A 284,938-nucleotide genomic window follows, 5' to 3' on the forward strand; every position below is an offset into this window, starting at 1 on the left:
ACAAGAACCACGCACCGGGTGCCACTGAAGCTTTCAAAGGTAGGCTAGCCTTGGCTTCCGGCTGTTCGGTGTTTCTTATCTCCTGCCCTTGCCCTTGGGAAGGAATAAGAGGTCAAGACAACTTCTCCAGGAAGTGGCCTTGGACCTGAGTCCCCTGGGCTCAGGAGCTGCTTCCTGGAAAGAAAGTCCTAGTAGCCATCTCTAGCCTACTGAGTCTGTCAGAGCTCAGAGAGCACCAGCCCTGCCTCTCCTTCCTCCACGTTCCCCGGGAGTGACAGGAGGGGAGCTGAGGCAAGAGAGGACCAGCGGCTTCACAGTCACACAGCGATTGAGGGTCAGAAGCAGGCCTCCTGACTCACCCGTGTGCATGTTCCCGTCTTGAGATCTTGGTAACAGTTTCCCTGTGCTGAGGGGCAGAGTAGCCTCAGGTCAGTGGCCCGTTAGCCTCATCATCACCAGCAGCAGCCACTAGCCCCGCACTACACACACACTCACACATAACACACTCTCCCACGAGGTGGTGACCACAGCCAGGAAGAGGGCCTGTGGCGGAGCGGGTGACAGAAGGGTCTCTTGAGACCTGGTGTACTACTTCCCGGGCCCACCCCGATTACTCCATTCCAGGCTGCTTCGGGTTGGGCCTGCTTGGTTTGGGGTAGTCTGCAGGCATCATCCCCGTCAGCCAGCCCCAGGGGGAGAAGGTGAGTAGGATTAGGTAGGCGAGGTAGCCATGGTTAAGGTTGGGCCAGCCCAGACTTCTGCCTGCTGCCCGCATGACAGACACGGAGGCTGGAGCCAGCCCTGGGGCCTTGTCGGAACGAGGGGAGGGGGTTCTCCTTATCCCCCGGGGTTGCGGGTTGCAGACGCAACTCTGACCCACTCCTTTGAGAGAGTGAGTTGCTTGAGAAGGAGCAAGAGACTAAGGACGACCTGGAGCTGGGTCCCTTGAGGCACAGGTTTCCTACCTGGGGAGACCTCATGGGGAGGCCTTGGGGCCCAGCCAAGGAACAGCAGCTGGGACCTAGACCCCAGACAGGAGAGGGCTTGGCAGGCCATACTACCAGCAGTGGAGAAGTTTTGACTAGAACCTCGTGATCTGGCCCTTGCCAGATTGCTGTAGGAGTTGCTGTAGGAGTAAGATAAGGCCCATAAAGGGCCCCGGGACATAGAAGACGCTGGGCCATCATCATCTTGAGGTGGAGAGCGGGGGCCTGAGTGTTGGTGTTAATTCTCCACCCGGCGCAGACAGCCTCGATCCACTTCGAGGTACTCCTGTCTGCCCCCCTCCTCTCATGTGCCCAGCAGCCCAACTTCTGCCGACCCGGAGGATTCCCACTTCCTAAAATACCAGTTGAGTACCTAAAGGAAGGGAGCTCTTGGCTGCAGTGGGAACCTTCCCTGCATGCCCCGTGTCTTCAGGCCTGACTTACACCTCCTTTCTAGCCATTGGCACAGCATATGCGGTACTTAGTAACCCAGAGAAAAGGAAGCAGTATGACCAGTTCGGTGACGACAAGAGCCAGGCAGCCCGGCACGGCCATGGGCATGGGGACTTCCACCGTGGCTTTGAGGCCGACATCTCCCCCGAGGACCTCTTCAACATGTTCTTTGGCGGTGGCTTCCCGTCTAGTGAGTACCCCGGCCTCCCCGCAGCCAGGCCTCCCTGGGGGTGATGGTGGGAGACTGGATGCTGGCTGCTCCCTTCCCTAGCAGCCCCGCCCCCTGACTCAGTCCCTCTAACCTCCAGGTAATGTCCACGTCTACAGCAACGGCCGCATGCGCTATACCTACCAGCAAAGGCAGGACCGCAGGGAGAACCAGGGTGACGTGAGTGAGAAAGGCACCGGGGAGAGCAGGGGAGGGCGCCAGGCCCCACCTCGGGTGCAGGGCCTGAAGGGGAAGTGACATTCCCAGCTGTCCGTTCTGGGAGGGCAGTGCCCCCACCATTCTCAGCCAAGGAGCCATCTTGGGCACCCCCCTTGCCATTCTGCTGAGCAACACCAGAGGGAGCCACACTCCACAGTGCTGCCCAGAAGGAGTGGGGGTTTGGTGGCCCCTGTTAGGGAATGTCATGCAGAAACTTCTCCACCTACAGACAGGTTTGAGTGTGAAAGGCCTTTGCGCAGTCCATTTGTTCATAAGGCCAGAGTGACATTTTCCAAGCAGCGGGAAGTGAAACATGACGAGAGAGGTGTGAGGAATGACAAAGGTTGTTGACTCTTGCTTTTTCTAGCACTTGTAAAAGATGGACACAAAAACTATAACCAGACAGTGCTTCAAAAGCATTTTGAATGCCACAGGTTAAAGAACAGCTAGCTGACCAACATTAAGATACTGTGGACAATTCCAGAGCATTTAAAATTATGGCAGACGGTGAGGGGCCCCTCTGTTCGGTCAGTGTGGCCTTATGTTTTTAGTTATTCGTGTTTTAAAACTGTGTGTGTGTGTATTGAACATACAGAAGAATTTTTAAAATCACAAATTAAAATTAAAATTTTAAATTAGAAATTTTAAAATTACAGTAAACAAATTTGTTTTTATCTACAATTTTTTAACTGGCAGTTTTTGAACTGGTATACAGTGAAGGCCTCCCTCCGGCCCTGCCTACCAGTCTCCTGGAGGCGACCACTCTTGCTTGTGTTTTTGGTAATCTCTGATGAGCAAGCACATGTAGGTACCCTCTTCCTCTACAGAACACCAGTTGCCATTTTGTTTTCATCTGGGGGAGCTGGCAGGTGGAAGAGCTTCCATCTTTCAGGAGCGTGTGGGGGGGCGGTGAGAGAGTAGTGTCACGGCCTGTTTGCGTGGCAGCTGCCTCCTGCCGCCAGGGCTCCTTTGTGCCTGGAAAGCCAGTGGTGGTTGTGGCTGATGCCGCATTCCCATGCACGACGTCCAGCTTGAGTGACCGCTGACTCTTCCCTCCAGGGCGGGCTGGGGGTGTTTGTTCAACTGATGCCTATCCTCATCCTGATCCTCGTGTCAGCTCTCAGCCAGCTCATGGTCTCCAGCCCCCCGTACAGCCTGAGCCCAAGGCCGTGAGTACTTGCAGCCAGGGACAGGGCTGGGATGGTGGGCGGACAGGGACCTGGGATTCTCAGCCGCCATCAGGGGCCTGCCTTCCCATCCTGCGGGTCCTTAATCACAATGCAGAAATCTGGCTTATGGTCAAGAAGACACACTTTATCTGTTGAGCTTAGCTTCTTGATCTTTTAGGATCATGGTCCCTTAAGAAAATGTCATGAAAATTGCAGATCTTCTCCCTCAAACAGTGCACGTGCACACAGTATTGCGCATGATTTCACAGGCTTCATGCTCCCCTCCATCTGCTGAGATAAGAACCTCTGCTCTTAAGTTTTGGTTGGGGGTCTTGGGGCCATGGAAAGAATAGGGGCTCTAGAATCAAACAGAGCAAAGGAGGCTTTGAATCCCAGCTACTCTACTAACTAAGCAGCTGTGTGATGCTGGACGACGGTCTGAGCTTTGTTTTCCTCATCTGTGCAATGAGAATAACATCTGCTTGAGAAAATTAAATGAGTAATATACATAAGATGCTGGGCTCGGGGTGCCTGCTGCAGGCTCATTGAGTGGAGTGTGCAGCTCTTGATCTCAGGCTCTGGAGTTTGAGCCTCACGTTGGGTGTAGAGATAACTTTAAAATAAATAGGCAGGGGCGCCTGGGTGGCTCAGTGGGTTAAAGCCTCTGCCTTCAGCTCAGGTCATGATCCCAGGGTCATGGGATCAAGCCCCGAATTGGGCTCTCTGCTTGGCAGGGAGACTGCTCCCTCCTCTCTCTGTGCTTGCCTCTCTGCCTACTTGTGATCTCTGTCTGTCAAATAAATGAAGAAAATCTTTAAAAAAAATAAATAGGCAAAACGTTTGTTAAAAAATGCCACACTTGCCAGAAATGTTCAACAGTGTTTGTTGAATGAATATACGGTGAACTAGGGCAAGTTATTTGGCCTTTTAAGGTATCAGCTCCCCTCATTTATTTCCAGCAACTGGCCCCGTGTCGGATACATACATAGTTACAGAGTGGGTGCTCAGCTTCTACTGGTGGAAGCCCTCTGCTCCTAGAGGGGCCTTGCCCCATCTGGGAGCCTGGAGGCCTTCCTCTTGGCCAGCAGAGGGCAGAGTCGGGCCACTGGACCCACACAGGTGGCCCAGGCTCTCTGTGGCCTGTTGCCAGCCAGCCCTTTGCTCTGTGGCTGGAGAGGCAACAGAGGGCAGGTGTAGGGGCTGGGCTGCCCCCAACACTGTCTTCTGTCTGTGGCGTGTCAAGGCTCTTCCCACAGCCTGCAGAGCCTGTGGGTAGAGCTGGAAGGTGGGACGAGAGCTGGAAGGCCACAGCTCCTTGGAGTCCTTCTGTCATGTTGTTCCTAAGCCTCTTAACTCCAGACTGGGATTCCCGGGTAGGCAGGCAGGCCCTGAGCAACAATCGCCTTAGGGGAGGAATGCGGAAATGGAGGCACGGGGAGCCCGACTCATACCCCTAATCAGAGGCCGAGGCCTGCCTCCCCTCCTGCACCAACCAGGGCCTCTCATAAAGGGGCTTCTCCCCACAGGCCCCGGTCTGTCGTGTGGTAAACAGCTTGAGGAAGGGCTGGCCAGAGTCTGGACCACTTGCATGGTGGGGGGACACCCTGCCGTTCCTTCAGACCCTCATTTTGGGTGTTACGCGAGTCCTGCTCTGGTCAGGAAGGAAGCAGGTCCTCCCATGGCCTGTGCTGTATGTCCTTTTGGGGGGCCATGTCATCCTTTAGAACTGTCCTGGGCCGGGGGGCCTGTGCCCACTCTGTGCCTGATGTATTTCTGGCCAGGTCGGTGGGCCACGTCCACAGGCGAGTCACTGACCACCTGAATGTCGTCTACTACGTGGCAGACACCTTCTCTAAGGAGTACACAGGCTCCAGCCTCAAAACAGTTGAACGGAATGTGGAAGACGATTATATCGCCAACCTCCGAAACAACTGCTGGAAGGAGAAGCAGCAGAGTGAGTGTGTGGGGGTCGCGGGGACAGAGCTTGAGAGCAGGGAAGAGAGGCCTGCCCACCAGGGATTTGTGGACCCAGCACCTGGAACGGCCTTGTACCAGCCCCTCCCAGTCAGGAGCGGGACCCCACCCCTGTTTCATGGGGCCAGGAGCTGGGGGCCACCTGGAGATTTCCTCCAGGTTCCTGTAAGTCACAGCCATCAGCCTCCGTTTGGCTGCCAGAGGTAAGGATATCAAGACAGACCAGAGCACGTGTCCTGGCTGCTGAATGATGGGGCTTCCAGCTCTGTCTGTGGGACCCAAGGGTGGTCAGACCAGAGTAACAGCTTCTTTCCCTCTCACAAGTTGGGACCAAAGTCCAGGGTCATTCCTAAAGGGAGGCCAGCTCTGCCCCAGCTCCGGGGCCTGTAACAGCCTTTCTCCTGCCCCTGCAGGCTGGGCAGGTGCTCTGGTAGCCTTTGGGAGGGCCCAGGTGCATCCTAACTCTGCCCTCTTGCTTTGCAGAGGAAGGCTTGCTGTACCGGGCCCGCTACTTTGGTGACACAGATATGTACCACAAAGCACAGAGGATGAGCACGCCGAGCTGTAACCGACTGTCAGAGGTGCAGGCCTCCCTGCATGGATAGTCCTGGGCCAGCCGCGCCACCGAGGTCCAAGTATGAGCCAGGGCTTCCTCTGCCCTGCAACTCCTGGCAGCTCTGGCCCTGGTCATGAGGCAGAGGCGGGTGGGAGGGAGGGAGGGGGATGGCCTGTTGATGACAACTCCTCATCCCCAGCCTGACCTCCCGCCTGCAGTGTTGGGGTAGCTCTAGTGTGTGCTCAGAAAGCAAGGTCTGTTTCAGGCCTCTAGTGCTACTGGGAATGTGGGGAGCCCAAGAGCCAGGCAGAAGGGGGAGCTCAGGGCCATTGCTGAGGGCCATGAGTGCTTCCCTGGTCTCATCCAGCCCCCCAAGTCACCATGGCCCTTTCCCAAGTACAGCAGACTATTGTCTGTGCTCTGCTATTTAGACCTCCAAGTATCACTGGTCCCAAGATAGGCCCCCCCAACGCCCCCACCTCCCAACACACACACACATACACTCACCACCTGACATCAGGAAGAAACACGTGAGCATGGGTGAGCCAAGATCCCATCCTCTTCCTCTGCCCTTCCTGGCAGGAGGAGATGGAACAGGGTAGATGGGCAGCCCCACAGTGGGTCAGGGAGGGATCCAGCAGGCTGGGAGCAGGAGAGACCACTTGCCCTCTGGTGGAATCACAGGCAGTCTTTCAAGTGCTAGTACAGCCTGCCGCCTGGAAGCCACAGGCATTCGGCCTGCGGAGGCATCTCACCCATGGTCTAAGGAAGAGAACAGAGGGTGGAAGGAAGAGTTGAGGGTGGAACGCAGAGCCTTTAGTACAGAAGGGGGGTGGGGGGGGTATGCCATGTCACTGGTAGCAGGCTCCCGCCTCCTGCACCCCTGCATGTGGTAGTGAGCTCTGTTCCCAGCAGTTGCCGGCAGGGACAGACAGGCCCAAGCCCAAAGGAGTGTAGGCAGAGCCAAGAAAGGTTCTTCTCTGTGTTGGTACCTGCCTATCCGTCCTCTGCCTGTGTCCCCCTCGGCAGGGGTCCAGCTCCAGACGCTGCGCTTTGAGGCCATCTGCTAGCGCCTCCGGGAGAGTGACAGTGCAGGAGGGAGACAGGTTGGGGCTGAGGTGGGCAGGCCAGCAGCCAGGAGGTTGGCTTGTTTGTGGAGGCTCCAGGCCACGTGATCGCCGAGCTAACTGCTACCACTCTCCTCCGCAGACCATGAAATCCCTGGAGAATTTTTGGTGACATGCACTGAGCCAAGGTGATGGACTGTATATTTAAGGAAAGACATAAAAAGAAAAAAAAATTAAAATGGAATTGGAGGCCGAACGCCACACAGCTGCCCTCTCTCTCACCCAGTAAATGCTGAAAGCTCTTAGGACAGGAAAACCTGCCACGGGGCTGCTTCCCTTCCTCCCAGGGCTGGCAGAGGCTCAGGCTCCACTTCGGCTCTCTCCTAGGATACGGAAACCATGGCAACGAAAGTAGAATGTAAAACTTGGAGCAAAGGGCTGGGGGAGGGGGCGCCCAACTGCCTTCCTCCCCCTCCTGGGAGCCACCACCAGTCACCTCTCCGTGGAAGCCAGTCAGAGGCATTGGCCAAGGATAGGAGGAGGAGGAGCGAGAACTCTCCATAGAATGTAATTTTCAGAGCATGTATATGTACATATATATATATCTATTTATATGTAAATAGCATATATAAAGATATATATATATACATATATATATATACAGTCTACTTTTTAAACTATGCAGGGATTTGGTTATTTAGCTGATTTCCTCCCTGTTTTAGAAAACGAGGCCTGTGTGGGGAAGGTCACTTGGTCCCTCAAAGGCTAGACATTGGCCAGAGCTGACAGCCTGAAGGAAAATCCCCTCAACCCCAGGCTGCTGTTGATGGCAGCGGTAATCATGATAGTGTAAGTCTAGAGAACTCAGAGGGTGCCAGGGTCATGATGAAGCTGGAGGGGAGCAGGCTTTTAGGGGAGAAAGTGCCCCTAGGGCCAGGTACCCTATCAGGATCCAGTCGTGGTGGAGGCCCCCGGCCGCCTGTGGGTGTGAGACCACCTACCACAAGCTTTGGTCAGCTCAGGTGGGCTCTTGGGCCTGGAGCCCAGGAGCCTTCTGCCCCCTTGCCACAGAGAGCAGGATTAGAGAGGGGGACCAAGTTCTGCCTGGCCACCCGCCCCCCCACCTTGGTCCCAAAGTGGGTTTTGCCTTATAGATGCCACAGGGCACAGCTCCGCATTGTTGCCACTGGTTTTTCCCAAGTCAGGCACCAAGGACTCCAGACGGTTCTTCCTCCAAGAGTCAGCCAGGCGGTGCCCAAGACCCTGGGGCAGCAGCCGCCTCCTGAAGAAAGTCTGTGCCTGTGGGCACCTCTGTCTCCGCCATCCACGGACATGCTGCCATCCGGCCTTCTGTTGCACTTTGGACAAAGGCTGCACCCGAACCTGAAGGGTTTCCTTCTACTCACCTTGAAGTGAGGATTTTTCTCACAACAGCAGTTGCTGCCAGGGGAAGGGAGGGAGGTTTTATTTATTCCCACAGTTTATACTGAGCCTTTTGGAATTACCGTTGTTCCCAAATTTTCCTCTGGCAGTGGGTGTGTCCTGGAGCCCGCCATCGTCCAAAGCCTTACTTCCCTAAGCTGCCAGCCAGGAGGCCATAACCACCCTCGCAAGAGTTTCTCTTGGCTTTTTTTGTTTTCTTAAGTAACCCCCAACGAATAAGATTCTTGCTGGGAAAGGAAGCTTGGTGAAGAAGTGTCAGATTGGACTTTTGAACGAGATCCCACCCTGTGATGCAACAGCCACCCCAGCCCGAGAGACGCTAAGAACTGGACATGGGCAGGAGCGCCCCACCCTTGGTGGCCCCGGTGCTCTGCCGCCACCTCCCCTACCATCTGGTCTCGGTAGCCGTCCCCAGGTGGGCTGACCCATGTGCAATAAGAACATAGATCCTAAAGGATCCCCTGAGAAGCTGTATTTCTTGAATTAGAATTCTAAAATTGTACATCTATAAATATATGTTTATTACGTGATTGGCCTTGGTGGGTCTGCATTGAGCAGGGGGGCTGAGGTGGGACACAGCCCAGGCCGGACCACCAGCAGTCCTGGGTGACCAGCCCATGTCGTCCTCACCCCTTGCCCCAGCTGACAGCCGCTTCGGTCAAGGTGTTCTTCCAAGGCTGACTCCAGGCCAAGGGGAAGGGGCTCAGGCCAGGATCCTGGGGTCCCTGGTAACCTCTGCTTCCCCCGGTTCCTGCTCCCTCTCCATCCTTCCTGTGAGCAAAACATTGAGAATCTTCCCTCCTCCCCTGCTGGGAGCTAGAGCCCACTCTGGATCCAGAGCAGGGGGAAAGTTCGAGTTTCTTTCCATCTCCGCCTGCACAGTCTTCCAGACACACTTCCCACAGCCCGCCCTCCTCCTCCAGAAGGTCGGAGAAGTTAAAAATGTGGCTGCCCGAGGAGAGCTGTCTGTGAATGGAGCCACCGATCTGCCTGGGCCTCCCAGAGACAGGACCCCACAGCCCTGACTGGCGGCCCGAGGCCCCTCCCGCTGCCTCTCCAGCCAAAGGCGGCCAGGCTGCCTGGTGGTGCCACTGCAGCCAGGGAGCTCATTGGCTGTCCCTGCCCAGGGTCACCGCCGCTGGCTCTGCCTGGTCTGCGAGCTGCCACTTGTTAGCGGCAGTTGGCAGAGGCGTCGCCAGCCACCCCCTTTCACTCCTCCCATCCCCCTACCCTCAGCAGGCCAGAGGGGGCGGGCCAGACTCTAGCCGACTGTTGCCTGCAAAAAAAGCCTCTGACAAGTGTCCCCACCCACTGTCAGGTGGCAAAAAAACAAGCCACTAGTTCATCCAAGCTCCCGGGACCTGCCCGCTTATCTCCTCTTCCCAGGCTGCCCCCAGCTCTCCAGAAGGGACCTGCTCACTAGGGCAAGGAACATGCGCCCTGGCCCACTGGAATCTCCTTGCCCCGAGTTCCCTGGGCAAAGTCACCCGGCTGTCCAGGGCAGACACCCAGACCGCGGTGCCAGGACTCAGGTAAATAGACTGTTGACATAGTGTCACTTCTGGAGCAACTCAGAATCCTTACCAGATGTCACACCCAGAACAGGAAACTGAAGCCTGGGGAAAGGCAAGGTGATGCCCAAGGGTCCCCATGAAATTTGCATGTCCTTGGGGTCTATGTAGCAAAGCAATCATCCTGCAAACATTTGCTGAACTTGGATTCATTATGCTCAAGAAGATTAACCCCACTTGTGTCAAGGTAAATGGTGGGAGGCCTGTCCAGAAGGGTGGAAAAGGGAAAACGGAACTTAATCTGAGGGGCTCGGGCTGGGGACAAGTTTCCCAGAGGGGCAGGGGCACCCTCTCCCACAATTACAGATGTGCCCACCCCACCGTGACAGCAGCTTCCCTGAGTTGACATCATCCCCAGGAGACCACATAATAGACCAGTTGTTGGTTTTCAGTGTGGACCCCGCAGCTGCATCCATGTCCTAGCTGGGTGGCCCTGGGCAGGTCATTTAACCTCCCTCTGTCTCCGTTTCCTCATCTTCAAAATGAGAGTCATAAAACCACTTACCTCACGGGGTTACGGTGGGGAGTAAAAGCATTCTCACATGTACAGCCCCTAAATGCCTTCTGGGACACGAGAAGCTCTAAGTGCTGTTACATGTCCTGAGTGGCCAAAGATTAATACGGCGGCTCAAGCCCCATTCCAGGCCTTGAACCCACAAAAGTGGCAACCCGGGCAGGGGTTTGACAACCCAGAGGGCGGGGGACAGTGATGGAAACAGCTGGGAGTGCGGCAGGTGTGAGCAGCTCGACCAGGGGAGTCTGGGTAAAGGAACTGGCGCTTGTGACAGAGCGGGGAGTCCCACAGGGGCTGGGGGCGGAGTGGGTGCTCCAAGTACCCTTCCCTGACATGCAGTCATGAGCAAAGTCCTGGAGCTGGGGAGGCACGGAGGCAACCACATTCGAGGGTGCTGGGCCCTGCCCTCGGGGAGGTTGGCGGGCACACCTGAACCCTCTAAGGCTAGCCATGAGGGAGGCAGGTGGCGGGAACAAAGCTGGAGGCCTAGGTCGTGTGCGCACGGTCACCCCGTTACCCAGCCTCTTGTGGAGGGCTGTTTCCCCAGCAACAAGGCCAGGGCCTCCTGTCGCTTGTATCACCCCACAGCTGTTTGACTGGGAAATAAAGGTCCAGGGCCCAGACACAACAAAGAGTATGAGAAAGGCAGCCTACTCTCTAGGACCCCCATGACCAAGCAGCCCCCGCCCCCAGAGTCCAAGAGTTGGGGCTTTGCTTGGGAGGAGAGTGGGGTCCCGACTGCCACACGGTGTCCTTCCTTACCCCAGCTTCCCCTGCCATGGTTTGGTTCTGGGAGGGCAGGGATGCCCTCTGGCTGGGCTTGCCCTTGGGGACAGGCAGGGTGTACAGTTCCCCAGGGGAGCTGGTGCTGGGAGGGGCAAGGGGTCAGGCTCAGGGCCTTCAGGGAGTCTGGTCAGCAACCCCACTCCTTTAACTGGACTCCTGCCATTTTTCTGACAGACACAGTGAGGGAGCCCAGGAGACGGATGTCTGAGCAGCACAGGAGGGTGCCAGTGGGCTCTTCTTACAGATGGGAACACGGAGGCCCGATGGAGGGGGGGAGGCTGTTTTCGGGTTCCTGGTTCATGCCCATGGCCCTCCCGCTCTGACCCGGCCGCCCACTGGAGCCTCCTCCAAGCACCCTTCCCTGACATGCTGCCCCAGTTCCCGCTGCCAGCGGCCTTCCCATTGCTCCCCCACCCCACTCCTCTGGGAGGCCTGCCACGTTCCCACAGCCTTGGCCCAGCCCCGCCCTCTCACCCCATCGGCCCAGAGGTGTTTGTGCAGTTCTTGGAGGAAGGCTCTGCACCCTGGAGAGGCAAGGGCCTGTCTGGGGCCTGTCTGGCTGCTTCAGTGCTGCCGGCCTGGGCACCATGGGGCCTCCACGAACACAGCTGAAGGAAGAAAGGGGCCCCCCCCTCGGCATCCACACACCTTTCTGATGACCACTCGTGACTCTCCTTCCACTGCTTTCTCCACGCCAACACTGCCCATGGTCACCCTGTAGGGTGCTTGGCAGCCATAAACCCACATACAGAACTAGGGACACTTCTCCAAGACCCGAGAGGACTCAAGCAAGGTGTGCCACCTGCGTGCCGCTGGCCGGCGCTGGAAGATGACCAGTCTTGTGGGATAAGCACTGAGTAGGGCCTTTCTTTTTTTCCTTAAGATTCATTTATCCATTTTAGAGAGAGAGAACACAAGCAGGAGAGGCAGATAGAGTGGGAGAGAGAATCTCAAGCAGACTCCGCACTAACTATGGAGCCCAAGGCGGGGCTTGATCCCATGACCCTGAGATCATGACCTGAGTCCAAACCAAGAGTTAGGTGCTTAACCAACTGGGCCACCAGGGTGTTCCCCGAGGAGGGCCTTCTATCCACTTCCTGGGGGAAGCAGAGGCCGGCTGAAAGCGCCCCACGTGTGTTCTCCCTCAGTGAGGACGGGCACACCAGGGGCTGGTGGGAGAGTCACAAACAGGGCTCATCACTGCGGGGTGGGCACTACGGGCTGTAGGGACACTCTCTCCAGCACTCAGGCCTGCACCTGTGGCACCAGCCATTCCTGGGCTCACAGCCACTTCCGGCCCTCGGCTGCCCCCGTACTGCCCCCGTACTGCCCTGGCCACCACTGGTAGGCTGAACACCAGCCCTTGGCCACGTGGGCAGAAACTGTGTCAGTGGCGTTCAGGCTGTGAGCACCAGGCTCAAAGTGGCACACAGGCAAGAGTTCGGGCTGCTTCTGTCCACATAGCTACAGGCCTCGGTCTCCCTCCCTCAGCACTGAAGCTGCTGGACACAAAGTCTAGAGATCAGGTTTCAAGCCTCAGCTGTAAAGGACACTTGTATCCTGTTTCACTTGTATCACTTAAAATTATTTGTTATAATTTTGAAATCATACATAAGGAAGTGCTTTTTGCTTGTATCATTTTAAAATATGTGGTCTAATTATTCTCCTCCTCCCACAGAACTCACCAGTTTCATCCTTAATGTCAGCCTCCGTTTACTGTGGAGTCAGGGCTACTGGCCTCACCGGGGTGGGACTTGGACAAACAGGCCAACCCAGGGGCTAGGGTACCCCCCCCCAACCCAGCTTCACCCCAGGACCCTAGGACTTGAGCCCAGCTCATGGGCAGCCTAGGGTGCTCGTGGCAGGAATGGCTCCGAGCCATGGGATGGAGTGGCCTGACCCACATCTGTTCATATTATTAGCTCCAGAGCCGACTGGCCGAGGCTGTCACACGATTCGAGGAAATATTGCCTGGGCTCGTGTTTCCAGCCCAGTTGGTTGGAGGGACACATGGGATGGGGGGCAGAGGGGCCTCCGGCTGCCCTTCCTCACCCCCCGACTGTTGTCAGGAGAGCCAGAGAAGACCGCATGTCCTTCCAGGGTGCTGCTGATCTCAAGGCAGGCACCACCCCCTCCCCCAGAGGGCCCCTGTGTGACCCCGCGTCGGCTGCCTGGCGCCTGGCATTGTCCTGTACCTGTTTATGCAGTCTCAGCTTGTGAGACCTGGCCTCTCCCTCCCGCTGCCCTCCCTGCCCCTCTCTGAAGCAGGGAAGACAGTGGGTGGGAGGTTGGTTCTCTGGAAAGAATGTCTGCCCTAGACCCCCCAGGGTGAGGAAGAGTGCCCTCTTTCCGGGCTCTCCTCCTTTTTCTGTTGTTGGTACCTGCGGGTGCCGGCATCCCAGGGGTAAGCTAGGGAAATCCTGGGGAGAGGACCAGGGCTCCAGGCTAGGCGCCCAGCTCTGCGCCTCCAAGCAAAGGGATCTTGTGCCGCTCTCATAAGATCCCTAAGGCCATTCCCTCTACTGTCAAATGGGAATCTCAGGTTTGTCCTGCAGGCTGGAGGGCAGCGGCACAGGACAGGGGGTATGTGGAGCCCAGAACTGCACCCCAGAAGCTTATCTGTGGCATATGTTTTGTTCCTGTAAGTTCCTTAAGAAGGGACAAGGGGCCTCTGGCCCCACTGAACTCGGTAACAAGGGCTGAGACAGACCTCAGGGTCAACAGGAACCAGGAGTCAGAGAATACGAGGATTTCTACATTGGATAGAAGGTGCCAGAAAGGACTAGGCTTGTGGTCTAATTACTGGGCTGCCCGGGGAGGGAAACAAGACATCCTTGCCCTTGAGCCACAAATAAAAGAGTGTTACAGAGATAGCAGCCACCCTGAAGAGGGGTTCTCAAACAGTGTCCTCTCAAGCCCTTGGGCCACTAGGGGTGCGGGGGGAGTGGAGCACAGTGTTCCAGCCCCGCCTATGCTTCACATCACCCACAGTTCTCTCTTTCTCTGAGTGCAGTTAGAGCTTTGATTGGACAAGAGGTTTCACTACTAAAGCAAATATTTAAAAACCAGAGAACTAATCTAACCCCACCATTTCACCAAAGAGGAAACTGAGGCCCAGAAAAGAGAAGTGGCTTGTTCAAGTTCACTCAGCTCAGTTGTGACAGACCTGCTGCCTGGGCCACTCACCCCTGGTTCGGGGACAAGAAGCCTTCATCCTGAGGATGAAGAGGACAACCGCCAAGTGTGTGTGTTGTGGCGGGGGTGGGGGGGGGTGCCCCCATCAAGGTCTGGGCCTCAGCCTCAGTTCCCCTGATGTGAGCCCAGACAGAAGTGAGGCCTCCAGGGCCAGGAGCCATGTTCTCCCAAGGCAGGCAGCCCAGAGGCTGATCTGGGATGATAGGAGGGCAAAGTCATCCTCTGCCCACCTCCCTGAGCAACAGAGAGCTTTTCGAGTTGTCAGGCCTGACTAGGCCTCTCCAGCCAACAATGAGCGCAGCCCCTGCTCTCCAGTCCACTGCCCAGCCCCAGAATCACCTCAGATTCCTCACTGCAGGTATTGGAGGCAGGCAGGCAGGTACCCCTCTCCCTCTTTTACAGGTGGGAACACTGAGGCACCGGTGGTAAGTGGGCCTGGCACAGTGTCTCCCTGACGCAAACCGTGTGCTCTCATCATCATCGCCTGCTCCTCTGTCCATGCTGGGGAGCTGCCCTCCTCCCCGCAGAGCAGCTCTGACTACCCCCGTGCCTGGCCCTGTGCTGACTGGCCCACACTTCCCCTCACTGGCTTTAGCAAGGACAACCAAAGTGCCTCTCTGGTCTCTCAGGCGGCCCAGAGCTCTTGGCCTAGCCCCTCTCCTGTGGAGGTAAACAGAACCATCCCCCAGCTGCAGAAAGGGCACAGACCCAGGAACTTGGTTCTCCCACCCCGACTAGGTGGAACTAGAACAGCAAATCCCAGGAGGCTCCTCACACCTGTCCCTTCCCTAAGATACAGCCTAGGACTCAGCACCACGGTGACAAGGCAGATCAGAATTCTCCTAGTTAGCACTGAAAGTCCCAGGTTCCAAGAAATTCCTCCTGGGCAAGCCAGGACAACTGGTCCCCCAACTCAGCGTACACAAAGGCAAGGTCATTACCCCTTTCTCTTCCCCTCGCTCAACAGAGTCTTTCTTCTTTCTGGAACTCTAGTCTCTGCTAAGGCTAAGGGAGAGGACCACAGTCAGTCCCTTCAACCTGTCTGGCCACCTCAGACTGAGCTGGGGACTACCATAGGCCCACAGTAGGGTCAGAGGCCTAGAGTCTGCCCTAGGCCCTGTCAACGACCTGCTGGAGGCCCAGTCCTGCCCGAGACCCTGTGAGATACATAGCAGAGAGAGCCTGAGAAAGGCCTAGTGGGATCCTGTGCCTCAATCCCAAGCCAACTCTATCCTCAAGCTGGGGGCACACCACTCCGGGTGACCCCAGGTAGGGCAACCCTAGGGCTGGAGCCAGGCAGAGTCTGCCTGGGACTCACTGAGGCTGCCTCTACCTGTCTGACTTCGAGGTGAGTCATTTCCTCCCTCAGCTGGTTATGAGGCTGGGAGGGACAGGGAGGGGACTGCATCTAAAAATAGCAGGGCCTCCGCCAGTGGAGATACCCAAAGAGCTTCTCCTGGGGCAAGGGAGGAGCCAGCTTCTCCTCTGAGCTGACAGCAACTGTGGCCCCTGCCAGGTGCCTGCCTTTGGCCCAGCCGCAGGATGGCCCGAGACCCCTGGCCTCCCCCTTCCCAGGCTCAGCAGAGAGAGCTGAGGTGTGGAGGAGGCATCCTGAAGACTGAGACCCAGAAGCTGAGCTGGTGGGGTGGGAGCTTAAAAGAAGACAGAGCCTGGGGAGGGGTGGGAGGATGCGTGGTGTGTGATTCGGAAGGCTTGGCCCTCACCGGGACTGGCAGAGGGAGCGGGGACGGATCAGCAGCCTGGATTCACCTCCCACATCATCACAGAACCACCTCGGCTCCCCGCCCTACCCACACACCGAGACACACACAGGGACACGCAGACATGGCTCCACACTCAGGCGGCCTGTGAATCATTTCCTTCTAGTAGCGCTCATCTCCCCCGTCACCAGCACGGACTGAGGACCTACTGTGTAGTGGAGTCACACCCTGGAAGGTCAGGAAATGGGGCTCATGACTTGCCCTGGGGACGTCTTAAGAGGCCCCCAAGGAGAAATACAAATCAAAACCACAGTGAGATACCACCTCACACCAGTCAGAATGGCTAAAATTAACCAGTCAGGAAACAACAGATGCTGGCAAGGATGCAGAGAAAGGGGAACCCTCCTACACAGTTGGTGGGAATGCAAGCTGGTGCAGCCACTCTGGAAAACAGTATGGAGGTTCCTCAAAAAGTTGAAAACAGAGCTACCTTATGACCCAGCAATCACACTACTGGGTATTTACCCTAAAGATACAAATGTAGTGATCTGAAGGGACCCATGCACCCCAATGTTTATAACAGCAATGTCCACAATAGCCAAACTATGGAAAGAACCTAGATGTCCATCAACAGGTGAATGGATAAAGAAGATGTGATACACACATACATGCGCGCACGCACACATACAATGGAATACTACATACCCATCAAAAGAAACAAAACCTTGCCATTTGCAATGACCTGGATGGAACTAGAAGGTATTATGATGAGTGAAATAAGTCAATCAGAGAAAGACAATTATCATATGATCTCTCTGATATGAGGAATTTGAGAGGCAGGGTGGGGGGCTTGCGGGGAAGGGAAGGAAAAAATGAAACAAGATGGGATTGGGAGGGAGACAAACCATAGGAGACTCTTAATCTCACGAAACAAACAGGATTGCTGGGGGGAGGAGGGTAAGGAGAGAGTGGTTGGATTATGGACATCGGGAAGGGTATGTGCTATGGTGAGTGCTGTGAAGTGTGTAAGCCTGATGATTCACAGACCTGTACCCCTGGGGCAAATAATACATTATATGTTTAAAAAAATAATTTAAAAAAAAAGAAAAAAGAGACCCCCAAGGAAAGGGCAGGCCAACAGCAAGGGCGGAAACACAAGACGCAGGGAAGACCCTGTGTGCTGGGACAATCTGCCGTTATGGCGGCTTTGGGTTAAGTCCCGGCACTGCCACTTTCTGGCCGTGAGAGCAAATACTCTCCTTGCCCAGCCTATGAGAGCTAGAGCTAGAGGGTGAGGGCGGGTGGGGGTGAGGAGCCGCACGGTGTAACAGTGATGGCCACGATTGTGAACGTATTTACCTTGTTCCCTCCTATCCTCACAGCAGCCTAATAAAGTAGGCATTACTGTCTCCATTTTACATGTGGAAAAATGGAGGCCCAAAGACACTAAGTAACTTGCTTAACATCATACAGCTAGCCAATGGGATTTGGACCCAAATCTGAGGCAAACTCACGTGCATTATGGGGTGCAGCTGGGGGCCTGTTAAGTCTGGAGTTGGTTCAGGGTATACTGATCTCTGACTCTTCTGGAAGGGTCCTTGGACACCAGCCTGGGTGACTAGCAGGTGCCACACCCCTAACTGGGGGCCGGCCACCTTCCTTCTGTCTCACCTCCCTCACACTGAGTCCCCACCAGCTCTCAGGGTCCGTGCCAGAAACACAGAATGTGCTACGCCCTCTCCTGGGGCCACCAGTGAGGGAAACGGCAGCTCCCACTTGACAGAAAAGGCAGGCAGATAGAAGGGATCATGAACGGGCCAGGGGCCACAGAGCTGGAGAAAGCAGATCCTGGACCAAGCCCAGCCTCACACACACACCCTCCACGTTCCCCACAGCCCAGCTATCTGGCGGGGGGCGGGGGGGGGGGCGGGAACTCTGTGCTCTCCCTGCTTGATCACACTTTCCCTGAAGCATCTTATCGGATTACCCGCAAAACCCAAACCTTACATCAGCCAGATGGGCCCCGGCCCTGGGAAGAGCCTCTTTTGGCTTCTCGGGGCTTCCCCCACCGTTATCTGACTCATCATCTGCTGGTCCCAAGAGACAGGAGAGAGGCAGCCTCTTATCCCTACAGTACAGATGGAGACACCCAGGCAGGAAGTGACCTCTGCCAATGAGTCAGGGGCCAGAGCCAGCAGAAGCTGAGGCTGGGAGGTCGCAGGTGGGGCTTCACAGCCTGGGTAATGCTCCTGGCGTGCCACAGGCTCAGTGAAAAGGGGCCACCATATACAAGGCACAAATAGCAAGAGATGCGTGTTGAATGAATGGATGAAGTTTGCAGGCCCTGGTTGGAGGGTGGAGGGATGAGCAGGGATATTGCAGAAAGGATGAATATGGTAAAGAGGGAGGGGGGAAAAAAAACCATCCTGGAAGCCGAGTCCTTGCCCCAGTCAAGGACTCCACCAGCCTAGTTGGGGCTTGTTCCTACAGTTCTCCCATCTGTGAGCACCGTCATGGTTATCCTTTACTGGGTGAGTCCTAACAACCACGGGGATTTAACACCTTATAGCCATCATCTTATCTAATTCCTCCTTCAACCCAATGAGGCTGGTATGTACTATCATCATTCCCATTTGGCAGACAACTTATCTGGGGCTCAGAGAGGTTAAGCAAGTTCCCTAAGGACACACAGCTCAGCTCTTGTCCCAACAGGTATGGGACAACAAAGGCAAGAGCTGACTTAGAATAGCTCCCCACATCCAAAGGGGAAAGGGGCCCCTGTGTCTGCGGCTCCCACGTGGGACTGCCCAGGTGTGCCTGCTGCTTGGCGTCAGGAACTCGTGTGTCTGTCAGGTCAGTGCAAGCGTGGAGGGACAAGCTCAGAACAGAATGCCCATGTCTCCGGGACAATGAGCCTGGGCGGCAGGGAGACTCAAGGCAAGCCTGCCTGGGCACATGGAGCCTCCGGCGCGGTGCCCTCACGGGAAACCTAGCCCAGCGAAGGGGATGAACTGCTGCGTGCGGCCCCGCCGGCGCCCTTCTCCCCCAGCTGGCCCAGCGCCTGCGGATGGGCCGCGCAGCACGTTGCCGGCGATTGCCCCATCCGGCCGCGGCGCGGACGGTCCCGCACGTTGCTCACACAGCACACCCGGCCGCCCCCGCCCCCTCCCGTGTAGCCCCCCCGCGCCGCCGCCCTCCCCCGCCACCCCCCCCCGCCGCCCCCGCCGCCCCCGCCGCCGCCTACCCCGCCCCGCCCCTGCCCCCGCCCCCGCCCCTGCGGCGGAGGAGGGGGAGACCCGGCCAGACGGAGTCCCCAGCGGCGCATTCAGCCCGGCAGCCGGTAGCCGACGCAGCCTTGTCCCAGACACCTTTGATAGCTGCCCTTTGCTCCGTCTGCTCTGAGGGGACAAACGAGGGAAATTGAGTAACCCAGCTCGGCAAGGCAGGAAACTTCCTGGCCGCTTTGTTACTCACGATTTCACATCAACGTTTTTGGGGGGAGGCGAAGGAGGGGGGAGGACCCCAGGGAGGATTTCTGGGGTTAAAGAGACTGGGCACAAATGCCGCCCTCTGGGGCTGTGAGCACGTTCCAGGCAGTGGTGGTCTCTGCCTCCCAGGCCAGACACGTGCCAGACTGCTCCTCAGATTAAAATTCATCTCCTCACCGCCCTCCTTGCTTTGAGTGGCTGTCTGGTGAAAGGGGAGGGAGCTTTTAGGGCGGGAACTGAGGCCTGACCTTTGGGGTCAAGGTTCTGCCATTAGCGTGGGTTTGCTGTTTCACTTGGGCAAATCCCTTGACCTCTCTGGGCTGCATTTCTTCCTGGGGCATCAGTAATAAGGTAACTTGCCGGTCCCTAAGGCTCAGGACAGGCTTTGAATTTCTAGCAAGCAGGAGAAAGAAACTTCCAGTTGAAGCAGAGACTTCCTCTGGAACACTCCTTCTCCTCCTATTCCTGGCTGGAGGCACAGTATTCTGAGTCTACTCTGAGTGGCAGCAGTGAGTGGCTGCTCCTTGCTGTCACATCAAGTCCAAATTTCATGACTTGGCACTTGAGGCTTTCTGACATTGAGTCTAAGGTTCCAAATACACCCCCACACTGTACCCTTAGGGGGAATCTCAGACTCCCCACACACACACCACACACCACTCATGTTCATACTTCTATGCCCTTGCTCATGCTGTTCCCTCCCCCCAGAATGCTCTTCCCTGCACTCCTCAATGTTTGGCTCCTTCTGAAACAGATCTCCACTATAAATGTTACCACCTTAGAGAGTTCTTTCCGGAGTACACGTCTAGAGCGGGGGCCACGTTATTCCCTCTCAGAGTTTCCTCTTCCTTCCCTCCTCAGCTCTTACTGTCCCTAGAAGCTTGGCCCTCCACTGAACGGAAAGGTCTATGAGGGAGAGATCAGCTCCATTTATTCATCTCCATATACCCAGCACTTACCCAGGAGCCTGGCACACAGTAAGAGCTTAAAAAATGTTTGTAGAAAGGAAGAAAGGATGGATGGTTGACTGGCAAAGACCCCAAGAATAGGCAAAATGCCCACCAGGAGGAGGCCGGCGTTGTAAGATGATGTACAGGTGGGCGGGATGCTAGGCAGCCCGTTAAGCAGGTACAGACCTCTACAGAAGAGTGTTCCTGACACTGTGAGAAATAAACTCCCTTTCTTTCTTTTTTTTGGGGGGGGTGGGGAGGTGGGGCAGGTGTTGGGGAGGGGCAGAGGCAGAGAATCTGAAGCAGGCTCCACGCCCAGCACGAAGCTTGACGCCAGGCTCGATCTCACGACCTTAGCAGAAATCAAGAGTCGGATACCTGAGGTGCTTGGGGGACCAGTCAGTTGAGCATCTGACCCTTGGTTTCAGCTCAGGTGGTGATCTCAGGGTCATGATCTCAGGGTTGTGAGATCATGATCGAGCCCCAAGTCAGGCTCTGCACTCAGCGGGGAGTTTGCTAGAGAGTCTCTCCCTTCTCCCTCCACCCCTCTCACTCATGCTCTCTCTCTCTCTCTTTAACATAAATAAATAAATCTTAGAACAACAACAACAACAACAGCTGGGCACCTGGGTGGCTCAGTCATTAAGCATCTGCCTTCGGCTCATGTCATGATCCCAGAGTCCTGGGATCGAGCCCCTCACTGGGTCCCTGATCAGCAGGAAGCCTGTTTCCCCCTCTTCCACTCTCCCTGCTTATGTTCCCTCTCTCACTGTCTCTATCAAATAAATAAATAAATTCTTCAAAAATTAAAAAAGAGTTGGACACTTAACCAGCTAAGCCACCCAGGCACCCCGACGAATGTCCCTTTCTTTTTTTTTTTTTTTTTTGGACGAATGTCCCTTTCTAATGAGCAAAAAAAGGGTGGTAGTGTGCAGGGGGAGTATGTATATGAAGGCATAGAAGTCCCTGTAAACAGAAGAAAAGTCAAGATGGGATACACCAGACTAACTACCCCTGAGGAGTAGGATACGGACATCGTCATGGTTTAATATGCACCTAAAACCTTGCTTAGACCTCATCATCTCCTCTGGAAGTCTTCTCCGCTCCTGCCCTCATGTTAGAGGAGCCCCCCAGAGGCCATGAGTATGGGGGCAGCCGGACAGACCACAGCAGCTCCTCTGGGTGCGTGGGTTTGTCCACTCTGTGTGGAGGAAAGCAGTGCTGGTGAGGACAGTGACGACAAGACGGCAGCAGGACGGACGCCGAGAGGCCTACCTCCACCTGCCAGGCAACATCACGGCAGGTGGCCCCTGGCAATCAGGCAGAGCCAAAATGTGACAGGAAGCCTGGCCTTAGTGCGAGCTCACTTCCCGATTCAGGACACTGGGTCCCAGCTGTGGGAGGCACACAGGGCAGCGTCTCACTGCCCTCAGGATGCCCGGAGTTGAGAAGGGTCAGACACGACTTGGCATGAACCAGAGGCCTCCTGCCTGCCTGCCCACTTGCCTGCCGTCTGTGCCCCAGTGGCTCCCGGGAGACCCGAGGCAACACAATTCAGACCAACTGGGCCAGGGGAGAGGAAGGAAGAGCGGCAAAGGGCTCAGGGTCAGATGTCTGAGCCTCTGTTCCCACGGGTGCCTCTCATTATGCTTGTCAGGAAGTACAAAAGAGTACGGCCCTCCGCCTTCATTTTCAGTTCCCATCTCAAGCGGCCTCTCTTCCCCTGCCTGCCTCAAAACTGGTTCACCATCTGGAAAGTCATGGACTCCATCTGGAGTCACTCAGTTCCCCGTTGTTTCCGGTCCAACACCTTCTAGCCGTGGGTCCCTGGACAACTGGCTTTGTCCCTCTATGTCTCAGTTTCCCTAGTAAACTCGTTAACGCATGGCAAGTGTCTATTTATTTATTTATTTGTTTATTCAGAGATTTTATTTATTTATTTGAGAGAAAAAGGGAGAGCACAGAGAGGGAGGGAGAAGCAGGTTTCCCACTGAGCAGGGAGCCCAATGTGGGGACTCGATCCCAGGACCCCGAGATCATGACCTGAGCCAAAGACAGACACTGAACTGACTGAGCCACCCAGGTGCCCCATAAAGAAACCTCAGTCGCACATCAAGTGTTTAGAAGGAGCCCAATATGAGTAAGAGTATCTGTTATCTGTATGAATTAGCTGTTATCCATGTGGCTAAGATGGTAGCAGTACCTACTTCCTTGAGCTATCGTGAGGATTAAATTAGATAATGCATATCAAGTGTTTACTGGGTTAAGTGTTTACTTGTCTCAGTAAAGACAATAAGACGAGAGTATAGATCTCGGTCCCGAGATGCCAGGGGATTAGCATGGTGGCTGCTGGGGGCTTCCTGGGAATAGAACGCTGGGCGCTTGGTGGCCCACGCTGCCATGCTGGTTCAACCCTGTTACCGAGCTGGCTGTTGCTGAGCTCTCTGGTTAGTCAACTGCCTGCTCCTTTAAACCCATTTAAACCAGCTCCATCTGGCCTGGCTTTCCCAACATACCATCCTGGCAGCTGTCACAGGCCCAGAGTACTGGGCGAAGTGTCAGGCCTGCTGCAAAATACATTGGAACTTTATCTGACCCCTGGCTCCCGTCCCAACCAGAAATACATTGGCTGGAACTTGCAGCCAAGCTTGAGCAAGCCTGGAGGCCGGAGGCTGGAGGAGGAAGGCAGCCGGGAATCACAGACCAGATAGTCCAACCCCCACCCCAACCCCATCGTCTTTGTTGGCACCCTTTTTATTCGCATTGTTCTATTAGCGCCATTCCTGACGATGAAACAGTTTTTGAAAGCTAAGGCTGAAACCTGAGCTCTGGATTTACAGAGAAAGGAGACCTCTCTCTTCCCTCAGTGTTGATTTGCAGCAGTCTTTTTGGGGGCCAGGACAATCCTCTGGGACCATATGGAATTCCCCAGAAAGGGCCCCGCAGAAAGGCAGCAGGGACAACCATACCAGATTGGAACGTGGCCAGATTCGGAGGCGGGCAGCTCACTCCAGGGTCTCCACCCCAGGTCTCCACCCCAGGCAAGGGTGAGCTTGCTGCCTAAGGCTGCACCCACAAGGAGGTCCCAGGCCACACAGGTCTTTGTTCAGGTACTCCTCGAAAGGCCATTGTCTTCGAATAAAAGGAATTCCCGGAACGCCCCACCCCAAGTACATTTGAGCATTCAAGGGGCGCCTGCGTGGCTCAGTGGGTTAAAGCCTCTGCCTTTGGCTCAGGTCATGATCCCAGGGTGCTGTGATCGAGCCCGCATCAGGCTCTCTGCTCAGCAGGGGGCCTGCTTCCTCCTCTCTCTCCGCCTGCCTCTCTGCCTGCTTTTGATCTCTCTCTCTGTCAAATAAATAAAATCTTAAAAAAAGAGAGAGAGAGAGAGCTAGTTTGCCAGTGAAAGGGAAAAAAATTGTTCAATGTGTTGCCCAGATAAAGTTTTAGACGTTCAGTTACAAATTCGAGAGCTCCAAAATCTCTCATTACACAGGTAATATTGTCCAGATCCTAACTAAGCCTCACAGATGTGGAATTCATTAGATTCAGAGTTTTTGGAAAATCAGCCTGATCAATCTGAATGTGGACTGAATATGTGATCGCATTATGGAACTGTTGCTAGTTTTGTCAGTGAGAGAATCAAAACGTGATCATTTAGTCGAAAACACAATGAGGTACCACCTCACCCCTGTCAGAATGGCTAAAATCAAAAACACAAGAAGCAACAAGTTTGGTGAGGATGTGGAGAAAAAGGAACCCTCACGCACCATGGGTGGGAATGCCAACTGGTACAGCCACTGTGGAAAACAATATGGAGATTCCTCAAGAAATTAAAAAAAGAACAACCATATATATGATCCAGTAATTCCACTATTGGATATTTACCCAAGGAATGGGAGAAGACTAATCCAAAAAGTTATATGCACCCTTATGTTTATTTATTGAACAATTATTTACAATAGCCAAGATATGGAAGCAGCCTCAGTGTCCATCCATAGATAAATGGATAAAGAAGATGTGGTATGGGGTGCCTGCGGGACTTAGTCGGTTAAGGGTCTGACTCTTGATTTTGGCTCAGGTCATGATCTTGGGTCCTGGGATCAAGCCCTACGTCCTGCTCGGTGCTCAGTGGAGAGTCTGCTTGAGAATCTTCTCTCTCTCTTTCCCTCTGGCCTTCTCCCTACTGGCATTCTCTCTCTCTCTCTCTCTCTCTCTCAAATAAATAAATCTTATTTTAAAAAAAGATTTTATTTTTTTTTAGAGAGCGAGAAAGCAGGAGCAGAGAAAGTGGCAGAGGGAGAGGGAGAAGCAGACTTCCCGCTGAGCAGGGAGCCCAAGGCGGGGCTCGATCCCAGGACCCTGGGATCATGACCTGAGCTGAAGGCAGACGCTTAACCGACTGAGCCACCCAGGTGCCTTCAAATAAATAAATCTTAAAGTTTAAAAAAAAAAAAAAAAAGAGTGGTAGCTCTGTACAATGGAATATTACTCAACCATGAAAAAGAATGAAATCTTGCCATTTTCAACAACATGGATAGATCTAGAGGGTATGATGCTAAGTGAAACAATTCAGTCAAAGAAAGACAATGATACCATATGGTTTTACTCATATGTGGAATTTTTGTTTTCACATGTGGAATTTAAGAAACAAAAGAAACAAAAAAACCCAGACTCTCAAGTATAGAGAACAAACTGAAGGTTCCCAGAGGGGAGGTAGGTGGGCAGTATGGGTGAAACAGGTGAGGGGGATTTAGAATACATTTATCATGAAGAGCACTGAAAAATGGACGGAATTATTGAATCACTATACTGTACACCTGAAAATAATATAGCATGTTATATGTTAATGTTAATTATACTGGCATTTCTTACATGAAATAAAATTACTTTTTTTTTTTAAAGATTTTATTTATTTATTTGACAGAGATCGCAAGTAGGCAGAGAGGCAGGCAGAGAGAGAGGAGGAAGCAGGCTCCCCGCTGAGCAGAGAGCCCGATGTGGGGCTCAATCCCAGAACCCTGGGATCATGACCTGAGCCGGAGGCAGAGGCTTTAACCCACTGAGCCACCCAGGTGCCCCGAAATAAAATTACTTTTAAAAAATGTGATCATTTAGGAGAAGAGCCTATCCCTAAGAAATTCCTATTGAAATATTTGGGGGTGAACCATCATGATGCCAGCAACTCCTTTTCAAATGGTTCACCAAAAAGATGGTACAGATAAAGCAAATATGTCAAAAAGTTAGCAATATTGAATCTAGCCAGAGGGTATTTCTATGTTTATCGTGTCATTCTTGCAATTTTTAGGAAAACTTTATGGGGAAACACAAATAAAATAAGGTTATTAACATCCAAAACAAGACAATACAGAATTCATCTTGCACTAAAGGAATTTCACCTCTTCTGAGAATAGAAATAGTAGAAACAAGATGGCGTCCAAGACACCAACCAAAGAGAACAAACGATATTTATTTATTTGTCAAAGAGAGAGAGAGCACACAAGCAGGGGGAACAGCAGGCAGGGGGAGAAGCAGGACTTGATCCCGATCCCAGGACCTTGAGATCATGATCTGAGCTTAAGGCAGATGCTTAACCATCTAAGCCATCCAGATATCCCAAGAACCAATTATTTTTAAAGAGTTTTTAAAGAGTTTAGTGAGTACTTGTTTGAAAACAGTACTGATCATTAAAGATCCTTTTAGGGGAAAAAAAAAAAAAAAGATCCTTTTAGGGGCACCTGGGTGGCTCAGTGGGTTAAGCCTCTGCCTTCGGCTCAGGTTGTGATCTCAGGGTCCTGGGGATCATCCAAGCCCTGCATCGGGCTCTCTGCTCGGCGGGGAGCCTGCTTCCCCTTCTCTCTCTGCCTGCCTCTCTGCCTACTTATTATCTCTCTCTCTGTGTCAAATAAATAAATAAATAAATCATTATAAAGATCCTTTTAGTTCAGGGCGAGGAGAGGACTTGTCTTGAAAACTGGGAGATTCCAGCCCTTTTAGCTGCTTGACACCAAATTTAATACCAGTTAAGAAACACATTTTGAAGACCTACTATGAGCAAAGCCCTGAAACAAGTACTTAGCAATTATTGTGTTACAGGACCCTGCTAAGGGCTTTACAAGGATTACCTCTTTTATTAAGCACAATAACTTTATCACGGAGGTATCATTAGTTCCATTTTATATATAGGGAAATTGAGCCTTAAAGGGATTACGTGCCCAAATTTGGCAGCCCTGGGATTTGGATGCAGGTCTTAACCACTGTGCATACTTTTTATATTCCCCAGTGTCCTGGGAGAAAATAAAAGGCAAAAAAAGGTCATTGATGAGGGGTGCCTGGGTGGCTCAGTGGGTTAAAGCCTCTGCCTTCGGCTCAGGTCGTGATCTCAGGATCCTGGGATTGAGCACCTTATCGGGCTCTCTGCTCAGTGGGGAGCCTGCTTCCCCCCACCTCTCTGCCTGCCTCTCTGCCTACTTGTGATCTCTGTCTGTCAAATAAATAAATAAAATCTTAAAAAAAAAAAAAGGTGATGGATAAGATTAAAGCATAGCATGTGTTTGTGCCAAATCAGCCAGCTGCCCTAGAGCCCCCAGTGCACATGGGGTCACCCCTCCAGCCCGGATCTCCCATATGTCCCCATGTTCAGGAGAGGAACTCTGAAGAGTCCAAGAATTCTAAATTCAAACTTGACTTTCCAGGTCATTCTGACAGTGCATTCATGGAGGTAGAAAATACATTTGACTTGACAGCTTATTAGCTTGACTTATAAATGTTGAATATTTAGACACATGGTGTATAGGTTTCCATTTGCTCTCTTGCCCTGTACCCCATTTGCCGTAGTTTTCCCATGGCCCCCCAGTGGTGGTCAGGGTGAGGAAGTCCCTCCGAGTGACCAAGAGAAGCCACAGCTCTGAGCAGGGACCAGGCCAGACACTGCCCTCTAGCAATTTCACCTAATTTCATCAAGGGTCAGGAAGTGAGTTGCTACAGTGTGGGGAGAAGCCCAGATCGCCTACGTGGCCCCATGCGATGCTCGCCCCACCGCAGAACCCTCATCTCTGTAATGTGCTCACACTGGCTCAACACAGATCCTCCTCGGTCCACAAATCACATCCATTTTTCTCCCTTCTGCGTACACCTCCGTTTTCCGGAATAGAAAAGGCTGGAGGGGCTGTACTGACCAAGGAGAAGGAGAGACAGGATTGAGGGGACAAGACTGAAAGGGTCCCAGTGAAAGTGACAGGGTGGAGGGGAGCACAGGGCAGGGAGCATGGAGGTCCCTTAGGCTCCAAGGGGAAGTAGGGAGCGGGAGATGGGCAAGCCGGGGGGCTCAGCCCACAGAGCGGTGGGTGCTAGGAAGAGCAGCTGTGCCTGAGGGAGGCCCTGGTGGGGAGGGTCAGTGGAGGCTCAGGTGAGGCCCCCAGCTGAGGCAGAGATGGGCCAGCACAGCCTCTGGGGCAGAGGGCACCCCCACAGAACCCAACTGGGACTATTGACTCCGGCTTGAGGATTGACCGAGATGCAGAATGGTGGAAAATGACTTAAAATATCCAAGTTTGGTTGCTGCCCCATTCAGATCCCGTTCTTCCACGAGGCCCTGCGGCTGTGATCAGGACTAATGGCAGCTTCTCCCTCTCCCCCCTCCCCCCCATCCCATCCCAAAAGGCCTGTGGGCGTGGCCAGGCCATCCTGACACGCATGTCACCAGCAAGGGCATGAGAAGTGGACAGGTGGCGTGCCTCACTCAAGGTCACAGCCAGGAAGGCGTGAACATGAGGTGAAGCCGACAGCCAGGCGTGGGAAAGGAAAACCGATGGCCGGATTCCAGAAAGGATGCAACGTTGTCATCACCACCGCCAGAGCTCCCACTGATGTTGCCCTTTCTGGACGCCGGCTCCCTCGCCTGACCCCACGCCTCTGGAAAGAGCCCTATACGGTAATTATCCCCATTCTGCAGCTGAGGCTTCCAGTGCACAGAGAGGCCAAGTCAATGGCCCAAAGCCACACAATAGCAAGTGAAGAGATGAATGACCCAGGTCAGGGCACAGAGTGTGTGAGGACCTGTGCACGCGCGTGAGCCTCCACTGTGAGCCCACACGAGAACCTCCCCCTCCCCAGGGAACACGTGTATCGTGTGAGATGGGTTCTCCATCTTTCCAGCAACAGGGAACAGCTGTGTTGGCAGGAGGGGTGAGAATGGGTGAGTGAGCACAGCTTTGACAGCGGCAAACAGTGCGTGGGTGTGTGTTGACAGCAGGGTGTGGGATGGCAGTGCCATCACCATGTGTGTTTCTGCTGGCAGCGGAATGTTCTGGTCTGTGTTGATAAACAATTGTTTGGGCATCGCGAGGCTGGAGCCGGGACAGGAGTGGAGCGCTGGGGGCAGGTGGAGGCGGGAGGGAGGGGCGAGCCTAGGGGGCTGGTGGCCCAAGCCTGCAGCTCCCAGTACGAAGGGCAGCCGGCTGGCAGCTGCTGTTTTCCCAGCTGACCTCACTGGGTGCGAATGTCTGGGTGTGGATCGCTCTGCAAACCACCTGATGCCCATAAACACGAAAACAGGAGCAGGGACACACTGTGAGGAAGACGGTGTTCTTCCTGAGCTGCTCGGCGCACGGAGGGAGGTTTAATCAACAGCTGAAGCCAGTGCAAGCACGTCGTGACTCCCGTGACGGAGTGGATTCCTCAAAAGTCGGCTTCTTGGAAGAGGCGGCACCCCCGAAACCATCCCAGCTCATGACTGTAATCGGAGCCCCTGAATCTTGCCCTTGCCTCCTGGCAGACACAGTGCAAGCCTGCAAGGGCATCTCAACCTAGAAGTCCCCACATGAGCGACTTCCTGGGGCGCGAGCCCCATCCCGTCTCTTCCCCACAGGCCCTCCCCTCAGAAGGTCCCTTTACTCGCTCCCTCTCCACTAGCTGAGCTCTATGCTACCCCCAAGACCCGGTGTATTATTCCTCACCTCCTCCTGGAAGCCTTCCAAGCCGGTTCCAAGCTTAGAACTGTTGCCTCCCAAACCCCAACTGTTTTTGTTGCCAGGGCCACTCCCACCGGCCTCCCCACGTGGATGTTGCCTGAACAGGTTCTCTATTCAGGGCACTGAACTGGAATTGAGAAGACTCAGTAGTAACTACCCTCGTGATCTTACGGCTTAGTTGGGGTGCACAGAGGGCAAATACACAAATGGGGCTGCAACAGAGACTGAGTGAGGGCACATAAGAAATGTGGTGGGAAGGGCGCCTGGGTGGTTCAGTGGGTTCAAGCCTCTGCTTTCGGCTCAGGTCATGATCCCAGGGTCCTGGAATCGAGCCCTGCATAGGGCTCTCTGCTTGGCGGGAAGCCTGCTTCCCCCTCTTTCTCTGCCTGCCTCTCTGCCTACTTGTGATCTCTGTCTGTCAAATAAATAAATAAATAATCTTTAAAAAAAAAAAAAGAAAAAGAAAAAAGAAACGTGGTGAGAGGGGCGCCTGGGTGGCTCAGTTGGCTAAGCGTCTGCCTTTGGCTCAGGTCATGATCCCGGGATCCTGGGATCAAGCTCCGAATCAGGTTCCTTCCTCAGTAGGGAACCTGCTTCTCCCCTTCTCCTGCTCATGCCCTCTCTCTCTTTCTCTCTCACGTGCTCTTTCTATCTCTCAAATAAATAAATTAAATCTTAGGGGAAAAAAAGGAATGTGGTGGGAGATAGACAAGGAGAGGCATCACTCCTATTTGCAGACGAGGGGACAGTTAGCCCACGGGAGCAAGGGTGTGAGCCTGCCCAGTTAGTTTCCGCTCCTCAAGTTCAGGGATCTTTTGAAGCCAGCACACGGTATCTGCTAAATCAAAGTTTGTGGTTTCTCTGTTGAAAGTCTCCCAGGCACCTTCTGAAATCCTTGTTTGGGACCCGGAGGCTCCCCTGCCCTCCTGCCGTGTGCCCTCTGCCCTCCATGGGGTTGGCGGCAGGAAGCCTTGGTGCGGGTGGGGGAGCTTGGTGCTGCTGCTCCCTGCTCTGCTGGCGGCTGCCTTCCTGCCCACCGCCTGCCATTAGCGGGGGGGTGGCAACCGACTGTCCACCTTGCTGGTGGGGCCAGAGTTCACAGCTCCTGCTCACCCCAAAGGCCAGGGCCAGGGGAAAACACCTTGGACCTATGCATAAGCACAGACACATCCCCCAGGGAGGGCTGGCCTCTCCCCTTCCTTGGCTCAGACTAATCTCTTGCAGAAGTTCAGCAACACCACGGCCCTTGCTTCTCCTCATGAGGCCCTGCCAGGAGACAGACCCGCTCTCCTCCAGATGCTCAAATAGAGTTCTTCCCAGCTGTCACATTTTAACAGGACCAACCTGAACACCCCACACAGTGGCTGGCTGCCTCTGTGTTTCCATGTGAGTGATGTCCAAACGACCCTCACCCCAAAACACCTTTCCCCCGCCCCCTGAGGGGTGTGGAGTTGCACTATTAGCCCTATCCTCAGGGGGCCTTATAAAAATCTGATTCATGGGGCACCTGGGTGACTCAATGGGTTAAGCCTCTGCCTTCAGCTCAAGTCATGATCTCAGGGTCCTGGGATCGAGTCCTGCATCGGGCTCTCTGTTCATCGGGAAGCCTGTATCCCCCACCCCCCGCCTGCCCCTCTGCCTACTTGTGATCTCTCTCTGTCAAATAAATAAATACAATCTTTTTAAAAAATCTGATTCATGGTTAAATCACACTATATGGTACACCTGAAACTAACATAACGCTCTATGTTAACTACACTGGAATGAAAATGGGAGATTCATGCACACTTAAAAATGGTGAAAACGATCAATTTGATGTTATGTGTATTTTACCATGAAAACAAAAATTTTGAAAGGACATGCATTGTTTTATGTCAAGATGTCAACAGCATTATCTTTCTAGGTGACAGAAATTTGGGTAACTTCATTTTCATTTGTATACTTTTCTGTATTATTTGATTTTTCTTGAGCAATTGGGCATATATCACAAGTGGACAATTCTATTAAGCAGTTGGGCATGTATTGGCAAGATAACGTCCTTTCTGCTTTGAGAAATAAACACTTTGACTTTCAAAAGAATATATAATTTGCTCCTAGAGAAGCAACACCTGGAGTCAGTATATGGCTAACTTCCTAAATCAGGGAATGGTGAGAAGAATCCCCCAGGGAGGTTCCCCGGCCCGGGTCGGGGAGCAGCCCCAGTGATTCTGAGGGCAGCCTGGTCTTCTAATCCCAGCCTTGGAGACCCCCTGGGTGGAGCCCCCCCCCCAGCCCAGTCTGGGAAGGAAAAGAGGGCTCCACCCCCCTGGCCTGCTGTTGCTGACCCCACCCTCCCAGGAGTGGGACCAAGACGTGGGTTTTCCCGGTTCTCTTCCATGGGGACCTCTGTGCCCCTTTCCTTGTTTAACAGATCTTTTGGGGAAATGGCAGGAGGGCCACTTTGATGGCAGGGTGCGCCCAAGCTGAGGCTGGACGAGGCCTGGAGAGGTCATTCAGTCCAGTCCCCCGTCTCCAGGCAGCACTGGAATTTTCCCAGCTGGGCAAGCCTTTATCTTGTTTGGAGGACTTCGGAAGCTGGGCACTCCACACCCTTCCTTGGTCAGCCATTCTCACGTCTAAACATTTCTAGCCAGGAAGTCCTTCCTCATGTCTAATCCGAACTTTCTTCACTAAGAGTTTCCATCCTGTGGCTCTTGTGGTTGGAGACAGGGAAATGGCCCTTGCTTCCCTGCCATCATCCTAGGTCAGAAGCCGCTAGAGCCTTGAATCAGGACCAAAGTCCTAAGTCACGGTGAACGCCAGACAAGTCGCTACCAGTCTTTGAACTTCAGTTTCCTCATCTGTCAAATGAGGCTGATGACATCCATGGTGCAGGAATTGAGAGGGTCAAATGAGATAGGAGTGTGTGGACAAGGCATAAAACTCACCAGCAACATGAGGCTGTAATTATCATTAATAAATAACAACCACCCATCCTTGCTGAACCACCTGAACCCAGGCGCCCTGAGAGCAACTATTTTAAATTAAAATTTCATGTGTGGGGCATCTGGGTGGCTTAGTTGTTAGGCATCTGTCTTTGGCTCAGGTCATGATCCCAGGGACCTGGGATCACACCCCACATCGGGCTGCCTGCTCAGCGGGAAACCTGCTTCTCCCTCTCCCACTCCCCCTGCTTGTGTTCCCTCTCTCACTGTGTCTCTGTCAAATAAATAAATAAAATCTTTTTTAAAAAATTAAAAGAAAAAATTTCACATGTGTTAGAAAATAAAACTACCACATCAAATCCAGGATTTTATAAGCATTATTGCTTAGAACAGGGGCATGTTAAGACAACAACAGCAACAAAACTTACCACTGTTTAACAGAAAAAATGTTGAGTAAATTAAACTCCAGGTAGCATGAGGCTAGGGCTGAAATTGTGAAGGTTCCTTCTAGGCATGGCAGTGGAGCGGAGCTGGCCAAGGGGAACCAAGCAGGTTGCTTCTACAGAGTGGGCAAGAGAGGCTCAGCCGGGGAAGGATGAGAAGTGAAGTCCCAGAGGATGGGGGTGGGTGGGGAGACAACTGTTGAGTGTCCTGCCCCCAGATGCAGCCCTCTCTGGGTTCTGGAACAGTCTCCCCCCAAAGCTGGGCTGTTACCAGCTTCAGCAAGCCTGGTGGGAAGGCAGGACTGGCATTTCATGCCCATCTTGTGGTCCCCAGGACTCAGAGATCCCCTTTCATCCAGGTCTCCCCTGCCAAGGGGAATCAGACAACCCGAACCCCATCTTGAATCCCTCCAGCAACATCGCCCCCACTTTGGTTTGTAAGCTTGTGCTGCGGGACTCACAACTTTCCAGACAAGTCCCCCTCCTCCATTTTCAATGCGGGTCGGGCAACAAGGCCTGGCAGGAAAGGTCATCTGAGACCCTCTGTGCGCCAGGCCCCTTGCTGGGCACCAGGACATAGAAAGCTCTTCAGGAGCTCACAGCAGCACCAGGGAAACCCCCCCTTCTCATGCCCATCCCAGCTATGAGAGAGCTGTGTCTGCCACTCAGGCAGTGGGGGAATTGGTCCCCTCTGCCTGAGGGTCCTTGGCCTCCCGGGACCAAGCATCTTATTGGAAAAGGATGTTACCCCTTTGTGCTCCAAGTCCCTCATTTACCAGCAACATGAGGTTTTATGGCCACACCCAGCAATGAGCATTGGTTTTTGGTTGTTTTTTTTAAGATTTTATTTATTTACGGGGCACCTGGGTGGCTCAGTGGTTTAAGCCTCTGCCTTCGGCTCAGGTCGTGATCTCGGGGTCCTGGGATCGAGCCCCACATCGGGCTCTCTGCTCAGCAGGGAGCCTGCTTCCCCCCCTCTCTCTGTCTGCCTCTCTGCCTAGTTCTGATTTCTCTCTGTCAAATAAATTAAAAAAAAAAAAAAAGATTTTATTTATTTACTTGTCAGAGAGTGAGAGAGAGTACACAAGCAGGGGGAGCAGCAGGCAGGGTGAGAAGCAGGCTCCCTCCTGAGCAAGAAGCCAATGCCACGATCAGATCCGAAGGCAGACTCTTACCTGACTGAGCCATCCAGGCATCCCCGGCAGTGAGCATTGCTTGAGCTGGAGTTTCTCAAACCCTGGTGTCTGTACACCAGTTCTCTGGAGTCTGAGATGCCTATGTTTTCATTTTGGAATAATCTAAGAAAAAAAAAAAGTCAGCATAAACAGATTCTATATCATCTGGATGCTTGGCTTACAGCCAATTATGTGATCACAAAATTCTAGCGTCTCCATTTGCACTAATGTTTATGGAAAGCAGTCAACTTGAGTTTTGTTTTTTATTTTTAATTTAAGGAGACACTACATGTGGAAAAATATGCAAACCTTAAGTAAAGAGCTGGATGAATTTTCACAAAGAGAACACATCTGTGAAACCAACAGGAAACTAAGATTATTACCATCTCCCCCAAGACCCTCTTCAAGAACTCCTACACCTCTCAGTGATAACCATTATCCTTCATAGCATAGATCGGTTTTGCCCATTTTTGAACTTGATACAACTGGGCCATATAGAGTGACTCTTTGGTCCCGGGCTTCTTTCTCCCAACATAATGCCCCTGAGGGTCATCCATGCTGCTGGCATGTTGCTTCTCAAAGTAGGATCCTCACAAGTCGTTCTTAGGGTTCCATTAATGTATCAGCTATAGAAAAGCAAATGTGGGTGCCTGATGGTTCAGAAAGGGGTCGAAAGCACCCCACTGCAGGGCACACAGTCTTGCCCTGGGCCTTCACTCCACAGCCTAGACGCGGCCATAGTCCCACTCTGGACTCCCAGACTGTAGCTTCCCCAGCACACCCTGCTCAGCCTTTAGGTCTTTGCAAATGCTCCTCCCTCTGCCTGGGATGCCCTCCCCTTGTTTGTCTTCCTAGCAAAGGCTTCTGTGTTTTGTGTCACCTGAAAGACTATCTGCCCTGTGAGGTCTCCACTGGTTCCCCTAGGCAGACTCAGGCACCCCTGTCCTTGTGCTTTATCCACATTTATCCAGCATTTATCATATCACTGCGGGTCTCTCTCCCCACTGGACTGTGGGCTTTGAGACCAGCCGTGTGGAGTGACACTGGACTCCCTCCCAGAGTGACCGATCTGGAGTCCTGATGCACTGCACCCCTACCACCCAGAGCCATCAGAGGCAGGAGCAAGGTTCTCTGTCCTGGCTCACCTACCTCATTAAACATGGGGTTCCGTTGGCTCCCACATCCCTGGGTCATTAGCAAGGGTGGACAACATCAGATCTATGGCATGGGAGTCCTTGGCCAACCCACCACACCAGGGAATTAAAGGTCTGGAGAGCCCTGCTTGGGCCAATGCCAAGCCCTAGGGCCCAAGGGTGAGATACTTTACCAGACAGGCATCAGTTTCCTCATCTGTGAAATGGGAACAATGAACCTGGTCACCTTCCTCTTTCCTGGGAAGAGTATGGAGTTAATGAATGCCCAAGACCGGATGTGACTATACCCAAGACCCAGTGCAAGCTGCCTAGAGGCAAGGGAATGGCCTAGCTGATCCTAGGTTCTCTCCTCCTGCCGGGGACTGAAGGACAGTGCAGGACCAACAATTCCGCTGCAGCTGCTCATCTTGGTCCCCCACCCTTCCTTGGGTGGGTCTTGGCTTGGAAGCCCTAATCTGCTTGCTAAGCACCTGCCCCACTTACTCCAACCTAAATTTGTCCAGCCCTGTGGCTTGCCCCTGCAGGGCTGTGTCCAGTCCACTGCAGTACATTGGGTTTCTTCGTCCCTTCTCACAGAACCCTATTCATACCGTCCCTCCACTAGGCAGCTTTCTCTTGTTATCCTTGGGCACGGTGGGCTCATCTAAACTCTGGGCATTTGTGAAGGGTTCGTGTCCTAGCTGTCCCCCAACTTCCGACCCCCACTCTATCCTGAAGGAGAACTGGGACCACAGAATGTGGTTCTTGGAAAAGCGGGCTCCACCCAGTGGGAAGATGGAAGCAGCGCCCTGTTGCCATGGCAACCAAAAAAAAGCCACCCCACCCCCCCCGTGAGCTTCTTCATTGGCCACTGAGCTCGAGGTCCCGCCTCCGCCACCAGAAGAGACCAACTGGAGGCCGGCTGAGTGGACCCTGTCGGGAGATTAGCGGGGGTGACACGTCTCTCTTTCTATTCTGCCCGCGGGGAAACCCACCGGCACTTGATCCCACTTCTCGCGGCCATCGTGGCGTCGATGGAGCTGTGTCCGAGAGTCGTGGGCGGAGGATAGAGGGAGGTGGGGAGCCGAGGATGTTTCCTCGGGCGGTTCTGGGTAGACGCAGAGCTGGGTTGTTGGACTGGGGAGGAAGCAGTTTTTCTTCCCTGCAATTCAGGTCGCCAGAGAGGGCGGGGGGCGACTCATTGGGACTGCAGCCGAGAGGTCCCTGAGGGCCGCCAGGAGGAGGCGCAGGCGCTGCGCGGCGGGGAGGGGGGAGGGTGCGGTGGAAAATACTATGGAAGGGGGTGGGGAGGATCGCATTATCTAAAGTAGGCTGGGGCTCCTGCAAGTGGCAGGAGTCTGGGCTTGCACACTGAATCCTGGTTCGAATCCCCCCCTACCCTCTTCCGCAGTGTGAGCTTGCACTCACGTGACTTCCTCTCTGGTTCGAGGAGCTGTCGAATCGCCTTTTACTTGCGGCTGATCCCTGTGCCGAACACCCTAGGAGTTTTCTCTCCCAAACGCCTTCAAAAAGACCCTGAAATAGGTGGGGCTGTCTTTATCTGCATTTTACAGATAAGGAAACTGGCTATCTGGGAAAAGCCTCGGGTGAGCTCAGTTGGTTGGTGGTTGCCAGGGGGCAAGTAGGAGGTGCGTTCCCACCCCCACCCCCAGGCATCCTGGCCTGTCCGGAAGGAAGGGTCGTGCCAAGCTAGGAGACTTGCGTGGTTTCCTTTAGCAAAACTGCGTCAAACTCTGTCTGGGGGTAAACCGCCACTAACTGGTGACAGCGCCTTGATTACAACAGATCAGAAAGGGGAAACCGAGCCTTCTCCGCCCTCTCCGGAAAGTTCCCTTTCCAGGAGACAACAGATTAAAGAGGATAGAGACTGCCTTCAGGAGAAGGAGGGAGAGAGTGTAACTACTTTTGCTCTCTCAAAACCGCCTAAAATTACCTCTGGAAGCCTCCACTTAGCAGTAACAGGCCTATTCAACTTAGCCTGACTGGGGTTAAGACCCTGCAAAGAGCGACCTTACTGGGCAACACTAATGTGCTCCAACTGGAGGGGTGAGCCAGCAGAATGGGCACTGGATGTAGCATGAAGCTGGACGCAGTCTCTGAGCCAGACATTCCTCATCTGTAAAATGGGCTTGATTGGAGTGTGAGGATTAGGAAAAATTACCATGACACCCACTAGAACCTTTCCTGGTGTTACCTGTGCTCTGGATGGTGAGGGAGCCCTCCCTCCAGAGTGTCTCCCCCAACACACACACACACACACCCACACCCCACCCCCGCCGCGGCTACACACACACACCGCAACAGGAAAACACCACAGTTTCCAAAGACTGCACACTCAGAGAGAGGCTTCTGTGCAGATGCCCTTGCGGTTCACTTCCAGGGGCGAGAGTCAGAATCAGTAACACTTACGGGGCACCTAAAAATTGATGGTTTTTTGAGTGCCTAACAATAGTCAGGCTCTATAAGAAGCGTTGAACCCTGGTGAGCCCTTTTAATCATCTCAGAACCACCCTTCTTCTCTCCTGAAAAATACTGCGGAGAGTTACCCATAAGTTAAGAAAGTTCACCATGGCGGGGCCTGGGTGGCTCAGTCAGTAAAGTGTCTGACTTTGGCTTAGGTAGTGATCCTGGGGTCCTGGGATCAAGCCCCATGACCAGCTCCCTGCTCAGCAGGGAATCCGTTTCTTCCTCTGCCCCCTCACCCTGCTCCTTCTCTCTCTCGCGCTCTCTCTCAAATAAATAAATAAAATTTTAAAAAGATTTTATTTATTTATTTGACAGAGAGAGACACAGCAAGAGAGGGAACACAAGCAGGGGGAGTGGGAGAGGGAGAAGCAGGCCTCCCACTGAGCAGGGAACCCTATGTGGGGATCCTGTCAACTTGAGTCTAAGGCAGACACTTAACGACTGAACCACCCAGGCGCCCCAATAAATAAAATCTTTAAAAAAAAAAAAAAAAAGCTCACCAAGTGAATTTCAGACTCTTTCTGATGCAAATGACAGAAAACCTGACTCAAACTGGTTTATGCTAAAAAGGGAATTTGCTGGCTCAGGCAACTGAAAAAATCCAGGCATGACTAGATCTGGAGATTCGAAAATGTCTGTCGTAAAGACTGAATCTCTCCCCTCTGCCTCTGCCATCTTGGCGCCATGTTTGGGCCTCATAAGTGGAGGTTCTTATCATCCCGAGTCCTAGCTCTGTATGAAAGACCGTCTTGGTAATTGTAGCACAGTTCTCAGGATTTACTCTAATTATACATGCAGATGCTGGTTGGGGGGTCATGTGACCACACTTAGAGAAGGCACAGCTGGGGAAGAGTCAGCGTGGATTGGAGGCCTGGTCTGGCCTGTAGCAAGGGGTTGAAAGGGAAGGAGGAAGGAATATTTCTCCCAAGGAGGAACAGAAAAGATGGGCATTGGACGCTAGCAGCTAACTCGACCCGTGTCTTCCACACTGAGGTCTTCAGGTGAGAAGGTTGAGAAGAGTTGGGGCGGGGCTTGTGTCTTGGGAGTCGGACTCCAGAACCCACCTAGTAGAGAAAACATTCACACAGAAGGTAAGGCCCTTGCCTTGGGAGAGAGCCCAGCCCTTCTGCATTGGTCCCAAGTCAGTCCTCCCTACCTCCCACCCTGGCTGTTCTTCCTGCAGGGTCCTAGGCGCCTCTCTGGTAGCTGGGCCTGGGCTGCTGCCTGCCATTCTGCGGAAGGCCTTACATTAGCTGCAGTTATGCACCGTCCTGGGGTCTAGTTGCTTCCTGTTTCTCCAAGCAGAGGGGAGATTCTTTGGGGACTAGAATGGTGTTCTCCCTTCTCCTGGATGTGGTCCCTCTCTGGGATCAGCAGAATGTGTGCAGTAGGCAGCAGCGGTGATTTGGAGAGGCCCTAAGAAAGCTCTTTTCTACCCGCTGTGTACCTCCTTTGCTGTACAAAAATTCCATGATTAGATGGGATTTCACTCCTTTAATTCCCCTTTAGATTCAGATTCCCCTGAGAGAGGCAGTGTAGTAGGTCCAACCGCTCATTCACACTGGGGAGAAGCAGCTCACAGAATCTTTCCTGAGGGCAAACTTTGTCATCCTGGCCACCATGGATTGAGGGCCTCCTATGTGCTTTCCACTGATTGAAGAGCATCTCATGGATTATCTCATTTAATCCTCACAACTCTGTGAAGTAGATACTGTTAGTGACCCCATTTTACAGATGAGGAAACGGAGGCCCAGAGAGGTTACCGATAATGCCCAAGGTCTGCAGGCAGTGGAACAGGGATTTGAACACGGGAAGTCTGGTTCCAAAACTACCCTCTTCATTCCTCCACCGAAATAATCCCTAACACTTTTCAGTGTTCTTCTCCCTGGACCCTACACGGCACCCAGTGAGAGGAGCCTGGGGTCAGCTCCCTGGTGTCCTAGGAACAGAGGGAGTGGGGGGGGAGGGCATGGAAGCTGGGAGCTGCCAGAACAAACCTGCTCCTTCTTCCCTTCCTCCTCTTCTCCCTCCCTCTGTCCTTTTCCTTCTCTTTCTTCCCTCCTTCCTCTGGCTCATTCATGCAGCCACCCGCACACCTACTAGGGGTGAGGGCTATGGGTAAGCAGTGACCCAAACAAGTGTCAATAGTGCTCTCACAGGGTCGACAGTCTAAAAAACAAACCAACAGGGGTGCCCGGCTGGCTCCGTTGGTGGAGCACATTACTCTCCATCTCAGGGTCATGAGTTCGAGCCCCACATTGGCTGTAGAAATTACAATCAATCAATAAAATAATAAAATAAAATAAAATAAAGTCTTGCTATTTGTTGAGGGTTTATGGTGAACAGGGCCCTGAGCTAGTTGCTGAAAACCTGCATCATTCCCAGAGTCCACTTTCTCAGGTAGGAGACTGATACTTAGAAAGACCTACAGGCATTATCTCTTTTTATGACTCCAGACTGACTCCAGAGTCCCAGCATCTCACCACTGGACTGGACTGCCCCCCTCTTGGGGTGTAGTGAGGATCCAGTGGATACTTAGAGTGAGGAGTGCACACACACACACACACACACACACACCCCTGGCTCTGTGACTCCAACAGCCAGCCCCAGAGGAAGCCGTTCCTGCTGTCTCCAGCACCTTCCTTCCCACCAGGAGCCAGGCCCCACCCCAAACAAGAGCTGAGTGGGTAAAGGCCGTCTCCCAAGGAAAGGATAGGCTGGTACACCAAGACCTCTGAATGGAAAACCCCAGGGAAAATGAATGAGAGTGATCTAACCAGGGGTTCTAGAAGGAGACCTCACCTGGTCTCCCGGGGCGTGACTTCCTTGTGCATTGCAAGGTTTCCTCTCCCTTAAGTTGATCTGCTCACAGCCTGTGTCTAAAGTGTTACCCACTAGCAACTTCCTGGCTCCAGCTGGATGGGGAAGCTCCGTGCTTTCTGACTGGGTCCTTCCAGGTTCTTCATAGGGATTGGAGTTCCCATTTTACAAATATGGAAACGAGGCTCCGAGAGGCTGACCCACAGCCACCTAATGAGGGTTAGAAATGCAGTGAAAACCCATGCTCCCAGATTTTGAATCTGTTGCCCCAACAAGTGTCTACTAAGCACTCAACTGAATGCCAGGGTCTGAGCTATGTCCAGGAGATACAGCAGTGGGCGAGGGAGGCTTGTCCTACCTCTAAGAGAGTCAATTTCAGTAGGGCTGACAGACCAGAGGAAATATTGGAAATGTTGGCAGGACGGTGACAAGAGCTAAAAGACTTTTGGCAGGGCAAAGGACAGAGGTCCCCTTGGGGCTGTCTCAGCTCCCACATTTGGGAGCATCCAGTAGAGAAAAGGTTTGGGGGACTGGGGAGCTGAAGTGGGAAAGGCTGGGGTCTGGGATCAGTCGTCTTGGCTCAACTGGGGTGTTAACTGGGAGAAGGAGTTGGAGCTGCCCAACCCCCCACCCCCCAGGCAAAATACCCAGACACCTCTCGGGCCATGCGCTGCCTGCCTGGAGTTTCCAGCCCAACAGTTTCCTTGTCTGGGGTGCTTTCCAGCCACACCTGCTTTCCTGGAGTCCAGTTCCGTCTATCCCTCCTGTCAGGCATGTACTTGGTGCCTAGTGTCACTCTGAGTAATTCCAGAAACCCAGGTGCCCTCACCCACTCCTGATTCAGTTTGACTCACCCTCCCCAGTTCTGGAAGGTGGCTCTTAGCTGTTTTACCTCATGCTTGGGCACCTGGGGCCTGTGAGAGCAGCAGCAGCAGGTCCTCTTCCCCACTCCTTTTTTTTTTAAAGATTTTATTTATTTATTCATGAGAGGCAGAGAGAGAGTCAAGGGCAGAGGGAGAAGCAGGCTCCCTGCTGAGCAGGGAGCCAGATGCAGGACACCATCCCACGACCCAGGGATCATGACCCAAGCCAAAGGCAGACGCTTAACCATTTGAGCCACCCAGGGAACGGCCTCTTCCCCACTCCTGAAGGTTAAACTGGTTGGTGTCTCGCAGGGGAAGTGGAGAAGCCCTGAGGCGGGAATCCTCATCCACCCAGGATTAACTTCCTCCCTCTACAGTCCACTTCAGACATTTCCTTTCCAGCAATCACCAAAGTTCTTCCTGTTCTTAACAGGAAAAGAACATTATCTAGGAAGAATAGCTAATATTGATTGATTGTTTACTAGATGCTAGACACTCTGTAGACATCATTAGAGCCAATGTTAGAGCCAACATTCCATTCTTGGTGTTTATTTTCCAGATGAGAAAACTGAAGCTCAGAGACAGGACTTGTCTTGTCTCAGGTCACACAGCAAGGACTTGGTCAAAGTGGCACTGGAACCCAGGTATACTAGACTTCTGAGTTGTTTCACCAGGGACATACACACCCCTGACCCTCACTGCAGCTGCGCACAGCTGGGAAAGGGAAGATAGGACTCATTCCACCTGCCAAGCCTGAGCCTGCTCAGATCCAACCTCATGCACCCCCAGGATCCATTTTTGATGGTGCTAGGGGGATGGAAACTCTGAGAGGAGCCACCATTTGCTCAACCCAGGGACCTGAGGTCCATTACTTCCTAGATGGGGAGAAGCCCACACCTACAGAACTCCCATAAGAGGTGCCCCCTCTTACGAGTGGGTCAGGTCTGTGCTGCTCCGTGAGGATCATGGCCAGTTATCCCTCCTCATATGGAGGGCTTGGTAGGTGCCAGGCTCTGGGGCTCGCAAGCCCTCAGCTCTTCTGGAACCCCAGGGGTCTAGGAGAGAGGCTGCTCCTGGAAGAAGCAGGATAAATGCAGATGCCGTAAGTGCAGGAGCAAATGCAACGCCGAGCTGCGGTAGGGGAACTCCAGCTGCTTCTGCAGGAGTGGCCGGGGAAGGCTTCCCTGGGGAGTGGGGGACCTCAGAACTAAACCTGAGGACCGAGGAGCCCATCAGGTGCCACTGAGGAGAGGGCGTCCCCGGTGGGGGGAGCGGCTACAGCGCCAGCGCCCGCAGCGGCTGTCCGCTCCCGGATTGCGCCATCTGCTTCACCAAATTTTCCATTTCTTGCATCCAGCTCCCTCCTGGCTCCGGCACCGTCCCCGTGTTCACCGCCACCCTCTTAAGGCTGGCCCACATCACTGTCCTTCTCGTCTCGTGGGTGCTCTCCCGTCTGCCTGTGGGAACCTCCTCCCTCCTTTGCCGCTCCAGCTCGGGTTCCCGGTGCTGGGAGGTTTCCCGGGGTGGTTCCTGTGTCTGCACCCCGCCCCACCCCCCACCGTGATTCTTCTAAACCGACCACCTCATTCTACGCCATCCTGGTTCCCACCCACTCTCTGGGGCAGTCCTGACCACCCGCCCCCCCAACAAACTTGCCCCTTTCTTAGGGCAGGAACCAGAACCAGCTCCTACCCACCTCTTAGCACTGGGCTGAGCCTTTCAGTAAGACCTGTGGATTGCCAGAGCCCCTCACTGGGGAAAAAGAGAGGCCAGTCTGCCCAGGCACAGTGGAAAATCCCTGGCAGGGGGAAGGGCTATGGAAATTTCTTCTTAACATTCTCTTTCCAGACTTGGACTTGCCCCAGAAAGCAGTCAAGTATTTGCCCATTGACCTGCAAGGCGGCTCTGCACTTCCTCTCGCCTCCACCCCCACCCTGGGCTTGAACCCTGGGAGCAGTGATGGGCCTGAGGGAAGCTGCAGTGGGGAGCTGAGCTCAGCCTCAGAGAGTGGCAGGTGATGTCCTCCACTCCCACCTCCTTAGTTCAAAGATCAAGAAGCAAGGGTCAGTGGCAAAATGATACAAGGCTATGGATGTCTTCATTCCCATTTCAAGCTCTGCTGGTGCACTATGTTCCTGTTTCCTTATCTGTAAAATGGGCATAATAGTCATAATCACTACTTGATAGGATTGGTGATATGTCAAGTGAGTTCAAGATGTAGAGCGTGCTATGAATATACGCTGTGCATCCCCTCTAACCCTGAGCCTGCTCCTCCTCGGATGTAGCCCCAGCGGCGGAGGGCGTCCTTCTCATTGTGCCAGTGCTTGACCTCCCGGGCTTTGAATGAGGCCTTGAAGTTATCACCAGAGGCAAGCAGGTTCCAGGGAGGCCTGGCCCCATATTATTGCTAGACTGTGTCCACAGCATGTCTTGCCTGTATTTGTCCTGCTGCTTTTTAAATGTAGGTAGATGCAGTTTTTGGTGAATAAGGTACACATTCGCTTAACAGTGTTAGTGAAGTCACAAATTTGTCATATATGTGATAGCAAAAGTCCACTAGAATTTTTGGAGTTTCATAATGGGTCGGGGGCCACTGGATAGGTGCCCCAACCTCCGCCCTTCTCCCCTGAGGGGCCTGTGTTCCTCTCCTGTCCCCTGAGAATGTGCCAACCCAAGTCAGCTCTCCTACTTTGGCCCTGGTCCCCAGACAATCCCCAGAGGGGCTCTGACAGGAATCTGAGTGTGTGGCAGAAAAGCCCATGCTAGAGAAGGAAGAAGGCCACCCTCACATCTTCAGAAAGTGTTATCCATCTCTCCTCCCACTTGTTAGAACATACAGAATACTGCAGATTCCTAGCCCTCCTCTGGCCCTTTGCCACTTACCACCTAAGAGGCCTGACTGCAGTGGGACTTGACTGTTGTGGTCACTGGGGTTTGGACTGGGATGTGGAGAGGCATACAAGTGCTGGGAGTTGGTGGGAATGTAACACAGTACAGCCAAGGCTGAAAACAATATGGCCATTCCTCAACAATTAAAAAATAGAGTTACCATCTGGTTTGGCAATCCACTTCTAGGTATATACCCCAAAGAAGTGAAAGCAGGGTCTCCAAGAGATATATGCACACCCATGTTCCTAGCAGCATGATTCACAGTAGCAAAAAGATGGAAGCCACCCCAGGGCCCATCAGCAGATGAAAGGATAAGCAAGTGTAGTATGTACATATAATGTAATAGTATTCAGCCTTAAAAAGGAAGAAAATCTGGGCTATAGGAAGTTTGCTACAACATGAGTGAACCTTGAAGACACTGTGTTAAGTGAAGGAAGCCAGGCCCAATTAGACAAATACTGTGATTCCACTTAATGACATACCAAGAGAAGTCAAATTCATCAAGACACGAGGTAGAATTCGGGGGGGGGGGTCTCCCAGGGGCTAGGAGGGGGACACATGGTATTTTTTTTTTTTTTAAGATTTTATTTATTTATTTGGTAGTGAGAGAGATCACAAGTAGGCAGAGAGGCAGAGAGGGGGAAGCAGGCTCCCTGCTCAGCAGGCTCAATCCCAGGACCCTGAGACCATGACCTGAGCTGAAGGCAGAGACTTAACCCACTGAGCCACCCAGGCACCCCAGTATTGTTATTTAGTGGGTATAAAATTTCAGTTATGAAAGTTAAAGACTTCTGGAGAGCAGTTGCCTGACAACGTGAATATATTTTTAACACTATCAGACTGTACATTTAAAAATGGTTCAAATGCAGGATGCCTGGCTGGCTCAGTCAGTAGAGCATGCAACTCTTGATCTTGGGATCATGAGTTTGAGCCCCACGTTGGGGGGTGGGTAGATTGTACTTAAATTTTTAAAAAAAATGGTTCAAGGGATGCCTGGGTGGCTCAGTTGGTTAAGCGGCTGCCTTCGGCTCAGGTCATGATTCCAGCGTCCTGGGATCGAGTCCCACATCGGGCTCCTTGCTTGGCAGGGAGCCTGCTTCTCCCTCTGCCTCTGCCTGCCACTCTGTCTGCTTGTGCTAGCTCTCGCTCCTCTCTCTCTCTCTGACAAATAAATAAATAAAATCTTTAAAAAAAAAAATGGTTCAAATGCCAAGTTTTATGTTATATGTATTTTACCCCAATTTAAAAAAAGAAGTGTTGGGGATTGGCCCTAGTGGGCCTCTCAGGAGATGGCAGATTTGAAAAGTCATGGTCCTTTCCATCTTTCTTCTCTTCCACACATGTTCATAGAGCACTTTAATGAGTCAGGCACTGTTTTAGGCACACAAAAAACTGTGGGTTAATATTCTACTGGCAGAGACAGACAATAAATAAAATTTGAACCAAAATGCTCATGGCTCCTCTACACTTTCCTTTTCTTAATGAAAAATGTACCATATTTACACTAAGTGGAATCAAATTATGGAGCCATAACTTATGTTTTAAAACTTCTAGAGCTCATCTTATATACTTTTTTGTGTGTGTTAGAAAATTTTTAAAGTGGGGGTGTAATTGACAAGCAGGAAACTATACACCCTTTTTTAGGTGTTCAATTGTATGTATTTTGAAAAATGTGTATTAAAAAGACAACTCAGCTGAATAATTTATATACGCTAAATTGCACCTGTTAAAAGTGTATAGTGCAATGGTTTTTCATACATTCACAGAGTAATGCAACCACAATCAATTTTATAATAATATTTTCATCACCCCCCAAAAGAAACTACCTATGAGCACTCACCCCTACTAATCAACCACGAATCTACTTTTACCTCAACGATTTGCCTATTCCTGACATTTTGGATAAACGGAATTGTGTGATATGTGGTTGGTTGTGACTTCTCTCACTTGGCATCATGTTTCTGAGGCTCATCCAAGTTGTAGCAAATATCAGTCCTTCCATTTCTTTGTACTAATGAACAATATTCCATTACATGGAGAGACCACATTTTGTTTATCCAGTCATCTGTGGATGGACATTTGTATTGTTTCCACTTTGATTTTATGAATAATGTTGTCATGAACATTCACATGTAAGTTTTTGTGTGGACATGTCTTCATCTCTCTGGAGTGTATGCCCAGAAGTGGGATCGCTGGGTCATACGGTAGCTGCATAGTTCACACTATGAGGAGCTGCCAAGCTGTTTTCCAAAGTGGCTGCACCATTTTACAAACCCTGCGGCAATGGGCAAGGGGTCCTTTTTCTCCACATCCTTGCCACTCCCTGTGATTTTCCATCTCTTTGATGATAGCCATGCTGGCGGTATGAAATCGCAGCTCACTGGAGTGCTGATTTACATTTCCCGAATGACCAAGAATGTTCAACATCTTTCCGTAAATAGCTTATAGGTCATTTGGACATGTTCTTTGGAGAAATGTCATTCAGGTTCTTTGCTTGGTTTTTAACTGAGTCACAAGAGTGCTTTATTGGGGCGCCTGGGTGGCTCAGCTGGGTGAGTGGCAGACTCTTGATTTTGGGTCAGGTCATGATTTCAGAGTTGTGAGATCGAGGCCTGCATGGGGCTCCATGCTGGGCGTGGAGCCTGCTTAAGATTCTCCCTCTCTCTCTTCCTCTGCCCTTCCCCCTCTTAAAGAAAGAGTTCCTTATATATTCTAGATGCAAATCACTTATCATATATATGATTTGCAAAGTATTTTCTCCCAGTGTTGTCTTTTTTCATTAAGATTTTATTTATTTATTGGATAGAGAGAGCAAGGACAGGGAGAGAATAAGCAGGGGGAGCAGCAGAGGGAGAAGCAGACTCCCCACTGAGCAGGGAGCCCAATTCAGGATTCAATCCCAGGACTCCAGGGATTATGACCTGAGCCAAAGGCAAACACTTAACTGACTGAACCACCCAGGCGCACCCCCCCCCCCCAGTGTTGTCTATTTTTACTTTCTTGATTGTGTCCTTTGAAGCACAAATGTTTTGAATGTTTGGAAAGTCCAACTTGCTGACCTTCTTTTCTATCGCTTGCAGTTTGGTGCCCTAAGAAATCATTGCCTAATCCAAGATCATGAAGATTTTCTCCTACATTTTCTTCTCAAAGCCTTATAGTTTAGTTCTTCCATTTAGGTCTGTGATCCACTTTGAGTTAATTCTTGTGTATATACACTTTTTTAAAAAATGCAGGCATTAAGGTATAATTTACATTCAATAAAATTCACCAATTTTAAGTATACAGTTTAATTAGTTTCATCTTATATACTTTAATGATTCTATATTGCTGGATATTTTTTCCTGGGAAGTGAGGGGGTAGGCAAAATTGAGTGTGTGCCTATTTTCTCTTCTCTTTATGCCCCACAGTAGTTTTCTCTGTAAATGTGTGTGTGATTATGGGAGAGTGTGTGTGTGTGTGTGTGTGTGTGTGTGTGTGACAGAGAGAGATGTCTGCTTCTTGGGGGTTCCTGCTTACTGTGGCTTTCTATCGCAGCCCCACAGAGTCACCTAGTTATATACAGGTGGAATGAATGAATGCAGCCATCAAACAATGACCCCTCAGTGTCTGCCTTCAGAGCCATCAGGACCACCTGGCGGCAGGTGTTTCTGTGCACTGCCCATGCGTGAGATCAAGATGGAGACTCCTTGCATGGACGTGTCTGAGTTTAATAGACGGCTTTCTAATTTGTGATTCGTTCATAAAGAGCTCCCCTTTCAGGATAATTACAGATTCCTGTAACCATCTACTAATTGGGCCTGGTTTCTGTGCCTTCTGTTTCATCAGCCTTCCGCTGGGCTGTCCCAGTGGTGCTTGGCCCCCTCCAGCAGCCAAAGCAGATGTGGCTGACCCAGACCCCCTCCAGCAGGGAGCCAGCGACAGCTCAGAGGAATGAGTGGAAGGCCCTGCAGGTAGGAGGCCACACTTTCCATCTTAGCCCTAATACAGGGTGTGGGGTATGTGCCTGGCTTGGAAGAAGACAGCTTAGAAGTGCAGCTGTCTAAGCACATTACCCCCAAATGATGGTTTTGTTTGTTTGAAGATTAATTTTTTTTTTCTTTTTTTGAGAGAGAGAGGGGGGCACGCCTGGGTGGCTCAGTGGGTTAAGCAACTGCCTTCGGCTCAGGTCATGATCCCAGGGTCCTGGGATCGAGTCCCAAGTCAGGCTCCCTGCTCAACAGGGAGTCTGTTTCTCCCTCTCCCTCTGCTGCTCCCCCTGCTTATGCTCTCCTGCTATCTCTCTGCCAAATAAATAAATAAATAAATCTTAAAAAAGAGATAAAGGGCGCGAGTACCTATGAGGAGGGGGGAGGGGCAGAGGGAGGTAGAGAGAGAATCTTAAGCAGGCTCCACGGCCAGTGTGGAGCCTGGTGTGGGGCTCAATCTCATGACCCTGAGATCATCACCTAAACGGAAATCAGGAGTCAGACACTTAACCGACTGAGCCACCCAGGTGCCCCAAGATTATATTTTTAGGTAATCTCTACACCCAATGTGGGGCTTGAATTCACAACCTGGAGATGAAGAGTCACATGCACTACTGAGCCAGCCAGATACCCCCCACGATGATGTTTTTTATAGTACGTTGTATGTTGACATGACTCTTATTAAGATGGTGACTTTTTTTTTAAAGAATTTATTTATTTATTTGACAGAGAGAGATCACAAGTAGACAGAGAGGCAGGCAGAGAGAGAGAGAAGGAAGCAGGCTCCCTGCTGAGCAGACAGCCCGATGCGGGACTCGATCCCAGGACCCTGAGATCATGACCTGAGCCGAAGGCAGCAGCTTAACCCACTGAGCCACCCAGGCGCCCAAGATTGCGACTTTTGAAAAGATGTTAGAGGGTCACCTGGGTGGCTCAGTTGGTTGGGCGACTGCCTTCAGCTCGGGTCATGATCCTGGAGTCCCGGATCGAGTCCCACATCAGGCTCTCTGCTTACCAGGGAGTCTGCTTCTCCCCCTGATCTCTTTCCTCCCATGCTCTCGCTCTCTCTCTCTCAAATAAATGAATAAAATCTTAAAAAAAGAAAAGAAAAAATGTTAGAAGAAAGCAGGACCAGTGAGGAAGGAGGTCAGAGCTTCTCCCTCCTGCAGGGTGTCTACTCTGCGGCCAGCTCTGCCACAGGTCAGGCCCCCATCTCTTGCCCAACCCCTGGCTTCCTCTAACAATGGTGGCCTCAGTTACGACTTTATATCCATGTTTCTTCACTGTTATCCCCATTTTACAGATGAGGTAACTCAGAGTGACTTGCTCAAGGTCATTGGCTAACCAAGGTCTGAGTCAGGATTCAAACCCAGATTTCACCACATCATGGTGGCCTTAACCACTGCTAAGGACACAACTTCCCTCCCAGGACCTTAGCCTTTAATATTGCTCTCAACTGTGTGGCAGGGATAATAAAACAATGAAATGGTTCTGCTCTGCCCTCCTCTCTCCTCAGCCTGAGAGTCTGAGGCTGGTGGGGGCATCTTGTGTGGTTTGAGCCAAGGGAGAGGGGGATGATCAAGCAATCAGACAGCCAGGGGAACGTGGGGGTATTCCCCAGAACTGGGGGATATGGAACAAGTACATACACTGAGATCAGAATACTGCTAAGTTTTCAACACTGTGATTATGAAGGAGGAGGCGGGTGGCGGGGAGTCATAAAAGGGCTGGATCTCACTCTGGGTCTTAAAAGAAGGGGAGGGCTTGGGGCGCCTGGGTGGCTCAGTGAGTTAAGCCTCTGTCTTCGGCTCAGGTCATGATCCCAGGATCCTGGGATCAAGCCCCACATCAGGCTCTCTGCTCAGAAGGGAGCCTGCTTCCCCCTTTCTCTCTGCCTGCCTCTCTGCCTACTTGTGATCTCTCTCTGTCAAATAAATAAATAAAATCTTAAAAAAATTAAAAAAAAAAAAGAAGGGGAGGGCTTGCTGACAGGACAGAGGGATGACATCCCCAGTGAAGGGCACTGGAAAGAGCAAAATCTGGGATAAGGGGGCAGTCCATATTGACCTGTGCCTAAAGAAGGGGAAGTTGTAGGGGGTGTGGTGGGCCGTGAGCGTGGGTAGGGTAAGTAGGGCCCAGCACCCAAGGTCTTGAAAGGCAGACAGTGGAATCTGACAATAGGGACCTAGTGTAGGTTCTAGAGTAGTATTCTGATGAGTTGGGAAATAGAAATAAAAGAGGCAGTCAGTACAAATTTTGTAAGCCAAACAGAACAATTTTGGGAAGCATTTTCCAAAGTTGGATTTTATTTGTAAGTCTAAAAGCTTTATTAGCTTTCACTCTTGGCAACAAAGGAGCCTTTCCTGTCTTCTCTTCAAGAGCCCAAAACCTGAGACGAAGCTCCCTGCTGCATCTTAAGAGGCCTGCCAGCTCCCACCCGGGGGCCCTTCGGTCCAGCTGAGGGGCATTTCCAAGCTTTGTGATGAGGAAAGCCAGTCTGGTTTCAGGAGGTGGTGACTCAGCGGTGCTTTCTTGGGAGCTCAGGCTTTCCTCTGGCCTTAGTCTGACCATCTAAGAAAAGGAGCTGAGTGTGCTCAGCGACTCCTGGTCTTAGAGAGGAGTTCCTGCTTATCATTGTATCCAGTTCTTGCCTCTAAATACCAACAAGACTGTCTTGGAGCTAGACACTGTTGTTTTCCCTGTTTTTCTTTTGGGGCAGGGACATACAGCTGTGAACATTGGAGCTGATCGTAATTTTCAGGGTAGTACACCCAGACACTACCCAGAGGCCAAGCGCCCTTTACTCCCAGCTCCCACCCTGAGGGGCTGAAAGTGGACAAGGTCAGGCACGGCCAGAAGATGGTCATTGAAGGGCTGGGACCTGTGTTTACTAGTCCGTGGAACATTACTAACCCACGTCCCACCCAGTCCTCAAAGGGTGGCTATTAGGAGGATGTGCTAAGAAAATGAGGGTGAGTGCTCCTCTAAAACTACGCTGGGCACCTTCTCATTTGCTATCGGCATTTTCAGATCTAGCTCTAACCCAAGTGCATTCATTTTGGGGAACAAGTCACTCGGTTCTACCAAAGAGATGTGAGTCTTCTAAACCATCCAAGTTTAGGACCCTGTGTCAGAATCACTGATGAAAATGCCAGGAGGGCCCCACGAGGCACCTGGCCAGAATCTCCACCAGAGCCCAGGGATCTGTGTTTTTAACCTGGGCCCCACATGCTCAAGTGGGAGAACTACTGTTTTAACATTGGGCAAACAAGGCCGGCCTGGGACCAGGAAGAGAAACAAGGGAGATAACAGCTCTCCAAAGGCCAGAGTGGGAGGTCTGTTCTCCCCACCCTCCACTGGCCCAGGGAAGAAGTGGAAGGGCCTTGACCTTCATCTGGCTCAATCCCAACTTCACTGATAAGGAAACTGGGGCCCAGAGAGCACAATGAGTTCAAGTTACCCAAAGAATTCATGCAGACAGGCCTGTAGTCCCCGTGCTTGGAATCCCTCAGCTCTACTCCTTCCCTGCTTCCCGGGTGTGTGTGTGTGTGTGTGTGTGTGTGTGTGTGTGTGTGTGTGTTTCATTCTGCACCTGCCAAGGCCACACCTCCCAGTAGCACGTCAGGCCTCTCAGAGGCCTATGTTCCTGGTCTAGTAAGAGGCTGGGATCAACTGTTTCTTGGTACCACAGCTCCCTAGCCTTTTAGAGAGATCAGCTTTTAATTTTCATGACCGTGTTAACAATGGAACCATGACTTTTTCACATAAAGAAAAATGTCTCTTAGAGTCCTTGTAGTTCCTCTAAGTGCCTTGGGCTCAGGGAGCCCTGTATCTAACTCAGGGCAACCAGGTGAGCTCTCCCTCCCCAGACTCTGGCTCAGTGGGAGGTCTGACTCACTCCTGGCCTTCCAGGGCTTTCCAGCGCCTTCCCCTGGTAGCATCAGCCTGCTCAGAGCCAAGGCAGCCAGGGTTCTTGGCACAGGCCGCACACAATCCACATACCTTCATTACCAGGTTGGCAGGCAGCCCCGGAAAAGGACAGAGAAACACACAGGTGGACCTGAGTGTGCTTAAACTTGCCTCTTCCTGGCTCCCCTCCTCCTCCTTTTATTTCACAGCAACAAGGAGACTCAACCATTTTAACAAACATTTTTTTTATTAGAAAAGTAAAAAATATTGCATAGGTCTTAATACTTGAACATCAAGTGTATTCATGAACAGCGAGTATCTTCATGTAAACAGTTCTAGATGGAAGACCCAGATGGCACTCCTGGGGGGGGAGGGGTTCCAGCCCCCAACCCCAATCCCACCCTATCCCCTCACAGCTCCACTACTCAGTACATAGCAGGGGATGGGCAAATGCAGCTCCCAGGTGTAGTTTTTCTTCAGGTGTCCAAGATCCCCAAGTGATCCCCACACCAACCCTTCCTCCTTACATTCATGCGTCTGTAAGATAGCTGCCTAGGACAGGTCAGTAGTGAAGCTCCGATCGGAAAACAAAAAAACAAAAACAAAACCCAACAACCAACCAAAAAGCTACAAAAACAAAGAACACATTTGGCCCCTTCAGACGGTGAGATACACAAACCACCTTGACTCCCCGCCTCCCACCAGGGCCGCTACCAGGAGCACACTCCCCTCCCCCCAACCCTGCAGAGGCCAGTGCAGTCCAGCCGCTCTCCTGGCTCTGCCACACCACTGTTGTCTTAACTGTCAGTAACAATAAAAATGGTGAAGTACATGCTACATACACATCCAGCCAGGGGCCTAGTTGGCCCCTGAGCCTTTGTTTCATGCTACAGTACTGAGGGGCCGGGAGCCATCTGCTCCCCTCAGCCAGCCTCCATGGAAACGCAATGTTCCCCACCACCTCAACCTTCCTCCCCCTCAGGTGGCTGTTGTCAGTTTTCCAAGGACAGGCTTCAGTCCCTCAGCTCCTGCCTGCCAGGGTCCATCTCAAAAAGTTCAGCTGTCCCTCTGTCATGGGGGCAGGGTCGCTCCCCCCCCCCCCCAAGGCCCAAGTTCAACACTCCTCAATGAGCAGCTGCTCCGAGCTGTACAGCTTTTTCTTGATGACTCGGAAGCCCGTGCTCAGCGTCAGGGACTGGCTGAAGCCCGGCACGAAGGGAGAGTTGGCGGAGCTGAACAGCCCCTGGATCTTAGGCCAGAGGCGTGAGTCCAGGCGCAGCACGAGGGTCAGCTGGAAGGTAGGCACCAGGCTGGGGTCGAGGGCCAGCTGCCCGATGCTGTGGCAGCTTTTGCCTTGCTCGACGCAGACGTCCAGCAGCGCCCCCCGCAGGCCGCACGGCTCGCTGTAGGCCAGGCGCAGCAGTTCCTTGCCCACCTGGCTCACCAGCTGGCCTGGCATCAGCAGGCGTGCGGGGCGCCGCGAGCCCAGCCGCGCCTGGGACAGGCTCTCCTGCAGCAGCTGCATCAGGCTGGCACACAAGTGCTCATCCTCAGGGTCGCTGAGCAGCTCGAAGTCGGGCAGGGACACCCCATCCAGGTATGTCGAGTCTGGTAGGGAGAAAACACAGGAGAGAGATGTAAAAGCAGCTCCGAAAGGGGGAGGTGCTGTTTCGTTAAGAAACCAACACACTTCTTCCCACTCCGTGCCTCAGTATCTGCCCCACACGCGTACCCTATACTCCAATCCCCGTTTCTCCATCCCACCGCCCCTTCCGCAATCGGGGTTCCGATGGCGACGTTGACTCCTTCCCGAGCGGCGCCTTCTCACCTCCCCGGCCCCTCGAGTCGAACCCGGTCTCTGCCCACGGCTTACCTTCCTCCGGCCCAAAGCCACTGTTGCTGCTGTCCAGGGACTCGCAGTCCGAGCTCTCCAGGCTCGCGCAGCGGCCAAGACCCTCTTCTCGGGCCGCCGACCCCCAGGCTGAGCGCGGCGGCTGATCCGAGGTGGGAGTTCTGGACAAGGACGACGATGAAGAGGACGACGACGATGAGAAGCGATCCCAAAGGCTAGGCATGATAAAGACGGACGCCAGGACGTTTGCAGAAGAGCTCTGGATGCGGGACCGCAAAAAACGCTGTAAGACACGAGGGACACGGACCCGGCGTCAGTCTGGGGGCTGGACCAGACTGAGCGCTGGGGACCCGCAGGACTGAGGCCTTCCCACGCAGGGATCAGCACACAGAGAAGGGACACTTACCAGTTAGCTCCGCCGGCGAGAATTGCTAGGACAAGTGCGTACCGCCGCTTGAATGGATGAGCGAACTGGCACCAACCCCCGAGCGCTGCCCAGACCTGTCCCTTCCACCCACCCGCACCTCCCCCTTGGCCTGCCGCGGTCCCTAGCACCAGCGCGGAGAGGCCTATAAGGACTAGTGCGGAGAGGCCACACCCCCTCTGCGCCGCGGCCCAATCCAGATCCGGGAGTGTGGCTGCCCTCAGCCAATGGGCTCGGGGCGCACGTTCGCAACGTTCTCTCCTGCCTGGTGACAGTGGTCTGGCCCCGCCCCTGTTGAGTCCCAGAACGCTCCCAGCCGAAGCCCGAGCTGCGGCCACGCCCCCTTTCTGGAAGGGATCCGCGGCGGCTGCAGCTGCCAAGGTCCCCGAGGGCGCTCGCGGCAGGGGAGGATCAAGGAAAGACTTGTTTATTATAGGGTCCTGTTGCTGGGGGAGGGGGTAGCCGTGACCGCGCGAGGGAAAAGCCGGGGGAACTTGAGGGGGCGGTGGGCCGGGAAAACGGTTGCCCCCAGCGTCTGGGAGCCTGCGACTGACTACAGGCACAAGTAGGCGTTCGGGTGGCTGCCTGTGGGACGGCGGCGCGGGCAGCAAACGTTAACCCGGCAGGCCCTAGCGCACGTACCCCACGCTGACCCGGCCTTGCAGAGGGTCGACATATGGGGGTGGGGTCCAGACTGGGCAGCTTCGGGCCCCGAGCTCTTGTCTTCCTTGCAGCCCCGCCCGCCTGCTAACTCTACAGCCCCAGGGGTGGGTTAATGGGGAGGTCGATGCCCCTCAGGATCCCCGTCCCCAAATCATGTCCGCTCCCACCCCCAACTGCTTCCAAGGAGAGGGTGGCAAGAAAGGTGTTGTTGGGCTCGCGTTCCTAGCGCCTGGACTTGGGGCTGAGAACGGGGACCCATATCAGGACACACGGACCCTTAGCGAGTCCCACAAAACCGACCGCGGTGCGTTTCTGTCTTCCCCGGCCGCTGTGCCCGAGAGTCCCCGGGCGTCTGCCGGGTCCTAGCGCCCCTCCCTTCAATGCGCTTTGTGTAAAAGACCCGGAGAGTTGCATCAGGACCAAGGACCAAGATCTCGGGAAAAGTCCAGGAGTGCAATGGCCATCCCCTGTTTCGTCATTCAGGCGGGGCTACAGGAAATCTGGCCTGACGGCGGTGGTCCGACACAACTAATGATTGCTGAGGGTGGGAGGAGGTTCGGATGGACTCGACCTTTACGTCTTTAAAGGCTTATCAATGTGGGACACCGGGATCCCGAAGGAAGAGGAAATCAAATTTACATCAGGCGCTCGTACTCCAAGAGCTAAACCAGATCTGACCGGCAGGCCTCGCCTGGGGGGCGGGCTTGCGCGTGACAGATGACACTTGCCGGAGGTCGGCCCCTGCCATCCTCACTCCAACCTAATTGAAAAAAAAAAAAGAAAGAAAGAAAGAAAGAGAAAAGAAAAAAAAAAAAAAAAAGGCTGACCAGTGGGCCTTTAGGGCAAACCAACACCTGAGCTGGAAAGGACCAGAATTCAAGCCCTGCACCCCATCCCCATTTTCCAGATGGAAGAACCGCGTCTGAAGACAAATTTATGGATAAAAAATAAATTAGGGGAATCAGATTATTAGATAGTGTTAAGACTGCTGCACAATAGAATAATAGTCTCTCAGCCTCTGGGTCGCTGAAGGCCTGAACACTGGTCCTTTCTTCCTGTCTTCAGAACTCTGATCACTCCGCTGGGAGCCTCAAAGACCCCAGGGTCAAGGTGGTTAGGGGAAGTGCTTGGAGGGCTGGTGGTAGACGACATTCTTTTGAAACTACCCTTTACTGAGGTGGGGCAATCCCCCTATGGATGTTCTTTTTGTATCCCAGACAGAAGTTCAGAGAATGAATGGGTCAGAGGACCACTTGCCCTTCCCACCAGGCAGACTGGGCTGGGGACACTTGAGACAGAAGGAGATAGGTTTTGTATGATTTCTTTCTCTCTCTGGCAGAAATTTAAAAAGGAAATATTTCAGAAAAATATGTGGAACACTAAGAAAAATAGAATTTTTTTTAAAGTGGATATTCATAAGCAAAAGAATCCGGAGCCAGTTTGGAAAGGTCGGTTCATTAGGAATCATTCATATTCAATAAACACCATCATGAAGTAGTGTTCTAAACACCTTTTTTTATTCACTGTCTCATTCTGTTAATAAAACAGTTTTTCCTAAATGGGAAGGGCTGTGTTAATGGGCACTGTGTAATTTTGTTCCTTTTCAAGAGAAATGCATTCATGTTGTCTCATTGTGTTTTTAAAAAGTGATGAAAAAAGGACCAGCAGTCTTAACCCTGGAGGTTTTTCCCTGAGTAGGAGGGAGTGGGCTACAGGTTAAGGATAGACAATCACCTGCTAGGAGGCCCGACTGGCTGGGGAGGCTCCAAATGGCTTTCTGCACTTAAACTTTTCACCCCGAGAAGGAGAGGGCAAAGCCCCATACCATTGTCTGCCAGGAGAACCTTTGGACCGAGACAAGGGATTTCTTAACTGTTAGCCCCTCTGTGGAATCAGGGTGAAGGGCAGCGGTTCATTGTGTGAGATTAAGGATGGGATCCCTTCCACCTGGCTGGGGCTGGAAATACTTCATTACCACCTCCCACTCTCCTCCCACACTAAAGCAGATGGGGGAGGTAGGAAACTCCTGGGGAGCAGGCAGCTCTGTCTCCTTGCCTCCGCCTCTGAGCCAGGCCTCTTTAGAAACCTAAAAGATAGGGGCGCCTGGGTGGCTCAGTGGGTTAAGCCTCTGCCTTCTGCTCAGGTCATGATCCCAGGGTGCTGGGATGGAGCCCCACATCAGGCTCTCTGCTCAGCAGGGAGCCTGCTTCTCCCTCTCTATCTGCCTGCCTCTCTGCCTACTTCTGCCTACTTGTGATTTCTCTCTCTGTCAAATAAATAAATAAATAATCTTGAAAAGAAAAGAAAAGAAAAGAAAAGAAACCTAAAAGATACTATAAACCCTGCTTCCGGTGTTCTTCTCTTTCCCTACTCTTCTCCTTGGGCCTAAGCTGCCTACCGGGCAGACGTGCCTGATCATGCCCCCGCCCACAGCCTAGGAGACCCAGCTCTGGCACCTCTGCCTCCAAGAAGCCTTCCCAGCACATCCACTCCAACCCTCCCAACCCTCAGGCCCCCCGCCTCATGTCATCCTTATACTCTGTGCAGATCTCTGTGAATAACTGTTTCCACTTCAATATTCCCATTGGACTGCAAGTTTCTTAACTTCCAGTGGATAGCACATAGTAAAGGCTCAGCGAATATTCCTTGGATGAAGAGGTGAATGAACAAATGGATGGCTGGATAGAGCAAGAAGGTGAATTTTCCCACAATTACAGACCTACATCTGGATTCCCAGGAACCTAGGTGGGCCTCAGGCAGGGGTGGGGTTGGGGGGGTGGGGTGGGGGTGGTGGGCTTTGGAAGATCTGGATGCTATCTTCCTATCCACCTTCTGACAAGGGCTGCCCAGAGCCTTAGATGTATCTGAAACTTCCCCTCTTCCTCAGCGCAGGTCTGGGAGTGGGACTTCTAAGGCAATTTAGTTCTCCAATTGGAATATAGTGTGTGAGCCCAGGAAGCTGGGGAAAGAGGTCGACGTTGTATAAAAGGCTGATGTGAGGAAGCTTTTAAAGCACTTAATACCTGACCCTCAAGTGCTTCAAAACACTTGAAAAAAACACTTTTTTGAGGGATGCCTGGGTGGCTCAGTGGGTTGGGCCGCTGCCTTCGGCTCTAGGCCATGATCCTGGGGTTCTAGGATCGAGTCCCGCATCGGGCTCCTTGCTCGGCGGGGAGCCTGCTTTCTCCTCTCTCTGTGCCTGCCTCTCTGCCTGCTTGTGTGTACTCTCTCTCTGACAAATAAAAATAAAATTTAAAAAAAAAACACTTTTTTGAGATAAAATTCACATATAAAGGTAACGTTAAGGTGAACAATTCAGTAGCATTAAATAGAGTCCCAATGTTGTGCCACCCCAACACCTTGACTTCCAAAACACCTTTATCATCCCAAAGGAGACCTCAGACCCAAGCATGTGGTCACTATCCTCAAAATACTTTTGAGGCGAGGAGCAGGGCTGCTCCTTTGCACAACTCCAGAGGGCACCATTCTCATTCAAGTCTATGCGTTTCCATGGGTCTTCTGGGAATTTTGCTCTAGGGAGTACTGGTCCCGTAGACACAATGCGCCGCATGGAATTGGCATCAAGAGTGGCTGAATTCTGAGCAGGAGTGGCCTAGGGTCACGTCCTGGCTGACTCAGGCCTCTGGAGCTAGTAACCAGGCCCCATGTCCCAGTCTCTGTGGCCAGGGCCCTCACCGCGCAGACACTGCCTCTTCCTGGGCTCTGTTCTATTCCCGTGGGACCCGCCCCACTCTGCCACTGAAAGTCAATGAGCACTCACTCCTGGCCTCCTGCCTCTCCCTGGCGGGTTTTGTCCACCACACTGGTTCCCAGGGCCTCAGTCTGGCAAATTGCCCCAGTCGAGTTTGGGAAGTTAAACCAGATCTTGGGGTGGGAACCCTAGAATTCAAGACGGGAACCCCCAACGGCCAGCCAGCTTGCCTGCTAGTCTCTGCTTGGGCGCCTTCGCAGGTCTTTTGGAAACGTCTCACGGAGCATAGTGGAGGTGGCAGGCGGAGCCTGTTGGTCAGGGCAGTGGGGAGAGGGTGGAGTGGTGTGGTAGGAGGTGGGGACAGTGAAGCCAGCAAAAGTGTTCCCAGGACTTCTGTGGCTTTTTTACTTGAAAAACAACAAACAACTTTGTCAAAATAGCAAGATCGTTAAGTGCACCTGGTTTACTAGGAGGGCTGTGCAAAGCTGTTGGCAGCCCCAGGCTGCAGATACGATTTTGACTGTGCTCTAGGATGAAGACCCTAAAAACTCTGCAGGGAGTCTTTTTGCAAATGGAAATACTAACAATACATTGTATTGTGTAGGCTATCAAAGAAAACGTTTTTGAAAGGTATTATCTCTACTTATACCCTGAGGAATGAATATAGTACCATTCTACAGAGGAAGAAATTGAGGCCCAGAGTGAGAGTCCAGCCATTTCAACCAACGGCTTTCAAGCCCGAATGACAATTAGAATCATCTGAGGGAGCTTGTAACCATAGATTCCCATCTCCACAACCCCCGTTTTGATTTGGTAGGTCTGCATTGGGGCCCTTTTGTACAACTGTCTAAGTGATCCTTTTTTTTTTTAAAGATTTTATTTTTTAAGCAATTTCTACACCCAACGTGGGGCTCAAACCCACAACTGTGAGATCAAGAGCCACGTGCTCTACTGACTGAGCCAGCCAGGTGCCCACTCCTGCTCCGTTTTAGAGAGATCTGCTGACCTCTCAGAAACAAAGGTAGGTCCTCTAGGGAATGCTGGGTTAGCTCCCCAGCCTATCAAAGGGCTGTGGGGTGGGGGTGGGTTAAGGGCAGGTCAGGTGGCACGCAGCAGCAGAGACTAGGCCCATACCTGATTGAGGTGAGCCCACAGCCAGCCACTTCTGGGAATCCTACATTTCACAAGTCATTTCCTCAGGGAACAGGGCAAAGGCAGGGGGAACCCCACACCCCTGAGATCCTGACCTGAGCCAAAATCAATAGTCAGAAGCTTAATCAACTGAGCCACCCAGGGGCCCCTATTTATTTAGTTTTTAGGTAACCTCTACCTCCAATGTGGGACTCAAACTCATGACCCCCAAGCTCGAGAGTCATATGTACTACCAAGTGAGCCAGCTAGGCACTCCTAGTAGCAAACTTTTCAATCACTAGTTAAATGACTTAATTCCTCCCTTCCCCACCTCAAAACAAGCAAACAAACAAACAAAAAAAACCCCAAAAACTTTTAATAAAAAAAAAAAGACACACTGTGATTATCCTGTGACTTCATGTAGTGTTGGGATTTTCATACCCCAGCTTTGAAAACCCAGAACTAGAGAATCTCAAAGGCCTCTTCAACCTCCACAAGGATTATAACGAAGGAAAAATCCTGTAAGTTCCATGGAGCTGCTTTTCTGAAAATCCCAGGCCTGGCCTGTAGGGGGATGGACCCTGCCCAGGAAGGTAGAAACAGCCGTTCCAGGTCCAGCCCTTTCCGTGTTCTTGCCTTTTGAGGGTTTTCAATTGCCATCTATCAAAAGGGAGGGAGAGGTCAGAGTGGATTTGTTCATCCATCTTGGGCTGGGGTGGAGGTGACAAGGATAGACAGGAGCTGCCACACAGAGGGGACAGCCTGAATCCAGGCTCACAACCTGCCCGGGCAGCAAAATGAGCTCACTTATTTTGCCTTTCCAGAGAGAAGAGACGGGGAGGGATGTCAGGCCTCTGGGCATTCCAAGGGGCTGGGGTGACTGGGCCTGGATTAGAGTGCTCAGTAGAGACGGGGAGTTGGCCCTCTCACTGTCAGAGTTCTTCTTTTGGTGGAATGTACCTTAAAATCCTTGAATGTTGGGGGACCTGGGTGGCTCAGTTGGTTAAGTGTCTGCCTTCTGCTCAGGTCATGATCCTGGGGTCCTGGGATCAAGCCCCACATGGGGCACCCTGCTCAGCGGGGAGTCTACTTCTCCCTCTCCCTCTGCCCCTCCCTCCACTCCTGCACTCTCTCTCTCTCAAATAAATGAATAAAATCTTTAAAAAAAAGTCCTTCAATGTTAGGGCCAGCAGGCCCCAGAAGAGCACCTCTTCTAGCCTTCCCACCTGCCCACTTTTCTGGACAAGGAACTGAACTGGAGAGTGAGGAGACTTATGTGGTGCCCACCATCTCCCACTTAGTCTTCGGGAACTTTCTTTTCTCAGGCTTGCTCCACTTTGTCACCCCTCTGCCAAGCCTGTAATCTCACTCAGAAGTGTTATAATCTCCTATGGCCTTAGTAGCCAAAGGCTTGGGAAATTCAGGTCCATGCAGAAGGCAGCTTCCCAGGGTCTACTAAGGCCTTTTTCTGGAATTCCTGGGCTGACAGAAATGTTACCTGGCAACTTTGCCACCTGCTCACAAAGATCTGTGACCTTCCTGGAGCTCTTTATGATATGAAAAACACTTCCATGTTCTTTAGTATTTCCATAACACTCTCAATAAAAATAACTAATGTTTGCAGACTGTAGGCAAGACAGGGCTCACCAGTGTCATTTTACAGATGAGAAAACTGAGGTTCAGATAGGTGCCGTGACTTGCCTAAGGTCCTACAGTCATTGGTAGGCTGGAACCATGACTCTGGATCTAGTCTCAATTCCACGATTCCATCCTCCCGACAGGCTTAGTTGTGAGGCAGAGGGGACGGCTGGCAATGTGGGACAGTACGTGTTGGGGAGTGATGGCATGGAACACGCAGAATTGAACTCACGGAGTTGCTGTGGAGTTGTTAACCAAAAAACTTTCTCTCCTGGGTTGGTCCTTGTTTGATCTGATCAGGTTCTTCCTCCCGCTGCAGAATTCAGCAGGGCCCAGCAGTGCTGATTTAGTAGCAAAGCAGACTGCCACCCAAGGGGTGTCCCTTTAGCTAGATACCCTCAAACCCAGACATGACAGTAATTGTCACCGCAGCCCCCACTTCAGGTATCCTTCCACAGAGCTCCAGTCTCCCCTAGAAAGGCCAATCTGGGAAGTGGTGCGCCCAAAGTGGGGTCTCTCCCTTCCCAGTGTCCCTTTTGTCACTCACAAAGGACAGACTGTAGCACAGGAATCCAGCAGCTAGTGCTGCATCTTTTTGTACTTAAAAAACAAACGCAGGGAAACACACAAAAAATTCTAGACTTTTAGGCTCTGCTCTGGGAAGAGGTGTACACAAAAGCTGAACCCACTTGCCAGAGATCTACAGTGGCGGTCTGCAGTGAGGCCACCCGCGATGGGGGATGGGAAGCCCGCCCCACCCCGCTGTCCCCTCCTCCCACCCCCCACCTCCCGCAGAGGTGCGCCCTCAGGGGAGCCCGGCCGCGGAGGTGACAGATGCAGAGCAGCTGAATGGGGGGTTGTGGGGGGGGAAGCGGGGGACGTGACTTGGAGAACGTGCATCTGGGGGACCCGTGGCGGATCAGCGTGGGACTCGGGAGAAGGGCGGGGGTGGCCCCGGCCCCGCCCCCTGGAGGAACGAGACTCCTCCCACCGCCCGGGAGAAAAGCTGCCCAGCCGCAGATGCTGAGCTCAGCGCTCCGCTCGGGTCGCCTGGCTGCTGGGTGGGGGCAGGGCGGAGGGGCCGTCGCCTTTCTGTTGAGGGCAAAAGAGGGGGAAGCAGAGGAGGAGGGGAGGGAGGGAAAGGCTGAGGAGGCCCTCACAACCCTGAGGCTGTGACTCTCCTCCGACCGGGTCCGCCAACAAAGCGTTCTCTGTTGGGGAAGGGGAGGGAGGCCTCTTGGGTGCACGCACAACCTTAGGGGGGCGGGCGGGGGAGTGTCTGTGAGTCATCACCCCAAACCCTGACTTAGCCCCAAGAACCGCGTCAGAGAGGCCAAGTCCTTGTGCCCTCTGACCCCAGGATTTGTTTGGTGGAGGGAGTGCAGGGTTGAGGCCAGAACCGCCGGCCACCTGCAGCTTGCCAGGGCAGGGACTTTCATTTAGGGCACCCTTGAAAAGAGCAGGGAATGAACAGCCCGGGAGGAGAAGGAAGAAAACCCTTTGTACCCACCCAGCATAAATGGTTACCCAGACCAAATGGGTGGGTGACTATTTTTGAGGTGACCTACATACCTATTTGCCTCTTTATCTTTTTATTATCACACATGGTTATTAGGGGAGCTTTTCTTTAGCACTTGGTGCAGCTGCTGCATTTGCTGAGGGCTGCTCAATGAGGCATGTGGCCTCCCTCTCCCAGGAAGTTTTAAGGACATCAGCAGGCCTGTAGAAGCTTCACCAAGCTCTTTCCCCAGAAAACAGGATCCTAATCCTGTAACACCAGCTTCAGAGCTGATCAGCCCTGGAGGCAAGAAATGATCTCCAGACTTGACAGCGATGTCACTGGGTTTGCTGAGGTTGCCCTAAAGCCCCCACCCCCACCCCCGCCCCCAGCTTCTGGGCCTCCATTCCTGCCAAAGCTGATCTTGTGGTCCCGTAGGCCCACACTATGGCAGGTGAGGTTTTCCTTCACAGGTAGAGCAAAGGAGGCACAGAGCTGAGTAGTGACAGAACTGGTCTGGGATTTATTGCTGCAATTCTGGAGAAAACTCTTAAGTAGAAACAAGGACAGCCTGCCACTTTCGCTTGATTTTACCTTTGCTCAGTCTCACTAAGGCCTCCCTCTCGAATCTTTTAATACCTCCCCACTGCCTTGAGAGCAAGTCTGGTTCCTTACCTAGACCTAGCAAGCCTCTAGGGCAGCCCCTTGCTATCTCTAGATTCATCTTCCTCCCACAGCCCAGGAGGGGAAAAAAATCACATCTGGTTCTAATTACCTCTGAAACGCTCTTAAATTTTCCATAAAGTACAGTATGCACGGCTTTGTGTATACAACTTTGCACAGTAATATGTATGTAGATGTGCAAAATATATACAGCCATGTACAGTAGATTATAAAGGAGGACATCAAAGTATAAGCATATAATTTACAGTATTTTTAATCACACTAAAGAGAAGCAGACACATAGACCTGGAAGTGAGACTGGCTGAGGTAACAGCAGATTTCTGTCTTCTCCTATCTGGTGCCTCTTGAGTATGAAATCTTTGGCCTGGGAGGAGAATGGGGGACACTTGCTCTCCTTAAATTCTTCTTTGCTGGGGTTTTTCCTTCAATGCTACTATCATTGACTTTGCCCAGATACCCTGTGCTCTGTGAGAAGTCTTTCCTCTGTGGTGTCAAGTGTCTTCACACTGATTACTCTTCCCAGATGCCTTTTTAATGCCTTCTAGCTCTGACTACGAGCTGGTCTCAAGTTCAGGGCCGTTGAGGAGCCTACTTTGAACACCTGTGGGAAGCTCCATGTTCCCCTGTTGGGGTGTGGGGGGGGGTGGTCCAGGCCAAAGCTGCCTGGGGTGGGGGTGAGTTGCTTACTTCTCACTTGACATTGTATGTTGAAATGATCCCATCCTTGGTCTGATACCACATCCCATTGTAAACTCCTTTACTTTTTTTTTTTTTTTAAAGATTTTATTTATTTATTTGAGAGAGAGAGTGAGAGGGGGCATGAGAGGGGACAAGTTCAGAGGGAGAAGCAGACTCCCCATGGAGCTTGGAACCCCATGTGGAATTTGATCCTGGGACTCCAGGATCATGACCTGAGCTGAAAGCAGTCGCCCAACCAACTGAGCCCCCCAAGGCACCCCATCCTTCATGTATTTTAAATCTTTAAACACCCATCAACACAGATGCCGTCATCACACACACACACACACACACACACACACACACACACGGTATATGCTCAGAAAGTATTTGGCCCAGAACTGAAAGGAACTAGAGCCCACATGGACTCAGGGTCAATGTGGAATCTGTGAGAAGTCTCCCCTGCCCCCTGGCAGGCAGTGGGGAACTTGCTTCCTGTGAACTCTGATACCATTTATTATAGTCACAGAAAGTTAAAACTGAAAGGGGGATTTCCCTTCTTGTCAGATGAGAAGACTAAAGGGGAAGTATCCAAAGCAGCCCAGAGTGGGAGCCAGATCCCACGGTCTGCTGGCTCGCGCTCGTCCTCTCTCCCTTCACCTTGTCTCCTCTAAGGAGAGGCCTTCCCTGGTGGCCCCAGTCCTTCTTCTCCTCTGTGGTTTCCTTTCAAGGCACTCGTTCTGTATGGAATTATATGTGTATCCATGTGGGCGTCCAGTGCCTATATTTCCAAAGAAACTCCAAGCTCCGGGAGGCCGAGGGCTTTATCTGTTTCATCCTGGAGCCCTAGTCCCCTGCATAAAGCCAGGCCCACCAAGTTCCCAACAACTATATATGAGTAGAAAAAAATAGGCATCCATGTGGCCTGAGAACCTCCTCATACTTCCTAGGGCAGCACTGAGATGGGATCAGAAACTGGAGAGTTGACAGGCCTAGGATGCCCCTTGCCAGGAGCTCTGGGGGCAAACACCCTGTCTTGGGGAGCTTAAGGTCTAGGAAGGGGAGCTGAGGCTCCTAATGAATGACGTCACTCGAGTTGGGAGTGACCATCAGACTGGGTGCTGGAGTCAAGCCAAGGTGCAGAGGGCAGACTGGAGGCCTGAGCCCCAGGGCAGGGAACCAGTCAGAGAGCCATTGCAAAACCTGAAAACCACCCAAGTGTCCACAGCAGGAGAATGGTTAAATCAACTGGAGTACGGCCACGCCACGGAATATTATGTGGGTGTGCAAAAGAGTGAGGTAGATTTTAGAAAGAGGTCCAAGATATATTGTTCAGTAAGGAGAACATGAGGCAGAACAATTTGTGCACTAACTTCTCATTCTGAAGCGAAAACAAGACACTCCCCTGCAGACACACGTTCAACTGTGTGGAGAAAACATCTAGAAGGATACTGGGAAAACTGTTCACAGATGTTATCTCTGAGGGATGATGGGGAGGGCAAGGTTTTACTTTTTCACTTTACACCTTCTGCACTGTTGGATTTTGACCATGAGCTCATAGTACTTTCACAAGAGTGTTTTGTTTTTGTGTCTCGCTGTTGCAGGACTGGGGTGGGGGGTTGTTGGGGGTGAATGGTGGTGAGACGTCCTGCAGAGTGAGGGGCTGCTGACAGGACTTAGGGAGGCGGAGGCAGGGGCTGAGAAGGTTGTGTGGCTCCAAATGGGGAAAAAGTGAGGATGACTGTGGAGACGGGGCCCCAGGTGGAGACGGGATGTGAGTAGCACACTGCAGGGCACCAGGGTCTCATTTGAGGGGACTGACTCCCCCCCCCCCCAGTGCTGGTGGTTGGGCTGGGGATAAGGAGCCCAAGGCCTGGAAACCTTGACTTTTGGGAACAAGGGCAAGAAAAGGGAGAAGGTCGACCTTTAGGACCCTACGGATTCCTTGGCCGTTTCACCATCCTTAGGGTACAAACCGTTCTGGCTGCCGCATGGAAACAAACAGAGCGAGGAGGGGCCCAGCCCTAGCCGGCTGGCGGAGGTCTGCCTTCCACCGACTGCTGTGTGTTGTGCCGCCTGGGTCCCCGCCCTCCCCCTGCTTGCTCTTGCGGGCTGACGTCCAGGCCGCGGGTGAAAGGCCAGGACTTCTGGCCCCTTCCGGAGACAAAGCCCCTTCCCAGGACCAGGAGCAAAGGAAGCCAGAACAATGCTGCTCATGGAGATTGGGGGAGAGGGAGCTAAGTAGGGGCAGGAGAAGTTTCTTGGCTCAGATAAGCCAGTAAAAGCCTGGAGAAGGTCAAAGATGAGGAATGTTCTGTGATTTCTAAGACAGCAGCTCATTTATCTCATAAACACTTGCTCTAAGCCTGAGTCCAGTAATACTGGCCCCATGCAAACTGGGTAAGAGCCCTCCTGGGAGGGCCTGCGTTGGAAGGCTTGTTTCTAGGTCTCCTCCACAAAAGTCCATCTGAAAAGAAGGAGGGAGATGTTCGCCATGTGCCATGAGGACTGTCACACATTTACTTTGCCCCACAACCTTCTGAAGGAGGTATTCTTAGACAAACCAGGAACCGGGCTAGGGAGCATGGTGCTGTGCCCCTGACCACATGGGTAGGAAGTGTTAAAACTGGGATTTGAACCTGGGTGTGCCTGTGTCCCACTTATAATTTGGTTGCTTGGAGCTTAGAACGCATTTTCCCATCAAAATAATGCTGTAAGTGGTGGTTTGGTTGCCATAATGGCCTCGCTCACCCAGGGTATAGCCGGAATTAATTCTATGTTTCTGTGTGGTTGTGGATGAATCAGGCTTCTGCGGGCTAGCCTGGAAACCCACTGGAGAGGGAAAATGCATCTGAGGGTGTGCCCGGCTGGGAACCCTTGCCCTTACTCTAGTGCCTGACTCAGGGCAGGCAGGGAATAGGGTGGCCCAGAGAGCACTTGCCCCTTTCCAGAGCCCTGCCAGTAATCCCTGGTGAGTTCTATAGCTGCTCACAGGAGTGGGGCAGAGCCTTTGTGGGGTTTGGGGTTTAGAAGACAGGGAGTGCTACGGAAGAATGCGCATTCTATTTTCAGTCTCTGCACATCTGAGTCCTTTCTCTTTCTTCCTCACACTGCCTCTCCCCTCCGTGTGGTCATCTTGCAGCTTCCTCTAGGATGATGGGGCCCTAGAAGCAAGATCTAGGGTTCATTTTCCCCATTCGGTCTGGTGCCTGCCTGTGCAGCGGGCAGGTGCCTGCACAGGGTCAGGAGTGATGGAGATCAAAGCTGCTGCTGGTGAGAGAAGCGAGAGCCCACCAGAGCTCTGAGAGTGACTTTAAGGAGATCATCTGCTCATTCATTCGTTCAATTGTTCGCTTGTTCTTTCAGCAGACAATCACCGTGGGTGTGCTGGGTACTGGGCTCCTTCCCTTCACAGTACTTCTGTGGCCCAAAGCATCCTGGGCGGGGCTGCCTGTGGGTCTCAGACCCAGAATCTTAGCATTCGAAGGAATTCGTTTCTACAGATGGAGACTGCTGTCCTTCCTTACTTCAGGAAGATCTGAGTGTCAGGCTAAACACTGGGAAGACCCAAAGCCTGAAAATGGAGGTCCAGGGAGAGAGGTGGGAAGTGAATTGCCCAGGATCCCAGTCGGGGGCTCCTGTGCCTGGACCAGGACCTGCTGCTTGAGGTCCCACCCATGGCCTTCCCCCCTCAAGACAGTCCCAGCCATCTTGGAGGAATTACTCTGGTTTCCCTAGTCGTGGAGTCTGAAGCCTGGGGGGAGGCCATGGAGAAGTAGTGCGATTCCTTCCTCTTGGACAAGAACAATGCCTGGGCTCTCTCCTGAGGAGTTCAGAAGTCTGGAGGACTTTCCTCAGTTCTTTCCTGAACCACCTGCTCTTGAAACTCCAGATCTTTGCAGGCACTATCGCCTCTGTGTGAAAACCCTCTTTCCCAATCTCTTCGTCGGGCTAACTACTACTTCCCTTTGGGTCTCAGCTGAAAGATCCCTTCCTTGAGGATTTTTCTGGGCTCCCACCCAAGGTAGGGGTAGGTTAGTAGAAGAATTTTAATCCGGAACCCCTTTTAAAAACTGCCAGAGGGCCCCCAACTCTCCCTCTCTGCTGGCCTGTTGGTACTTGGCTACTTGGCCGGGGGCCCAGCGTGTGCCTCTGAGTTGGAAAAGGCACACAGACACAGACCGATCTGAGGTCTGGGGCCTCGTGCTGTGCTGCCCGGAGGCTCATGGCAGCAGGTTCTGGGAGCTCGTGCACAGCTCAGAGAAGATCACTGGTGCTCCCCAGGCTCCAGGCAGTGCAGAAGTCGGGCTGTGGCTTCTGGGGATAGCTGTGCACCTCATGCATGAGCTTTTAGCTGTTTTGGAGAGTTTATCAAGGAAGCACCTTATTCCTAAATTCATCTGGAGAGAAACATTGAAGGCAGAGGCTCACATTCATTTAGAAGTTTAAAGGATGTCTCCAAATCAGATATCCCTAAAGTGTCAGGAGACCTGGATCCAAAAACCTTGAACGCTGACCACAGCTGTTCCTACCAGTTTCCTGGAGCCTCAGGTCTGTCATCTGAATGTCCCTCACGCTTTGTCATGAGGGACAGGAGAGGCTAATTGGAAATGCTTTGGGAATGCAGGCTGAATGGGAAATGCAGTGCTCACAGTGGAGGACACAGGGGCCCTCCGGGGCCCCCCCACGCAGGTGCTGGGGAGCTCACGAACGCCAAGCGTGTCTGCGGGGCAGCACTAGGACCCAGGGGCTGAGTGTGGAGCCGGCTCAGCCGGGTGAACTGACAGCCAGAACACAATGTTCTCAGTGTACCCGCAGGAAACCCTGAAGAGGAGAGCTGCACATGGCCCTCTGCTGGGTGTGTTCTGGTCCCAGCCTTTGATTCTTTTTCCTAACCTCAGCCCCCACTTTCACATCCTGCAACCGGCTGAGCGGCCACCCCACCCTGCTGGGCTGGTCCCAGGCCCCAGGAGAGCAAGCAATGCAGGAAGCCCAAGGCCTTGCTGGCCTTCACCATTTTCAAATAAGACCGTTTGCTTCTAACCTTGGTTTCCTGAATCGACCCTCTGTGATGGAAACTTTTCACAGTGCGGAAGACAGACACAGGGGACAAAGCTGAGTTTCTAGCCCAGGCCGGGCTCTTGGCCCAGATGCAGGGAAACAGCTGATGCCTCTGAACCACCTCCTCCCTTCCTCCCCAAAGGCCGGACCCCACCTGGGACGGGACGAGGGCCACCGGGGCTGCTGCCTACATCAGGAGGAGCTGGGAGCTGCCCAGGGGAGCACGGCCAAGTTTGGAGCATAACGGGTCTGTGATGTGGTTCCCCGTTTTTATTTCCACGAATGCTAGAATATGCTGTCCCGCCGGGCTGTTCCTATTGAATGAAAATTGTTTAAAAAAGCAAACCTCTGCAAAACCAGCAGCCCTCTGTTACACGGAAGGACAAGGTGAACTTTTCACTTCCTTCCCCGCAGCCTATCGGTTCATCTGTGGTTTGGTGTCGCCCACACTGCTGTGCTATATTCAATCTCAATGTTTGCCTCCTTGTTTTGGAAGCCACAAGAGCAAGCCTCCTAAACCCATGCACCTCCCGTAGGTTGCATGAGACTTTCACAAAAGTCTCAGTGAGTTCTCACAACAGATTGCAAAATGGAAGCCTACCAGCCTCCTGGCAGGTATGGAGGCCAGATGCCAGCCTCTAGGCAGAGGCGGCCCAGAGAGAGAGCGCGTGAGAAGCCAGTACCACCCAGCATATTCTGGCTAACGAGGCTGTGGGGGCTGCAAGAAGGGAGCAGAGTTCTGGGTGACATGCTCCGCGTCCGCCTCCTTAACAAGGGGCCTGGCCATTAAAAATAAACCCCAGTGCTTGTCCTGAGCTCCGTTCATAGGACTTCCTCCACCCTGGCATTTCAGTCTTTTTCCAAGTATTGGTTCATAAGAGAGTTTTAGGGGGTCCCTCCCCCCAGGCCTATGAAGAGACCTGTCTAGGCTCAAGGACTGTGTTCTTGAAGAAGGGGCTTCCAAAAGCAAAGCAGGTAATTCTGCTTCTCCTAGGGGTGGCTGCTCAAGGCTCAGACCACCCCAAACACCTGGGTTCCAGTCTTCGTTTATTCTTTTTCTCCCCTTCCCATTTAAGATTTTTAAAGTTTTTTAAGTGATCTCAGCACCCAATGTGGGGCTCAAACTCGCAAACCCAAGGTCAGGAGTCACACGCTCCACCTACTGAGCCAGCCAGGTGCCCCTGGTCGTACCTGTTACAGTTTGTTGTGTGACCCTGTGCACATTGCTTTCCCATTCGAGGCTTCATTAGCCTCATTTACAAAAGGAGAGGGTCTGGTTAGAAGTCATTGGTACAGGTGGAATTATGTCCCTCCCCCAAATTCATGTTTTAAGCTCCAACCCCAGTACCTTAGAATGTGATCTTATCTGGAGGAGATCTTGACAGAGGTAATCGAGTTAAAATGTGGTCAGTAGGGTGGGCCCTAAACCAAAATGACTGGTATTCTTATAAAAAGGGGAAATTTGGACACAGACCAGCATAGAGGGAAGATGAGTAAAGATGCAGGGAGAAGACAGTCATCTGCAAGCCAAGGAGAGAGGCCTGGAACAGATCCCTTCCCTCATGGCCTCCAGAAGGAACAAAGCATGCTGACATCTCGATCTTGGACTTCTAGCTTCCAGGACGGGATATGATTCAGTTTCTGTTGTTTAAACCTTTCAGTCTATGCTACTCTGTTCTGGCAGCTCCATTGGGCTGTGGTAGCCCGAATGATTACAGCTGCTAAGGCCCATCCATCAGCTCTTGGGCTATGGTATTCTTTCCTGCCACCCCTTGGTGGATTCCTCTGCTCCACATGGCCTTTCTCTTAGCCTCTCCCCGTGAGTACAAGATGTCACGTGTGAGAGTGCTTAGCACAATGTGTACACCCAAGAAAGCTCACTGCACACCAGCCATGATGACCACTGTCAGGGTTCCCAGTGCGCGCACACCACCTGCTCCTACGCTGAGGTCCTCCTCCTTCTAAGCCTGGGGCCTCACAGTCATGCACGCTTTCAGTATGGAAGCCTTTCCCACCCGCCTCAGCAGCTTTTAAATCTAAGAGTATTAAACTGGCAACTTCCAGACCCTCTTTTTTTTTTTTTTTTAAGATTTTATTTATTTGAGAGAGAGTGGGAGAGATAGCAAGAGAGAGCATGAGCGGGGTGGGGGCAGGAAGAGGGAGAAAAGCAGGCTCCCCGCTGAGCAGGGACCCTGACGTGGGGCTCCATCCCAGGACACCGGGTATCATGACCTGAGCTGAAGGCAGCCGCTTAACTGTCTGAGCCACCCATGCGCCCTTCTTGCTTCTTTTCTAGCTCTAAGAATGAATATTGTCGGTACTGAGAGATGGCCTGGGAATGAAGTCCTGCTTTCTTCCTGGCTCCTGAGTCCATTGGTCTCTGGAGGCCTTAGCGCTTGGCATTCTAGCTGCAAACGCAGGCTGGCTGGGAGAGTCTGATTTCCCTTCTCATTATCAGGAGTGCTTTCAAAAAGCATTGTAAGCTTGAATGTTGACATAGGATCATGGAATGAGCCTTGAGTCTTCTGTGAGCAGACACTGGTCCAGGATAGCAAAGTCTTAGGCTGTCTTTCAGGGAGTATGTGTTGAGAGCCACGTTGTCCTGACTTCATAGAATATTCCAGATTCACTATATTTTGGAGACTCTGCAGAAGGTTAAGTGGGTAGAATCAGACTTCAACAGCCCCCAAACATAACCTTTGGGTTTGCTAAACGAATGAAATGCCTGTGCTTGTGTGCTTTATCTTCATATATATGCCTGGAGATTTCTGAGAATAAGGAGTGGGGCGGGGGTGGGGATGGGAAGAGGGCGTGCGAGCTTACTTCAGGCTTTCTGGGTCAAGGAAAGGAGGAGAAACCATTTGGAGGGGAACATCTCTACACAATGTCCATATACTTTAAATTTGATCACTTCAGGCTGCTGCTTATTCTGGCTTTTGGCTCAGAGCCCAGAAGGGAGGCTCCTTGAATAATTCTCACTGAGCTTAGGACATCTGCCTTTCCCTACAAGTTAAATAAATACAAATCTGAAAATGCTCAGTTTCTAGTCAGAGCAAAAATACCGTTCCCCACCTAGTGGCCTGCAAAGATCACATCAGATGCATTATACCAGCTCATCAAATCCTTCCAGGCCAGGGGAGCCTGCTTTCTAAGTCATTTATTGTGAAAGCCAGGATTCTTGGTCTCTTTCTTCTTCTTCTTCTTCTTTTTTTATTAACATATAATGTATTATTTGGCCCAGGGGTACAGGTCTGTGAATCATTAGGCTTACACACTTCATAGCACTCACCATAGCACATACCCTCCCCAGTGTCCATAACCCCACCATCCCATTCCTACCTCCCCTCCCCACAGCAACCCTGTTTGTTTCGTGAGATTAAGAGCCTCTTATGGTTTGTCTCCCTCCTGATCCCATCTTGTTTCATTTTTTCCCTCCCTACCCCCCACAAACCCCCTCCCTGCCTCTCAAATTCCTCATATCAGAAAGATCATATGATAATTGTCTCTCTCTGACTGACTTATTTCGCTCAGCATAATACCCTCTAGTTTCATCCATCTTAGTTTTTGCCATTGCAAATGGCAAGATTTTGTTTCTTTTGATGGCTGCATAGTATCTGCTGGCCTCTTTCTTAAGTGCATGCTGGCTGTGTTAGAGAAATGCTCTTTTTTTTTTTTTTTTTTTTTTTTTTTTTTTTTTAAAGATTTTATTTATTTGACAGAGAGCAATCAGAGCTAGGCAGACAGAGAGAAGGGGAAGCAGGCTCCTGCTGAGCAGAAAGCCCGATGCGGGGCTCGATCCCAGGACCCTGAGATCATGACCCGAGCTGAAGGCAGAGGCTTAAACCCCTGAGCCACCCAGGCGCCCCTGAGAAATGCTCTTTTGATGGACAACGGAGCACAGTGAACGAGGCTCCCAACAATCTGGTCCTTGCTTCCTTCTCTTGAGAGATCTCACCACTCCCCTGTTTACAGCCTTTGCTCCAGCCACACCAAATGACTAGGAGCTCCACCAGTGCGGTGGGTGACTTCACGCTGCCCTGCCTTTGCACAGGCTGTTCCCTGTCCTTGGAATGCTTTAATTTGGCGTCTTCCCCACTTTGCTCAGCTAACTCTAGCTCACCAGAAGGCTCACCTTCTCTAGGAAAATTTCCTTGTCATTCCCTCTCCAAGCCCTCTTGGCTTCCACAGTACCCCAAACAGACCAGAGTCACGGAGTTATGGCATTGTATGTATTCCGTAAGTCTATTTACTTGTCTGCTTTTCCCATTGGTCCAAGTGGTTCCCAAACCTGACTGCGGAAGGGTTACATGAAACCCCTGACCTTAGACCTTTTAGACCCCAGGAATGAGGCCAGGGAGCTTATATTTTTATTAGGCTTGATTATGGGGCCCAGCCAAGTTTGGGACTGTTGCCCTATCCTTGTATTTCTTTTTTCCTATATATATTACCAAAGACACAGTAGGCCCTAAGTAAATGTTTGACCCTTCTAGTTTCTCTCTGGTGACCTCTTTTTGTTTTTACTTCCTTTCCTTGCTAGCCCTAGACTGACAATTTGCTTACCCTCTTGTCCTTACTATGCAAAACTATAGCCACTAATTCTTCATTTTTTCCATATCTACTGCCAGGCTGCTACAGGGCTACTGGTATACTTCCCCAAAGATTGGTGCCATTGCAAATTCAGGGACTCTAACTGTCACTGGCCCCTGAGTGTGCTTGGCAATCCTCTGACCCTGGTCAGCTCTCTCCTGTTCTTTACAGGGACTGTTCCCAACCCCACTGTTGCCACTTCTTCCTGCCCCTTACCACAGGCAGTAGACCGACTTGTCTCCTCCTTCACAGAGAAAATAGAAGCCATCTGATGGGAACTCCCTCAGCTTCCTGCCACCTCACCTACACATTTACCCACATCAGCACTATCCTTTTCGCCTGCCCTCCCTCCAAGAGTAATCACTCCCACTGGGCTCTGGATCCCATCCCCTCCCACTTCCCCAGGGACCTTATACCCTCAATTATCCCCTCTTTCTCTTTGACCTCTCCCATTGGAAAAGAAAAAAACAAATGTCTTGACTGTGCGTCTTCCTTTAACTGTCACCCTCTCTGTCCTTCATTTTTATCTCCCCTTCCTCTTGAACTTCTTCTTTTTCTCAGTGTTTATTTATTTGAAGGGGGGAGCGAAAGAGGGAGAGAATCTCCAGCAGACTCCCCATGGAGTGCGGAGCCCCACACGGGGCTCAACATGGGGCTAGACATGAGGCTCAATCTCATGACCCTGAGATCACTACCTGAGCCAAAAGCAAGAGTCGGAGTCTTAACCAACTGAACCACCCAGGTACCCCCTGTTGAACTTCTTAAAAGTGTTGCCTAGATGTGCTCCCATGTTTTCCCCTTCTGTTCACTTTCCCACTCACAGCTGTCTGGTTCAGCCTCCATTGTACCACACTGCTCTTGAGAGAAAGTCACCAAAGATCTCCTTGGTAAAATCCATCTATCACTTCATTGCTTGGACACACCAATACTGCTATTTGCAGTCTCCTCAGAATGTCCTCTCTCCTCAGTTTCCATGATGCCACACTCTTCACTTTCTCTTTCTATGGTGACTTCCTGCCTGTTACTTTCCTCGGTTTCTAGTCCTCTGTCTGTCCCTTATGTGTAGGTGTTCCTCAGGGATCTCTCTTTGGTCTGATTCTCTTCTTGCTCCATGGGCTCTCTCCCTGGGCAATTCCATCCACCTCCCCTCCCCGACCTTTGATATTCATAAATATCAAATATCCTAGAGATATTCATAAATATCTCTAGGCTGGTGAGTCTCAAATCTAACTTCAGCCCAGCTTACTCTCCCACACTGTTAATCCATAGTCAACTGCCTATTGGACATCTTGAATCTGTTCTTCTTTCTATACCCTTATCTCAGTAAATAGTATCCCTGGGTCCCTCATCCACTGATATAAGAAACCTGTGTGTCCTCCCTGAGTTCTCCAAGTTTGACCAGTCACCAAGCCCTGTATAGGATACTTCTTGAGTAACTCTCAAACCAAATCTATCCTTCCATCTCCCATCCCCAATAGGTTGCAGTCATCTCATCTGGATTTCTACAACAGCTTCCTAAAGGATCTGATCTTACCGCCACTGATTTGCCACCATTTCCTCCAACTCCAACTCCAACTGGTTTTGAAGTGAAACCAGATCTTGTCATTCAAACCCTTTAAAGATTTCCCAGTGTCTTCTGCTTGAAGTTCAAACTCCTTAGCAAAATCCTTCCGGTCTGATACGCTATGAACCAACCATAACAGACCCTACAGCTTCTTAAAAGCATGATGCCTTTTCTGCTCCTTGGGCCTTTGCATATTTTATTCCCTCCACCCAGAACATACTTCCTTCCCACCCCACTGACTTGTTCTTCAGGTCTCAGTCTAAAAACATCATCCTGGGAAATCTCTGACCCCTTGCTCAGCTGGATTAGCTCTCTCTGATTTTACAGTATTTCATGCTTTCCCCCATCAGACAAGTTTTACACTTGAAATCAGTCTTTTGTCTCTCTTAATGTATTTATAACTTCAAGGTTAGTAACTGTGTCTTGTTTGACAGCATATCCTCAGCATCTAGCAGATGCTAGACCTATAGTAAGTTCTCAATAAATGTGTGTTGAATAATAAAAGACATTGGAAAGGAACATCCCCTTTGCTACTCCTGGTAATAAATTGTGTTGTTTTATTATTTGTCCTAAAGAGCTTATATTATAAAAATGAAACAAGCTGATTCTGAAAAATAAGCCCTCTATTAAGTATCTGGAGAGGTGGAGGCTAGCTCATGATGCCACTACCACCGGGCCCATGTGCAGGACAGGAGCCCATGAGGACAGGGAGGTACTAGCCTCCTTTACCTTGGCTCCTCACAGGGATGGGATCATGGGAGACATGGCTGCTTTGGTATACAGTTTCCATTTTCCCATAGCTTCCACCTGTCAGTGTAGCATTACTGAGAGCTGCCGGCTGCAATCTGGGCTCTGTCCACTACCTTATCTCAATAACCTTAAGCATTACTCCATTATGGATGTTACACTCTCAACAGCTACCATAGTTTCTACATCAGGGCAAACACACAGCAAACTCATCATTCATTCATTCAATACCTATAACGCACCTACTACATGCCAGGTAGTATTCTAGGTACTGAGTATATAGCAGTGAATGAGCCAGACAAGATCTCAACATCCTAGCTGTAAACCGGGGGGGGGGGGGTGGTGGTGGTGAACTAGATGGTCTTCAAGGTCTCTTTCAGCTCTACAATTTTGAGACTCCCTCTCCGACCAGATGCAAACAAACAAGGAAGGCTAGTGGTAAAGCATCATGTTCCAGCCTCCTTCCCCCATTCTTCACCCATGGTGCCATCTCCATCCCTAAGTCAGCTCTGGGAAACAGGAAAAGACCTGGTACTATTGGTACTCTGCCTGCAACCCAAGATTTGACTTTCCCAAGTATGTTATTTAAGACTCTCTGCTGTGGCAAGGATTGTTGTGGTTGGAACTTCTGGCAATTATAAGGAGACCTGGCAAGATATTTTAGGCAGAGTTAGGTGCTTTGGCAAAAGGACAGGGAGAGGCAGCATGGCCCCCTCCATCGAGCGTGGTATCTCTTACGTTTGTCTGAAAGGGTACCACATCCTTGGCAGTTTCCTCCTCTTCCTTCTGGATGACAGACCTCTCCTGGTCCTGTCTCCTTTCTTCTATTTCCAACTTGGCCTTAAGGTCCAAAGTTTCTACCACCTTAGTACCTGGTGTTGTAGCTGGAAGCAAGGGACTAAAGGACTTCCAACCATGTGGGGGAAGGGAAGCCATAGTCTGCAAATAAACAAACAGAGTGGAGAAGTCTTTCAGCGAGGAACTTGATTTAGAGTTCCACACCACAGTCGTTCATATCAGGTATGGGATGGCCCTAGTAGATAAGACATTTAAGCAGATCAGTATAAAGTCAGAACTTTAATGCTGATCCTGGGTAATTAAATGCAAAGTTAAAAAGTAAAATTTTTGTTCAACGATGTAAGAGTAAAACCAGGTTTATTTAAGTTTCCGATTTCTATCTCATGAGATAGGATACTTGTATGGAATTATCTATCAGACTGACTTGAATCACTTTATTAACAGCAAATTCTGTCTTCAGATTTGCTCGTATCTTATGAACTAGAACCCATAGAGACAGAGATTCAAAAGGCTAGCTCTCTTGTTTATTAACTATAATCTTAGTTAATAATCTTGGTACCTCACCTTCTCAGTGCCTCTTTCCTCAACGGTAAAATAATACTTGCCTCATTTATCTCACAGGGTTGATGTGAGAATCAACACACAACATATGGAAAAACGCTTTGGGATCAGCAAAACATTTAATTGAGGAGACACCCTTACCGTCAGCTTTCTTAGGATGGCTGGCTGTGCCGTCCTGGTCATTAGCTGCCATCTGCCCTCCTTGCTCACGGAGGTGTCTCTTGAGCATCCAACTACCTTTGTGCCATACTGAAGCATAAAAAGTTATGTAGACATGAACATATAGCTAATTGTCTCAGCTCCTAAAGGAAGAGGTTGTTTCTTCATTTTGCTTGAGACCCCTTACCACCAAGCATTGGGAAGAAGAAGGGAGACTAGTGACAACGCTTATTTCCTCCTGGTAGTTAATTCGTTTTGTCATTAAAAAAAAAAAAAAGTCTTAGGATTTTTCTGTGTTCAAGGCACCGGGTCAGGGTCAGCGGGAAGCAGCTAAAATAATCTCAGCTTTGGAAGCTAACAGACTTTGAGTTCAAATCCAGGCTTGGCCATTTACTTAGCTGTGCAGACTTGGCAAATAATGTTCACTCTGAGCTTTAAGTTCCTCTTCTGTATTGGGGGCATTACGTATCTTGCAGCGATGCTGAAAATATTATAATGAATGCCTGTGAGGGCCACACAGTGAGTGCGGGGGCGAGGACAGATACACAGCAAGGAGGATTCAAGCTCAAAGCATGCTAGCAAGAGTTGTGTGGATGCTAAGAAGGAGGAGCAGCAGGAAAGGTGCGGGGCGGGTGGGGGGGGGTGGTGGCATCTTCAAAAGATCGTGAGGGTTGTGTTCTGGCAGCACTCAAGGAGCCGCTGAAGGATCACTGTGAAAGGGGCTTCAGAAAGCATTTCTGTTCAACTGTAGGATCTCTTCAATTCCTAAAGTCATAAAAAAGAAATGGCCAACTAAAGAGAAAAAAATTCTCTAAGTCCCAATACCAAACACTAAGATGAGGTAAGGAAGTGTCTGGGCTTCAGTTATGCAAATGAAACAAATGAGTGCAAGTGAGCTCGCTTCTCAACTGTCACTGGAAATGTCACCTCCAGGCTTACTGTAGTCCGGGTCTGTCTTATTTCCCTTTGGTAATCATCGAGATGGTGGGTGCTAAAAAGTACATTAGGAAACTCAATGGCTTCTAAATTGAAATCTGACTGGGGTGAGTATTATTATTGTGGAAATGGGTGAGTTTGCAGGCTGGTCATCTTGTGCTCTGACAGTGCTTTAGAGATAAGAGAGGTGGGCTGAATTATCAATCAAGTGAAATCTATTCCAAGTTCCAAGATTTCTTTCTGCCTGGGCTATGGGACCATGAATAGGTCTTCAACATCCCTGTGCTCAGATTCTGTGAGTCAGATTACTGACTCAATGGTCATCACCTCCTTATCAGGTAGTATGTGTTCAACATTTTGAACTCTCGAGATTAGGGCCAACTGCCATTGGGACTGTATGTATTCTTAATTAAGCAACTCTAAGCAGGTCAGGTACAGGTTATCACGGAGGAGAAAGGCAAATGTTATCAAGGCAAAATTAGCATAGAATCTAAAATAAATGATTTTCCTAAGTATCCTGGGAGAACAAAGGCCATCCCTTAGCTTTCCAGGTTTTTCTGTATCATGGTGTGAAAACCTACTAAATTCATATAGTTCTGTAAAGACAACTATCCCTGAGATAAAGGAAATCTATCATTTGCTCAGGAGAAATGTTTTTAGATTCCCTTCTTATAAAAAGTAATTTGACTTCTTCCCCCTATCCCAAATCCCTGAGACTTTCAAAGGATAAAGAAACCAATTTGGAGCTCTTTCAAAGGATTTATTTGCTACAGAATTGCTTGAGCCCACCCACAAGATGAACTCAGGATTTCTGTGTTTAAAAGGATTTTGCTCACGGATTTATTTTTACAAGTGCTTCAACATTCAAAAAGTAATTCTTTTCGCCAGTATTTGGCATGTCTAGAAGAGGTTAGAAAAAGTTAGAATCTATAGAATTAGATGTCTAAAAATAGAAAAAAACCCGAACATTTTAAAATTCCTCATTTGGACAGGTCCTGAGTTGAAATCACATTCATCTGCATGAAGAACTGTTTTAGGTCAGAAACACTGTGTTTTGTAACTCCTGATCCTGATCTTAGATTTGACTGGTGAGGATTCCAGGCACTGCATGAATGACCGGAGAGACGTCTCTCCTGTCATTCAGTGGGCCAATTCCAGTATGTGTCCTACCTGGCTTGTAAAGTTTTATAAATATTTCTTAAACCTAAACCTCCGGTTCTCTGATGCCGATTGTCTTAATCTGATTCTCAACACTTTTTTAAACAAATAAACAAAAAATTTCCCTGCAAGACCACACATTTAAGTATTTGTTGCTTGTGGATAGATACAGAGAAACCAAGTATGGATGTGAATTAACAATTCAGCAATGGAGCTGTGAATCTCTGGATGGCTGCATATGCTGCAAGAAAAGTCCCTCGCTGGCCCTGCACTTGCTGTGCACCAGAGCTGATCATCCCGGCAAGGTCAACCTGAAGAAGGTGTGAACCCCAGCAGCTGCTCGATGGGTTTAAACCGCCACTCATCTGCCTCCAGCTCTTCTACCAAACCAGCTAATTTTTCCATCCGAGCAACTTGCTGATCTGTAAAGAGTCAAGGAGGCAATATATAATACAACATATTTCCCATGAGACAGTCACCAACCACCAACGTGATCATTGGTTTAAAATAATTTCTACAAGGGGGTGCCTGGCTGGCTCAGTTGGTTGAGCGTCCCAACTCTTGGTTTTGGCTGAGGTCATGATCTCAGGGTCATGAGATTGAGCCCCATATTGGGCTCTGTGCTCAGCACAGAGTCTGCCCGAGATTTTTTCCCTCTCCCTCTGCCTGTCCCCTGGCTTGTGCTCTCTCTCTAAAATCAATAAATAAAATCTTAAAAAAAAAAAAAAGATAAACATCTAAAAAAAGTAACTTCTAGGTGTGCTTGGGTGGCTCAGTGGGTTAAACCTCTGCCTTCAGCTCAGGTCATGATCCCAGGGTCCTGGGATCGAGCCCTGCATTGGGCTCTCTGCTCAGCAGGGAGCCTGCTTCCCCCTCTCTCTACCTGCCTCTTTGCCTACTTGTGATCTCTCTCTGTCAAATAAATAAATAAAATCTTTAAAAAAAAAAAAAAAGTAACTTCTAGGAGGATTTTTTTCCCCCTCAGTATTCAAGTGTTAGAGTCTTATTCTGTTAGTCAGAAGATTAAATCTTAAAAAAAAAAAAAAAAAAAAAGTATGTATCCTCCATGCTATGGCATGCTATGGTGATTTGTGTACTAAAGTCCTAGAGTTCCAGGCAATTGTAGCTTCCCCTCCCACATTATGCCTTCACCGGAGAAATGGTCTGGTAGGAGAAAATAGTGCTACCAGGATCTCAGAGGCAGACAGACCATAAGGTATTACATATATACCTGAGGAATGAAGATGATGGTAACCAGTAGGGGACAACAACAAAAGGTTTCAGAAAGGGGAGGAAAAAGCAACACAAGAGGAGCAGGAAGCATTGCCTCCTCTAGAAAACTAAACCTTCTGACTTCAGCTTTGAGCCTCAAGGTGGACATTTTGTCTGGCTTAAGATCATAGAATGTTTTTGTCTACAGGTAATTTAGAAAGTTCACTTAAATAGCCTTGTTGAGTTCCAGGAGTTTTTGTCACAAAGCACACTGATCTTTCTGAATCCTCCTCTCCCCCCACCACCCCAACTTATTCTCACAGTTAGTATACAAACACTCACGTGCTTACCATGTTTCACCTGTTTAAGTGTAGATGCCACTTGATAACTGAAAACGGATTCACAGAGGAATCTCTCAGAGCCATCTACAAACAGAAGAGGAAAAGTTTTAATGTGCTTGAAGGATTTTATGGCTTCTGATAAACCAGGTGAGCGTGCCTATTCTTTTCCCTGCTCTCACATTCAGGGTCCAGTTTTCAGTGTTTACAAAGAGGGCTTCTGTTTCATTGAGAATGAACAGTGCTCTGCTATAAAAGCTACTTCTTCTATACCTAGAATATTACAACAGTCCCTCTACTTGTTTCAGAGTTTAAAAATAATGTTTAAAAAAACAAAAATAAGAAACCTCAGTGTGATGTCCTGGTCAACAGTTCTCCCCTCCTAACCTGACAGTTTCTTAATGTTCTCTTATTCTGCATGTCAGGCAAACACTGACATCAGACACATTTGGCCACGTGGCTCCTGTGCTATCAAAATACAAAGGCACGTCAAAACTCTGAATCACTTTCATTCTGAAAAGTAAAGCTGAGGGGCAAAAAGCTGTTGTTGATTTTTAATACATCAAATTACATCACTACGACCATCACAAAGCACTGCTGGGAAATTTTATTCTGTAAACGCAAATTGTAACCTTGATTTTCCAACTGAACCAAAACACTGCAATTTGCATGGCGATAAGAGTATGGTGCAATTTCAGAACGTAGCATTGTACTGGTTCCAAGAACTGGCAACAAGAAGGTAGCTAATTCAGTCACAACAGCACTGGGAAGATGATTGTGAAACATCAGCTAGTTCATGTTCTTGTCAGACAAGGGCTGATATGGCAAAATATACCCGATAAGATACAGAGCTCATATAGGAAAATGTGGCTTTTAGAAATGTAGCAGAAACCATTTAGGGACAGTGTCTTATTGCAAAAATCCTATAACAAATGGAGGAAGAGGACACAGCTGTCTTTTTTTAGGTGGTAGTTCATGCCAGTACTACTAGGTGTCAAGCACTCACCCATCAATCATGGGTTGGCATGTCAGCCAGCTATTAAGTGACAAGGAGATAGGAGTAACACATTCTGGCTTCCTGCTGTGTTTCACACAAGGTTGACCTTATTTCAGAAGTCCTGGTTGTAGAAGTAAAGGAAACCTCATTTGAAATGGAGTCAGGAAGCCAGAAGGGGGAGCTCTTATGTCCTAACACTCCTGGTCAATCGAAGACTTCTAACAGGTAGAGGCAAATTTTGCTTTCCCAGCAGGAAGAAGTCTTAATATTTTGCTACCCCAGCAGCATGAAGAAAGGGTTTTCTCCTTGCCAGGCAACAACCCAGCCAATGAGAAACTGTCACTACTCAGCCAATGAAAAGCTACTACACTTCACAAATGCCTACTTTGTGCCAATGGCCTTTTTGTTTATAATATATAGTCTCCTAGTCCCCAATATATAGTCCTCTCCCAATCCTTCGTTCTCTGGACATGACTATGGTTTTGTCATTGCTTGCCTGGCCCCAGCTGCAATTCCTTGCTACTGCTGAATAAACCCATTTTTGCTGGTAAAATAACATAGGTTATTTTTATGATTAACATGGTGAGGGGTGCCTGGCTGGATTAGTTGGTAGAGCATGTGACTCTTGATCTTGGGGTCTTGAGTTCAAATCAATGTTGGGCCTAGAGATTACTTAAAAAAAAAAGGGCGGGGCACCTGGGTGGCTCAGTCGGTTGGGTGTATTCTCTTCAGCTGGGGTCATGGTCTTGGGGTCCTGGGATCAAGCCCCAGGTGAAGCCCCAAATTGGGTTCCCTGATCTCCCTGATCTGGCAGGAATCCTGCTTCTCCCTCTCCTTCTGCCCCCCTCCACTGGTTGTGTGCTCTTGCTTGCTCTCTCTCAAATAAATAAAATCTTAAAGAAAAAAAGAATGGCAGTTTGCCTGAGCAGCCTAGTTGGTTAAATGTCTGACTCTTGATCTCAGATCAGGTCTTGATCTGAGGGTTTTCAGTTCATGCCCCTGTCTCTCTCTCCCTAACAAAAAAATAAACAATATCTTTAAAAAAAAGATTAACTTGGTAAACAATAAAAGCATAGATGTTGTATCCAAATGGCTTGAATATACAACCAGGAGAGCTTCTGTCCAATATATGTTTTTTTAATTTTACTTATTTATTTGACAGAGAGAGATCACAAGTAGGCAGAGAGGCAGGCAGAGAGAGAGGAGGAAGCAGGCTCCCCGCTGAGCGAAGAGGCCCGATGCGGGGCTCAATCCCAGGACCCTGAGATCATGACCTGAGCTGAAGGCAGAGGCTTTAACCCACTGAGCCACCCAGGTGCCCCTGTCCAATATATTTTTTTAAACAACTTATTTTTTTTATTTGAGAGAGCGAGAGCAAGAACACAAGCAGGGGGAGTGGCAGGCAGAGGGAGAATCAGGCTCCCTGCTGAGCAAGGAGCCCAACATGGGACTCGATCCCAGGACCCTGAACCCAAGCCAAAGGCAGACATTTAACCAACTAAGCCACCCAGGCATTCTGTTTCTGTCTAATATTATATTCAAAATTAATTTAAAAAAGAAATGAAAACGTACTTATTTTCATATATATTATGTATTAATGTATGCACACTATGCTATGTATTATTTCAAAATATTATTTCACAAATTGTTATACACCTCAGGAAGAGTGTTACATTCTTTAAATTCAACCTCTTTTCTATATATTGTACTATATGGTATATGATCCTATCCCCTCTTCATTCCCCCATTCTTCTGGCTGAATGGAAGCCATTTGTAAGCAGATCATCTAAACTGAGCAAAAAATTTTGATTTTCAATTAATTCAATTTTATACTGACTGTCCAGTTTACTACGTAAATATGCCAGTGTTCATTACCCTATTCATACCCTTGCTTCAAGAGTCAAATTATAACTCAAGTTTTATTTTATTTTTTTAATTTTTTTTTTAAGATCTTATTTATTTATTTGACACACGGAGATCACAAGTAGGCAGAGAAGCAGGCAGAGAGAGAGGAGGAAGCAGGCTCCCCACTGAGCAGAGAGCCCAATATGGGGCTCGATCCCAGGACTCAATCCCAGGACTTGATCCCAGGACTCTGGGATCATGACCTGAGCCGAAGGCAGAGGCCCTAACCCACTGAGCCACCCAGGCACCGCTCAAGTTTTATTTTAGAAAGAGCAAAGCATAGAGAATTAGAGCCCACTTCTCGGGTAGTTTGATCCTGAACTTTGGGATCTCATGCAAGGCAGTGGGGATTATGGGCTATAAGGATCAGGCCAGTATGTATTTGGAAGCTCTTGGAAGTGCTACCTCCCACTTACATTTAATCACAGGTGCTATATTAGGATAAAATGCTTAAGTTATAAGATTTGCATATTTCCCTTGGCAATGAACTTCAAAGCAAAAAGATGTAAGCTAATCTTTCAAAAGGTACCTGCGTATCACTTTACCACTATATGCCTATGGAACACACTTTCACTGATTTGCAGCTCTGTACTAACCACAAAGTCACATTCTATTAGATGTGATATCTGCACCAATCTAAAGCCTGGAATTTCTCTAGAGAGGAGTCAGCGGGGGCAATCTATCTTCTATTCAGAAATTGTAATCAAACCCTTTGTAACACACCAAGCAGCAATGCATCGCTTTCCTCTTAAGGGACAAGCAAAGGTTATTAAGTAGTGAAAAGTTCAGTAAGTTGCCCAAACCTAACATCATGCCAACTCCAATAAATAGGATGCTATCAAGTTCATTTAAAAGAATATTACCTCAAAAAAAAAAAAACCTCACAGCAGGAAATTAGACAATACCAGATAATTTATATTTTAGTAGCCTAGGATATCACTAAAGTTCAGCTACTTCTGGGCTGGAAGGCAGTCTCTAATTTGCTCACCAAACTGGGTGAGGACAATCTTAGCCACGGGCTAAAAACTGCTGTACAGAGCTTTGGTTTAAGATGGAGTTATATCCTGATAAACCCATCCTAAGCTAAAAATACCAAGTTGAAAATGCATTTAATATACCTAACCTACCAAACATCATAGCTTAGCCTAGCCTACCTTCAACATGCTTGGAACACTTACATTAGCCTACAGTCGGGAAAAATCATCTAACACAAAGCCTATTTTATAATAAAGTGTCGAATATCTCAGGGCACCTGGGTGGCTCAGTGGCTTAAAGCCTCTGCCTTCTGCTCAGGTCATGATCCCAGGGTCCTGGGATCTAGCCCCGCATCGGGCTCTCTGCTTTGCAGGGAGCCTGCTTCCTCCTCTCTCTCTCTCTCTCTCTGCCTGCCTCTCTGCCTAGTTGTGATCTCTATCAAATAAATAAATAAAATCTTTAAAAAAAATAATAAAGTGTTGAATATCTCATGTAAATTATTGAATACTGTACTGAAAGTGAAAACCAGGAATGGTTGTATGGGTACTGAATGGTTGTAAGTGTATCTGTTGTTTACCCTGGTGATCATGTGGCGGAGAACTGTGGCTCCCTGTCCCTGCCCAGCATCCCAAAAGAGTACTGTACCAAAAGTCGCTAGCTCAGGAAAAGATCAAAATTCAAAACTCAGAGTATGCTCTCTACTAAATGCATATAGCTTGTACATTATGGTAAGGTCAAAAAAATCCCAAGTAGAACCACTGGTAACCTGGGGGCTGTGTACACATTGCTTAAGTGAGGGTGTCTGTTAGAGACTGGATGCACGATAAAGTTAAGTCATAAATAATAAAGTTAAGTACATTATCTGGGTTTCTTATCCTTAGACCTAGGAGGACGCAAGATCAAGTTGAACCTGTTAAGATTAAAAACAGTATCTAACCTTGGATCCTGATTGCTTTTCTTCCTTACTCTGAAAAGGCAACTTTTCTTACTTTGTTTTCATAGCTGGTTAAACTACTGTAAGAAAAATGGTCAGGTACATGTGCATCAGATTAACTGTATAAGAGCATCACCTATAAACATGATAGAAGATGCTTCCAAATCTAACAACCTTATTAAATTTCATTTAGGAGGACTCTTTTTCAATTTAACATTCTTGATTTGACCAGGATAGTTCAGGGGTTACCATCTCCAATTTTTCACAGTCTGTCCTTAAGTAGCTTTAAAATATAGCTAAAACTTTAAACCTAAGTAAGGGAATGAAAACTGTGCATTTTGAATTTAAACCTTATATAAATTCATCCTACAACAGAAAGCCAACACATTCTGTCATGAAACACACTGGGATGGAATAAAAATGGATAGAACTTGTTATAACATCAACATTCAGACTAACCTCAGTAGCCTTTCTTCTTTAATGTTTCTAAGTAATCTGGTGTATATGGATACAGAATGCTTATAGCTTTGAAACTAAGGAGGTACCCCCTGTATTAAATTTCTCCTGTAGCTAGAATTTAAATGACTTCAATCTTAGAGTTCACTGTTAAACACTGATTCCTCTTCTGCCGCTATCAGACTCATTAAGCAATTTAAGTGCCTCCAACTTTTGATTTTTGTGGGCAACTTCCTTAACACCAGGTCTCTGCTGAATAAACTGAAGTTGTATTTTTAGTGCCACATACGGTAAAGGCCCCAATTGTTCACTATGTCCAGAGTCAGTGATACAAACTCAAGTATTCAGTTAACACAACTGAAGAAAATGAAAAGGCAAAGACAGAAGTATGTACATCTCATTTTTATCACTGACTACACTACCTGATTGTCTATTTCAGCAATTGTGATTTGAACCAATTCTAGAGAGGCCTGTGGTCCCAGTCTTCCCACGTTTCTCTGTCACGAATGATTCTTCTGTTTGTCCTGGCTTAATCCAAAACTCTTTCCATCTGATAAAAATAAATAAAGTTCACCCCAAAAAGCTGACTCCTAACTATAGTTTGTACCTTTCTCAGAGATTTCTAGATTAATTTTTAAATGTATTTACCAAAATTTGCAATTTAAAGCAAAAAAGATCAATATACACCTAAGCACAAAAGTGCTAGAATCAGGTAGACTTTGAATCCTTAATAGGTTCTTTGCTGACTTTTTTCAAAGCATGACAGTTTAATCCTTATGGACCAATCCTTCATGAGCATTCCCTGAATGTTAGTCAAAACATTCTGTGCTGCACCCTAGACCAATTCGGCATCTCTCAGATGGGCCAGCAATGTGCATTTTTAAATAAGCTCTTTAGGTGATTTTTATGCTCCCTATTAAGAGTTTACTGGTCTAGCTCCTAAAGTGACATGTATCCAATGAATTTTGGGTATCAATGCAGTGTCATGCTTACAGCTTGTACTCTGATCTTGGCCAGCCAGTTTGCAAATGGGTGCTGAGTAAGATGGTGGATGATCTGATGCAAATCCAGCTCCAGTGCTAGGAAAACCACACAGCACTGTCCTGTAGTGAGCCAGGGGAGCCATCTTCTCATACAAGAGTGGTGTAATAGTTTTTATTTCCACTTAGAACCTATTTGATGAGGTTGATCTATCAGTAGATTAATTACATTAGAAAAAAATACATCAAACCTACTCATCATAGGGAGGCAGACTGGTGCCAGGATAAAGCAAACTGGAACAGGAGGTCAAGAGAATTCCTGGTTCTAGTGCTGACTTTGTCTTTAATGTAGTCAAAGCACTTTAACTTTTCTGGGTCTCAGTAAGTCTAGATGACTTCCTTGATTTCCAAAGCCTTTTTCAGCTCCAAAATTATGAGTCTGGAGAAAGATTTGTTTCAAATAATATTCTGAAATGGGGACAAGAGATGAAATGTGGAGCTGAAATCAGGGCAAACTCGTCTCTAATCCACTTAATAGCTTCTTTACAATTAATATTCACTGCAGGTCAGAATCCAATTATTCAGCAAAAAGCAGCATGAGCATCACCTTCTAACATCTCTCCAGCTCCTTTGGGGTAGGTGAAAAGGGCTTTCCGTGGTGGGGCAAGATCTGAGACACTGAAACCAGATCCAGTGACAGAACTTCCACTGACCCCACCAGCTGAGGAGGATGATGAAGAGGCAGCCATTTCCTCTCTAGCAGAATTCTCACTTCACTACAGAGAAAGAAAAACAGCAATTGACAAGTTTATGGAAGTGAGAGTGACAACATTTCATTCTAGCTGCCATAAAAATCAGCATACAGTTTAGTAAATAATTAGGTCCCCCCTTTTCTACCCTCTCTGTTCCCACAATCTTTTACTGATGCCTCAGACAAAAATGTTTCTCAGGATTATAAGTGAAATATGTTTATTCTGTTTTTCTACTTAAAACACTACTTCCCATCATTAGCAAACTGTTTGTATCACTTGGGATAAACTGTGGGTGATTTATGGGTTATGAGGGGTGATAATGGCAGTGCCAAGGTAACAGTGGACTGAGGAAATAAATTATGATAAAACAACATGCCTCACAGGACAGTTTGTATTGGCTATATCCTGACAAAGCCATACCAAAAAATTCACTTATAAAATTTTCCAAATAAAATTCCAGAATAACACTGTGTTCTGTTCCCAAGGAAAGGGAATTGGTTAGGAAATACATATTTGTCCTTTCATGAAAAATGTTTTTTCCATCCAAATGTAATACCCAAATTGATCACTTGGTGGCATTCCCAAACTGGAAGAAAACGGCTCATGAAATGATCTTCGAATTCAAGGTTTATTAAGAATACAGCAGCTGAGTTTAACCCTATGTCATATCAAAAAATCAAAAAACCCAAACGCAAATGAGAAGATCTGTACTGAATACATGATTCCTTACAGAAGTTCATAACAAAAATATTATATTATACACTTACATAAGATTCTAAGACGTTTGTTTTCTAAAAAGAATGGTCTAGCATTGTGCTAACAGAACTTTCTGCCATGATGGAAATGTTCTAACATTCTATTTCTGTGCTGTCCAATATGGTAACCATTAACCTCATGTGGCTATTAGTGTGACTGAAGAACTGTGTTTTAATAAAAAAAAAATTTTTTTTTTAAGTAATCTCTACACCGATATGGGGCTTGAACTCACAACTACGAGATCAACAGTCGCATGCTCTACCAACTGAACCAGTCAGGTGCCCTTGAAGAACTGTATTTTAAATTTTATTTAATATTAACTGAACCTGAAATACCCACATATGGCTAGTGGTTACTGTACTGGATAATATAACATTAGTATTTAGACTAAAGAAATGACTTTATACTGAACAGCATGCTTTGAGATGGCTACTAGTTAATTTTATGTTATGTGAATTTTAGCTCAATTAAAAAAAGAAAGAGGGCTGCCTGGGTGGCTCAGTCATCGGGTATCTGCCTTTGGCTCAGGTTATAATCCCTGGGTCCTGGGATAGAGCCTTGCCTCCGGCTCCTTGCTTGGGCGGGAAGCCTGCTTCTCCCTCTCCCACTCCCCCTGCTTGTGTTCCCTCTCTTGCTGTCTCTCTCTCTCTGTCAATTAAATAAATAAATAAAATCTTTAAAAAAAAAAAAGAAAAAGAAAAAATGACTTTAAAAGGATTTAAAAAATGAATTTCCCTCTTTATTGGCCACCAAGAATTTTAGCTGATTTTTTCTTCTTTTACTAGTTGCAAAATAAAGACATTTGTTACAAAAGTTGGAACTTATGAAAAAATAGAAAAAATGAGGGAATGCTATGCAGATATAAATCCTATATACACATAATCCAGTTTCCTAGCAAGAAAAATCCTATACTGCACGTTTCTGAAATGCTGGCTGTTCTGTTTCTTTAGTTTTGTGATGAGGATTTAAGGCTGTCAGGGAAGCAGAGTTTAATTTCTGATTTCATTATATGTCCATAAGTAATATGATTAAAACTGAAGTGAGATATGGGAACAGTAAGGCAACTGTTTTAAGTAGAATGTCAGCCTATTTAAAAATACAAACTGATTAAGGCCATTGTCGATCTTGCTATTAGATCACTTTTACTGTTTTCTCTGAGTTCTTTAACTTTCAATTAATATTCATATGCATAGAGACAACTTTTCAAGTTGGATTTATATCCAATCCTTTGGACAACACTAGCTTAAAATATACCTTGACAGGTTCTTAAATGCTTTTTTAAACAGAACTTAAGCAGTAATGGACCTGGTCTAAATTTCTAAGTGTAAAATTAAAAAAAAAAAAACACAAATAAATTTCTAAGTGGATTCTTGCTGGGATTCAAAGTATACAGGTGATTTAGCCAGGCACTGAGGTACTCAGTCTTATTTCCCATCAGTTCAGAGCAGAACCTACTATGAATTGTTTATATATCTCACCTAAGACTTAAAACTCTAATCTTTTTCCTACACCTTGATAAATGCTCTATTCAGTTGCAAATGCAAGGGATACATTATATTTTGAAATCAGTTGCTCAGCAGAGCTCCCTAGGGACTGCCAGAGTGAGGACAGCTTCAAAGACTGGACACAGTATGACTTCTAAACTGGATATAAATCAAAGGAATTCCCTTTTATCCCATTTTCTTTCAAACTCAGAACTACTAACATTCAATACACAAAACAGCCAGGGCTGAAAACTGGAGTGGGTAATTAGCACAAAGCTACGGTTACATAAATAAGCAGTTTACTGCTGAGGTAGAATAATACACTTCAGTAATTTCTAGTGTTAAAGATTTAAGTTGAATTTTGCATGCTATCAGTAGATGGGAAAGGGAGGTAAAGTGAAACTAACAATAAACCCTGCTTTGCAACTTCTTTATGATCATGAGAACCAAACATAATGCTTGGCCTATTCTAAGTAGTTGCTGATTTAAATAAATGTTTGCTAAATGAATTAAACATTTCACAGGAACCACAAAATTCCTTAAAGGTAATCAAATCAAATTCTCTCATTTTATAGATGACCAAACAGAACTGAGCTACAGAAACATTAGCATACATGCTGTGACATTCTTCAAGCAATGGCTTTGTGGGCGTGTATCATTTGCCATGTGAGAGAGGTAAAACAGCACAGAGGTTAGAGTTCAGACTCTGAAGCTTCTTGGTCTGGGTTCATATTGTGGTTTGGCTATTTAGCTTGCTGTATGACTCTGGACACATCACTTAACCTTCCCGTTCCTCAGTTGCCTCATCTCCAAAATGGGGATAATAGTATTTCCCTCATAATGGTGTCACAAAAGTTAATATAACTACAGCATTGAAAATAGTTACAGGCATAGTAAACAATGATATCAGCAATCCAAAATTAGTAATGGTTATTTACTCCTGAATCTTTTTTTTCCCCCTCTACAGATTCCAGTTTTTCATCCACAGTATGTCCCAACACACTGATGGGAAAAATTTCAGTTCTCTCCATTTGACAGAATGGGCATGCTCCTAGAGGGGAAAAGATCTGTTCAGGAAGAGGGGAAATGCCCTCGATTAATGCACTTCACACTTTCGTTTTAAGGTTCCTGCGTTTAGGAAGGATTCTTTGATCTAGGAAAGGGGGAACAGGTTGTCTTTCTACCCTGGAGGCCTGGCACAGAAGCTGAATGAGAACGTTCCATGAGCGAATACCCAAATGAAAGAACTAGTGGCTCAGCAAAGGTTATATGCATGGGACAGAGAAGCGGGGTGTCCTGAGGGCTGGTCCACTATTGTTTTTTTTTCCTTCCACATTCTGCAGATCTACAGTATTAACACAAATCTCTCACACACCAGGTTGCGGGGCTCAGTAAAATTCTGCTTTATGAATACATAGTCACGATGAAGTAGTCTGGGGTTGGGGTCTCTAAGGTAAACGGAGTCTATGGGCAGGTGGGATCCCCACAGGAGACCAGTGCTACTTTGGGGGTCCACAGCATGGCTGTTTCCACAGTGACAGGTTGATCAAACATTTACTTCGCCTAAGACAAGGATGACCTCATATTCATAAACATTGCTTTTTATCGGATATATGCCTATTTTCTTTCTTTTTTTTTTTTTAAGATTTTATTTACTTATTTGACTGAGAGAGAGATCACAAGTACGCAGAGAGGCGGACTGACAGAGACACGGGGTAAGCAGAACCAGGCTCCCCGCCGAGCAGAGAGCCCGATGCGGCCGATTGCAGGACCCCGAGATCATGACCCAGGACGAAGGCTGAGACTTAACCTACTAAGCCACCTAGGCGCCCCTATGCCTATTTTCTTAAAAAGAATATTCACTTTAGAAGTCTCCTTATGCGGGCGCCTGGGTGGCTCGGTGGGTTCCCTCTGTCTTCCGCTCAGGCCATGATCCCAGGGTCTTGGGATCGAGCCCGCATCAGGCTCGTTGCTCAGCGGGGAGCTTGCTTCCCCCTCTCTCTGCCTGCCTCTCTAGCTACTTGTGATCTCTGTCAAATAAACAAAATCTTTAAAAAAAAAAAAAAGAGTCTCCATATGAAAAAGACGCTGAAGGAAGTACTCTGGTGCAATGGCAAATTATTATAAGCAATCGTTAAATTCCATCATCAACAAATCATTGCAGTTGGGCGGCTGGACTACCATCCAAACGAAAGCGACAGCTAAAACCAGGTGAGGGGGCTAGAAAGGGGCTGGAAAGGGGAGGGGCAAAATGCCAGCGGTTTCCAAACTAACTCCAAAGCACGCTTCCTCCCCCGTCCCCCCTGTTGGTCTCCAGGGGGCGACGCCACTGGCACTGCCTCACTGCGCAGGCGCCAGCCCTCCGCCCGCATGCGCACCCGGTCCGGCGCGGCCTGAGGAAATTTCCTTACACTCCCTCTGCAGCAGGCTCCAGTTTCTCCTCCTATCTTCTCCATTTTACTAGTCCCTGCAGGTAGGATCCCAGGGATCTACTCCCTTCCACTAAGCTCCCGGGGGTCCCTGAGTCCTCGGCCACTTACCTCAGCGGATTTGGCACTTTCCCCTACAGCCCCGCCCCCAGGGCCAGCCAGAGCGGCCGCGTTTACAACGACGAGGACGGCGGCGTGCGCGCGCCCGAGCGAAGGGAGCCCGTGCCGGCGGCGGCGTGAGGGCGCCCGCGCGCTGGTGGGCGTGGCCAGGGCGGAGAGGGTCGGAGGACGCGCTCTGAGAGAGGATTTCCGGGTCCTGCACCCACCTGGTCTTACCGCAGTTTTCCTGCGGCCCCGGAGTTCCTCTTTCGTAGCTGGACTTGGTGTCCTCGGTTTTTTGCTTGCTTTTATGATTCAGGGCTTCACCTTCCCCCTCGACATTGCAGGCCTTCCGCTCTCCTCCCTCTCTCTCTTCAGACTACCACGAAGCAGGGTTAAACTGGTTATTCCCTCTTCCTTCATACAGTCTCGTAGCCCAGGGCCGTGTGGGAAAGGCAGGTGAAGTTTGCGGTCTCTCTTACTCCAGAGCTCATGGTCTGAGGGCCCGACCTAAACATTGAAGTCTCCCTTTGTGAAAGCCCTTTTTTATTTTGTGAGGTCCTGGGGGAATAGGCCACGACGGTGTAGTGTCATTACACTGTTGCTAATTATGCACAGCATCGTTCAAGTCTGTTTACCTTCGATGTTGTTATTTCTCACAACGCACAATCTCCTCTTGGTTCTGCATTAAAGGGACTCAAACTTGCTAAGGGTTGGATTGGGCCTTAGTGTATTTAGTAATGATTGGTCAGGTTTTGGGGGGGAGCTCTTAATTTTGGACTTCCGAGACCATGTAACCTATGTAGTACGAACATTGGTTGAACTTAACCACAGTAGTCCATAAGGAACTCCTGTTTCCTTAATTCTTGATTCATTAAGTGGTGACTAGAAGCTTCTCACTGAATGTTGCACATTTTTGAGTAGTGGTCTATAGAAATGGATTCCTCATCTCAGCAATGTGTTTTGAAGAACCACGTTGGTTAAGTCACATTTCAACTGGATCTAGTTTTGAGGTATATATTTCTAGCACCTCTGAAGGTACTTAGGGGTTATCCTCCAGCCCCAGGATGAGTGTGCTAAACATTCCTAATGCTCTAAATTATCATTGCTGGATAAAAGGAGTGAGCCCTTTAGCAAATGGTTAGATAAACACAGAAGGTTGTATCTTACTTCTTTGAGGTTAAAATAATAAAGAGACATCTATTCTCTCCAGTCATGGACAGACTGTATAGAGAGGGCTGACTGTCTTTTAATCACCTTTTCTTAGAGTGCTGAAACAGTTTACAAATTACTGTCCAGGAGTGCCCAGCTGGCTCAGTTGGTGGAGGGGGCAACTCTTGATCTGGAGATTGTGAGTTTGAGTCTGGTGTTGGTTGTAGAGATTACTTAAAAAGAAAACCTTTGAAAACAAAAATTACTGTCTAGAGTGAGCCAGGAATGGAATGTTGTTGTGGAAAATAAAGCAATTGATTTGAAACAGCTTGCAGATAGGGGAAATCTAGTGGAAACAGTGCTGCTTTTAGGGTGTGCAGTGAACTGATGTCCCAAATACATAATGATCCATAAAATAGAGATAGAGTTTTTATTTCTGATTAAAAAAGGTAAGGTGATCATTTATTTTTCAGGATTTCGTTAGGGTATTGTTTGGTGAAAGTATCATGGAAGTTCTGCGCCCACAGCTTGTAAGAATTGGCGGACGGATTTATAGAAAAAATCCCATCCAAGAACAGACCTATCAACATGAGGAAGAAGATGAAGACTTCTATCAAGGTAATCCTAGTTGCTCTTTGCGCAGATTAGTACAATGTTCTCTCCCATTGTGGAAGCAGTGCTTTGTTTTGTTTCAAAGTGTTTCTATGTGAGCACTGATATTTGAGATGTTTGGCCTCTGCCTAGCTCCATTGTGTTGATGTCTAAGGGGACTGGTGATTTTCAATTTGATGAGGCATTCTCATTTGCACTTCCTAAATCATGTTTCATCTTTGTGCAGGGGCTTAAATGTAATGAGGGGTAATTTTAGTAAACTATTAGTGTTAACCATGAATATTCTCTGACAAAATTAAGTTCTTTTATCTGTAAAGTTGTGAAATAATATATGTAAATTACTGAAATAAGTGAAATATGTATTTTGTCCAGTGCCTCAAAATGTTAACTGTTAATACTGTTATGCTGTTATTTGTCTCTTCTTTGAACTCATACAGGCAGTTCCAAATATACAACTAACATAGCTTTATTATTACAGAGGGATAATTTTAAGAAGTGAGCTAAATAGTGGAGATGGATGATGATTATTTTCAAGCCAATTAACTTGGGCTTGGGTGTAATGCGTAAATAGGGCCTTTCAGGTTCTCTGCTTCCTTTTCCTTTTGGTTTATACGTTCTTCCTTCAGGCCCTAAGCTTTGGGGGTTTGTCTTCCTTCTGGTTTTCCCCATGGTTTCCCTTTGGCCTTGGGAACTTGATCTTCTTTACTTGACCCTCTTGTCTCTTTATCTGGTGAGATGGAGTAAGTTCTCCTGCTACCATTCCTGTCTCATTCACTGAAGTAATTTTGTGTCTTAATACTAAAAACTGCTTATTTGCACACTATAAGAGGATACATTTGTTATATGTGAATTATAGCTCTATAAAAAAATAGAAAAAGATCTTTATTGTGTCTTAGCTTTTTGGGAGAAAACAGTTAAATAGTGGTATGTATGTACTATTTTTCCAAAGTTCTAAGACTGGAAGATTTAAAATAGTCATGTGTTTTTTTTTTCTTTTTCTTCTGAGAGCAAATGAGAGGACTGTCAGAGCAGTGTTGTGCAGTATAAAGTGTTGGGCTGTTCTTGGTGTGTGTGTATTTTTTTAAACCTTGAGCGTGGTTGGCCAGTGGGGAGAAGACTGTTGTCCACAGAGCAGCAACTGTGAGCGAGATGTTCTGGTTTCTCTGCAGGCTTCATGGAGTGTGCAGAGGAGCCCTGTGATGCTTATGAAGTGGTGCAGACCCAGCAAGGTTTCCGGTGTACCGTGAAGGCCCCCAGCTTGCTCTACAAGTGAGTGAGTGTCTCTGCCACCCCCCCGCCCACCAGCTTCACGGGACACACTTCCAGGAAACTCAGCAGGAACTGACTCTTTTCTGGTGCTTAATTACTAATGATCAAACAATTTAGTGTTTTATGTCCTCGAATTTCTAAGGACTGATTATGGATCAATATCATCATTCCAAATGTATTACTAGGTCCTGTTGATTTTGCCTCTTAAATATTTTTTGAATCTACCACTCATTCATTCTTTATTGAAAGACCAGAACCCTGCTTCATCTTTGTAGGTTACTTCAAATAGCCTCCTTACTAGGCTGTCCACATTGATTATTATTCTCCTCCCAAACAGTTCTTCACATTGAGGGTGCAGTTATCTTTCTAGAAGGCAAATGTGGTCACTACCTTTGCTTAAATCTGTCAAAATCCCTCCATTGAAGATGGAATTGTTCCATTGGAGTGATGGAATCTTAAATGTGACTTAGCCAGCCCTGCATTTTTCAGTCACAACTCATATCACTCTTTTTCGGGTTTTGCCCTTAAGCCTCGCTAGTTTTCAGTTTGTGATATGTGCTTTGTTCCTTCCTCCCATAGAGCTTTGTTATATGCTGTTCCCTTTGCCTTATAATCTCTCTTCCTTACCTGGTTTTATTCTTCTTCCTTAGGGAACCTTGCTCACCACCATCATCCCTACCAACCACACTGACTACTATATGTTTTCATAACACCCTCTACCTTTCCTTTGTACAGTTTTTCAGCCATGTGGTTTGCAGTTATGTGCTTACTATTGGATGTCTCTCCACAAGATGGGAGACTTCTAGAGGGCTATAATGTGTCTGTTCCATTAACCTCCAATGTTTGTCAAAGACTGGTATGCTTTCTCCAAGGTTATCGTTATGAATTTGCTCGGAAACTTTTTGATCACTTTAGTTGGGGGTTGCTTGCTTGTGTAATTGCCCACATTCTGCCTTATGGTTTAGCTTATCGTCTGCCTCTAGCTCAGGTCTTGACCTCCACGCCCTGGGGTCAAGCCCCAAGTCTTTCTCTCCTTCTCCCTGTGATCATGCTCTCTCTCTATCTCTCTGTCTCAAATGAATGCATAAAATCTTTTTTTAAAATATTTTATTCTTTTAAAATATATTTTATTTATTTACTTATTTGACAGAGATCACAAGTAGGCAGAGAGGCAGTCAGAGAGAGAGGGGGAAGCAGACTCCCTGCTAGGCAGAGGCTTAACCCACTTAACCCAGGTGCCCCAATAAATAAATAAATCTTTAAAAAAACAGACAAACATAGCTTATGTGGCTAACTGGCTTCTTTTGGGTTTACATCTCTGGAGACAGACTGGTCTAGGAAGTGTGTAAATTGTTTTTCTGTGTTGTATCAGGTGACTTAGGTCTGTTCAAGCTCCTTTGTTAAAGGAGATCTACAAATATGGAGTCATATACCTTTAAGCTCCACGAAGCAAATGATTTTATTTTCACCAATCTTGAAAATATTCTGCAACACCTATTGCGGATGAAATTCTTCTTTGGGAATGTGGCCAAATGGGAAACAAGATGCTAACTCTGACAGCTCATTTTCCTTTAAGGTTCCAGTGACATTTTCTTCTAAGAAACAAGATTTTAGAAAGCCATGGTTCAGTTTCTTGATGAAATTGGTGTAACCGTTTTCCTCACTGTGTATATTTGCCACCACTGAGGTGTGTAAAAATTCCTTAGATGTCTGATTCCAACTTGACAATCTTCTGAATTCTATATGTTCTAAGTAGTCATTGTATTCTGGATGACTTGCTTGTTAGATTAGTATTGATTCTGCTTAATTATAATTAATACACTGAATTTACTAGGACAGTTTCTTTCTTTTTAATCATTTCTATAAGTTCATTTGGATCTAGGAAGAAATTACTTGACCAAACTAATTTATAATCAAATCCTAGTTGTTGTAACTCTTATCCATGGACTAGATGTAACTCATTAGTTCTCGACGTCAGGTGCACATTAGAAGTCCCTGGGGAACTTTTAAAATTCCCTATACTTGGGTGCACCCTAGGCCAATTAAATCAGAATCTCTGGGAGCTGGACTCAGGCATCATCACCATCATTATTTTTTTAAAGATTTTATTTATTTATTTGACAGAGAGAGAGAGAGAGAGATCACAAGTAGGCAGAGAGGCAGGCAGAAGGAAGCAGGCTCCCTGCCAAGCAGAGAGCAAGATGTGGGGCTTGATCCCAGGACCCTGAGATCATGACCTGAGCCGAAGGCAGAGGCTTAACACACTGAGCCACCCAGGAGCCGAGGCATCATTATTTTTTGAAGCCCCCCAGGTGATTCCAGTGTAGCTAAGATTGAGAACTACTTGATCAGGTAGGAATTTCTACTTAAATGTTTAATAAAAGAGTCACCTTTTCATGTGTATCTCCTATTACTGTAGTGAATATTTTAGACTCTGGCTATACTCTTAATTGGAAGGATGTCATTATGGGATTAATGAGAATAGTATGGAGTGTACTGAGCTACGTGCCAGACACCGGGAAGCCCTTTTATACATGATCACGTTTAATCCTTACAACAACATTATACTTAGGTGTTATTTACTCCATTTTTGTAAGTGAAGAAATAGGCTTAGAGTGGTTAGATGACTTGCCCAAGACTTGCGTCTAAACTTCTGTAACCTCAGCCACTTCCTTTTTAAGATGCCTAGACTATTAATAACACCTTCAGCCAGCTACTTATGTGTATGTGTGTATTTTTAAAGATCTTATTTTTAAGCAATCTCTACACACCAGCTTGGGGCTTGAGTTCACAACCCCCAGATCAAGAGTTGTAGGCTCTGTGGACTGAGGCAGCCGGGTGCCCCAAGCCCACTGGTTTTTGTAAGAGGCTTCTCTACTAACCACATGCTAACCAACAGTAGCCTGGGTGAAAGTACCCCTTATTGATAAGGCCTGGAAAGACAAGAGCCTGACAAAGTGGGTGCTATAGAATCTCTAGTCCAAACCCAACACAGAAAAACTACAGGGAAATTGTTGTGTTTCAGTCCTCTTCTAAACATCCTATTTTTGTTTTTGTTTTTTCAAACTGGCTTACTACAATAGATCTTAATGGAAAGAATTGGACTGGTTATTCCAGTAAAACAAATGCACAGTTTTAGACCTAGTCACCCATGTAGTTGGGCACTGTAATTGAAATCATAGAAGCCGAAATACTGTTGATAGTGGGGGAGTTTTATTCTCTTTATAGTCCTGTCTTTGAGTCTTCAGTGCTTTATGGACTCAAACTTTTCTCCTGGGATCCAGTAGTCTCATTTACTGTAGCACATCTTATTACTGTGGGTTCCAGAAGATAACCTTGGATTGTCAGAATTATTTATTCTAGGAGGGCCAGGCAATTAAGTAAATGAGTCACTAGATGGTTGAAGTAGAGTAGATGAAAGAGAGTAGGGAATGATGGGGATTGTGATGAGGTCATGTTCAATTTTAAGGGACAAGAGCTTACTCCAGCCAGTTATTGCCATGAGTTGTCAGATCTTCTGATTTTTCTAAAGAACCTGGAAATCTACATTTTTGGGTGAAATTTCCCAATGTTTTGGTGAAATCTCCTGAACAAAATGTGTACGTGCTGAATGCAGCTTGAGGGTTACCTGTTTACTCTTGTTGCTTTCAAAGCTATTCTGAATAGTCTGTCCTAAATGGTGGACCTTTCTCTTTGCTAAGCTCTTTACCCTTAGTTTATTAATCAGGAATAATTCTTTTAGGATGAACTCCTACTATAGTTAATTTGCTCCCCAAAGGACAATGTTTTCCCCAAACTGTAGACCCACTGGTTGCTCGAAGTGCCTTTTGAGACGATGCCAGCTTTCTTCTCAATGAACAGCAGACCCAGATTTTGACTCTAATATTGAAGACCAAGCAGGTGTTGGGCATGGCCTGGTTATTTCTGTTTATTCATTAAATTGACTGTGGAGCATCATTTTGCCAATGAGTGCAATGCGGCACATTCTATAAAGCTATATGACTTGTAATTTCTTCTACAAATATTGAGCCTTTACTGAAGCACTTTTCTTTAAGGGAGTGGCCACATATGATTTAAACATGAAATTTAAATAATTTCATTTTAACCACTTTAATCATTTCATTTTAACCATGAAATGATTTAAACATGGAATTCTTTTTTTTTTTTTTTTAAAGATTTTATTTATTTATTTGACAGAGATCACAAGTAGACAGAGAGGCAGGCAGAGAGAGGGGGCGGGGAAGCAGGCTCCCTGCCGAGCAGAGAGCCCGATGCTGGACTCAATCCCAGGACCCTGAGATCATGACCTGAGCGGAAGGCAGCGGCTTAACCCACTGAGCCACCCAGGTGCCCTAAACATGGAATTCTTTATTCTGGTACATTTGACTTAATATTCTTCAGTTAATTTTTCTTTATATTATTTATAGGCATATAGTCGGAAAAAGAGGGGACACTAGGAAGAAACTAGAAGTGGAAACCAAAACTTCTATTAGCATTCCTAAGCCTGGACAAGAAGGAGAAATTGGTGAGACTCGGTATATATGTTATATTTAGTTATATTTGCAATCACTTTTGCATGAGTATGGAATAGTGTGACCCAATGGAGGTATTTAGTGATTGTATTTTCTTTCTTTCTTTCTTTCTTTCTTTCTTTCAAGCATTCCTGGGTAGGATTGAATAGTGACTATATTCTTTTTGGGGTTCTGTAGCAATTGGCCTTTTTATATCAGCATCAATCTCCTAAATGAAAAAAGATGTAGTTATACAACCTTATCTTGAAATTGAGTATTTGGGCCTTCACTGTATACTTTACTGTGTACTGATGTTATAAAGCTTCCAGATTTTGTTGTGTATTAGGAGAATAATTTTATGCTTTACTAGCTTGAAATGGAGTTTGTGCATTGTTTCAAGTTAGAATTAGAGAAAACCAGCAAGGTCAACAAATTTGCGATAAAATTCAGCCCTTTCCAGAAGGGTTCTCTTGTTTTTACCTGCTTTGTAGACTGGGAAGGATATTATAAAAGTAATGATTAAAATAACAACCCGATGAGTGCTGTGAAATGTGTTAGCCTGGTGATTCACAGACCTGTCCCCCTGGGGCAAATAATACGTTATATGTTAAAATAAATAAATAAAATACTAAAAAACAAACAAACAAATCAACCTGAATCAAGTAACTGCTCAAGTGAGGAAAAATGTTTCGATATAAATCAAGTCAGAAAGTGTGTGTACCAAGCACCACTGTGGACCAAGGGCACAGGCTTGTGTTGTAAAAGGGCTTTGAGTGAAGGGCACTGTAGGGACAAAATTTGAGGAAACTCATTCTAAAATGATAGGACTTTTTCAAAGTCAAGTAAGTACAGCAGCCTCCAATAATACATTTATTATAAATACCCATAGGTTTTATTAAGTTTTAGGGTAAGAAAAATTACAAGTGTTCTCATTTTGTGCTGTGTAAGAATCATAACAGATAACGATGCAGTTGAGTGTAGACCAGTGCTGTCCAAAAGGACTTTCTGTGATGATGGGAATGTTCTCTGCCTCCACTGTCCAGTACAGATGTCACTAGCACGTGTGATTGTAAGTACTGGAAATATGGCTAGTATGACTGGGGAATTGAACTTTTAATTCCGTTTCTTTCTAATTCATTTAACTTTTCATTTAACTGGTTGCATGTGGACTCTTGTGTTGGACAGCAATTGCTAGAGTTTTCCCCAGCCCTTTGGTGATATCAGCAGACACTAACCTAAGAACTTCAATGACATTTTTGAAGGACTTCCATTAAAATATTTAGCTCTTTAGAATTACAGATAGAAAAACCCAGGTCTTTCCTTAAGTTTTAAAGTTCAAGCTACCATGGCGCCTGGGTGGCTCAGATGGTTAAGTGTCTGCCTTTGGCTCAGGTCATGATCTCAGGGTACTGCAATCATGCTCCATACCAGGCTCCCTGATCAGCAGGGAGTCTGCTTCTCCCTCTCCCTCTGCCTCTCCCTGCTGCTTGTGTGTTTTTCTCTCAAACGAATAAATAAAATCTTAAAAAAAAAAAAGTTCAAGCTACAAGTATTGAAGTAATTTTATAATTGCAGTAAAGCTTATTTCATCATCTAGTTTTTTTTTCTGATTGTAAATTAATACATGCTTTCAAAAAAACCCCAAAGTTTTTACAGAAATTATATGTAAGATATAAAGGGGAGTCTTATAATACGAGCCTCAGACATAATCACTATTAATAGTTAAATAGTCTTCCTTTTTTCTATCCATAGAGTAACTATAATAATTTTTATTGCAGTAAAAATTATAACATGCTATAAATGTGGAGATTTTAGCCATTTTAAGATGCCAGAGTCATTCCAAAACCTTCCCAAAAAAGGGTAGGCAGGTTGTAAAGATTCCATTTTGACTTAGAAAGTACAAATATTTCAGTGTGAAACCCAGTGTGTCTAATCATTGAAAGTAAGAATTTAGTGGAACTAATTTAATTGAAAAACAAGAGGATAAATGGGCCTATTGGTCTTTCAGGGAGGTAAAATATAGAAAAATCAAATTTATTCTTTAGAGTGAATTGAGTTGTAATGTGAGACTAAGACAGGTTGTGGCATTTGTTGCCATTTATTCATTTTCTTTTGCCTCTTCCAAATTAAAGCTAATAAGGAAGGAAATGATGTAGTAGGTTTTAATTTGTCCTCTCAACAAGGATCTGGTTATCTAGTCTGTTTTGAAGTCTAACAAAATGATACTGTTATTGTAGTTAGAGAATTGGTTTTTAGAAGTTTAATGTTAATGCCTTTAATTCTCTTTTTCCTATCTACCCCTTGTTATAGTCCCTAGACCCTTGCCTCTCAAGTTCTGGTCTTCTCAGACATTAGTGTTTGTAGAATATTTCTTTTTTCTTTCTTTCTTTTTTTTTTTTTAAAGATTTTATTTATTTATTTGACAGACAGAGATCACAAGTAGGCAGAGAAGCAGGCAGAGAGAGGGGATAGCAGCTCCCCGCTGAGCAGGGAGCTTGATGCGGGGCTCGATCCCAGGACCCTGGGATCACGACCCGAGCCGGAGGCAGAGGCTTTAACCCACTGAGCTACCCAGGCGCCCCTTGTAGAATATTTCTAACCTCATTTTATTTGCTCTTTAGTCATTAACTGATCAACATTGAATCTTTTCTGGAAATCAGACTGAGCACCTTTCAGTGAGTGCCCTTTTCAGTTTACTGTGTTACAGAGACGAAACCACCCTCTTAATGAAAAAGAATAGATTTAGCATTTTGTACCAGACTTTTACAGAAATAAAACATAAACATAAGTTTTAAGCTTCCTTCCCTTCTGCTCCTTTTCCTTTTAGTTTCTGAGCAAATTTTTGGTCTTTGGCAGAGACAATTTTTTTTTAAAGATTTTATTTATTTATTTGACAGATAGAGATCACAAGTAGGCAGAGAGAGAGGAGGAAGCAGGCTCCCCACTGAGCAGAGAGCCTGATGTGGGGCTCGATCCCAGGACCCTGGGATCATGACCCAAGCTGAAGGCAGAGGCTTCAACCCACTGAGCCACCCAGGCGCCCCGGCAGAGATAATTTTTACTTTCCTTTAATTTTGTCCCAGTTTGCCTTTGAACCCTCCTTTATCAGTATTTCTTTAGCACAGTATTTGAGTACCTGTTATGGATACTTCCCTTCACTGAACATTGAGTCTTGGATTCTCCAAGTATTCTGTCGGATAATATAAATGATGCCATTAGAAAACACCATATGTCATAGATCTGTACCTCTGGGGCCAATAATACATTATATGTTAATAAAAAATTAAAAATTATAAAAATAATAATAATAATGAAAAAAACACCATATGTCTACTTACATTTTTTGACTATTACTCCTATAGATTTTTGACTTAGGCAAATGGTTCTCAGGCTTCTGTTCATTCATTCGTTCATTCAGAATCTACTTCTTTTCCTAGGAGTGTCTATCTTGTTTCCTTGTAGCAAAATAGGTATGATATTTTCATTCTTTTTTAAAAATTTTTTTATTTTTTTTACAAACATATAATGTATTATTAGCCCCAGGGGTACAGGTCTGTGAATCGTCAGGTTTACACACTTCACAGCACTCACCATAGCACATACCCTCTCCAATGTCCATGATATTTTCATTCTTATTGAGGGATAAAAGGGTCGTTCTTATAGAAAATTTCACATGCTTTAATGGAGAGTATTAGAATAAGTAAATGGAATTATTTCTTTAACTTCTGTATTTGCATGGAAGGACAAACTTTGTGGTCTTTAAAGTACAGAACCCATTTTGCTACTATTAGAGTTAACATTTCAATATTTTATATCATATTTATATGTCTGCCTTTAACAGTTTTAATAAATAGTCTATTGAAATGCCAATTTTGTTCATTGCTCATATCTTTTGCACCTTTCCTTAATTGTTTTTTTTTTAAAGCTTTTTTTTTCTTTTTTTTTTTAAGGATTTTATTTATTTGATAGAGAGATCACAAATAGAGCGGCAGGCAGAGAGAGAGGAGGAAGCCAGCTCCCTACTGAGCAGAGAGCCCGATGTGGGGCTCGATCCCAGGACCCTGAGATCATGACCTGAGCCGAAGGCAGAGGCTTTAACCCACTGAGCCACCCAGGCGCCCCTCCTTAATTGTTCTTTTGAACCAAGCCCAAGAGATTTAATCTCTGCTTACACTGAGATTGTATAGTCCCCAAATGCTTTTGTTTCTTTGCAGACAGTGGGCTATGCTTCTTGCTGCCCCCCTTTTCGTTTATGCATAAAAACATAGCCCAGATTAGAGAAGGCCAAATTAATACCCAAATAGGGACATTTGGTATCCATCCATATAATGTATAGATAAGGATTTTACTTTAATTTTCTGTTTTCATATATATAGGAGAGGATTATATATATTATAATAGATATCCTTGGTTTCTCACTGTAGTGAATCTCTAATAATTGCTGCCATAGTATTTTTTTTTTTTTTTTTTAAAAGGATTTTATTTATTTATTTGACAGAGATCACAAGTAGGCAGAGAGGCAGGCAGAGAGAGAGGAGGAAGCAGGCTCCCTGCTTAGCAGAGAGCCCGATGCGGGGCTCGATCCCAGGACGCCGGGATCATGACCCGAGCCGAAGGCAGAGGCTTAACCCACTGAGCCACACAGGCGCCCCTGCCATAGTATTTTTTTAAATTGAGGTAAAATTGACTTGACAAAGTTCCATTTTCTGCTCTTAAATTTTTATCGTTACTTGAATTTCTTCTTCTTCCTTTTTTTTTTTTTTTTTAAAGATTTTATTTATTTATTTGACAGCGAGAGACATAGCGAGAGACGGAACACAAGCAGGGGAGAGGGAGAACAGGCTTCCCGCCGAGCAGGGAGCATGAAGTGGGGCTCAATCCCAGGACTCTGGGATCGTGACCTGAGCTGAAGGCAGATGCTTAACGACTGAGCCACCCAGGCACCCCTGATGTACTGTTCACACTTTTTTGGTGTGTGGTCAGAATATACACAACATAAAGTTTACTATTTTGACAATTTTTACTTTATGCGAACTCTATATCTAACAGTGGGGCTCAAACTCATGACCTCTAGGTCAAGAGTCACATGCTGTACGAACTGAGCCAGCCTAGGATCTCGCATTTGGACCATTTTAAAATGTTGAATTGAGTGGCATTTGGTACATTTACAGTGTTGTGTAACCATCACCACTATCTGGTTTCAGAACATTTTTATCCTCCAAAAAGGGAGGATACCTCATACTCATTGAACCGTCACTCCCTACTCCCTACCTCCAGTCCTTGGCTACCACTAATCTGCTTTCTGTCCCTCTCTCCATTTGCCTATTGTGGCTACTTTCTGTAAATGGAAGCATACGGTAGCATTTTGTATCTGATGTCTTCCACTTAGTGTAATGTGTTCAAGATTCATTAATATTTTTGCATGTGTCTGTACTTCATTCTCTTTTTCTGGGGGATGCTAAGTAATATTCCATTATATGAAGATAGGACATTATGTTTATCCATTTATCAGTGGGACACCTGCATTGTTTCTACCTTTGGTATTTTGACAAGAGCTGCTCTGAACATCGTGTGCAAGTTTTTTTGAACACCTGATATTTTATTTTTTGTTTTTTTTTTAAAATAGTTTTTCAGGATTTTTTTTTTGTATTTCTTTTTTTTTTTTTTTAAGATTTTATTTATTTAGACAGAGATCACAAGTAGGCAGAGAGAGAGGAAGGGAAGCAGGCTCCCTGCTGAGCAGAGAGCCCGATGCGGGGCTCAATCCCCTGTGTTACAGAGACGAACAGGGTCCAGGACCCTGGAATCATGACCTGAGCCGAAGGCAGAGGCTTTAACTCACTGTGCCACCCAGGTGCCCCTCATGTTATTTTTAAAAATCTTCTTTTTTCTTTTTTTTCTTTAAGTAAACTCTGCCCCTAATGTGGGGCTCAGACTCATGACCCTGAGATCAAGAGTCACATGCTCTACTGACTGAGCCACCAGGCGGCCCTGAATCCTGCTTTTACTTCTTTTGGATTTTTTTTTTTTTTAAGATTTTATTTATTTATTTGACAGAGAAGAGAGAGATCACAAATAGAGTGGCAGGCAGAGGGGGAGGGGGAAGCAGGCTCCCTGCTGAGCAGAGAGCCGATGCAGGGCTCCATCCCAGGACCCTGGGATCATGACCCGAGCTGAAGGCAGAGGCTTAACCCACTGAGCCACCCAGGCGCCCCTTCTTTTGGATTTCCATCTAGGAGTGGAATTCCTGGTTATAAGGTACTTCTCTTTTTAACTTTATAAAGAACTGCCATACTTTTCCGTATCTGCTGCACCATTTTATATTCCCACCTGCAAGGTATGAGGGTTTGCTAGGAAGCTAAATAGCGTTTTTAACTCATTTTTTTTTTTTAAGATTTTATTTATTTATTTGACAGACAGAGATCACAAGTAGGCAGAGAGGCAGGCAGAGAGAGAGGAGAAAGCAGGCTCTCCACGGAGCAGAGAGACTGATGCGGGGCTCAATCCCCTGTGTTACAGAGACGAACAGGGTCCAGGACCCTGGAATCATGACCTGAGCCGAAGGCAGAGGCTTTAACCCACTGAACCACCCAGGCGCCCCTAACTCATTTTTTTATTTAAAGTTATTTATTTATTTATTTGACAGAGAGAGACAAAGTGAGAGAGGGAACACAAGTGGGGGGAGTGGGAGAGGGAGAAGCAGGCTTCCTGCCAAGCAGGGAGCCTGATGTGGGGCTCCATCCCAGACCCTGGGATCATGACCTGAGCCAAAGGCAGACGCTTAACGCCTGAGCCACCCAGGCACCCCTTAACTAATTTTTCTACTTCATGAGGTGTTCTTAAGTGTATTCTGGTTTTCTTGCTTGTTTTGTTTTTTAGAGGTTGGGGGGAGGAGCAGAGGGAGAGGGAGAGAGAGACTCTTAAGCAGGCTCCACCTCCAGCAAGAATCCAATGACATGTGGGGCTCGATCTCACAATCCTGAGATCATGATGTGAACTGAAATCAAGAGTTGGAGAGTTTTTTTTTTTTAAGATTTTATTTATTTGACAGAGAGACACAGCAAGAGAGGGAACACAAGCAGGGGGAGTGGGAGAGGGAGAAGCAGACCTCCTGTTGAGCAGGGAGCCTGATGCGGGGCTCGATCCCAGGACTCTGGGATCATGACCTGAGCCAAAGGCAGCCGCTTAACAGACTGAGCCACCCAGGCACCCTCAGAGTTGGACAACTGACTAAACCACCCAGACACCTAAGGATATTCTGTTTTTAAACTTTATTCTGCTTAGATTGAATTCTTTAGTAATTTTCTTACCCTTGGTACTGTTCATGTTCAGAAATTATGTGCACATTCGGGATTGTTGGAGCTTTGCAGAGATGACAGAATTAAGATCACTCACCTTACAGGCATTGGATGGTCATGTTAAACATCCTTCCCTTTTTTTTTTTCTTTTTTTTTTTTTTGCTTGCAGTAATCACTGGCCAGCATCGAAGTGGTGTAATTTCAGCTCGAACTCGGATTGATGTTCTTTTGCTCACTTTTAGAAGAAAGCAACCCTTCACTCACTTCCTTGCCTTTTTCCTCAATGAAGTTGAGGTTCAGGAGCGATTCCTGAAGTTCCAGGAGGAAGTACTGGAGAAGTGCTCCATGGTAAGCAGCAAACAAAACAAGAAGTTAAAACGTAAAGAAAAAGTACAGAAACTGGTGGTTCATAATTCAAACAGTAGAAAGATACACATTTCTTCTCCCATTAAAAAAGGTAACCATTTCTGTAGCTTTCTTCTGATTCTGAACTGAAAAAAAAAGTATTCACATATTGGCATATAAGCCTCTATATATTATGGAAATATTCTTCAAAAATTTCAAGACATACAAGTAGTATCTCAATATACATACTATTCTGCACCTTGCAGGTGGCAGTGTTCATGAGATGCCTTTATCTGTAGATCTTCTGCCTTGGGCGGTAATGGCTTATTTGGGGTTAGGAACTAGAAGAAATTTGCGCATTGAATTGTCATTTGTTTGTGACCAGGATAACAGCAGATAATCTAGACTAGAAAACAAGGTGTTTTGTTTTTTTAAAGATTTATTTATTTGGGAGAGAGAGCACAAGCAGGGGGAGAGGGAGAGGGAGAATCAGACTCTCTGATGAGTGGGGAGTCCAATGGGGGGCTTGACCCCAGGAGCCTGAGATCATATCCTGAGCTGAAGTCAGATGCCTAACCGGCTGAGCCACCCAGGCACCCCCTAGAAAACAAGTTTGAAAACTCCTCTTGGGGATAATTTTGGGAGATTTAAAGAAACATTGATTTAAAAAAATTTATGAACATAACATATATTTTTGTTGTTTTTCTTCTTTTAATAAATGTTTTTCATAGAAAGTTTAGAAAATAAAGAAAAGATGAATAAAAAGTCACCCCTAATCTCACCACTGAGAAATAATATTGTGGCACATGCATAGATGTTTAAAAAAATAGAGTTTGGCTTATATATGCTTTTATATCCTGCTTTCTTTGAAATTTTGCATTATACCATGATCATTGTTTTGTCATTGAACAAAAATCTTTCCTTTTGCTTTGGAGACAGGAAGGGAGTTACAGCAGTGATGACTAAAATAACATAATCTTATTTTGGTAACTGTTCAAATAACTTGATTTTTAATGGCTGCTTAGTATTCTAGTATATGGATGTATAGTGATGTGGTTTGAAGTGGTAGGGTTTAGAGCCAATAGCCAAGAAAGTATTCTTGAGACATTGTGGGTGCAAAAAGGTGGTTTTATGAAAGCACAGGGACAGGACCCGTGGGCAGAAAGAGCTGCAGTGGGGTCATGAGGAATGGATGATTATATACTTTGAAGTTGGGAGGGGGTTAGGGATAGCATAAGTTTCTAAGGAATTTTGGGAGCAAGGTTTCTAGGACCTCAAGGGGTAGCTGTTAGAAAAAGGTCATTTATTACTGTCTGGTAAAAACCCTAGTCATGAGACCCTTTAGAAGTATATCAGTGGGCTATATGCTTGTGGGGTGATTACTAACATATATCTTGGGGGATAGAGATAAAGGAAGTTTCTAAAGGAATTTTTTTGTTAAGATTTTATTTATTTATTTGTCAGAGAGACAGAGAGAGTACTGGCAGGCAGAGGCAGGGGGAGAAGCAAGCTCCCCATGGAGCAAGGAGCCTGATGTGGGACTCGATACCAGGACACTGGGATCATGACCTGAGCTGAAGGCAGCCGCTTAACCGACTGAGCCACCCAGGCGTCCCTCTAAAGGAATTTTTATGTGTTAAAGTAGATTTACAAGATTCTGGGGGGTTGGGATAATGTTAAGCTAATATTGCCTTTTGCCCTTAACAAAGTATCAAATCCAGGCAGCTGAGTTCCTAATGGAATGTTACTCTGCCTGTTTGAAGGATTTGTCAATGGGCTGTAAGTAGTAAGGAAATTTAATTTTTCTTTTGCCTTTGCTTCCCACATCATATAATAATAATTTATTTTATCTTTTTAAAGTATTTGTTTTTCATTATTATAAATAATGATGTTATGACTCTTCTGCGTACATTTTTCTGCACTAGTCTGGTTAGTTTCTTAGTAAATTCCTGAAATGGAAAAAGAGCATGTGTGTGTGAGTTGAGGGTTTTGATATATATTCCAAATTACCTTCAGGAAATGTTATAACACTTAACATATCAGACTATAGTTTTTTGGGGGGTTCCTTTTCCCACCATTGCCAGTATTGGTGTTATTATTCTTTTAAAGTTTTTTATTTTCATTTTGTTTTGTTTTTATAATGCAGTTGCCAAAAAATATTAGCTTGTTGCTTGATTGTCCATTTATTTGATTATTGGTGAGGTAAGACTTTTTCATATGTTCAATTCTTGTTTCTTCATGTCTTGGCCCATTTTTCTGTGAAAGTGTTCATTTTTTAAAATTTTTTTGTAATAGCTTCATGTATATTAAGAAGATCAGTATTACTTCATAATTTATGTTTAACTTTTTAGTTTATTTGGAATGTGTTTTGATACATAACAAGAGGTAAGGTTGTAACTTTTTTTAGCCCCTATTTAGTTAACCAGTTATCTGCAGAAGAATTAAAGAATCTTTTATTTTACCTTAAAAATTATCGTGTAGTAAAAATGGACTTTTGGGGGATGAGTTTAGTTTTTTTTTTAATGTTTTATTTTTAAGTGATCTTAAAAATAAAGTGTGGGGCTTGACCTCATAACCCTGAGATCAAGAGTTGCATGCTATACCAACTGAGCCAGCCCAGTGCCCCATGGGATGTGTATAGATTTTTGTAAGCAACTAATACAAAGACTGCCTCATGCTGTCCCTCTACGGTAACCTCTACCCCACCCCAAACCCTGGCAATTACTTATTTCTTCATGGTGACTACAGTTTGTCTTTCTGAGAATGTCCTATGAATGGAATTGTATAGTAGGTAACCTTTTGAAACTGGCTTCTTTCATTCAGCATCATGCCTTTGAGATTCAGCCAAGTTTTTTTGTCTATCAGTAGTGTATTCCTTTTGTTGCTGAGTAGTAGCACTGTTTGGACGCACCTTAGTTCATTTGGGCATCCACCCAATGGAGGACATTTGGGTTGTTTCCAGTTTGGGCCAGTTATGAATAGAATTGGTGTAAACATTTATATATATATTTTTATGTGAACATAATTTTCCTCTTTTTCTTTTTTTAAGATTTTATTTATTCATTTGACAGAAACACAGCAAGAGAGGGAGTGGGAGAGGGAGAAACAGGCTTCCTGCTGAGCAGGGAGCCCAATGTGGGGCTTGATCCCAGGACCCTGGAATCAGGACCCGAGCTGAAGGCAGCCCCTTAACAGACTGAGCCACCCAGGTGCCCCATAATTTTCCCTTCTTTAAAGTAAATACTCAGGGGGCACCTGGGTGGCTCAGTCCGTTAAGCAGCTGCCTTCAGCTCAGGTCTTGATCCCAGGGTCCTAGGAATGGGCCCTGCATCGGGCTCCTTGCTCTGTGGGGAGCCTGCTTTTCCCTCCTCCTCTGCCTGCAGCTCTTCATTTTTATGCATATGGAAGTCCATCCATGCTGTGTTTTTTCTCAATCATGTAATAAAGAGAGGGATAAAAACATATGAAATGAAATAGAATAATGGTTAATATCTTTGGTTCTCAAAAACAGATGAACCTGGGTATGATTGTGGGTTCCTCAGTCTGTGTAGATTCGGGCAAGTGAACCTCTCCAGATTTTATTTATTTATTTATTTTTAGTATGCTCCTCTCCCAGCGTGGAGCCCAACATGGGGCTTGACCTCAGAATCCTGAGATCAAGACCTGAGCAGAGATCAAGAGTCACATACTTAACCAGCGGACCCACCCAGGTGCCCCTCAGGCTGGGTCTTAAGTGTTAGAATATAGTGAAATATAGATACACAGATAGAGAAGTATTAGAATCCAAGTACTTTTGTGGGGCCGGGAATGAGAATTGATAAAAATGATTATTTAAGTAGGAGACTACAGCATAACATAAGGTATAAAGAAGTTGAATCATTGTGTTGTACACCTGAGACTGATATAACATTGTTGTCAACTCTACTCAAATTAAAAAAAAAATTTTTTTCAAAGGAGGTTACAAAGGTGAGTAGATTCAGACTGGAAGGTATGGGTAGACAGCATAGAATTATATAACCCATTTTTGAGTGACTAACTTGCATTTCTGTGCTTGAACTAAGGTACATCTGTAAGTCAAATGCCATATATATATATACATATGTACATATGTGTGTGTGTGTGTGTGTGTGTGTGTGTGTGTGTGTGTGTATATATATATATATAGCAAGCCATCAGAGTATTTTTTTTTTTCTCTTAGCACTTCATGGCAAGATGATTTCATTCTCAGTGGAGGTGGGGTAGGAGTAGATCAGGAACACTTAAGTTTCAATATGGGCTGGTAAATTTGGGGCTGGGGTGCTGGTAAGTTTTGAAATTATTTTACCTTGTAAATACCAACTTATTGAAGCTCTTTAGTTATATATTTTTAGAAATGTTACAAATATTTGGCATGTGACAAGCAGCTTGTAATAAGTTAGCTTTTTTTTCTGTGTGTGTGTATGTGTGTGTACACTTTCTCACCTTTCTTTTGCTCCTGACTTGGGCTGACAGGGAACAAATATTGGAGAAAGATTACTTTAACTCAGCTGGAATGAGATTGGCTCATTCACTATGAATGTCATGCTGACCTTTATCAGTCCAGAGTACTTCCTTCCTATTTTCAGAGACTCCATAGTGACATTGCTTCCTTCCTGCTTTTAAATCACATTCTCATAACAGCAGGGGAATAAGCACAGCATAAAAGAGTAATTAAGTATTAAGAGACCATTATCTGCCTATTCTATGGAAGAAATTTTGAGTGAATTTCATTTTTATGTTAGAACAACAGGCAGAGGTGGCTATGAAAGCCTTTAGGCATTTTCCACTAGTACTCTGCATTTATTACCCCTATGTAGGTGAGTTCCCTTCTAGTACCTTTTTTTTTTTTTTTTTTTAAAGATTGTATTTTTAGGTAATCTCTGCATCCAACATGGGGCTCGAATTTACAGCTTCATGGTCTGGAGTTGCATACTTTACCAGCTGAGCCAGCCAGGTGCCACACCCCTCACCCACTTCTAGTAGCTTTGAAGGGCATATACCTGTTCATTGAGATAAGAGTTGTTTCATGATAGACTGTGGCATTCAGTCTTGTTTTGGTTTCTCTGATGCTCATTTGATATCTCTGATCATTTCTTCATGTCTAAAATAAGAATGGGCTCAACATTCTCCTGTTTATAGGAAAAGGATGACACCGGTTGCTATAAATTTGGCTTACAGATTTTTAGAGTTTACATATGTATTTGTTATATACATTTATTAATAGAAAGTTTGTCATATATGGTGTTTTGTAACAACTTTTTGATTTAACATGTTGCACATAAATACATATAATTATGATTTTAAAGATTTTATTTATTTATTTGAGAGCGAGGAAGTGCAAGCTGGGGGAGGAGAAGTGGGAAGGAGCAGAGAGGAGGGAGAGGGAGGGGGAAAGAATCTCAAGCAGATTCTGCACTGAGTGCAGATCCCAACTCAGGGCTCGATCCCACAACCCTTAGATCGCAACCCCAGCTGAAACTAAGAATTGATCTGACAACCACCTGAGCCGCCCAGGTGCCCTAATTACTATTTTAAATTGCTGTAAAGTATTCTATGAATGTACCCTAACATTTAAAAAAATATTTATTAATTTTTAGGGAGAGATAGAGTACACGGACGAGTGGGAGGGACGGAGGAAGAGGGTGAGAAAATCTCAGGGAGATCCATACTGAGCGTGAGCCCGACATAGAGCTCAGTCTCGTAACCCTGAGATCACCACCTGAGCCAAATCCAAGAGTTGGATGCTCAACCAACTGCACCACCCAGGTGTCTCAGTACCCTAACTTATTTAATCAGTCCTCTATTAGTGGACCATTAAAGGAAATTACTTCTATTAATAATGCTGTAATAAGGGGCGCTTGGGTGGCTCATTGGGTTAAGCCTCTGCCTTTGGCTCAGGTCATGGTCTCAGGGTCCTGAGATCGAACCCCTCATCGGGCTCTCTGCTCAGCAGGGAGCCTGCTTCCCTCCCTCTCTCTGCCTGCCTTTCTGCCTATTTGTGATTTCTCTCTCTGTCAAATAAATAAATAAAATCTTTAAAAAAAATAATGCTGTAATGAAAATTTTTGTATGTACATCTTTATGTCTTGGATTATCATTTCTTTGGGATACATTTTGGGGTAAATTCTTAGAAGTAGACTATGGGGATTAAAGGAATATAAACTTTAAATTTTTTATTCTATTTTAAAAATCAACTCTTTTGAGTTATAACTTATATACAATATAATGCCCCAGTTATGTTGAATTTTGACAAACATATATAGTAGCATTGTAACAGCCATTGAAAACAAGATGTGGAACATTTCTGTCACCCAAAAATGTTCCCTTGTACTTCTCTGCAGTCCCATAATAGTTTTGAGAGTCATTCATGTTGGCATGTTTACAGTAGTTCATTTCTTTTTATTCTGGAGTAGTAGTCCTCTGCATGTGTATACCAAAATTGGTTCATCTATTCAAGTGTTGATGATCATTTGGGTGGTTTCTAGTCTTTGGCTGTAATAAGCAAAGCTATTATGATCATTTGTGTAGAAGCCTTTGTGTTAAGTATTTTTATTCCTCTTGGGCAAATACTTAGAGGTATAATTGAGAGTATGAGAAATTGTGCCTCTTCCACCACAAATAATGTGTGGGCGTTCAGGTTGCTACCCAGTCTTGTCAGCATTTGGTGGTGTCTGTCTTTAGATTTTGGCCATTCTGGTGGGCATGTTTTGGACCTGTGGGGGTTTTTTTGTTTTTTGTTTTTTCTTTTAATCAAGTATAGTTAACATACAGTGTTACATTAATTTCAGATGTACAGTACAGTAATTCAACAATTCTATATGTTGCTTAGTGCTCATCACAGTAAGTGTACTCTTAATCCCCTTCACCCATTTTATACATCCTCCCACTCACCTTTCCTCTGATAACCATTAATTTGTTCTCTATAAGAGTCTGTTTTTTGATTTGTCTCTTTTTTTCCTTTGTTTTGTTCCTTAAATTCCACATATGAGTGAAATCATATGGTATTTGTATTTCTCTGACTGGCTTATTTCAGTTAGCATTATATTCTCCAGATCTACCCATGCTATTGCAAATGCCATAATTTCATTTTTTAGGGCTGAGTAATATTCCATCGTATATACATACCACATCGTCTTCATCCATTTATCTACTGATGGACAGTGGGGCTGCTTTCATATTTCGGCTTTTGTAAATAATACTGCGGTAAACATAGGGGTTGCATGTATCTTTTCAAATTACCTTCTGTCTTTGAGTCTGTTGCTGGCCTCTATTCTGTGTATTTATCTACATGTGTATCTTTCAATACTATACAGTTGTGATTACTATAGCTTTATAACAAGTCTTCTAATTAGATCATGTACCTTGTCCAATTTTATTCTTTTTCAAGATTGTTTTCTCTAGTCACAATCTTTGGATTTCCATATAAATTTTTTATCCATTTATTTATTTTTTAATTTTTTTAGTTATTTGCACCCCCAACATGGGGCTCAAACTCAAAGCCCAACATCAAGAGTCTCATGCTCTACCAACTGACTCAGCCAGGCACCCTCAGTTTCCATATAAATTTTATTTTATTTATTTTTTTAAAGGTTTATTTATTAGAGGGCATGTTTGCACATGCAGGGGGAGGGCCAGAGGGAGAAGGAGTGAGAAGGAGAGAAGGAGAGAGATTCTTAGGCAGACTCCACACTGAGCCCAGAGCCTAACACTGGGCTGGATCTCAAGACCCTGAGATCATGACCTGAGCCGAAACAAAGAATTAGATTCTGAACTGACTGTGCTACTCGGGTGCCCCTCCATATAAATTTTAGAATTATCTGTTAATGCTACAAAATGCCTGTTGGGATTTTAATCGGAATTGTGTTGAATATATAGATCAATTTGGGGACAATTAATATTCTAACAGTATTGAGTCTTCTAGTCCATAAGCATGGTATATATTTATTGTTTAGGTCATCCTTAATTTCACTTAGTAATATTTTATGGTTTTCATTGGATAGTTTCACATATATCTTGTTAAATTTTATTTCTAATTTTTGTTTTTTTGATGCTATTATAAATAAGAAACTGCTTCTTAATTTCATTTTTTTTAAGATTTTATTTTATTTGACAGAGAGATCACAAGTAGGCAGAGCAGCAGGCAGAGAGAGGCACAAGTAGGCAGAGCAGCAGGCAGAGGGAGAGGGGGAAGCAGGCTCCCCGCTGAGCAGAGAGCCTGATGCGGGGCTCAATCCCCGGACCCTGAGATCATGACCTGAGCTGAAGGCAGAGGCTTAGCCCACTGAGCCACCCAGGCGCCCCTTAATTTCATTTTCTAATTTTATGCTACTGTATTAAAATTGTCCTGTTTTTCTTTTCTTTTCTCTTCTTTTTTTTTAAGATTTTATTTATTTCTCAGAGTGAGCACAGGCAGAGCACAGGCAGACAGAGTGGCAGGCAGAGGCAGAGGGAGAAGCAGGCTCCCCGCTGAGCAAGGAGCCTGATGTGGGACTCATCCCAGGACGCTGGGATCATGACTTGAGCCGAAGGCAGCCGCTTAACTAACTGAGCCACCCAGGCATCCCCTAAGTTTTTCATGTTTTGTGATGCTTTTGTAAATGGTTTCTTTTTTTGTAAATGTATCTTTTATTTATGTTATTATTATTATTTTTAAAGATTTTATTTATTTATTTGAGAGAGAGAACGTGAGAGGGGGCAGGTCAGAGGGAGAAACATATTCCCTGTGGAGCAGGGATCCTGATGTGGAACTTGATCCCAGCACTCTGGGATCATGACCTGAGCCAAAGGCAGATGCTTAACAACTGAGCAACCCAAGTGCCCCTCCTCTTTTTATCAAGTGCCCTTCCTCTTTTCATAAGGACAGTCATCATACTGGATTAGGGCCCAACTGTATGACCTCATTTTACCTTACTTAAGCTCTTTCAAGGCCCTGTGTACAATTATAGTCACATTCTGAGTTACTGGGAGTCAGGACTTCAACATATGAATTTTAGGGGGACACAGTTCAGCCCATAACAAATTATCTTGTATCCTTAGAATTTTCTTTTTTTTTTTTTTAAGATTTATTTATTTATTTGTATTTGAGAGAGATAGAGAGAGAGAGAGAGAGAGAGAAGTGGGGGAGAAGCATACTCCTTGCTGAGCAGAGAGCCCAAAGTGGGGCTCGATCCCAGGATCCTGAGGTCATGATCTCAGCCAAAGGCAAACACTTAATCTACTGAGCCACCCAGGCACCCCTCCTTAGAATTTTCTATGTATATAATCATATCATCTATCAATAAAGATAGTTTTACTTCTTCTATGTGCCTAGTATTTCTTTTTCTTGACTTACTACATTGGATAGGACCTCTAGTATTGTGCTGAATAGAAAAGGTGAGAGGGAACATTTTTCCCTTGTTCTTTTATTTTATTTATTTATTTGACAGAGAGAAATCACAAGTAGGTAGGCAGGCAGAGGGGAGGGGGAAGCAGGCTCCCTGCTGAGCAGAGAGCCCGTTGCTCTTGCCGTTGCTGCTTGTGGGGGCTCAGGGCTCAATCCCAGGACCCTGAGACAATGACCTGCGCCAAAGGCAGATGCTTAACTCACTGAGCCTCTCAGGTGCCCTCTTTCCTTGTTCTTGATCATGGGGGAAAGTAGTCAGTCTTTTATTATTGAGTTTAGTGTAAGCTGTGGTTTTTCATGGATGTCTTTTATGTGGTTGAGGAAATTCCATTCTGTTCCTAGTTTGCTGAGAATTAAAAAAGAAAAAATCATGCCTGGATGTTAAACTTTGTCAATTACTTTTTCAATATGATGAGATCTTTTTTTTTTTTTTTTGAGATTTAGATTTTTTTCATAGTGTAAATATGCTTGCATTAATTGGCTTTTTAATGTTAAACCAGTCTTGCTCCTTAACAGATCTTTTATTTTATTTTTTTAAAGATTTTATTTTTAAATAATCTCTACACCCAGTGTGGAGCTCAGAATTAAAACCCTGAGATCAAGAGTCGCATGCTCCACCGACTGGGCCACCCAGGTGCTCCACCGTATCTGGTTTTGATGTATTACCACTTTTATGTATTGCTAGATTTGATTTACTAGAACTTTGTTAAGGAGTTTTATATCTGTGTTCATGAGGAGTGTTCTCTTTATTCTTTTGTGATGTCTTCATCTGGTTTTGATGTCAGTGTAAACTGACTGTGTGATTCAAAGCCAGATGACTAAAATGAGCAGGGAGCATTCCCTTCTTTATTTTCTGAGTTTGTATAGGTTTGTGCAGGTATTATTTCCTCCTTAAATGTTTAATAGAATTCCCCAATGATGCTACTTAAATCTGGAGTTTTCTGAGATGGTTTTATTTATTTATTTAAAGATTTTATTTACCTGAGAGAGAGAGAGAGCATGAGCAGAGGGGAGAGTCAGAAGGAGAGGGAGGAGACCCCCAGCTGAGCAGAGAGCCCCATGTCGGGCTCCATCCCAGGACCCTGGGATCATGCCGTGAGCTGAAGGCAGACACTTAACTAACTGAGCCACCCAGGTGCTCCTCTGAGATGGTTTTAAATTATGAATTCAGTTTCTTTGGTCTGATTAGGACTATTCATGTTCTGTACTTCTTGAGTGTGCTTTGTCAGTTTGTGTCTTTCAAGGGATTTGTCAGTTTCATCTTGTTTTTTAATTTTATTGGAATAAAGATGCTCATAATATTTTATTATCCTTTTAATGTCTATAATCTCTGTAGTAATAGTCCCTCTTTAAAGCTGATATTAGGAATTTATGTCATCTCTCTTTTGTTTCTGATTTGTCTGGTTAGAGGTCTGTCAACTGTATTGGTCCTTGAAAAAATAAAACAGCTTTTGGTTCTACTGATTTTTCTCTGTTGTTTATCCATTTTCGTTTTTTTTTTTTTAAGATTTTATTTATTTATTTGACCGACAGAGATCACAAGTAGGCAGAGAGGCAGGCAGAGAGAGAGAGGGGGAAGCAGGCTCCCTGTTGACTAGAGAGCCTGATCCCAGGGGCTCAATTCCAGGACCTTGAGATCATGACCTGAGCCATAGGGCAGAGGCTTAACTCACTGAGCCACCCAGGCGCCCCATTTATCCATTTTCTTTTTTTTTGTTTGTTTTTTAATTTTTTAAAAAATTTTTATTAACATATAATGTATTATTAGCCCCAGGGGTACAGGTCTGTGAATCACCAGATTTACACACTTCACAGCATTCACCATAGCACATACCCTCCCCAATGTCCATAACCCCACCACCCTCTCCCTGCCCCCCTCCCCCCGCAACCCTCAGTTTGTTTTGTGAGATTAAGAGTCTCTTATAGTGTGTCTCCCTCCCGATCCCATCTTGTTTCATTTATTCTTTTCCTACCCCCCAAACCCCCCACGTTGCATCTCCACTTCCTCATCTCAGGGAGATCATATGATAGTTGTCTTTCTTCGACTGACTTATTTCGCTAAGCATAATACCCTCTAGTTCCATTCATGTCATAGCAAATGGCAAGATTTCATTTCTTCTGATGGTTGCATAGTATTCCATTGTATATATATACACCACATCTTCTTTATCCATTCATCTGTTCATTATCCATTTCCTATTTCATCAGCTTCTAATTTTATCCTTTTTATTGAACTCATGCATAGCTTTTGGTTTAATTTGCTCTTTTTTCATTTCTTAATTTAGAAACTTAAAAATCGTTAATAGAAGACTTTTTTCTTCTCTAGTATAAGCACTTAAAGATGTTAATTGCCCTCTACATATTACTCTAGCTGCATCTCCTCAAATTTGATATATGTTCTTCCATTTTTATTTAGTTCAAAGTAAATGGTTTTTTTTTAGTATTTTAGTTAAACTTTTATTTTGAGATAATTATAAATTAACATACAATTGTAAGCATTACTTGACCCTCTGTTACTTAAAAGTGTGTTGCTTACTTTTCTACATTTGCGGATTTTCCAGATACCTTTTTGTTACTGATTTCTAATTTAATTCTCTTGATGAGATAACATAATTTCATTCTGTTCTTTTAAATGCATTTATGTCTGTTTTCTGTTCTAGAATATAGTCTGTCTGGTAAATGTTATGTGTACATTTGGGAAAGATGTGTATTCTGATGTTTTGGGGTTGATTGTTCTATAAACATTATGTATATCATCTAGTTGTTAGTGATCTTTATGTCTTCTATATCCTTATTCATTTTCTATCCTGTTAATTACAGAGAGGGGACTGTTGAAATCTCCAACATGATTATCGACTCATCTCGTTCTCCTTTCACCCCTAATTTTCATTTTTAAGCATTGTTGTGAAGGTCAGATTTTTGATACAGCAGATGACCTTTCTACTTCCAGGTCACGGCCTATCTTTCCTTCACCCTTCCTTGAACTTTTCTTTTATTATTTTAAAATAGTGGCTTCTTTTCTCTCTTTATTTGGTAGCATGCTTGTCCTTGACCTCACCCTTGACTCTCCAAGGAAACTGTGAATTTACCTTTTAGAAGAGCGTTTTCTGAAATCACCTTCCTTTGTGCTGATCAGTTTATAAGAAATGTTATTTCACTCCAGACATTATCACTATCATTCCTGTGCTTCAGCTCTCTAAGCCTGAGTATTTAATGTAGGATTTAGCTGCCCACAGACATTGGCAAGGTATTTTTCATCTGTGTGATCTGCAGATAAACTGCGCCTTACTTTTTCACTCTTTCCTCTTTTACATTAAGATTCAAAGATGTCTTAGTGCCTGTGAGTTCAAGAAGTATATTAAAACCCTGTATATCTCTCAGTCATTCTATAGCTGGTAATGCTGCTATAATTCCATTTTATCTCACAGCAGGGTCCAGTAGAAAGCACATCAGTAATGAAAAACAGTAATTCAAAACTGTGTTTGGTGGAGCATTCTGAGGGCTTGTGGCAACAGGGGATTTCTCAGGCTGCCTAGAGAATCTGAATAGGTTATAGCTCCAGAAACTACATAATTCTGCTCACATTGTAGGCTGACACTGGGCAGAAATGACTAATGGATCTGAGTTTTCCCCCTCAATTGGGATTATTTTTCCATTTAGTAGTATTCACTGAAGAAGAAAATTTATATGTAAAAGCTTTCGTGTATAATTTAGGATTCTTCGTATATAAAGGGAGTTGTGGGATTTCTAATTATCTTATGAACTCATTTAGGATGGAGATGGAATAGTTGTCTTTGGTTGTAAGAAAAGTTGTAAATTCCTGAGTCCTGCTGTTGGTTAGGAAAGTAAGAAGTGTTTACAAGATTCTTATATTGCACCATTTGGATGGAGACTGTTATTAACAAATGTTTATGTTTTATTCATTCATTCACTATTTATTAAATGTCTGCCATTTGCCAGGCTCTGTTAGTATTATGTACTAACAGTGGGCTCTACTCTTACGGATGTCGGGGGTGGGGGGAATAGTGTTCTTACAGATACAGTTATGGTAATGTGAGATAGGTGCCATTAGAGGGGACCGCAGTGGGTACTCACAGAAGAGGTTCTCCAGTGGCTGGAAAAGGCTTATATAAGGGAAGTGACACTTGAGCAGAGTCTTAATGGAAGAACAAAAGCTTGTGCCAAGTTTGCAAATTGGGGACAAGCATTCTACATGGGGGAAATGGCGCTTGCAAGGTATGGCAGTGTTCTAGTCTGCTGTGTTCAGGCGAGAGTGTGGAGGTTAAGATTGGAATCTAGAAAGTGGGTAGCATAGGGAAGAGAGTGGCAAGGTGAATGGAATCCAGGTGGTAAAAGGTCTTGTATGGGTTAAGAATTTTGAGTGTATCTTATAGTCAAGAATTACTAAAGAATTTAAGTAGGGACTCATGTGGTTAACTCACATTGTGGAAAAATAATTCTGAAGGCAGCGTGGAGAATGGATTGAGAGTTAAGGAGTCGGGTACCAGAGGCAGATACCAGTTAGAGACAGATAGAGTCTGTTGAAAATAAAGACTAGGATGGGGCACCTGGGTGGCTCAGTGGGTTAAAGCCTCTGCTTTCAGCTCAGGTCATGATCCCAGGGTCCTGGGATCGAGCCCCACATCGGGCTCTTTGCTCCACAGGGAGCCTGCTTCCTCCTCTCTCTCTGCCTGCCTCTCTGCCTACTTGTGATCTCTGTCTGTCAAATAAATAAATAAAACCTTTGAAAAGAAAAGAAAAACTAGGAATACCTGGGTGGCTCAGTTGGTTAATCGGCTGCCTTTAGCTCAGGTCACGTTCCCAGCATCCTGGGATTGAGCCCTGTATTGGGCTCCCTGCTTATCAGGGAATCTGTTCTCCCTCCCCCGGCTCTTGTGCACTCTCTAACTCTCTCTCATATAAATAAATAAAATCTCGAGGGAAAAAAAGGCTCAATCTGTCGTGTATTATTCAGAAGGGGATGTACTGCAGAAATATTTCAGAGGTCTTCTCTAAGGTGGGGATAATAATAGTACTCATCTTTACTGTTGAAATGAAGAGTAAGTGAGTTAATAAATTAAGATATTTAAGCTATGTGCAGAGCATGGCACGTAGCTAGTACTGTATACGTTTTAGCTGTTTCTGTAGTAACAACAAAGATGACAGTAGGGAGATGAGGGAAAGCAGGGTATCCAGAAGAAGCTAAGGGTCTGGCTTGAGGAGGTGGTGTACTGTTAACCCATTACTGATGTTTGAGTGATCAGTGTCTATCTTTGGGAATAAGTGTCAGTTGGTAGATGGATTGTTAATTAGTGCTTACAACTAACTTACAGAGAATTACTGAAGCTTTTAGAAAAGTAGGTTTAACTCTTCCCTGTTCTCATCAAAGATAAGAGGGATGCATTCTTTTGTGAAGGGGAGATGCTCTTTGCTCCTTTTTCATGGGTAAGGCTATTTAGACAGTGCATTCTTTTTTTCTAGTCCCTGTAAAACCTTATGTTTAAATGTTTGTCCTTTGTTTTTAAGAACTTGCACTCTGCTGTAATTATGTCTGTATAGAATTTGTAAGCCAGAAGCATCCAAACTCTGTTTTCTGAAGCTTATTCAACTTGATATTTTATTAATAACATATAGAGATTCAAACTCCACTTTTGTGAACATTCTTAAGGAATAATAGAAATGACTCAGCAGAGCCTAATTTAGCTCTTGATGGAGCTTTACAAAGGCAAGCAATGATGGTATTTGCTTAGAGTGGTACATGGTCACATAAGAAGCAGGAAGCAGGGGAAGCCTGTATTTATTCCATACTGGTATGTACCAGAGACGTCACATATGTCTCTCTTAATCCTCAGAACAACTCCAAGAGGGAAATGTTGTCCTTTCTATAGATAATGAAATTGGAGTTTCTGAACAATTGAGTAACTCATTTCAGGTCACCCTGCTGATAGGTGGCAGAATTAGAATTTGAACATAGGCCTGTCTGGTTGCAGAGCCAAATGCTCTTTTCACCAGTCTGCCTTATTTGAATAGCTTTCCTGTGTGAATGAGATTTATGTCACTTGCCCAGAAGTGATTTCATGGGATTTGGCCATAAAAAAGGAAAGAAAATATAATGAGCATAGGGAAGGCTCTCAAGTTTATTTCCTCTCTTTCTTTGCTTGGAAGATCAGGAAGTGAATTGGTAGATCCCTCACAAACATCTGTTTCGTACTTAATTACGGGATTTGTGGGAGCATGTAAAAAAATTTATAGGACCTTTGACTTAGAGGTAAACCAGACCATCTCCCTTATGTCACAGAGGAGGAAACCAAGGTCCAGAGAAGCAAAATGGCTTGCCTAATCACAGCTGGTTTGTAACAGAGTTGATATTAAAACCCTAGACTCTGTATTCCAGGTTTAAAGGCTTTTTATAGCTAAATCACAAACCTTTGTTATGCCTGGAGCTCCTAGAAGATGGTAACTGTGAATATAATTCGAGGAAGTTTGGTTTGTTTTGTTTGTCTCTGGTTCTCAGCATGTACTGTCAAGTCAGAGTGCTTCTGAGTGGTACAGGTCTGGGTTAGATTCCTAGGTGTTCTTATAACTCTTACGTAATGGCACAGAGGCGACCCTTCTGCTAGCTGACAGCTCTGGCGGGTGCACCTGTGTTCTGTCCCATCTGTGTGGAGAGAATGATTGAGTTCTACCTGGGGCTTTAAGGAAGCGGAGAGAATGAATGAATGCGCCATGGTGGGCTAATCCATACTTCCCTCTCCTGGCTTTTCCCCCAAGCTTGACATTTTTAGATTTCTCTATTCCTTTTTAATTGTTCATGCTGACAGCTAGCAGTTCTGCCCCAGTGGAGCACAAATGGTGGATTAAAAGTACAATCAATGAAGGGCCTGTGAGACCGTGGTGATTGCTAGTGGTAGATCACAGAGCTTCCGTTTGAATGACAGGGGTAGGGTTTTGCATCTGGGACTGCTGAGTTAGGATGCGACTTTGAACTCTGAACACAGCTTAGGCCCTCTCACAAGCTTTCTGGAGAGGTAGCTGGTGCATCATTTTCTCCTTGGATGAGACCTTATTTAACAAATACAGAAACATCTTAGACGTGACTTAGCCATAAAGAAACACTTTCTTTTTTTTCATCTAGACAAAAGTGACCTGTAGGGAATTCTGTTACTTCACCTTTTGCTGCTGCTTGTTGGGTGGAAAGTCACCACTATCAGAATTTTCAGGCGCCAGTCTGGTTGTCCAACCTAATGGAGTAAAATAGTTCTAGCATCGAGTAATGGTGAACTTGGAGCCGGGCCCAGTGTAATTAAAACCCCCAGAGTAAAGCAATTGCTGTTGGTCTTTCTTCATTTCAGTCAAGAGGCTTGTAGGTGGGGAATATGATATTTCTGAGCAAAGAAAAGTACTGGCTCTAGAGATTTATGCCATTGTCTTGAAGATTGTTTGGTTCCACAGTAAATTTAGATAATTCAGTAAGAGAAAAGGCTTTCTTCATAGATGGCATTGCTAAAATTCAGGGTGTTTCTCCATTTATTAAAAGACTGTCCAGTAGGATCACATGAAAGTTATATAACTTCCAATGCAGTTAAAGACTGGAGGCTTATGACTCAAGGTTCTCCAAAAGAATTCAGTTTGTGTGGCCTTTAGGTATCCCATCTGTTCTTTTTCCTGCTCCTTTGTGTTCTCTGTGTTTTGTTTCCCAGTATTCAGTGTTTTCTTGGCAAGTGAACTCAGGTTGACTGAAGTGATAGGCTCTCAAAGAATAAGGAAAGAATAAGGTAAGGAAGGAAAAGAGCTTTCTTTTGCTAGGTAGTAAGACAGTAAATTTGTGTTGTTTAAAACCATGAAATTTGTGGTAATTTGTTACAGCAGCAATAGGATGCTAATAATTTTAAACTCATGGAAAAGTTGTAAGACTAAGGATAGCATCGTTTACTCATACTTACCTATTGTTAGTATTTTACTCTGTTTTATCATTCTTCCTCTCTTTTTTCTTTCTTTCTGAACCAGTTTAGAATGCATTGTTTATATCATGGCCTTTTACCCCAGCAATGTGTGAGCAGTTCAGTTTCCCCAGGTCCTTATTATCTGTCTTTTTTTTTTTTTTTTTTTGGTCTTTTTGATTATAGTCATTCTGATGGGGCGTGAAGCAATATCTCATTTTGGTTTTGATGTGCATTTCCTTGATGACTAATGATATTAGCATCTTTTCACATGTTTCTTAGTCATAAGTATATCTTCTTTGGTGAAATATCTATTCAGTTTCTTTGGTAATTTTTAAATGGAATTACATATCTTTTTATAGTTGAATTTTAAGAATTTTACATATTTATATTTATCAGATAAATGATTTGTTGTTTTTGTTTTGTTTTAATTTTAATTCAATTTTATTTTATTTATTATTATTTTTTAAAGATTTTGTTTATTCATTTGACAGACAGAGATCACAAGTAGGCAGAGAGGCAGGCAGAGAGAGAGGAAGGGAAGCAGGCTCCCTGCTGAGTAGAGAGCCCGATGCGGGGCTCGATCCCAGGACCCTGAGATCATGACCCGAGCCAAAGGCAGAGGCTTTATCCCACTGAGCCACCCAGGCACCCCCAGATAGGTGATTTGTAAATATTTTTCTCCCAGGTATTTTTCTCTGTGGCTTGTCTTTTCATTTTCTTAATGGGGTCTTTTGAAGTGAAAGTTTTTAATTTTGATAAAGTTTAATTCATCCTTTTTTTTTCTTTTATAGATCATGCTTTTATGGTGTCACATCAAGGAAAGGCAAATATCACTTTCAGAGAATTATGAGATTTGCTTTATTCTCTGGTGATCAGATCCATTTATTGTGTGAGCTTTGTTGAAATGTGTAAGGACTTGCCTCTGGGTGATGATCACATTTGTTCTATCCTCCTCTAGGTGGCTGTTACAAGTGAGGCAATATATATTGATCACAAGTGTAGGCTCTGTGGCCTGACTGCTTGGGTTTGAATTTTGGCTACATCCCTTTACTAGCAGTGTTACTTTGGGAAAGTGATTTTATTTCTCTGTGCCTCGGTTTCCTCATCTGTAAAATGGGGACAATATCTCTCTTCATAGACTGTTTTCTATGTAAAGTGCATAGGAGATGCCTGGAATAGAATAAAGGTTAAAAAAAATTAGCTCTTATTACTAGGGGAGCAATTCTCAGCTGTAGTTTGGGGTGGAGTTGTGCATATTTGAATCATTTGGGGACTTTTTAACACTTTGCATGCCTTTCTAAAGTGACAGGTTCTGCCATGGGTTAGAGCAGCTGGGGTGATAAACATTACACTTAGCCTTCCTTGACACATTTAAAGCTGATTGTTCCTTAAAATCACTTTCATTAAATGAGGCAATTTGGGTTGATGTGTAGAATCACAAAACTCTTCATCAGATATAAAAATAGCTCAAGCTCCATTAACACTTAGAAAATGAATAATCTATTAACTCCCGTTGCTGAGGCAAAAATTAGGCAGTCTTAGGCAAGCCAAGAACAGAATGTAAGCTATCTGTGTTTGATAGACATATTTCTCTGCCTTTGGGGTGGTTTATTAGCCCAAGAATCAGATTATGGGATCAGAACTTATAATTCAGAGATAGGATTCCTGCTTTGCTCTTATTGGGGGGAGAAGATTCTCGACTCTTTTTCTTGTCTTCATTTGCAGGGTGAATATAATGAAACTTGAGACCTATTTACCTTCAAAAGGGATTCATGATCTGACATGGGACTAGTATCAGGATATTTAAAGAATTCATATAACTCAACAATAAAAAAATAGGAAATGGGCAAAGAAATTGTATACTGGTTTCTCCAGAGGGGGTGTCCAGCAAGGACGTGAGAAGATATTCAACATCATAGGTCAACAGGGAAATGGAAATCAAAATACAATGAAATGCTATTTCATACCCACTAGGGTGGCTATAATAAAATTTTAAAAGAAAAGTGGTAAATGTTGGCAAAGGTGGAGAGAAATAGGAACCCTTCTGCAGTGCTGCTAAGAACGTAAAACGATTCAGCTGTTGTGGCAAACAGTTTGGTGGTTCCTCAAAAGATTAAGCATTAGAATTACTATATAACCCAGCAGTTCCACTCTTAGGTTTATACCCAAAAGAACTGAAAACATGGTAACACAGAAACTCGTACATGAATGTTTATAGCAGCATTATTCATAATAGCCATAAGATGGAAACAACCCAAATGGCCATTAAGGGATGAATGAATAAACAAGTTATGTTATATACGTACAATGGAATATAATTCAGCCGTAAAAAGGAATGAAGTACCAGTACATGGTAAAATTTAGGTGAACTTTGAATACACGCTAAGTGAAAAAAGCCGGACACAGCAGTCATATATTGTATGATTCCTTTTATACACTATATCCAGAATAGGCAAATCCAAAGAGACGAAAAGCAAATTAGAGGTTACCAGGGGGTGAGTGATTGGGAATGAAGAGTGGTTATTTAATGGTTATGAAGTGTTTTTATGGGATGAAAAAAGTTTGGAAACTAAGAAGGGCTGATGGTTGCACAATATTGTAAATACAGTAAACATCACTAAATTGTACACTTTAAAATGGTTATTGGGGATTAAGTGAATTTCACTTCAGTTTTTTCAAGAAGGGAGATTTATGAGTACATTTACATTTTTTAAAAAGATTTACTTATTTGACAGAGAGTGAAGGAGCACAAGTAGGCAGAGCAGCAGGGAGAGGAAAAGGGTGACCAGGCTCCCCACAGCGCAGGGAGCCCAATGCAGGGCTCGATCCCAGGACCCTGGGATCATGACCTGAGCCGAAGGGTGACACCTAACTGACTGAGAAAACGATGACTATATTTGATGTGGCAACTCCAGTGTCTGGATATCTCTCCAGATTTATTTTTCACTCATCTCTCTGGGAGAATTTATTCTTAACACATAATATTTCACCTGAAAATACTACAGTGTCTGCTAAGATAGAAACAGTGTTTTTGTAGAGAGTATATTGTTCTTTAGGGAATCCCATAAGAGGCCCAGTTGCTACTGGGCCAACAAAGTTGATAAAGGAGCAAAAGATATTCTTAGAGCCTACATTTAGAGTGCATTCTGTTTCTCTTGGGCTTGCCATTGTATCAGGCTACCAGTTCCTTTTTAAAAAATTTCTTTTATTGAGGTGAATTTCCCATAACACAAAATTAACCATTTTAAGTTTTTTTTTTTTTAAAGATTTTATTTATTTATTTGACAGACAGAGATTATAAGTAGGCAGAGAGGCAGGCAGAGGGGGGGGGAAGCAGGCTCCCTGCTGAGCAGAGGGCCCAACGCGGGGCTTGATCCCAGGACCCTGGGATCATGACCTGAGCTGGAGGCAGAGGCTTTAACCAACTGAGCCACCCAGGCGCCCCAAAATTAACCATTTTAAAGTGAATGATTCAGTGGCATTTATGCATTTAGAGTTGTGCAACTATCAGTGCTGTATTATTCTAGAACATTTTCATCACCCCAAAAGGAAATTCTGTACCCATTAAGCATATCCTTGTCAGAATTTGTTATTTTCTGCTTTTTTGATTATAGCCAGCCTAATGGATATGAAATGATACCTTATTGTGGTTTTGATTTGCATTCTTCTAACGAATAATAAAGTTGAACCATCTTCATGTGCTTCTTGGCCATTTGTATTTTTCCTTTGGAAAAATGTCTACTCTCCTTCATTTTCTTTTTCTTTTTTCTTCTGAGTGTGGATAGGGGCAGAGGGATAGAGAGACTCTTAAGCAGGCTCCATGCTCAGGATGAAGCCCAAGGTGGGGCTTGATCTCATGACCCTGAGATTATGACGTGAGCCGAAATCAAGAGTCAGATGTTTAACTGACTGAGCCACCCAGGCACCCCTCAAGTTCATTTTCTATTTTAAAAATTGGGTCCCTTAATTTCTACTTGTGGAGTTGTGTTCTTTATATATTATGAATATACACCCTTATCAGGTATATGATTTGCAAATATTTCTGTCATTCTGTAGGTTGTGTTTTTACTTTCTTTTTCTTTTTTTTTTTTTTAAGATTTTATTTATTTATTTGGTAGACAGAGATCACAAGCAGGCAGAGAGGCAGGCAGAGAAAGGAGGAAGCAGGCTCCCCACTGAGCAGAGAGCCCGACGCGGGACTCGATCCCAGGACCCTGAGACCACGACCCGAGCCGAAAGCAGAGGCTTTAACCCACTGAGCCACCCAGGCGCCCCTGTTTTTGCTTTCTTAATATTGTCATTTGATATACAAGTTTTAAATTTAGGTGAAGTCTCATTTATCTATTTTTGTCTAATGTTACCCATACTTTTGAATTCATATCTAAGAATCCACTGCCAAGTCCAAGGTCATAAAGATTTTCCTCTAAGAAATCTCTTTCTTCTATGAGTTTTATGATTTTAGCTCTAATATTTAGGTCATTGATCCATTTTGATATAATTTTTGTATGTGGTATGAGGTGTGGGTCCAACTTCATTCTTTTACGAGTGGTTATTCAGTTGTTCCAGCATCATTTGTTGAGGAGACTGTTTTTTCTCCATTAAATTGTCTTGGTATCTGGTTGAAAATCAGTAAGTCATAGATATCTGGGCTTATCTCTGAGCTCTAAATTCTATTCCTGCCATTTTCTTTAATGTGGACTGAGTGTTTTTGTTTTTCTGTCTTTGACAACAGGATCATGGGGTTGATAGCACCATTTTCCAGAATCCCAAAAAGCTTCACCTAACCATTGGGATGTTGGTGCTTTTGAGTGAGCAAGAGATCCAGCAGACATGTGAGATGCTACAGCAGTGTAAAGAGGACTTCATTGAGTGAGTGATCTGCAGGAATGGGGAAGGGTGGTCACCTTGTACTGGCTTCTCTTTGGTATCACAGACTTGTTTTTGCACCTGGGCGAACTTGTTGTCACATGGCAACAAGGTCTGTTGACTCACCCACCTGTAACACTTAATATTGGACCATTGTCTGAAAGGGTTAAAATGGGTTTAAAGCATATATTTACAAATTTTTATGGAAAGACTCTACCTTAAATTATAGTAATTCGGTAGGCAAATTTTGTTCTTAACAGGACATCCCATTATTCTCTCCAAAAGGAAATTCTTTTCATTACCTACTGAACAGTATAGAGTACTGTACTAGTTTCTTATGCTGTTGAACACATTACTACAAGCTTGGTGGCTTAGAACAGTGAAAATTCATTATCTTACAGTTCTGTGGGGTAGTCTGATACGGGTTTCACTGGGCTAAAATCAAAGAATCAGCAGGGCTGTGTTCCTTTCTGGGGGCTCAAAGGAAGAGTTCATTTCCTTGCTTTTAAAGCCCATCTTCTAGAGGCCACCCCCACATTCTTTGGCTAGTGACCCCCTTCCTCCATCTTCAGCAATAGCAGCTTTCCTTCTCTCTGACCCTTCTGTTATCTCATCTCTGTCTCTGGCCATAGTGGGGACGGTTCACTGCTTTTAAGGACTCGTGATTTGATTGAGCCCACCCAGATAATCCGGGATAATCATTCTATCTCAGACTCCTTAACCTTAATCACATCTACGAAAGTCTGTCTGCCATGTAAGGCAGCATATTTACAAATTCCAGAAAATAAGATGTGAGCCTCCCTGGAGGGCCATTATTCTATTACCACAGTAACTCAAACATTATATAATAAGATTCCTTACAAAGGTCTTCATTGTATTCCAAGACTTTAATTTTCTTTTTAAAATACAGGTAGTTGTGTAAGAATACCAGAAACTGTCTAAGCAGTCTGTTTTGGTTCAGGGAAAACATTGCTATTCTGGGGCAGACTTGTTATTCTTTTCACTATAAAATTTTAATTTACATGTACATCTGACCTAACGGTTTTATTTTCAAGAATCATCTCTTCCCTACCCTTTGCCCTTTTTCTTAAGGTTGATGAAGAATAAGAGAAATTTGAAAACTGACTCACTTGAAGAGGTGTTTTTTTTTTAATTCAGTTATAATATTCAGGTCCCATACTATTTTAATGTGGCCTTGTAGAAATGGGTCCCCTAGTTCATTAGATAAGATAAGGTAAAAGGATTAAAATTTTTTTCATTTATATGAAACTGTGTAGTATAATGACTTATATGTGGGCCAGTTCTCCTTTTCCTTTGTTTTGAAGGCAAGATATTTTTCTTGAGCAAAATCATAAGCTGATTGGGTTTGCATTCTGCAAAGAATACTTCTTTGTCTTGATCTTTGCTCACTGATGGACATAACCGTTTCTCTCCTAACCTGTCTTAACCTAAAATTCAAAATAATTGGGTATTTGTAATTAAATATTTACAACTTCCTTGCCTAAGATAAAGCTTTATGCTTTACCTTACAAAGTAGAACGATGTTACCTGATTTAAGCATTAGTCCTGATACCTTAACTTATTTCCAGATCACTTTTTTGTTAAATGAAACTGCATTTTCTTGGCTGCCATTAGGATAATTTTGCTAAGAAGAAATTTAAAGGTAGATATTTGTTTAGGAAGGTATTTGTTTTTTACCTACGAAAATCAGGTCACAGGTTTTTAATCACTGAATCTTTATCCTGAGCTATGGGAGGATTTAGCTGAGTTCCTCCCTTTTATGTCTCTTGGTGCCTTTTGTGACTAAACGCCAAATCTGAGCACTTTAAGCATGTCAGGGTTGGTGTGCATAGGAAATGAAGAGCAGCCTTAATAGTTCCTAAGAATTTTTGACATGACAGGATGAAAACAGTAATTGTAGTTTTTCAAATTCAGCAAAGCTTTTGAAATAGGACAAAGTTACATTGCCAAAAATCTGCAGTGCAGGCAGAAATTTTTTTGAAGATGGTTTTTTCAAAAAGCTGGGAAGATTTGAAACCAGCAAGTAAAGTAAGCCTCCCCAGCCCTCTTCTCCCACCTTCTCCTCTGCCGCATATACTTGTTTAAAAAGTACATAATGCGAAATTAATTTATTTCTGAGGAGAGTGAGAATCAGATTGGCTGTTTAGATTGGCTAGAAGTGCCTTGTTTCCCTAAAAGGAAAAAATGTTTCCTAAAAAAAGTACATGTGTACACACACACACACACACACGCACACACACTTATACAATAGCCTTGGTGAGTAAAATTTATCATTTAACTTTTTTCCCTTCCTTATTCTTACTCTTTGATTTCAGCCTTTGTACTTGGTATACTTAGAAAGACTGACAGTAAATAATGGCATTTCTAATCTGAACCTTTTTATGATGTAAAGATACCAAATTAAAATATAAGAAAGGAAAACACTGCAATTGAACAGACTAATATATAACATGCTGTAGTACTTTAATGGCTTTTTAAGTGGAGATATTAAATAGGGGTGCCCGGGTGGCTCTGCTGGTTAACTGTCTGCCTTGGGCTCAGGTAATGATCCTGAGGTCCTGGGATTGAGTCCCACATCAGGCTCCCTGCTCAGTGGGGAGTCTGCTTCTGTCTCCCTCTGTCTCTCCCCCTGTTTGTGCTCTCTTTCCCTCTCTCTCTCTCAAATAAATAAATACAAATTTTTAGAAAAGATATTAAATAAATAGGGCTTGACTCAGACTGAATTAAAACTGAGCTGCTATATAGATATTTTAAAGAAATGGGTAGTTGAATATTTGTTTAAAATTTTGGGGTGTTTTTTGAGTTTAAGGGATGTTACCTGACCAGAAACATAACTTTGATTTCACTTCTTAAGCTAACGGCTCATGTAGCTCTATCGATTGCAAATGAATTATTCAGTGTTCAGTAAACGCCGAAGCTTTAAATGTCTCCCTTGTGACTTTTCTTTGTGAGATGTAGAGCACAAACAGCACAGTGGCTCAGAGTGTATAGTCTGACAAATCTGCAGTACTTTTAAATTCCAGTATCACTCTTCCTGTACCTAAGTGTTCCCCGTAGGCCTGAGGTAACACCAAATAAGGTAAAAAGGGGCAAGAGCAAGGAGAGAAGAGGAAAAACACCCACAGACAAATGTTGCTTCCTAATCATTGCCTCAGATGTCGCTCAGTTGAAAAGTATGCTCACTGGTGTCCAGGGTGGGATAGTTTTGTCACCAAGACAAAGAGCATTTATCAGGCAAACCACCGAATTTCTGTCTCAGTAAATCCTAGGGAAGGTCAGAAGAGTTTCTGATCCTAAAGGGCAGGCTTTAGGTCCTGTTTCATTGTTTCATTTTTTGTTGTTCCTGGTACCCCAGCTCATTCTAAAGATTTGAGGTGGTTCAAAGTGGGGACATACATACAAAAGAAATGTTAAAGTCGGGGAGCTCAGAAACCATAAAGATGGAATGGGAGAAATGTTTACCAGAAAACCAAGGAAAGGTTATAATTGTACTTGAGCAATAGAATTTGGTAGTTTTCAAGCACTGGTATACTTGAACTACATTCCAGGAGGAAACACATCGATTATCATCGTTCTTAACTGATGAAAAGGAGCATAACAGTATTTTAGGAGAGAATCCTTTGCTTGTTCTCAATCTGAGAAAAACTTGTCATGTAAATATTAACCCAAAATGATGATGAGCAGAGTCTTCAACAAGAATTTTGCAGAAGATACAAAAACATTGGTCACGTGGTTCTCTTTTGTATTGATCTCTAGAATTTGAGAGTGTAACATTAGACATAATCCAGTAAAAACATTTTAGTGGGAAACTAAACCAATGGTTTGGTGCTTTTGGGTGATCTAAATACGCAGGGTTAGAGCTGAAATCAGCAGAGGAATGTATAGTTAGTATTAAACTGTTTTTCTCATGTAAGTTTGGTTGACTGCACTTTGAAAGGATTGAATGGCAGTCTTTCATATTGAATTCTTTGGCTGTTACTTGGAGTGGAGATACACTGTGTTGTTGGTTGAAGCTACAGGCCTCAGGTAATAGTTCAGAGCTTGGCTTGTGTTTTGGAATACCCCACTTACTAGAGGTGGTAAGAGGGATACTTAGGATGAAGGCAATAATTTTTCTCGAATATCTGGCCAAAATAGTAATTTGTTTCTTACTGAAAGAGATCCTGGTCTTGTGCAGTAATATGGTCTTCAAGTTTTAAGGGAATCTTTTTTTTTTTTTTTTTTTAAGATTTTATTTGAGGAGGAGAGAGCACAAGCAGGGTAGTGGGGAGGCAGAGGGGGAGGGAGAAGCTGACTCCCCACTGAGCGGGGAGCTCAATTCGAGGCTCAATCCCAGGACCCTGGGATCATGACCTGTGTCGAAGGCAGACACTTAACCGACTCAGCCACTCAGGTGCCCCTAAGAGAATCTTTACCATGAAGATTCCTGGCTCCGAAGGGTCTCCCTATGGCCTTGGTTCAATATCAAGAAAACTTTCTTCGATTTGCTTTTTTGAGAATTGCCTTTGGTGGATCCCAACATCCTTTTGCCTTTGATTAGTGCCACATGGTTTTCAGTGACATTATAGGGATGTGTCCACATTCTTCTCAAAATTGTCCAGAAAAGCCTCTCTTTAGAGTAGAATCTCTGCTCAGTGTTTACCAGAGATTTATGGAGTACCAGGTGCTGGGGATCTAGGAGTAGAAAAGATGGACCGACTTCCTGGCCTTGTGGGGCTTGCAGAAGACTGTGGTGGTGAGTTGATTTTTAGCTGGGTTTCAGCTTGGCACTGCAAGGCCATTTCTGGTTGAAGTACAAGTCTGTGTAAGGGGTCTGGTTAGAAGCAGGATCGTGAGGTTTTACTTAACAGAAAAGTAATACATGCACACGTGAAACTAATATAATATTGTCTATCAGTTATTCTTGAATTAAAATAATACATACTAGTTTTGGAAAAGTCAAAGTTGCAGATAAACAAAAATACCACTTTTAATCTTATTACCTAAAGATAATTACTATTAATGCTCTCACACTTTTTTATATGCATGTGTGTATTTTTTCTTTAAGGTGTAATTGACTTACAGCAAAATGCACAGATCTTAAGTGTAGTTGATGAATTTTAACAAATGCATACACTTATGTAACTTCAGCCAAATCAAAATGTTGTACATTGTCATCACTCTGTGAAGTTCCTTCATGACCTTTTCTGGTAAATTCACTTCTTCCAGAAATAACTGTTGTTCTGATTTCTATTTCCATAGATTAATTTAGCTTGTTCTTGAATGTCATATAACTAAAATCATTCAGTATATACATTTTTGTATATACATTTTGACTTCAGTATATACATTTTGACTTCTTTTGCATGTATGTGTAATAGATAAACTTATGTTTGACTTCTTTTGCTTCTGTATTTTTATATTAACTTTTTAATGGATAATACATTTATATGGGTCAAAATTTTAAAGATACAAAGGATATGCAGTGAAGAGTTTCCTTTCCACTGCTATTCCCACCAAGCACCCTGCTCTCCTGTCTAAAGGCAAGATATTTTAGCAGCTTCTTTGTATCCTTCCAGAGATTTTATGTATGTACAAGGAAATGTATATGTGTGTGTATATAAATTTTCTTACCCTGTTTTTTGCACAAATAGTAACATATAGCATGCACATTGTTGTGCACATTTTATTAAAACCCTAATGAGTGTTTAATCTGTTTCCAGTCTTTGGCTGCTCCAAACAATGCCTCAGTCAAACCCTATGCATAAATTATTTTTCATGAGTATGAGTATAACCTATTACATCGCATCAGGAAGTATGTATTGTCTGGTTCTTTTTTGTATGTATGATAAGCCTGATCAGTGGGTTCAGGTGTGGTCAGCCCTCTGTGAGGATCTCTTTATATTTTTCCAACCTTCCGCTGTTAAGTTCTAGAAGCCATTGCTAATCATTGTCTCCATCCATTATTTGTCAGGGGTTGCAAAATGATGATATTATAATTTCATCATTACTTCTGCATCTATCACTTGGAATTCTTCTGTATTTGTCATTTGGAATTCTTCTGTAAAAAGCTTTCCTTTATCAGCTATGGTTGGATATGTAGCTGAATTCATAATTATTTCCTTAGGTTTTGCTCCTAGAAATTGAATTGCTTGGACAAAAAAGGGTTTCTATTCTTGAAGGCTTTTTATAAATATTGCCAAATTGCTGTTAAAGATGTAGTGCTACTTTATGCTTCCACCATTGTTAGATGAGTAAAATGGTGTTTGCAGCTTGTAGAAATAATGAAATAAAACCCAAGAGATGAGCAACAATGTCTTTGTCAATCAGAGCTGTCATTCCTTGGCTTTTTTCCTCTGAGTATAATAAACTGGTATTGACATAACTGTAGCGTGACTTTGGAAATACTTGTGTTTCTATCTAGTTGGTGTGCATAGAATGTGTTAATTTTGAAATTAGAAGGATGGTTAAATAATACTGTTAGTAAAAAATCCCAACAATTTCATTTTTGTAATATTTGACTCTGTATAATAACCATGTTTAAAATGGCCCTTTCAGATTAAACAATTAGAAAAATCTAATGTTTTTTCCTTTGCAGTGACATTTCTGGGGGTAAACCCTTAGAAGTAGAGATGGCAGGGATAGAATACATGAACGATGATCCTGGCATGGTGGACGTTCTTTATGCCAAAGTCCATATGAAAGATGGCTCCAACAGGTATGTTTCTGTAATGCTTCTTTGCTTCCATCAAGAAGTTCCTAAAAGCATTCCTAGAAGTTCAACAAGTTTTGATTCCTTTTCTTTGAGATCTTGTTATTGTAGAGTGTGTCAATTCTTTCTTTTTTTTTTTTAAATAGGTAGCTAATATCTTAAAAGAGGAATTTGTTGCAGGAAAAAGTATCAGATGTTAATCTGATAATTATCGAGTTACTTGGATGGTAGATATTGATTATAGCAATCTAGTTTTTATGAGCTCAGTGCTTTCTTCGTGTTTTTCGGGTTATAGGAAGTGGGAAAGATGGCATTTAGGATGGTGGTTGTAAAAGTGACATAATGCAGGTCTAGTTGGATACCAGTACAAAATGGGGATAACTATACAAACTCTGTAGGATTATTAGAATTAAGTTAGTTTACATGAATCTTAGAACAGTGCTTAGCACATGCGGACATCATCAAAAGACACATCAACAAATGTTTACTGTTTTTTACTAGTGTTACTATCACAGATCATGCTAGGGATTCTCGGTCTGCAACCCAGGTTATTTCTGAGGCTAGCCTAGGTGTCTAGAGCCATTTCCAACGTTAACACCATTTATTAGTCTAGTCAAGAACTTCAGTGAGCAGAAGAACCAAACTTGAATTGGAAGTTTGTTTTTGTGGTCTTTTTATTAAGGCAGGATAGAACAGAACTCATACTGAACCAAAAACCCTCTGGAGAAGATTGAAGTCTCTAGGCAAGCCCCCAAATTGATTTGCTTTTGTAGAGGATCCCTTGTAAGGGTTCAGTTATCTCAATTCAAATTGATAATCTCAATTATATCCTATCTCAATTCACCTGGAAGTGAATGGAGGAAGGCAAGAAAAGACAATAGAATTAGGTGTTGTGTGTGTTTGGACCAGATTTGTCTTTCAGATACTTGACATATGCCTAAATAAGCATACTAATGACCTTACCTTAAAAAGTTAGGGGTATGTTGTTCCTTTAGGACATCCCAAAACATTTCTGCCAGGTTGGAGTTTGATATCTGGTATGGTTCATTTACTTTGTGTTGTAAGCTATAACTATCCAAACATTTTCACTTTGTTTTAGGGCTGCTATATATGGGGTAGATTACTTTTCAGTTTTGTGAACAAAAAACAGTGAATGGTAAGATAGTAGTTCTCAAGTTTTTTGGGCATATAATCACTTTAATTTCTTAAAAATTACTGAAGGTACCAAAGAGCCTTTCTTTATATGGGTTATAGATATCAATATTTACCTTATTGGAAGTTAAAACTGCAAAATTTAACATTTGATAGTTCATTAAAAATAGAAATAAGATATTTTTATTTTCATTAAAAATAGAAATAAGATAAAAATAAGATATATATCTTACAAGATATTATAAGATATAACATTTTTCATGAGAAATCTGTTTCCCAAACCAAAAATATTTAGTGAGAAGGTAGGCATTGTTTTACGTTTTTGTAAGTTTCCGTAATAGAATAGACCGGTGTGTTCTCAGATCTGCTTCTCTGTTCAGTCTGTTGTAGTATGTTGTTTTGATTGAAGTATATAAGAAAATCTGGACTCACATAGAAATGTATTTGGGAACATGAAGAGTACTTTAATGGTATTTTCGATAATTCTGGATATTTGGTACTACACTAAAACTTGACAAGTTATAGTTTTGAAAAGGTCATTTGCAGTGGTGAACATTTCATACTCCTGCATTAAAATCCATTGGTCTCTTTTGCATTTTTTTAAAAAAGTAGAGATCACAAGTAGGCAGAGAGGCAGGCAGAGAGAGAGGGAGAAGCAGGCTCCCCGCTGAGCAGAGAGCCTGATGTGGGGCTCGATCCCAGGACCCTGAGATCATGACCTGAGTCAAAGGCAGAGGCTTTAACCCACTGAGCCACCCAGGTGCCCCTCTCTGTTTTGCATTTTGACTGGATCTTTAACCTATGCTTGTATTGGTCATTTAGAAAACATTGGTTCACTGAGTTATGCAGCTCTTCCAAATGTTGAGACATTTCATTATGCAATATTAAAAATGAATTAATCACGCTACTAATTTCATCACAGTCTTTACGTATTAGGAAGCTGCCGTCAAGCTCATGGTAGCTGATACACATTTTCTAAAATTCTAATTTTCAGTTGAGAGCTTGAATTTTATTATTGGCCAAAAATACTGTTTTCCTTGAAGTTCTTTTTTGAGAAAATGTCTATCAAATAACCAAGTCTGAATAACCATAATTTGTCTGTCAGTTCTTTCAAATACAAATGGTGTTCATGGACAAAGAAGCTAGCTCAGCTCTAGCTCTGACAGCCTCACAAGTGCTTTTCCTCCCGACAGCCATCTACTTCGGTATATAGCCCAACTGCTTTATACGTACTGCCAGTTTATCCCACAGGGATATTAAAAAGGCATGTATTTGAGGCCCCTGGGTGGCTTAGTCGGTTAAACGTCTGCCTTCGGCTCAGGTGCTGTTGGGCATCTTGGTCACTGCAGAGCCTGCTTCTCCCTCTGCCCCTCCCCTGCTCATGCCCTCACTCTCTCTCAAACAAATAAATAGAATCTTAAAAAAAAAAAAAATACAGGTACTCAAGGCCTGAGATTTAATAAAATTGATCATTTTTATTGTTTCATCAAGGATAAATGAAACTAGATTTTTTTTGGACGTATAATGAAAATATACTCCTGCTAGTACAGTTTGGTGCTGCTGTCTTCCTTCATGCTGAGGTGCCGACAGTTTACCCAGCATTTTTGCACCATCCCTGTAAATGCCATTGCAGTGAAAAAGGCAAATAATGTCCTACAATTATTATAAATATAGTTTTGGCCTCATAGACTGACCTCAAATAGTCTCAGGGACCTCCAAAGGTCCACAAATGATAGTGCAACAATCTTTGATCTAGGTAAGGGTTTTGTTTTTGTTTCTGTTTTTTAAAAGATTTTACTCATTTATTTGACAGAGAGATAGCACAAATAGGCAGAGTGGCAGGCAGAGGAAGAGGGAAAAGCAGCCCCATGAGCCCCATGTCAGGGCTCTATACCAGGACCCTGGGATCACGACCTGAGCCAAAGGCAGACGCTTAACCACCTGAGCCCCCCAGGCGCCCCACTTAAGTAAGGTTTTATTTCTAGCATTGAAGATTGCATAGTTGCCAGTGAAATTATAACTAACTTGTTTTCCAGTTACTCTTACCGGGCACTGTGCTTGGATTGTATTATCTCCATTTTATCTTTGCAATGTCTGTGTAAGATAGATGCTATTAGTGTGCCCATTTTATAGATAGGGAGGTTCACAGAGTTTAAGTAGTTTGGCTAAGGAAAGCCTAGAGAGCAAAACCATGCTCTAAATCCCTAGGTCAGAATAAAAGTTTTCAGTGTGTGTATGCTAGGTTAAGTAGGATAGACTCTCTTCCAATTCTTACTTCTAGAGTAAAATGGAAAGTTGTGACCCACTTTTTTTTTGAAAGTGGTAAAATTCACATAACATAAAAAATCACTGTTTCAGCCATTTTAAAGTATATGATTCCGTGGCATTAAGGACATCAATAACATTGTGCAGCCATCACCACTGTTTAGTTCCAGAGCATTTTAATCACCCCAAAAGGAAATCCTATACCTTTCAAGCAGTCATTCCCCACTGTTCCATACCCCCCCATTCTCCTCTCCCTAGCTCCTGGCACTAAATTCACTAATCCACTGACTGTCTCTTTGAATTTGCCTATTCCAGATATTTCCTATAAATGGAACCACACAATATGTGGCCTTTTGTGTCTGGCTTCTTTCACTCAGCATAATGTTTTTCAAGGTGTGCATGCTACACCTTGGATCAGTACTTGATCCACTTGGATCATGTAGCATGTGGTTTCCATGCTGCAACGTGGAACAGCACTTCCCTCCTTTTTCTGGCTGAGTGGCATTTCACTGTACGGAGGGACTACATTTTTGTTTATCCAATCATCAGTTGATGGACATTTGGGTTGTTTCCACATTTCGGTATTATGAATGGAGCTGTCTTCAATTCTTTTGGGTTGATTCACTTTTAAAATGTACTAAAGTTTTTATTTCCTTGATTAACCTTGTAGTTTTATAGGGCATCATAGCCACTCAACCTGACCTCTGTTAATTTGTTTCCTTACTACCTTTTATGGGATTTATTTAATTTTTGTTCATAGTAATTTAAACCTTACTGTTGTGGAACTGAAATCTGTGCTAGCCTATAGACATACAGTTAACATGGTGCTATATGGAAAATTCAGATGGGATTATAGGATTTCATTAAATAATACAGTGAGTTTTTCATAATCTATAGCTTCAAGTCTATTTTAACATACAGATGTCATAGACTCCACAGTTTTAATTTACTCTATTCTTGGTGGCCCTAGAAGGAAAAAGAGAGGTCACTGGAAAGAGATAATAAAATCATTACTTGAGTTTTTCCATTGGATATCTTTACTTTTTGCTTTAATGGTTAGACTCTTCATTCTATAGGAGGTCTTCAAGTGTAAAGAATATAGGTTTTTGAGATTGGAAGAAAATAAGAGCTGTAGAAGCTAGATGGCTTTTGAAGACAGTGCTCAGACATAATTGGTATCCACATGAATGGAACGGTGGGTACTTCAAAGGTAAATACACCCATTATTTTTCCATAGATCCAGCCCTTACAAATTTTGCACACTTACTGTTGTCAGGGCTTCATAAATTGAAAGGTCTGATGACATAGCCACTGAATTCAATGGTGTAATCCACAAAGAACATTTTTTAGTAAATCCCATCTCTCTTACTGCCTTTTTTTTTCTATTACTCATTCCTCTTTCACAAGGAGAGACATGTTTATGTTATTTCAAAAAGATTTGTGAATTTCCATCCTCAAATTTGTGGGAATTACTAAGAGACTTAAACACCTCTTATTTAATTCAGTTTTAAAACAGTTTGAATGCCTCCTTTGTGCAAGGTGTTTTGGGAGGCTGTGCAAATTGGTACAGAAAGGAACATTAAATCTTTTTGCTTATTTATATGAAGAGATACTACTCAGTGCAGGAGGCATGGGAGAGAGGCCATGTATTAAAGATACATTCAACTTTCTTTGTATGATTTCATGTAGTTTAATCAGAGATTCCTTCCCTTAAACTGACTGAATGTGAAGCCTGACATTTAAAAGGATGGAACCACTTAGATCAGATTTTTCTTTTGGAGACTTTGAGCTGGGACACTGTACGTTCACTTAGTGATGCATCCTTGGGTTTGGTAAAGCATGACTGGGTGAGGAATTTGTGGCAGTGTTGTACTCATTACTTAGTAGTCACCTGTTGCTAAGATTTAAGTATTGAAGAAAGTGGCTCTTCTGTTCTGTCTGGTACCGTCACATGAGCTTCCATCCTTGCCCCTCTAAGAATGGCTTCCTCATATTTTGCTGAGAACACAAAATCAACTCAGCGGCTTCCTTCCTTTTTCCCCTCACAGTCTACCTGTTCTCATCACCCTACCCCACTTAATTTCATTCTCTTTCTGAAGAATGGCATACATTATCTATGATGAGGCTATAATCTCTTATCCTGCTCTCATTCCTTCTTACCTCCTCAAAGACCTGCCTCCATCAGCTATTCCCCCTTGCAGTGCATTGCTAGTCTTCTTTTCCCTCAGGCATTTTTCAGATGCCCTGCCTGTGAGGCATAGTAGACTCTAGGACTTCCATCTCGAGGAGGCAGATGTCAGTTAGAGTACACTGGGGTAAGGGCTGTGGTTGAGATTCTCGGGGCGTGTAGACAGGCATCAAAACTCTGCTCATGTGTGGGCAAGTTCTGTAAAGGAAGGCTTCACAGAGGAGGTTTCTCTGCTGAATAAGGAGTTGGCAGGCCAAGAGAGTAGCATTTTAGGAAAAGGGAATAAGTAGCAAGTGCAGATCTAGAAGCACTATTATATGCCATGTAAAGGAAGCTGGATTTTCATTTGGTCATTTGTTTATTCAGCATGAATTTATTGAGTGCCTGTTGTTTGCCAGGCACTGTGGTAAGGCTGTGAATACAGAATGGTGAATAAAGCCAGGCGTGGTCATTATCCCTACGTTGTATACGGACTAATGGAGGAACATTTGCTAACAAATGTATAGTGGACCCTTGAACAACATGGGTTTGAACTGCACTAGTCCACTTATATGCACATTTTTCTTTTTTTTTTTAATATTTTATTTATTTATTTGACAGAGATCACAAGTAGGCAGAGAAGCAGGCAGAGAGAGAGGAGGAAACAGGCTCCCCGCTGAGCAGAGAGCCCGATGCAGGACTTGATCCCAGGACCCTGAGATCATGACCTGAGCCAAAAGCAGAGGCTTTAACCCACTGAACCACCCAGGCACCCCCATTTTTTCAATAAATACAGTATAGTACTATCAATCTATTTTCCTTAGGATGTTCTTAATATTTTCTTTTCTCTAGCTTAGTTTATTGTAGGAATACAGTATATAATACATATAACATACAAAATACGTGTTAATCAACTCTTTATGTTCTCAGTAAGGCTTCCCATCAACTGTAGGCTGTCAATAGTTAAGTTTTAGGGAACTCAAAAGTTAGCCATGGATTTTCAACTGCATAGGGGTCAGTGCCCTTAACCCTTGCATTGTTAAAGGGTCAACTGTAATTGCAAACTGTGATAACGATGAAGCAGAGGGAAAATGGTGCTCTGTTACAAGAACTATCATAGCAGTGTAGACTGGGGAGAGGGCAGGGTCAAGGAAAGCCTTTCTCAGGAATCAATATTGAATTGAGATCCAAAGATGTGAGAGTTTGCCAGCAAAGGAGAGGTGGGAACCCACCTGTTTGTTGTTCTAGGCAAAAGAAAATACAGAGCAAAAGCCCTGAGGCAAGAAAAAGTCTAGCAAATTCCAGATATGGGTGAGGTTTAATGAGGAAGAGGTAAGAGGTAGGGTAACGTGAGAGGGCCACATGAAGGAATTAGAGGGGCTTGGACTGGTAGTGGCACTAGATAAAAGAATGAAGATTAAACAAGAAGAGATCCATACCAAGATAAATCTGAAATGGAAATGCAGAGCACCAAAGACAGAAGATCTTAAAAAGAAGTCACCCACAAAGGGGTGGCAGTTATAAGGAACTCTGAGTAGCAATAGTGGAAGTCAAAAGATAGCAGAACATTTTCTACAGAAAATAATGGTGAATCTGGAATTGTGTACTCAGAAAAAAAAATCTTTAAGAACAAAGGTGAAGTGTGGGCACCTGGGTGGTACAGTCAGTTAAGCATCCAACTCTTGGTTTTGGCTCAGGTCAGTCCTGAGATTGAGCACCGCATCAGGCTCAGTACTCAGTGTGGAATCTGTTGGAGATTTTCTCCCCCTCTCCCATCCTGTTCATGCTCTCTCTCTCTCAGATCTTTTAAAAAATGAACAAAGGTGAAATGAAGACTGTTACAGATGAACAAAAACTCCGAGAATTTATAACTGTGAGATGTCTACAGTTAAATAATGTATAAAGGATATATTTCAAGAAAAGGAAAATGAATCCAGAATGTTTGAGGTGCAGGAAGGTTAGTTTGAAATGTAGAAAAGAATGGTAAATACATAAAATGCAGACATTGTCTATACAAAATAATTATAGTGGGGAGAGCTTTTTAAAAACATAGAGCTAAAACTAAATAAATATTTAAAAAAGAGAACATTAGTCAGTTAACGTCAGCTAAGAGCACTGCAAGTCAAGACTGAGGAGAATTCTGGAGTTGAAGTATTCTAATTTTCTTTTTTAAATTATTTGGGGGGATGGTGTTAAGATATTTCTTAACTTTGTTAAGCTATATGCATACAGTAAAAATTTAAAAGTAAACCTAAAAGGACAAAGGAGCAAATATTAATTTATAAAAAGGAGCAAGAAGCATAGGAAAAAGTGGGATGAATATTTAAACATAAGATGATAAGTCCAGATATATGTATACATATATATATATATAATATTTTAATGATACATGTTAATGAATAAACTCACTGGTTAAGAAAGATATATTAAACAAAATTCAGTTCTATGCTCTTTACCAGAGACACGCCCATTCATGAAGTTGCAGTAGGGAAAGGTATAAGATACAGTAGGCAAATACCAAAAGGAAGTTGGCATAACAGAATTAATATCAAGCATGTTAGGCTTAGCAGTAGAGAGGACTGTTATATAATGATAAACAATTTACCAAGATGATGTAATTTTGGACTTGTATGAATACATTAGAGCCACCTCAAAGTTGATTTAACCAAATTTGTATAATTAATTTTTTATTGGGGGGAAATTACAGATTTCTATTATCTATTTAAGATGCAGTGGCCAGGGGAGGCATCTCTAAGGGGTTGACATTGGAGTTCAGACTTAAAAGACACAAAGGAATGGTAGTAAGAGTATTTTGGGCAGAGGGAAGAGCAAGTGCAAAGACCTCAAGAAAGAGCGTGGTGTGTTTCAGCACTTAAAGACCAGGGGAGATAAACAAGGAAGATGAGGCCAGAGAGGCAGGCAGAGACTTGATTACACAAAGACTAGACAGTTGGTAAAGAATTTGTATTGTTTTCCTAGGTGCATCGATGGGGTTTAAGCAATCTAGTGACATGATCTTTCATTTTAAAAAGGTAATGTGTGGTAGACTGGATTAGAGGGGGATAGAATGCAAGTGGAGAAATCAGGTCATACTGCAATCCAGGCTAGAGTTGAAAGTAAGTAGCCAAGTTAGAGTGATGACAATGATGAAAAAAAATAAAAAGACACCATCCATTATGGTAGCACCAAAACCCATAAGATACTTAGGAAATAACTCCAACAAAGTGTGTGTAAGACATTTTTGCACAAAATTATAAATTATAAATAAATTGAGAGATTGTTCAAGTTCATTGATAGACTTAGTTTCATAAAGATAGTAGTTTTCCTCAAATGGTTCTATATATATTTAATGCAACTGTGAGACTACATATGTAATTGAAATGAAGAGCCAGGAATGGGAGGGGGAAGTATTTAAAAGTCATTATAGGAATCCAGGTAAGAAATAAGACCTGAACTAGAATAGTAGTGAGAAGAACTGATATGTAGATTAAAAAAGAGTGAACTTGGGGCACCTGGGTGGCTCAGTGGGTTAAGCCTCTGCCTTCAGCTCAGGTCATGATCTCAGAGTCCTGGGATCAGGCCCTGCATCAGGCTGTCTGCTTGGCAGGGAGCCTGCCTCTCTGCCTACTTGTGATCTCTCTCCCTGTCAAATAAATGAATAGATTCTTTAAAAAAAAAAAAAAAGAGTAAACTGCTTGATTGGGCAGTTTTCTGAAGGTGGAGTGTAGGAGTCATGAATATGATCCATTGCGACTAAGCTGGTTGATCTCAGGAATACAAAGATGAATTCAGACCAGGAAATCTAATAACATCCAACTCAATAGATCATATTTAAAAATAATATCTAAATACATGTCTAAGAGGTTTTGATGAAATTCAGCCTACTTTTTTCATTAAAAACTTCCAGAAAATAGAAAGATATTGTCTAATATAATAAATATCTATCTTAAGGCAGAAGCTAGCAATCCTATTGAATGGTTATTCATTGGGTTTATCATCGCCGTTATTATCAGAAATAAAGCATGATTGCCTGTAATAACCATTACTCTTAAACACATTGTTCAGAAAGTTTACATTAAATCCTAAACTATAAAACAGAGGGCAGTTGAAGACAAAAATTGCCATTGAGGATAACATTATAGTCTACTAAAAAAGCTCTACAATTGATAAGACATCAGTTAAAGTGCTAATAAGTGGTTGGACAAAAATAAATACCCCAAAATAAATAATTTAGTACTAACAAAGTAAACACCATAAGAGATACAGAAATGAGTAAAATGACCTTTGCCTGAAGGACCTTAAATCTCCCTAAGCACTAAACTATTAAAAGAAAACACACAAATTTTAAAAATAGAAGAAAACTAAGTAGATGTTTGATGAGTGACATGAGGAGTTCCCTTCTAGTAAAGCTATAAATTAGGACAAAATTTCCAGAAATCAAACTGGCACTTTTATTTTATACTTCTTGGACTTGCTTATTTTCCCTATAGGAATTTTTCTAGTGGAATTAATCTGATTTATGGACGGGTCTCTCTATGTGGGAGATATCCATTCCAGTATTGCATGTAGCAGTATATGCAGGAAACATTCTAGAGAAACATCATGATGGGGCACCTGGGTGATTCAGTGGGTTGGGCCTCTGCCTTCAGCTCAGGTCATGATCTCAGGGTCCTGGGATCTAGTCCTGTATTAGGCTCTCTGCTCAGCAGGGAGCCTGCTTCCTCCTCTCTCTCTCTGCCTGCCTCTCTGCCTACTTGTGATCTCTGTCTGTCAAATAAATAAATAAAATCTTAAAAAAAACCACGATGAGCGGAGTGGGAAATAAACTATGATCTATAGAATAGAGAATACTGGGGATCAGCTGGGAATGATGTCTGGAAAAATGGGAAGTATTCACTTTAGAGTATTATCTGATGAAAACAGATTACAAAACAATTTGTAGATACACATTTACTTTTCTCTCAAATGTGGGAAAAGAGAGCAAAAGAGAAATAAATCATTTAATGTCAGTACATAAAACTCTTATCAGTGGTTCTTTCCAGATAGCAAGTGATTTTTTTTTTTTTTAGCTTATCTGATTTTTTTTTTTTTTTTCAATAATGTTGGTGTCATAGCCAAGTGTTACACTTGCTCAGGTTTACTTGGTCAGGTCAGGGTCAGTAGTAATTAGCATGTGTGGGAAGTGGTAGCATTACAGTTGACCTTGCTCTGACTGTGAAGCCTGTGCTCATGCTGGGGCCGAAGAGGGGATTAAGGATAACTGGAGACAGACCACTCTTGAGAAGTTTGCTGGAAAGAAAATGAGAGAAGTGTATGTGTATGTGTGCACTTAGAGTTAAATTCCACAGCAGTGCAGCCTGGCGTATCTCTGTACCATCTTTCAGTTTGCCATTTTCCTTTCACACCCAAGCTGCTGCTGCTGCTGCTTCCTTTTTTTTTTTTTTTAGGATTTTATTTTTAAATAATCTCAACACCTAACGTAGGGCTCGAACTCACAACTCCCGAGATTAAGAGTTGCACGCTGTACCGACTGAGCCCGCTAGGCGCCCCCCAAAGTTGCTTCTTTTTGCATTGTTTTCTTTTGCAAAATTTTAGGCTTCCATGGGTAAAGTGAAAGTCAACTGGCTCCCTTTCCCCTGCACTGCCCCTCTCTGTGTTCCTCCCCAGTAGATGGTAAGCAGAACAAACGCTGCTGAGAGTCATTGTCTGCTATGCATATGATATGCATATGCATAGGACCCACATGGGTTAACAGTCCATTGTTCTTCTGACACGTAACCTAGAAGTTACTATGTCAGCGTGTGTAGATCTCATCAAGTACAGCTACATTTGTCCTTCTAAGACATAGCCTGTATGCCGTAGGACTTACTTGCTTAAAAATCTCCCACCGGAAATACAAATCAAAACTGCAGTGAGATATCACCTTACACTTGTCAGAATGGCTAAAATCAACAACACAAGAAACAGCAGGTGTTGGCAAGCATGTGGAGAAAGGGGAATCTTGCACTGTTGGTGGGAATGCAAACTGGTGCAGCCACTCTGGAAAACAGTATGGAGGTTCTTCAAAAAGGTAAAAATAGAAATCCCCTATGATCTAGTAATTGCACTATTTCCCCAAAGAATACAAAGGTATTTTTCCTAAAGAATGCAAAAATACTAATTCAAAGGGGTACATGCACCTTGATGTTTGTAGCAGCATTACCAACAACAGCCAAATTCTGGAAATAGCCGAGGTATCCGCTGATTGATGATGAATGGATAAAGAAGTTGTGTGTGGGGGGAAAGTGGGTGAGGGGATTAATGAGTGCACTTGTGATGAGCACCAGGTGTTATATGGAATTATTGAATCACTGTATTTACACTAATATTACACTGTAAAGTAACTGGAATTTAAATAAACACTTAAAAAAGGAGTGAGAAAAAAAATCTCCCATCCTTTCATATCATCTTATGAATTAATTCATAGTCCCCAGTCTGACATTCAAGGTCTTCCAGTATGAGATAATCTTCCAGTAAGACCAGCTTAATATTTCTTTTTTTTTTTTTTTAAAGATTTTATTTATTTATTTGAAAGAGAGACAGATCACAAGTAGGCAGAGAGGCAGGCAGAGAGAGAGAGGGAAACAGGCTTCCTGCCGAGTAGGGAGCTCGATGTGGGACTCGATCCCAGGACCCCGGGATCATGACCTGAGCCGAAGGCAGAGACTTTAACCCACTGAGCCACCCAGGTGCCCCAGACCAGCTTAATATTTCAACTTGATCTTCCACTACCTTGCATTTGGCCCAAGCCCAGGCCAACTTCACCACTTATTGATGATTCTTTGTGTCTTTGTTAATACTGTTTCTTGTGACTAAAACTTCTCTTCTGTTACTTCTCACCTTTTTGTGTTCACATGCTGTCTTTCCTTAGTGCTTTCCTTTCTTTTTTTTTTTTTTTTAAGATTTTATTTATTTATTAGACACAGAGAGATCACAAGTAGGCAGAGAGGCAGACAGAGAGAGGGGGGCGGGAAGCAGGTCCCCTGCTGAGCAGAGAGCTGGATGCAGGGGCTCCATCCCAGGAGCCTGAGATCATGACCTGAGCCGAAGGCAGAGGCTTAACCCACTGAGCCACCCAGGCGCCCCTCTTTTTCCTTTTCTTACGTAGACTGTAAGATTCTTCATGGCAGGGTGTGCTCTTATTCAGCATTGTATATCCAGCGCCTTTTATAATTCAGGTTCATAGATGTTCAGTGAATGCTTGCTATGTACTTAATTCACTCATTCTGTACATACACAAAATGAATTGGGTACGGTTAGCTTTCTGTCCTAAGCCCATCCTCCTAATAGCCTGTTCTCGTCCTAACCCAGCTATACTCTCTTCCATGTTTAAATTACCGGAAGCACCTTGTATCGCTTGTGTCATTCCCAAAGTCTTACTTTTTTTTTTTTTTTAAAGATTTTATTTATTTATTTGACAGAGAGAGACCACAAGTAGGCAGAGAGAGAGAGAGAGAGAGAGAGAGGAGGAAGCAGGCTCCCTGCTGAGCAGAGAGCCTGATACGGGACTCGATCCCAGGACCCTGAGATCATGACCTGAGCTGAAGGCAGAGGCTTAATCCACTGAGCCACCCAGGTGCCCCCAAAGTCTTACTTTTTAGTTACCTGAATAGATTGCAAGCTCCTTAATAACAGGGACTATGTTTGCTTGGTTCTTTATTTTCGTAGTGACTAGCACAATGCCTGTATACGGTAAGCAGTCAGGAAATATTACTAGTATGGAACTGAATTAAGATGGAAAAAAAAAATCCTAAACAAAAGCCTGAAATTTGCACTTTCTAGGGAGTCAGTGATCTTTCTGTGGCACAAATCCATATCTGGAAAGATGGCTCTGGGTTGCTTGAGCTTTGGAGCACTTACAGGCCTTTTAAGAGCTTAGATTTAAGGCATGAATAACTGGCTTCTGTTTCCAAACTCTAAGCACTATCTAAATGATAAAGCTGCTTTAGAATAATTCATAATTTTTCTCATAGCAACCCTACCTTATTTTTAATTCACTTATAAGGAAACAAAGGCATAGAGGAGTTCTGTGACTCATAGTCAAACAGAAAAGGATCAATGAAGTAAGAATTGAAAGATGGTACTGTTCGAAATATACGGACATATTGTTAAATGTAGTATCTGTGACATCAACCTGCCATTTAGGGACTGTACCCCAGTACCCTTAAGTTCTTTTAATAGAACCCCAAAATATTTGTCATCTGTGAATCATGTGTGCGTGCAACAACTGTTTATTGAGAACTGATTATGTTTCAGGCATTAATTGAGGTGCCAAGATAAAGCAGTGAATAAGATAAGCAGCCAACCTTTGAGGAATGCACGGAGAATCATTAACACAAAACTGACTCAGATTCTGGTCTCTTTGCCCTGACTTTGAGCAGCTCATCCTGTCTGTGTTTCATTTCCTCTTGCGTAAAATGAGAGGTTAGTCTAGAACTTTCCAAAGGACTTTAGTTTCTTCAAAGTCTTAAGACTGTGAATTGAACAGAAGTCTTAATTTTCCTGAAAGAGCTGGAAATTGGTTTCTTTATTCAGTTTATTTAATTTCCTTCGTCTAATATTTCTTGTTCCTGTTTCAATCTAGTTGAACTCCCTACTCACTTCCTTTTCTTTAATGGGGGAGAGAGAAAAAAGAGGCATCATTCTGCTGTGATTTATGTGGGTTTTTTTTTTTTTAAGATTTTTTTTTATTTATCTGAGAGAGAGAGCACGCACATGAGTCGTGCGTGAGTCGGGGGAGGAGCAGAGAGGAAGGGAGAAGTAGACTCTGCCCTAAGCCTGATGCGGGGCTTGATCCCACAATGCCAAGTTCACTTCCTAAGCCAAAATCAAAAGTTGGGTGCTCGACTGACTGAACCTTTCAGGTGCTCCTCTGCTGTGATTTGTAATTGAGGTGGATTTTGCAGTGCTTATGTTCAGACTTAGGTTGTAATGCTTAGAAGTGTTTCAAAACTTTGTGGTTCTGTCGTGGTGTTAATCAGAAACTTCAGCACCAATATAATGTAGGTCTTTGCTTGGAAGTCCATGTGCACAATTAATTAAATCCATTAACTATAAAATCAGAGTGATGTGCTGCATGAATATATTTCATTTTCCCCATAGGAAAGTAAGGACAAAGCTGTTTCCGCGAGTCATCCCTTTTTCCATCCTTACTGATATTTTATTGATTAGCCTTTCTCATTGCTCCTCTAAAAGGTATCTAAGATGATATTGAAAAAAAATACTCCATGATATAGAAAAATATTCGGGGTACATTAAGTGAAATAAGTTTAGAAAAAAGTTTTTGTCTTTTTAAAATTGATGTATATCTGTAGAAAAAGAATTAAAAATTATATAACAAAAGCTTCAGTGTTTCTATGTGCTTGGACAGGTTATGATCTCCTTTTTATGCTTCTCTTCATTTTCCAGTTTTTCTATAATGAACATTTTTTTTTTTAAAGATTTTCTTTATTTGACAGAGAGACACAGCGAGAGAGGGAACACAAGCGGGGGAGTGGGAGAGGGAGAAGGAGGCTTCCCACAGAGCAGGGAGCCCAATGCAGGGTCTTGATCGCAGGACCCTGGGATCATAACCTGAACTGAAGGCAGATGCTTAACCACTGAGCCACCCAGGCACCCCTATAATGAACATATATTATTTTGTAATCAGAGAAAAAATTGAGACCCTGATGTCAGGAAGCACACCTCTCTTCAGTGGCTTTCCACACCTTTGGTTTTGTCTGTGTCTCTTGCTTCTTACTGGCCCTCCTTGGTTTCCTGTAGCCTACGCAGTAAGATTCCAACCTTCCCTGGCCCCAGGAGCCCCCACAGCCTGGCTTTGTTCAGCCTGCCTTTCCATTTCATCACTGCCCTCCCCTTTCTACAGATGTCTCTCGAATCCTTGGATGTGTTGTTCTCTTTGATACTCAGTCTTTCAGATGTTGAGGACAAAAATTCTTCTAGAATCACCTTTCACTCATATCACCAGTATATCAGAAAAGCTTCCACTTCTCACCACCTTCCCCTGCCATCCCAGCCAGTGGTTGTTGTGAAGGCCTCCTAGCGGCCTTCCTCCTTCATCCTTGCCTCCACTATTGTCCTCTGAACAGCAGCCAGAGGTTTCTTTTTAAAATGTCAGCTGGGTCATGTCATTCTTCTGCTGAAAACACTCCCAAAGCTCCCACCTTAACTCTGTGAAAACCAGTCTTTACAGGGGCCTGCAAGCCCTATGTAAGTCCCATGGGACGTGACCCTCCCCACCTCTCTGTCCTCAGCTCCTCTCCCCCCAGCTGCACTCCATACACTGGCTTTTAACTCTTCCTCAGTCGTACCTCACACATGCTGCCTCGTAGGTCTGCCTTTGCTGTTCCTTTTCTGTGCAGTGCTGATCACTTGAGTCTCTGCTTACATATCAGTGTGTCAGGGAGGCCTTCCCCAACCACCCTGTATAAAATGGCACATGTACGCCCAGTGGTATTCTCATCCCTCTTTCCTGCTCCATTTTCTTTATGGCGTGTAGCACCACCTGACGTAAGTAGTATGTGTGTGTGTCTGCTGTCTGTCTGTCTCCTTCCACTAGCACGTAAGCTGCTGAAGGCAGGGCCTTGTTTACCTCTGTATACCTATCACCTGGAGCACATCAGCCCGTTCTGTCTCCTTCGAGATCTTATTCTGTAGTTCTCTCTATTGCCTAAGTTTCGTCTTCCTTCTCTATTGGATAATTTCTTGTCAGTAAGCATTTTCAGTTCTTTCTCCTCATCAAAAACAAACACAAACAACCTGTCCTCAACTCTGTATGTTCTGATTATCAAGACATTGGTTTCTGTGCTTCCTTTACCCCCTCCCTCTCTCTCTCTCTGGTTTCTGCCTTGGTCCTCTGTACTATGGCTTCCATCTTGGTGTGCTGGCATGACTGCTTCCAGGGAGGTTTCCAGGATGCTCTGACTGTGAGAAGTAAATAGGCCTTATTTTGTTCCTTTTCTTACCTTACTTTTCTGTGGTATTGTACTGTGCTGATTATTTTTTTTCCTCCTGTAATTCTCCTTTCAGCCTTTTTGAGGTCCTCTTCTGAAGTCTTTTCCTATTCCTCCTTACCAGTGATTTTTGCTTGTTCCTTCTCTGCCCTTGCCATAGGAGTGTCCCTTAAGGCTCTGTCTTTAGCTCTCTCTTTGGCTTACTGTGAATCCTTCCCAGCATGACTGCGTCTAGCCCATGCTTTTTTTTTTTTTTTTAAGATTTTATTTATTTATTTGACACAGAGAGACACAGCGAGAGAGGGAACACAAGCAGGGGGAGTGGGAAAGGGAGAAGCGGGCATTGTGCCCCTTGAGCAGTGAGCCTGATGCGGGGTTCAATCCCAGGACCCTGGGATCATGACCTGAGCCGAAGGTAGATGCTTAATGATTGAGCCACCCAGGTGCCCCTGTCCCATGCTTTTAACTACTGCTTTTGCACTCCTGACTCCCAAATCTCTTTTTTAAAAAAGATTTTATTAATTTGGATGGCAGAGGGCAGAGATTGTATGGAGGGAGGGGCAAAAGGAGAGAGAATCTCAAGCAGACTCTGTGCTGAGCATAGCCTGACACGGGGCTCAGTCTCATGACCTTGTGATCATGACCTGAACCAAAATCAAGAGGACGCTTACCCAAATCTATCTTTTGTCCAGATGTTTCTCTTGCGTTTCAGGCTTGTATTTCCATCCCTCTCCTGGACCTGTCCTACTTGATTTCCCATGTCCCATATTCAAAAGCATACACAGTATGCTTGGAACGACATAGCCTAACAGTGGCAATTGCTTCTCCACAGCCGCCCACCTTGGTCAGTGGCCCACCTGGTCATGAAAGGCACTCTTGTGAGTCACCTCAGCTGCTCTCTGTGTTTGAATGCTGCCATGTCTGAGGGCACCAGCTTCTCTGTCACACGGCTCCTGTGAAGCCATAATCTGGTCTCGGTTCTCATTGCTCCTGCCACAGTTTAGATGTCCCTCCTCTCCCCCTTTATAGCACAGTCCTTAAAGCATGTACTCTGAAGCCAGACAGCATGGGTTCTGATTTTGGATGTGCCACGGATCACTTATGTGACTTTGGTCCATGCCTCAGTTCCCTCATTGGTAAAATAGGGATAACAAGTCATGGTGAGGATGAAATGTGTTAACAGATATCGAGTGTTGAAAATAAAGGCCGACACTGTTCTGGCTGACCTCTGTATCCCTGGTCTGTTCTTCTAAAGTGTTCTGACTTGTGCTCGCTTCGGTAGCATATATACTAAAGTGTTTTCGACTCTGCTACAACGTCAGCTTTCAGAAATGGACATCTGACCACGTCATTCTCTTTTTAAGATCTCTGTGGCTTCCAGTGGTCCGACCACCACTTCTGTCCAGCTCGTCTCCGTTGTCCCTTTCCCCTCACTCACTAATTCACTCACTAATATTCACTAATCAGCAGTTTTCCAAAGCAGATGTGATCATGCCTGTCTTGGCATCTTTGTACATGCTGCTGCTTCTGCTTGAAGTGTCCTTCCTCACCAGTTTTATCTGTGAATCTTCAGCAATCCTTCAAGACCATGTTTATTTTTAACATTCATTTCCCACTTTTTTTTTTTTTTAAGTATGTATTTGAGAGAGTGTGTGTGGGAGTCGGGGGAATGGCAGAGGGCGAGAACCTCAGTCAGACTCCCTCACCAAGCACGTAGCACGACTTGGGCCTCGAACTCACAACCCATGAGATCATGACCTGAGCTGAAACCACGAGTCGGACACCCAGCTGACTGAGTCACCCAGGCGCTCCTCACTTGTCACTTTTTAACTAGTCACATCCATCAGTTAACCAGTCATAGCCAGCAGTTACTGAAACCCAAGTATAATGGTGTTCTGGAAGATAGAAGAAAATATAACATGTTCTTCAGGGGCATGCAGTCTAGTAGGGGAACAGGACAGAGAGATGTGCAGCAGCAAGGGACTGTCTCCGAGAATGCTAAGTGGATCGGCATTCCAGAGAAGGACATAATCACCGCTCACAGATACAAGGGAGTGCAGAGTGTCAGGGTGGTTAGAAAGGCTTCATGGAAGATTGCAGTTTGAGGATGGTAAGATCTGCACAGGTGGAGAGAGGGGGTAGATCCTGTGGCTCAGGGAACAGAAGGCACAGAGGTAGCAGTTGTCAAGCTGAGTGGAAGAAGCCTGATGAGAAGACATGCGCGTTGAGTGCCAAGGTCATAAGCCATGCAGAGTCACGGGGGTCTCCAGAGCCCAGAGCATCTTGAGGGATGAGTGTGTTCTCATGTTCTACCCTGTGCCAGGCCACACTGGAGCCTTACACAAAGGGAGAACTCAGCAACACCAATCTCATCTTCATTCAAAATTTTGATACTCTGTTCATCATGGGCTTTTTTCGGCATTAATTTTGATTTTTTAAAATATTGCATTAAAACATGATTTATTTTGGTTACTGCATTTTTTGGCACTCCCTTAAATTTTGTGCCCGAGGTCATTTCCTCACTTGCTTCATTCAGCCCTAGTCCCTGCCCTGTGTTCTGGTTCTGAAGTTTGGTGGAGGGGACATGGGTATTTACTTTATTGTTATTATTATTAATTATGGTTTATTCATTTTGTACATGTTCTTTGATTAGTAGACAGTATTTCGTAAAAAGCAATTAAGGTAAATTAGAATTTTAAGAAGATTAATTTGGAACTTTGGAGCCTGAAAACCATGAAAGGGAAAATAATCATTTGTGCTTCCAAGTCAATTTCTGGAGGACAATAACTTCTTCTTTCTGCAGTGCATGCAGTGCAAGCAAAAGGAATTGTTTTGCTCACATCCAAATGGGGGAAGGATCACTGGAGGGTCGGGGTATTAGAGGTTGTTGTCCACTTGGAGACGGACATTAAGCAACTGAGTTGCTGTAGCCAGAATGTTCTGCGCAAGGCAAGCTCCCACAAATGGGCCACAAGGGCTAGGCTTGGCCCACATCTCACAGAAAGCAAACCTGTCTAGCCCTGCTCAAGGAGCACCTGCTCTCTGGTCACTGTGCTTACACTGTGGGCCATCACACATGGGCCATGGTCCAAGAAGCAGTGGAAGATTCATGAACTCTCTAAACTTCTCAGGGCTACTTGTATCCAGGAAAGAGGTGATGTTCGACACAAAGAGTATTACTAGTACATCGAAAAACGTGAAGCCTTTTGTTCATTAGCGCACTCATGACTCATGGAAGATGATTCGGCACCAGGAAGTCAATGAGCATCGGCACAAATCAGAGAAGGCTGAGGGGAAGGTGGAAAGGGGCAAGCTGCCCCCAAGAGTGCCGCCAGGCACACTGCGACCGTCCACATATCTAGCATGAGCTGCTTCAGTCTCACGGTAGACATTTTGGCATGATATGGAGAAGCCACAGGCTGCATTTTACCATCAGAGGAGTGGGTGGTCAGAGAAGATGGCTGCTTCCTGAGGCCCCAGATCATGATCTGCTCGACTTACCCCTGCTGGGTTGCTGACCCCTCTTGTTGGCACAGCCAGCAAAGTTGTTCTTCAGAACTGAAGGAGAAATCAAAGAGTTTCCCAATCAAAAGCTGACGGAGTTCACCACCACAACGGCCTTACAAGAGCTGGTAAAGGGAGTTCTTCAGGCTCTTGAGCAAAACACCTGAACAGGATGAAAACTTCTGTGCAAGAACTGCTTCTGGGAGAAGTTCTAGAGTGAATGACTGTCGTCAAGCCAGAACTCAGCCACTGCAGAACCCTTACTGCTTAGAGCTACCTGGAGTCCACATGGGGAGGAATCACGCAGCCTGTGGATTTGCCTTTCGTTGTCTTCATCGGTATTCCACTTCAGCCTCTGTGAAACACTAGGGTAGTGTCCAAGGATCTTCTCAGGCTCCTTCCCAGGGAGCAAATGTCTTAGAATCATACCAGACCTCCTTTGAGCCTGGCAGAAACATATCGACCACATGGTAGCTCTAGGTTCTCTGACTGGATGAAGGAATAAGGTGCTTCCTTTGAGGCAACTCTGTTGAGCCTGGCTTCTCGAGCCCTGTAGTGAGATATTCTAAGCTTCCATGTTCCTTCAAGATCATGTTTTAACCTGTGAAAACCTGGCCCTCTCCATGTACAGTTGATCCCTCCCTTCCCACTCCCCACGATGGATTTCAGTGACTGGTTTCCATGACCATCTGCTCCACAAGGCTGTGAACCCCGGGGAGGTGGTGGGAACTGTAGCCTTTCCTCTCCCTCCCCTCATGCAGGGTCTTTACAGTGATTGGCCCAGAATAGATACTCCATAAACATTGAATCAGTAATCAGGGGTTCAGAGTGTACTGAGATTTTTGTACTTCTTCTTTCAATTTCTTCAGGCTGCAAGAATTAGTCGATCGAGTGCTGGAACGCTTTCAGGCATCTGGACTAATAGTGAAAGAGTGGAATAGTGTGAAACTCCACGCAACAGTGATGAACACTCTATTCAGGAAGGACCCCAATGGTAAGTCCCTCATAGAACTGTAGCATAGTTTATGATCGGCAAGGCCTTGTGGTATTCCTGGGGTTCAAACGAGACTGGCTACCCAAGACTCTCTGGTAATCTTCTTCCTTTGAATCTCTAACTTGTTGTTGTTTTTTTTTTTTTTTTTTAAAGATTTTTATTTATTTATTTGGCAGACAGAGATCACAAGTAGGCAGAGAGGTAGGCAGGGGAGGGGGGCAGCGAAGCAGGCTCCCTGCCGTGCAGAGAGCCCGGTGTGGGGCTCAATCCCAGGACCCTGGAATCATGACCTGAGCTGAAGGCAGAGGCTTTAACCCACTGAGCCACCCAGGCTCCCCTCTCTAACTTGTTTTGATGAGCACAGTGGAAGTGGACAGGGAATGTATCTAGCATGGGACCATGACATTCCAGATCCTTGATTTCTGTTGTACATAGGGTTGGCAGATTTAGTGAAAAGAAATACAAGAGGCCCAGGTAAATTTTAGGTAAACAGTGAAAAATTATTTTAGTATAAGTATGTCCCCTGCAATACTTGGTGGCTTTTTGAAAAAAAGAAAGAAGGAGAGAAGATTAGGTTAGTCCAGTGGTTCTCAACTACAGACAACTCTGCCCTGTGCCCCCCTCCCCCCAACACAGGACATTTGGTTGTCACACTTAGGGGCTTGAGGGTGTGTTGCTACTCCTGGCATCTAGTGGGAAGAGGCTGGGAATGCTGCTTATTAACTCTCTACAATGGGCAGGCCAGCCTACCTTAACAAAGAAGTATCTAGAAATGTCAGTATCACCAAGGTTGAGAAACCTGGTGTTAAGAGTAATAATGTTTCCTCTCATGGAATCTGAGCCTTATGTAAGAATGCCTTGCTTTAACTCTTCATTTGGGATGGTTACCTACATTTCAAAAAGGATTCTTCTTTTTTTTCCCATTGCCTTCCCCGCCCTACCCCCAAGTGAAAGCTTTTCCAGCACAGTCAGCATCATCTGATCAGGAGCCACATATTCAAATTACATGCAGTTTCTCCTAAAACTTGCTTGAAATATACCAGCACCAAAATCTCATGTTCAGGTTTTATTTCCTTTGTTTAGGACCTGACCTTGGTTTTAGGAAGTTTAGGTTGGAAGAGGACTCCATCAGGACTTGAACCCATAAACTCTTTGTAGATTTATACTTTAGGACAGGTTGTGTGTCCCTTTTGTCAAAGTACAGTTGACCCTTAAACAACAGTTTGCACTGTGCTGGTCCACTTATACAAGGAATTCTTTCAGTAACTCCAGCATAGTACTATAAACATATTTTCTGTTCCTTACAATTTTTTTTAAAGACTTAATTTATTTATTTGACAGACAGAGATCACAAGTAGGCAGAGAGGCAGGCAGAGAGAGAGGAAGGGAAGCAGGCCCCCTACTGAGCAGAGAGCCCAATGGATGCGAGGCTCGATCCCAGGACCTGAGCCAAAGGCAGAGGCTTTAACCCACTGAGCCACCCAGGCGCCCCTGTTTCTTACAATTTTCTTTTTTCTTGGCACACCTGGATGGCTGTCAGTTAAACATCTGCCTTTGGCTCAGGTCATGATTCCTGAGTCCCGGGATTGAGCCCCACATTGAGCTCCCCACTCAGCAGGGAGTCTGACCTCCCCCTTCTCGTGCTCTCTCTCACTCTCACTCTCTCAAATTAATAAAGTCAGGCAAAAAATATTTTCTTTTTTCTTGTTTACTTTATTGTAAGGATGCAGTATATAATACATATAATGTACAAAATATGTATTAATTGACTGGTGGTATCATCAGTAAGGGTTTTGGCCAACAGTAGTTTGGTTTTAGGGGAGTCAAAGTTATACACGAACTTCAACTGCATGGGGGTTGGTGCCCCTAATCCCCATTGTTCAAGAGTCAGCTGTACATCTTTTTCTTTCTCTCAGACATGTACCAAAGATCCCAACTGGAAGTCACTTAATATTAACCCCATTTGGTTAGAGCCATTGTAGGACTAAGAGATATGTAGTTGTCCACATTGTAGTTATAGTGTTAATGTTTTGTGATGTTAGATTATATTTTATTTAAGATTTTTCTAAATAAATCACTATTTTACCTTCAGGAGAACTGAGATCAAATTTGGTTCAAATGACTCAGTCAAAGCCTATAGACTGTTGTTTGGGTACTTAATAGAATCCAAAACTCTATACTTGTTCTGATGCAATACTTTCTTTTTTTATTTTTTTTGCATTTGGGTAGTAGTATTGCAGAAGAATATTTGGAATTTTGGAAAATATATTTTCTGGAATATTTCACATTTATATATATATATGTATATATATATGTATATTTATGTATGCTTGTATATACATATACATTTATAGGTATCTTGTCCACTGGGAACATTTAAAGGAGTCTGTGGTATTTATTTTGTTCTGGGTGGTCAGTTTTAAGTTTGGAAGCATAGTCAGATCCTCTGAGATGATGTACTTTTTAACATATCTATGTAAAGACATAGTTCTAGAACTCTAGAATATACTCTCAATTCTTTGGTTCAGAAGACATATCGTATCCAGTATCATCCAGTAGAACTCCCTGTGATGATATAAATATTCTCTACCTATGATGTCCAGTACGGTAGCCACTATCCACATGTAGTTATTGAGCACTTAGAGGTTGCTACGAGGCTGAGAAAGTGAACTTTTCATTTTAATTAATTTAAATTATTTAAATTTAAATAATCACATGTGACTAGAGGCTACTAATTTGGACAGTGCAGGTATAGACAGTATTTTATTAGACATTTAATGCTATCAGCAATACATTCTGAAAATGCCCTAGTCCTTAAATCTTGCTTTAGAACTCTTACCATACTCCCTTATTAACCACATTTTGACATAAAAGAGTTGAATTATAAAGGAATCTGTATCTACTAAATTGTGTGGGTCCAGATTTATATTCAGTTAGCACTAGAGCTCCGTGTAAGAAAACATTCTAGTTCACAGTCTAGTTATCCTTTCCTACTAGAGATAGTTTGAATGTAACACCTTTATTGAGATATAATTCACATACTGTGTGATTCACTCATTTAAAATACATAATTCAGGGGTGCCTGGGTGGTTCAGTTGGTTAAGCATCCAACTCTTAATTTTGGCTCAGGTCATGATCTAAGGATTGTGAGATTGAGCCTCCCCATGGGGCCCTGCATTGGGCATGGAGGGTACCTGAGATTCTCTCTCCCTCCACGCCCCCTACCCCCCAAAACCCATTTCAATCTTCAGATATCATTACTGTTTTTTTTTCTTTTTCTTTTTTTTTTACGTAGGCTCCAACACGGGGCTTGAACTCAGGACCCTGAGATCAAGACCTGAGCTGAGATCAAGGGTTGGACACTTAACTGACCAAGCCACCCAGGCGCTCCTCATTACTGCTTTGTAATTGATATTTGCTTAGTATGAATTTAAAGTTTCACGTCACTTTTTGGGGCACCAGCATGTGGGTGGTGCAGTCAGTTGAGCGTCCGACTCTTGGTTTCTGTTCAGCTCCTGATCTCAGGGTCATGAGATCACGCCCCACTTGGGACTCTGTGCTCAGTGTGGAGTCTGCTTGGGATTCTCTCTCCCTCTCCCTCTGCCCCTCTGCCCCAGAGGCACATGCCTGTGCATGTTCTCTCTGTCTCTCTAAATTAAATAAATATATCTTTAAAGTTTCACATCTCCTCTTAGCAGGGACCGGTTTTTAATTTGGGAAATATACATGGTTTTGGGATCTTTGATTAAGAGAATACTTTTTCATTAGAAGTTACCAAAGTGTAATTCCGGTGGACTAGTTAACATATGTTATGCTCAAGGAGTTACCGACCTGGACATATTTTACCAATTCTGACTTGGTAGTCTCCATATCTATATATAATAAAAGAGCATATTCCGGAATTGGAAGTACAGATATTTTTGAGGGTCTCTTGGTGGGCAGGAAAGGGGTTGATGTTTTAGAAAATATTCTGAGGGTTAAATAATTCTTAAGGGCGCTTTGAATTTTCTGTACCTTAGATTCTTCCCTGGTTGAATTTTTACTTGAAAAGGACATAGAATATGGTGTTTCACTCTTTCTTACCTGCCATCCCTTTCGTTTGAAATCCTTTTTCCTGCTATACTTTAAGGATGTCTTTTGGGATTAGCAAGCTGAGTTAACACAAGGTCATAGATTCACTGCATTTCTGTGTAGAATGTCTGTTAAGACACCTTTGATTGCAACTGAAAGGGGCTCTCTCATTTTGGGGGAGTCCTTAAACCGGCCCACTTAATTTTGGTTGCAACCCAAATTAATGTTGCCAGCATTTTTGACTACCAAATGTGTGAATTTTTAAATATTTTTACATATTTAAAAATGTGTGTAGCTTATACAAAATCTTGGGTTTTTAGACCGCAGGGAACCTTTGGAGATCACCTAGTCTTAACCTGGAACTGCGTAAGTGAACTGAAGTCCATGGAGGAGACGTAATTTACCTAATAATATGGCTCATTTTACATGCACAAACATACCCCCCACATCTTCTTTATCCATTCATCTATCGATGGACACTTAGGTTGCTTCCATATCTTGGCTATTGTAAATACTGTTGCAATAAACATAGGGGTACATATATCTTTTGGAATTAGTGTTTCCATTTTCTTTGAAAACAGAAGTGGAATTACAGGATTATGTGGTATTTCTATTTTACTTTTCTTTAAGGAACCTCCATACTGTTGCTCCAGTTTGCGTTCCCACCAACATAGCATGAGGGTTCCTTTTTCTCTGTGTCCTTGCCAACACTTGTTATTTTTTGTCTTTCTGATGAATGGGTAAAGAAGATGTGTGTGGGGGTGTGTGTACATGTGTATACATACACAATGGACTACAACTCAGCCATAAAAAAGAATGAACTTTGCCACTTGTGACAACATGGATGGACTAAGAGCATATTATGCAGAGTGAAATAGTCAGACAGAGAAAGACAAATACCAAATGATTGTATCTATAAAAATGTATCTATACATTTTTTTAAAGTGTATTTGTTTATTATTAGAGAGAGAGAGTGCATAGAGGGAAAGGAGGAAGAGAAGCAGACTCCCTGCTGGGCAGAGAGCCAGACCTGGGGCTTGATTCCAGGACCCTGAGATCATGACCTGAACCAAAGGCTTAACTGACTGAGCCACCTAGGCACCCCTTTGCTTCCATGTAGAATCTAAAAAACAAACAGAAGCTCATTCATAAATATAGAGAACAAACTGGTGGTTTCCAGAGGGGACGTGGGGTTGGGGTTGGCAAAATAGGTAAAGGGGATTAAGAGGTACAAATTTCCAATTATAAAATAAATAAGTTACAGAGCTGTAAAGTACAGCATAGGGGATACAGCCAGTAGTATTGTAATAACATTGCATGACAGATGGTGCGTGGCAGATGGTGGCTACAGTGCGTAATGTATAGAATTATCAAATCACTATGTTGTACACCTGAAATTAATATAACATTGTATGTTCCACTATACTTTAAAAAAAAGAATATGGTTAATTACATAGGTAACATACCTTGAGTACTTGGACAGTGTTGAATGAATAAATATATACTGAATTAATGACCACACTGAGAGTGGACGCCAGGCCTCTTGACTCAGACTGATGTTTTTCCCTCCTATTATGCCACGATCCTGGTAGTACATGAGGATTTTGCTTGTTGTACCTATAGAAACCCAAAAGAAAACAAATGTAAATAACCCAAGCATCTCTTCTAACATTATCTTTGAAATATTTACAGCTGAAGGCAGGTACAATCTCTATACAGCTGATGGCAAATACATCTTCAAGGAAAGAGAATCATTTGATGGGCGAAACATTTTAAAGGTCAGTACATAACAGGGTGAATTATAAATCCTTTGGCATGTGTCCTAAGAGCAGAAAACAAGTCGTTCTCCTTTTAACAGTAAAGTATATTTTTCTCATGCTTCTCATGAGGATCGTTGATTCAAAGGTCTGGCAAAAAAAAATACACACACACACACACACACACACACACGTGTGTGTGTGTGTGTGTGTGTGTATATATTAATGTCCTAAAGGAAAAGAAATCTTTTTGAATCTGCTGAGGCTGTGATGTCTTTTAGAACCCTGACTACTTGAACTCATAGGAATACGTTGATTTTAACCTAGGGAGTTTTACTCTCTATTTTACCTCTGTAGGACTGGGTCTGCATTTTTTTTAAGTTAAAAAGAATTATTTATTTTGTTCTAGTAGACTTTTCACCTACAGTCCCTCTCTAAAGTTGTTTTGTAATTTGTTTTCATTCAGGAATAGCCCATGTTCTGAAAAGTAGGTGGTCTCTGACTGTTGAGGCTTTGCTTCTTGAGTGTTAAATTAACCTATGAAATTTCCATAAAAAGGGTTCTTCAGGGTGGCATTTATCTTTCTCGTACAGACCACATTCTGTAACAACCACAGTTTATGCCGTTTCTGTCAGGTTAGCATGTCATTGTGCCTCTGGGCAAACGGAAACAGAAGTTGATACAATGGAGAGGTTTTGGATTCTTCATTTCATTTGTTCTGTAATGATTTAGGTCATACATTTTCAAGGCCATACATTTTTGGGAGTTGGGAGGAGAGTGTGTGTATATAACTTCAGAATAATCTTTAGCTTTAAAAATCCTTTTTCTTTTTCCTTCCCCCCTCATTCTCTATTGCCTTATCTGGGTACTGGGCACTTTTCTTGCCAAATGCCTAGTGTGACCCCATTACCTTTAATTGGTAACATCACTTCAGCAGTTGCAAAGTTCTTACTGCAGAGCCTGACATTGCAGTGACCAGATTCCCTCTTAGGCAGGCATTCAGGCTCCTACCCTGCAGAGCTATGTCAATTTCTTCTTTTCCTTGATACCTTTCCTCTTTTTTGAGTGGTTTTCTTGTTGTCAGAGTAACTGTGGTAGCTTTGGTTTGAGTGGCAAGCTGCTAATTAATTCAGCTGTAGTTTACTGATTTTCCCAGGCCCCAGCTTCTGTGTGATATGATTCTTTTTCCTCCGACATCTCATTTCCTGGGGCTTTTCCAATAATAGCATTAATCACTTTGCTTTTTTGTTGTTGTTGTTAGTTTGATTAAGAAAGAAAGTAGACCGAACAGGGAAAGAAATCTGTAGAAATGACTCAAGCCAACTTGATTCTTTTGGAATTAGAATTACAGCTCCAGAGGTGTGCGGATGAAAGTCAAGTGCGGGGTGCTGTGCCCTCTGGAAGAGGGAGGTAATGGCAGAGAGCATGTGCCGTGGATGGAGAGCCAGTCTTCCAATTTAAAGATGCTTTGCCTCTAAGTCTTCCTCACCACCCCAGTGGTGACATGGATGTAGCTCCCTCTAGTGTTAACAAGGGCTTGCTATGTTGGTAGTACCCTTACTGGTTCATGCCTCCTGGGAGTTTTAAGAGCTGGGCTCAGCCAGGGACTTGAGACCATTTAATCCACAAGATCCAGTGTGGTTAAAGCAACTTGACGAAGGTCACAGCTAGTTAGTAGCCAAGTCTGAGTTAACAGAAAGATTCAAATCACAGGGTTAGCATTGTTTCTGCTGCCTCCCATAAGGTAGAGATCATTAGGTATTTGAAGTTGGGCATACCCGTTTGAACTGTGATGAAATCTGATTAGAAGTCATTCCATAAATGTTGGGGCAATGGTGTGTGCCAGTTAGTCTAAAATCGTGGCTAATTAAGAATTAGACTTTGAATTGAATGCAGTACTAACACATCAACAGAAATACTTACGAGGGTGTACCATCTGCCAGACCATGTGCCCTGCAGATAAAAACAGCCATTATGATGCAGTCCCTGCCTTCTAGGGGCTTCCTGTCTTTGAGGCACACAGACGGTTAATAGGCAATTACAGTACAGAACGATGGGGGTGAATTATGAATATGGAGAAGTCCCTTTGAACACAGATAGTAAGAATAAAGTGTCCTTTGATTCAGTGTCCAACATTTTACTTTTTAGTCATTAGCTGCAGAAAATATAATCTTTCACCTATATTCAGTCAAAGGAATTCACTTTGAGAATAAAAGTAAAACGTGGCCTCCCTCAATTACCTATGCCCAAATGCACAAGAGGTAATAATTGTGTTTGTGAAGTAGCTATAGTAGCCCACTTTTTGGAATTACCATGAATGAACATGCCTCTCTCAGAACATGAGAACCCACAGGCCCAGAAACCCCTGGGGAGAAAAAGATTCATAAAAACCAATGAATTATATATGGTTTTATGCCAGATAAGATTATTATGTTTAGAAGGAAAAAACATCAGTTTCACTAACAAGATAGGAACTGACTTGGAGAAAACTGAAAGGTTAACTGCACTGGCTGTTCAGGGGCCCGAGCGTATGTGTGTAGCATATTAACAGCTGCATAGGTCAAGGATCAGGAATGCTGGTGATGAGAAGCAGCCTTGGAAAAAAATCAACTTCATCTACTATTCAAAGAGAAACAAAACGAGAAAGCAAGTCATTGCTCATTGCTGTAAGAATTTAATAAGTAACGGCCAATTGCTATTCTACTCCATGAAGAGAATTGGTCCTTTTGGCTTGGTGTAATATTATGTGTTCTGGGTGCCTTAATAAGAAAGAGAAAAAGTCTTTAATGACTTTGGGAAGTAGAAGCCACATTTTTCTTTTGTATGGCCCTTTCGAGAGTTGTTACCGTAGTAATAGACCAGCATTGGGTTATTCCTAGCTAAAATAAGAATGTTCTTACCTTAAGAAGGACTTTGGAAGAACTGACAACTAAAGAACCACTGTACTGTGTTTTTTGAAACAGAAAAGGAACCTATTTAGTTACGGTGGGTTGTGAGGGAAGCCTGACAGCTCTGAAAGGAGAATGTACAAGGGAAGAAGACCTAGGCCAAACTCAGAGGGTAGTCACCACTCAGAGAGTTTCTGTTTCTGATCTAAGAGATAAGAACAAAGATGTTGTTTGTTCATCCCTGAGGCAGTTATAAACTTGTGATTGGAGAAACCACGCTGACCTAGAGACATACTGCCAGAGATAACTGCCCCCTTGCAAGCAGACCGCCAGTGACTGCCAGCTTCGCAGAGAGAAGTGGTCTTAGTGGCGGTCTGTTTGGGGGGCCTCTGAGCTGGCCTTAAGCCGTAAAATCACTCTGCCAGAACTGTGCTGCAGCACATGGAACAGGGGTACGGTCTTACCTGTTCGAAAGCATGGCATCTAACTGTAGAGTGAAGAGGAGATATCCGAGCCTGAGCTTGTGCTCACCAGAGGAGGTGGTGTCGTGCAAACAAAGGCACAGGTGATGTATTTGGGAAGGAATAGAAAGAAAGTGCTCTCGGTCCAGAATCAAAGGCCACCATGAAAGTGCCATTTCTTGAGCACCTGGATGGCTCAGGGGGTTAAGCCACTGCCTTTGGCTCAGGTCATGATCTCAGGGTCCTGGGATCGAGCCCCATGTCAGGCTCTCTCCTTAGTAGGGAGCCTTCTTTTCCCTTTCTCTCTGCCTGCCTCTCTGCCTACTTGTGATCTCTCTCTCTGTCAAATAAATAAATACATTCTTAAAAAGAAAGAAAGAAAGTGCCATTTCTTTAGACACCTAAAAATCCTGGAAAATATAAACTAAGTAAAAAGGAGATGGATTTGTGCCTTTTCCACTTTATATATAGGAATCTTTAAATTTAGAGAAAGAGGGAATGGTATTAAGTTTTTTTTTTTTTTTTAAGATTTATTTATTCATTTTGGGGGGCGGAGGGGCAGAGGGAGAGGGACAGTGGAAGCCAACTCCCTGCTAAGTATGGAGCCCCAGTGTAGGCTGATCCCAGCACCCTAAGATCATGCCCTGAGCTGAAACCAAGAGTCCAATTCTTAACCGACTGAGCCACCCAGGCTCCCTAAACTGTATTAATTTTTAATATTTTACTTGGAAATAGGTTTTATTTTTTTCTAAGATTTTATTTATTTATTTGACAGACAGAGATCACAAGTAGGCAGAGAGGCAGGCAGAGACAGAGGGGGAAATAGGCTCCCCGCTGAGCAGAGAGCCCGATGTAGGGCTTGATTCCAGGACCCTGGGATCATGACCCTAGCCAAAGGCAGAGGCTTTAACCCACTGAGCCACCCAGGTGCCCCTGGAAATAGGTTTTAATCTACCTAGCCACATTGAGACTTTTCTTGAAAGTTGTAAATGACAGTAACTCAAAAATTTCATTCATTTTTGCTTTTGTTCTATCCCTGCCCCTTAACATCTTTACAAAAGGACAGGTCGAATAAGTAAATTTAAATGAGATCTTTATTTAATTTGCTTAAGGAAGCTATTTAAAAAATATGTACTATTTTATCTTTTTTGATGAAACATATACATAGAAAAGTACATGAAACACACACACACACACACACAGTTTAACAAATAATCATGAAGTGAACAGTGTAACTACTACCAAGGTCAAAAAGGAGAACATACCTCCCATGTCCCTCCCTGGCCAATTCCAGTTGGTCCTAAGGTAGCAAAGTCACAATTAAATTCTTCAGACACCAGTAAAGATGCTTGTTTTGAATGGTTACTTTTGTTTCACAGTATTAGAAGAGTATTGAACAGCTGAATTCATTTTTGTTGTTTTCTAGGGAAGAGAAGGGAGATTGAGAGCTATATAGTAATTTTATTTATTTATTTATTTATTTTTTAAACTTCATTTTTCTTTTTTTTTTTAATTTTATTTATTTATTTGACAGACAAAGATCACAAGTAGGCAGAGAGACAGGCAGAGAGAGGAAGGGAAGCAGGTTCCCAGCCAAGCAGAGAGCCAGATGCGGGGCTCGATCCCAGAACCCTGGGATCATGACCTGAGCTGAAAGCAGAGGCTTTAACCCACTGAGCCACCCAGGCGCCTCAGTAATTTTATTTAAAAAAGATATTAAGAGCACCTGGCTGTTTCAGTCAGTAGAGCGTGGGACTCTTGATTTTGCGGTCGTGCATTCGAACCCCCGACCCACTGGGTGTGGAGCCTACCTAAAAAAAAACCCAGACATTAATGACTACAAAAAGAGACTGGCATTTAGAAACTATATTATTTCTTCTTTTAAAAAATTTTTTATTGATCTTAGCTCTCCAGCATGCTCACACAAGAGTGGGGGAGGGGCAGAGGAGAGGGAGAAAGAGAATCTCCAGCAGATTCCCCGCTGAGGGCTCAGTCTCACCACCTTGAGATCATCAAGGTGATGATTTCATTTCATTTCACCTGAGCCGAAATCAAGAGTTGGATGCTCAACCACCTGATCCACCCAGTCACCCCAGAAACTATATTATCACTAAGGAAGAAAACATTGTGTCTTTTGTTATCCATTATCCAATTCAATTTTCAGCTGTATTATATATTGTTATTGAAAATTACTTCTTGGTTACATGGCTCTTTAGAATTCTCCCCCCCCCCCCAAAAACTCAACTCTTTCAGAAAGGCTTTCTTTGAAAGTCTATCACTAAGTGTTCCATTGCACTGTTATATCAGAATAAACAACAGCAAATAGAATGTAGAATAAAATTATTGTCTCTCCTTACCGCCATAGCTATGGTGTCATTTTTACTGCCTGATATTTCTGTGACTTGAAATTTTTTTTTTTCTGTGATGTGAAATTCTAATCTTGATGTAAAATCAGTAAACAGATGTCACTTCCTCTCTAAGCTATTTATACACATTGACACTATTGACACTTACCAAATTCAGTTCCCTTGGACATACTAGTATTTTATAATAGCTTTTCTCCATAACAAAAGCAGTCACATTATTCTTGATAATCATGTGAAGTAAGAAATGTGTTAGAGGATCGAACATAGAACTTTCTGAGGATTTTCGCTTATCAAGTTAAGATGTTGTGGAAAAGGTCAATTGGAGAATAAGAGACTCCATGGAAATTACATACATATATATATATATTTACTCAAATGTACATATATTCAATTAAGGATTGGAAGATAAAGTTAAGGTCTCTGGCAAAGGTGAAGACATGGAAAATATAAGGGAAAAATATGAGAAAGAGGATCCTTAAGCAGTGTAAAAATTAACTGTTAAGATTCCAAGCGGAGGAGAAAAAGATTCTCAAAGGAGAATTACAGGTGAAAAAACAAAAAGATTCTCAAAGGAGAAGTAGAGAGAGAATGAGTTCTTGAATTTGAATGAAGGAGGCTCTGGTTTGGGAGTGCACTGAGCCACCCGGCAGTTGCAAAGAAAAATCCTCTCCAGGAGATAGTTTCATCACTCTCTGCCTAATAATATTCCTCCAAGGAACTTTCTCCCCAACGTGGCCAGTACACAGAGACGGCCAGGCCTGTAAGAGACCGCTCCCCATAAGCAGACATCTCAAACTCAAAGACACAAGATACTGGAGTCATGAGACTCAGGCTGAAAACAGCTATGTTTAGTGTGTTCAGAGAAATTAAAAGCCAAGCTTCAAATTGTTACCAGGTAATTGGGAACTGTTACAAAAGCATTGTAACATTGCAGTTACATGGTAGTTTTAAAAACCAGATCGAAATGCTTGAACTATAAAATGCAGTAACTGAAATGAGGAGCTCAGTGGATGGGTTTAGCAGCAAAGTAGACATAGCTAAAGAGACGGAGTGGGCTGGAAGTTAGGTCAGAAGAAATCATCCAGAATGTTGCATGAACAGAGGAAAAGGCAAAAATTGGAGCTGAGAGAGTAAGAGACCTAAAGGACAGAGTGAGAATATCTAACTAACCTGCGTTTAGTCAGTCCCAGAAGGAGAGGAGAGAGAATAAGGCAGAGCCGATGAAAGACCTCAGCTCACTGATAAAGGAGCATAGGCGTTCTAGGAAGTGAGCTTATATTAGATTTTTCTTCCCTACAGCTTGTGACTGTATCACAGACAACTTAATGAAACTACTTAGCCCCCAGCACTTTTTAAACTGAATTGGGGCACCTGGATGGCTCAGTCGGTTAGCATCTGCCTCAGGTCATGATCTCAGGGTCCTGGCATCAAGCCCCCACATCAGGCTCCCTCTCCCCCTGTGATCTCTCTCTCTCTTTTTTTTTTTTTTTAATTTTTTTTTTTTAATTTATTGGACAGACAGAGATCACAAGTAGGCAGAGAGACAGAGGAGGAAGCAGGCTCTCTGCTGAGCAGAGAGCCCCATGCGGGGCTCAATCCCAGGACCCTGGGACCACGACCCGAGCCAAAGGCAGAGGCCTTAACCCACTGAGCCACCCAGGCGCCCCCCCCCCCGTGATCTCTCTTGCTCTCACTCTCAAATAAAATAAAAATCTTTTTTTTTTTAAAAGATTTTATTTATTAGAGAGAGTGTGCGTGCATGAGACTAAGAGAGGGACAGGATTAGGGGCAGTGGGAGAAGGACAGTCGAGACTCCCCACTGAGCAGGGAGCCCTATGTGGGGCTCAATCCCAGGTCCCTGGGATCATGACCTGAGCTGAAATCAGATGCTTAACTGAGCCACCCAGGCGCCCCTAAATAAATAAAAATCTTAAGGAAAAAACCAAACTGAATGGTTGAAATTTGTTCTCCAATTCATTAGAAAGAACAAAAAAGAAAACAGGAAATTCAGCTAAATAATGTGTTTCTTAAAGTAGACGGTAAACCTACTTTTAAACAAAAAAGAAGGATAGAAGTTATCCAGGAATTCTTTTTACTATTCTTATAACTTCACTGTAAGTCTGAAACTGTCAAAATGAAATTTTCTAAAAGAAGGAAAAACAGACGTGCACTTAGGAGGGGGATAGGACACTAGTCATTTGTTGTGTATATACATATTTTTTATTTATTTTTTTTTAAGATTTTATTTATTTATTTGACAGACAGAGATCACAAGTAGACAGAGAGGCAGGCAGAGAGAGAGAGAGGGGAGGAAGCAGGCTCCCTACCGAGCAGAGAGCCCGATGCAGGGCTCGATCCCAGGACCCCGGGATCAGGACCTGAGCCGAAGGCAGAGGCTTTAACCCACTGAGCCACCCAGGCACCCCTATACACGTATTTTTTGATAACTTCCTTCCAGAAGAGTTTATTGAAGTCTTGGCTATGTTTTGTTTCAGTGTTTAAGATAGATGCAGCTTTTATTAATTGTTGATCTTACCGTAAAAATTGGGCCATTTGATTTCAAAGGGTATAAAAGTTTAAGGAGCAATTTTCTAATTAGAATGTTTCATATTGGAGTAAGCTACTAGGAAAGTAGCCAGCATCTTTCATTAGAATGTTTGTTGTTTGAAGAAATGAGAGTTTATTTCTCTAAAAAGCCATTCTTCTTGCTGTCATCCTTTTCAAGCTATTCCCCATTTAATTCCCTGCAACCTAGCTCTCACCTCTATTGTTGAACTGAAACAACACTGTAAAAGGTCACCAGTGGCCCCTGTTTGTTTAGTACCTTGACCTACTTTTACTTTTTCCCCAGTAACCACACTGAGAGTATTAAGCCCTTTTCTCCTTCAAATGTTCTCTTCTCTTGGCTTCAGTGGCTGTTGGCTCTCCTGGTTTTTTCCTTGCCACTAAATCTACTTATTATTTTTCTTTTTATTTCACTGCCATGTAGGGCTACTTTTTAAGGTTTTGTCCCCATCTCTCTGTTTCTCTTTTACTGCAATCTTGTTATATGCAAAATTCTACTCTTCAAATACAGATAGTACCTCTGTCTGTATTGGTAAGGCCCATCCCAGGCAATGGCACTCTTCCCTTCTCTCCTCACCTTGATGGTGCAGAGACCTGTAGTGTGCTCCCCAGTGTTTAGCAATGTTTTTGCACCCAGCAAACACTCAGCTAGCTTTTCCGGATTGACTGACTAAAACTGCCTTTTACAGAAATCAGATTTGGGAGGAGGAGAAGAAAAAGATTTTCTGTTTGCCAAGGGGGGTGGTTTTTAACCCTGTACTTGAGATTGTAAACTCTTAGAGCAGGGGCCCGCAAGCTGTAGTCTGAGGGCTGGCTATGTCCTGCCCTACCTGGCATATGGCCTGCAAACTATGAAGGTTTTTAATGGTTGGAAAAAAATAATCAAAAGAAGAGTCATACTTTAGGACATGCAAAATTCAAATGCCACAGTCCATAGATAAGGTTTTATTGGAACACAGCCGCCCTCATTTGGCTATGCACGTCTGCCTGCTTTGGTGCTACAGTGCCAGGGTTGAGAAGTTGTGACAGACACCACATGGACACCTCGCCCTTTATGGGAAAAGTCTGCTGACACCTAAATGGTTAGAGTTCGGTTTAGTTTTCTTTTATTTCACCCAACACAGCTTTATTTTTTTTTTAAGATTTTATTTATTCATTTGTCAGAGAGAGAAGGAGAGAATACAAATAGGCAGAGTGGCAGGCAGAGGCAGAGAGAGAAGCAGGCTCCCCGCTGAGCAAGAAGCCCAAAGTGGGACTTGATCCCAGGACCCCAGGATCATGACCTGTGCCAAAGGCAACCGCCCAACCGACTGATCAATCCAGGCATCCCCCAACAGAACTTTATGATTAGCTATGATGCTCGTATTTAATAGACCCTCAAGATATACTAGTTATGTCATAAATATTTAGTTAACAGTCAATCTTATTGAATTGCTATTTACTTGACTCTTTTCTAGCAAATTTTTATTTATTTTTATTTTTAAAGATCTTATTTATTTGAGAGAGAGCACGAGTCGGGCGTAGGGGCAGAGGGTGAAGCAGACTCCCCACTGAGCAGGGAACCCCAGGAAGGGCTCCACTCCAGGACCCATGACCTGAGCCAAAGGCAGACACTTAATCAACTGAGCCACCCAGGTGCCCCTGTTTATTTATTTTTTTATTTTTATTATTTTTATTTTTTTATTATTTTTTTAAGATTTTATTTATTTGACAGAGAGAGAGATCACAAGTAGACAGAGGCAGGCTGAGGGGGAGGGGGGGAAGCAGGCTCCCTGCTGAGCAGAGAGCCCGATGCGGGACTCGATCCCAGGACCCTGAGACCATGACCTGAGCCGAAGGCAGCGGCTTAACCCACTGAGCCACCCAGGTGCCCTATTTCTTTTTTTAAATGAGTTTACTAAATTCAAGAAAAAGCCCCACATTAAATATATCTGTAGCTCATAACTCACAATCCTCTGTTAATAAGTGAAGTTCATTTTTCAATTAAATTTGATTGCAACTTTAATACTCCACATAGCAAGATTCAGCTGATATGGATCATAATGAACTTGAATTTACACTTAACCTCCTTTTATTTCAGAATATAGCCAAGGCTAATTTTATGTTTCTCTGTGGTACACATTCATTAACTTGAAAGATGAACAATGATTTCTTTTGCCATTTCATTTATGCCCTATTACAGAATATATTAATAAAAATTATTGAATGAGGGGCTCCTGGGTGGCTCATTGGGTTAAGGCTCTGCCTTCAGCTCAGGTCATGATCTCAGGGTCCTGGGATCGAGCCCCACATTGGGCTCTCTGCTCAGGAGGGAGCCTGTTTCCCCTTATCTCTCTCTACCTGCCTCTCTGCCTACTTGTGATCTCTGTCAAATAAATAAATAAAAACCTTTAAAAAAATTATTGAATGAGAAATAAAGAACACTGCTCTTGTAAATAAATTGTGCAAATTTTATAATTAGCATGAATATCAGAAAAATGTGGAGTTTAAGAACAAACCTAGGACAAGACCTCTTGTCAAAATGCGGCCACTATTATTTTGCTGTTAGTAATAAAATATGGCTCCTCCTCCATTCTTGATGGTTGAAAAACAAAACTCATGACAATGGGAAATTTTAGGAAATCATTAGGGGCTTTTTCATATTTTGCTAGTAATAAATATACCATATATGAAAAGACATAAAATACTTCTGCAGGTGATTGGGCAGTTTTTTCAAGCATCAGAGATAAAAGTGCAGTTTGAGGGGTGCCTGGATGGCTCAGTGGGTTAAGCCTTTGCCTTTGGCTCAGGTCATGGTCTCGGGGTCCTGGGATCGAGCCCCGCATCGGGCTCTCTGCTCAGCGGGGAGCCTGCTTCCCTTCCTCTCTCTCTGCCTGCCTCTCTTCCTACTTGTGGTCTCTGTCTGTCAAATAAATAAATAAAATCTTAAAAAAAAAAGTGCAGTTTGAAATGCTTCAGGGTGGTTTTATAGGGTCTTATTTTAGGCTCTTCGGTCGGGGTGGGAGCCAGGAGGAAGATTCATATTTATTTTAGTATTTTACCAAAACTTTTCCTCTGCTTTTGCTTTATGTGTCACTTTGCCCGGAAAGTGAAGTCTTAAAACACTCATGAGGGCAACCTAAGACATGACTGTTAGCGAGGTGAAACCATCGTTAAATTGAAACTGGAAAACGAGCACTCGGCTGATGTTTTGACAGAGCCAACATCCATTCCAGAATGATGCTCCTTCTCTGGCCTGTTGCTATCTGTTCATACACGATGTTTTTGTTTTTTTTTTCCCTCCCTTTACTCTCTTTTGAATTTATGTTTATTGGTTACTCATCTTTGTGGTGGTTCTGGAATATGTGTATGTGTTGTCTTGGCTGAGGCAGGGGATGATGGCTTTGGAAGGGTCTAATCTGCACAGCGACAACGTAGAGGCCATGGTTTGGCAAAGACGGTGACTACAGGAAATACATATTTCCTTGACTATCTACTGCACATAAAACACTAAACTAGAGTCTTGGCATATTTAGGGAAGGGAGAATAAATACTTCGTTGTCTTTGGTCTGTCTGATTACATTCCTGTGAACTCGGAACAGAATGCCTGTTACAGTTGTGGGAAATACTCATCTCTCTTTTGTAGTCACTTCTGGGGATCCAGTCATATCATTTGGGGTACAGTTCACAAATGAAGTGAGTTGGATTATGGTTCATTTGGGGTCCATTATGCTTTTTTGAAATTGTGGTAAAATATAAGATTTCCCATTTTAACTGGTTTTAAGTGTATAATTCAGTGGCATTAAAGTGAAGTTCACATTATTGTCCAACCATCGCCAGCGTCCATCTCCAGAACTTCTTTATCATCCCATATTGAAACTCTGCACCCATTAAGTAGTGACTGCTAATTCTCTCCTCCCCTCAGCCCCTAGCACCCACTGATCTGATTTTTGGCTCTACAAATTTGACTACTGTAGGTATGTCCTATAAGTGGAATCATACAGTATTTTGTCCTTTTGTTTCTGGCTTATTTCAAGATTCATCAGTGTCGTAGCACGTATCAGGATTTTGTTTCTTTTTAAGACTGAATAATAGCTCATTGTGTATGTATATTCTATTGTGTGTTTTTGGCTACAGTGTAGACAAACCAGGAGCCGAATATAAATCTGTACCCAGGGATGGGAACAGGGCACTGTCTTCTTTAAAGCAGCCTGTTATCTAGAGACCAGACCAAATGGAACCAGGTTTGATTGGGTGGCTTGGTGCCAACAACGTCTAAGTGTTATTAGAGGACATTGGTGTGATGAGATCAAAGAAACAAGAGTGAAGTCCTTTATGCCAGGAAACTTATTAAGCTGATGACTAATTAAGAAGCAATGTCCTCTTTCCTCTATCCCAGTGATGAAACAATTTTATAGTTGGTGCTCAAATGCGAGCATTGTTATTACAAATTAAAAGTGAAAACACAGGGTATAAATCAACCAGAACACCAATTCAAAGTTTACTCTTTCAGTTGTAGATTAAAACATTGAAACCACTTTCTTAAATTGTAGGCGTCTTGTTTTTGTAATCTCTGAGGTGTGGCGGGGGATGATAATCGCATCCCACTTCCAAGGCCTTTTGCTTATTTGACCTGTAGCCCTTTGCAGAGGGGAAGGAGGCCATGTGAGGCTTATAGACAGGAGGCTTATAGACAACCAGGTGTGTGTCTTCATATGTAACGCTGCCGTGGTGTTACTGGGGCAGGTTCCCTGGGGTTCTGACAGAGGACACAGTATCTCCTGTCTGTAATCAGGTGACTTTGTTGATAATCCAGGATCCCAGGTAGCCCCGTCTCTCCCATCCTCCCAGGAGCCGTCACCACCTTAGCCACTATTTGGACAGTTGTTATCTCTATGTGTGGATACTCTTGCCGCTGTCACATGTTGCCAACGGGCATCTGATTTGCTCTTTAACTTCTGGAAGCTGTTCTCATGTAGGAAAAGTTGGAATGGAGCTGGGCCGAGCCTAATGGCCTTGTTCTCTCCCCTCTCGCTTTGTTCTCTCTCTGAATTTGTTGCTTGGCACTGTAGTCAGCCCCTTTATGCCCAGCCTCCCTCAAGCCGCGTGCCTAGAGACCGCCAGGCCCAGAAGAAATTGTCTCTGCTCCTGTACCCGGTGCTCCCTTTCCGGGGTTTCTTTCTGCTGACTTGCGCTTCCTGTCGGATACATAATACGAGATCCAACACCTTCTGTTGCTTGTGTGTGAGGGACAGTTCTGAATGATACCTGAGGGAAGACGACCAGACTGAAAATACAAGAGTGCTGACCTATTTGAGCGTGAAGGGGCCTTCTGAGGGAAAGGATTTATCTGCAGAAAGAGTCTCTGCATTCGTTCTGAAAAGGCCCCTATTGGGGGCACTGGAAGGTGTCAGCTAGCCCGGAGCCACCAGGGGCAGTTTTGCCCTGCCGAAGCAGTAATAACCATGCCTGGAGGCGAGGCTTCCGCCAGAACCAATTTGTTGGCAAACCCAGCTCCCAGGCGCCCATCTCTGCAGCGAGTTCTCCCTGCTGCCGGGGAGCGGGGCAGAGCATGCTGCGGTTTGCGAGCTTTGGTCTAGGCTCAGCAACCCTGTCAGCGGAGCCTCTTCCCTCTTCCTTCCTCCTGCCTCCGCCCCTCATTTTTTTCTTGCTGTTTTTAAAAATTAAGCAGCCCTGCAGGGAGGGGAAGTCTCTTGGCATTTTGAGTATTGAGGTGCTCAGCAGAACTGCCTGGCGTCCTGTTTGTATGGAGCTGTTTTAATTCACTCTCTAATAGGTCATTTGGCCTTACCAGCAGAGTCTTAAACTAAACTTGATAATCCTTACGTCAGCAGTGAGGCTCAGGCCAAGCATCCAAAAGTGCAGCCTGGAGTGATTATCTGAGGGAAGTTTTGAAGCCTTTATTCCCCCGGCTCTGTTCGTCTGGCTTGTGCCTGGCGCCTCCTTAGGTCATGCTGTTAGCATGCCTCCTGTTCACTGCAGTTAAGACAGGCAGGGGTTTTGGGAGAGCAGAATGACTGAAGGACTTTCAGGTTCACGTCCCCATTCCGTGTAAGGAGCCTCAGAGTGTTCGTGTGCCGTGGCAGTCACTGGAGATGGGACTTGTGCTCCGGGGACAGGCAAGCTTTTGGTCCACCTTTCATGGAGATGCACGGAGCATCTTCCTGCTGCTTCTCTGATGCAGGCAACTGATGATGTCAGGAGCTACTCCTCCCCCAGTCTGGCCTTTACCTTGCTCCTTGGAGGCACAGTGCCCCAGACCTTTCTGGAAGTACATTATGTCCTTTTTTTTATTGGCTTTTATTAGCTATTATCATTGGCACTCTCGCCACTTGATCACTGCAACTTGAGGTTTCAGATTAAAAGTGGCATCTTGGGCAGAGTTAGGGCTGTATTTGGAGACAATTCTAGGATAGGAAGTACCTGCCAGCCCCATTGGCTTTTATTCTGCAGTAGGTATTCCTGTTCCAGTCTTTCTTTATTCTGAAGGCAGTGTTCCTATGCCAGTCTTTAAAACTACTACAGCCCTGTGAGACCAGATGATGACTGCAGAGACTCGAAGCTGTCAGAGTTCCTACGAAACCTTTGTCTTTTTATCTTTTTTTTTTTTAAGATTTTATTCATTTGACAGAGAGAGATCACAAGTAGGCAGAGAGGTAGGCAGAGAGAGGGAGAGGGGAGCAGGCTCCCCGCTGAGCAGAGAGTCCGATGCGGGGCTCGATCCCAGGACCCTGAGATCACGACCCGAGCCGAAGGCAGCGGCTTAACCCACTGAGCCACCCAGGCGCCCCTGTCTTTTTATCTTTAAAGGAAACTCTGCTTTTTGCTTCCTCTGATGAGGAATTAATGGTTATAAGCCATAAGTGACAATCATACCCAGAGCTCAGAATTCCATCTTAAAATTTATCTTGTTCCAGCACAGCACATGCTTGTAAAGCATTGTCCCTGTTTAAAGATGGAGAACTTTGGGGAAGGAGTGGCTCTGGGGTTATTGACAGGAAAGCATTAAAGTCTAGTTTGCCCTAAGAACAATCTTGACCTCTCTCTCAAAAGAAAAGAAGTTCCTGTCTCTGGTTTTCAGACGAAGTTGTGTGTGTTTTGTCTTTGTGTAGAGGAATATGGCTTAGTATGAACAGGCTCAGTTGTGTTCTTCTGCGATCGTTAGAAAGAATCCATAGGAGTACAGTCTTTGTGAATATCTTAAGAGCAGATGGGAGGCCTTCTTTGACCCCTGGATGTGTTGGATCTCCATTTCCCTTCTTGTCTTCGTATTTCCCACATTTACTCTTTTCAGAAGTGATGTCACACGTAGCCAGAGGAAACATGCAAGGTACAGAAAGTCTTGAGAATTTGAATTGCATGCATGGTACCTTGGCAGAAATTCATAATAATTTTTTTAGGTTAGGGGAATTTTAACAAAACTTTGAAACAAAACTTACTTGTGGAAAGAAAACCCTGATTTGTGATCTTAATTCTAAGTGGGATTAGTACTGTGACGTATGTGGAGCTGTGGTATTGTTCAAACCTATTGTAGTTTTAGTCTGATGTCCATTACTTTCTGTCTACGCCCCAAAGTCTTCATCTTGTGCATGGAGGCCAAGTTCATGAAGAACGCTTCTGAAATATGCCATTATTTGTTTTGTTGCTTCTCAGGATCTCCCAAGGGCTGTGAGGATAGCTTTTCCCATTATTTCTTTTTCATTCTTGGCCATAGAACCCCATGAACAGTTTCTTTGCAGAGTGATTGCGTATACATGGCCCAAGAATGGAACTTCCCCTCTTGGCATTCTCTGCCACAGATCTGTTACTCAGATTGTGACACACGTAACACAGTGCCTCGTGGATGTGGTCTTCTACCGGCCTGTGTTCTGGGCCTGGTCCTGGGATCTCCTAAATTTGTATCACGATGTTAGTGGTCTTAGCCTGTCTGGTTCTTTTCTTTTAAATGATAAAGCTCAGCTCTGGTGTATGTCACAGCAGTTTGTTTGAAGGGTTAATGAGCTTTGTAAGATACTTTTAGATCCTTAGAGGAAAGGTGTTATTTAACCACAGCAAGGCTTCATGTTGGGAATGCCTTCCTACAGAGCTCTGAGTGCCTGTCAGACTCTCTTCCATTCATCCTCATCCCTGGTAGGGAGGTAGGTGGGTAAGCATTGTTATTAAGTACAAAATAGTGTTATTTACTGTTACTTTCATCTGTAGCCTGGGGGGTAATTGTAAGAAATAGAACTTGGTAAAACAGATTATAGAAGAAAAACACTGGGAAAATCTCAAAGTATCATGCACTTGATACTCTTGTTTCTTCTACTTGGGTCTAAAGTCTGAGTGCCACACATGAAAATGATAGGAAGCATCCCTTCCTCTGGAGAAATGGGACCCGGTACATCCTGCCAAATACTTGCATTAACTGAACACCAGTACTTATTTTCAGTTGTACTACTTTATGTTCTGAGGTCAGTTTAACTCAAATATACCAGGAATCATTGTACATTTCACAGGACTTCGATACTTGGGATCTTTATTTTGGAGTTTGAAATGAATTTCCTCCTGGTGAAGTCGTGTTGGGCAGCAGATAGTTCGCTGTGGCCTCCCAGTATAAGAATTAGGTTTTTATAAAGGAGAGATCTTTGGAGAGAGGGGCCACTACCTTGTCTAGGAAGAAAGAGAACAAACCTCATTTGGGAAGCCACATGGGCGGAGATCCCCAACAGGTTTGTCATTATGCTCTTGAGGACTGACCATTCATTTGGTTTCGTGGCTTGAGGTCACAGATAGGAGAAGGCTCCTCTCCACCCTCTTTCCACCTATGTCTGAGATTAATTACACATGGAGTTATTTCTGGTCTTCGATGGTCGTGTCACAGTGCCTGGGAGGAAGAAGTAGAAGGTCTGAAATGAATGCAAGGAAAAATGACCACAGTTAGCCCTTAAGTCTCACTATTTGTTTTCTTTCAGTGTATACCACGACATTACTAGAAATCAATAATTCCCTCTGTGTTCTCCCTAGGAAACAAACATGAACAAACTAAGAAATGATAGACTTCACAGATCATGTGAACAGGGACAGCAGGATGGTTGGATTTTCTCTTGTACTTCTCTGGCAGAGAAGCCTTGGTTTTGACCTGTTAAAAAACCAAAATTCAACTGAGTAAATTTGAAGATCTGATTGATTTTATTTAATGATTCGTGAATCCAGCAGCATCCCATCTTAGCAGATAGAAGGGAGCTCGAAGGAGCTGTACCAAATGAAAGGCTTTTTTATAGGAAGAACAGGGCAGAAAAAGGAAGTTTCCAGTCGAAAGTGGTTTATTTCAGGCAAGGTCACCTTCCTTTAGGGGAGGACAGGGGTCTCTCAGGCAGATGAGCTCTCTGGTGCTGACTGTGGAATTCCAGATTGACTGGTGAAAGGTCACATTCCTGGAAGAGGCTGAAACTCCAATTAGGTTAGGTATTAAGTCTGCGTTTGCTGATGTGGGGCTTAGCACAGGGGACTCCATTTGGGGCCTGTTTTTATTTTATTTTTAACAGACCAAAACCTTCATCTTGGTGGTCCACATTTCTCTCTTTACTTGGTGAAAGGGAAAGTTTATTCCATTTCTAAAGATACTGTGAGTATTCAGTAAAGGACAGCCGCTGTGTGCACAACAATTTTCAAACGTCTTATTTATACTTTAAAAAAATATTTTATTAATTTATTTGAGAGAGAGAGAGACAGAGCATGAGTAGGGAGTAGAGGAAGGAGCAGGTTCCCTGCAAGCAGGGAGCCTGATGCTGGGCTTGATCACAGGACCCTGCTCAAAGGCAGACACTAGCTGACTGAGCCACCCGGTGCTCCTCAAACATCATATTTATACTTACTTAGATTTAAATTTATTTTTCCAAATGATTCATTTTTTTAGATTTTATTTATTTATTTGACAGAAACACAGTGAGAGAGGGAACACAAGCATGAGGAGTGGGAGAGGGAGAAGCAGGCTTCCAGCTGAGCAGGAAGCCTGATGCAGGGCTTGATCCCAGGACCAAAGGATCAATCCTGGGATCATGACCTGAGCCAAAGGCAGACACTTAATGACTGAGCCACCCAGGTGCCCCTAAAATTTTCTTTTTAAATTGTCCAAATTGGTACTTATTGCTTGCACGTAGTATCCCAAATATTTGAAGTCTTTTTTTTTTTTTAAAGATTTAATTTATTTGACAGAGATTGCAAGTAGGTAGAGAGGCAGGCAGAGAGAGAGGTGGGGGAAGCAGGCTCCCTGCTGAGCAGAGCCCATGACCTGAGCTGAAGGCAGAGACTTAACCCACTGAGCCACCCAGGTGCCCCCCAAATATTTGAAGTTTTAAATTCTAATTTTATTTCTTTATCAAATATTTGTAGTTTTGTGTAGCTGTTCATTGTTATGTTCCTTTTACAGCAGGCTTTTAAAAAAAAACGCTGGCTTCCAGCACAACAGGACTGTGTGTGTGTGTGTGTGTGTGTGTGAGTGAGAGAGAGAGAGAGAGGGAGAGAGATGTTTTCAGAAAGAAAATGGTTTAGGTTTCAAAATTCCCAAGGGAATTGTTATAAAACAACAGTGAGGAGAAAAAACTCAGCATGATTTAAATACCTTGACGTGATTCTTTTTTAATTTAAATTTTTCCTGCTAGGTCTTTTATTTCCCAAACAATAGACTGCTCTGCTCTTCATGAACTACTTTAGGCTAGAGAACACAACCAAGTTTCTTTTTTCTTTTGTAGTTTAAGCTTTTTTTTTTTTCCTTCTTTCCCTTTTCAGGTACCTAATTAAATAGAGCCCCTCGAGTTCATTTTCACCAGGGATTCAAGTAAAACTCTTCCAGCCATCTGATTCTTATACCAGGTCCCAGATAAGAGGTGGCAGGGAAAGTAGCAGTGAGCAGTGGAAGAATGTGTTCATCTCCGTCTCAAGGTGGTGCTGGGCGGAGAGCCCTCCCTGTGGCTTAAGCAAGGATGTGGGAAGGGGCTGGGGGTGCTGGGGTTCAAGAGCCCAGACTCCAGTAGGCTTCCCGGGTTTAAATCTCCGCTTTGTTTTCCTTTTCCTTTTCCAGCTTTATGAATCTCAGTTTCTCACCCTTTATTTGCTGTGTACCCGTGGGCAAGTCACTTAAGCCTTTTAAACTTCAGGTTCAGCTGTACAATGGGAATTAAGAATTAGTATCTGCTGCGTGGGGTTTTGAGGGTGCAGTCAGAAGGTCACGTGGAGCCCACAGCAGGATGCCAGGCACACACGCTTGCCCAGTCAGGTGGCCAGTAACAATCTTTATTTTATTAGCGTTCTCAGTACTTATGTATGTATGACTCACTCTGCTCTTTTTTTTTTTTAAGATTTTATTTATTTATTTGACAGAGATCACAAGTAGGCAGAGAGGCAGGTAGAGAGAGAGGGGGAAGCAGCGTCCCCGCTGAGCAGAGAGCCGGATGTAGGGCTGGATCCCGGGACCCCAAGATCATGACTGAGCCGAAGGCAGAGGTTTAACCCACTGAGCCACCCAGGCACCCCACTCTGCTCTTTTAATATACATTTAGTAGCACTGGCATTAGCTGTGTTAAAACTCTCCTTTACTATATATTTGAGTTTGCAAAAATTTAAATCGACCTGGTAAAAACCACTATAAACAAAGTCAAATGACAAATAGGTCAAGGGCTGTATTTGCAATGCATAATGTAGACAAAGGGTTCATTTCCTAATATATAAAGAACTACTACTCAATTAAAAAAACGAACAGTTGTAAAGCTTTTTATGGTGATATTTTTCCATTTAACGGTGCTACAGATTTCGTGTCATGAATACATATACTCAGAGTAAAACAGGAAAACCCTAGGTTGGAGGGGGCTCGGGACACATATAGCCAAAGAAATGTCCATGAGCGTGTAAACAGACCTGAAATTTTTGTTTGTGTTTCCCCATAAAGTAGCTCCCTCTCAGAAATGTTCTCTTGCTGTCTGCAGTACCCTCCTGTGTACCCTGTCACCCATGATTTTCTCATCTCCTTTTCCTGGCTCCCCTGCATCCAGAAAGTCACAGAGTCTTTTCTGGGTTTCATTCAGAGTAGTTCACAACTGCTCCAATCTTTTCAAGCATGCCACTACTATCTTAGTCAAAAAGATACTCAGTACCTCGCAGGACTGCTGGTTTCCCTTACTTTCCCTTGTCCCTCCTCCAGGCGCCACAGTATACCACACCCAGATAAGTTTCCCTAAGACAGTTTTTGTTTCCGCCCACCAACCTGCTCAGAAACCTTCAGCGGTTCCCTACCATCTAGAATGGAGTCTGCCTTCTGAACCGACCCTCAGGGTCCTTTCTTGTGATTCATTGTTCTGTCTCTAGCCTTACTGAGTCTTTTTCACTATGACTCTTTAGGGACCCTCTAAACACTTAACCTGGTCGGCATGGCCTGGCCCACTCTGCCCATTTCTGCTTTTAGGCTGCCCAGCTCGGCTCCGACTCCTCCAGCCCACTGGCTGTCCTCCGTGCCTCCCACGCCCATTGTTTTCTTGCCTCGCTGCATGTGTTAGTTGTCTGGACCTCCCCTCTCACGTTTAACCTCTGGCCCCTATGTTGTTTTAGGTAAACCTTTTCTTTCTTTCTTTTTTTTTTTTTTTTTAAGGTAAACCTTTTCATTGAAGTAGAACATAATCCAGAAGTGCCCAGATCACAAAGTAGATCAGTAACTTTTCACAAGGTGAACACACCCATGTCATCCACATTCCTTTCTTCTGATTCATACCCTGCCTCCCTAACTAGATGGTAAGCCCTTGAGAGACAGAACTACATCGTGTGCCTTTGTGTGAAAATGCATCAAATCAGGTGCTCAGCGACATTCCAGATCAGGAATTTGAGCTAAGAAAGGGATCTAGGAGGGTGCCGGGGTGGCTCAGTGGGTTGGGCCTCAGCCTTCGGCTCAGGTCATGATCTCAGGGTCCTGGGATCGGGCTTTGCATCAGGCTCCCTGCTCGGCGGGGAGCCTGTTTCTCCCTTTCCCACTCCCCCTGCTTGTCTCTTTCTCTGTAAAATAACTAAAGTCTTCCAAAAAAAAAAAAAATTAAAAAAAAAAAAAGGGATCTAGGCTTTAACAGATAAGAAACACATAGAAGGGGTGCCTGGGTGGCTCAGTCAGTCAAGCGTCTGCCTTCTGCTCCGGTCATGATCCCAGGGTCCTGGGATCGAGTCCCATATAGGCTTCTTGCTCAGTGGGGAGCCTGCCTCTCCCTCTGCCTGCTGTTCACTCTGCTTATGCTATCTCTCTCTCTCTCTGACAAATAAATTAAAAAAATATTTTTTTAAAAAAAGAAACACTAATTTAAAGGATTATGTGAAATTTCCATTACTAACAGCAAATTCTTTCTTGACAACTAGTTAGAGTTGAGATATGATTAGAGAGAATATAATTTGGTGAGTCTGTTCAAGGGTTTCTAGGCAGTGACCTATAAGTAAGACCTTCAAATCCAATCTGAACAAGCCCATGTCATAGCTTTCACTTTTCAGATAAGGTATGCAGACACATAACAACGTTAGTTTTCATTGTCATTCTCTCCAGCAAATATTTATTGACCATACACAGTCTACTAGGTATGGTTGCAGCGTATGTTAGTATTCAGCTGTGAATAACACACAAGATTGTTCCTCTATATAGAGCTCGTATTTTAATGAGTCACTAGAAATAATTGATAGAACTGAAAGAAAGGCTTTAAGACTGAAGGTACACAACAAGGCCTAAATAGGAGAACGGTGAAAATGGTTATGAAATCCTCATCAACATACAGAGGGAACAAGAGCATGGAGATAGGAGGGGCTCAAGGACGATCAGCCCCACTCTAGGGACATCTGGTAAGAAATCCTTTTGGGACATTACCAAAGGTACGAAAGACGGAGGCAACTCAGAAAGGTAAAATAAGTCCAGAGTTAAGGAGAGCAGAGAGATTTCAAAACCATCATAGGAAATACTTAATTTTCAGCAGGGCCTTACAGTTTACAAGGAAGGGACTTTGACTTGTTCATCCCACCAGATCTTGGCCACTCTGATCACGTTCGCATAGTCATGCAGCTCCTATGGGCCGGCCGTGAGTGTAGACCGACTGCCGAACTCTTCCCCAGGCTGCTCTTATCACCGTTTTTCCTGTTTACTTTAAACCTCAAGCATGAGGAGCTCGTTGGCTGTCATGCCGTGCAGAGGTTGTCCACATAAGGCAAAGTGAGGTCAGGCACATCGTTTGGCAGCCCCTCACCGTGGCTCTGTTACTTGGAAACCTAGGCACAGGGGATGGACGGTAGAGGACCCCTAGGCTGCTAATCCTGAAACAGTAACTTGTTGAAAGTATTATGAGTTCCCTTTTTGTTCTGTTTTGTCTTGTCTTTTATTGCCCTTTTGGTTATATCTTTTTTGAACCTACAAGGCTTCAGTTTGCAAAGCTTTTGCAAAGCTATCAATCTGCCAGTCTTGTTGACGTGGCTTTCACTTCGAATTAAGGTTCAACAAAGGGATTAGCAGATAACCATTCCAGGCTGTGTTTCTTTACACAAAAGGGTGGATATGGTTTGAACAGGCTGCCAAAGCCAGGAAGAGAAGTTAATTGCGTAAATCAATGCAGCCAAGAGCTGATCACCTTTCTGAAAGACAAGACCATGCAGCATACAACCTCTAAATAGATCTTTGGGGTCAAGTTGATGTCATGTGGAAGAATCAATATTTACTGGGCTTTATAAAGTTAGCCTTAATGAACCCCAGGCATTTTGCTAGGCCGCTAATTGCAGGAAGAGGGAAGGTGACAGTGGCTGAAGTCCATGGCTATGGAGCTTGTGTAAAAATAAGTGTAGAGACAGTCACTTGCTTTTGTGCAAAGGAACCAACCTAGATTCCACCCAAGCATTTCTTGGGTATGTGTATGGAAAGGCTGGCTTTCTTGGGATTTTACTGACATTTTAAGAAACGGCACTCTTGCATCCTAACAGAAGAACATAAGCCCTTTACACTTCGACACCGTTATCTAAGCAGTTAACTTTCTGAGATGAGTTTTGTTTTTTTTTTAAGATTTTATTTATTTATTTGACAGAGAGCACAAGCAGGGAGAGTGGCAGGCAGAGGGAGAGGGAAAAGCAGACTCCCTCCTGAGCAAGGAGCCCGAATCAGGACTCGATCCCAGGACCCTGGGATCATGACCTGAACTGAAGGCAGACGCCTGACCAACCGAGTCATCCAGGCACCCATCTGAGATGCGCCCTGATGTCGTTTTGGATTCTGCCTTATAAATGTGCTAATCACGAGGGCAGGTCCCTCTCAGAGTGTAGCTCATCCCTCCATCTGACACACTTGAAAGCTTTTAAAGTAAAGAATTGTAGTAAAGAGCGTTTACTTTAGGATGCTGGCTTCAGTCCAAGTTGAGTAAAAGGTTTTTTGATAAATATTATCATTTGCATGTGTGATATCGTCCAGTAGAAGGCTGTTTGGTATGCCTGAATGTTCTGGATTCCTCTCTGGGTTGGCAGAATCACTGGTGGGTTAGGAGCCTTATCTTCTATTTATTTTAATGGGCGCTTCTACTACATGTTGTTGACTAGGTAGAGGAATGCAATCAAATTTTGTCCTGGCTGTAACAAAATACTGACCCTGTAGAGTCAGGAACTGAAAGTCGTCAAGCAGCTTTGTTAGGTGTTGTGACTCAGAGTGTAGCCCCAGGATGTTTGTTACAAGCTCTTGGTCATGGGTGCTTAGTAGATAAATTTTGGAATTGACCTTTCAGCCCTCTTTCCTTAGTGTCTTTCATCAATGGAGGCTTTAAAATGCACCAGAGAGAAGAGCTTCTGTTCTCTTCTCTCTCCCACTCCTGTCCCTTCTCTCCAGGATTGTTTCTCAGAACAAACACTGAAAAAAAGCACGAGTGTTTGTTGGGATTGTTGTAGTGTTTTTACAAGAGAATCTGATAGCTGCTATTTTCATCTGTAGTTTCCTTTGGATATTCATTGTGGGTTTGTATTCTTTCTTTTCAGCTCTTTGAGAACTTCTACTTTGGTACCCTGAAGCTCAATTCAATTCACATCTCTCAGAGGTTCACGGTAGACAGCTTTGGAAACTACGCTTCCTGTGGGCAAATTGACTTCTCCTGAGGTGGATCTTGGGAAGTGCTAGAAGTTGAACATCCTCACCGGTACCGAGGGAAAATACCTCTGTTTGAATTACCAAAGAGGGAGGGAGAAATTTGAATGGTGACTTTCCTGGGTGGCTCCCCGCACAAACCATGGTTTCTCATGGTTGTCCCCAGTCCTCAAACTGTAGGTCAGCTAAGGTGGCTGCGGGCACAAGGTGGTGTAACCCGTGGCTTGTTCGTCTTTCACAGGGTCTGCCTTTCTTTCTGAAGCTCTTCTCTGGAAATGTACGTCTCAAGCCCGTTGGAGCTGAGATTCACGTTATTTCTCATACACCTACGGATTTTGCTACAGCCATTAAACTCTTTCATAGTAGTACTTTAAAAGAGAATTAAAGACCTGGTTTTGTTACTCTCTCCACCTAAATCAAATGTCTGCAGTTTTTAGAAGGTTTGATTTTTACTTCCCTTTAGACCTAAACTTTTTTTTATTTTATTCTTTTTATTTATTTATTTATTTATTTTTAAGATTTTATTTATTCACCAGAGAGAGAGAGAGAGTACACACAAGCAGGCAGAGAGGCAGGCAGAGGCAGAAGGAGAAGCAGGCTCCCTGCCGGGCAAGGAGCCCAATGTGGGACTCGATCCCAGGACTCTGGGATCATGACCTGAGCCGAAGGCAGCGGCTTAACCAACTAAGCCACCCAGGCGTCCCCCTAAACTTTTTTTTAAAGATTTTATTATTTATTTTTTTTAAAGATTTTATTTATTTATTTGACCGAGAGAGATCACAAGTAGGCATAGAGGTGGGCAGAGAGAGAGAGAGAGAGAGGAGGAAGCAGGCTCCCCACCGAGCAGAGAGCTTGACTTGGGGCTCGATCCCAGGACCCTGAGATCATGACCTGAGCCAAAGGCAGAGACTTAACCCACTGAGCCACCCAGGCGCCCTGAAGATTTTATTTATTTTAGAGAGAGAGCAAGCAGGGCAGAGGGCAGAGGGATAGGGAGAGAGAAAACCCAAGTAGACTCTGCGCTGAGCACGAAGTCCAGTCTCAATGACCCTGAGATCATGACCTGAGGTGAAATCAGAAGTCAGACACTTAATCCACTGAGCTACCCTGGCATCCCTGTACCTTAACTTTTTTTTTTTTTTTAAGATTTTATTTATTTATTGGACAGAAAGAGAGACAGGGAGAGAGGGAACACAGGCAGGGGGAGTGGGAGAGGGAGAAGCAGACTCGCTGCTGAGCAGTGAGCCTGATGAGGGGCTCGATCCCAGGACCCCAGGATCACAACCTGAGCCGAAGGCAGATGCTCAACTAGTTGGGCCACCCAGGTTCCCCTGTACCTTAACTTTTAATCACAACCCAGAAGTTCCTTTTTAATATGGTAAAAACCACACAACATATGGTTTACCATTTTAACCATTTGTTACTGTCCAGTTCCGCACTGTTACATGTCCTCACATTGTTCTGAAACATCTCCAGAACTTTCCCATCTTGCAAATCTGAAACTATACCCATTAACAACTCTCCATTTCCTTCTCTCCCAGGTCCCTGGCAACCACCCTTCTACTTTCTCTATGAATTTGACTACTTTGGATACCCCATGGAAGTGGGATCATATAGTATTTGTCTTTTTGTGACTGGCTTACTGCACTTTAGCAAAACATCCTCAAGGTTTATCCATGTTGTAGCACTTGTCAGAATTCCCTCCCTTTTAAAAAGGCCGAATGATATTCCTCTGTACATGTACACCACATTTGGTTTATCTCTTCAGCCACGACTAGGCTCTTGGGTTCCTTGACCCCTTGGCTGTTGTGGATATAGGGCTCAGTGAACATGGGTATAGAGGGATCTCTTTGTGAATCTGCTATTAGTTCCTTTACTGCTCAGAATTTTACCTTTAGCAAAATAAAGTTTTTATCTTTTACTTTGGTCTGTCCTCTTCTGAACTTTTTATGTGTGTTAGGTTCCCATTCCTTACCTTCCCCTACCCTCCAGGCTTCCCAGGCCCCTGATGGCATTATGGCATCATGGCTCTTTTATATTTCCTTCAGGGCAGCAGCAGTAGAAACAGTGAGGATAGGGGCAGGAGGATGCGGGGTTCCCTGAGACAAGGGCAGCTGCAGAAGCTCCTTTTTCCTTGCTGGAGACCAGTGGGTGGAGGGGGCTTGCAGCACAGCTTCCCTGACCCATCAGTCCCGCCACATGCTCTGCTGGGGAGCTCTGGCCTCGGGCTCACCCTCAGCTCCTCCTATTCACATCCCTCTTCCTCCATGTCCCCTCTTTGTCTTCCCTTCATTCCTTACTCTTACTTTGATTCTCTCCATTTGAGAAGTCTCCTTCTGAACCCTGTGCATTAAGGCCGCCACACAGTAAGGGCTCTGTGTACCGCTTGGATTTGTTCCTCAGTGTCACTGCACAGATCATTTGTGAATAAATGAATTTCCTAAGCCACTGTGTTTTTCTCTAGTATTATTGCACAGTTTTAGCTTGACCCCCTTTGTCGGGGCGTGTTGGGACACCATGCTGCCCTCACGGACGCCCTAGCATCGCTGTATCATTCATCTGGAGCTTACATAGGAGTACCTGCAGGTGGTTTCTCCCCCAGATGCTTTCTTCTAGGAACGTTCGTTTTTTATTTTTATTTAAGTTGAGGTTTTACCTCATTTACTGCCAGAGGTTAGATGGCATGTGAGGAGGAGTGCTCCAAGGGATCATACTGAAAAGTAGAGCTTGGTGTCCTCATCTCATCCCAGCACTTCTCTCTGACTGGTTTCTTTCCGACACCTGCCGCCCGGCAGCCTTGGCCCCCAGGAAGTAAAGATGTCTTATTTTCAATGTCAGAGATGTATGACCCATGTTTCCAGTAAATCTTTTTTTTAAGTTTTATCTTTGGAAGATGTAACCTTGTATATCCTAAATTCTTTTTTTTTTTTTAAGATTTTATTTATTTATTTGATAGAGAGATCACAAGTAGGCAGAGAGGCAGGCAGAGGGAGAGGGAGAAGTGGGCTCTCCACCAAGCAGGGAGCCCGACGTGGGGCTCGATCCCAGGACCCTGAGATCATGACCTGAGCCAAAGGCAGAGGCTTAACCCACTGAGCTAACCAGGCATCCCCCAAATCCTAAATTCTTAATAGAATTTAGAGGTAACTGCATTTAAGGACCTATTGTATTACTAAGTAATTTTTCACAAGTAGTTTACCTTTTTCACTCTCCTTTTCTCACGACTCTACAGTGGGTTTTTCCAGAGGCTACATGACTTAGCGACATCTTCACTCTGATGGTTAATGGAGCATGTACTTCGGTATTTTTGTGTTTCCTAGAACCTTGTAAGTTGTAATTTTCTAAGATTCGGGATCCCCTCCTGCCAACTTGTAGTGGGGTACATGTTGGAAGATTTGCTACTTGTGTTTATAAACAAATCTCCTTTAATAATATCACTTAGCAATTCATTCTGCACTGAAATAAAATTAAATCGCAGCTCCCATCATTCCCAGGCGGTTTTTTGAGACACTGACTTTACCATCAGCTCCTTGAAGAGCAGGAGGGAAAAAGGCCTCTCACTGCAATTATCACACAAGATCTGTATTGTTACATAAGAGACTTCGTCACAGGAGAATAATCTTGATTTTTTGGGAGGGGACACAAGGAGTTAGTCCCGGACAAACTCCATACCCATGGTGGAAACATGTGGAAGTCACTTTTTGTGGTGGTTATGTTTAAGTGAGCTCCAGAATTTACTAGAGTGGACACTGCTGAGAATTCAGCTTCGTAAAGACCCAAAGCTTGTTCTGATTCACTCCTGCACTGTGCTCTCTCCCTGGAGCGGAAGGGAACCCCACAGCACCAGGGTGCTAAGCGAGGAACGCCTCTCAGATGCTCCCTTGATGCCTCCAGGGAACCTGGATACGCCAGAACACCACAGGCGAGAGGATGGGCTGCCGTCGGGGCTGTTTTTATTGATAGCTTTCTTGTTGTTAATAAAGTGTTTTTTTTTTTTAATTTTAAAAATTTATTTGACAGAGATCACAAGTAGGCAGAGAAGCAGGCAAAGAGAGAGTGGGGTGGGAAACAGGCTCCCTGCTGAGCAGAGAGCCCGATGTAGGGCTCTGTCCCAGGACCCTGAGACTGTGACCTGAGCCAAAGGCAGAAGCTTAACCCACTGAGCCACCCAGGACAGACACACAGAGAGAGAAATCACAAGTAGGCAGAGAGGCAGGCAGAGAGAGAGGGGGAAGCAGGCTCTCCGCTGAGCAGAGAGCCCGATGTGGGACTCGATCCCAGGAACCTGAGATCATGACCCGAGCTGAAGGCAGAGGCCTAACCCACTGAGCCACGCAGGTGCCCTAAAGTGTTCTTTTAAACAGAAGATCACATATGCTCACCTTGTGGCAGGTCATCAGGTGTACCCTTTAGGCTTTGTGTTCTTTTCAGTGTGTATTTTATACTTCAGTTTAGATGGTGGTTTAAAAACAGATTTCAGGGGTGCCTGGGTGGTTCAGTGGGTTAAGCCTCTGCCTTCGGCTCAGGTCATGATCTCAGGGTCCTGGGATCGAGTCCCACATCGGGCTCTCTGCTCAGTGGGGAGCCTGCTTCTTCCTCTCTTTCTCTCTCTCTGCCTGCCTTTCTGCCTACTTGTGATCTCTCTCTGTCAAATAAATAAATAAATTCTTTAAAAAAAAGAAATAAAAAACATTTCATCAATCAGAGGTTACTACTCCCTGTGCATTTGAGCACATATCATATCGAATTGTTAGATAATGTCTCACAAATAACAGCTAATATTTGCAGAATGCTCACATTTGTAATTTGTGTATTAACTTATTTTTTTTTTAAGATTTCATTTATTTGAGAGATCACATGCAAGCAGTGGGGGGGAGGGGGGCAGAGAGAGAATCTCAAGTGGATCCACCGCCCCCACCCTTCGCTGAGCAAGGAGCCCAATGCTGGGCTCGATCCCAGGACCCTGAGGTCATAACCTGAGCTGAAGTCAGCCACTTAACCGACTGAGCCACCCAGGCGCCCCGAGTATTAACTTATTAATCTTTACAACAGCCTACGTAAGTTGGTATTATCATTACCCTCATTTTATAGATTGAGGCATAAGGAGGTTAAGAGATTTACCTGAGGTCATAATAGTTTATACCACCAGTTCTTTAAATGTGGCCTCTGGACCCCTGGGAATCCCTGGGAACCTTTTAGGGCTATATGTGAGCTCCACACTGTTTTCTTAAAAATACTAAGATATGGGGTGCCTGGGTGGCTCAGTTGGTTAAGCAACAGCCTTCGGCTCAGGTCATGATCCTGGAGTCCTGGGATTGAGTCCCCATCGGGCTCCCTGCTCAGCAGAGAGTCTGCTTCTCCCTCTGACTTCTCCTCTCTTACTCTTTCTCTCTCTCTCTCTCATTCTCTCTCTCTCAAATAAATAAATAAAATCTTAAAAAAACTAAGATATTTATTTTTTTCACTGTCATTCTCTCGTGAGTATACAGTGGAGTTTTCCAGAGGCTATGTGACATGGTGACATCATCACTGTGATGGTTAATGGAATATGTGCTTGTATGTTTTTGTGTTTTCTAGAATTTTATAAGTTGGCAGGTTTATATTATAAGTAATATGTTTTTAGACATTAACTCAGTTTGCTCTCAGTATTTCTATTGTGCTCTTACTAGCTATTTTCAGTTTTATCTGCAGTTATAGGCTGAATTATATCCCTAGGAATTCATATGCTGAAGCCCTAAACCTCCTCACCACCCCCAACCCCGCCCCCAGTAGCTCAGAATGTGACTGTGTTTGGAGATAGGGCCTTTAAAGAGGTGATCAGGTAAAAATGAGGCTGAGGCTTTTAGGGATACTTCAAACCCCCGGCCTCTGAGATCCACCCCCCCCCCCCACCCCTGTCTTTCTTCTGAGAAGGTTGGTGATGACATCACCAAGGCACCTGGTGATTGGAAGGGTCTGAGGATTTTGGTGAAACTGACCATCCAGGGCAGATGAGCTCAGACTGAGGTAGTTCCTTCTGCCGCTGCCCTGATCCGTGGGCTGCAGTGTAGATGAATGCTGCCTTCGTGACATCAGCAGTGGTGTGGTGAAATGTCTGGTTAAGGACTAGAAAGGAAAATACTTCAATAAAGGGCTGTTTGACAATCAAAAGAAAAAAAGCATCAGACATGTGCGTGAATAGGGGAATGACGATATATGGCCCAGCAAGAAGGCAGCCATCTGCGAGCCAGGAAGAAAGATCTCAGGAGAAAGCAAACCTAGCAACACCTTAATCTTGGACTTCTCATCTCCAGGACTTGGAGAAAATAAACTTCTGTTGTTGAAGCCACCCCCAGTTTGTGGTATTTTGTTATGACAGTCCTAAAAAACTAGTATACTTGTTATTTTTTAAAAATATTTTATTTATTTATTTGATAGAGACACAGCAAGAGGGGAAAACAAGTAAGGGGAGTGAGAGAGGGAGAAGCAGGCCTCCCGCTGAGTGGGGAGCCCAATGTAGGACTCTATCCCAGGACCCTGGCATTATGACCTGAGCAGAAGGCTGACTAACGACTGAGCCACCCAGGTGCCCCTAATATACTTGTTATAATGCAAAAGCTAATCTGCCTGTCTTCTTTTGAACCAGACATTAAATGTAAATCAATGCCCCCTTTCTTGCTAATTTTTTTGGGAGGGGGAGTATAGCTGTGTTTTCATAAAATACATTATTTTGTTAATATGTAATGGTTTCCTTATTGCTATTTTTAAACATTTTTCACTTTTTAGGAGTCTCTGAAGATTTAAGAGGAGTTTTAGTTCACAGCAAAATTTAGGGGCAGACTTAGTTTTATTTTCAAGTACAATAGATGATATCTATGTCTATATATCTTATAGAAACAAAAGTTGTTAGGAGTCCTCAATAATTTTTTAGTGTAAAGGACCCCCGAGATGAGAAAGCTTGACAACTGCTGTGCCCTACCATACTTCTTCTAAATGGGATCGTATTACACATGATCTTCTATAACAAGCTTTTCTCATCCAGGAATATGTAGTGGGTTACCTTAGTTGTGAACAGATGCAGATCTCCATGAGTTTTAATAGCTTTGCAATAGTTCATTGTGTGTATATATGTTACGTTAACTAGCTGGTCTCTGACTAACAGACAATGAGCTGGTTTCCAGGTTTGGCTATTATAAACAATTCTGGATTGAGTATCTTTGTGCATTTTTTTTTATGCTTGTGAGGTCATCCAGAAATGAGATTTCATGGTTTTAAAGATGTTAAATTTAAGTCTCTTATTTAGAAACTAAGGTCCCTCCATTTTGTATTGCTAGGTACTAAATACAAACAGAAAAAAATGCATAAAACATACATACCATTTAACAAATACACCCAGCAGCTTTTGGGCCCCTTCACTTGAAAAGGCCAACCTAGGAATTCTCTCAAAGGTTAGGAAAACCTTTTCTTCTTTATACGTGGTAACTGTCCATTTTCTACAACTCTTTTACCTGTCATCTGGGAAATTGGATCTCTCCCCTAAATTAGCTTTGCTGTTGGACTTAACTGACAGTCCTGGACTCTTGCTGATTTGCTTCTGGCGTAAATCAGCTGACCCACCTTGAAGGTGTTGCAGAAGACCAGTCCCACTGGAGGAGCTGCCCGGGAGTGTGGGAAACATTTTGACCTTCAAAAGTCTGGAAACATCGGGGCGCCTGGGTGGCTCAGTGGGTTAAAGCCTCTGCCTTTGGCTCAGGTCATGATCCCGGGGTCCTGGGATCAAGCCCCGCCTCGAGCCCCACATCGAGCCCAGCATCGGGCTCTCTGCTCAGCAGGGAGCCTGCTTCCCCCCCCCCACCTCTCTGCCTACTTGTGATCTCTCTCTGTCAAATGAATAAATAAAATCTTTTTTAAAAAGTCTGGAAACATCCATTGTCTTATTGATGGGCATCTTGCCAGTGCCTGTCCAAACTATTGGGCAACTTTGGTAATTCTAGAAAACTAGGGACTTTATAAGATAGCACTGGAATGGGAGAGTTACGTCTAGAATCTACTTCCTCAGTACCTTGGACATACACAGTAAGTTTTGCTAAGACTAGGATTGAGATGGTGGGAAAAGATGGCAAATTTCAGGACATCTTCAGAACCACGGGGCATCAGAGCCTTCTCTTCTTGACGTGAGAAAATAACTAACATTTTTCAAATGCCCACTGTCCTACTTAGTATATAGTTTTGCATGAGTTTCACAGAATTCTTCTGAGATAGATTGTATTGTTGTTACAGATAGAAAATAGATTAGGGAACCTGCCGAGTAACACAGCAGGTAAGTGGGCTTCCACCCCCAGTCTATCTGACAAGAAACTGCTCTCCCATTATACAGTGTTGCTACACAACCCAGCAAGGCTGCTGTTACTTACTGGGAGACCAGGACATCAACAGCCAGAGCCGCCCTGCAGCACCACCTCTAAATCCAACCGCAAAGGAAAAAGAAAACACGGAAAAGGAGCTATTGTTTTCTGTTTTCCTAAGGGGACCCCAGGCCAAGCCATTGATGCAGTCAGAATTCCCAGGCAAGCCAGATTCAGGGTGACTATGAACCTTCTAACTTGTGTTTTTTCCTACCGATTAAGATCATGTTTTTCATTGCCTTTGATTTTTTTTTTTTTTTAAACTACAGCAACCAAGTTTTTTTTATAAAGACACAATCTAGGGCTTGGGTCCCAAGAGTTCATTATGTTTTGTCCTGTCAGATTCTCCATGTTTCCTCTTCCATTTATTTGTAATGTAAACCTCACCCCGTTTCTGCTCTGATCCTGGGACTGCCCAGCTTTCAGCCTTCCCAGCCGGGATGTCAACACACTTTCACAGGCAATGATAAGGGTCACAGTTTTAACAAAACCCTGAACACCTCAGACAAAACCAGCCTCCTCTCCAACCCCCTTCCCCAGTGGCTTATTAGAAACAAGTTGAAGTCAAAAGCACAAACAAATGCGCCTTTTCCAAACGTGCAGCCCCAAGGCAGATGAGATGGTCAGACGTTTGCCTTTTAGGGTTGCCCTAGAAAGGGCTAACAAAAGGGGTGAAGCCCTGAAACAGCTGCTTGGGGAGGAGGACATCTGCCTCTCTTACCAGCCATTCAGGGCTTTGGCCTTGCCTGGAAAAAAGCATGTGGGGCTGGGGAGCAATAGTTCGGAGGCAGCCAGTTGTTCAATGGCTTTTGTCTTGACGAAGCCACCCATTACTGTCAGAGCCATAACTCGCAGGAAGCCAGCTGTCAGGGCTGTGGTACAGGCCCCTCCGGGTGGCCGGCAAGGGGAGACAGAAAGAGCGTCTGTGGCCAAATTCCCTTTTAGACACCTGCGCCTACTGGCTTTGTAACTGGAGAGATTTGTGTCTTCCCCACTCCCATCTTCCCTGGGGAGACCCCGGGGCCCTTTTTCTTGCCCTCCGCCCTTGGAGAGATAGCAGGGACATCTCAGGATTTGGATTCCTTGGTTTGCAACTCCCTAAGTGCTGGGCTGGGCTGGGTTCTGCTGCGGTTGGTTGGCGTTTGGCGCTCTCATCTAGCGCTTCCCTTTGAAATCTACCCCCCCCTTTTTTTTTCTTCGTTTTCGTTTTCTTTCTTTCTTTTTTTTTTTTTTAAACCAGGTATGATGATGTCAAACGTGATGCTGATGCTACAGTTACAGACACGGCCCCTGCTGGCGCAGCCTCTCTGATTCTCTCTCCCTCTCCGCGTCCAGCGCTGGGCTTTTTCAGACAAGTGCATCTCCTAACCAGGTCACATTTCAGCCGCGACCCACTATCAGTCTGTCACCGGAGTCAGACCGCAGGAGGAGGGCGGAGGAAGACTACGGCGTTTGCTTCGCCAACCGCGGGGTGGGAAGAAGGACATTAAAATACTGCAGAAGTCAAGACCCCCCTTCCCCCAGGTCGGACCCTGACCACGATGCGCACCCCGGGCTGCGGGCGGCTGGTGCTGCCGCTGCTGCTCCTCGCCACGGCCGCCCTGGCCGAAGGCGACGCCAAAGGGCTCAAGGAGGGCGAGACCCCCGGCAATTTCATGGAGGACGAGCAATGGCTGTCGTCCATCTCGCAGTATAGCGGCAAGATCAAGCACTGGAACCGCTTTCGAGACGTGAGTCTGCAGGGCCGCGAGGGCCGGGGGCGAAGGTTTGGGGAGGAAGGCTCGGAGGGGAGCCCCAAGCGCCGGGAGCGGCGGCGGCACGTCGCAGCCACCGGCTCCGCAGCCCAGCCGGCTGGCCGCACCGAGAGTAAACAACGCTCACCCACCCTCCCGCCAGCCGTTGCCGGCCCAGCTCGGCGCCCCCTCCCCAAGACCACCATTCCCCCATCACCCGCCCCCGGCCCGGGACCCCAAGCCCCACAGCCGCCCCGGGCGAGTCCCGGGCAAGGAGTTGCTACCGGGGCGCGTGCGCCAGACACGGTCTCCACTGCAGGTCCGGCGCGGAGACGGGCGCGGGATGCAAGGGGGGTACAGGGCGGGAGAGGTGGGAGCCCTGGCTGCGGCTGGACCCCCGACCCGCTCCCCTCCTTTTTTGGTGGAAAAAAAAGAGGCCCCCAGGCCTGCCCCCAGCCGGGTGGATGCTGCAGGCGCCACATACGGGGCACTGCAGAAGGGGCAGGTCTGGGTGCGGCCGGCGGCGGGTAGGTAGCATAGTCTTGCGCGAGTGCCCTCTATTCCCACCTTGGGCTTTGGGGGAGGGAGGACAGAAGGGGACAGAGCCCTGGGCTGGGACTTTGAATTGGGGTTGGGGGTAGATGTCCTAGCAATCTTCATTAGGCGACATGGTGAAAGGCGTGTCCATGATTGGGGGCGGACGACGGCAATGAAAATAGCCGAGGCCACCTCCAGGTGGCCGCCAGAGCCAGGTCTGGGGTCCCCATGCAGAGTGGCGTGAGCTCACGGAGGCTGGTTTTCCAGGACCAACCTTTTGTGGGGAAGCCGGGCCCAGAGAAGGGAGAGACTCCGATGCGGAGGAAAGACTCTGCAGCCCGGTGGTCTTGAAGAGCAGAGGCGAGAGCCGAGGAGCTGGGTCTGGGGTCCCTTCGGGGACGCCTACCCGAACCCTGGTTTAACCTTGGGCCGAACTTAGCCTGGTGGGGGTTGGGGAGGCGGCTGCGGACTAGCCGGCATTGCTGCAGCACTTTGTTTACGAGCACCTGTAGATCAGAGGGGAAACCGGAGACTGCGTTCCCAGAAGGGGGAAGTAGGAGCTGAGCGGGGGGAGGGGTGGGTGGGGGGTGCCGGTGGCAGAGGGCGTGGCTGGAACCCAGAGAAGGGGGCTGGGTGTAAGGTGGAGGATGGGCCCGGATGCGGATGCACCAGGGGAGAAGAATGCTGGTCCTGGCCACCTAGTGCTCTCAGATGCCTGCCAGCTCCCAGAAAGCATCTAATACGACCCCAGGCCTCACTTTTCACTTGCCAAGGTCCCTCATCAGACCCACCAGGTACAACACTGGCCACACCATGACCTCTCTCATCTTCTCTTAAATTGTGGGCATCCAGAAGTTCCTTAGAAATGTGTTTAAAACACACATACTTCATACACTATCCAGCCAAATGATGTGAAAAGGCAGAGATATGGATCTTTTTGTTATCGTGAGACAAGTGACAGTTTCTCTTCAAAGTCTAACCAGTAGGTTGTAAGTCATCAGAGAGCATCGCATGCAGCCAGGTCATCTGGGGCTGAGGGGCCTGGGTCCCAGAGGAGGCACAGCTGGTCCAACCAAGGGAGGCAGGAGTCCCAGCAAGGCCTTTTCCGAGGCCCCTGCAGGCCCAGCACAGATTAGCTGCAGTCTCCTGCTGCCGCCTGGGAAGCAGCCTGGCCATAGCAGCGAGGGGGCAGCTGCAGGCTGGTCCATCCCAAATCCATGTGTCACCGGTCCAGGCCTCCCTCTGACTCGCTGGCTGTTTGATCTTCCAAAGCGAGACTGGTGAAGGTCAGAGGGAAAATAAATGCTTATCAGAACGTAAAGGTTTAAAAAAGAAAGATGCCTCCCCATCTCTCTTCCTCCACCTGCTTCCAATAGCCAACTCTGTAGGTGAGGCTAAATGACTTGACTGCTTGACCCCCGGCACAGGGCTGCCCACCTGTCTCCCTGTACTGGTGCCAATCATTTCCTCCTTCCTCTCATGCTTATCAGAAGAAAGGCACCAGATTATAATTCTGCAGGGCCGGACACCCTAGAATTCATGGAAAGCTTTAGGGCACGTATTAAGATGGGCGGCCTCAGGCTTTTATAGGGAAAATGTCCTCTAAAACCCCATTTAAGGTAGCGTTGGCTGGGGGAAGACAGGATCAGGGAGAGGAGGAGGCCAGGGAAGGCTGGGCAGGGGGGTCTGGCTCTGGGGACCCATCGGGGGTCTGGCTCTGGGGACCCATCGGCAGCTTCTGCAGAAGGGCAGGAGGCTGCGGGCTCAGAGCCCCTGCATTGCACAATCCTAGAGGGCCCACAATGTGGGGGTGCCCCTTGGAGTTGTGCAGCACTCATGCTGTCCACAGGGACTCTGCCAATACCCCAGACACTTCTCAGCCCTCCTCTGTTAATAGATGCCCCACTTCCTACTCTAAAGCCCGAAGGCCCTCTAGTTGGGCCCAGTAGCATAGGGCTTTATATACATCTCATCAGGCTAGCTTTCTGGAAAATATGCTTCCTGAAGCCTCAAAGGCAAGATGGATGTTCTTTTGGACGTCTAAGGCATTACCAGGTCGTACCAGCACGTTGTTCATAACCACAAAATGACGCAGGCCCCCAGTTTGCCTGAACAGAAGAGAGGCAAGCGAGAGGGGTGGAATGTTCTTAGGGCATAGGATGGAGGAGTCAGTATTGTAGGTGAGGGGCGTGTCTCATTAAATGGTGCTGACTGAATCGAGGGGCAGGGGGAGATTGAGGGCATGTTGTGGAAGAGGTCAGGAGGATGAAGAAGAGGAAGAAAGTATGGACAGGTGCTCCAACACGGAACTGGTCTGAGCTGGGTAGGGGGGAGTTGAGTTTAGCGTTCTTTCTCTGAGCGCTAGGATTATAGGGAGGCAGGGTTTACCAGTGGAGTAATCCCCCCCTCCAGGGCCAGGGTAGATTTCCTCTAATGCCCAGTGCCTCACTGCCAGGGAGGAGAGCTTCATGCCAGAGGAGAGGGGGAGGTTGTGATCTAGCTGTGCCCTCCCCTGGGCGGGCCTGGGCCTTTGGGAGGCCTGCTTCCCAGCACTGTTATCTCCAGCTTCCCTCCCTGCAGAACCAGGTGGAACTGCCCTGTAGTCTTCAGAACAGAGCATCCAGGCCTTGGAGGTAGAGACGCACCTTTGAGAGGAGCCAGGCCCGTTACACAGCATTCTTCCGGGCAGGACCCGAGAACCGGGCGAAGCAGCACGGAATGTTCTTTTTCTTCTTGGCTCTTCCCTACGTTGTGCTCCACGTCCATTAAGCTCTCATGAGACTGACGGGCGTCTAGCACAGTGCCTGGCCCCCAGCCGGCACACAGTTACTGTCTGTCGAACCACCGATTGTAGTGAGCGCTGGCTTCCAGCTGCCAGTCCTTGCATCGTCTCTTGTGCCCCTCCACCACCCTCTTTGTCATTTCGTGACCCATGCATTCTACGGTTGAAGAAACAAAGGCGCAGAGAAGTTAAGTAACGTTCAGCAGGGTCAAATAGCTAGAAAGTGGCTGAGCTGGGATTTGAACCCAGGTCTCCTGGTTCAACTGTGCTTTTCAGGGAGCTCAAGGCCTAACCCTTAGGGACACATGGGAAGGAGGAGTCTACCTTGAAGAACAGAGTCGGCCTCAGCTTGTGCCCTATGTGACTCCAGGTTGCCCCGGGGCTGGAGCGGCACCTCCTAGAAAGGGGGGCCGAAGCCCTCAGGGTCTTCAGCAGCTGGCCACCACCTGCTCCCCTCCTTCCTGGACCTAGCGACACCCCAGAGGCAGCTCTCTACCCAGGAGAAGCAGGAGCGTGCTCTGCTGGGAGAGCTCTGGCCTGGGAGCGGGAAGGCCTGGGTGCGGGTTTGGGCTCTGCCACTGGCTGGCCATGTGATGCCAGGTACGTCACATTACGTCTCCGGCGGGCAAGGAGACCAAAACCAGTGCATCAGCATGGAGGCGTTTTGTCACAGGGCTGGAGGGCGTACATTTCAGGCAGGACTCCCCAGCCTCAAGCCCCCCAGAAAGCTCCTGGAGGGACCGTCATCTCTGGGGCTAGCCCACACCATGCCTCAGTCTCCACGAGAAAGATGTTGATGTGTGTTAACCCCTTCCCTGCAGATCTGAGCACCTCCACGGAGTGGGGGCTTCACCTTGACCCTGGGAGCTGGCCCCGGGGAAGTAATGCCCACTGGCTACCCTGGGAGCTGGCCCGGGGAAGTAATGCCTGCTGGCTACTCATGAGTCTCAGATTTTTATGATCGCCAGGCAAGCCAGTAACAAGTTTTAGCCACAAAGGGGCTCCCTTCTCACCACCCCTTCCCTCTCCCCATTCCACACACCTAAACCAATGCAAGTGTGGGAATGAGTGGCACAGATGTTTGTGAACAAGTGTGGGTGCGTGAGAAGAACCCCAAACTGGGTCAGAATGGATTCCATAACTAGGGTTTGGGGATGGGAGGGTGAGTCCTTGCCTGGCCTCCTCCTCCATTCTGATTTTGAATCTTATCCCAGCTGGGCAGGGGGGGTGGTGGGGGAGCTGGCATCTCCCAGAGCTGTGTCAGCCTGGCGAGGGACCCTTGAACACCCGGCAGGACTCCAGGCCTTGGGAAGAGAGGGAGAGAAGAGCACTCTTTACCTGGAGAGCCTGTCGTATGGTCCTCTCACCTTCCAGGCAGGCTGAAGAGGGTGGACGGTCAACGCCACCCCCTCTCCTTCTCCAGAAAGTCAGAGGCTGTCTGGAAGACGGCCAGAGCTCTATCCTACCCCATGCCCCAGGGGCCCTGGGAGAACACTCAGCTTGTCCTCCTCGTGAGAGGTCAGACCTCACAGTGTGACCTTGTGAGAGCCACTTCACGTTTCTGGCCCTTGATTTTCCCATGGGCTTCATGGGCTGCCGACACAGAAGCCTCTGCAGAGCCCTTGGCATTCCTTGACTCCAGGAAGACGGCCCTAGAGGCAGCCAACAGCCCTTCACCCCCAGCCCTTCTACCAGCTGGCAGCCCTGTCTTTGGGTGCAGGGAAAGGGTTTCTCTTTGCTCCTAAAGAAGTATCTGTGACCAAACCAGGGTAGGGCATGCATTAGCCAGAGACAGGGGACGCTGAGGACTGGGGCCTAGTGGCATCTTGGGGCAAGCACCGGGACAGAGTCCTCCTACCCTGCGTGGACATCCCTGCGGGTATAGCATGGTCCCCCCCGGGGCGTGGATCCATCAGGGCAGCTCCAGTTGGTGGGCGGACCCAGGCCCAGCTGCGGGAGGGAAGGTGATGTGGTTCTGGAAACGGGACAGCCTCTCAGCTCCTAAGGGCTCAGCCAGCGGTTATTGGCAGGTAGAGCCCCCTCTGGGGATTCCCGCGGTATTTATTGGTCAGAGAGTCATTTGGTGCATATCGGTGCTGCCTTGTGGCCTCGCTTACACTTGCACTTGTATCCGAAGAGGGCTCTGACTGGTATTTTAACATGCTTATCCCATTCCTCCCGTGGTTAAGCCCCTGAGGGCAGGACCTGGGGTTAGACTACCTGTGCACCATACCACCCCCTCCTCGGAGCGTTGCTCGGACTGTTTGTGCACACTGCAGGGGCTCAGTATACACATATGCATCATGGAGTGTGCCAGAAAGGATCTCAAGTAACTCGTCCTGGGATCTGGGGAGATCTCTTCCTCTTTCTGGACTCCAAAAGGTGGAGACAGTCAAACTAGAACCCTGGTACCCTGATTCTCCAGTGATTCATTTGTAGGATAAGGGAGTGAGTGACATCTTTTGTAGGAAGGTTGTCCCCTTGCCGTCCTTCTGCCCCTGCGTCTGCCTCCCACCCATTCTCAATATGCCTATAGAGCAGTACAGTCACCTACCTATCAGGGCTGAGAACAGGTAAGCACAGGACTCCCACAGGTGGAGAATGGATTCCCCAAGGCAGGGCCTCCTGTCCCTCCAGCTCCCTTCCCTGACATCAGAAAAGAGGTCAAGGCTTCACTCAGTTGAAAGGACAAGCCAGGCCTGGCGGGTGGGTGTCTTACCACTGCCTAGATGCAGTCTTCCCCCGACTTCTTGTTCCCCTGCACAGCCTGGAACACATGGAAGAGTCTGGACTTATTCGGGCTCTTCCCCGCCTCCCCACCCCCATCCTCACAGTTCTCAGTTTGGAAGAGCTGGGACCAGAGCAGAGCCGTGGAGCCCCGGCAGCACGAAGCCCCCTACGGTTTTCGACTGAGACGCGGACCTGGAGAGGTGCAGGCACCTCTCAGCTTCTCTTCTTCTTCCTTCTCAGCCCAGGGTTCTTTCCCCACGCCACACCTGTGTTTCCACAGAGATCTCTGGCCTTTAAATCCTGCCTCCACTCATGTTCCAGAAGGGAAAACAAGGTCCCAAGGGAACTCAGAATAGAATTTCAGGCCTCATCTCCTTTTCATCCCTCCCCTGTTCTCTGCCCTTTATGGCCTCCTGGGGCTGCTGCCTAGAACCAGAAACCCAAGGACGGTGTGTTGGGGGGAGGGAATGGCTGAGATGCCCCAGTGGTGGAGAGGTCAAGCCCAAGGAGCGGGGGCATTGCTGCTTGCATACCTGAGGCCAGGTGGAGCCCCTGGCATGCTGGGAGGGGTAAGCACATTTTCACCCTCCAAGAAAATTCCTCCAAGGGGTGGGGGTGGAGCCCAAGAGTCTTCCAGATGCCTGTCTCCTTCTGTTTGTGCAGGCCTAACACACAGCCTCTGCCACTCCCTCTGGGAGAGGGACAAATATTTAACGATTGCCCCTGTTTTCACACCCTCCACAAGGCAGCCACTGCCTTCTCAAGATGCCTTCTGTCTGGGCGTGTGACAGAGGTGTCAGTCCTCAGCTGAGAGGGAGCCTAGATGGCCTCCGCTCGGCCTCTCCTCATTCCTGTCTGGGCACCCCACTCAGTGCTCCTCCGGCTGTTTGCAGGGAGGGACGGGAAAGGCCCCAGCCACAAGGGCCCCCACTCTTGGGCCTTCTTCAAGGGCCTGGGCTCCAGTGGAGGCTCCCTCGCCTGAGATGAGGCGAAAATAATGCCGAGTGCAGGGCCTTTCAGAGGTTGAGAGAGGCCTGGCCCACTTCCATTTTTAGAGGTTCTTGATCTAGTAAAAAACAAAGCAATGCCATTAACAGGGTTACAAATTTGTGCTTAATTTAAAGTCTCACGACGAACGTCTGGTCCTGTCGGTGTGCCTCTGTCTCATTTGGTGACAACGTCAGAAGTCTATCTTGGAGGCCCTTGATGTTACCATGAGCCCCCAAAGCACCTCTGGCCCACCCTGTCCCCTGGGCTCCCACTGTGTGTGCGCAAGAACCCAGGCTTCGGTGGTCCCGCTTCGTGGCTTTTGAAAGTCTAGAGCTTCACAGCTCATCGAGTCCTCTGAGACATTGCCCTGGGTCGCTCCACAGCTCAGGGAGAAGGCAAGGGAGTCAGCCCGTTTCACAGACGAGAAAGTGGGGTCCGGCGAGGGCACTTTTGGAGCCTACAGTCTCGCTGGCAGTCAGAGGCAAGGCCAAACGGAGACCCCATGCCCTGATTCCATGTTGGGGGGTCAGTCTCCCCATTACACTGTGATGCAGAGAGGCAGGTGGAGATATGCCCAGGAGCTCTTAGTCCAAGCATTCGGGGCCTTGGGGGGAACTCTTCTTTGGCCACAGTCACCGCAGCGTCTGTCCTCCTCAGCAGATGGAGAACCTGGGAGAGATGGGGTTAATTCAAGCTGTGAAGTGAGCGGGTGATTTGGGTGCTAATTAAAATGACAGGAAGTAAACAGCGCTTGGAAACACCCAGCATGTGCCCCCTCAGCCCGGCTAGGCCTGCGCATTTACCACCATCTCTCCCCCGGCTTGGCACAGTGGGCCCCGTCTCCATGGCAACCGCGCTGAGCCGCAGAGATCAAAGCAGGAGATGGGTGAGCTCCAAACCAGCCCAACCAGGGGCTTAGGAAGGGGTTTCTGGGAAGCGCCTGGAGAAGGCGGTGTCCAGGTGTCCTAGCCCCTCTGAGGGCTCCAGGACTCCCTTCCCAGGGTTTGCAGCAGAGCTGGTGTGGTGGGCGGAACCACCTCTGAACTGGGATCGGACCTCCAGGTCCAGCCCCCAGCCTGGGACTTTCTTCATCCGATGAAGTTTATGGTTTTATGGAGCAGCACAGAGTGCCGGTTAGGGACCCAGATTCTGGAACCACAGTTCTGTCGGTACCAGTACTCTTCTGCTGTGCAACTGACATGTGATCCTGCGTATGTTGCTTCACGTCTCCAAGCCTCCGTGTTATCATCTGAGAAATGGGGATAACAATAGTAATTTTCTCTTAGAGTTGTTGTAAAGAGTACCCAAGCCCACGAATATAAAGTGCTCTGCACAATGCGGGCCACGTGGTAATTGCCGAAAAGATGTTAGCTGTTATTAGCAGTATTTTTACTATGGGTTAGGTGCTGGGCATAGATGGATGAATTTTATAGGGTGTCTGCCCTCCAGGAAGTGGCCATCTCAATAGGGCAGAAGCAACAGCATTGCGTGGTGTAACTGGGACAATCGGCGTGAAGGGAAGCTGGGCTTGGGGCTGAGCTAGGGGAGATGATGCCTGAGCTGGGGTTCGAAAGATGAACAGAAGCCCTGGAGCGGGGTACAGACACACATCCCGCATGAGAAGAAGGCCGTGCCGAGGTCTGGCCATGCTGAAGCCTCCGCTGGAAGGTCATGGGGCTGGCATAGCCAGGAACAGATTGGGAGAAGACAGACTTTCTTCTGTAGGTGACAGGGAACCAGTGAGGGTTTGGTCCCCCCCCCCAAATTTTTTTTATTTGACAGAGAGAGACAGAGAGGGAGTACAAGCAGAGGGAGCAGTAGACAGAGGGCGAAGCAGGCTCCCCGCGGAGCAGGGAGCCCCATGCAGACTGGATCCCAGGACCCCGGGATCATGACCTGAGCCGAAGGCAGATGCTTAACCAACAGAGCCACCCAGGTGCCCCAGGGATGGTATTTAAATATAATATTTGTTGTAGTTTTTTCCCCTTCCTCAGAAAGTAAAACCTGTTCACTGGGAAACCTGGCCAGCTTGGTCACTAAAGCATGTGACTCTCAATCTTGGGGTTGTGAGTTCAAGCCCCACGTTAGGCCTAGAGCTTACTTAAAATCTTTTTAAAAATTTAAAAATGAAGAAGATAGAAAATAGGGGCACCTGGGTGGCTCAGTGGGTTAAAGCCTCTGCCTTCGGCTCAGGTCATGATCCCAGGGTCCTGGGATCGAGCCCCACATCGGACTCTCTGCTCAGTGGGGAGCCTGCTTCCCCCCCACCCCGGCCTGCCTCTCTGCCTACTTGTGATCTCTGTCTGTCTGTCAAATAAATAAATAAAATCGTAAAAAAAAAAAAAGGAGATAGAAAATAAAACATGTTCACATTGTAGAAAGTTTGGGGACTTGGAAAAAGGCAGAAAGATGTCAAAATTCTCTGTATTCCTATTCCCTGGAGGAAATCACCAGTAACATCTTGGTACGAATCCTTTATACCTTTAAGATTTTTTTCAAAATGAGAGCGAAGCATAGTCAGTGAAGAGTTTTAAGGAGGGAGAGCTGTGGTCAGGATTGTGTCTGGAAGGATCCTTGCAGCTGCAGCTGGTGTAGAGGAGGACAACTGACCAATCTGGGAGACCTCCGGGGACACCACAGCGACTGATGCCTGCGCTGACAAGGCAGGGGTGGGGGGTGGGGAGTGGCTTGTTGGGGGAGGGCCGGGTGGGGAGAGCCGGGTGGGGTGGACAGGATGTGGGGATGATAAGGACAGCCTTCACCTTGCTCTTGTCAACTTGGAGAGGGTGCTGTGATGAGCATTCCAGGGGAGAAGGCCGGGAGCCCAGGTTCCAATGAGTCAGCCTGTGCCTCGCACGCTGAGCATCTGCTTTGTGTGAGAGGGAGGGAGTAGCTGCTCTTTTTCCTCCCCGAGGCCCTATGGTAGAGGGGATGGTGCCAGAGGAGATGAGGAGAGCATTTTAGACGGAAGATGCAGAGCTGGCAGGACACTGCCCCTGAGAGCGGCTCTGTCCCCGTGGGAGCCCTGCCAGCTCTGCCCCTTGCCCAGTTCCCCTGGGCTCTGGTGACTCTGGGCAACAGGCAGCTGAGATGCTGGGCGGGTGGTTCTAATGGGCAGCCGTTGCTGAGACCCATATGGCACAGAGGAGGGCTCACAAGCCCGAGGATGCGGAGGGAGCCAAGCTAAGAGCCGTCTCCGGGTACAGAGCCCTCCTCACCCGGTAAACTAGGCGTGCTCTCTCTTTGCCCAGAAATGCTGATCTCAGCCTAGGACCGACCTTCCTTCTGGCCTGGCCCTCCCTCCAGAGCACTGGACCTGGGCTCTTCTGAATCCTTGTTTCTCAGGGGAAGACGTGATCGCTGGGCAGCAGAGCCAGGACAGAACCAGGGCCCCTAGTTCCTGACAAGACCCTAGTGCATTTATGGGACCATTTATCACAACTGCTGATAAGACCGCTTCAGTGCCTAAGTGGACGCCACCGCATTGGAGCGCATGACTCACACTTGCCTACGAACTCCTCCTTTTCAGCTTGTAGATGGTGCCTGCCCACACCTGACCCCAGGGGCCCCTAAATGTGGCCCTGGGCTCTGCCCCCATGCTGCCCGCAGGACCCCGTCACCCTTCTCCAAGGGGCACCTCAGGGCGGTTCTCTTCTTACCCCACTGGTCTCTGCTCTCCCCAGGGTGGGGAGCGGGGAGCTGTCCCTTTTCCACAAGCAGGGGCTCCTCATGAGGCCTCTCCCTGACTGTTTCCTGCTCCTCCACCCAGAGTCCTTGGTCTCGTCTTCTGCTATAATAGCTTTTATTAGGGGAATGTTTTCTGGACCCGAGGGCACCCTGAGGACAACACCTTTAAGCTCCAAGAAGTTTCAAGAGATAGGTGCTGAGTGCCCGAAGGTCAGGTCTGTTGGTAAGGGGAGTGCGGGCACTGTGTGGCCCCAGGCCCTCTCTTTCCCTCATCTCCCTCTCTGGCTGGCTGTTCCCACCCTCCTGGGAGTGAGGGCTGCTTGGACATGTCGGGGCTGGGGGCAGGGCAGGCATGGGCAGAGTGAAGGGTTAGGAGAGACAGAAAGAGGAGGTGGACAAGGAGATGCACAGAAACACAGACGAAAGCAAGACAGAGAGAGCAGAGCTGGTGCCTCCAGCCCTTCATGGGGAGAGGTCTGCTGCTCTGTCTGCCCTCCTCTGCCTCCCCAGCCCTGCCTCTTGCCCTCTCTCTGTGTGTGGAAGAGACAAGAAGGCCAAGCCTGAGGGAGGGCCTTGGCGCCCAAGTGTGAAAACTGGGGGCTGCTCACAGAAGTGGGCCTAGTTAACCTCATTTCTGGATAAAACCCATCTGGCATTGGGCGAGCTGCCTCGAAGTGTCCTTGTTTCCTACGCACACCCAGTGTGCACGGTTCCTCACCATGTGGGCCTGTGTACACGTGCTCACAGATGGGACTTGTACCGCTGCACGAATGCGTGCTCTAAGATGTGTGCCCGTGGGCGGGCGTGTGTGCACTCAGGGCTCTCACGAAAGCACACGCAGGTACAGCCTTGGCCACAGCGTGATCTGCCCGGGTACGATGCCCGTGGCCTGCTTGGCCTTGGCCCTTTCTCGGCCTTTGCCCAGGAGGCTGTGTTGACAAAGGCCCTTGTCCCTGCCTAATCCTCTGATGCTTGTCAACTTCCAGGGGAGCCCTGGGCTTTCAGAGCACTGGTGGACAACCTCCCTTATGCTTGTGGCTCTGCCCATGTGGGAGCCCTCTGCTGCAGGAGCCCTAGACCCTCTTCTCCAAGCCGGACAGGTGCTGGCCCCTTCCGACCCCCACCCCACAGTGTGGCCTCTGCCTCCCATCCCATGCTCGTTGGATGGGTGTGACTCAGGATGAAGGGCGCGGCTGCACGTGGCTCCCTGTGGCCCTTGACCTCCGGCTCCCAGAGTCCCATGCAGGGGAGGCCGGCAGCTGGGTCCTCGGTGCCTCCAGGCTGCAGTCCCAAGAAGGCGTCTCCCGGCCTGCCTGACAGATCTTCCACCTGGAGAGCCCTGGGAGCTCTATGCTGGTTGTTGGCAGCCGCCTCTGCCCCATGAGGGCTAGTGGGGAAACCAGAAGGAGCAAGGCTGGGTGTGAGCTGCTCTGCCTCCGTCCACAGTATGGTAGTGGGCCCTGGGAAAGTCCCTGTGGCCAGAGCAGGGAAAGGAGCTGTCTCTAGACGCCTCAGGTCTTGGAGACTGTGTGTTGGAGCCAGAAGAGAGGTCTTTACTAGGCGTCGGGAAACCCGGGTTCTGAGACACTGGGGCCTTGGGTGGGTCACCTTCCGTTTCTGGCCTGTCTGGCCTGTCCCGCACCAACAGGGGGCTGGGCCAGATGATCTCAGAGGGCTTTCTCAGGATCCTCTGAATGTGAGGATTTGCAGCTGGACCGTGGTAACTGAAACCATCTACACTGGGAGGGACCATGGTACCCCTTTCTCTCAGGGCACCATCGGATCCCTACAGAAAAGTCAGGCCTCGAGTGAAAAACTGTCCCCATGCAGTGGAAGAAGAGCCCCTGCCCCTCGCCCCACTTACAGGATGGCAGGTGGCAGGGGAGGGGACTGCCAAGGGAAGGACCCTGGCAGAGGGAGAGAGTGGCATTTCTGGGACCCTTAAGGCACAGGTGTGACAATCACTGTTCCCCGGGCAGTATGGGTCCTTTAGTATATGTGCTGCCGAAGCGAGCACAGTATGGGTCCTTTAGATATCTGTCCTAATGGTCAGGCCAGGGCAATGGAGAGATGGGGCCTCACCTCCAGTGCTCCTAAAGCCAGCCCTGAGTGGGCCCAGGCCTTGAGCTCCCTGTAGTGAAGATACAGGAATCCTGTCCTCCAGTGGGAGGCCATCGAGCTTAGAGAACCTGAGCAATCAAAGAGAATTGCCCAGTGCTTCTGGTCACATGATGAGGCCTGCAGAGTGCTGGGACCCCATGGGCTGAGGCTGGGCGTCCCACTGAAATCCCCATCTCTCCTTCTCTCCTCCTGCTCCATTTCCCATGGCCTGTTGCCACTGCTTCCTGATCCCCAGGAGGTGGAGGTGAGTACTTCCTGGGGCGGGGCGGGGGGGTCCATTTTGTATGGTCTCTGTGCAGCCCCACACCCCACCCTCCTCTCCTCTCCTCTCCATCTGCGCCCTCTCCCTGACTTCTCCTTCCCTGCAGCATCCAGCATGGGTTGGAGGAGTAAGGAACATATGGGAGAGGCTGGAAGGGATTCTGGATAAGAGCTTAGGGGGATAGAGTTCTGGGGGAGGCAGCTGGCAAAGCCCAGGGGACCAGGGGTCATCTGAGCAGCCACTGGGGTGATGGCAGTTAGCATGTGGGAACAGTGGTCCAGTCCTCTTCCCTCTTGGCCCTGGAGTTGAGCCTTGGCTCTAGGATGTGAATCTTAGCCCTTCCCTTCTTCCTCGCCCCTCTGTCCTTCCTTAGGATGATTACATCAAGAGCTGGGAGGACAATCAGCAAGGAGATGAAGGTAATGTGCCCCTCCCAGGGGAGAAAATAGGACTGACACCTGTGAGCACTTGAGACCTGCCAAGGGCACATGCCAGGCATGGCCTTGGGGGCTCTGTGGGATCCAGACCCTGATGGGAGTGGGATTTGGAGCTGAGGAGCTCTGGCCCTCAGGCCTACTACAGAGAGGAGCTCACAGGTAGGGCTGGGGGTTCCTGGGCTTGTTGGCACTGATTTCTGGGTGACCTGTGTCCTGGCAGCCCTGGACACCACCAAGGACCCCTGCCAGAAGGTGAAGTGCAGCCGTCACAAGGTGTGCATCGCCCAGGGCTACCAGCGGGCCATGTGCATCAGCCGCAAGAAGCTGGAGCATAGGTGAGGGGCCTGGGGAGTTGGTGGGGGGGGGGGGGTTCTGGGGCTGTTGCTTATACAGCGAGGGCTTGCCTGATCGTCTCCTGTGTGGCAGCTATCTATTGCAAAACAACCTGCCCCCAAACCTTGTGCTTAAGGCAACAAATGTATTATCTCCCACAGTTTCCAAGGGTCAGGAATCTAGAAGTGGTTCTGTTGGATGATTCTGGCTAGGGTTTGCCACGAGGTTACAGTCAAGGTGCTGACTGGGGCCGCATCATCTGAAGGCTGGATTGGGGCTGGAGGATCCACTTCCAAGCTCACTCACGCAGCTCTTGGGTCTGGTCACAGAGATCTCTCTCCATAGGGACACTTGAGTGTCCTTACAACATGGGAGCTGACCTCCCCTCAGTGAGGCAGGCAAAGGAGAGGACAAGGAGGAAGCCACAATGTCACGATCTAGTCTCAGAAATCATATGTTGTTACTTCTGCCACTTCTCTTTGTTAGGAGCCAGTCTCTAGGGGAAGGAAATTACACTCCATCTTTCAAAGGGGGGAGTGTCAAGGAATCTGAAGACATGTTCTAAGACCCCCACACTCTAGGAGATCCATCACTAAGCAGCGTGGGACTCAGGGAAAGGCATCTCTCCTCTCTGGGACTCGGTGTCCATATCCATAAGACAAATAGGTTGGCCCAGATAGTCTGAGATTGTTTCCAGCTCTGACATGCCACAACTTAATAAAATATTTAAGGTTCTAGCTTCTGAGGCTTGCAGAGGAGGGAAAGGTATTAGCTCCATCCCAAGGACAAGACCGGCCAGAATCCAAGATCTCTGGGCAAAGGTCCCATTTCCCTCCCCTCTCTCCAGGAATCCATGTTTCCATGTGAACTCTTCCATTTTGTAAATGTTGGTGAATGACTCAAAGACAAACACCTTTGGCGGCCAAACAAAATGAGTCTCCGGGCCAGATGTGGCCCATGGGCTGTCAGTTTGCAACCTCTGATCTGGTGTGACCCTTTATGCGAGGTGCAACTCCTTTTTAAATCTGGCAGTCAGACCTGGAGTTGCTGCCTGCAGGCCCTTCTGGGCTCAGTAACCACAGGAAAGGGCAAGCTACCGAGCTACCGGTCTTCACCCTGCCTAGTCGGGCCATCTGCCCTTAGGGGCCGGAGGAGGGTCTGGCTGGGGCTCATGGGGAGGGTAGGCAGGGGTAGGGAGGAGGCTGCAGGTGCTGTGATCACTGGGCCCAGCTTCCTCTTGGAACCAATCTCTTGAACCTTCCCTTTGGGTGTCCCTCTCTCATTTTCACCTCCACTCCATGCCCTCCCCATCCCTGTCCTCCTGTAGGATCAAGCAGCCTGCCCTGAAGCTCCCTGGAAACAAAGACACTGTCTGCAAGCCCTGTCACATGGCCCCGCTGGCCTCAGTCTGCGGCTCCGATGGCCACACTTACAGCTCGGTGGTGAGGAGCTCTGGCCCCAGGTGGGGGGCGGGGGAGGCTGGCGAGGGGCTGGCTTGACACCCGAAGCCACGGGGAGCAGAGAGGACAATGCAACCAGGGCCCCCTGGGGGGCTCTGAATGCTGACACAGGGCCCGGTGTCCTCGGTCAGTGCATGCGGTGTGGCCGGCCAAAAGGGACACCTGAGCCCCGGGCTTGGTCTGCCTGAGAGTAGGAGCCAGACCCGGCTTCTGGCCTGACGTGGGTGCAGGTGTGCAGGGAACTGTGAGTCAGAGTAAGTGAGGTAAGATCCTCAAGAAAGTACCCAGGGCTTTGGAAGGCAGGAGCCGTGTCACCCAGTTGTTGGGGGTGGGGGGTGACGGATGGAGCTTTCCACAGGCAGATTTCCACCCCGAGGGGACGGTGTTCACCAGCCAGCACCAGGCATTCTGGGGCAGGAGAAAATAATCCCCCAGGAGACAGCCATGTGGGAGGGAATGGTGGCTGTGGGGAGTGAAGCCCTCCTGGATAGGATTCTTAAGAAGGTTAAATGAGACATTCGTGAAAGCATTTTATAAACTCCAAAGGAGCGCAGAAATGCAGGTGCTAATTGTGAAGGCTTCTGCTAGTGTCCAGGAGTTGGGAGTTGCTTTTGGAGGACACTGTCCGCTGGGGTTGGGTTCTAGGGCTTAGGAACCCTTTTGGGGCGACATGCAGATTGATGAGTACAGAGTCACAGGCTTGGGGAAGGGGTGAGGTCACCGGAAGAGGAGAGAGACTGTGCCAGAGGCTGAGGGCAGAAGCTGTACTGGGGAGGCAGGAGGGAGAGGGAGGGGGAGAAGAGTGCTGTCACCCAGCCCAGGGCGGAGTGAGATCTGGGCAGGAAGCTGTGTTCTGGGGGTCACGGAGCTGTTCTGTGGGGACGTAGGGCTCCTCAGGAGATCTGGCTTCTATCCCAGCCCTGCGCCTTGGACAAGTCACCGGGCCTCTCTGAGCTTCCGTGTTCTCTGCCGAGCACCCAGGAACCAAGGGAGATACTATGAAACAGTACAACCCCTTCTCATTCGCAGTCATCCCACAGGGATGAACCATATGGGACCAGGAAAAAAGGGCGAGGAGTGGGTGAGACCCTCTCCCAGGCTGCCCTCAGCAAACAGCTGTGGCCGAGGGTTTTCAGTAAAGGCAGGGGAATGAGCAGATGTGAGCAGAGAGCCGGTGGCTGTTGTCCAGAGAGCTGGGTGAGGCCCATCAGAGTTAACTGTGGAAAGACCATTGAGGGAGGGGCTGGCCACCAGTTCCCTGGGGGCCGAGGGACTGTGGTCAGAAGGAGGTTGGGTCAGAGGGCCAGGACTGGGGTGGGGGGCAACGGGCAGCTAAATAGGGGAGGTGGGTGGGTGGGGGTGAGGGCGTGGGGAGACTCGTGTCCTGGGAAAGGTACATGTGCAGAGACATTAAGCTAGGGCAGACCAGGGTTCGTGGGAACCCCTGAATCCCTGGGATCCCCTTTCCAGCCCTGCTGTCCCCCCCCCAATGCTATGTACCTTTGCCCCCCCACCCAGGGGGACCAGGAGGGCTAGCCCCCCAGGCTGTTGGTGGCTGCTGTCCCTCCTGTCAGATGTGGCTGCCTGGTAGGCTCGAAGAACCCCAGCTCCAAGGACCCAACTGTGAGTACCCCCCAGTCACGCAACCCGACCTTTCTTCTCGTGCAGTGCAAGCTGGAGCAGCAGGCCTGCCTGAGCAGCAAGCAGCTGACTGTGCGATGCGAGGGCCCCTGCCCCTGCCCCACAGAGCAGGCCTCCCCCTCCACTACCGACAGCAAGCCAGGTAACGCGGAGCCCCGGGCTCCAGCCGTGTGCGGGGAGGCCTCCCTGCCGGCATCTCCTGGGGCTCCTCATTCAGGGCTCTGGGGTGCTGAGAGAAGTTCACAGAGCCAGAAGGGAGATGGCAAAAACAGGGACAAGCCTGAGGACCCGTGGGGCTGGAGGGGATACGCCTCTGGTGTAGGGGGCACGCCATGTGTGGTCTGAGGGCTAGGGACTGAGGGGGCAGGAAGGTGGGAGCCGGTGGGCGGGGACCTTTGATTTCTCACTCTCCTCGCCTCTTGGCCGCTGCCTGGCAGCTGGCCTGTAGGACGGCACCGCAAGCTGAGGCCGCGCTGTGCTTCGACCTACCTTCACCCGCGCCCCTTTCTCCCCGTTCTTCCTCCGACTGTAGAGACCTGCACAGGTCAAGACCTGGCTGACCTGGGGGACCGGCTGCGGGACTGGTTCCAGCTCCTTCATGAGAACGCCAAGCAAAATGGCTCAGCCGGCAGTGGGGCCAACCTGGCTGGCGGTATAGAAGCTACTTGCTCTGCCTGGGACAGGGGAGGGCGATGGGGAAACAGGAGTCCACTGGGCCAGCCTGCCTGGTGTTCCCTCCTGCCAGACTCTGAGCCTCGAAAAGGGCCTAAACCCAGAACAAGGAGAAGGAGGCTTCAACTAGACAGGAGGGGTTTGGGTTAGCTATTGGAAGAACTTCTAGAAGTGGGTGGAAGGAGCTTAAAGCCTAAAATGGGTAGCCAAGAGAAGGCAAGAAATTATCTTCCCCGAAGGGCTTTCCAAACAGGGTTTGAATAGCTTAGGCACAGTCCTGTGTGGAGGCAGATGGACCGCCCTTTAGCCGTTCTTGAGTTTCTCACTCCCATGGTTATGTTCTGAGCTGCCCTGACCCTGACCCTGAACAGATGGAGAGGTGGAGGGATGGGTGGACAGATGGATGGAGTGGTTTACCTTGAGCACGCCTGAGCCTGGCCTTCTCCCCAGGGCTGGACAAGAGCCTGGGGGCCAGCTGCAAGGACTCCATTGGCTGGATGTTCTCCAAGCTGGACACCAGTGCTGACCTCTTCCTGGACCAGACAGAGCTGGCCGCCATCAACCTGGACAAGTATGAGGTCTGCATCCGCCCCTTCTTCAATTCCTGCGACACCTACAAGGATGGCCGGGTCTCCACTGCTGAGTGGTGCTTCTGCTTCTGGAGGGAGAGTGAGTGTAGCCCCTGGCTGGTCCCCCACCCCTCACTGCACCCCACCTCACCAGACCCACCCCTCCCCGGCACCCCCCCACCCCCGCCCCCAGCCCACCTGCTTCCTGCCCGCTCCAGCACCTCATCTGTTGGAGCCCGGGGAAGCCAGCACTTTAAATCCGTTCCTTGGCAAGCACCTCAGTGATCCAGATTTGTGGGTCCTGAAGCATATGCATGTTGGGAAAGTAAAAACTACAAATGTAAAATTTCTAGGGCCCCTTGGGGCCTTGGAGAGGGCTCCTGGGCTTTACAGCTGAAGCTATACTGGCTTCTCGATGATTCCTTTTCTGGGCGTGTCTCACATTATTTACCCCAAATCTGTGCTCATCACCCTTAGAGATAGGACATTGTTTGCTAGCTTTCTATATCCTGAACCAGAGCAGGGCGTGTGCTCAGAGATCATCTTAGCCAGGTGGCCACTGTCATCAGTGGGGAAGCTGAGGTCCCTGGGGGGCAGCTGACAGGTCCGCCCGGAGGTAGGGGAGGCCCTAGTGCTCCGCGTCCAGCGTCCTGCCTGGTTCCCACCACCGGCGTGTGTTAGAGGCACTATGGTGTTCGTGGCCGAGGCCCAGCCTTCCACTGGGGCTCCACCGTATCGGGCCGGTTTGGGACCCTGGGCAAGGCACTGACTCTTCAAGTTCGGTTTCTTCATCCGGCTGTGAGGGTGTCCAGAGAAAATCTGGGTGCAGAGCGGGGGTCAGTCACAAATCCATCTGCCAGCATGTGGTGTCTCGGTCAGTTTTAGGGATCCCGCCTGCCCTGCGTTCTGGCACTTTCACCATCCAGGCCTCTGAAGCTCATTCTGTCCATTCTGTACAGCAGCCTTCTTGGGCAGGAGGCTGGGGGCTGACCTCATTTTACCATCAGCCAGGCCTCTTGCCGGGAAGGGCTAGGGACTTCTCAAGGTGACAGGCAATTAGATTGGGCTGCAACTACATCTGCGCAGCTGCTTCTTTTTTTTCTTATTTTTTTTTTTTAAGTAGGCTACGTGCCCAACATGGAGCCCAACATGGGCCTTGAACTCATGACCCTGAGATCAAGCCCTGAGCTGAGACCAAGAGTTGGATGCTTAACCGACTGAGCCACCCAGGCGCCCCTAGTTTTGAGCTTCTGTCTAACCTTCCCTCTGGTCTCATGTTTCCCCTTGGGCCTCTCCCCTGGGGAATCCACTCCGCCTCTTCTTCTGGATCCCGCATCCTTATCCCATGAGTTCCCAACATTCTCAGGGGCCCTGGGCTTCTCAGGGCACCTCACCCCCTGCCACAGCCATGGAATGGCCTCCCCCGGTTGGAGCTTTTTTTTTTTTTTCCTCCTCTAATCTTGTAGAGCCCCTATGTCAGTTTTTGGGAACTTGGAGGGATCCATGCACCCCACTACCACCGTGGGGCTTCCCCAAGTCAAAACCTGGGTATTTGTGTCTTGCAAAGCCTACTGCTAGGTTGCCAAGCGTTGGGGGCCCCTCTGTAAGTCTTACCAGACTTATGGGATGGCCCCTGTCAGAGACTGCTTCTCTCCACACAGAGCCTCCCTGCCTGGCAGAGCTGGAGCGCATCCAGATCCAAGAGGCTTCCAAGAAGAAGCCAGGTGAGGGGGCTGGCTGGGCTGGGCTGGGCTTGGAGGAGGCAGGGGAGGGGTGCCCCAGGGTCCCCCGGAGACCCAGAGGCTCTAGCCCCTGGGCCTTACGGGAGAGCTGAGCCCAGAGAAATCCCTGTCCTAGGAAAACAGGAAGGAGAACTCCCCTCCTGTTCTTATCCTCGTGGTGGGACAGGGTCTCCCAAGTAGCCCCTCCATTCTGGGACTGGAGGATGGGAAAACAGAAGGTTCCTAGAACCCTCCATTCAACTCACTCCGGCAGGGGCGGGGGGCGGGGGTACGTGCAAAACTCAGGTGAGCCCCCTCCATAGCAGATGCTCACATCTGCAAGCAAATACCCGGTGCCAACCCCAGAGGGAATAGTAGATGCGGTCTATGTGAGGGCAAGACAGACTTGGTCCCTGGTCTCAGAAGGCACACGGGCTACTTGGGAAAACACAATACATGGGTTGACACACCAAAAAGCCAGAACTACACATGATGGCTTGTATAGGTATAGCGCTGAGGGAGAGCACCGTGGGTAGAATGTAGCCTGTGCGTCTGCAAAGGCCTCTTGGGGGAGCTGGTGTTCCAAGGGAGACCTGAGAGATGAGGATGAGCCCGCCCAGGGCAGGAGAAAGCTCGAGGCTCTTGGCAAACAGAAAGGGCCCATGTGGCTGGATCATGGTGGCTGAGGGGACAGAGGGCCAAGAGGCAGAGAGCAGTGTGGTACTTAACTGGGCCCACAAGACCAGCGTGCGTGGGTCCCAATGCTGGAACCACCCTGCAGAGCCTTGTTGACCTGAGCCCAGGGGCCTTCGGGGATGGGCGTCAGCGCTCCTCAGGAAGCCACACTTTTCCACCCTAGAAGCCGTCCTCTCGGGCCTGTGTTCCCTGGGCACGCTCCCTGGGTCTCAGGGTGCCCGTCTGGTAGTGCCTGGAATAGTCATTTCGATGTGTGTCTCACCCGCCTCCCCGAAGGGGCAGAGCCTCTGTCTGTTCAGAAGTCTGTCAGGTGGACACAGGGGTCATAGTTCCCAGGTCTGAGGGAGCGCAGGTGGGCCCTGAGGCTGAGAGGAGAAGCCTGGGCATTGCTGACCGAGGACAGCCAGGCCCGAGGGGTGGCGGCAGGAGCCAGGGCTTTGAGCACGGTGAAATCAGGGAGGCAGGTTTTTCCAGCTCAGGTCGGTCGAGGCAGAAGAAATGCTACCGTGCCGCCCGGGGCATCTGGGCTGCCTGTGCTCCAATGGGGTCTGGACCCTTGCTCATGGCCCAGGCTCCGGGGCCACCTCTCTGAAGGGCTCACGCCCCAGCGCCTGCTCTGACCCTGTGGGTCCTGCCGTGTTCAGGAATCTTCATCCCGAGCTGTGATGAGGACGGCTACTACCGGAAGACACAGTGTGAGCAGAGCAGCGGGGACTGCTGGTGTGTGGACCAGCTGGGCCTGGAGCTGACGGGCACTCGCACGCATGGCAGCCCCGACTGCGGTAAGGGCCAGGCGGCAGCATGGGCACCACCCCCAGTACCCCATGACCTGCCCTGGGAGGGCTTCTGGGGGGCCTGGCTTGTGGTGGATCCTGCTGGCAGCAATGTGAGGCGGCCAGCAGGGTCCTAACTGGCCCCTCGGCTTGTTCCCCTTGCAGATGACATCGTGGGCTTCTCAGGGGACTTTGGGAGTGGTGTCGGCTGGGAGGACGAGGAGGAGAAGGAGACAGAGGAAGCTGGCGAGGAGGCTGAGGAGGAGGAGGGCGAGGCAGGCGAGGCGGACGACGGAGGCTACATCTGGTAGATGGCCCTCGGGGAGCCATGGCAGGCCAGGGTGCCGATGGCCGGGGGAGACGGGCCAGCAGAGACCTGGATAGAAGCAGGCAGCTTACGCATGGATCCGGAAGATACAGTTGGAAGGACGCTGGCTCCAGCGGGGACGACTGGATGTGTGACTGTGCATGGCCCATGTGAGACCTGTATGGCTAGGACGTGTGCGTGTGTGTGAGTGTGGCATGCGCTGACAAATGTGTCCTTGGTCCACACTGCTCCAAAGACCTCCTTGTTTGCTTTCCATTTAGTGTTGGTTTCAAAGTACACACATCCACACATATCCACCCACCACAAGGTCAAAACTGATGACATGAATGCCCCCTGCCATGTCCCCCAAACCCCCTCTGGGCCTGTCCTGACACCCTTGGGTTGCTCTGACCAGGGTTTCTTGTCTTGATTGCTATCCTTGGCTCAACCAGCACTGCTTCCTCCCGCACTTGCCTGCCCTCTCCCACCCTTAGGTGTCTCCATTGCAGAGGGTTGGAAAGGCAGGGAGCTGCCTGCTGGCTGGGGTCCTCCTGGGGCCGGGCCAGTGTGGCTGGGACACCCCCACCGGCTTCTGATGACGTGGGCTGGGACACCCACAGCAGTGAGCCCTTTCCCTGCACTGGACTCCCCAGCACTAGACTCCCAGCTCTAAAGTCTGCTCTCTTAACCCAAGCCTGTGTGAGCGAGGGTGGCCAAAGTTAACGGGCTGGGGGAGGGGCCGGAGCAGAGGGAGGAGGAAGGAAGGGTCTGCCTCTGTGGATCTGGCAGGAGCTCTCAGGAGGGAGGCTGGGTAGCCCTGAGTGCCAGACCCTTGAACAGCCTGGCCCCTTCCTGTGGGCCTCAGGTGGGGGCCTGGTCTGGGCTATTCTCCTGGAGGCCGCGGGTGGGCAATGGTTTTGCAGGTGGGTTCTGCCTGGCTGTGTGGGGTTGCTGCACTGCCCTTGTCCCCCAGGTCTACTTTGGAAGCCTGAGGATCGGGCTGCAGGTGAAGAGGCTGGGTGTCAGCCGGGTTGGGGTGGGGCGGTGTGTGTGCAACCACCTCCTCTCCCATCCAGACCTTCCTTAAGATGTGGGGAAGCAGCGGCAGGGAAAAGCTCCACTTCCCGTGACCTTTCTCCATCTCTCCTCCAGGGGGCAGCACCAGGCCCATTTCCGTCCCCTCCCCTGCCAGCGCCGGGACCTTCCCTCTGACCCCGTGGAGGGTCCCCCGAGGCTGCTCTAGTGGAGGGGCTCAGCTTCCGAGGTGTTCAGGAGTTGTGAGGTCAGAGGGGACAGGACAGGACTGGGGCCAAACCTCCTGTTCCCCCAAATCTCCTTACCAGGCGGGAGCCGGGATGGATGAGACCGAGCTCCCTGTTTTGAGTTTCTTTTTGTTTTCCTAATCTGTCCCATTCTCCCCGTTGAAGCAAATTCCTTAACACTTTGGGCAAAGAATTTCTAACCTGGACCTGGGCCTCTGCTGTCCTTCTGTGCGTGGTGGTGAGTGCCGTGTGTTTGTGTGTGAGTGTGTGAGCGGCTGTATGTGTTTGAATGTGTGTGAGCCTGGGGTGTGAGGAGGGGTGCGTGTGTGGGGGCCCCCAGGGATGAGGCTCCCCGGACAGGGCTCCAGCCGTCCCTCCCTGGCTTCGGCAGCATCCGCTGAGTCTGCTGGACCTTATGGAAGAAGCTCACCCCTCCTGCCTCTTTGACTGCACCCCGGCGTCAACATCTTCCCAGTCCTGTCCTGGGGAAAATATTGAAACCGCAGCTAGCCCCATGAGCCGCTTCTCATCCCGCAGCACAACAGCACAGGTTAGGGTGTCGCGCTGTCCCAGACCCCCCAACATCCCGTCTCCCGGCCCCCCAGCCTTCCCTGCCCTCCCACCTCCTCCCTCTGGCCCCGGCTCAGTTCAGGGAACTGCCCTCTACTCTCTGAGCAGCCTCGAAGCTTCCTGCTCTCACTAATGGAGTCTGTCTATCTCTTCCCTCTGCCCCAGCCAAGACTTCTGGACCTGTCGCTGGGAGCGGCGGTTGAGGAGGCTGGGGCGTTCCAGGGTGGGGAGAGAGCTAGAGGAAGGGGCACCCCTCTCTCAATGTTGCCCTTCCCTCCCGGGGGCACAAGCTCTCTCTGTGTCTCTGGGTCTTCTGGTTGTGCACGTTTCTTATGACCTTGTAAATATGTTGTAGAAAGAAAGCAAAAGGCGCTGAACTAGACTCTGGTGGGACTCAGGGGTCCAGCCTTGTCCTGTCTCTGAAGCCCCCACCCTGCTTTTCACTCCACTCTCTGAGACTGAGCACCCCCGCCCCCAGAGCTAGACAAAGCAACTTGTTCCCAGGGGGCTGACAGCCTCTAACTGACTTCTTGTCAGACAAGCTGCAGGCTTTCTCGTGAGCAGGTTCGTAGGGTGGGCCTTCCTCGGCTCCGCGGATTCATGCCCTTGACCAAGCTGCCGCCACCCATCTCCTCCCATGTCCTTCTGTGGGGATATCCTGTCTCCCCTGGTTTAGGCAGGCAGTGGAATTAGGGCTCTGTTGAAAAGAGCTCAGCCAGACTTGAAGAGCGGTTTCTTGCCAGGCCCCGGAGCTGTCCTTGGCCGCCGGAGGCCTCCTCACCCATGGGGGCTGGGAGAGATGGGTGTGCCTAGGACGGGGAAGCTGGAGTTGGAGAGAACAAATGTGCCTTGAGAGACCACTCAGAGGTTCAGGGTGATGGGGAAGGAGGCAGGGCATTCGAGCTCAGGAAGGAGGAAGAGGGAGGCGAAGTTGATGAGGGCACCGTGGGACATCATGATGGTCCCTTATTGTCCCCTTGGTGCTGTGACCGCAGGTGCTCAGTGGTCACACTTCCTTCCCCACGCCAGCCCACCTGGTGTTAATGGCCACCCCTGCGCCTTTCGTGAGCTCTGTCTGCTTCCAACTTCACCTCTGAGTGGGTGGGGTCCCTTGGGACCCCCGTGGTAACCCTCCATTTCACCAAAGCCTCACCTCAGCCCTTGGGGAGGACGAATGGCTTAGTCTGGGGTGTCACGATGACACCCGGCGCCGTCATCGTGAGGCTGTGGGCAGGCGGGGGTCAAAGGGAAGAGACACCGGGGGTACAAAAGGAGACTCGAGACATCCCGGGGAAGTCGCAAGCAGAGCAAACTGCTCTACAGCCTGAAGCCTACTTAAATTGTGTGATGTGCAATAACTGAGCTTAGAGTTAAGAATTGTGTTCAAGTGCTTGGATTTCCGTCTGTATATTTCAGTGCTGAAATCGTATCTTTCAGTAATTTTAGATGTCCTAAAAAAAATCGAAAAACAAAGTGTTAGACCGTGTATGTGCATTGATGGGCACTCAAGCGTCCCGTGAGTCACCCTACCCTGTCCCTTTCCCCTGTGCCCCCAAGCCCCTCACTCCCAGCCCCCCCTTCCCCTTGGGGACCCCGCCTCGTGTTGTCTTTATCTGCCTATTACTCAGCCTAAGGAAACAAGTACACACCACACATGCATAAAGGAAATCAAATGTTATTTTTAAGAAAACAGAAAATAAAAACTTTATAAACACCACCCACTGGCGATGTTCTGATTACACTTCCCCTCAGTGTCATTTTTCACAAAAGTGACATTCCCAGGTGCGCTCCCAGCTAGAGAGACGTGGTCGGCAGGCTCCCCTTATGCACCTTCACATATGAGACCCCAGACAGGGTGGGGCTGGGAGGGGGGCCTGATCTGAGGGGAGAATCAGGAGCAACTTAGTAGGATTTTTGGTGTCATTGCAAATCTACGTGCAATCTCTATTTGTACATATGCCAGTAAACACGTCTACACCACAGAGCAGAGATCAAACTCTCTGTCCTGCTTTTTCCATTTAACTTACTATGTACCTTTCCCCACATTATTAAAATCATTGGAAGAGATGACTTTAAAAGCTGCATAGCATTCCATGATATGGATGTATTTAGTGAATTTAATAATTTCCCAATTTTTGGACATTTAGACTTTTCTCAATTTCTTGGCACTCTCAACTCTAGCCCTAGAACTAGCTAACCATGACCTTCCACAAGTCATCTGGCAGATGGAGAGAAGAACTCACCTCACAAAGATCCCTTTCTATAACCTGTGGAAGTGATTTCTGAACAGTGAAAGCCCTTCGTGATGTCAAGTTCACTCCCTTCCCCCTTTGCCGGCTCACAGCCAGGGCAGGCTCTGCCTGTCTGGCTAGAACAGATCCTCAGAAAAGGGATCCCTACCTTCTGGGGGTGGTTTTCTGCTCCTCCATGTTTCTCCAGCCACCTCCAGGGACTGACTTGGAGGCTCAGGAGTCCTGGAAGGCCATGTGAGGAAGGCCATGTCTTGTCAAGGGGCTGGCCGCTCCCAGCATTCGGAATGAGAATGTGGATGGAGACAGGGACAGAGGTCTCTGGGAACTAGGTTGCATGCTGGGCCTGTGGGAACCTGTAGTTTTAGAAATAGAGGACTCATGGGCTGGGGGAGGGCTGGAGGCTGGAATCGATCCTTGGGAATGTCTTCTATTAGCCTGTCAGGGAGGTAGTGTTGTTAATGCCATTTTACAGATGAGGAAGCTAGATCTCAGAGAGTTTCGGGAGCAACCAAGTATGTACAGCTAGTGGGGGGGGAGCTGGGGTTCCTCTTGCTACCTACCATCTGACACAAAGCAGGCTGCCACCAGTGTCCGGTGACTGCTCCTCATGTGGCTCAAAGGTGGTCAGAAAAGAAGAGTCACCTGCACAGGGTAAGTTCGGGAAGACTTCCTGGAGGAGTGGGCCTTCAGCTTGGCCCCTATGTGGGTAGAAATGGTCCAGGGGCTTACTCCTGGCTGCACGTCAGAACCATCTGGGGGAAGTCTAGCTTCCCAGGCCCCACCTACAAAGATTCTGGTTTCATTGTTCTGAGCTGGGTCATGGACGTCAGTATATTTTAGAAGGGTCCCAGGTGACGCCAATGTGTAGCCAGATGACTGAGCAGACAGAAGCGGGTCCCTTGGTGAGGACAGGATGTACAGGTGGCCAGGGCAGAAAAAAACCTGTGAGGAGCCAGGACGGGGCCCCCATCTCTGAGTGGGGGCAGCGTGAGGCCTGTGGGCCGGTCAAGGCCAGAAGGGCTTGCCTGTTTTATTGATTTTATTTGACATCTGGTGAAGTCCCAAGCCACGTTCAGTGGGGTACCTGCTTGGTGCCGGCTCAGTGGGGTACCTGCTGAGGGTGCCCCTGTCCATCCCGTGGGAACCCTCCCAGTGAGTCTCTTCAGCCTGCAGGGAAACACAGGTGTTTGCGCTCCGTGATCGCATCTGTTCAGGTAATGGGGCCACAGAGGCCAGGCCGGGCCCTAGTTCCTGACATGCATTGTCACCGTGACCCAGTAACCTGGATTTCCCAGGGCAGGTGGCTCAGATGGTACTGCCGGGGACAGGCCCCAGTGCCGATGGCCATTCGGGAAGCCCCCACTACCCCCTGCTCCTCCTGGATGGGGTCTGTCCCACCCTCTCCCTCCGCTGTGGGCACTGCCTCATTCTGGTGTCTTGTTTTTCCTTTACGTTTAGCCTCCTGGGGACAGGGACTGTGTATTTACTGCTCTCTGGTGAATAACCGGGGCCTGAGAACAAATCAAATAGAGGAAAGACAAATGGCAGACGAACCCATACAGCCACGAAGGGGCAGAACCAGCTTCCCCCATCCCTCCCCCAACCCCTGCCACCCGCCTCCTGGGTCCCGGGCCAGTGGCTGGTCTCACTCCTTTGTGGGGCCTCAGAGACCAAGAACAAATGAGCGAACAAACACAAACAATTAAAACAAAACAAAACAAAAAAACAACTAACTTTAAAAAACAATTTTTAAAAATTTTCTTTTTGAGCCAAACAGACGAGGGAGAGGAGGAAAGCAGGAATGTTTCTGTTCCCACTGGTGTGCTTTTTCTGTCGTGTCTAATCCTGCCTGCAACTCTTCGAGGCAGGTGTTACAAACCCAGCCTCATTTTACTCGGGAGACAGCTATGCCCCAGGGGGCCAACCTTGGTGCATGCAGTCATACACACAGAGCCACGATGTCACCCCAGGCCTGGCTGAACTCCAAGGTCAGCCCCCACATTCCACTGCCGTGCACCTGGCGATACCCCACAGGGAGGTAATGAGTTCTGCAGGGAGCCCTGCGTCTTCCAAGACAAGTCTGGGTGAATATGGGTGTCAGCATGTGTGTCAGAGAAGACGTTCAGAAGAAGGATGCTTGGTTGTTGCCTGGCTCTGCCTCCCAGCACCTTCCCTTGAGCCTCAGTTTCCCCATCTGTAAGATGACCTGGTCGCCCAGTTTCATGATTCTGCAGAAGAATGCAAAGGTATGAATCTGGAAATCAGTTTCTGTAAGGTTCAGGGTTATCCTTCTCTCTCTGGAACATTCCACAGTTGATCTAATTAACCTCAAGCGCTCACACATTTGCAAAGCAGAATTAACTATGCTTTAAAAAGAAAGCTGGAGATGGAATATAAGTAACAGCAGCCGTCTTTTTGGAGGCTCGAATGACTGTTTCTCTTGGTGATATTTGGGGGTGCCTGATGTCCAGGCAGGGGGATGCTGCTTGGAACTTTTGGAGGCCGTGGCCAGACTGGGGCATGGCACCCACTCTAGTTGGGGAAACAGGCTGGCAAAGGCAAAAACTGTTCCCCTTTGGCCTGAGCACACTGCCATGTGACAGCCCAGGAGGCCGAGGCCAGGGTTCCGTCTCTGACACTGCCCCAGCAGGTGGCCGGTGCAGACCTTGACCTCAGGCCCACCTGGGCCAGAGTCTCCACACACGTGATTTCATCTGAGCCTACGACATCCCTCATCATCTTATAGGTGAGGAAACCAGTCACACAACCATCTGTGACAAGTCCTCTTCTGGCACCCCCGGCCATGCTCTAGGCTGCCACCTGATATGACTCTGTGCAACTTCTCTAGAAGGCTGGGCAGCCCCAACACCTCTCCTTCTGAGAGGCTAGAGAAGACGACACTGACCCAAGGAGTCAGTCTCCTGCTCCCTCCTCCCATCCCTTCCTGATTCCTGCCTCGTGCAATGAGAGGATGGGTGGTTTCCTTCCAGACTTCCCTGAACATTTGCTTCCCTGCCCCGTGGGGGAGGAGACTGCTCCCTGCACTGAATCCTCTCAAACACACTTACAGTCAATGACATACGCCAGCGGAAACTCCACCCCGAGCAGGGCAGCCTTCCCTCCACCTCCCCCTGGCCTCCCCACTAATCCTAACCAGTGCCAGGCAGCCAGCCCCAGCCAACCCCTCCAACATTTACTTTGCCCTGGGCGGCGGCAGGGGGGGGGGGCAGACCAGGGCCTGCCCATATCTACATGAGCATCTGCTTAACAAAGTGTATCTCCCCAAGGACCCCCAGAACCAGCTAGGAGGGGCCCCTCATCAGCTGAGGCAAGGCTGCCGGGCCAGGGCGGAGAGCTCTTCCTGTTCACTCTCAGACCAGCTGAGGTCCTGTGTCTCAGCAGTGGGCAGACCCCCAGAAAGGTGCTGGGCTCCTTCCTTGCCGTTGCTTGCTACCTGCCGCCCGGCAGGGTCGGGACTCCATCTCACTGGGTCTCTGGTTTTGCTCCGTTTCTGTTCGCTGCACCCACACACCAGGCTCCAGAGCCTCCCTTGCTCAGGATTCAGGTGGCCGCACCAAATTTGAGTTTCTCCAACTCCGAAAATCCTGGAATCGTCAATCCCGGGGATGTTGGAGCTCATCTGGTCTACTCCTTCCCCATCCTTGTCCCATGGAGATGGGAAGTTCCACACAGCTGAGTTTATGGCGCCCCCGTTGTATGCACGGCTCACTGTTTATCAGAGCCTGGAGCCGGTGGTGGTAGAAAGAAGAAAGGGAGAGAAATAAGATCCAGGCTGCCTCAGGGACCCCACGGACCCACCAAGAAGACAGGCTCGTGCCCAAGAACACAATCTGGATACGATTCTTGCAGTGTAGGAAGGTGCCTTTCCAGGGCTGCAAACTCAGTGTGAGAGGGTGTCAGGGCCTGAGGACTGGGTTCTGTGACCCCGTGGCAGGGGTGTGCCTCGTGCAATGGGGCCGCCCCTGCTCGGATCTGGGTGTGTGATGACTGGGACTCAGGAAGAGGTTCAGAGGAAGGCTGGAGAGGAAGTTGGGGGTCAGCGCGGCAGGGTTTTGCCCTTTCGATATTGTTCCTGACTTTCCCACATCAAATGCCACGTTCTTTGGCAACTGAGCAGAACAGGGTTAGCACAGCAGGCCAGAGACTGTCATCCTTGGAGAGGCCTGCTCACAAGCCTGGCTCTTGGCTCGCATCTGGGAACCTGGATTTTGAGAGCGCTGCCATGATTTTCCGAGAAGAAGGGCTCACGATGCCTAAATCTTTTGTGCAAACAGTACGGCTTATGCCGCAGCCTTGCTCTCCTTTGGGGAGTCTGGAATTTTGGTGCGTGTAGGCAGAAGGCAACTGTGTGACCAGCCCCCAGTAAACACCCCGGGCGCTAGAGCTCTAATGAGTATCTTTAGCAGAAAACGTTGCACGTGCGCGGTCATAACGCATCGCTGGAGGAGATTAGCATGTCCTGTGTGACTCTCTGGGATGAGGATGCTTGGAAGCTTCTGCTGGGTTTCCTCCAGCCTTTACCTTGCGCCGACTTTGCTCTCCATCCTCGCACTGTCACAGGTCTTAGCCGTGAGTGTGGCTCACTGTGGGCGGCTGGGAGTCCTAACAAATCATCCAAACCAGGATGCCTCTCCCCGCTGGCTGGAGGGCAGACACGGAGTCTCCATCTGGTCCGTGCCGCACCCATGAGGGAAGGGCCTAACACCCCCCGCCCACCGCTGCCGCCCCTGGGGTCACATTCCAGCCTGGGACTGCCGGGGCCTGACGGTTATAGGAAGAGATGTAACTGTTTGTTTGGTTTAAGCCACTGTTAATTTTGGTCTCTGATACAAAAGCCAAACCTATATCCTAATTCTGAGGATTTTAAACTTTTTTGCCATGACCACAGAAAGGCATACATTTATTTTGAGGGGTGTGTGTGTGTGTGTGTGTGTGAGAGAGAGAGAGAGAGAAAGAGAGAGACTAGAACAAGACTTGTGAAGCAGTACAAACCCGTACTCTTCACTCACATTCTCATATTTTAAATCTGTTTCATTTCTTTTTTTTTTTAAGATTTTATTTATTTATTTGACAGAGAGAGATCACAAGTAGGCAGAGAGGCAGGCAGAGAGAGAGGAGGAAGCAGGCTCCCAGCTGAGCAGAGAGCCCGACGTGGGACTCGATCCCAGGGCCCCGAGATCATGACCTGAGCCGAAGGCAGGGGCTTAACCCACTGAGCCAACCAGGCGCCCCTGTTTCATTTCTTTTAAAATGCTGTGTGTGTGTTCACTAAATTGTTGTGAATAAAAGTCTGAAAAAACACCATCTTGACCGTTGTCCAGGCTGACCTGCTCCCCTTAGCATCCAGCTTTCCTGTTCTCTGCTCCCCCCATCCCCCACTTCCAGCACTGCCTGCCTCACACCACTCTTTTTTCCCTCTTCCAAACAGTCATTCACTCACCAAAGATTTATGGAGTGTCCACATTGGGCCAGAAAATGTTCCAGTGTTGTCCTTGTAAAAGTGGCAAGGAGCTGGGAGAGGGAGAGACAAATCGGACTGCAGTGATCTGGGGAGGCTTCCTGGTGGAGGTGGCACTTCCACCAGACCTTGAAGGACCGGCCCTAGCTTCACTGCAGCCTCAGGTTCAGCTTCTCCCAGCTTTGCAGTCCCGAGGCCCTAGCCGCACTGGTCTTCCTTCTATGCCTGAGAAGAGCCTAAATCTTTCCCACTTTGGGACCCCCACATTCTGTTCACTCTTTCTGGAAGGCTCTTCTCCTGCTTCACTCTTGTTCCCCCTTTCTTCGCACCACGGAATCCCCAGCAGGGATCATCTGGGCTCACGCCTGTCTCTAGTCAGGTGGCAGTCAGTAAGTGTCTGTGGAATGAGTGAATTCCAACTCCACCCAGTTCACCTGTCACTTGGACACCTGTAGCCTCTGACCTTGTCTTCTAACCCCCTCCCTTCCAGCACTCCTAGTCCATCATTGTCAGAGCTGCCACAGAGACAGGTACTTCCTTCCTCTGATAAAACCCCCAGTGGCTCCTGATTAGCCACAGGGTAAAAGTAAAGTTCTCTTTGGCTCTTTGGAAGCCTGGGGATTTAGACCCCACACTCCTCACCAGCATCTTCTTCTACTCCTTCCTCCCTGTCTCCTGTGCCTCAGAGCCTTACAGTGAGCTCTACTCCAGCCTGAAAATGTTCCCTGTTCTTCTTTACCTGGCAAACCCCTACGTATCCTTCAAAACCCAGATCAAACATCATGTCTCCCTCCCACCTCCTCAGGCAGAAAGGACCAAGCCACCTCTGTTCCTCAGTGGCCCTGAGAAGGTCTGTATCTTGGCCTAGGACCATGGGGGTGCATCTCGCGGCTAATGCCCTGGGTTTTCCCCCTTCTGATTTCCTTGAGGGCACAAATCATTTCTTGTCACAGCTGTATCCTGAGTCCTGGGCCTGGCACACGTCAGATAACCAGGATGTATATGTGAAATAAATGAATGGAGAGATGAATTATCGTGTCCCCATCCAGCCCTCGTATCACCCTTGTCCACAAAAGTTATCATCACTCCTGGTGCCACTTATCACCATCAGAGACTCACTTCTCTTTGGTTGCTTGAACAATTTTACCCTTTCCTGTGGAACCTTTCTGCAAATTGATTCCAAGCCAACATATCCCAACTGTTTCTTGTTGGAAACCAGATTGTCAACATTTTATATGAATTGCTGAAAACTTTATATTTAGTTAATAGAAACAAGTTTTGGGTAATTTTGTTAATTTAGTAAATTTGGTGCATTCTTCTAAGGCGTACTGTGTTTTTGGCAAACTGGCTTACTTTCTGCCTCCTAAACTTCTCTCCCAGCTCTTATTTTTATTTCGAAAGGAGCTCTAAACCAAAGGATTGGATCTCTAAGTGCGCGAATGCGTGTGTCTTCCGAGGCAGAAATATCAGAGAGGCTCCCAGTCCTTCTCTGCATTTCACTTGGGTCCACATTTCCTGTGCCTTTTCACTTTCTCTCTAACAGCACAAGCGCTCACAGAGGGGGTAACCCCTCTGAAAGGCAGCGGGGGCAGCCGCTCTGCATAGGCACCATTCTCCTTTGCTCTCATTGGCTGCTTGGTAACCAGGGAGAGGGTCTGGGAAACAGGACGGGATACCAGGACTGTTTGGTCGCAAGAGACAGAGACCCAACCCAGACTAACTTAGAGAAGGAATTTTTTTGGCCCTCGTGACGGAGTGGATATCGGCACAGCTCTTGGAAATGGAGGCACAAGTGTAGGAACCAGGGCCTCAGCATAGCAACCGTGAGGTTAATGCCCCCGGGACTCTGGGCATCTGTCATCTCCACTTTACTCTTTCTTTTTGCCTGCTGGCCTCATTCTCTCTGGCCCCTGATGGGCGTTCTCCACGTGGCAGGAAGCATGTTGCTCCAGCAGAGAGAAAGAGAGAGAGAGAGCTGCTCGCTCCCAAGTCTGTATCAGTTCCAGAGAAGGACTCCTACTGGACCCATTACTGCCGCAGGTGGCTGGGGTGCTGTGATTGGCCAGGCGTGGATCACATGATCGCCTTGTCACAGGCCCATGGGGGTGTGAACAGAAGAGGTGACTCTGCTTCGCAAATAAACATTCATAGAAGGGGGCGAATGAATGTTTCTGTGCATGGCCTTCTGCTGCCTTGTCATCTGGAACATGTGCCCCTGCACCTGTTTCTCCTTGTTTCCATCATTTCACTCTTCAAGGCCCAGTTCAAGCGCTGCCACTTCCATGAAGCCTCCCCCATCCCACAGGTGGCAGGGATTCGTTTCTTCTTCGGCCTTGATTTCCCCTCGCCCCTTATACACTGTGTCCTGATTTTGTGTTATTTGTATTATTGGTTTAGCAGAAAGAAGTTCCCAACAACTAGCCCATCACACAGATGGGACTTGGTCAGCTCTCCATCCTGGAACTTTAGAGCACAGGCCTGTTTGGGGGGACACTGGACAAAGGTAAGGACTTGGGGGGGAGGTTGGCATATCAGTCTCCGAGGGTTGCCGTAACAACTTACTACAAACTGGGTAGCTTAAAGCAACAGAAATGTACTCTCCCACAGTCTTGGACACCAGAAGTTCAAAATGAAAGTGTCGGCGGTGTTAGTTACTTCCGGAGACTCAGAGAACCCAGCCGATGCCTCTCTCCCAGCTTCAAGCCAATCCCTGGAATGGCTGCTAGCCCAGCTGCTAGCCCAGCTTCCCTCCAATCCCTGCCTCTGTCTTCACGTGGAATCGTCCTCTGGGTCTCTCTGTGTCCTCTCTTCCTCTTAGAAGGACATCGTCATTAGTTTAGGGCCCACTCTAAATCCAGAATGATTTTATCTCAAGATCCCTAACTCATGACATTGCAAAGAGCCTATTTCCAAATATGGTCACTTGCTGAGGTCCGGAATGTTTGGGAGACACTACTCAACACACTACAGAGTTCCTGTGTAGGACAAACTGGACACACACCAAAGTGGCTGCCGCAGAAGCTGGGCAGGTAACTGGAGAGCACCAGCAGCAGCCCCAGGCGTCGGTAGATCCAGTTTGCAAAAGAAGCCGGAGATCTGGTTTTTTATGTAAAATATCCAGACTTTTAAGTGCTGGCAACATATTCAAAACATTTTTAAGCCTTGTGACCCGTGCATTTCTACACTGATAGCGTGTCTGTAAGTCAGATTCCGTCTTTGCAGGCCTCTTTGCGACTCCTGGTGGAAACTCAAGCCTGGCTCCCGTGAGCTAGCTCAGAAAAGGGCCTCCTGCACTTCTTGCAGTAGCCACCAGATGGCGCGCCAGTCATTGCGTTCGGCCGGCCTCTTTCAATCAGGCCTGGGAGCCGGCCAGGGACTGAAAGGCAGCCATTGGGGCTTTACAACGTGGAGGAGGGAGGGAGAGGTGAGGTTGAGGGAGGAGAGCGAGATTAAGCTAACTGCCAGAGTTCACTGCATTTCATTTTTTAAAAATATATTTTTAAAATTTAAATTCAATTAATTAATATATAATGTATTATTAGTTTCAGAGGTAGAGGTCGGCGATTCATCAGTCTTACGTAACACCCAGTGCCCATTACATCACGTGCCCTCTTTAATGTCCATCACCCAGTTACCCCATCTCTTTACCCTCTTGCCCTCCAATAACCCTCAGTTTGTTTCCTATGATTAAGAATCTCTTATGGTTTGTCTCTCTGATTTTGTCTTGTTTTATTTTTTCCTCTCTTCCCCTATGATCCTCTGTTTTCTTCCTTAAGTTCCACATATGCCCGAGATCATATGGTAATTGCTTTTCTCTAATCGGCTTCACTTAGCATAACATCCTCTAGTTCCATTAGCGTCGTTGCAAATGGCAAGGTTTTTTGATGACTGCATAATATTCCAATATGTGTGTGTGTGTGTGTGTGTGTGTGTGTGTGTGTGTGTGTGTATCTCCCATCTTCTTTATCCATTCATCTGTTGATGCACATCTGGGCTCTTTCCATAGTTTGGCTGCTGGAGTTCCCTACATTTTCAAACATACTGTCCCATGTCTATATCAATCTTTGATGCCTGCTATCTCTTGCTTGTTAGTGATATTGTTCTCTGGGAAGACGAAACAAGTTCAAAGGAAGCAAAGATATACTCGAGGAAGAAGAGAGGAACAGCCAATAGTACATGTTCTACAGCTGTTCTTTATTCTAAACAAACCAATTAACTTTGAAAAATTGACACATTCCCATGGCAAAAAAATCCTAAACCATACCAAATATTCCTGCTCTCACTGCCAACCCCTGCTGTCTCTCTGTTAACACGTTCTCATTGCTTCCAGAGCTCTGAATTCAGGCGTGAGGATGACTTCTGTGGTTGCACATATATAATACACTTTTCTCGAAAGGAAAATTCTGCGTTGTTGACACAATGGAATTAAGTATATCAGTCCAGACGGTTATTGACTTGTCTATAAATATGACCCTGATAATCCTTATGAAAATCACCAGGTGAGTGTATAACAGTTATGGGGAGGGGACATTTCGAGGAATTTAATTATGCCAAATCAGAGTTTGACTTTCAGATGCAATACTTAAGGATAGATTTCCAATATTTAATACATTCTTGCTTTTTATTATGGAAATGTTCAAATATTCACAAAAATAGAAGGAATGGTACAATGAGCCTCCACGATTCAACAATTAGCAACTCATGACTGATCTTCCCCCCTACTCCGGCCCCCAGATGTACTTTTTGTTTGTTTGCTCCAGAATTATAAAGCAAATCTGAGACATTGTGTCATTCCATCCAAAAACACTTTCGAACTACACGTTCTTTCATTTTGTTCTTCTGTTTCTGTTATTCTTTTCTTTCTTTTTTTTTTTTTGGATTCTATTTATTTTATTTATTTGACAGAGAGATAGAGAGAGCCAGAGAGCAGAAGCAGAGGGAATGGCAGAGGGAGAGGGATAAGCAGGTTCTGCACAGAGCAGGGAGCGTGATTCGGGGCTCAATTCCAGGACCCTGGGATCATGACCTGAGCTGAAGGCAGATGCTTAACCATCTGAGCCACCCAGGTGTCCCTCTGTTGTTCTTTTTCTTCACAAGATAACTCAGGGCCAGCTGGCTCAAGACCAATCACCATCCAACTCAGGCCCATGACAGCCCCTCTTGACTCCATCCCTAAGACTCAACTGTCCTAATGTAGAACCTCATACATTTTTCATCATACCCACCCCACCTCTCCAGAGAACTTACTACCCTTTATAAGGCCAAAAACTCTCACTTAACTTTCTTCTCTGGACACTCGCCATTAGTAACTGCCCACATTTCTGTTTTTGCTTTGGTTGCTAGAAAATGTATGGCCAAAGCTGTGGTTCCCTGTGATGAGTGTATAGATCAGGCTGGTAGAAAAACAAAGGAGAAAAAAAATCAGTTACATCTCTATTACCCAGGGGTAAGGAAACTGGCTTCTGTAGGATAGCCTCCCACACTGCCCACAAACTTGAAAGTGGGTCTTTGTCACTAACCTACAGTTTATCTACAACAGAAGTATCTCATCATGACATTATATACGCTTCTGTAGGACAGTGACTCTTCCTGTCTTGGGGGTCCTAAGTCATTTCAAGAAGCTCATGAGAGGGATGCTTGGGTGGCTCAGTGTCTTCGGCTCAGGGTCCTGGGGTCGAGCCCCGCATCAGGCTCCCTGCTCTGCAGGAAGCCTGCTTCTCCCTCTCCCACTCTCCCTGCTTGGGTTCCCTCTCACTGTGTCTCTCTCTGTCAAATAAATAAAATCTTAAAAAAAAAAAAAAAAAAAAAAAGAAGCTCATGAGACTTCCAGTCCCTTTCCTAAGAAAATACCATTGGGCATATACTTAGGAATTTGCCATTAGATTCTATAAATAAATAAACTATTTATAAGTAAATTAGGTTCTATAGCTATACTTTTTAACTTTTATGGCCGCATCCCATGCAGCTGTGCGGCTTATTATAATTTATTTAACTAACGCCCTGCTGTCAGATGTGGAGGTGTCTCTCATGTTCCTCTGCTCTAAACTACTCTGAAACTCTCCGTAGCGAAAGCGCTAGGAGCGGCTTGCCAGTCCTAATATGCTGGTTGCAGCTTAGCCATCTTTGTGGCTATTTTACACCCTCTCTGGGGCAAGGCCGGGCCCGTGTCAACACGCGCAGTGTCTGCAGAAGGAGAAATCCGTGAGTTGGAAGCGCTTCCTGCCATGGTGCAGGGGGGTGGGGGGCGGGGGATCTTGGCCCAGCCTAGCTCTGCTCTGGGTGCAGAGAGGGCCACGTGGAGGGGAGGCACGGGTGTGGTTGCCAGGCAGCAGGGTGTCAAGGAGCCCCGAGCCGCCTGGCCTACAGAGAGCTGTGATTTGTCACCAGCGGTGGAGGAAGAACAGGGGCTGTGTGTTCCCTCCTGGAGCCCGGGCGGGGTGGAGCGGGGTGCGGGGAAGGAGGTGGGAATGTGGCAGGAGGGTGGCAAAGCTGGCTTCCAGGGGGCCTGGTACACAGGCAGGCGGATCTTCAGGTCTATAAAGCGAGCCTTCAGCGGCGGGCCATCCGCGGCCGGAGGCTGCCCATCGGGGTGGGCAGGGACCAACCCAAACAGCCAGCAGAGAAAGGGGCCTTTGTGGCTAGCGGGCAACAGTAGCCCCACTGGAGAGAGGAGGCCAGCGCTGCGTGGTCGTGGCCATGGCCGTGGCCGGGGAGATGGCCAGCAGGTGCAGCTCCCCGCTAGCCTGATATGTGGCCCCTGGGCAGGTTGGGGACGGTGTGGCTGTCTGCGGCCACATGAGAGGTGGGCGCCCTGGGTCTCCAGAACACTCTTCCTCCTTACTTTTTTTTTTCAATTTTATTTTATTTTTTCAGTGTTCCAAGTTTCATTGTTTATGCACCACACCCAGTGCTCCATGCAATATGTGCCCTCCTTAATACCCACCACCAGGCTCAACCAACCCCCTACCCCCCCCCAAAACCCTCAGTTTGTTTCTCAGAGTCCACGATCTCTCGTGGTTTGTCTTTAAGAGGTTTTTCTCTTTATTTATTTGGTGACTACAAGAGTGATATGCTCATTTATGGGACAAATCCATGCAAAGATGGAAAGAGAGCATAAGGATCTCTACTGCCCTACCCCGAATTCCCACATCACCCCCGAGGCCCTCCCACACCTTCCCAGGACCTGACATCTATACTGCAAGGGCTTTGCTATTGTTTGTTAAAAACAAAACAAAACAAAACGAAAACAAAAACACCCACAAGACAAAACCATACCAGACCTCCCCATTGCACAGCTTACTGGGAGCTATGTTAAGGCTTTTTTGCTCCATTGACACGGAAGCAGGAGTCTTGGTGCATCATGAAGGGACCAGGGATGCCACATGTCCGGAATGTGTGAGACAGTTGTGCAGTTGAGTTGTCCTGCCTGCAGGGCCCAGTGCCCCAGTCTGGCAACATGCTTTCTCAATTTAACAACAGGCACACAGGCCTCCTGGTAGAGCTGGAGCCATCAGCCGTTTGTAACACCTGCCTCACAGGCCACGGGAGGAGTCTATTGCCGACACCTGGCGTGGGAGTGGGTTCACGGTTTCAAACAACACTATAAAGCCCACTCTTTCTTATGTGTCCTTTTGGTGAGTGCTTTCTTTAAAATTTTATTTAAAAGATTTTATTTATTTGTCAGAGAGAGCACAAGCAGGGGGAGCGGCAGGCAGAGGGAGAGGGAGAAGCAGGCTCCCAGCTGAGCACGGAGCCCCATGCGGGGCTGGATCCCAGGACCCTGAGATCATGACCTAAGCCGAAGGCAGATGCTTACCCGACCCAGCCACCTGGGCGCCCTCGGTGAGTGCTTTTATTCCCATAGGAAACCTATCAGTGTTGGCACTGCTCCGCTAAAATTTGTGTGTTTTTCCTATTTGAGAAGAAAATGTCAGATTATTTCTCAAAATGGTGACGCAGCACAGTCAGGACGAAAGCCTGCTGCCGAGTCCCAGACAGCCCAGTACCACTGCTGTTGTGGACTTGTTTTAAATCCTGCCCTATTTGTGGGTAAAAAATAGTGATCTCTTGGTTGTTTTAATTTGCGTTATTCTGAAATCTGATGAAGCCGAGCATCTCTTCAAATTTTTATTGGCCACTGGCTTCTTTCTTCTCAATTCCTGCCTCATAGTTGCCTCCGGAGAGGCCATCCTGCGGGAGTGGGCACAGCCCGTAGCAGGAAGTGCCCTTCCCATCACATCCTGCCAAGGGTACAGGGTAACGTGACTCAGCACTGTTGATGCTAACCTTGCTTAGTAATCTCTGAAGAAGGCATTTCCATGTAGCACCAGGCCCCGTCTCTAACGGGCACGTCCTTCGGGACCGGCCATCCAGGAATCAGCCTCTCGGTTCTCCAGAACCGCAGACTGAGAGGGACATAGGCCAAGCTCTCCCGAGCACTCTGCCTAGGCTCCTGGGTCACCAGATGGCCGCCCCTTTTCCTCACAGGAACCCTCAGTCTCCGGGTGGGATGCCGAGAGTCTCCCCAGCACTTGGCTGGGGCTGGGGCCAGGGCAAACCACCTTCCTACCACGGGGTGGGCATAGCTACTCCTCGCTGCATGCTTTCCCCACGGGAGACTCTCCATGCTCTGCGTGTGGTTGAGCGAGGGTGGGGGCAGCTGGGGTAGGCTCGGTGTGGACAGCCTGGTGGCCTCTGCGGGGGAGTGTCTGGCCCTGGCTGGGCTCTCTTAAAACCTGGGTCCCCGTTTGGAGGTCCTGTGCTTTGCTTCTCTGCTGCCCTCTGGAAACAAGACAAGGCCCCACCGACCTGTTATGTCACTGAATGAGCAAGCGAACCCTCAAGATGATTCTGGGCCCCACTCACAGGGACAGAATATTTGCTGTGTGCCAGCCTGTGCTGTGTGCTGGGGGGCAGGGCTGGAGCAGAGCCCAACAAGACCTAGACTCTATGGAGCTCATAGGTCGGAGGTTCAGGGTGATGATTCTCTAGTCACTGGGCATGAGGAACGCCCAGCAGACGGGAGCAGGGAGGGGGCTGTTTTGTCACAGGCAGGTCAAGGAGGCCTTCCTGAGAAGGTGACTTCACCAAGACCCAAAGGGTGAGGGGGCAGGAAGAGTTCTAGAAAGAGGAGACAACAGCTCATCACCCTGCCTGGTGGGGGGCGAGGGGCCTCCTCAGAGTCCCTCTCATCCCACGCTTGCCAGCCTCAGCTCAGGTAGAATTTTCCTGGGGAGGGGGCCCTCCCCTTCCCGAGGTCCTCTAGACACACCATGTTTGTCTCCATAGCTCCAGCTGCCCGCAAGCAGGAAAGGGTGGGGGTCAGGCCTGCTCCGCCCTGTTCTTCTGCCTTCCAGCCCCGCCCTGGCCTCCCCACCACCACCCCACCCTGTAATTTCCTTGTCTGCCATAGGAGCTTATTTGGGACTTAGAGGGGACCGGGCTTGCTCAGGTGGAGAACATGGTCCTCAGCCCCCTCCCTGAGAACAGGGCCTCAGCCCACCCACAGCCACCATCTCCCTGCAGAGGCCTGTGTCATAAGACATTGGTGACAGAGCACTGGCCTGAAGGCAGGACACTCAGACCTTCTCCTGGCCCTTCTGAGGCTCCCTGGTGACCCCAACACAACGTTGGTCCTCACTGGGCCTTTCCAAACTAATAGCACAGAGTTCAGTTGAAGGGAACTCAGACACCCGTAAGAATCTCAGATGACAAGGTGCCTCGTATTGTCCCTCTGTGGCAGAGCGGGAAACAGAGGCTGAATCACAACGTGCTGTTCAGAGGCTTTATGGTGTGGGGACAAGAAGCCAGGCCTGGAGTGGAACCTGTCTGCTAGGGCCATCTCTGATTGCCACCAGACATGAGGCCTGGCTGTGCTTGACTCTTTTTTTTTTTTTTTTAAAGATTTTATTTATTTATTTGACAGACAGAGATCACAAGTAGGCAGAGAGGCAGGCAGAGACAGAGGAGGGAAGCAGGCTCCCCGCTGAGCAGAGAGCCCCGATGCGGGGCTCGATCCCAGGACCCCGAGGTCATGACCTGAGCCGAAGGCAGAGGCTTTAACCTACAGAGCCACCCAGGCACCCCTGTGCTTGACTCTAAACTCTCAGTGTCCCCAGCTATAAAACGGAGACAAAGCTCCTGTTCCCTCCTGGGTACCATGAGGTTAAAGTGCAGTGAACAGATAAAGGGTTTCGTATAGAGCAGCTCCTGAGGAAGGGGGCTTGCTATCTGTAGGACGAGAGCCCAGCCTCAGCCCTGTCCAAGGCCCTCACTTTACAAACCCCATGCAACTTTGGACAGAACTGTGGGACATGCACCTTCCTTGGTGGCCAGGAGGAATTTGGGAGGGGCAATGTGACAGGAGGCAGACTGTCTTCAAGGGTGTCTATGTGATGGTGGCCGGCTTTGCCAATGTCCTTGAACCCCAGTTTCCCTATCTGTAAATGAGAATCCTAATACCTCAGAGATGCATAGAGTAGCAACTCACCAAGTTAGAAATGATGATTATTATTTTTTAAAGATTTTATTTATTTATTTGACAGAGAGAGATCAAAAGTAGGCAGAGAGGCAGGCAGAGACAGAGGGGGAAAAAGGCTTCCTGCCGAGCAGAGAGCCCGATGTGGGGCCTGATCCCAGGACCCCGAGACCTCAACCCAAGCCGAAGGCAGAGGCTTAACCCACTTAGCCACCCAGATGCCCCTATTATTATTATTTTTTAAAGATTTATGTACTTATTAGAGAGAGAGCACATGGCGGGGGGAGGGGCAGAGGGAGAGAGAAACCCAAGCGGACTCAGGTGCTGAGCACAGAGCCTGACACTGGGCTCGATCTCACCACCCCGGAATCGTGATCTGAGCTGAAACCAAGAGTCAGATTCCTAACTTGTTGTACCACCCAGGTGCCCCAGAAACTATTATTTGTTATTACTATTAGTTCCCTTTTATGAATGAGGAAGATAAGACAGGCATACATGTCCCCATTTTACAGATGAGGAACATAGGTGATACTGGAACCCAGCAACAAATGGCTTCTCTCTGCCTGTTCTCCAGGCAGGAGTGGGCTCCAGAGGCTCGAAGGTGGGTCAGGGGAGGCCTGAGAGCCAGGAACAGGACCAGCCTTCAAGTCTGAAAATCAAACTGGGTCATGGGGGGACAGGGTGCTGGAGGAGACAAAAACAAGCCCAGACCATTTCCTGATTGGGCGCTGAAAGCCAACACCAACCCTTTTTGCTCCATAAATAAATTTCTCATTTAAGTAAATGGGGAACGACATGACATTTTTTTCCCTTCTGCAAAAGAAAAGAGCATTTATCCCTTTTCCAGAGGCTCATTCCTTATTTCCAGCTCCTCTCTGACATCACCCAAGAGCAACATGGGAGGAATTTTCTCTTCTCATCCCCGGGGAGAGTCAGGTCAGGCACCTTTGGGTCGCGCTTGGCCCCCAAGCCACAGACAGGCTCTGTTCCCACAATTCTCCTCGAGGTGGTTGTTGGGAACTCAGAGTGGATTTTCCCTCTGAAGCAGCATTGCCCATGGTTCTTTGGTTCCCAGCCTAGACCCGCAGCCCCTTTGGAAGGCAGGGAGGGAAAAAGCAAAGGCTTTGGAGTCAGATGACCTGGTGTGACCCAAGCTCTGCTACCTCCTAACTGTGTGACCCTTGGGGAGCGACTCACCTTCTCAGAGCCTCTCTTTCCCCGTCTGTCAGGGTCTGGAGCCAGTTCTCCAGAGGGTCTCCTCAGCTTCCGGAGGTCTCGTGACAGTGTATGTTCTGGACTATCTTCTCAAGGATTTTTTTTTTTAACAAATAGATTTGGAAGATAAACATCGTGTCTCCCTCTAGGCCAGAGGGTAGATTTGTTTGCGGTCTGGATAATAAAAACCATGTCTCCCTCCAGGGCAGAGATTGGGCAGTTTTGCTAGAAGCCCCCTTCTAAAATTGGGGGTTTCCTAATCCCAGGGTTCCTCCACTGTGACCCAACTCCAGCATCCACCTGGGCTCACCCCCGAGAGACTAAGGGGCAAAAAGGGCACCAACGGGAACACGGAGCTCCTGTCACCTGTTTTGTCTGCAGTTAGAAGTCCTTTGTCTCGGTCCCGGAGGTCTCGTATCTTCTGTCAGCATTCATGGGATTGGCAGGCGGACCGCTAACTTGTGAGCAGAGTAAGATCTCAGACCCACCATGGTTCTTGGCAGTCTGTTCCTTGGCTCTGACGCCCACCCAGTCGCTGGGAGGGTGGGTGCGGGCTGTGCCTGGCCCTCGGTGGGGAGTTAATAAACGGTAATTGAAACGATGGTGGAAGTTGGTTACTGACCAGCTACTCAGAATTCCCACCCAGGATGCCAGCTGTGCAACATGGCCTTGGCCCTGGGAGTCAGAATTCCATCCTATCTGGGGGAGGCTGGCAGCGGGGACAGGCTTGCAGGACCGAGGGCCAGGGTTCCAGTGGGGTGGAGGGTAAGCCCTTGACCACCCCTACTGTTGCCTCCCTCTTCAAAGGCAGCCTTTATGATTAATTTGAAATCTGTCTTTCTAGATCTTCCCCTGTACATAAATAGGTGTAGAAAATGTATACTTTACATTGGCATAAATGGTTTACACTGTATGTACTGTTTGCCGATGTACATTTTTCATTTAAAAATACATCTGGGACACCTTTCTGCATCAACCCGCTTAGCTTTTGAGAACAGCTGGACAACGTTCACAATAGGACCGGCCACCGTCTATTTCCCAGGAAGGCACAGCTTACTAAGGTCAGGCCGGCAGAAGGATGTGACATTGAACACAACCAGAATAGAAATAATTAGCAGTTAATTAGCTAACCATGTCTTGGGTGCTAACTTGCCAGGCTCTATCCTAATCTCTTTATCCCATTTCTCCTCTGAGAATAACCCTTTGAGCCAGCGGTTATTACAATCCCTTTTTTACCGATGAGGAAACAGGCTCAGAGAGGGTAAGGAACCTGGTCCAGGCCCCACAGCTAGTAAAGGATGCACCTGGGACTCCAACCCAGGCAGGCCTGACTCTGGTATCCTGGTTCTTCACCGTTGCAGAGTCATGGAGCCCTTTGAGAGTCTAATGAAAGCCCTGAGCCTTCTAATCAGAAAAGTGCCTACAGTATAAACAGCACCCCTCCACCCATGCATAGCCCACTTCCTGGGTGTGTGTCTTGTGCAGTCACACGGGGCCTGCGTTCAGAAGGGACCTGTGCTTGGATGAATGTTCTGCTCTTGCCCTCATGAAATTCTTGAAATGTTTTGAACAGAGTCCTCCATTTTCCTTTTACACAGGGCTTCACAAATTATGTCTTGATTGTGCCCGCATGTTACACACACACTACAATTTTGCAAATGACTAGAGGTGCAGGAATCCCATGAGGCTATCCAAAGATTCCTCTGCTTCTTGGAAGGCTGTGTATGCATCTGTGTATTTGCAGGTGTGTGTGTGTGAGTGTGCATGAGTCTTGGGGGGGGGGTAGGTTGTCATGTTTAAATGGGCGGTTGGCAGGGAGCAGGCCAGTGAGCAGAGGAAGAGGTAGTGGGGATGGTGACGGTTTCTGCATGGCCTGTGATAGCACCTCCTTCACCTCCAAGAGAGGAAGCCAGGGGCTGGTATACACAGCCCTGGGGCTAACCATGACCTTAAAAACCCGCTGCCTCTGGACCCACACAAGGAGTCTTTGTGGGCGCAGCGGTCTCACGGTAAACACGGGAAGGCCACCCGTGGCTGGTGCTCAGTCTTACTGTCTGGGGCAGGATTTTCTTTGCGTGTTTGTTTGCCTGTTTGTTTTAAGGAAAAGTATTTATTGTTTATACAATAAATAGCTGAACTAGTCCCGGAAGAACCATATACACCATGTGTATATGAAAGGCGGGGCAGGATGTTCTAAGTCAGGGATAACATTGCCCTCAGAACGCTGCTCCCTGTGGCCAGCCAGAAGGCTCCCCAAGCCCACTCCAGCGAGTGGAGACACTTCAGTGAGGGGTGGGCACGAAGATGGCATCCTTCCCTGAGGACGGATGGCACAGAGAGCCTCAGAAATTCTGAGGCGTCTGCTGGGGGTTGGGGAGAGAGGCCTTTAAACAGTCCTCACTCTGATCTGTCACCTTGGGCAAGTGGCTTAAGTTCTTTGTGACTCAGCTTTTCCATCTATGAAATGGGGGTAATAAAATAACCAACCTGCAAGGTGGCTGTGAGCATTGAATTTAGTCGAATGTCCTTCCAACCAAGCACAATAAATGACATTACTATTATCTAGATCAGAGGACAAGGCTAAAAGCATAACAGTTTGTGCTTTGAGTTTTGGGTTTATTTTTGCTGTTTCTCAGTGGGTTAAAGCCTGGGGGTGGGTGGGGGGGGCTATCACTGGGGAAGCAAAGGAGGGAAGTGGGGGGATGTTTCTGTTGCTGGGATGGAAAGTGCCCTAAGGGGAGACGCAGGGCTGGCGCAAGGGTCATTCCTCAGGACAGAGTCTCAAGAGCCCAGGAGGGAAGTGACCGGCCCTGGGTCTATGGCTGGGGCTCTCTGCAGGGGGTGGCTTCAGACAAGGCGGATTTTTTTTTCTTTTCAATCAAAACAGCAAAATGTTGTTTCTATGTCTTTGAGGGTGAGAGCTTCCCGGGTTCCTGGCCTTCCCCCCTGACCAGACCTCCACCTCCAGCCTCTCTCTGGGTCAGGTCACACCAAGGCTGTTCAGGGTAAGCAGCTTCCTGCCTCACCACAGGGCACCGTGTCCAGGGGCCAGACAAGGCTGGCAGTGGGGCCTGGAGTGAGGGTCCCACACTGGGGCTGTCCACGGGCCCAGAGACTCCACCAGCCAAGGAGCTCTGGCCTGGGGCCCTCTGGGAGCTCTCTGTGTGCACCCCTGCTATAAGTACCAGCCAGGCTTTCTATGTGCCCAGCTCTCTTCCAAGTTCTTTGCCCGCACTATCTCATTAACTGTCACAGCACCCATGCAGCCCCAAGACTCATGACAGATCAGGACACTGAGGCTAAGAAAGAGGCAGTCACCAGCCCAGATGGCCCAGCCAGTGAACTAGGGGTACACTTGGGGTGCAGCTCAGTGGAGGTCAAAACTATGTTCTTAACTGGGGTCACCCCAGGTGGCCCACACACCTTGGTGACAGAGGGAGCTCTCCTCACTTTTGCTGGCTTTTCAGGGAAAAAAATCTCCAGTTATCTGAAGTGTTTGGCACTTGGTAAGTGTGGAGTAACTGTCACCTCTTATCCTGAGCTTCCGAATGAGCTTCCCAACCCCCTCCAAGGACAGCGCCTTAATCCTCCCTGAGAAGGGCGACAGGCAGGGCTGAGAGAAGCTGGATAATTTGCTCAAAGCCACTCACTCTCTAGGTTCCTGCAACACCTCAACCCCTCACCCCTGCCCTCCGAGCTGTAGAGCCCTGGGAGAGGGTAGAGTGGGAGAGGGGAGTGCGCAGGTGCGTGAGGGTGGGCGGGACAAGGAGAGCAGGCCTGAACAGGGTTGTGCGCGCATGATTCTCATATTGTGCAGAGGGCAACAGGGATTAACTTCTGAACGTCTGCCCCCTTTCCTCCCTCCTGAGGCCAGCTCCTTTTTCTCCACACTTGATGCCTTGGAGGAGACAGGGGGTAGGCTTTGTTCAAATCCTGCCCTTCTACTTAGTAGCTGCAAGACCTTGATTGAGTTCCTTAATAGCTCCAACCCTTGGTTGCTTCATCTGTGAAATGGGGATCATACATATCTACCTTGCAGAGCGGATGTGAGATTGTTTTATGTCAAGCCCCAAACAAGAGCTGGTATGTAGTAGGTATTGAGTAAATGATGGCTAGTATCATTATTTGGGCCTCATCCCTATCCTCAAAATAATATGTTCTCCTGCTGACTCAGTTTTTTCTCTTATATAAATTCTTACCCTAAACAATAAACAAATAAAAAACATTCAGGAACGCCTGGGTGGCTCGGTCGGTTAATAACGTGTCTGCCTTTTGGCTCAGGACGTGATCCGAGGGTCCTGGGATCGAGTCCCGCATTGGGCTCCTTGCTCAGTAGAGATCCTCCTTCTCCCTCACCCTCTGCTGCTCCCCCTGCTCGTGTTCTCTCTCTCTCTCTGACAAATAAATAAAGTCTTTATAAATAAATAAATAAGTGAAGTGCCTTTAAAAAAAACCCCAGACATGTGTGATCTCCCATCACTTTGAAGCATTTACTCCCTGTCACACCTCACCTCTTTGAGGGCTTTGGAGAAAATGCAGAGAGCATGAAATGGGCACTCGCAGACTCAACTGGCAGGAATATAATTTCAGAAAGTGACTTGGCAAGGCGAATTGAGGGATATTAAAATGTTGATTATGCTATGACCCTGAAATTCCAAGACCAGAAATCTACCCCAGGAAAATGGTAAAAATAATAAAATATATGCGCGCGTGCACACACACATACACACACACACACAGATTTAGATGGAGTTTTTTGCAGAAAGAGGTTCACGTTATACTATTAGAATAGCAAAAACTTGAACGTTAATCTGAAGGTCCCAGCTTCATAAATAGTTAAGTAGATGTGATACCTCTGATTCAGTTAGTGTTAGATTCAACCTTGAGTGACAGAAACCAAAAATTATCTGCTATCAGCAAGACAGAAGTTTTAGACTTAAACTTCATATAAATAAAGTCCAGGGATGGGTGCCTGGGTGGCTCAGCTGGTTAAGCGCCGGACTTTTGATTTTGGCTCAGGTCACAAGTTCAGGGTGGTGAGATCAAGCCCTACGTCTGGGCCCTGCATGGGGCTCTGCACTGGGTGTGGAGCCGGCTTAAGATCCTCTTTCTCTCCCTCTTCCTCTGCCCCTTCCCACCCCCCTTCTCTAAAAAAAATTTTTTTTAAAGTCCAGAGAGGAGTGCCTGGGTGGCTCAGTGGCTTATGCCTCTGCCTTTGGCTCAGGTCATGATCTCAGGGTCCTGGGATCAAGCCCCACATCAGGCTCTCTGCTCAGCACGGAGCCTTCCCACCCCCTACTCCGCCTTCCTCTCTGCCTACTTGTGATCTCTGTCAAATAAATAAACAAAATCTTTTTTAAAAAGTAAAAAAAAATTTAAAAGTCCAGAGAAAATTTGTCTAGACTAGTGTGACACCTCTAATTACCAGGGATTCAGCTACTTCTATCCAATTCTGCTATCCTCAGTGAGTAGATTTCACCTCATACTCTAATATGGTTGCTTGACTCTGGTCATCATGTCTGCATCTTAGCTTTCACAAAGGAAGAAGAAGCAAAAATGGTGCTCTGTGAATTTATACTTGACATTTCCACTTACTTTCCATTGGCTATGAGCTTAACCATATAGTTATTCCTAGCTGTAAGAGATTCCGGGAAAGACAAGAAAAAATCTTTATCTCTTGTGTCCCTCAAAAAACTTAGGAATTACACTATAAGGAAAGCAAAGGGAAAAGGTTGCCATAACATTTGTGTACTGGTTTTTAAAATATATTTCAGCTTTTTAATATGGAAAATTACTAATGTATATAGAAGTAGAGTGAATGATACACAGAACTACACTCTACCCATTACCCAGTCTCAAAAAGTATCGATTCATGGCCAATCTCATTCAATTTGTCCTTCTTCCATTCCCCCAATTATTTAGAAGAAAATCTCAGGGGCACCTGGGTGGCTCAGTGGGTTAAAGCCTCTGCCTTCAGCTTGGGTCATGATCCCAGGGTCCTGGGATCGAGCCCTGCATCGGGCTCTCTGCTGAGCGGGGAGCCTGCCTCCCCTTCTCTCTCTCTGTCTGCCTCTCTGCCTACTTGTGATCTGTCTGTCAAATAAATAAATAAATAATCTTAAAAAAAAAAAAAAAAGAAAATCCCAGACTTTAGATCATTTCATTTCCAAGTATTTTATCATGTATCTCAAAAAGATCAGAACCCCCTTTTAAAAAATCATACTGCCAATACCCCACCTAGAATTTTAATGAAATCCTGAATATCCTTTTAGCTATGTCCTTAATATCATCGAATATCAAACCAGTGTTCAAATTTCTCCATTCTCTCATAACTGTTGACTGTTGGTTCAAATCAAGATCCAACTGAGGTCCATACAGTTTATTTCGATGAGGTCCAATGTGTCAGCTGTTCCTGGTATGGCTCATGATTTTGGTGTCAAGATTAAGAACTCCTTGCTTACTTATAGATCCTGAAGTTTTTCTAAGAGTTTTAGAGTTTTATGTTTTACATCAAAGTCTATGATCCATTTTGAGTTAATTTTTTGTATAAGGTGCCAGGTGTTTAGGTCGAGGTTTGTATTTTTGCCTAAATGGATGTCCACTTGCGCCAGCATTGCTTGTTGAAAAGTTTTCTTCCTCCATCAAATTGTTTCTGTGACTTTGTGAAAAATAAAATCAGTTGGGCATATCTGTGTAGGTCAGTTTCTGGGTCCTCTATTCTGTTCCACTGATTTATGAATCTCTCCTTCCACCAATATCATGTAGTCGTTGTTGCTGAAACTATACAGGAAGACCTAATATTGGATAGCATTATTCTTGCCACTTAGTTTTTCTTTGTCAAGATTGTTTTAGTTATTCTAGGACCTGTGTCTTTGCATATAAACTTTAGAAGAAGTTTATCAATGTCTATAAAGATCTTATTTGGGACTTTGATAGGAAATGTAAACCTATAGATCAGTTTGGGGAAAATTGACATTTTTTTTTTTATTTCTTTATTTGACAGACATAGATCACAAGTAGGCAGAGAGGCAGGCAGAGAGAGAGAGGGGAGGAAGCAGGCTCCCCGCCGAGCAGAGAGCCCGATGCGGGGCCCGATCCCAGGACCCCGGGACCATGACCCGAGCCGAAGGCAGAGGCCCCAACCCACTGAGCCACCCAGGCGCCCCAAAATTGACATTTTTAACTATGTGAGTCTTCCAATTCATGAACATGGTATGTTTCTTGATTTACTTAGATCTTTTATTTCTTACATCAGGATTTTGTAATTTTCAATAAAGATCCTACATGTTTTTGCTATGTGAATACCTAAATATTTAATTTTCTCAAAGCTATTGTAAATTGTACTGGATTTTTAAAATTTCAGTTTCTGCATGTTTATTCTTAGTATATAGAAGTGTTATTGATTTTTGTGGGAGGATCTTATATCCCACACACTTGCTGAACTCACAGGTGATGGAATATTATGCAGCCATTAAGTTGATGTTTATATTACCTGTCTCTCCGTTCCATTCAGGGTAAATTTCTCTGAGCTAAACATCTGTGTCCCATAGGAATGGATCCATTGAGTTCAAGTACATATTTTTACTTTAAAGGTATTTTAAGAATTTATTGAGATATTACTGACATATAACATTGTATAAGTTTAAGGTATACAATGTGCTCATTTGATACATTTATATATTGCATATGATTACCACTGCAGTGTTTTTTTTGTTTGTTTCTTTTATTTTATTTTTCTATTTTTATTTTTTTTAAAGATTTTATTTGTTTATTTATTTGACAGACAGAAATCACAAGTAGGCAGAGAAGCAGGCAGAGGGAGAGAGGAAGGGAAGCAGGCTCCCCGCTGAGCAGAGAGCCCGATGCGGGGCTCGATCCCAGGACCCTGAGATCATTACCTGAGCCGAAGGCAGAGGCTTTAACCCACTGAGCCACCCAGGCGCCCCTGTTTGTTTCTTTTAATTTTTAAAGTAGGCTCCATGCCCAGTGTGGAACCCAGTGCAGGGCTTGAACTTACAACACTGAGATCAAGGCTTGAGCTGAGATCAAGAGCCAGATGCTTAACCAGCTGAGCCACACCCTTACTGTTGTAGTGTTAGCTAACATTTCTATCATGTCATCATGTAATTATCATTTCTTTCTTGTGGTGAGAACAATTATAATCTAGTCTCTTGGGGCACCTGGGTGGCTCAGTGGGTTAGGCCTCTGCCTTCAGCTCAGGTCATGATCTCAGGGTCCTGGGATCGAGTCCCACATCGGGCTGTCTGCTTGGCGGGGAGCCTGCTTCCCCTCTCTCTCTGCCTGTCTCTCTGTCTATTTGTAATCTCTCTTTCTCTGTCAAATAAATAAAAATCTTTAAAAATAAAAAAATAAAAAAGTTAAAAAAATAATCTAGTCTCTTAGCAACTTTGAAATTCGTAATACAGTGTTATTGGCCATCATCACTATGGTGTTCATTGGATCTCTAGGACTTGTTTATCTACTGGTTGCAAGTTAGTACCCTTAACTCACAACTCCCCAGTTCCCACCCCCTAGCCCCTGGTAACCACCATCTACTCTCTGTTTTTATAGGTTTGGCTTTACTTATCTCACTTAGCATATTGTACTCAAGTTCCATCTGTGTTGTTGCAAATAGCAGGATTTCCTTCTTTCTCATAGCTGAATAATATTCCATCATATATATGTATATATGTTGTTATAACATATGGTATTATAATATTGTATTATAATATATAATATTCCATTATATACCTTCCTCATCCATTCATCCGGTGACAGACACTTAGATTGTTTCCGTATCTTGGCTATTGTGAATAATGAACATGGGAGTACAGATATCTCTTCAAGATCCTATTTTCAGGGCAACTGGGTGGCTCAGTCGGTTAAGCTTCCAACTCTTGGTTTTGGCTGGGGTCATGATCTCAGGGTTGTGGGATCGAGTTCCTTAAGGGCCTCTGTGCTCAGTGGGGAGTCTGCTTGAGGATTCTCTTCCTCACCCTCTACCCCTCCCCTTGCCTGCTCCCATTCTCTCTCCCTCTCTCTAAAATAAAGAAATAAATCTTAAAAAAAAAAAAAAAAAGATCCTATTTTCATTTCCTTTAGATACATACCCAGAGGCGGAACTGCTGGATCACATGGTAGTTCTATTTTTAATTTTTGGAGGAACTTCCATACTATTTTCCAAAATGGCCACAACAAATTACATTCCTACCAACAGTGCATGAGGGTTCCCTTTTCTCCATATCCTCACCTACACTTGTTATCTGTTGCCTTTTTTTTTTCTTTATTTTAATTTAAAGTCTAGTTAACATACAGTGCAATATTAGTTTCAGGGGTACAATTTAGTGATTCAACACTTATATACAACACACAGTGCTCATTATAACAAGTGCCCTCCTTAATCCCCATCCCCTATTACACCCATTCCCTATCTGCCCACCCCTCTCCCCCTGCTGTAACCATCAGTTTGTTCTCTGGAGTTAGAAGTCTGTTTCTTGGTTTGCCTCTCTCTTTTTTCCCCCTATGATCCTATCACGGAATACTACTCATCTGTAAAAGAAAAGAATAAAACCTTGCCATTTGTAACAACATGGATGGCTCTAGAGGGTATAATGCTAAGCGAAATAAGTCAGAGAAAGACAGACACCATATGATTCCACTCATTTGTGGAATTTAAGAAATTGCTTGTTGTCTTCTTGACGATAGTCGTTCTAACAGGCGTGAAGTGGTGCCTCACTGTGGTTTTGCTTTGCATCTCCCTGCTGCTCCGTGATGTTGAACGCCTTCTCGTGTACCTGTTGGCCATCTGGATGTCTTCTTTGGAGAAGTATCTATTTAGTTCCTCTGCCCACTTTTTAATTGGATTGTTTGAGTTTTTACTATTGAGTTGTGGGAGTTCTTTACCTAGTTTTGAATGTTAACCCCTTACCAGATATATGGTGCGCAAATATTGTCTCCCATTTCATAGGTTGCCTTTTCATTTTGTTGATTTGTTTCTTGCTGTGAAGATTTTTAGTTTGATGTAGTCCTACTTGTTGATTTTTTACAAATAAGTATTTTTACACTCACTGTTCTTATTTCATTTCTTCCAGCTTAGGTTTCATAATGGCTCATTCTTTTTTAAGAATTTATTCCTAGAGATTTATTGATCTCTAAGGAACTTAAAGCTACATCTTCTAAAGGACCTTTTCAAGTTCATCTGCAGCGAGTTTACTTGTTGTTGAGTCTGTCCGCTTTCTTAGCATTACACATCTTCATGTGATTTGGAATGTTAGTCTTGACGCCAATGGCAAGTGGGGAAGTTGGTTCATGTTTTTTTGTCTTTCTCTCTCCTGTTCCCCGTGTCTGTCTCAGGCTTGTTTTCTGAACCCATAGTCTGGAATGGACGTGGGCATCTTGGAGGGCCAGCTCTGCACTCAGACTGGGGAGATCAGATGCAGGTTCCTGAGCAGAGAGGGTCTGGCTATGAGTCTCAGTGGGGAACCCATCCCTGTGTTCTGCAGCATGCTGTCCTCAAAGGGCACCTTCTCTCAGCTGGCTTCTGCCCCTCTCACGGCTTGAAGTTTTCGTCCCATTTCTGCACCGCAAAAATGTTTATCGTGTTTTTGATAGTGATTTTGTCTTTTGGAGGGAGGGGGAGCTTTTTTTTTTTTTAAGATTTTATTTATTTATTTGACAGACATAGATCACAAGTAGGCAGAGAGGCAGAGAGAGAGGAGGAAGCAGACTCCCCACTGAGCAGAGAGCCCGATGCGGGGCTCGATCCCAGGACCCTAGGATCATGACCTGAGCCGAAGGCAGAGGCTTAACCCACTGAGCCACCCAGGCGCCCCGAGGGGGAGCTTTTTAATTTTTACAAATCTGGGGTGCCTGGGTGGCTCAGTCGTTAAGCGGCTGCCTTTGGCTCAGGTCATGATCCCAGGGTCCTGGGATCGAGCCCCGCACCGGGCTCCCTGCTCTTCGGGAAGCCTCTCACTCCCCCTGCTTGTGTTCCCTCTCTCACTGCGTCTCTCTCTGTCAAATAAATAAATAAATCTAAAAAAAAATTTTTTTTTACAAATCTATTTTGCTTCTTAGTACTATATTTCTGGAACCATGGGGTCTTAAAGCATGAATGTAAAACTAACTTGACCAGAAGCCCTCATGCCACCCTCACTGCCTGCGTTTTATATATGGCAAAACTGAGATTCAGAGAGGCAATGGGGAGAGGGCTCTAAAGGCCCAGTTATAAAACGACACATGTGACTATGGACACCCGAACTCTAGAACCTTTGGACTACTTCCTTCCCATCGGGGCTAAGGCGAATCCTGCATCAGTCCAACAGGAGATCCCTTGGGGGCAGCTACGGGCAAAGATGGAGACTTAAAAAAATAAAGATGGGGTCTGTGGGCTGGTGGGCTGGGAGGAGTAATGGGTGGGAACCCGGGGGAGAGTGCAGGAAGGTATGTGAATTAATATTCGTGCACACACATCCTTTCCCGTTTCCCGCTGGCCTCATACCAGACACGAGGTGGTGGTGGAAGAGGTCAGCTGTCACACCTTCCAGACTGAGGTGGGCTGTGACGCCCACGTGTTCTCTAGGGACCACATCACCATCCCGGTTGGTATAGACAGGAAAGGCAGAGGTGTATTCCTTCTAGACCAGGCCTGTGTATGGGACTGTAAGAGAGCCCCACAGCTGTTTGTTCTAAGGAGAACACCATACCCCATTTGTACGGAGGAAGTAAGAAGGGAGAGGAATGTTAATTTCTTGGAGGCTTTCAACATCCCTGCTGAAGAGTTTAAATGGATTTCATGTTTGTAGAGTCAGGACAAGTGTAAGAGTGGTTTTATGAGGTCTGATCGAGCCTCTGGGGACTGACAAGAATCACATGATTCATTCTCATCACCAATGTGGCTCAAAATGTTTTATAGCTTCCGCCTCAAAGGAAGTCATTATTACCTTGCATGGAGAGTTAAATGAGACAGACTGGGATTCAAGCGATTTTACTTATGGGCCACATGTGATCTCGAGCGAGGAGTATGGATTGAATCATGTCCCCCAAAATTCACATGTTGAACTCCTAAGTTCCAGGACGTCGGAATGAGATCTTATTTGGAAGTTGGGTTGTTGCAGATGAAATGAATTACGATGAGGTCACATTGGAGTAGGGTGGGCCTGTAATCCAATATGACCGGGGCGTCCTTACAAACAGGAGACACTGGGAGGCGGACACATACAGGAAGGCCGCCGTGCAAAGACGGAGGCCGAGATTGGAGTGATAATTCTACAAGCCAAAGAATGCTGAGGATGTCAGCAAACCTCCAGAAACGAGGAGAGAGGCAGGGAACAGATTCTCCTTCAGAGCCTGCAGAAGAAACCAGCCCTGCCACACCTTGACCTTGGGCTTCTGGCCTCCAGAACCGTGGGACAATAAACTTCTGTCGTTTGAGCCTTCCTGTCGGTGAGGCTTTGTTGTGGCAGACCTAGCAAATGAATACAGCAAGTGACCTCATCTCTTTGACTTACTTTTCTTGTCTGTAAAATGGGAATAATAATAATAGGGTAATAATAATAGGGATACCTCCCTGTGGCAGTGATAGAGATGGTCACCACACATTGTATCCTTTCCCCTACATTTCCAAGCCCCCAAGCATTTGTTAATGGCTATGAGCTGAGGTGACACCAGTTAATTCTGGCGCAAAGCATAGCGAGGCCAGTGTGTGACCTTCCAACCATCTTCTCCTCTGCCTCAGCACCCAGGTGGCCTCCTGTTTGGTTGGCCAAGCCAATGAGATCAAGACTGCCTGGCATGCTTGGTCACCGAATGAAGGAAAGTTGCCCTGAAGAGTCACGTGGACTCACAGCAGGCTTTGTGTAAGCGGGAAATAAACCCCTGTCATTTCAGTCCCTGAGACTTTGGGGATCGTCCCAGCACAACCTAGCCTGTGTGCCTACCTCTAGAATTGTTGTGGGGATTGAATAGGTCAACATGTGTGAAACAGCTGAAACGGTGCCCGGCATACAGTAATGACTCAATAAATGTTAGCCAGCACACTGGCTGTGTGACTTTCGGCAAGCGTTTGACCTCTCTGAGCCCCTGAGCTCATCTTGGAAATCAGAGCAATGACCACATTTTCTGTGGGGATTGCTGTAAGGATTCAACGAGATACCCCTTGTAAGAGCTTGGCCCAGGGGAAGCCTAGCGTGTTCATTCTCCTTCCTCTGCTCTTCAGGGCGGCCTAGGTCCATCTGCTTGCCTGGTTCTGTCTCTTTGAGGCTCCTAGAGCTGAAATCGGCCAGCATCCTCTGACCCTTCCCTTCCTGATGTGAGGATTACTGGGCTCCATTCTTCAGTGAAGTCATTCTTCAAAGCATCTGCGCTTTGTTTTGTAAATCTTCCCACAGCGGGGCTGGAGGCCCACCGCTCCCCTTCTGCTTGGCCTCGGATGGGGGTTTCTGCCCAGGCAGACCAAGGATCACAATGTCAGCTGCTGCCTTCCCAGAGCTGGGCCCGCCCAGGCTGAGGATGTGGGCTCACGGGACCTTGACTCTTCCACCAATCAAGGCAAGTCAGCTTTCCTTATCAGAAGGGGATCTCTGCACCAGATGCAAGGAGAAGAACGTTTCTCTTGGAACGAAGCAAAAGGGGGGAAGCAGGAAGACACCAAGGAACCTGCAAACTGAGAGCTAAGATTGGGACCAAGCACTGATGCCGGCTCTCAGCCAGAATCCGGAGCAAATTAGAGACAAGGCGGAAATGGCCCCTGGGAAGCTGCAGACAGGCCAAGTCGGAGAAAGATGTCAAGATTTCTCTTTGATGTAAAGAAGGAACAGGAGTGAGATAAGGCCACAGTTGAGAACAGCTAGATTGTCATTAGTCCTTACCTGAACTGGATGTTTGTACTCACATTTATTATGTGTTCTTGTAGTTCATCTCCCCTTAATTGGCCCTGGAGGTGAAGGAGGTTCTCTTGGGACCCTCTGGGCACTTTTATTGTTTTTGCTTTATTTATTTTTATATCAACTCTATGCCCAATGTGGGGCTTGAACTCATGACCCTGAGATCGAGAGTGGCAGGCTGTACACCACTGAGCCAGGCAGGTGCCCCACTCTGGGCACGTTCAAATAACAGATGCCCAGGCCCCTCTCTGGACCAGTTGCCTCAGTCTGCGAGGACAGCGGGAGGCCAGTGGTTCTCCAAGTGTGGCCTGGGGACGAGCAGCCCTTCTCAGGCCCTACCTGTGCATTAAAACTCCGTGTGTTAAGACAGGGGACTGACGTCAGCCTCTGTCACCATCTCAAGTGACCTCAAGGAGAAGCCAAACTAAGAAGGGCCAGAAAACCAGTTCAGCAGAGGCGGGCAGGCAACCTGTTTTAACAATCAGGTATGAGAGAATCATGACATATTAAGATATATTACGGAAAATCTATGTAACTCTATGGAAATCAGTAAATCTTAATTTTTACACCTGAACAAATTATATCTTACGACGCACAATTATACCTTGAAGAATTGCTTGCAAGCACATAGGACCTCAGTAAGACAACGAATAAAGCATGATTAACCTATTTTAAGGTTGCCTTTTTTTTTTTCTCTGTTTGACACGCCCTGACCCACTGAGTCAGAAACTCTGAGGTTAGGGCCAGAAATCTGTGTTTCAGCAGGTCCTCCAGGAGATTCTGATGCGTAGGAAAGTTTGAGAACAAGTGGGTGATTTTTTTTTTTTTTTAAGAGAGAAAAGCAGGGGAGGGGCAGAGGAGAGGGACAATCTCCCGCAGGCTCCGTACCCAGGGTGGAGCCCGATGCAGGGCTTTATCTCACAACCTTGAGATCATGAGCTGAGTCGAAATTAAGAGTTGGACACTTAATTGACAACCGAGCCAGCCAGGCTCCCTGAGAACCAGTGGGTGATTTTAATGTGTATCCGGAGTTGAAAACCACTGGGTTAGTTTAGGGAGCTCTGTTTGTTGTTGCTGTTGTTAAATAAGTAGTAAAAAGGGGCGCCTGGGTAGCTCAGACAGTTAAGCATCTGCCTTTGGCTGAGGTCATGATCCCAGGGTCCTGGAATCAAACCCTGCGTCGGGCTCCCAGCTCAACAGGAAGCCTGCTTCTCCCTCTCCCACTCCCCTTGCTTGTGTTCCCTCTCTCACTGTCTCTCTCTGTCAAATAAGTAAAATCTTTGTAAAAAATAAAATAAAATAAATAAGTAGTAAAAGGGTGAGTGTTGCTTTGAGTGGCTTCTTCGGACAGTGGACTGTGGCTTATCTCTTCCCTGCTGAGCCCCAGGGTTCAGGATGAAGGCATCGTCGGGTCTCTACTTCCTGGAGGGAGAAGGGAATGTGACCTGCCCTTTCTTTGCACACATGAGGGAGAACAAGACAAAACTTACAGTCGCAATTAATATTCCTGCCCAATCCGTCCCATTACTATCAGGCCCCAAACCTGCTCAGGACATCCTTGACCAACGGTATTTTTGAGACTTTACTGATACGCAGAGAAGTCAAGCACAGGCTGCCTCAGCTGCTTCTGCATGAGCTCCATTGAGCCAACTTCACGCCCTGCAAACATAAGGCCTTTTTTCAGGTTTTGGCACATCCTTCACAATCCTAATCCTGGAGGAATTAATTTCTCATTCTGGAGTAATAGAATAGTTATGGGAAGTGGGTGGAGTGGGAATTTCTAGGAATCACAGTTTTTTTAATGCACTTTCTCTCATTTTCAACCTAATGCTTCTGTTTACCCTTCCTGATGCTGTCTGCAACAACGATGGGTATTCTGCTTTGCCTTGGCTCCACAGAACGAACACCCGCATCCTTCCGCGTTAAATGTGGAACTCAGGCATCCTTCTGGATTAAACCCACTGGAGGATGGAATCTGGCTGGAAAACCCCATAACCCTTTTGCCTACCCTGTCCTGAAGGAGGGGTGTGTGTGTGTGTGTATGTGTGTGTGTGTGTGTAGGGGAACAACTACAACATGTTCCATGATCCTATTCTCTCATGTCTGGAGAAATCTGTGACCATATGAGCCAGCTGCTGCCTCGTGAGGGGCCACAGAAAAGGATAGAAACCAAGGGAAGGTGGATGCTTGCCAGAGGCGGCTGTTGGCTCCAGTGCGCATGTCTCTCTCTGGCTCCTTCCCTCCTGATTTCTAAATACCTCAGTCACGTGGACATGCCTCCCTCCCCCCAGATGCACCGTGGTCCTCCCGAAGGCTCTTAACCACCCTCCTCATTGCTATCCATCTCTGCCTTTTAGGGCTCCTGATGGCAACACGGGGTTTCTCCGTGGCTTCTTCCAAGTCTGCTGGGCTAAGGAAGATGTCTTGGATTTATTAAAATCAGCCCCATATTGGAGCCAGATGCTTCACAGCAAATGATGTGGTCAGGATGGAGTGAGGAAACCAGCAGGACAAACAAGGAGGCTCCAACAACGATGACTGTCTCTGCCTGGGCCTTACTGAAAAGTCTCCTTTCTTGCTCCTTCTCTCCTCCCAAATCAAACATTTGCTTATGCATTTTTGTAAGCTTCCGCACCTCACTCTGGGACCAGCAGAGCAATGTTTGTGGGCTGTTTCTTCCAAGCCCTCTCTGTGGCCAGGGGCTGGAGTCCTGGCGAGTGTGAGCGGAAGGCCTGGTGGGAGGTCAGAGAGCAACTGCCAGCCTTGGGGGGCTGGGCATGAGTTGGCGGGGATGGCTTTCTGGCTAGGTGGGCAGAGAAAGCAGGCAAACACTCCTTCCTAATTATGAGAGTTATATTAGTAATCATAACAATAATTAGTCATGGCAATCATAGCAATGGTGATGATAATTCACTGTGAGGCTTTGTACTAGGGACTTCACACGTACCATCTCTCTTAGAGCTTCCCAGCTCCCCCTGAGCAGGTGCTCTGGTATGACTGTTATTATCCCCATTTGTACTTGAATCCAGAAACTCAGAGACATCTCTCTGAACCAAAGGTAGAACTGGGAGGCACCTGGGTGGCCAGCAGGGAGTCTGCTTGAGATTCTCTCACCCTCTCCCTCTGCACCCCCCCCTCTAAAATAAATGTTAAAAAGAAAAAAAAAAGAATTGGGATTTGAACTCAGGCAGCCTGACTCCAGAGGCTATGTGCTTAAACACCACGTGGCAGATGCAAAGAATACATGTTTGTTAAAGAAATTGTTGAAGACTCAGATAAGTAATTTACTGTCAACAGTTTAGCTTATGTGTTTCCGATCATTTCTCTTTGCAAATGTATTCACAGTACGGAGAATATTTTCTATAAACTGAGTCATATGGTACTTGCTATTTTATACTTCCATCATGCAATTTTCCTAAACATCTTTGTCATTAAAAGTCTTCTGCATGATCATTTTAATGGCTGCAGAGAATCCCATCATATGTGTAACCACAATTTATGTGACCAATTCTCTGTTATTCAACACTTAAGTGGTTTTCCGCTTTTTCACTATTATAAGCAACATTCAAGTTCAACAATATTAAATCCTAGCATTCAACCACAGTTATTTCCTTAGGATAAACTCCTGTACTGGGTTTGCTGGGTGAAAATGATGAAATAAATATGAAGGTGTTTGATACATACATACATACATACATACAAACAAACACATATACATACAAACTTTGCACCTGGGTTCTCCCGTAAGATGAAAGGGTATTTCTCCACACCTTCACCAGCAGGGGCCTTTATTAGTTTAAAAACTTTGTTGCCAGTTTAAGAGGTCTTTGTTGTTTCCATTCACAATTCTTGGCTCTCTGCTGAGTTTGAGTTTTACTCCACTGTTCATTATGGGTGTCTGTCTTGAGGGCATCAGGTGACCTTTCCTCCAGGAGCCCTGCGTGTGATGTTTCCCTGCCTTAGCTTCATGCCTCTGTCATCGAAAGCCAAGTTCTAAAAAGAGTCTCACTGCCTCTTTCCTGTCCAGGTCAGGATCCCAAGAGCATTGTTCACAGAGGCAGACAACATCTGCAGGGATTCCCCAAGATCCCAGACCACAAGGCCAATGATTAAGTGGCTTATATTTGTCCGGCCACCGAGAAGAGGGACGAGGGAAGTCCTGGAGCTCACAGATGTCCCCGCAACAGTGTGGCACAGCCATTCTGAGGTCAAGCGCTGGAGGCAGGAAGACCTGGGTCCGCAACCTGGATCTCTTCTCGCTTCACCTCAGCAAGTCTTAGTTCCCTCAGCAGTAAAACAGGTGATACTCAAGTGTCCGTGTCACGGATTGGGAGGATCATGCATGAGAGGCCCGGGGCCCAGGACTAGCAGATAGACATGCTCGAGAAATCTTCGCCATTATGACTCCCATTTGGTTGTATCTGGAAGGCTTCAAGGGAGGTATTTTGAGTGAGAAACAGTAATACTATGTTCACTTGCTTGTAATGTTCATGGGCGCTCAACCAAGAGTGGGAAGGAAATTCATCAGAAGTCCATTTTATTCTCTTTACCCCCACCTCTGACCAGGCTCTTAACATAATAGCTAACATTTATGAGCACTTACAGTGTGCCTGGCCTCTTACATGTATTACTTGACTTCATCCTTACCTTACAGTGACCCGCTGAGGTAGGTATCATCTGTGTCCCCATTTGACTGATGAGGAAGCCGCGGCCCAGACAGGTTCAATGCCTTGCCCAAGATCCTAGGGCATGGATGTGGGCGGAGCCAGGATTGGAGAACAGGCAGGCTGGTTCCAGATTGCACACTCCAGGCTTCACAGATGCTGAAGTTTGTGCAAAGGTGGTGGGCGCCTCTGTCTACTTGGGGGAAAAAATGCCCAATCTCACTTAAATCCCACTTCAGTGTATACTCCAAGAGGTCATACGTGGCACCTCTGGGGCTCTGTGGGAGGCTCCCAGGGCAGGCATTGAACTTCCTGCAGTGTCTGAGAGAAGACACGAAGGGATGGGCTCTGAGCCCTCCCGGTCCTACCACTTGGTGCCTCTCTGCTGGATCCCGCCCTGGGGGCTTCGGTGACTCAGGTGTCAGCAGGGCCCGGCAGGAGCCCTCTCCTGCTCAGGTCCTCCAGACTCCACACTGTGGAGGGCTCTCTAGACGGGATGCTGAGAAATCATTGAGCCGCCACAGGACTGGGGTCTGGTCCCTCTTCTTCTGTGTCTGAGATAAAGTGCACGGCAGGGGCAGTCCTGGAGACCTATAAAGCTCCCTCGGGGAGCTGTGGCTGGCAATGCAGGCTGAGCGACTTAGCATGGTCAAGGGTGGAAAGGAACTGGTGAGTTACACCTGAGCCAGGGGGGCCCCAGCCACTTCCATCTGGACTTTCCATCCATCACTGGCGGCGGGGGGCGGGTGGCTGACACAGACACTGGGATATTGATGGTGGGTTTTATTCCCCCGCCCCCCGCGTTTGAATTTTTAGATACAGATGGTTATAAAGTAAGTATAAGTAAAGTAAGTATAAAGTAAGTATAAGTATGAATTTCTTGTATTGGGTATTGGAAAGTATCAAAGTAAGTAATGCTGAGCGGGCCCTGGAAAGTCTGAGCCGGACTATGCTTGCAATTCTCTCCCCTACAGCTCTGCGTGGGGCTGGTACACGGCAGGCTCGCAGCCCATGCTTGCTGGGCTCAACTCTTTCTATTACTTTGTATCTCAGCAGGTTCCTTAAACCCTGCTGAGCCTCAGATCCTTCATCTGTGAAATGTGGAGAGAATTTCCACCCAACTGAGAGCAGTTCTGAGGGTTTAAGAAGAGATCACGTGCAAGTGCCCAGCACAGAGCCTGGGTCATATTAGGTGTGCAGGAAATGTTTAGTAAGCAAAACTGTTGTCAGCAGACGGGAAGGACCCAAGGGGCAATCAGTGGATGAATGGATAAACAGAACGCGGTCCATCTGTACAATGGAAGAGTATTTAGCCTTAGAAAGGAGTGAAAGGGGTGCCTGGATGGCTCAGTGGGTTAAGCCTCTGCCTTTGGCTCAGGTCATGATCTCAGGGTCCTGGGATGGAGTTCTGCATTGGGCTCTCTGCTCAGCGGGGAGCCTGCTTCCTCCTCTCTCTTTGCCTGCCTCTCTGCCTACTTGTGATCTCTCTGTCAAATAAATAAATAAAATCTTAAAAAAAAAAAAAGGGGGGAGTGAAGTGCTGAGACATCCTAGGTGGGTGAACCTCGGAAACATGATGCTCAGGGAAAGAAGCCAGACACAGAAGGTCACACGTCATATGGTTTCATTTGCATGAAATGTCCAGAAGAGACAAATCTCTAGAGCCAGGGAATATGGGGCTTCCTTCTGGGGTGATGAAAACACTCTGGAGCTAGAGAGTGGTAGCAGCTGCACATTATGCATGTACTAAATGTCACTGATAGTATACCATTCATTCATTCATGCATGCATGCTTGCGTGCATGCGATCCCGCTGTGTCAAGCAAAGTGGGAGCCAATGTGAAATGCTCAAGCCTTTCCCTGAGGCTTAACCACCCAAGAAGGAGAACAAGGAGGGGGCACTGACATCTGGAAGTAAGATGTCAGGAGCATTGTCCTGTTATCGGGTTCCTTGGATTCCTGCTCGCATGGGCAAACCTTGACACATGTTTTCTCCCTGTTCTTCTGCTCCCCAGCCAAGCGGGACACGGGTCAGGAAGCCGTGGGCTCCAAGCCAGGTGTGAACACACCTCTGTTTGGGGCCAGGGCAGTGGTGAGCAGCACCCATCAGGCAATGTTTTGAATGAACTGACCTCAGCCCACATCTTCTCGGTCCCCCAGCATCCGTCACTCCACCCATACAGGTAGAAGGTACGCTCCTCCCAGAAGGCACGCTGCTTAAAGAAATCACCATCCAACCAGGGGAAAAGAGAGTGTTAAAGAAAGGGAATTAATGGAAACTTATAAGTGGAAACAAGGTTAGTTCCTGATCACGTACCCAAACTCGGGAGGAACTCAGTGGGGCATCTCAGGTCTGTCCCTGAAGCTCCGCTCTGTTCTTCAGGATTTAGGGCAGAGGGCAGCCTGACTGGGGCAAGTGCTGAGGCACCCATTCTCTTTGGCCCTGGGTTCCATTATAAGTTCTACTTGGGCCTCCCTTCCAGCCTTCAAATATTTGTCGATTCACTGATTAACCGAGAGGTGTTCAGAGGAAGGCGAGCATGGGGTGAAGGGCCTCAGGTGAAAGCAGAAGCTGTTTATTAGGACTCATCATGAGCCAGGCACACGGTGTACATCCCTGTCCTTCAGGTTGATATCAGCCCCTTTTACGCAAAAGCAACCCAAGGCCCAGAGAGGACAATTCACTGGCCCAAGGTCACACAGCTAGGACACATCGCTGCTATTTAAGGCTGGAGAAGAGCAGACTCAGGGGTTGACTTTGCAAAGTGGGCACTTAGAAAAGGGGTGGGACTTGTTCTGTATGACCCCAAAGGGAAGCCTTCGGTCTGCGCATGTGCCTCCTTGGCATTTCTGTGACCTGTGGGCTCTCAACGGATCGCAGTGGGACACTTGAGGCAAAGGATGGGACAGAAGGGCCTGTGGGGATGAGAGACATGGATTCATATCCTGACACTTGCTGGTCATGTCAGCTGCCTGGGCCTCACTCTTCTCATCTGTGAAATGGGATCCAATGATCACAGCAGGCCACTCTGCTTCCCTCCGCCTTTCAGTGGCTCCCTAGCTCGAAGGATCAATTCCAGCCCCTACCTAGTGTGGCTTGGAGACTCCTGAATATTTAGGCCCAGCTCTGCTTTCCAGCTTCCTGTCTGCTCAGAAGCAAGCTGTTTCTTGGGCCACAAGCACTCCCAGGCCTCTTTGTTTTCCAGGCCCTCACACCTGCTGCCTCCTGGGCCCCTCTGTTGAGCTTTCCAGGGTGAGAGAGAATAGGGAAGCATTTGGACACAGGCACTGGCGATTGCCACACCGATCATCGTAAGAGCACACCCAGGGGACCTGTGTACCCCACAGGCGGGCATCACCCACTATGCATATCCAAGAGAAAGGAGTTGAAAACTCTCCAGGGAGGGCAGCTCTGGTATGGACTGGACACAGGCTGGCCTCTTCCAGCCTCTAGGTGGACAAAACCACCTGTCTTCGTCCTCACTGCTCATTCTGGCCCCTTGCTCAGCTGAGCAGTAGCTGCTCCGCGGGCGGGGTGGGCGGGAGAAACCCAGGTGGGAGCAGATGCGGCAGTTGAGCTCACTGTTCTGACTAGGCAGACAGAGCCCGTGGTTTCCCGGGTAGGCCTTGCTGGGAAAGCCTACTCAGACCCCAGCATGCCATCAGGAATTCCAGCTGGGGGGTTGAAAACGCAAAGGCCTCTGGGTCCTGGGGAGCTATTATAATGAGCCTTGAGTCACAACAGGGACCTTGTGGACAGATTCACAGAGATGTTTCAGTCGGAGGTAGAATGTCCATGTAAGTGCTGTACTCAATGGTACCTCAGCGTGGGAGAGCCCAGGGAGACGTGGGACCCGGCTTTTCTCCCCTTCGAGGGACTGCTGCCTTCCCCCAGCTGCAGCCCATTGTCCCCACGGGAATGGGAGCCCCACACCACCCAGGAGCAGGTGCTGTCAGACCCCTCCCCCCATGCCTCTCTCCACATACTTACACTGCCCTCTGGAAAGTTCCAGCTGCCTGCATCTCTGGGCCTGAAGGCTTGTTCCAGAATTCTGGAATGCTGTACTGCCAGCAAGGCTGTGCTGGGGGAATTAATATTCCCCCAAAGCAGCCTCCAGCCAAAGTCTGACAAGGATTGGTGCAGGAATAGTCCGGGCTCCCTCATCTTCCTCTTCGGGTAGAATAATTCTAAGGCATCGGCTTTATACCTCCCGGAGGGCTTCTGCTCTAATTGCCCAACGGGGCGGCTGGCTTACCAGTGCACCCTTCACCGGCTGCCTCGCTCCCCTTCTCCGCCGTGGGCTGTCTGCGCGACCCGAATAATCCCTTTGCTCTCTAACCCTTGTTTCAGCATCAACCTTAGGGGTTACTCAAACCAAGACACCTAATGTTCTAGAAGTAGCGGAAAGCTGGTCTGCCCATAAAACCCCTTACCTTTTAAGTGTGGGCCTCTAATGCCGATGGTTAAAAACGAAACCGGACCCTGTGTGGGCCACGCATGCACAGGGTAGATCCAGTGCGTGGCCGGTGGTGTGCACGGCTGCGCATGCACTGGGCCCTGGGTGCTTGGACACTGGGGTGTGGCTGTCCTTGTGGGTGTTCTGGGCACCCGGGCTATCCTCCCCTGCATCTCATTAGGATGCCCCCTCCTGTTGTCACTACCCCCGCCCCCGCCTCCTGCCCTTCCTTCCTTCTTTCTCACGGTCTGATTTTCCTGGGCAAGCCTCTCCTGCTGAGCCTTTACTACTTGCTTGTTCTTCCAATAAACCGCACAGCGGCGTTTAGCACAGGGTTTACTAGCTAGGAGAGGATTACCTCTCCAGGGAGCCTGTTTACTGTTGGTAACCTTTGCCCAGCTGTTTCAGAAATGGCTCCTTTAAGAGTTACCTCCAAGCTCAGATCAATCGGGTCCTGTGGTGTTTATGCCTGGCCTGCTTCCCCAGGGTCCCCATTCCTTTTGGGAAAGGCCGCAGAGGCTCCATGGGTGTGGGCCAAGAGTTGAGGAATCCAAGGACTCAGGCTATCAGGTGACCAGGAGGTTTTATGACAGCAGCATGGATGCCTTGGGGTTTGAACTTTGACACCCAGTGCCCCTGTGGCTGCTACAGACTCAACAGGACAACCCTTGCTCCTGGCCTGCGGCTCCTTGGGAATGGCCTAAAGGTGGGAGGCGGCCCTGAATCTCGATCCCGAACTTTTTCTATCCACCCTCTTGGCCCACAACCTTCTTGTCTGCTTGTCATGGCTTTTAGTCCCATAGGCTTATATTTCCAGGTTTTTTTTTTCTTTTCTGAAGATTTTATTTATTTATTTGTCAGAAAGAGAACAGCTGGCAGAGGGAGAGGGAGGGAGAAGCAGCCTTTCTGCTTGACAGGGAGCCCGATGCAGAGCTCTATCCCAGAACCCTGAGATCATGACCTGAGCTGAAGGTCGATGCTTAACTGACTGAGCCACCCTGGTGCCCCAGTTTGCAGGTTTCCGATAGCTACAAAGTGTTCTATAGAATGTCAGAGTCTTGGCTTTTGACCAACACAAAAGCAAAAACAAAACAAAAACAAAAAAACCCAAAATTTTTCACGATGAAAGAATTCTACCCATAAAAATAGTTCTGAGTGAATTCTGGTAAGCTGGGGCAAAGGAGAGCAGGACTTCTCAGAGCTTTTAATATGTGAATGTGCCCTATAACTTCCCAAGAGCAGTTAGGTGACCACAGTTCTTCCAGACACACTTGGGGACACACTGATGTGGACTCCGGTGCCAGGCCTGCCGCGAGCAAACGACACGGGTCCCAGGCCCCCGTTTCCCAGATGGATCCTGCAGACTGTCACTCCTTCAGAGACCTCAGGAAGTACTGGCTCCTTCCTGGGGTTGAGTAATTTGGGGAGGAAGATTCAGTAGTCCCAAAAGGCCGGAGAGCAGAGAGAAAAGATGGCTCCAGCCTGGGCTGGTGACTGAGTGGGTGAGTGGGTGGGAAGTTCTCCCGGCTTCTCTGCTCTACGATTATGGCAATTTGTTTCTCCAAGAGGTCATTTGTGGTAGGAAACATAGCCCAGAAATTAAACTAAATATACCCAGTCCCCAGAAGAGTGGGGACAGCGGTGGCGCCTGACTGGTGGGGGGAAGGGCAGCAGAGATACTCAGGTTGGGATGTCATTGCACACAGCTGAGTTTTAAGGATTGGGAGGAAAAACGGTTTGAGTTCCCAAGGCCCGGCCTGGGTTGAAGTGGTAGAGGCACAGGTTTGAGTTTGGGGAAGCAGTCCCATTCCTTCCTGTCATGCCTCTCTCTGTTGTCACCCCCTCACTCCAGGTACCCAACTTCTCACCAGTGCTCTGCCCTTGTGTTTCTTCGAGGTTGCTTCTGTCCCCATCTCCCTTGGGCCCCCAAACCCACAAAGCTTTACCAGCTCTGTCTTCCAGAATGAACCACCTCCCTTCTCCCTGGGGAAATGCCTACTGCCTCCAGGTAGCTGTTAGGAGACAAAAGGGCCAAAAATCTAATTTGCACTACAGTTATGAGGACTGATAGAGCCACATAACAATCTGAAAAGGCTGTGTTAAATTTCTTAGCTGAAAGGGTCTTTAGCAATCTCCTCATGTGGTTTTCTGAGATTTTGTTGTAGGCCAAAGGAAATTCTTAGGTGCCATTTCAGTGCGTGAAGCAGATCAGTACACAGGTGCTGTGGGCGAGAGGGAATCATTGCCTGCTATTGCAGCTGACTTTGGAACGATGCTTTTAAACCACTGATTACCTGCCTCAATCTCAAGGAAACTCAGGCTCAGGTAAAGGAAATGACTGGTCCAAGGTCACAGGGTCAGACAGTGGCAAAGCTGGGACTTGTCCCCAGGTGCCCTGACCTCTTGTCAATGCTCTTGTCCCTGCCCTATAACCCCTGGGTGTTCATGTCTCAGCCCGAACTCTGGCCGTGGACTCCAGGCACGGTTCCCACCAGCTCTGCCATCTTGGTGACACAGACAAGGATCATCACAGCCCCTGCGTGTAGCCATCCTTCCCTGTGTCTTTCACTGCTCGGGAGCTTTCCTCTGCCCTGCTAGAAATCACCCCTTTTCCACTGCTGCTCACTTTTTTGGTTAATTTTTGATTGCTGCTGAAAACAAATGCAAAAAGAAAGGCAGAGACACATTTCAGATTTTGCTCACTGCGTGTTTTCATTTTTAATTAAATAAGTCAAGTAAGCCATCAAGTGATGGTTCACATTCTGTTCCACAAAGCAGACCCTGACCGGCAGTGGCCCCTGTGTTTCCAGGAGACGGCCGATGGCAGCCATGGCAAGGACATCTGGGGCATATGACAGCAAAGGGCCTGGGGCAACGTGGCTGAGCAGAACGGGCGCTACACATACACACATGTGGACACACATGGCTGCAAATGGGATGTCCCATAACACGTGGCCATGAAACATGACACAGGGCAGAGATCTTGGTAAGGAGTTTGTGGGATCCAGGAGGGGGCAGGGGAGCCAGGCAAACTTTGCCTGAAACAGATGAGACGGAGATTTCTGGGGTGCCCAGTTCAAGCCCAGTGGTAGAGGAAGCAGGGTCTTTTCCAAAATAAAATACTTGGTGTACATTGTGAGCTGGGCCCACGGGGATGGCACCGCGTCCGTATCTTCGGAAACACACCCCTCAATTGTCCCCTAGGCACAGTCATAGAATGACAAAGGACCCCAGACCAAAGCATCTGGATCTCCCTGCTCTTAAGACTGAATTTGCCAATTCTGCTTCCTCCTTTTGAGGTAGAGGGCAGCTTCCACAATTCCTGAAACTGGGGGCAGCTGAGAGGGGATGTGGCTGCATTCAGGAAAAATTCGGGAAGCCTTCTGCCTCTCATCCAGCTGGACCACGTCCTGGAGATCTCCATTAGCAAACCCACCAACCTGGGACCCTTGGAGTTCAGTGGATGCTCCTTCTACTTTGTGCAGATGGGCAAGCCCTACTTGGCTTCTGCAGATGCATTTCCCTGTGCCCACCCTCCTCTCCTCCTGCCCCAGATAGCCATCCCTTCAGGACCTGCCTTTGCTTTCAGCCTTGGGGACAGGAGCAAGGGACTGCCTCAGGGATGAGGCCAGTTCCTCTTCTGGTCCTCTCCTTCATAATCCAGGGCCTAGCGAGGGGCAGGCCATACAGTCAATTAAAACAGGACCTAATCTGGGACCAGGGCTGGAAGAGAACTTTGGAGTCAGGACCAGACCGTTTGATGCTTACCTCACCAGGCCAAGCGCCCATCTTCTGGGACAGGGATCCCCTGACTTCCTGCTAGAACTTGCTCCATCATCAGACAGGACAATGGTGGTGTGGAAAGACGCTACTGTAATAGGTCGGGTGGGCCCTCTGCTCTCAGGGGTCCTGTCAGCAGCTGCCCCATTAGACTAGAGCCTGGCAGAAGCTTCCAGGTTGAGGCTACTTGGCAGACAGGGAGCCAATCTTCATTAAACATTTCTTTCTATTCATTTAGTTATTTTAAAGTATATGTATCACATAAAGGGACCAAAGGCTAATTTCATTCATGTCCTTCAACCTTAGTAAGAACTTGGTGAAACGGGCAGTGGGGTGGGGTGGGGAGGGGGGGGCCACAGAGCCGAGAATCTGCTTCTTTTTTCCTCTCTGTGGGGACTCAGGAACCCTGCTCTCAAAGACCCCTGCCCCCAACCTGGCGCCCTTATCCCCTCCAGGGTTTACCAACAAGGCCAGAGGAGAAGCCAGGAATAGGCGGCTGGCTGCGGTAACAGCCTGTGGGTGTTAAGACACTGCCCTGTCTCACTAAGGCCTGGAATGTTCTGAACTATTTATACAGGCCAGGCTAAAGAGGTCTTCATCAGGAAAAAGAAAATGAGTAAACACTCATTCCTGAATGGGACTCCTGTTCTGGAGAAGCTGGCAGCCCCCAAGGTGAGGCTTCAGCTGCTCCCTCCCTCTGCAGGCAGGTGGACACGGTGCAGGGGGCGGGGAGGGGGGCACTAGAGCTGGCAAGAGCAGAGAAGCCTGGGCTGGCCTGGGCGACAGGGGAGACACTTGCCCCAGATGGGCCACTTCTTCGTCCCAGCTGCCTGCTGAAAACCCCAAATGCATACCTGCACCAGGTCCCCCAGAGTGTAAAGTCAGTAGTCACCCCTCCCTGTCCTTCCCCAAACCCCGAGGGTTCCCAGGGCGCTGCTGAGGACTCTCTCGAGCTGTGTCCTGTTTCAGACACCAGGGCAAAGGGAAATACAGCAGAAAGGGCCTTCAATGTCGCATCATCAAAACTACAAGAAAAAACCAAGGTACCTCCTTAAACAATACCCCAAGGACAGTCCAACACCCTCGGCCCTTGGGCTTTGCTCTTCTCTTGTATTTTGAATCGTCTTCTTGGAGTGTCCTCCGTGTATGGTACGAGTCAACGGTTTCTATTACTGTTTCTTGTCTTTCTTGATTTGGGTACAGCTTTGAGTCCCTGCAAATTAGGCATTTTATGTCTCTTCTTTGTCACAAAATAAATAAATAAAGTCAACGTGTAGTGTACAAATTGTCAATGTCCTGAGAGGTCCCAAAGGTCCATTCTCAACACTGTCCTCAGGGCTCCGGGGTGGAGACCTTGGCTTGAGGCACAGGAAGGAAGAAGTCTGCTGTCCACACCAGGGCAGGGGTGGCGGGAGCAAAAAGAGCCCCAGAGGGAGGTGCCTGCCTCCATCCCTGCCCAAGCCCCCCCCCCCCCAACAGGTGGGATGCAGTGCAGGGAGCAGGGTGGGGCTTCACCAGAAGCCTCTTGGGTCTCACTCTGCCCCAGAATCAAGTTTTCAGGGCTGGAATCCCTTTGGACCCCAAATTCAAGCCCCTGCACCACTTATTCTGGGACTGGAAAGCCAAGACTGGAGACGACATCCTTGAATGACTGTAGTCCACGGTGATGGAGACCCAGCAGCTCCAATGCGGTAATGGGCACAGACCCCACAAAATGGCTATGGTCCTCAGCGTCTCAAACAGCAGCTTCTGGCCAGGACACAATCCCCATGGCAGCACCAGCTGGACTCAGATCCTGTTTCCCTTGTGTCCGAATTACTCAGACCGAAACTTAGCCCTCTGGGTTTGACAACAGGACAGATCTGACAGAGGAGTTGTCCAGGAAATCAGAAACAGCCCTAGTGAACTCTGCAGCTCTTCAAGGTCTGAGGGAGACTGAGTTCTGCTCCCCAGTGTGGGGACATTTGCTGCTTGGCCACAGGTCCCTGACCCCCCAGGAAATTCATTTGGACTTGGAGATGTTCAAATCTGGCCTTGTCTTGGGAAAGGGCGAGAGCTAATTTATGTTGCTTCTCAACACACAGCAAAGAACCCAGGTGGTTTCTGAGATTCATTCTGCACAGGGCTCAAACAGAAGAGCCCGTGGGGCACTGTAGGCTGCCATGTGGCCGCCTAGGCTCTGATCCTTCCTCCTCCTCCTCTCCCTCCAGCAGGAGCCAGAGTGCTCCCTGCTGGTCCTCCCAGCCCCCTCATGCCAAGACTGCTTCCAAGCTGCACTCTTGCAGTAAGAAAATAAACACAGCCACAAAACAAGATACCAAACTATAAATAACTTTAAAAAAAAAAACACAAGTAGAACACCCAGCCTATCCCAAGTTGAGCAACCCTCTTCCCAGAGCCCTGAAAGTTGGAATTCCAGATACTACATATGCAACCATGGTGACCAACCACGAGGCTGACGTCTGTACCCTGTCTTCCCAGGGTAGGGGGTATCCTGATATGATTTCTCCCCCAACAGCCCTCTGTATTCTCTTCTGGGCCCTGCCCCTCATGAGGCCTGGCAGAAAATGGCAGGACTTGCCAGCTGCCTTTTGCCTCCAGTCAGGCCCGGGGCAGCCTTCACACAGGGCCATGCTCTCAGGGAGCCAGCCCAGCTGGGACAGGGTATTAGGGCTGCAGTCATGTGAGGGCTGGCCACCCCATTTCAAAACATCCTGCCTGCCAGCAGGGAGGACATGAATGGACCAGAGGAGGTAGCCAGGGGAAACCAAGGCGGGCAGAGGCCGCAGACTCAGCCCTTCTGGGTCTACCTTTCAGTTCAAACCTGGTCAGGAACAGGGTCATGGCCCATGACCGTGTTTCCTTCCCCATCCCCAGCTAATTCTAAAAATGTAATGAAAGGCTCCTCGTTAGGGGTGTGATAGTGAAATTCTGTGGGAATAAAGCAACAGGGCAGCTTGCCTGTGTATGTGTGTGTGGATTTGGATTTCTGTGTTGTTTGGGTCTATGTGTGGTATACCTAGAGGGCTTATTTTTACACATGTGTGCGTTTTATAGTTCCGTGTAGGGCTGATTTCATAACCAGCACAGCTCTTCCATTTGTGAAAATATCGAATTGCTCTTGGTTGAAGAGCCCCAACTGCCATCCCCTGACATTCTGGGCTGTTCCAGTCCCTCCCCAGGGATCCATGCGGATTCCACACTGGATGGTGTAGAAATCCAGAAACTGAACGATGAAGGCTGAGTATAGCGGGAGGGCTGCTGTTGACTTGTCTGTGCCCACGGCCCCTTCCAGATCAACACTGGGACTCTGGCCCACAGGGTCTGTAGACATTTATGCATGTTTCTTGTATTGTGTGTGTGTGTGAGAGAGAGAGAGAGACAAGAGACAGAGAAAGGCTTGTTGTCAATAGCTCTGGGCCTGGGTGCCTACTCAGGAGACCGCAGCTCCTTAGGTCCTGGCCTGGTAGCCCTCGGGGACAGGCGCTGTCCCGCTCTTGGTGAGAGACCCCGGGCCCCAGGCTGTGGCACAGGGGGAGCCTACTGCTCCAGAAAGGCTGCCTGCCCCGCTGGAGGCCGCCCACCCGCCCGGCCGCCCTCTACGGGAGCCACCAGCTCACCGCTGGCCGTCGTGTGGTCGAGGCAGGCAAGGGCGGGTCTTTCCCAAGGAGGGGAATGCGCGTGCGCTGGCCTGGGGCCGTCTACGTGACCCAGAAGGTTCCGCGCTCCTCCAGCAGGCTGACGGAGCGGTTGGTGAGCGAGGCGGCGTCCCGCGCCAGCCGGTAGCCAAAGAGGCGCATGGCAGGGCCGCAGGCGGCCTGCACCACCTGCGCCAGCTTGAAGGGCATGCCGAAGCGCCACTTCTCGAACTGCTCCGAGGAGTTCTTCTGCGTGGAGTAGATGCCGCTGCTGTCCTGCGCCGCCTGCGTGTTCCTCTGGATCCAGTCCTCCACCTGCGGCGTCAGGGGGATGCCGGCGAAGCGGTACATCTCGCGCGCCTTCTGCAGCGGCCAACGCGCCACGTCCTCATAGCGCACGAGCATGTAGCGGCCGCGCAGCCAGGCGGGCTGCCGCAGCCCCAGCTCGGCCGACAGCCGGATGCTCTCGCAGTTGCCCCGCAGCCTCTGCACCTCCTCCTCCCCCAGGTGCGCCTGCCCCTCGGCCAGCCACTTCTTCCAGCCCTCGTACTTGCCCGCGAAGGCCACCATGCGGGAGGCCAGCACGGCGCGCGGGTCCCGCACCAGCTGGATGACGCGCAGGTCCAGCCGCGGGTCCTCGGCCAGCGGCTGCAGGAACTCCAGCTGCCGGATGCGCACGGCCTTGAGGGCCATGTGCTCCTTGCGGCGGCAGGCCTCGGCGGCCAGCGTCACGTTGAGGGGCCCGCAGCGGCGGTTCTTGCAGTGGTACTTCTCGAAGACCTTCTTGACGAAGGGCGTGCACACGGGCTCCTCGCACAGCGAGCGGCTGGAGCCGCGGCGGAACATGAACTGGGTCAGGTGGTCCTCGGGCAGCGGGCTGATGAAGTGCTCCAGCACGTACAGGTCGCACAGGAACAGCTGCTTGAGCACGTCGCGGTAGACCAGGGCCGAGCCCGCGGCGCTGGCGCCTCCCGACTCGAAGGACACCGTGCGCTCGATGTGCCACAGCGGCTCGAAGAGGTAGAAGATGTTGCCCTGCTGGTTGAAGAACTCGCCGACGAACGAGGAGCCGGTGCGCGTGGTGGCCATGAGCAGCACGTGGCGCCGCGGTCCGGCCCCCGGGGGTGGCGGTGGCCCCTCACCCGCGGATGCAACCTCGGCCTCGGCCCTGGCCTCTTCCCCCGCCGGCTCTACACCCAGCTGCAGACTGAGGTTTCGCAGGCGGCCCTGTAGCTGGGTGAAGGCCGAATCGAGCTCACTCAGGGACAAGAGGGACGCATTGTCGGCCAAGATCAGGGCTGGGTCGGTGCTGTTGGCATCAGCCAGGGGTTGCGGGATCTGCTTCAGCTTGTCTGACACCCTAGGAGGACAAAGGGATATCGGAGTCAGCGAGTGACTAGGGACTCCTTCCCTTGTGCACCCGGAAGCTGACTTCCGGCCTGGTCACCCAGAGCCTATCTTAGCTGGCTTTGCCCGGAAGCTAGCTTGGAGGCAAAGATTTGAGGGTTGTTAAGTAGTTTATTTGGGACATTATCGCAGGAGAACTGGTTGTGAGATAGGAAGTGAGGTGGGGAGAAAAAGAGGTCTGTCTGTAAAGGGTGAGCAGGCTGTCCCTGTGGGCAAACCAGTCCCCCTGGGGCCTCCTAGGAGACCGTGTAGAACACACTGGGGATTCTCTTGCCCAAGGGACGTGAAACACCAGCTGGTGTTGGCTGCGGGTCCTAGCTTAACGATGTGCAGGTAGAGAGGAAGTTTGCTGGTGGAGAGCTGCAGGGGCTTGCAATAGGACCCTGTGGGCACGAACTGGAACAGTCTACACTGAGTGACACAGTGCCTGTTACACAGCCCAATTCCTAATCTATCCATGGTGGCTACTTTCTTGCAGGGTGTCGTGTTAGGAAAACAGGTCTAAGAAATCCTTCTGTGGCTAGCAGAGACACAGCAGAGACCCTGAACACAATAGTATACTGCCAACTCCAGGAGGGCAACATTCCCAGTGTAGCCAAGGTAAGTGCGCAACCCTGTAATTTAGCAGTATGCAACCTGGACAGCTGCACATGGCAGTCCTGCCCACCAGGGAATGTGTACCAGCAACCCCTGCCTTTCCATGGGCTCATCCTCACTCATGGCTTCAGTTGGTGCAGTAGATGTGCTGTTAATGTGAGGCATCATCCTAGCCAAGAAGGAAATTAATAATAGTCGCCATGGTCAGCAAGTACTGGATACCAACTGCATGCCAGACACTGAGCTAAACGTTTTACATTTCCTAATTTAATCTTTATAAGGAAAGCCCCATTGTTAGCCGTATTTTATGGAAGAGGAACTTAGGACAAAGAAAAGTGAATTTGTCCAGGCCGTTCCCACTAGAAAGGGCCTGAATCAGGATTGCAATGCAGGTTGCCTGAGTCCAGAGCCCCAGTGTCACCCCTGTGCATTCCTGGGGACCTGTGCAGGACCACTGCCTGGGCACAGGAGGGGCCTGTGATTACCAGTTGAAGGACGGCCTTTGTAGTTCCACAAAGAGCCCTATGGCTACCTCTTTGCCCCATTCACCCCTCCCTGATAAGGAAGACTTTCGCGCACTTGTATTCCTCACCTTGATATGATTTTATTTTCCTTTTCAATGAAGACAAAAACCACCACCACAAAAGCCAGGAAAAGGGCATATTTGCTCCTCATCCTCAGGCTGTGCAGAAAGTCCCGGCAGTCCTGGGGTAAAGCGAGTCCTTTCTCCATGGGGAACGGTGGGGCCGTGGGCTGTCAGCTCAGCAGCATCACTCAGGATCTGGCTTGCCGTCTTCAGGTGGGGGACACCCTCGTCCTGTGAAAAGACCGCTGGTCAGGACAACCTTGTCTGGAGGTGAAGAATGAAGAGTTTTCCCACCCAACTTTTGAGGGCCGTGGCCCGGCTTAGCAGCCAGAATCCCAGACCCACTCTCCCAATGGATGAGGTGAAACCAGGTCATTTAAAATGCTGATCAGCCCTTTAATTCATTCATCCCACTTCCATCGACTTAAACTTTGACTTCACACATAATTCAAGGGCAAGTAGATGGAAAAGAATGTTCCTTGAACTAGAAATGATTGCAACAGGAAAAGACTACAAATACCTAAATAAAAAATGGAGACAGACCTATTGTAATGATATATATACATGTCTACATGAGGTCCTTCACCTGGGTCCTTCCAAAATCCCTCACATGGCCTCGTGACACAGCCCCTCCTGGAGCAGTCAACCCCTGCCTAGGTTAGGGTTCCCCCGGTCCCACTACCATGCAGACTCCCATTAGCATCTGAGACTGTCATAAGGTGAGCTGACTTGTAAGATCTGTTCACCGCTGATCATCCTTTTGTGGCGTAAGGGGGTTTTGTCCAGGCCCCTCATTATCCTTTAGCACTGGACCAGGCACACAGGAGACACCCGAGCACAGCTGCCAAACAACAGAAGGAATAAAGGAATAGATGACCCTCACCGGAAGCTATATACATTTTTAATAGCTGAGCAAATATAGCATTCCCCGAGGAGCCCATTTCATGCACGCATCTGCGCCATCACACACACCTGTCCTGCATCATGAACCCCAGATTCCAGCACAACACCATCCCCTCCAACTCCATCCAAAAGTCTATGCGTTCTCCATAAGGACTGTCATTCATGGGATACTGATTGCTCCAAGTGTGGGGAAGTCTTGTGACCTGGTTGAGTGCATGCGGGATCAGCTCTCTTCTGGAAAAGATTTCCCCACAGGAAGCAGCTGCCGTGGACAAGAGAGCTTATAAGAGGGTAGGAAGGTAGGTGCTGGGTTCACACCTTCGTCACACAATGGAAGTGACTAGAGGGACCGCCAGCGCATCTGTCCTTTGGGGAAAGCAGTGGCCAGGGGCTCTGCAATACCAGAAGGCAGATGTGGAAGCTGGCAGCGGAGTGGCGGGTGCCCAGCTGTGCAGGGCAGAGGGGTGGTGAGGCTTCCTGAGTGTGGGTGACTGAGGAGGGACTCAGGAGGAGGGAGAGGAGACCTGCAGAGACAGCTCCAGGGCAACTAGAATATCCCTGCCCCTTCCTAACTCTTCTGGGCCTTTCCCCACATATTCATTAAACAACGACTCCGTAAGCACCCACTCTGTGCCAGCCTCTGGTCTAGGTACTGGGGACACAGCAGCCAGCAAGCAGAGCTGGTCCCTGGCCTCACGGAGCTGACACTCGGGTTGGAAGGGCCAACTGGAATGATCTGGGTGGCTGAAATTCATCGAGTGCTTACTGCTCTCGGCCACGTGCCATGCTAAGCGCTTGATTTGCATTTCCTCCTCCGACCCTTACAGAGTCCGGTTAGGTAGCAGTTATCCCATTTTACAGATGAGGAAACTGAGGCTGACAGGTTAAGTAACTGTCCAAGGTTCCCCCAACAGGAGCCCTCATCATCCCTCCAAGACCCAGGTCATCTGAGCCTCCCAATGCTCCCCAGTCACCCCCACTATAGCATATATGGTTGGGCTTTCCAGCTGATGGTCTGCCTGCCTGTCCTCCCTTCCCAGAATCCAAGTTCCCGGAAGCAGGGACCAGCATCTAGAACGGCACCCAGCATATGCCAGCTGCCCAACAAAACACAGGTGAGCAAACCTCTCAAAGCTGATGCCTGGCTCAGTGCCTGGCAGGCTGTCAGCATGAATGTCACCATGGGGTATGAGGCCATCCATCTCTCTGGAAGGGTGAGACTCAATGCTGAGTCTGCAGAGCAGAAGGGATTAAAATCCTGACTTCCCCCCCTCTCATCTCTTGGCTGGAGAGTTGCCTGTTATCTGATGATGTGAAGGGAAGCAAAAGGAGCTGGGACCAGGAGTCCTGGGTTCTAGTCCTTTCTGTGTGTCTACCATGCTGTGTAGCCTTGTAGGAGTGACTTAACTTTTCTGGGCCTCAGTTTCTTTACCCGTAGCATGGAAAACCTGTACATAAGGCTGCCATGAGGAATAGTATCTGGGGTACGGTAAGTGCTCATTAACTACGATAGGGGAAAAACGAGGGGAGAAAAGGCAGGGGTGGGTGGGGGGAGTTGCTCTCACTGTCCTCTCCCTTCTAGGTCTTTGGTAAGATCAGAAGTTCAGCTGCCTCGATGATGAAAAGTTCCCGCACCTTCTTCTCCCCTCCTCTGCAAGCACTGTTTCTATTTCTGAGTTGCCATCCCAGTCCCCTCACCCCACTGAATAATATAGGGTTCCTAAGAACCTTCCCAGCATTGCCCTAAAAGGAAGAAGCAATGGTAAAAACTCTTGACAGGAAACACAAGGCAGGCTGCTGGTTCCCTCGCCCTGGCCCAGCAGGCTGCCCTTAGCCTTAGCTCCGGAGAACCGGTGGATGGTGGGCAGGCAGGTGAGGGAGGTTTAGAGGTCCCAGGGGCAATGTGGGAGGTCCTCAGACCCAGGAGCTGGGAGAGGGCCACAAGGGCCAGGAGGTCACAGGGTCACCAGGGAGGAAGATGGGGCCAAGATGGGAGTCACCTGGCAAAGCTCCCAGCAGAGGCCCTCTCTAAGAAGTGGGTCTATGACATCTGTCAAGGCTAGTCAAACCTCTATGATGCTCCCTCCCAAAACCCAGGGTGCACTCTTCCTTCTTTCGCTCATGGTGAGAATGAAACACTTGTCCTTCTCTTGGCAGATGCCCCCTGCCAGTGGAGTACTCAATACCTTTTCTCCCCTGATACCTAGCAAGCGGAGTGACAGCCAAAGGAAAAGGTGGGATGCCAGCCGAGGTCCCATTTCCAGGGCACCAGGGTCAATGGGGAAGAAGGCCAGAAGCACGAGCCAGCCCAGCTCTGCCAGGAGGCAGCAGGAGGTGGGACAGCTGCCCTTGGCCCAGTCATCCCCAGTGCTCAGCTCTGGAGCCCTCCCCTGGAGCCCTCCTGACCACCAACCTCCCGGGGACCATCTCCCCTCCCCCCAGCACTTCCCCTCTCAGCATCTTGCTTCATTTCCTTCCTGGACAGAACTGTACTGGTTTCTTGCCAAATTCAACCACTGGCACGTAGCTTCCGTGACAGGAGAGCTTCATCTGTCTGTTCCACCCCTGTATTCTGTGCCCAGAATCCCCGTGCCCAACTCTGTCTGCATGGGGCACAGAGCAGGTGTTCGAGAATGCTTGTCGGATGAATGCACACATGCCTTTTCCAAAGCATCTGGCCCGGTGGGAGATGCTCACTCCTTCTAAGTTGGTGGGACACAGGAAGAAGGAACAGCAGCTGTTCCCTAGATGAGTAAACCACGTGTGTGCTTATGGGCGTGTGCTCCGAGTATACGCCCCGAGTGTGTACTGCAGGCAAATAACTACAAGTGTGTACCATGGGCAAAACTTCACACTTGGGGTTTCAAACATCGGATCTCTTGAATTATCACTATCAATCCGGGATGTCATTTTGAGGATGAAGAAATCAAGCCCTGGGGCTTTCAGTTCAAGCCCCTACAGCGATGCGCTAACAATGGGAGGAGGGCAGAAAAGCCCCAAGGGTATTCCAGACAAATCTTAGTGAAGAAATAAAAAAGAGAGGGGGCTGAGCTAAGGCCCCAACTCTACGCACCAACCTCCCTACCCTCCTCTCCCCTTGGGGGCCTTTCTGGCCAGGCCTCCCCCCTGCCCCACGAGGGACCCCCACTAGACAACAGTTTTCTACTTGGATGCCTCCTAGCCTGCCCCTGCCTCCCCTAAGGGAAGGCGGGGTCCCAGAGTCTGCTGGGAATGGAGCTCTGATAAGGGATGGGCCCTGCCAGACATTGGATCAGGCAGCAAAACTCCACTCCCCTCACTTGCTGGGCCCCAGAGCCACGGGGCCATCCTTCCTCCTCAAGATTGTTCAGACTCCAGAGCTCCAGCTTCCTCTCCCAAGAACAAACCCCTCTAGGATCCCCTTAGGGCCATGGGCCCAACCTCAGCCAAGACAGAGGAGAAGCAGCCAAAGGTAAAGGTGGACATCCACTGAGAGGCAGTGGCTGTCCAAGAACTGGTGAGAAGCTGTGGGCCACCATCACGAGGTGGACCGGGGGGCAGAGGGACAGCCTGGTGGGGTTGGGGCTGCCACGGACTCTCAGGGCACCAGCTCCACCTGGGACAGACCCCAGCTGCCCCTCAGTCCTGTTTTGCTCTGTGGGGATAAGGGGAACACATCCTACCCCCATTTGAGAGTCACTCTATCAGGGCCTGCTCAGCCCTGTGAGCAAAACATCCTGTGTGAACCCCAAAGCCAACGGGTGCATGAAGTACAGGGCCCAGAGAATAGTCCCGGGCCTTCCAGCACCTCTCACACCAAACCCGGGGCCCTGGGCGGGGTCGGTGCTGACTGACCTTGCACTCTGGGCTTTGGCCAGTCAAGGCCCGCAGTGGAAGCTGGTGTCCAGGATGTCCAAAAGAACAAAGTGTCCTTTCTACCACCCCATGGGCCCTGAAAAAACATGACTCTTGTCCTAACACTGCAGAATGTCAGCACCTGGAAACTTTCTAACCTACGTTTCCTCATTTTTTTATCTATAGAAATTCAGGCTCCGAGAGACCAAGGCATACCAGTGGATGATGACAAAACTCCAACTACTACGTGGGTCTCCTGTCTCCCAGGTTAGTGATGGCCCTGTCCTCCTTTATCACTCTGACTCTCATAGCTTAGCCTAGTTAAAAAGCTTCATGACAGGGGCACCCGGGTGGCTCAGTTGGTTAAGCGTCTGCCCTCCATTCAGGTCACAATGCCAGGGTCCTGGGATCGAGCCCCACGTCTGGGCTCTCTGCTCAGCGAGGAGCCTGCTTCTCCCTCTGCCCCCTGCCTGCTCTTCCCCTTGTTTGTACTTGCCTTGTCTCTGTCAAATAAACAAGCAAATAAAACCTCCTTATAGGGATGGCAAATAAATGGCACACACACCACCACTCAGCAGTCCTGTGCCTGAAGCAGACATCACTAATCAATCATTATCCTCTCTGCAGCTTGAGACTCGATGTAGCCTCATACACCTTCCCCCTGCAGCACCAATCCATTAGCATTGTCCCGTGAGCAAAAACCGATTTGCCCTCCCAACTTTACAGGATCCTTACTGGCTACCAAATGAAATTCCTCACCACCTCTTAGTCTGGCATTCTACACTCTAACCTCACCATGCAATGCCAGCCCAAGCTCTTACATAAACCCTCCATTCAAGCACATGTGTCTTGTACACCCATCCTCTGAGTCTTCCATTCAGCCCATTAAGCCCTTTACTGAACAAAACACACCAATTATAATCCATGGGAAGGTTACTAAGAACAACGAAGGCATCAAACATTTGCAACCCCACCCCCCAAAATTGCTTTTTCAGAAGAACTGCTAGGGATATAAGGTTCCTACAGCCCAACCCTTCTCCCTCACGTGGCTTGTGCCTTCCTGAAGGAGAGCAGAGGCGGAGTTACGGAGAGCTTAGGAAATCTCCCAGAACCGCTGCCAATCCGTTCCATACCACAGCTGGCAAAGATCTTTACACGGCTAATTTTATATTATTACTCACATGCCTTTATATGTTTTTATGAATGAGAGCCAAAACTTAAAAAAAAAAAAGTCTCAGGGCTTCCCCACAAAATGTTTTTTGGGCTCTGTGAAAATGTGGGCAAGCCCCTTGGGGTGTGTCTTGAGTGTGAACCTATCCGCTATGGGTACCACAGCCGGAGGTGGAGGCCGGCCGCCTAAGGAAAGCACGAGGGTAAATTGAGATGATACATGGTTCCCGTTTTTTCACACATCAGACTAGAAGACAGCGTCTTCTGTGACCCTGTGTGCAGGTAACGTTAGGGAGAAAGAACTGGCAGACGGGCAAACATGCGGGGCTCGCCCAAGTGCCCACACGCCCTCCACCACCCCCAGCCTCTGGGTCAGCGGGACGTGGGTGGAAGTGACGTGAGCCGCTTCAGGGCCTGGTCCTTCAGGGGATCCCACACGTCCTGCAGGCCTTCTCTTCTCTTGCCGTAGCTGCGCTGGAGACCCCAGGTTCCGGCTGGTCAGTCCAGGTCCCGAGCTGCGGACAGGGGAGCCCCCCAACCTGCAGCAGAGGTGGCGCGAGGGGAAGATAAGCCTTCGTTGGGTGAAGCCACTGAGATCTGAGGGTCTGTTACTGCAACATAGCCTGCTGCATCATAACTAATACACAGGATCCTCTTGGCATGCTACTGGAGTGTTCTCTGTGAAGGACACGTTGGCACAACCACCCCAACTCTAAGTGTGCACGCTCTCTGACCCAGCAGGTCCACTTCCAGAAAATTCACCCTGCAGCCACATGAGCACAGTCCCAACAAGGCCACACACAACAGTATACCGCTCGTGACTGCAGAAGGCTGAAAATAACCCAAACAAAAAACCCAAACAAAAAACTAGTGAGATAAACGAGGGTCCATTTGTCCGTGCAATACTCTGCCGGGGTTAAAGAGAAAGAGGCAGCTGTGTGGGGGCTGATAGGAAAGGCTGGTCAAGATACAAGGGATACGAACACAGGACAAGAGTGTGTGAGGTCCACTGACATCTGTGTGAAGTCGGGGTGGGGACACAGCCATGCTGGTACGCACACTGTCCCTAGAGAGGGAAACAAGAAATCGGTTGAGAGTGGTTGAGGGGAACTGGGACACAGGGGTGGGAATGGGGACCCATTGTTTGCATACATCTTCTTGTATGGTGTGAATTTGTAACCATGTTTATTGGTTACTCTTTCCAAAGAAAAGGAGTGGTTATAGGGGCACCTGGGTGGCTCGGTCGGTTAAACATCTGACTCTTGGCTTCAGCTCAGGTCGTGATCTCAGGGTCGTGGAATCGAGCCCCATGCTGGGCTCCGTGCTGAGTGTGGAGCCTGCTTAAGACTCTCCCTCTACCCCTCCGCCCGCTCATGCTCTCCCTCCCTCCACCCCCACCACCAGGGAATGCACTTAAGCTGTGCACAGCAAGCAATCCTCAACCAGTGACCCAACGCCAATCAATCGGTATTGACTGCCTAGAGCTCTTTGAGAAGACTGAGGTCAAGCTTGTTCGCCATGAGACAGAATGTGGTGGTTGATTAGTGATGTCTGCCATGTGTGTAGAATGGGAAAGTGTGGACAGAGGCGTCAAATAGTGGCCACTTTTACTTTAGGAGGATAGCCTAAGAAGGCTAGGAATCTCTGAGCCATGGAATTCTATTCTTCCCTCCCTCATGTGGACTATTATTTCCATTTTGGTCATGCTCATTACTACAAACTTCTGTGCTCATTTGTGGGCTTGGAAGCCTTTGTTTTAGTCTGATTGCTCTGCAACAGTTCAACCAGAAATGCGTGCAAATCTATCCATGCCTATGGGTGCATCAGAGGTGAACATGTTCAGGAGAAGCCCGCGACAGCTGTGGGGGGGACGGGGGTGCCTTTCTCTATGGTCACACAGCTTTCCCATCTTGCTCTGCCCCTTTGCAAAGATTAACTCCACTACAGCATTTCTGGGACCCCTGGGTAGGAAAAAGCTCTCAACGCGTAAGCTCAGGAGCCCCTTCCCACTCTAGCCTACTTACTGACCTTTCTTGGGAGACTTCAAACCTTTCTGTGCTTTGAGTATTACACACAACTTGGATGAATGTCGGGGTTACTGAGTGAAAAAAAAGAGGCAGTCACCAAAGGTTACAGACTGCATGATCCCTTTTATGTAAAATTCTAGCAATGATGAAATTGTAAAGAGAGAAGCACAGATCAGTACTGTCAGGAGCTAAGGCAGGCGTGGGGGCAGGCGGGAAGTGGTTACAGCTATAAAAAGGGTACCACGAGGGACTTCCGTGGTGCTCTATCTTATGTGTCAGTCAGTGTCAGTGCCCTGGCTGTGAACTTGGGCGAGAGTTTTGCAAGCTGTTACAAGGGGAACTGGGTGCACGGGATCTTTCTGCATGATTTCCTAAAATTGCATGTGTATCTGTAATGATCTCAAAACTGAGAACATTTAACAATTGGGGAGGACGGACTACCCTTGCCATGATGAACACCGGGTGACTGGTGTCTGGAATTACAGAACCAGTATACTGCACACCTGAAATGAATACAGCACTGCATGTTAACTCACTGAAATGAAAAGAAAAACTTAAAAAATGTAAAAAGCTTAACTGAAAAGAGAAGGAAAGAAACAAGTCTCTTATCACAGAGGCAGGGTCGAAAGGGGACTCTGGAAATACAGCTGGAGGTGGGCAGTAAGACTGAGCAGAATGGCCGTCTTGGGGCAGAGACTGGACTAGTTGAATCCATATTGGACCCCTGAGCTTGGCTTTTTGTAGAACTACGACTGGCCATACCCCTGGGATCTGTTCATGTGCAACGATATGCTTGGGGGCTTTTTGTAGGGGAGGCTGAGTGAGGATGAGGAAGCCCCATCCTCACAGCAGGGAAGAGAGAAAGGGGGGACTTGAGGGACCCACACGGTCTGTGACACCCCCCACCCCACCATCGGCTTGAAGGCCTGGCGTGGGCTCTAAGGAGGAGAAGAGACACTGGGAGCAAGCAGAGGGTCCATGTGAGGCTACAGGAGACTGGGTGTGCAATCGGTGCCGCCACTGGGCCCAGAGACACCCCAAGGAGAGCTCAGCAGGTTGGCCAGGCGCGGCCTTGGCAATGGTGTAACAGGGGCACTCACGGTGAGAGTGTGGGACCTCTGGGTTATCTCTGAACTACTCCTGGGATTTACCAAGGGGGCGGAGCAAGCTTCCGGCTGCTTTTGGGCCTTGGTGCAGCTCCCAGGCAAGGAGGAACAGGAGGAGGGTTTGACCTAAGGAGGAACTTGTAAAAAGCTGAAAGTCGGGGAAAGTACCTAGAGTAAGCCTCTGGATGATAAAAGCCGGGGATAGGGCAGGACCCGTTAACTCATCTGCAGAGTACTTGCTCTGGGTCACGCAGGGGCCGAGGTGCTGGCAGCAGAGGGAGGGAGACAGACAGTCCCCGTCCTAGAGGAGCTGAATAATGATGAGCTAACACTGACTGTGAATGTGAACGAGGCACTTCCAAGCACTTCACACGCGTAAAGGAATTTGGTCCTCCGCACAACCGGAGGAGGAAGGTGGGGCAGAGCCCTCCTTGGTACTACCCCTCACCCCCACCTAGGGCAAGGAGAGGACAAACACCTGTCCTCGGGCACAAGGCAGAGCTGGGTTTTGAACCCAGGCAGTCTGGATCCACGGTTCAGGAACGCAACTACTGTGTCCTATCACTGAGCAAGCAGGTTTAACCCAGCCATGGGAGCTGCAGGGCAGCAGGCAGCTCAGAGTTCCAGGCCGGGAACTTGACTGCCAGGACCTGTCACCTACTTGCTGTATGACTTTGGACAACTCTCTAGACCTCTGCCTGTCTCACACGCCTCAAAGAGACACACATGACCTCCAATGCAAGGTTCTTGGCGTCTTGGAAGAAACATCCTTTGAAAGCACAAGGCCTTTGCTGGCCTCCCGGAAAATGGGAGCTTGCTGGCTGTCCCAGATAAGCAGCTGTTGCTGGCTGAGGGTGACAGCTGAGTAGAATGCTGCTGCTCCTGCCCAAGGCTGTGGCCGGCTTGTGGCCAGCGGCCAGATCCCAGAGGCAGAGTGGCCCTGAGAGACGGTGTGATGACAGGCAGCAGAGAAGATGGGGGGATAGTGTCTGTGGGCTCCGCTCTTCCAGAATCCAGTTCAAATGTGGCATTCCGGGGCACCTGGGTGGCTCAGTGGGTTAAAGCTTCTGCCTTTGGCTCAGGTCATGATCTCGGGGTCCTGGGATCGAGCCCCACATCGGGCTCTCTGCTCAGTGGGGAGCCTGCTTCCCCCTCTCTCTGCCTGCCTCTCTGCCTACTTGTGATCTCTGTCAAATAAATAAATAAAATCTGGGGCGCCTGGGTGGCTCAGTGGGTTAAGCCTCTGCCTTCGGCTCGGGTCATGATCCCAGGGTCCTGGGATCGAGCCCCACATCGGGCTCTCTGCTCGGCAGGGAGCCTGCTTCCCCCTCTTTCTCTGCCTGCCTCTCTGCCTA

The 284,938-nt window shown here is 47.4% G+C and overlaps 6 protein-coding genes and 1 long non-coding RNA gene across 9 annotated transcripts in view; 3 read left to right on the plus strand and 4 right to left on the minus strand.

The window, feature by feature from the left end:
• The window catches only part of DNAJB12 (DnaJ heat shock protein family (Hsp40) member B12), a 15,821-nt gene extending 8,884 nt beyond the window's left edge, over window positions 1-6,937 (plus strand). The window contains exons 3-9 of one of the 3 annotated variants that reach the window (XM_080822563.1): window positions 1-39; window positions 1,444-1,629; window positions 1,748-1,827; window positions 2,926-3,035; window positions 4,817-4,989; window positions 5,493-5,590; window positions 6,775-6,937. The exon at window positions 1-39 is cut by the window's left edge and continues 107 nt beyond it. In XM_080822563.1, the coding sequence (XP_080678689.1) occupies window positions 1-39; window positions 1,444-1,629; window positions 1,748-1,827; window positions 2,926-3,035; window positions 4,817-4,989; window positions 5,493-5,590; window positions 6,775-6,804 (716 nt within the window). In that variant the 3' untranslated portion in view covers window positions 6,805-6,937. Of the gene's footprint in view, window positions 40-1,443; window positions 1,630-1,747; window positions 1,828-2,925; window positions 3,036-4,816; window positions 4,990-5,492; window positions 5,645-6,774 lie in introns of all 3 variants that reach the window. The other 2 variants (XM_080822564.1, XM_080822565.1) reach the window with 2 other exon arrangements.
• A 45,175-nt stretch (window positions 6,938-52,112) lies between these two features.
• On the minus strand, window positions 52,113-54,280 carry DDIT4 (DNA damage inducible transcript 4). The gene is made up of 3 exons (XM_080823675.1): window positions 54,139-54,280; window positions 53,754-54,015; window positions 52,113-53,488 (listed from the first exon to the last, which is right to left on the minus strand). Exons 2-3 carry the CDS (start codon window positions 53,953-53,955, stop codon window positions 52,995-52,997), a joined length of 696 nt encoding a protein of 231 aa, XP_080679801.1. The 5' UTR covers window positions 53,956-54,015; window positions 54,139-54,280; the 3' UTR covers window positions 52,113-52,994.
• A 17,027-nt stretch (window positions 54,281-71,307) lies between these two features.
• Window positions 71,308-78,608, minus strand: LOC308354771. The gene is made up of 3 exons (XR_013967903.1): window positions 77,620-78,608; window positions 76,858-77,058; window positions 71,308-71,866 (listed from the first exon to the last, which is right to left on the minus strand). It is a non-coding gene; the product is annotated as an uncharacterized lncRNA (long non-coding RNA).
• Window positions 78,609-79,312: 704 nt separating this feature from the next.
• Window positions 79,313-93,196, minus strand: ANAPC16 (anaphase promoting complex subunit 16). The gene is made up of 4 exons (XM_080822447.1): window positions 93,061-93,196; window positions 88,136-88,304; window positions 81,294-81,368; window positions 79,313-80,153 (listed from the first exon to the last, which is right to left on the minus strand). The coding sequence occupies exons 2-4, from the start codon at window positions 88,275-88,277 to the stop codon at window positions 80,038-80,040; spliced, it is 333 nt and encodes a 110-aa protein (XP_080678573.1). The 5' UTR covers window positions 88,278-88,304; window positions 93,061-93,196; the 3' UTR covers window positions 79,313-80,037.
• On the plus strand, window positions 92,880-190,364 carry ASCC1 (activating signal cointegrator 1 complex subunit 1). The gene is made up of 12 exons (XM_080822446.1): window positions 92,880-92,993; window positions 94,674-94,818; window positions 95,982-96,081; window positions 100,509-100,606; window positions 108,060-108,238; window positions 130,311-130,447; window positions 137,043-137,162; window positions 158,105-158,229; window positions 163,993-164,078; window positions 188,337-188,494; window positions 188,684-188,882; window positions 189,984-190,364. Exons 2-10 carry the CDS (start codon window positions 94,707-94,709, stop codon window positions 188,451-188,453), a joined length of 1,074 nt encoding a protein of 357 aa, XP_080678572.1. The 5' UTR covers window positions 92,880-92,993; window positions 94,674-94,706; the 3' UTR covers window positions 188,454-188,494; window positions 188,684-188,882; window positions 189,984-190,364.
• A 7,871-nt stretch (window positions 190,365-198,235) lies between these two features.
• On the plus strand, window positions 198,236-221,735 carry SPOCK2 (SPARC (osteonectin), cwcv and kazal like domains proteoglycan 2). The gene is made up of 10 exons (XM_080823416.1): window positions 198,236-198,556; window positions 212,042-212,087; window positions 212,326-212,440; window positions 213,766-213,880; window positions 215,567-215,681; window positions 216,072-216,191; window positions 216,662-216,880; window positions 218,442-218,504; window positions 219,842-219,979; window positions 220,136-221,735. Exons 1-10 carry the CDS (start codon window positions 198,368-198,370, stop codon window positions 220,279-220,281), a joined length of 1,266 nt encoding a protein of 421 aa, XP_080679542.1. The 5' UTR covers window positions 198,236-198,367; the 3' UTR covers window positions 220,282-221,735.
• A 50,281-nt stretch (window positions 221,736-272,016) lies between these two features.
• Window positions 272,017-274,704, minus strand: CHST3 (carbohydrate sulfotransferase 3; the record flags this gene model as incomplete). Its single annotated transcript, XM_080823180.1, has 2 exons — window positions 274,550-274,704; window positions 272,017-273,313 (listed from the first exon to the last, which is right to left on the minus strand). Exons 1-2 carry the CDS (start codon window positions 274,687-274,689, stop codon window positions 272,017-272,019), a joined length of 1,437 nt encoding a protein of 478 aa, XP_080679306.1. The 5' UTR covers window positions 274,690-274,704.
• Window positions 274,705-284,938: the final 10,234 nt, after the last annotated feature.

This window comes from Martes martes, assembly GCF_963455335.1.
Source record: "Martes martes genome assembly, chromosome: 14".
NCBI classification, from domain to species: Eukaryota; Metazoa; Chordata; class Mammalia; order Carnivora; family Mustelidae; genus Martes; species Martes martes.

Excerpts from the sequence above, each read along its gene's own strand:
- ASCC1 (XM_080822446.1), top strand. The coding sequence starts at position 94,707 with ATGGAAGTTCTGCGCCCACAGCTTGTAAGAATTGGCGGACGGATTTAT. Across the intron at positions 100,607-108,059 it reads TGGACAAGAAGGAGAAATTG|TAATCACTGGCCAGCATCGA; the intron begins GTGAGACTCGGT and ends TTTTGCTTGCAG. Across the intron at positions 130,448-137,042 it reads TGTAAAGAGGACTTCATTGA|TGACATTTCTGGGGGTAAAC; the intron begins GTGAGTGATCTG and ends TTTCCTTTGCAG.
- SPOCK2 (XM_080823416.1), top strand. The coding sequence starts at position 198,368 with ATGCGCACCCCGGGCTGCGGGCGGCTGGTGCTGCCGCTGCTGCTCCTC. Across the intron at positions 218,505-219,841 it reads GGCTTCCAAGAAGAAGCCAG|GAATCTTCATCCCGAGCTGT; the intron begins GTGAGGGGGCTG and ends TGCCGTGTTCAG. Across the intron at positions 219,980-220,135 it reads GCATGGCAGCCCCGACTGCG|ATGACATCGTGGGCTTCTCA; the intron begins GTAAGGGCCAGG and ends TTCCCCTTGCAG.
- DDIT4 (XM_080823675.1), bottom strand. The coding sequence starts at position 53,955 with ATGCCTAGCCTTTGGGATCGCTTCTCATCGTCGTCGTCCTCTTCATCG. Across the intron at positions 53,489-53,753 it reads TGGCTTTGGGCCGGAGGAAG|ACTCGACATACCTGGATGGG; the intron begins GTAAGCCGTGGG and ends TCTCCCTACCAG.
- ANAPC16 (XM_080822447.1), bottom strand. The coding sequence starts at position 88,277 with ATGGCTGCCTCTTCATCATCCTCCTCAGCTGGTGGGGTCAGTGGAAGT. Across the intron at positions 81,369-88,135 it reads AGCTGGAGAGATGTTAGAAG|ATGGCTCTGAGAGATTCCTC; the intron begins GTGATGCTCATG and ends TTCTGTTTGTAG. Across the intron at positions 80,154-81,293 it reads ACTTAAACAGGTGAAACATG|ATCAGCAAGTTGCTCGGATG; the intron begins GTAAGCACGTGA and ends GACTCTTTACAG.